We start from the raw sequence: 288,358 nt of genomic DNA, 5'->3' as shown, positions 1-288,358 counted from the left end.
TACCAGGTGATAGGAGGACTTTGGCAAAGGCTTCAGAGTTAGATAAACACAGGTTCACGTTCTCACCTTTCTACTAATTCACTTACTGTGTGTGGCACAGGACAGTTTACTTAAAACTGTGAGTCTCAGTTTTCTGGTCTACAGAAGGTTGTTAACACCACTAGTCCCTAGACTGGGATGAGAACAAAAACGCTCTGTATCCAGGAGGCTGCTGCATCCTGTTTGCTTGGCGACCATTTAGTTCCCCACGTCTTCCCCACCCCTTTGAAGGTCACTGGATCTAAACTCCTTACCGCTGATGATCCATCAGCTTAAAGTGGATCTAGGTCACAGGAGCCAGCTTTGAAGGGCAATTCCCATGTAAGCCTGTGACCTGCACTGGTGATTGTCTGCACAGCAGCTATTGTCAGCCTCTTTCTTCCCTCCCTACCTCCTCCTACAGAAGCTAGAAATCCAGATACTCCCTTTCCCAGAGTGCTTTGTGGCTGTCAGTAGCCATGTGACCCAGCCCAGACCAATGAGATGACAATAGAAGTATCTCTTTCATCTCATTGGATGCTGAGGAGTTTTAGTTCCCTGAAGAGAGGTGAGAAGCTGTGGGTAAAGCCCCTTTTCTTCCTATCTGTGGGTGCTGTCACGTGAAGATGCTATGTTCAGAGAGGAGGCAAAGGCTGGCTTCCAGGACACACAGCCGGTGCCATCACTCTGAAGGGCCCACGCTCCAGGGTTAATGCTCTGTAGTCGCTGTCTTAAAATTCCAAATAATTATATTTTTGAATTTATGTTGTGTTAAGTGAAATCTGATGGGACAATGGAGCATGTGTTGGAGGTATGGTGCCCGTGATCCTGCCTCCCCACTACCCCCAGTGGGGTCTCAGCCACCTGCTCCCCACCTCCTGAGGCTATAGGCACAGCCAAGTCATCACATGTCAGTCCCGTGTTTGGGGGGAGAGGACCCAAGTGGCCAGCATGACCAGTGGCTGAATGGGACCCCCACCACCTATATGCCACTAAATAGCAAAAAAAAAACCCCACCATCACAGGTCAAGAAAGAGGATATGGAAGAATGGAAAATGTTTTACATTTTAGAACTTTTATAGCACTTTTTTCTGCTTTTTAAGCAATGGGCCCTCCCTTTTCCTTGCACCAGGCCCTGCACAGTATGGGCCCTGGCTGAGAGGGCAGGTTGGAGAAGGCCGAGACAAAAGATAAGGGGAAAAAGTGGATTCTTGATTTGTGGAGCTGTGCAACCAACCCTGGAAGGCCCCCCTGCCCATCAGTCTGCCTCAGCTGTTAGCTCAAATAATATCATCATTGCTTCAACCACTGTCAATTAGGCATCTTCTTCTTTGCAGCCCAAAGCATCCTAACACAAAGCCATTTTATTTTTTACACTTCGGATGATGCATGAGGCTCAGCATGCACCTGCTGATTGATAGCTCAAGAGATAGCAGCGTATGTTTCCTTTCTGACACCGAGAAATGCGACCCCTTCAGATCACCCAGCAGCAGCTGGCCCTGGGCTTTTCTTTAACAGCAATAATAATTTCATGACTCATATTATGGTGCCATCGTATAGGATTCTGATGATAGTAGTATTTCACTCTCTTTTTAGATGTAGAGCACAAGGCCCAGAGGGGCTATATGACTTGTTTAAGGTCACACACCTCATAAGTGTTGGAGGCAGAGATCAGACCCATCTTACCATATCCCAATCTCTCCTGCAGGAATGACTTACTCCATTTCCACTTTCCTCTGCTCCCTGATATCTGCTGGAATTCTGACAGGTACCCTACCTGTCCTAGGCACAACTCTCTGGCTTCTGGCTTCCTCAGGACCCTCTCCTCAAAGTCACTGTGAGGACATAAGGCTGTGAGTGGACGTCAGACACCAGCAGGGCCCTATAGCTTGACTAGAGTCCTGCATCCTGCCAAGATGCTCTTTGCTTTGTTCTCATGCCCCAGATGAGGTCTTCCCCTGGCACATCATTTATAGCTGTGCCCTCTGGTCAGGCCCCAGCAGACAGAGGGCTGATGCCCACCTCTCTGCTGAGGCACAGCAGCAGTTGATGCAGGACAGACCCCTGAGCCCAGTTATTTTCCTTACTGGTCTCTAAGGTCTGTTTCTCTGCCCACATGTTTTTCCAGGACCCCTATTTCCTATTTGCATAGAGAACCTTCCCAGACACCCCTCGGCTTGTCTCTGGGCCAGTAATCTGTGTTGAAGCCTGAGTCGGGGCAGGTGGGGACCCTCGGGATTCTCTCTGCCCTCCCGCCAGCCTGCTGTTGCACTGCTGTCAGAAATGCACCTCTTCAGCAGTTCGGGGAAGCCAGGCAGCCCTTGATGGTAACAGCCATAACTGCAGCCAATTTTCAGTAATTGGTGGCATTTGCCAGTGAATTCCTGCCTGTCTCAGTGGCTCCTTCTTGCTGCCTTTGATCTCTGCTAGTCTCCATGAGAGACAAAACACACTGTCATCATCTTCAATTACTCCAAAGGGACAGTGTGGCCTTGACCTTGCTGCCACATGTCCCTGGCCTGCCTGAGGCAGAGCAGCCATGGAGACAGGCGGAGCAGCAGGGAGGGGTTGTCCCAGACCCGTTTCTGGAGGCCAGACCCACTGGAAACCCAACTGCTATTATGCACAAACATGGGACCCCAGAGCTGCGGGTTGGGGGAACATGGCAACAAAGAATGAAATGTGTACGTTGAGGAGCACCTCTTTGTGCCGAGCACATCTCTTCTCTTTAAATCTCTCAGCATCATCCTGCCTGGATATATAAATATCTCCATTTTATAGAGGAGGAAACTGAGGCTTGGAGATAGCCTTTTAGCAGGGAAAGTCTCCGCTGGTGGGTGGTGGAGGAAGAGTGTGTGCTGGGGGACAGGTTCCACCCAGGTGTGCCTGCTCGGGGTCAGAGCCCTGTCCATACTGTACAGCTCCGTGGATCTGTGGGTGAGATGCAAGCTCCATCTTCCCTACGCAGCTCTGAGCTCCATACAGACAGAGATAGAGTCTCGTTCAAGTCCGGACCTCCCACAGCTCCTAGTGCTGAGCTGGGCATGGTGCAAACCCTCAGCCTGATGCAGACAAGCCCCCGTCATCAGTTCCTGGGTCTTCTTCCGTCACACTCACTTCCCAGCGAGCTCATCCAGGCTCCTGGCTGTACCACAGCATCTATGCCCTGGCACCTCCCATGTTTATAGCTCATATCTCCATTATATAGCTTATATCTCTAGCTGCCCATTCGATATCTCCACTGGATGTTTAACAGACCTCGTAAATCCAGTGCAGCCCAAACTGACCTCCTTACTCGTCCTCCAAACCCGCCTCCTCCTGCAGTCCTCCAGATCTCAGCATTTGGTTACTCTGGGTCACCCTGTCAGCTTTATCTTTTAAAACATTCCACAATCCAACCATTCATTCCCTCCTTTACTGCCACCATCATCTGTGTCTGAGATTCCCGCAGTTGCTTCCTGATTCGTCTCCCTCCATCTGTCCTTGCTCCCGCACTGCAGCGTAGGCTCAGCCTAGCAGCTGGATCCTGTTAATACTTAATTCAGGTGTCATTGCTTTTCTGCTCCAAACATCCATGGAGAGATTCACTGGGGTCACTGACATAGTGCCAGGCATCCTTGAAAGGGGACTGCCACAGTCAGTGGAGTGTTAAAAGCCCATAGCATGGGCCATGGAAGCACAGGACAGGGAGATGATTCATTCTGACTGAGGGACGGGAAGGCTTCCTGGAGGAGGTGTCAGTGGTGCTAAGCTTTAAACCCTAACTGTATCTATGGTGCTGTTAGGGGCTTGAGACTGCAGATAGCAGTGCATTTAGAACACACGTTTGCTCTGCCAAATCGTCCTGTGCTCCTCTTGTGGGTTCCCACTGGGCAGGTTTTCAGGATGCAGACCCGGTGTGGGGACTGAACATCCTCTCTTCCCACCACTATGAAGCACATAGTCCAGCGGGATAGACAACTGACCACTATGCAAATGAGAGGGCTCTTCAGGAGCCTCACAAGGATTACCACTGTTCAGTCTGCAGTAATAAATACCTGCCCCAGCTTCTTCCTCTCCCTTAGGTGCAGGCTCAGAAGACGCAAATCTTTTTAATATTAGCTTGAATGGAAGGTCCACATCCAATTGCAAGAAATCCAAGTCAGCAGTGGTTCAGCTCCACCCATCCCCTGCTTTGGCGGCTCTGGGTCCCACGTGTGTTACGTGAATTATCTCGTTTCTTCCTCATGCAGTCCTGCAAAGTAGATACTATTGTCTGAGCCTTCCAGATCCAGGAAGGTGAAGCCACCTGCTCAGAGCAGCACAGCCAGCTAAGGGCAGAGCCAGGATTCATACCAGCTCTGGCCACGACCCAAATGCTTTTAGCCACTAGACTGAGCCACCAGCCCGGAGGCTGGCAGCGCCACAAATAGATCACATGCAGATTTCCTTCTTTGGAGGCCGATTCTGGTTCTCCAGGTGGGTGAGCGCCAACCTGACCAGAACTGCTTGTTCCCATGGGTTTGCCCCTCCCCTCCCACCGCACTGCCCACTGCTGCCCTCTGCGCAGAGGTGCGCTGGGCACACGTCCAGAGACCTTTGCACTGCAGTTGGGAAAGTTATTGGAAGAAACTTTTCACAGGTTTCTTTTCCTCTTGCCAGAGGCTTCTGCATACATAACCCTGCAAACCACTGTGCTGTTTCCTTGTAGAAGCCGAGATGGTTTTTATTCTCTCTTCCTTCTGTGTCAATTTGCTCTAAATATTTCTACAGACACTTCCTCCTGCCTTCTTTATAATTACATATCTTTATAGCTATGTCCACACCTATATTTAGAGGTGTATGTAGGTACTATTCCCCCACTTTCATTTAAACATTTCAAGAGAAGGCTGGGATCTAAAGCTACAGGCAAAAACTGTCTGTTCTCCCACCTAAGACCTCAACAATAATTCACAGCAAGCAGGTCAGGTTCAATGTGACGCTTTGACAAAATCAAATTCCAGCCCCAGAGACACACTGGTAAGACTCAAAGTGCTGACTCTGAGACTGTGGGGGGTCAGCTGTGTGCCCTGAGGCTCACCAGCTCTGTGTGTCTTCAGCCCCCTCCCCTCTGTGCAGAAGGACAAGGGACTCTATGATGTGTGGAAACCCATGGACTTTGGCATCAGCAGGATTTGGATTCATCAAATCCTGGCTTTGCCTGTGTCCTTGGGCAAGCTTCTTAACCTTCCTTAAACTTTCCTTGAACTGCAGTTTCCCTGGTAAATAGTAATGCTGATGGTGTTTACCTGGCAAGGGCTTGGGAGGATTGAAGTCATAAAGCCCACTAAGGGCCCAGCACAGAGCTGGACACACAGGTGGCACTCGACCCTGTTTGTGGACCATGGTGAGACTCTGGAAAGATCAGCTGTGTGGGTGGCATTTGGCAAATGTGCAACTCCATGCTGATGGGCTGCTGTTTCCTGCCTGGGGCACGTTCTCCCACACTGAGACCTCAGAACAGGCTCGGGGAGGGATACACTGAGAAAGTGGACTCTTACAGGCAGGCACTAGCTCACACTCAATCACCGTCATGATGGAACAGTTTTCCCAGGGGCTGGTGTGACAGCTTGCGAATTTTGCAGATTCTTTGCTTCAGGTTTTTTCCTTCCAGTAACCTAATGGCTGGTCACTTTGCATTTCCATGCCAGACCCACATTGGTAAGCAGGGGAAAGAACACAGCTTTTGAGTCAGTCATTTTCTCCATGTGCTAGAAACACAGTGGGTAGGGATGAGAGAGAGAACACAGATTCATTTGACCAATCAACAAATATTTATTGAATTCCTAGTTAGTTCCAGACACTGGGGATACAGTAATGAATAAGATGAAGACCCGGTTAGAAGGCAATGACCCTGAGGTGATGAATTAGTCAGCTATTGCTGCAGTGATGTTGCATAACAAGTATCTCCAAACTCAGCAGCTTAAGGCAATGATTTATTCTTCCAGATGCCAGTGCAGATCAGCAAGCAGTGAGCTGATCCAGGGTGGCATCGGCAGGGCTTGCCTCCGTGCTCCATTCCTGTGTCTCTCATGCTTTTTGGAACAACAGCCTAGGAAGGGTATGTTCTCAAGTTGGAGGTAGGAGAGCAATAGGACAAGGAGAGAGGGGTGAGCTCTCCTAAGGTGGCCTAGGCTTGCTGCCACCCATATTCCATTGACCAAAGCATATCACATGCTCAAGCTCAACACCAGTGGGGCTGAGAAGTATACTTTACCATTTGTGGAAGCAACTGCCAAAGTCATGTGGCCAAGGGCATAGATAGAGAGAGGGGCAAAGAACTGGGAGCAGTGATGCTATTTGCCGTAAGTGAGAACTAGCTTTTTGTGTTTGAATATTAGCTGCAAGCCAGTATGGCTACAGTGGAGTGAATGAACTATAGAGAGGAAGAATTTGAGGTCAGTGAGCTGGGGAGGGCATATCATTATATAGCCTTGATAAGAATGTGCACTTCTGAGTGTGATGGGAAGCCACTAGAGGGCTGTTTGTCTTTCTTTTAGTGTTAATCAAATTTGATCATATGCTATAAAGGGCACACATATTAGTTAAACACATAAGTGATAGTTCACAAAGTAAAAAGTGAGTTTTGCCTATTTATGAAACTTGTATAAATGGAATTAGTACATATTTCTTGTCTGTGAGATTCATTCATATCCTTACATGTAACAAATATGTTCTTTTTTTCCCCATCACTACCTAATACTTATTTCATTACGTGACTCTACCTTCACTTATATATCCATTGGTGGACATTTGGGTAGTTTCCAGTTTGGGGTTATTGATAATATTACTAATACTATTTTTGTTCCTGTTTTTGGACACATAGGTAAGCACTTCTGTTAGGTATATACCTAAGAGTAGAGATATATATATATATCTGTCCATAGGATATACATATGCTCAACTTTTGTAGACATGACCAAAAAAATGTGATTATTGGACACATATTACAAGCATCTTCTCCCACTTTATGGCTTGCCTTTTGACTCTCTTAGGGTTAGGGTGAACAGAAGTTCAGTGAACTGAAGTTCTTGATTTTAATGTAATTCAATTTATCAATCTTCTTCTTTATAGTTAGTGTTTTCGTACTTAATTAAAACTCTTTGCCTATACAAAGATCTTATTCTCCTATGTTTTCCTGCATAAGCTTAATTGTATTATTTTCAACATTTAAGGACTTGTGGTGAAAATATTAATGAACTCAAATCAATACAAAAAAGACAGACAAACCTATTTTTGGAATGAGCAAAATTATTGAGTAGGATCTTCACAAAGAGAACATTCAAATGGCCAATAAGCACATGAAAGAGTCTGCAACATCACTAGTCATCAGGGAAATGCAAACTCATACTCTCTGAGATTCTAATACACACCCAATAGAATGACTAAAATGAAACAAAATAGAAAATACTGAGTTTATGAACAAATGCAGTAACTGCTGGTGGGCATAGATGTCAAAAACACCATTTTGGGAAACGTCTTGGTGGTTTCTACTAAAGCTGAACATGCATTACCCTATCAGGATACACACTGGCTGGTCCCGGGTGCTGAGGGGCCCATTCCAGATTGGAGAAGACTAGACAGAAGTGACAATAAAGTATAACTTGATGTTTCTCATGACCAGATGCTGTCATGACAATTTCTTGTATAATTTTAATTTTGATATTTTTTCCTGTTTTATTGCATTGGCTAGTACATGTCCTGAGAGTGTTAGGCAAAGGAGTGACATGATGTGATGTGTTATTCTGAAAGACCCCTCTGGCTGCTGTCTGGAGAACAAACAGGGCACAGTGTGGCAGCAAGGGGCCAGTTAAGAGATGGTTGCTCATCTAGGGAACAGATGATAGTGACATGAGCCAGGGCCGGAGCAGGGAGGAGAGAAGTAGTCAAGAGTCCAGAAATTTCTGAAGGGACTGCCAGTAGAGTTTGCCTATGTGGGTATGAAGGGGAGAAAAAGGAGGCAAGATGTTGGTTTGAACATTTGAATGAATGATTCTGTTGTTTAGTGAGGTGGGCAAGGCCAGTGGGCCAGGATAGGCCTATGTATGGTGAGGTGAACAGTGGGAATCAAGAATCCAAAGTTTGAGACATCCAAGTTCAGGGGAGGGGTTCAGATAGGCAGCTGGCTTTGTGAATATGGAGCTCAGAGGAGAGGACAGGGCTGCAGAGAAATATTTGAGAATCATTCATGTAAAATGGTATTTAATGCCTGGAGAATGGGCAAGGTCAGTAAGGGAGTGATTTTAGGAGGAAGAGAGGAGAGGACAGGAGAGAGGAGACCGGAAGAGGACAGGATCTGGAACGTGCAGCCACATAGGAGAAAAACCAGACCAAGTGTGGTGTCCCAGAAATAAGTGAGGAAAGGGTTTCAAAATGGAAGAAATTGTGATCAACCATGTTAAATGCTGCCAACAAGATGAAGAGGAAAATTGACCAGTGGGTTTGGCACGTTGGAGGTCTAAAGACTACTGATGAAACATGAGGCTGGGTAAATGAAGTCCCTTCATAGCCTGGCAAAGGCAGGGCGTGGTCAGCGTCGGGTGCAGTGCTCATGACCACAGTTCCCGGTATCTATGAGGAATGGGTCCCTAGCGCCTCTTGAACCAGGGGGATGGTGACGCCAGTGAAAAACGAGGTAACAGCCATCATCACTCAAAGTGCCAGTTAGAATGGCCTCCGAACCTGCGATTTGCCAGCCAGGCACTTGGATGCTTTGCTGTGAAGACCTGAAGTGAACCACTCACTGGTCCATATTTCCAGGAGACCTGTGAAGAAAAATCTAGATAATTGTTTTATGTAGAGAAAAATTGCTGAGCTTCAGTTTAGTTGTCAGGGCCTCATTGACATGTTCAGCAGAGGTGATACTTAAGGCAAAATTCACTAGGATTTCACTTCTTTTTCTAGCACATTGATAGGTTGATTGAGTTTTTGATTCTTTGATACATCCATTCATTCACTCATCACTTACTCATTCAACAACCCTTGCCGAGTTCAGACACACTAGGGCTATATCCATGTACAAGACCTGATTCAAAGTTGTGTGTGTGTGTGTGTGTGTGTGTGTGTGTGTGTGTGTGTGCATGTGTGGGGTTGGTGCACGACAGCAGGTGAAGGCCATGCAGTGGGTGGGGTTAGTGCCAGGGTGGAGGTAAGGTAGTTGCTGCAAGGAGCATCAGAATAGGGAGGCGTTGGCTTTATCTGGGGAGGTTGGAACACCTGCCAAGCCCCAGGGTTGACTAGGGCTTGAGGGAATTGGTTAAGTCCTCCAGACTGGGAGTGGGATGGGAAGGCAGGCAGGGCAGATGAAACAGCCTGGGCCAAGGCAGGAAACCACAAGGCATTTTGGAGAGTGTTGACCACAAGTGGAGAGAAAATTCGCAAGAGCTGAGCTTGAGCAGGTGATGATAGCAATTATTAGCAGTAACAATAGCCCTGGCTAACATCTATTCAGTTAGTTGAACAGCAACATTCACTGTGTGTTTGCTGTGTGCTAGGCCCTTTTAAATGGAGAGAGCGTTATATCCTGCAGTGTTTAGGCAGAGCTATTTTATCCTTCACCTTTATCAAGGCCCTGGGTTGATGGCTCCAATGAACAGACTCCCACATTCTAGAGTGGATGCCAGACCACCCTGTGGAACTTGCCAAGGACGTGGCTGACAAATGGTTTCATGACCTCTGTCTGCTCGTTGCCCCAGGGCACAAAGGAGGGGCCAGGAGATGGAGGGATTCCTTCACTGAAATGGCCCCTGTGTGCTGAGCCTCCCGGACCCCTCTTCCAGCCAGTGAGGTGTGAGAACTGCTTCTCCAGGAGACCTCAGAGAGGGTGTTGTGTCCACCACAGCTTCAGAGGCACAGTGGGCTGGTGTGTGACTCACCCTTAAGACATCTCAAGGGCTTTGGATGCTGCGTAAAGTGGCTTAGGGAGCAGCACAAGTGCACTCAGGTTGATAATAGGACAGAGGATCAGAATCATACCCCAGGGGCCACGATGCCACCTGCATTTTCCTCCTGCATCAGGGCCTGGCCCATGGGGTGAGGGGAGAAGCTTTAACTCTGAATGCAGTTAAGAGTCTGATTTTAGATCAAATGAACATAGTATGTACTAAAGTGAGACTGGGGACCACTGTGATCATGGGATTATTAGTGGTAGTGGTATTTTCCACGAGTGAGCAGGTAAGCCGTGAGGACTGCCCAAGATTTCACCAAGGGTCAGGAACTAGTCCCCAAGAGCAGGTTACGAGGCTTCCGAGGCTGTAGAGAGGTGGTGGAATTGCTTAGGAATGACACCTTCCAGCCCTGCAACGTGATGGAACCAATACGGGCCTTCAGCATCCATAAGAACAGTCCTATTATTCTTATTGTTTTACAGATGAGGAAACTGAGGCACATGGGTGTTGAAAGGATAGATTGGAGGTGGTGGTAGGGACGTGTGAAAACTCCAGAATTTCAATCTAGGACAGTCTGATGGGCCTCCCTGAGAGCGGAGGAGGAGACAGGCTCATACTGAAGCTGTTCCCGTGGCAAACGGGCTGTTTCCCTCCTGGACTGGTATCGATGTGGAGTGGCTTGTGAGGGAGGAGGCTGGGGGAGTTTGAGGGTGGGGATGGTTAAGGCCCCCCACGCTGGCTTTGGGCTCCCACAGAGTGAGACCTGAGGCAGTGTGACAGTGCTGCAGAGGGTCTGGGCCCTCGGATCCTGCACTTGGGAGGCAGGTGCCAGGAGGCAGTCAGGAGGTGTGAAGGGCCAGACGTTTACCCTGGAGTGGGGTTGGAGACGACAGAGATTGCAGGAAAATGACCAGATTTCTGCTTTGGGAAATCTTGTTTCATGCAGGTGGGGAGAAAAAGCCAAACTCCCCATGACAGGGAACCTCAGAGAACAGAGGACGATTGAGGCTTCTGGAAACCTGGACCCCTGGGAAGTGGGTGCCTTTGTCCTCTGCACAGCCCAGGGGAGCAGAGGCAGGAGTTTGGGGGGAAGCCATGGCTCAGAACAGCCCCTCAGAAAGCCCTCTCACGGCATAGATTGCTTTCCAGCTCCATCCCTATATGGCTGTGTCTCCCTGGGAAACACTGCTCTAGCCTTTGGACACCCTTCAGCTGTTTAGACAGGTTTGGGGAGGAAACCGAAGGCCCATCCTAGAAGCTGGCCACCCCCAAGGTCTGCGTTGGGCTCCTTCACAGAACAAAGAGGCAACCCAGCTCCTCCCTTGCGCCTGCTTGGCCTTGACTCAAAGAAACAACGCATAGATTCTAAAAGACAGCCCTTGTTTGTTTAGCATTTTACTGGCCTCACCCAGCTCCAGGGATATTTGCAAGTGACTATGATGTAGCAAAAAAAGCCCCAGCTAAGCCTCCAGCATCTACAATAATTTTATCATTTAGCCTTCCCAGTTGGTGGGGACATCAAATCCTGTGAAACACAATGGTGCCAAGGACAGATCTGAGCAGGTCTGGAGTACCAGCTGTGCCAATTACTGTGAGCCCTTGGGCAAGTCACTACTTCCCCCTGACAAAGTCTTCCCTGCTGCGAAATGGGCATGTGGTTCTTACCCAGGCTCTTAGAAAGAGGTTGTGAAGATCAAATCAGGTAAGAGGTAGGGCTTTCCAAATGGTAAAGTGCATGCACGGGTACCTCTCAATATTTCACAGTGGTTCTTAGGTGAGTGGGAACGGATTCTGCCCTGTGTGTATGGGACCAGAGCACCGTCGGACAGCATTCCGAGGACGCTTCTGAATGGCATTCTGTTTCCAGGGGCCAAGCAAGAGGAGATGGCTGGGCGAGCATAAGCCACAGTCAGGGCAGAGCTGACTGAGGGCCCCTTGTGCTGGGTGCTGGCACCTGCCTGCTCTCCTGCAGTCCTCGAATGCCCTGAGGACTGACCGTTTCTCCTGAGAGGCCTTGTCCAGACTTACGCAGCTGGAAAGTACCTGAGCTGGGGTTTAACACCTGCTCACCTTGGTGCCAGGCTCCTTCCTCTCCACCCCACTTCTCCGGCATGAGCACCCCCATGCCCAGGGACTGCATGAGGGGTGGCCCCACCCTAGATACAGGACATGGTGCTGGAATCCGGAAGCATCTTGGAGAATCAGCCTCCACAGAAATCAAGTTCTCAGATAACTGACACTGCTTTTAAAATCTTGTCTAATTTTGAAGTCTTTTTGGTCAAAAAACTTTCTAAATCATATCATACTTGCCTCTGCCTCCTCAACAGAATACAGACAACTCTCAATTTGGTAATAAATATGATTTCCAATGTGAAGATACTGCATTGAAACAACATCAGCCAAATCTGGTTTCTCCATAGAAACAATGCCGAAATGATGGGCTATGTCCCTCACCAAGAATCCAAGGCCCAATTTTTAATAAGAATCAACAGAAATCATCACATTTAATTAACTGTTAATTGATGTAATTAGCTGTGTTATCCCTTATACCTTGCACAGTGCCTGATACGTAATGCCTAATACCTTTACCTAGCTCAGTAAACCTTTGCTGAATTAATAAAGAAATAAATATATATGAGGTGATGTAAAGCTCTGAAATAAAATACAGCAATCAAGAACAACATTTATTTACTATATCACCACAAGAGGGGTTGGGTGCCAGGCAGCCCTGAGATATAAGATGTGCAGAGTCTGGAAAAAGTATCTGAAGTTGGGAGCTGGCACAAGAGCAGGACTAAGTAAGCTCAGATTTTCCATTTCTTCTTGAGTCAGTTTTTACAGGTTGTGCTTTTCAAGGAGTTTGTCTGTTCCATAACACTGGTCGAATTTATTAGCATAAAGCTATTCAGTATTATTCCTTTTATATTCATAGCACTTGTAGCCATGCTCCCTCTTTGATTCCTGGCATTGGTCAACTGTTTATCTAAATTGTTTACCAATTAGTGTATTGATGACAGTTTCTTTTTCCCCCTCACTCTTTTCTTTGTCAGTCCAGCTGGGGATTTATATGTTTTATTACTCTTTTCAAAGAAACAACTTTTGATCTCATTGATTGTTGTTATTGCTTGTTTGCATTCCATTTCATTGGTTTCTACTCATCTTTATGTTCAGTTTATGTTAAAGTTTAATTTGCTCTTTTTCCCCTAGCCTTTTTAACATGAAACCTTAGATCACTGACTTTAAAACTTTATTCTTTTTATAATATAAGCATTCAAAGGTATATATTTTCCCATAAAAAGTGTTTTCACTGCATCCCACGTATCTTACAGTTATATTTTCACTATCATTCAGTTTGAAATATTTTCTAAATTCCCTTGGTGCTTCTTCTGTGACATAGATAGAAGTGCTGGAAAAAAACATAAAATGTTAAATCAAGAAAAAGCAGTACCAGTGCTGTTCTGATCAGGAATAATACCAATCCTTCATTATTTAAAATTTCAAGGTTTCATTCCTTGTGGATTTGGGGTCATCTTGATTTTTTTTAAAACACTTCCTTAAAAGATTCTTTATTTTGATTACAGGGTTTCTTGGTGCCCCCCAAGGCATGTGCCTCACTTGCCTTAATTAGTCCTGGCCCTGTTTCATTCAGTTATTAATAGTGTAATTGTTAAAATCTCCAACTACGTAGGTTTGCCTATTTCTCCCTTGGATTCTGGGAATTTTTGCTCCACCTGTTTTGGAGCTGTACTACTTATACACATATGTTTAGGGTGCTTATAACTTTTTTCAATGAATTGCCCCTTCTAACATGATGGAACGCTCCTCTTTTCTCTGGCAATATACCTTGCCTTCAATTCTGTTTTGTCTGATGTCAGTATAGTCACACTAGCTTTTTCATGCTTAGTGTTTTCATTTATATATTTATTCTGTCATATGAGTTTCACATCTGTTTACTTCATTATGGTGAATGTTGCTCTCTGGTCAAGAACACAGAGTTGGGTCTTGCTTTAACTTTTTATTGTTTCCTCTTTAGTCCACTCTGACAACGGCCATCTTTTAATTGGTGTGTTTATTTTACATGTGAAGTAATGATTGATATGGTGGCATGTAAGCCCCCATTTCCCACTTGTTTTCTTTTCGTCTCTGTTCTTCTTTGCTTCTTTATTTCTCTTTAGAGGCTTTCTTTTGGGATAGTAGAGTACTTTTTAGTGTTCCATTTTCTCTCCTTTACTGACATTTTAGCATTTGTATTATTTTTTTAGTGGTTACTTTAGGTATTATAATATGCATGCTGAATTTATCACCATTTACCTTGAATTAATATTATACCATTTCATATAAAATCCAAGGACTACAATGGCATAAATCTATTTATTCTTCTGTTCTTTGTGCTTTTTTTTTGCCATAGAATTTACTTTTATATAAGTAACAAACACTACAATACATTAAAAAAAATTTTTTTTGGCTTTAAGTGCTTGAATCATATTTTGAAGAAGAAAAAGTAGTCATTCTATTTACCCACACAGTTTTCATTCCCAGCTCTCTTCTTTCCTTCCTTTAGCTTCCTATTTCCATCTGTGCCAGTTCCCTGTAGCCTGAAGAATTTCTTTTAGTATTCCTCATAGTGTGGATCTGTGGGCAGTAAATTCTCTCAGCTTTTGTGTATCTGAAAATGTTTTAATTTCCCTGTATTTTTGAAGAAGATTTTTACCGGCTATAGAATTCTAGGTTGACAATGATTTCCTTCCAGCACTTGTAAAGCTGTACGTAGTTCCATTGCCTTCTGTTTCCGTATGTTTCTAGTGAGAAGGCAGCTGTCACTCCTACTATCACTTCCCTGTATGTAATGTATCTTTTTTTCATTTTGGCTGCTTTTTAAGATTTTCTCTGTCTTTGGTTTTAAACATTTTATTATAATGTGGATTTCTTCATATTTTTCTTGCTTGGGTTCCGTTGACCTTTTTTTTGGACCTGTGGTTTGTAGGAAATTCGAGAAGAAAAAATATGGCTTATATATATTTTTGTCCCCTTATCTCTTTCGTCTTCTTATGAGACTGGTTGAACATATGTTAGCCTTCTGGGTAGGGGGCCCACCAATCACTTAGGCTCTCTCCATATTTTTTTCAGTATTATATTCTCAGTTTGAATAATTTCTACTGTGGTGTTTCTTCAGGTTCATTTATCATATCTTCTGCTATGTCTGATCTACTTGAAATCTGTCCAATAAACTTTATAGCTTTATTGATGCACAGTTGAAACATAGTGAGCTACACATATTTCAAGTGTAAACTTTGAAGCATTTTGACATATATAACAACTAATATATATTATCTGGTAATGTCTATTATATGATAATATATATTACCACTATTAAGATAATGGATCTACTCATCACATATATATATAACATATATAACAACTAATACATATATTATCTGATAATATATATCATCACAATTAAGATAATAGATTTACTCATCACCCTCAAAAGTTTCTTTGTTCTTCTTTGAAATCCATTCCTCTTTCTCACCCTCCTTCCCCAGGTAGCTGCTAATCTGCTTTCCGTTACTATAGATTAGTTTGCATTTTCTGGAATTTCCTATAATTGGAATTGTTATAGAATATATTCTTTTTTTCCTTTGTCTCCTTTGTTGCAACATAATAATTTTGCATTTCATCCATGTTGTAGGTGTCAATAACGTATTCCTTTTTATCACCGAGAAGTACTCTGTTACATAGATGCACTATAGTTTGTTTACCCACTTACCTGTTGATGGACACTTGAGTTGTTTCTGGTTTTTAGTTTTCAAAAATAAAACTGCTGTGAGCATTTATGTATTGGTCTTTTGTGGAAATATGCATAAGTTCCCAGGAGAATGGCTGGATTATACGTAGGTATATGTTTAGCTTGAAATCACCGAACTATTTTCCCAAATGATTATACCATTTTATTCACCCATCAACAGAGCACAAGAGTTCCAGTTGCTCCATTTCCTTGGCAATATTTGATAAAGTCAGTTTTTTTAAGGGAATGATACATTTGTAGGCAGATATAAAGTAAATATTTTCTTTTAAAGGATCTCTTAAAAAATCATTAACTATTTAAAGTAAAAATACTAATACTATATTGTGGAGCTTATAACACATAGAGAATAAGAATATAGGACAAATTAGCAAAAAGGCCAGGAGAAAGGAAATGGAGGTATACAGTCGTAGGCTCTTATACAGAATATGAAGTGATAGTATATCATTTGAAGGTGTATTTTGATAAGTTAAAAATGTGCACTATAGCCTCAAGGCTACTGCTGTAGAAAATAGAGGCACAACTAAGAAACCAACAAAAGATATGAAATGGAATCGTAAAAAGTGCAATCCCCAAAAAGGCAGAACAAGAGGTAAAAATGGAACAAAAAACATACGGGGCCCTATCAACCAACATGACCTTTGTTGACATTTATAGGACAGTTCGCCCAGACAGCAGAATCCTTACTCCTTTCAAATGCACACGGCGCATAGGCCAAGGCAGACCATATACAAAACAATTCTCAATGAATGTCCAAGGATTCCAATTACACAAAGTATGTTCTGTGCCAGAGGAATTAAATGGAATTAAATTAGAAATCAATACCCAAAAGACAGCTGGAAAATTCCACAGAATTAGAAACTAACCCACTTCTAAGTAACACATAGGCAAAAGAAATCAAAGGGGAAACTAGCAATTAATTTGAACTGAATGAATATAAAAGCAAGACGTGTCAACATCTGGAAACACAGCTAAGGTGGTGCTTAGCAGAAAATTTATAGCACTAGTTACCATGGGAAAGAGGAAAGTTCTCAGAGCCATGACCTAAGCTCTCACCTGAACAAACAAGAAAAGGGAGAACAAATTAAGCCCAAAGTGAGAAGAAAGATAAGAAATAAATTAGAAATTAATGAAATTGAAAACTGAAGAGAGAAAATGAAACCAGAAAGCTTTTTCTTTGAGAAGATCAATAAAATTATGTTTCCCTTTGTCCTTTTGCACCCCCTCCAGTTTTGGATTGTTTTCCAGGGCCTTCAAATAGTTTTTATAAATATATTGTCCAGAGTTTTAAATGGCTGTAATCAGGAGAGTTGGTCTGATTCAAACTGCCAGGACTGGAACCCTCTTTCACTATTTGTCAACCTCTGTGCGTCTCCTTCTGCGCCCTCCCGCCTACTTCTTATTTGCTGTTTATAATTGTGAACCAGGAAATCAGATGATCACACCCATGAGAATTGTGTCAAAACAAGGTACATGGTTCTGGCAGACTCCCTCGAGAATAAGGTTCCTGAGTTTCTGTTTAAAAGCCTCTTTCTCACTCGGGAGGCAGCATGATAGAGTGAAATGGGGATGGGTCAGAGTCTGCCTTGACCTGGGTCCAAATCCTGGCTCTGTCACTTAGTAGTTTCATGACTTTGGGTGATGCACCTCACTTCCCTGGGCTCAGGTTCCTCACCTATAAAGTGAGGTTGCTTTGAATCTCCAGGCTGTGGAAGGAATGAGAGGACATAATACAAGGAACTTGTCTCGCACAGCCAATCAGCACAGATGGCCTTTCTCCCCACACCCTCTCCCTCCCATCTGGAGAGCCTCCAGATAATTAAGTTAGGTTGTTTCTAGGTATTAATGCATACTGAACCAATTCACTTTTTGATTTTTCTTCAATTGCCTATCTTCTAACAAATTATAAAGGCATCAAAGATTCTATTCAATATTGTGGACAGTTACCCTGTTGCTTCCTCTTTGTATTACACACTTGAGATGAGCGTCTGAAATTGTGGGATGCTGCTCAGGGGTTGGTCCAACCGTTTACTCTCAGGAGACGGTGTCAGGGGAGTGGCACCATGGTCTGACCTCCTTCAGGGGCAGCTCCTGGGCAGACGTGTGGATGGCTCCACTGCCGTGGGTGAGGTGTGGCCTCCAGCGACCTTCTGCTAAACAGCTGGTCGGCTCAGCAAAGGCAACACCAGACCTCCCAGCCTCTGGCCTCGGAGCCGACCCTCCCTCACATCTGTGTCTTACAGGGCCCTGCTCCTGAAACTTAATTAAAAATCAGGTTGGGCTAGGGAGTCGCTGCTCCTGGAGTGTTTTGGGGAATTATCACAGACTCTGTTCAAAGTGTATCATGTTCTTAAGCTGACAGGATGATGGGATTAAGACTCTATACATTGTAGAATCCAGGCTTGGAAACTCTCTTGAGAAGAGACAAGCTGGGCCAGTGAAGGAGACTCCAAATGCTGTAATATCTGGCGGGCGCCTGCAGAGGTTGGCACACGGCCCAGGCACTGTCTAATCATGCATGCACATCTGTTGCTTCTATTGTTTGTCTGTTCATTAAATGAGTATTTCTTGAGAATCTACCATGTGCCAAACATGGAGCCAGGTACTAACATTGCTAAGGTGGTAACCCAGCTCTGTCTGCTCAATACCCACTCCTGCCCTCCATGATCTCAGTCTGGTGGGAGAGATAAGTAAATAAATGATTGGAGTTCAGGATACTCTGGTCGTGATCATACTGGGGGCTCTGGGAGCCCAGGGGAGGGGCCCTGATTACTTTTTTATCCCTGGTTCTCTTTAACCAAAGAGCCTGAAAGCCACCTCCAGGTGTTCGAGTTATCCACTGCTGTAACAAACCATTCACAGCTTTGTAGCTTAATATATCGGTGCATCGTTATGTCTCATGGTTTGGTGACTGACTGGGCTTAGCTGGTTGGTTCTTGCTTCGGGTCTTTCATGCTGCTTGCATGTCATAATTTGTCTGGGGTTGGAATGATCTGAAGACTTTACCTGGCAGATGTCCAAGATGGCTCACACAGCGTGGTGACACGCTGGTGGTCATCTAGGAGAGCAGCGAGAGCTGTCAGCAGAAGCACCCAAACATGCACTCTCCCTGGGGACCTCTTGCAGCATGGTGGCTGGGTTCTGAGAGAGGTCATTTCCAGAGCAACCCAAGAGCCCTCAACCCATGCCGCATGGCTTCTTATGGCCCATTCCTAGAGGTCCTGGCATATCACGAATGCAGCATTCCGTGCACTAAGGCCAGCTCAGATCCAAAGAGAAGGGTGACTTCTTCAGACTTCACATCCTGATGGAAGAGTGGAAGTTACACTACCGAAGAGAATGTGGAATGGGAGACACATTGTGGCCATCTTTGGAATATAAGTTCTTTCCATGTGGCAGACCTTCTAGAACATTCCTTACGCCACTAACACGCCCCCAAAAGGTGGCAAATGCTTGGTATTTGATCCTGAGTCTCTCCCACATATCAGATGTGACTCATTACTTTGGAACTACCAGTCCTCAGAGTCTCCTGGCATCATCATGGAGCTTTGTAACAGTGTCAGAACAGACCTCGAAGTTTTAGATCCATGCCCTTTCTATACACTACTCTTCCAATATTGCTGTAAGGCAGGTAGCATTACAGATGAAACAAGCACGAAAGAATGAAAGTTCTTATTCCAGTCACTTGCTGTGAGGTTTGGACCCAGGTCTGCAGGCCTCAGTGCCTGAATGGGCTTCCCTAGGAGAGGCTTGTTTGTAGCTATAGAGACTGGAAGGGCTTGGGGTTAAGAATCAGCAGATTCTGGCTTAGGATAGGTGCTCCATAAATGTCGGTTGAATGAAAGAATGATGAAAGGAATAGTGGATTAATGAATGAACAACCTGGCATTCTGCTCAGGGTATCTTCCAGACCTTTGGAAACTCAACTATACGTCTTATTGCTCTCATATGACGGAATGTTCTACAGTTCAGGTAGGTGAAATTCAGGTTTGCTTCCAATTCAAATCGCCAGGAGAATGAGCAGATTTTACCTTTCTACTCCTCCAGGACCTGGTCACAGTCTGGGGTACCTCCCTCCCTCCCTCCCTTATTTCCCAGCCTCTCTCCACAGAACATTGAGTCCCTCCACATAGCAGGCACCTCACCTGCACTAAGAATGCAGACCCGGCCACCATTTCTCAGATATGCTAAGGGATCTGTTAACACAGGTGAGCGACTTGGGGCAGACCCCACGTGTGACTCCCAGACTATCTGCCGCGTCTGCACTGTGTCTGACCTGCAGGACAGTGGCCAGTAAGTGCTTATTAGATGAAAAAACAAACGCGCACATGTTCCGAGGGAAAGATCTGGGAAAGCACGCAAGTGTCGTTCCAGTTCATTGAGAAAGGAGTATTTGGCTTCGGCTGGGGGTTCGTTCTGCCTGGGGTTTCAGGGTCATTTCAGCTCAGCATTTTATGAAGAATGTGGGGTTTTGTCTGAGCTGGGCTGAGTTGCTCTCCGAGGGTGAGACCAGTTAGCCCAGGATGGGTGCCTGTATCAGGGCACAGAGGTCCCCTGGAAGGCTTTCTTTCTGGAAATCCCCATGGCCCAGGCCCTGGGCCAACGCATGCTGAGGCTGACGCTGCAGGGGAGGCAGCCAGCCAGCTCCACGCTCCACGCTCACCACTGGTCGCGGGCATGACCTTGATCCCGGGACCCTCACTCACAGCCGCCTGGCCTCACACAATGCACAATGCAGCTTGCTCTGCCACAAGGGCGCCACTGAGCCAGCGCAGAGGGCCCTGCAGGCGGGTCGGAGGCAAATGCTACTGGGATTCTTTGTTTCGGGGGCCCACGTGGGGCAGCTGCTTACCACCCACACAAATATGCAAAGCCTCCCTAACTCTGGCTGTGGAAAAACCCCACCCAGTCACCTCAGAACCAGGACCAGGACCAGAAACAATGCTGCAAAAGAGGAGAGCTGGGGAGAGGAGAGAGCCCCGGGCCAGTCCTCCACTCAGGAGGGACCGCGCGTGTGAGCTCTACATTCCTTCCCGAGGCCCTGTGCACATTGGCCTGGAAGTCTATTTTCCCGTGGGGAAACTGAGGCTCAGAGAGGCCAGAGTGCTTGGCCAAGGCCACATGTGGGCAGCGATCCTGAGGAGGACTGGAAAGCTCCCAAACAGCAGAGCAATGATTACAACCCCAAGAGAGGTGGTGGTGGAGATCAAGGGACCATTCTTCTGTTTGGTTTGGAAACAGGGTTGTGTGTGGTGTTTCTGAGGAGGGTTCTGCCAGGGCTGGACAGGTAATGGAAAGAATGTGGGCTTTGGATCCCAGCAGTCCCAGGCTCAAATCATGGCTCTGAGCGCTATAGCTGTGTGACCCTGGGCAGGCTGTCTAACCTCTCTGTGCTAGGTTTATCATAGTACCTACCTCATAAGATTGTTGTGAGGATTAAATGAGATTATATGCTCCAGCCTGTACCCAGAGCTAGGCCCATGAGCACCTGGTAATAGTTTTGTCATTACTGTCCCCAGGTCACATGGGGACTCACATAGGGCCCCTTGGCACTGTGACATATGTGACCCTCGACACAGCTGGTTTAGGCATCTCCCACTGTGGGCTTCACTTTCCCCATCTGTAAAATGTGAACAGGCAGAAGAATTAAACTAGAACTGGCTTCTTACCCACATCATGATTGACATTTGGGGCCAAATAGTTCTTTCTGGGGACCCTCCTGTGCATTGTACGGGTCCACCAGCATCCCCGGCCTCTCCCCACTAGATGCCAGTCACCCTGGCCAGCTGTGACAACCAGACGTCGCCAAATGCTCCTTGGAGCGGGAGCTGAGCTCACACTCTTTGCCCATCAGACAGGAGGGGAGAGAGCAGCCGCTAGTTGTACTCAGTGCGCCGCCAGGGACGGCAGGTGGTGTGCCCCTGCTCGGGAGGACATCACCCGCAGCTTGGAAACACCCAGTGAGCACCCCCACGAGGAACAAATTCCACAAGCACTCACAGGGTGCCTTTTCCATGCCAGACCCTACTGGGTCCTGAGGCATCACTGTCTCCAGGAAGCAGTCCAGATTCTCTCAGGCCCCATGAAGGCTCTTCTCTGTGCGTCTGGACATCATCTCCGCTGACCTCCCTCAAACCTTGGAGATGATTTTTACAGATGAGGGATTTCAGCCTCAGTCAGAGATAGAGAGTGACTAGACCAAGGTCATGCTGTGACTTAGCACCAGGTCTCTTCCCAGGGGCCCCAGAATCTGGATGACTCCATTTGGGGTGCTGTTGGTGGCATGTTAGCTGCACTCGCCCGTCAAGGAAACCCTGGGCCCTGGAGGCAGCTCTGCTGAAGTGACGGGCCGGGGGCTGCACGGAGCCGTGGAAGGACGTACAGAACCCCAGATCAGAAGCTTATTGACTGTAGCTTCTGAGCCTTGCCTTTCATATCTCGAAATGGGATAACTGCACCTAGCCCAGAGGGTTCCTGAGAAGTTCTGATGCAGTAACACAGTTAAAGGGCCTGGCACACAGGTGGGTGCTCAGTAAGCAGCAGCTATGCCAATGATGGCTGTTGTCTTCCCTAAGGATGCAGGGAGCAGGTGTCACACAGGCTGCCAACCAGGCCTGGCCTGGGTGGCCTGCAAACACTAGCTCCCTGAGCCTGCTGTAGGGCTCGAGACTGGCCTGCACTCCTGTGGGTGCCTGGGGCAGGGATCACCCTAAGAGAAGGAGGTGTTTGAGCTCTGCCAGCATGGAGGCGACAGTGCCCCCTGCTGGACAGCATGCAGAGTTAGGGAGTGGGCCCTGCCACCCTGGCAGTGCTGGAACTCCCCAGGAGTGACCCAGGCCTGGCTGGTACCTCCTCTGGCCCATTTGACAGGTCCTTCCGGCTAAGGAGCTGCTCACAAAGGGCATCCTGAGCTGGTGCCTCTCCCAGGGGGATCCTTTTGTGTTGGCTGGGGAGCCACGTCCTGCCAAAGACTGCCTTTCTTGGTTCAACAGGGTTCATCCTTCAGTTTCTCTAACTTACCTCTAGCACTCTTCTCTCAGAGAATAAAAGTAGAGAGAACTCTGCACGACTTATCTGTGTTATTATCAGAAACATACCTACTGCTTTTCAGATCCTGGAGAGTGAAGGTGGCCCCATGTAGCGGACAGCGAAGGCCACCTGCCCTGCTGCGGTGCCGGCCACTGAGAAGGGGTCTGTGCACGGGAACAAGTTTCTCTGCAGAGTTCTTCCGTCAGAAAGGGGTAGTGCTCATCTTTCTCCCAGTGCCTTGTAGCCAGTATTTAACATGCCTGTCGCGGAGCAGACATGAACCTTGGCATCCAGCAGGCAGACAAGCCCCAAGAAGGGCAAATGTCCAGCCAGGTGGAATTTCCACTGGAAATGATGAGTCCCTCCGGGGCCCTGGGCATCCCCGCAGACTGCAAGGGCTCTGATGGGGCTCCTTGTACACTTGCTGAGCTGTCAGGGTGGCCAGTTGGGAAGCAGTCTTGACTCCTCTCATGCTGTTTAATGAAACAAGCAAATATGGTCCTCGTTCTGGGAGCCGGGCTTTATCACCCAAGCACGGTTAAAATTCTTAGATGGGCTATCCTGATGCGAGGAGTGGCCTGTGTGCCATCTCTGGTTTTCCAGGGATGAGGGGTTGATTCACTGGACTTATTGACTGTGGACGTGTATCAGCAGTCAGGCAGCAAGTTGCTAGGTTGGAAGGAGATGGGGGAGAATAGGAGGGTCTCAATGCCCTCAATCCAGGTCAGGAGCATCTCCCACTGGGACCCCGTCACTGACATCTGATAATCTGCCAAGCTAGTGTCTCTGACTCATCAGCCATCCTGTCTGTGCAGAAATGAAGAGACGGGCCCTGTGGTGGGGCCTGAGAACGGAGCAGAGAGTGCAGGGACAGAGTGGCAGCTTGAAGCCTGCTTTGCCCCTCCTTGTGTTGTGACTAGTCTGTGTCTATAATGATTTCCTCTTCCCTTAAACTGGGCGAGAACTTTTTCTCCTGGGGTTGTTGCGAGGCCTCAGGGTGTAGCTTCCCAGCAGAAAGGGGTCCCAGCTCGGCCCCTCACAGCCTTTCCAGTCACCTCTCCTTATTCTTCCCTTGTGAGATTCTCACAGTTTGAGGTAAGAAATTGTGCCAAGCTTCCGGCACCCAGTGGCTGCTCAGTAAATGGCCACTCCTTCCCTCCCTCCTTCTCCCTTCTGCCCTCTGGTCCAGTTATCTGGTCCAATAAACGATGATCTTTGCTTCTCATTTGCCTAAAGTGACATACATAATAAAGGACGTTTCAACCAAGGGCTTATCAATCTTTAGGCAGATTATTTTTGGCTGGTAAGATATGACAAATTTCTCATCATTTCTCTAAAATAGTTTAAGAAAAAACATTACTAATATTAGAATTTTCCCCAGACCCTAAAAATCACATTCATTCAATCAAAAACACTATTCTCAGACAGGGTGGGGCATGATTGACCCCCAGGGGACATTTATGGTCACTACTGGAGGGTGCTGCTGGCATGCGGTAGGCAGAGGGATGCTACTGACTACAAGGCACAGGACGGCCTTCCAGCCGCAGGGAATGATCTGGCCCCGAATGCCCCAGTGCCGAGGTTGGGAACCCTGGCCTAAGGCAGAAGCCGTGGGAAGGAAGCATCTGCAGGGCAGGAGGTGGCTCTGCAAACCCACCAGGGCTTCTGGGACGATCTGTGGGAGAAAAGTTTGTATCTGCTGTGTCCAGAAACAGGATTCCCGGGGCAGCAAAACCCTCTGCATCCCTCCCTGAACATGTCCAGACCCCGTGGGCAGCAGGAATAGGTGGGCTTAGCAGCAGATGCTGCTCCTCTCACCCGGTGCCACTGGGCAGGCCACTCAACATCCCCGAGACCTAAGCAGGACGTGTCCATCAGTGGTTCCAAAAGTGGGGTGATTTGGGAAGCCCCAAGGTGATTCAATAGCACAGGGACTGTCGCTTTAAGTAACACCAGATCCCAACATGAAATAATTTGTCCCTTTTTGGTTTGCTTCCAAATCTCTTGTCAAGTCAGAGAGTTGCTGCTTGGTGCTGCTGTCGCCAATGCTTCTTTGACTTTTGCTTATCTCCCTGCCTAACCCAGAGCAGGCAGAGGCCCAGGGTGCAGAGTCAGCGACAGGTGACCGCATGTCTGGCTGGAATTTAATAACGTGGGCTTAGTTTCGTGGGATTTTCTGTTGTGGTGGTGACAGTCCTCACAGCAGACACTGCTCATTTCCCATTTTTGGTACTTAAGTAAAGTTTCCTTTGAAAATGAATTTTAGTAAAATAGCCAAATAGATTTACAGAAAAAGATATAGTATTGGTGGTACACGGAATTGGCAAGTTTGTGATGAGAGTCCAGGCATGGAGCTGCGAGGACAGGCCCCTTGCTCCGGCCTTCAGCTTCCTGCTGTGGAAGGAGTAACTATCTCATCCCTCCTGGGCACTTAGGTTGGGGTGACAATCAAGCAGCAGGCCAGGTGCAAGCTCTGGCCCCTCGTCCACAGCACACCTGTCAGGTCCCTCATCCATGTGACCGGCTCCTGTGCCATCAGTCCCCTGTCTGAGGGGCAGGGCTGCACCTGTGAGCTTATGCTGGATTCCAGGGCTTGGATGAGGAAGGAAACTAGCACCATTCACATGCCCCCACCATTGCCTCATTTAATCTCACAGTGGACCTGTGAGGAACGTCTTATTTACCCACAATTTATGATGAGGACTGTGGTTTAGGAAGAGGTTGTCCAAAGTCCAAGGCTGCATAACTGGCAAATAATAAAATCAGGATTCAAACCCAGCTCTGTTTGCCTTCAAAGCCTGCACTTCTCATACCACACCACCCATGGAAGCAGGCTGCCTTTGACCCTGACTATCTATGATCACACTGAGCAGAGGATCAATTCTAGGAGTGACCAGGGGCCACAGGTCAGGGAGGCTACTTGGAGCATTGCTAGGGGCTCACTCTGGACCTGTGCTTCTCCTTTACCTCTGTGTACACGTTGGGGTGGAGCACACGGTGCAAATTCTTCCCATAGGACCCTTTGTTATTTCCCAACTTTAGCATACATGTTGCTGTAGTACTCATGTTCTAGAAGAAACCCTCATTGCAGAGCTCAAAGCCCAGCTTGGCTACTTTCTGACTGAAGGACTTCCTTCAAACTAGTCATCTCATCTGTGAAATGGGCATAATAACAGTAACCATCTCATGTGAGATTTACCAATGACTACACATGGTTAATACAATAGTTGGTCCTCAATAAATAATAGTGTTTCATTATTAATAAAACACAAGTGATCATATCTAACACAATTCATACCAAAAACAGAGCCATGTCAGCTTACTTAGTCAACACTGTGGAAAGTCATTGGCTAGAATTTTCCTTCAGGGTAATTAAAAGTTTAAATAATGGATGTAATTTGGATTAGAATCTGTTTATTGCTACCATCCCCTATCCCCTAAAAAAGTAAATGTGTATGTGTTTGGTTATTTTGTTTGTTTTCTGACCCTACTAATTTCTAGAATTCTATTACAGGTGATGCATTTTGATTTCCAATAGCTATAGATCAGCAGTCAACTTTATTTCCTATTGCAGCCAATGTGGAAGAACCTTGCTAGTTTCTTCTGGATAATAACCATAATCTCCATTTTCCTCTTCCTCTTCTGCTGACAGGATCGCCAAGAATGAGGCTGCGTGTATTTTCCCTTCCAAGTCACTCTCCCCCGTGGTGCCTCAGTTTTTCTGTCTAGTAATTCTGGCTGCTTTCCGCAGGCGTCTGGGGGACTGAATGGTCATCATGTAACAATATATTTCCATCAGAGGTTGTGCACTATCAGTTCATTCATCCCATAGTTCATTCAAGCCATTCATGCCATAGACACTTGGGAGTTCCTTGTCTGTACCCAGCACTGTGCCACAAGATGAAGCTACAGTAAGTACAAGATTATCCCCATCGTTGTGTAGTTTAAGTCTGGAGGGCCAGACACAAAGGAACATAGAACCGTTGCAGGGCAAAAGGAATGCTGGGATGGTTGTGTGGGAAATGGGGGAACCCCAAAGAGAGAGAAGTAATCTTTCAGAGGTCAGGTTGACTGGTGATGGGGGAGAAGGCCGCTGAGATGAGTCTTAAAATTCAAGTAGGAGTGAGTGTGATGCAGCAGCAAGAAGATCAGGAGAGGTGGGTGGAAGGTGAGCCCAGGTAAGAGCTTTTCAAATTTCAGGCAGGGCTCTTGCTGAAATCAACAGTAGGTCATAATAAAATGGTAGATATTTTAAAAGAGGGATGAAATGGGCGAGAATAGCATAGCATAACATAGCAGAATGGAATGGAATGCAATAGGAGAATAGAATAGAACAGAACAGAATGTGTCCAAGTTAAAGGGAAAATAAATCTTATGATTGGTTCAGGGGGATGTGTGTGTGTGTGTGTGTGTGTGTGTGTGTGTGAGCCAGTTCCTGATATAAAATATTCCTACTTCCATACATTCAAAAAAATACCCCATGTTCTACATGGAATTCTGGGGGATCTTCATCAATGATGTACTGGTAAATTTTTAACAACTGGCTCTCTAGGAAAAAATGTATGCATACATATATGCATAAGTTTATTATACACTTTACTGATACAAGGGATGTGTAGCATACACTTTACAAATAAGATAATGTGTAATATTCTTTACTATAAATTCCATATAGCCAGTGGATTCCCACTTCATTGAAGTTTGCTGAGCTCTTTTACCTATAGCCAACCGGTGCTTGCATTTCAATCATGATCTGACAAAATCACATCACGAATAAATGTTTGATCACTATGAAACTCAGCAAAGAAGGGCCTCATGTTATTGATGAACTGATGTGAATGTTGGTGGATATTTTAATTTACCTTAATTACTAAGACAAAAATAAGACAATGAACTCATATGTCAGAAATTCATCCATCAGTAATGTGAGCCACTCCTGAAACGGATAGCAGTTTTCAAATTCCAGAAGAGTATTTTCTCAAAATTTTTGTGCTATTCACAATGTAACAGCTACAGATGAGATGCACTTTTAAATGTAATCTTGTCAGGAAAAATCTTGGAAGACTTTTAAATGGGAAAAAGGGATCACTGGGTATTCTTTTAATGGAACTCTGGACCCTTCAGGGACCTGGTAATGTGTGCTCTCGGGGTCAGTCCTGAGCAGGAGCAGGCAGGTAGCATACATATGAGAATCAGCTGATCCTAAGGTCATAGGGCACAGAGGCCCAGGCAAAAATGGGAGGCACATGCCCTGCCTAGGAGCACTCAGATTCACTAAAAAGTACTGTGAGCTGCTGACCAGCCAAACATGGCCAGCAGGGAGCCAGTTTGAGACCCGGCTGCCCCCACCCACCGCCCCAAGTAGAGTATCTGTAGGGCCACAGGTGAAGCCTCATCCTTCTTCTGAATGCCCGGCCTTCATACCCACACTCAGAACCAGGCTGAGCAGAGGCTCGGGAAACGTCTGCTACATTGAGCAGGGATGCGGTGATGTCACTGGACACATTATAGGGGATACCTACTCTTAGGGGTGGGGAGTCGGCAGGCTAAGACCATTTTCCAAAGGAAAAAAGTCTTTGTAGTAGATGGGCAGTTCCTCTGGAGTTCAGCAGGTACAAATCCATTCTTTCCATTAGAACGGATTTAGACTTCATTCTAAATGGAAGAGAAGATTCCACCTCCAAATAGATGTCTGTGCAGTAAGCCCGGAATGAAGGAGCTAGGTTATGTATTTCAGTGTTGCATGTACAAATAAATGGACGTATTTAAACCAGAGAGACCTGCAGGATGGCCAGTACCCCCCTGGGAGGAGTATGTGGGCTGAGATGGTGGAGGGAGCACACATCCATGTCTCCCAACCTGAACTCACCCACCTGGGGCCTCAGTTCACTAGGTGGAGTAGCAGGAAACACAAACGCACCATTTACATGTGTTACTTCTCTCTCTGCAAGCCCCTGCACATGAATTTGCAAGTTAAAGGCATTTAGATTACAGCCGTACAGCAGGCAAAGATCCTTGTTCTTCCAGAGCGACCAGCCACCTGTTAGGAGAACCTTTGAGGACTGTCACACTAACAATATGCAGGCACACCTTGGCGATATTGCAAGTTTGGTTCCAGACCATCGCAATAAAACAAATACTGCAGTGAAGTGAGTCAAAAGAATTTTTTGATTTCCTCATGCATGTTAAAGTTCGGTTTGCACTATACTATACACTCTGGTAAGTGTGCGACAGCATTATGTCTAAACAAATGTACATACCTTAATTTAAAAATACTTTATTGCTAAAAACTGCCAATCATCATCCGAGCTTCCAGTGAGTCATAATCCTTTTGCTGGCAGAGGGTCTTGCCTCTATATTGATGGCCCCTGACTGATCAGGGTGCGGGTCACTGAAGGCTGGGGTGGCTGTGGCAATTTCTTAAAATAAGACAGCAGTGAAGTTTGCTGCATAGTCTGACTCTTCCTTTCATGAACAATCTCTCTATAGCATGGGATGTTGCTTTAATAGCATTTTACCCACAGTAGAACTTACAGAATTGGAGTCAATCCTCTCAAACCCTGCCACTGCTTTGCCAACTAAGTGTGTGGAAGATTCTAAATCCTTTGTTGTCATGTCAACCACTTGCGCAGCATCCTCTCCAGGAGTAGATTCCATCTCAAGAAACCACTTTCATTGCTCATCCATGGGAAGCTACTCCTCTTCTGTGAAAGTTTCATCATGAAATTGCAGGAATTCAGTCACATCTTCAGGTTCTACTTCTCCTGCTATTTCTCCCACATCTGCAGTGACTTCCTTCACTGAAGACTTGAACGCTTTAGTTATCTGGGAGGGTTGGACTCAACTTCTTTCAAAACTCCTGTTTATGTTGATATTTTGACCTCTTCCCAAGAATCACGAATGCTCTTAATAGCATCAAGAATGGTGAGTCCTTTCCAGAAAGTTTCAATTGACTTTGCCCAGATCGCCAGAGGAGTCACTATCTACGGCAGCTCTGGCCTTATGAAATGTATTTCAGTGATAAGACTTGAAAGTCAAAACTACTCCTGATCCATGCTGCAGAATGGATGTGTGTCAGCAGGCATGAGAGCAGTGTGAATCTCACTGTCTATCTCCATCAGAGCTCTGGTGACCAGGTATGTTGTCAATGAGCAGTAGTATTTTGAAAGCAATCTTAATTTCTGAGCAGTAGGGCTCAAAAGTGGGCTTAAAATATTCAGGAAAGCTTGTTGTAAACAGACGTGCTGTCACTCAGGCTTTGCTGTTGTATTTATAGAGCACAGGCAGGGCCAACTTAGTGTAATTCTTAAGGACCCTAGGATTTGGGGGATGGTCAAATGAGAACTGGTTGCAACTTAAAGTCACCAGCTATGTTAGCCTCTAAAAAAAGAGTCAGGCTGTCCTTTAAACTTTGAAGCCTGGCATTGACTTCTCCTTTCCAGCTATGAAATCCTAGATGGCATCTTCTTCCCACAGAAGGCTGTTTCATCTACCTGGAAAGCTGTTATTTAGTGTAGCCTCCTGCATTAATGATCTTAGCTAGATCTGGATAACTTGCTGCGGCTTCTCCATCAGCACCCGCTGCCTCACCTTGCACTTTGATGTTATACAGACGGCTTCTTCCCCTAAACCTCACCAACCAACCTCTGCTAGCTTCCAACTTTTATTCTGCAGCCTCCTCACCTCTCTCGGCCTTCACAGAATTGAAGAGTTAGGCCCTTGCTCCAGATGAGGATTTGGCTCCAGGGAATGTTATGGCTGGTTTGACCTTCTGTCCAGACCACTAAAACTTTCTCCCTATCGGCAATAAGCCTGTTTTGCATTTTTCCTCTTCATGTATTCACTGGAGTGGCACTTTTAATTTCCTTCAAGAACTTTTCCTTTGCCTTCACAACCTAGCTACCGTTTGTCCTAAGAGGCCTCGCTTTCGGCCTGCCTCGGCTTTCAACACACCTTCCCCACTGAGCTGAATCATTTCTAGCTTTTGATTTCAAGTGAGAGGCATGCAACTTTTCCTTTCGCTCAAACACTTTAGAGGCCATTGTAAGGTTATTAACTGGACTAATTTCATTGTTGTTGTGTCTCAGGGAAGAGGAAGGCCTGGGGAGAGGGAGCGAGATGGGGGAATGGCCGCTTGGAGCAGTCAGAACACATGCAACATTTATCAATTAAGTTCTTCATCTTCTTGGGCATGCCAAACAGTTACATGGTAATATGTAATTATGTCCCCAAACAATTATATGGTAATTGGTGGCGCCCCAGAACAATTACATTGGTAACATCAAAGATCACTGATCACAGATCACCATCATCACAAATATAATAATAATGAAAAGGTTTGGAATATTGCAGGAATTACCAACAGGTGGCATGGAGACAGGAAGTAAGCCAATGCTGATGAAAAAATGGTGCTAATAGACTCAGAGTTGCTACAAACTTTCAATTTATAAAAACACAGTATTTTTTTTTATAAAAAACAAGGTATGCTTATAACAAGATATGATACCATATAACACAGTAACAGTTTTTACCTCATTACAAAAGGGCTCTTCTAGAGGTTGTCTGATAAAATATAGGACACCCACTTATATTTGAACTTCAGTTAAATAATGAATAATTTTGGTCTAAGTATGTCCCATGCAATATTTGGGAATATTTATATCAAAGAAGTCTAATTCTTTGTCTAAAATTCAAATGTAACTGGGCATCCTATATATTTATTTGCTAAATCTAGCAACCCTATGTACAAACACACATTTGTACATGTGCCTCCTCACACACAAACACACACATACATGCACACAAGCATGTGATCACTCACACATGGGACCAGTATGTCCAGTGCCTGTGGATTCAGATGGGCACATGTGCATAAACACACATATACACCATTTCATTTTCCTCTGTCACTGAGCCTAGCTAGGTCCCCAGGGTGTCCTCAGAGTTGAGTTTATAGCCACAGGGTCTGAAGTTGCTTCCTGAGCCTGGGTTCCTCCCAAGTTCCCTAAGGACCTGCAGTTTCTGGGCAGTCATTAGTCTTCCCTGAAGTTCCCATGGATTTTACAGCTCCGGCCTGGTTTTGGAGCAGAGGCCTGGGCCGGGCCGGCGGCCTCCCCTCCTGCTCAGTGGCCTTGGCCTCGCTCTCCCTAGTGGCGTCTCCACTGCCTCTGGCCTGCGGGCCGGCTGGCTGGCGGGCTGTCTCGGAGCAGACCTCTTCCCTCCTGGCTCCCCAGCTGCTCATATCCCAGTTTACAGCCCTGGGGCAGTGTCAAGGGGCCTGCAGGCTGGATGTTGGGAGAATTTTATTGGCACCTCCATTGAGATGAGGGCTGTGGGGGTCCTTCAGGCCTTCCGGAGCCGCTTTATTGGAGCCGGCCTTCCAGACACTCTGGGGAGCAGCGATTTCCAGGGGAATCTGGTTTCTCTGCTGGGCTTGCACCCCATTTCCTCCAGGTTTGGCTCGGCAGCACCTCGCCTGGCCTATTTTGATCCTCACCTCGTGTTAGGCTTATGTGGCCTGTCGGATGAGGAGGTGCGGGGCCACCATTTCCGCACAGCCGCAGGGACACAAACAGTGCCTTGTGTCTAGGGGTGGCAGGTGGAGTGGAAAGAGCTCCACCCACCCCCAGCGCTCAGGGGAAATGCTCTGGAGTTTGAAGACCTGAAAACACAAATAAAAATCACTCCAAATCGTCTCCACCTTGGGAACCTAATCTTGCTTGTGAGAATATTGAATGGCTGGGTCTCAATTACTGCCAGCTCCTTGGGGATCCAGAGTAGGAAAAAGAGGAGGGAGGGATTAATATTCTGCAAGGGGATTTAAGTTCAAAAACTCCAGCAGGAGGTCGGTTCACTCAGCTCAGAGCTCCAGATGGTAGGAGTGTCCTCGGGGTTCAAGGCAGGGAACGAAGCACAGAGGGAGAGAGGGCTGGTCCCGGAGGGTCCTGTGCAGCGTAGGGGGTCCTTTCTCCATGCAGTGACCTCAAGCCAAATAAACAACCAGCCTATTTTTAATAAAAGATTCGAGATTAATATTATGCACTGGATTATGTTTTGCCCACATGCATTTGTTGAGGTCCTAACTCCCAGTATCTCAGCACGTGGTTGTGTTTGTAGACAGCCTAGAGCGAGGTAATGAACGTTACATGAGGTCAAGGGGGTGGGCCTCAATTCAAAGTGACTGGTGTCCGTATAAGAGAGGAGATTGGGACACAGACACACAGAGGGAAGGTCGGGGGTACACAGGGGGAGGGGGAGGTCTCAGAAGGGACCAGCCCTGCCGACACCTTGATCTCGGACTTGCAGCCTCCAGAGCTGCGGGACCGTCCATGTCTGCGGTTTGAGCCACCCTGTCTGTGGTGTTTTGTCACAGCAGCGCCAGCAAACGAGTATAGTTAGTGACAAAGAAGGAAGCTAGCAGGTAGACCACTAATACTTCTACACTTGATGGCTTTGACGGGGCAGCCTCATAACCAAGTGTGACCACGGAGACGCTGGCCCGTCTGCTGCTTGAGGCTGTTAATTTTACTCAGAAACAACCCAACACGTTTGCAGTTCAGCTTAGCTGCCCTTTGCTTTTGTCATTCACTCACTCACAGTTTGGGGTCCCCGAGGGGTGGGCCCTGAGACTTGGGGGTAAGTGGCCTGTTGGGAGGTGGTTCCAGAAGCACGTGAGGAACAGGGAGGGAGGAAAGCCCAAATGGGGGAGCTAATGGGTGGGTTGTGGGCCACTGGGGCTCAGTGCCGCTGGGGATCCACCAAGACACCACGTGGAGCAGCCCCTCAGAGCTGTCCCGCCAAGGGGCAGGAAGCGAGGGGTTTTCCAGCCCGGGGGGATATTTCTCTCCCTGTGCATTTGCCCCAGAGTGACCCCAGCTGCTGGAGAAGGTGGTCAGGCCCAAGACGCAGGAGGCGGCCTGCAGAGGACAGAAGGTGCCTTCCCAGGGCGGACTGAGGGGTGGCAAGGCTGGGGGCTCTCACTGACCGGGCTCCCCTGCATGCTGGTCAGAGTGGGGTCCTGGATCCTCCAGTCACCCTGCTCCTCGCAGTGACCTCTTCTGCTCCGTCACACCCCAGCCTTCACTTCTGACCTTCTCGTTTCACCCCGAATCCTTGGTCTACCGACAGATCATTTCCCCAGCATTTGCCTGTGCTCCCCTCCTTGGTCAGTAGTCCTCTCTCATGCTCTGGCCCGTCCCACTCTGGGACCCCACCCACCTCCCTCACAGCCCTGGTGACACACCTAGAAGCTGTGAGGTTGTCCCAGGACCAGCCTGTCCTGGGGTAAAGCTTTCCCTGCTCCCCAGCCCCCCACACTCACTAGGCAGTCCACACCGAGCACCTGCATTGTGCCCAGCATCTTGCCAGGAAATACTCTGATGAGCAGCTTGGGGTCACTGCCCTCGAGCCGTTCACTGTTTGATGGCGAGGGCCGCTTTGCCCTGCTTCCTCTGTGAATACCGGCCATCCCACCCCAAACCACGCAGCTTTCTGAAAGTCTAGGGCTGCCCTGTCAACTCAGTAGCCAGTAGTCACACTGTGGGGGTTGGAGCCTGTGCGTCCATATTCTGGCTTCGCTTCTTCCAGGCAGAGTTCTGTGCAGCTTTGTGGCCCCAGAATTGGCCCCCACGCGTACAGAGGCAAATTCAGTAGTGCTGCCTCCTATGGACTCTGCCCCGCCCGGTCTCACCCTCCCCTCGCCACTCCCGCTCCTGGGGATCACCTCCCACTATCTACCTTTAGTCAGGTCGCCGCTGTTCTGCTTGCAGAGAATCCAGTTAAGAGCCCATCTCTGCAGGGCGCGGAGCTGTGATTGATGCCAGGGGTGATTCTGAGTGCATTTCTCTGCTTTGCCTGCTTCGCGGGGGAGGAGACGTGTTAGGGACCCCAGTTGTGTCACATGGCTGAACTGTCTTCTTCAATCTGGCCATTTCAGTCATGAAGTTGAGTTTTAAAAAAAAAAAATCTCCATCTCTTTGGCTTCTGGACCCGCTTCTCAATTGTTTCTGAACACAAAAAGAGAAAAGAGGTGTGCTTAATGAGCACTCCCCAAACCCCAATATTTATACAAAAGTTATGACTATCTTTTAACTTTATTATTTTTAGTCAACTTTATCGATTTATCCTTTACATACAATGAAGTGTACAGTTTGATGAATTGCAACAAATTATGTACCTGAGTGATCACCACCCCAATTAAGATAAAGAATATTTCCATCACCCTAGAAAGTTTCCTTATCCCCTATTTCAGTCAAACATCCACACCCCAGGCAGGCAAACTTGTAACAGATTTTATTCACTCTAGAATAGTTTTGCCTCTATTTCATGTGCATGAAAGCATATAGAATGTTCTCTTCTGAGACTGGCTTCTTTCACAGGTGTTCTTTCCTTTTTATTCTGAGTCATGTTCTATTGTGTAAGTTTTCATGCAGTCACATGTTTTCATTTCTCTTGGGTAAATACTGGGGAGAAGAATTGCTGAGACCTAGGGTAGATTTATATTTAACTTTGTAAGAATTGCCCAACTGTTTTCCAAAAGTGTCACTCTACTGCACTCTTCTAGGAATCTATGAGTTCTAGTTACTCCCTATCATTTCCAGCACTTTGTATTTGCAGAATTTTTACTTTTAGCTGTTCTCATGGGTGTATAGTGGTATCTCATCTCTACTGTACATTCGTATCTTCTTTTGTGACGTGTCTGTTCAAGCCCTTTGCCTATTTTAAATATTAGGTTGTTTGATTCCTTACTATTGAGCTGTAGGTGTTCCCTCCATATTCTGGATACAAGTCCTTTATCAGGTAAATATATTGCAGACATTTTCTTCCAGTCTATGCCTTGCCTTTGTTTTTCCTTAATGGTGTTTTTGGCTGTTGTTGCTTTTACAGTTAAGAAAAAAGCTCTATTTCCTTCTGGCATTTTGTTTGTTTTATTTTTTTAACCACTTTATCAAGGTATACTTTGAAAATCTTAAATTAACTTCTTTTTTGGCGCATGTAAGTGGTGCATGCATTTTTTTCCTTTCACTCTTCAAAAAGGTTGGGAGTTATTTTGAGGTCCAATCCAATGTTCTTGCCCATGCTTTTTTTCTGGAGGAGTGGATTGCTAGCTTCTTAGTGTATAATTTTAATAGAAATATCTGTTCAAAATCATAAAAGAAATGTGTGCTTCTTATAAAAAAAAAATCAAACAATTTAGACAAGAATAAGTTAAAGATGCACCAAAGGTCAACTTGGGCCTTTCGGTAGTTGGCCCAAATCTGATATTTATATTCAGCTCTTGCTCTGCCTTTGGAAGGCCAAATAGTTGATGCCAACTTCAGTATCACCTCTGACATCCTCACACTTGTTTGTGATCAACAGTCAAGTGATTGCTTCACATCTAATCATCATAACAACAGCAGTGATATGAGTAAGGTGTGGCATTCAGATTTATCAATGGCTAAACATTGATTTTGAAATACAAGCAAGCCTGTTAGAGGTAACTTGGAGTGAGAATCTCCTTTGTACTTTATATGTTGACATTCTGTCAATCAGTTAAAGTAAAAATGTGCATTTATTGTTGTATAAATGTGCTCCGATAACTATGAGTACAAAAGTGGTTTATTTTATGCACAAAAGTTACTAGGAACTTCCAAATAGTTAAACAAAGAGGGGAATAGCAAACACTGTGAATGGTAAGAGAGAGAGTGTGTTAGCTAGACAACTTCAAGGAACGCATTATATCCTTATATCTTTTGGGGGAATCAAAATATTATAAAAATCTACCTTGGTTGAAAGTGACCATCTCCTCACTGATAGGGGCCCTCCAGTAGAGGGGCCACAAAACATCCCATTAAATGATGGTCTGAAACAACTATTTCTGCATTCTATGTCAGCCCTTTGAAATTTAATATAGTTTTAACACAGAATTGTAATAATGAAGTTTTTATATAATTGTGCAAGGCTTTGGTCTCCTCTTTAACTGAAACTTAAAAAAAAAGACATTATGTTTTAGAACAGTTTAAAGTCCACAGCAAAATTGAGCAGGAGGTATAGAAATTTCCCATATACCTCTCACCCCAGTGATGTCTTTAAAAGCAGAAGGTTTTATTTATTTATTTTTATTAAGGTATCATTGATAAACACTCTTATGAAGGTTTTACATGAAAAACAATGTGGTTACTACATTCACCCATATTATCAAATCCCCCCCAATACCCCATTGAAGTCACTGTCCATCAGTGTAGTAAGATGCCACAGAGTCACTACTTGTCTTCTCTGTGCTGCACTGTCTTCCCCGTGACCCCCACTACATCATGTGTACCAATCATAATACCTCTCAATCCCCTTCTCCCTCCCTCCCCACCCACCCTCTCCCACCCCTCCTCTCCTTGGTAACCACTAGTCCCTTCTTGAAGTCTGTGAATCTGCTGAAAAGCAGGTTTTTAACTTAGAGGTCCAAAAGATCATTTTTTTCCTTTGATGTTTAGTGCTTTTTGTATCTTAAGAAATCTTCTCCTATCCCAAGGAAATTTTCTTCTATTTTTTTAGGTGTTTTATAGTTTAAGCTCTTACATTTAGGCCTGTGATTTGAGTTGAACTTTGCGTATGGTGATGGGGATTGCTTCCAGCCTTCTCAGACACAGCTGGGTTATCTATACAGTGAAAGGAAGTGCCTCATATGAATTCATATTCATACTAATGTTTCTAAGTCAAATCAGAACTATAGAGTTTGTTATGTTTGACTTAACTTTTCGATAACATCTCTGTCTTCCTTCTTCCACATTGAGCATCCTGCTTATTAGGACACAGGGGACATGAGAATAAAAATATTCCATAATTACTCATTTGCATTATCACATACACACAATAGTCGTGATAATAATTTCACACAACCGCCAACAATTATGATACTGACAACAGTTTAAAATGTTTTATATATACTTCCTTCTTCTTAACCCTTTGTTTTGTTGTTATACCATATCTCCATTGTCAGAACATACAGAACAAGTAAGTATGTAAGTAGTGCTCACCACAGTCCCTCTGTTGATACCTCTCTGTTATTTTGGTCATCTGAAGCTCATTCTATAAGAGATTTCTTAGGAAGGCATCAGGGGTACAATTTTTTTTTATTGCTACATGTTAATGACAGTTTGTGTGATTTTATATCCTCTGTATTTGAAAGTCAGTTTTCTTGAATTAAAATCTTTGGCTCACATTTTCTCCTCTTATGGATCTTATCTAAGTTAAGTACATTTTCTGGCATAAACTGCTGATACTCTAAAAATTGAAAATAATCCAATTTTCTTTATCCTATATGTCACACACTCTTTGTGCCTAAGCTCCCAAGGGATTTTTTGTTTTTCCTCAAAATCTTTGTTTTTTCAGACTATGTCTTAGTGTTAGCTTTTCTTGGTCAATATTCTAAGCTACACAGTATGTTCTTTCAATATGAGACTTCAAATCTGTTTCTTTCAGGAAAGTGGTCTTGAATTATGGTTTTTAGGGATTTTTTTCTATTTCCTTACTTTGGTTTTCTTTCTAGAGCCTCCCATTATCCATATATTGGATCATCTTTGCCTATTTTCAGTATTTATCACTGCCTATCAAATCTTTGTCTCTTTCTTCATTTTTTATTTTTAAATATATCTGCTTTTCATTTTCTATTTCTGTTGTGTTGTTTGCAATAATATTGTTTTCATTTCTAAAATGGTTTTTTCCTTCTATTTCCAACTCTTGAGTTCTCTCTTGTCATTTTTCTTAGTTTTTGAAATATAATTTATGTATTTTTGTGTGCCTGTATATTATTAACACCTTTTACCTTTTCTTAGAAAAATAGTAGGTGCCAGTTTTGATCTATTTTGTGAGCATGTCTTTCTGTCATGCTTCATTGTCTGTAGGCATGTGCTTCTGCTCCTTACACTCTTTTCTTTTATAATAACTGGATATAGGATTTTTCCTGATAATTTTTGAATGTTCCTTTAGCTCTCATGAACTTTTTCAAGGAGGTTTGGCTCAGGTAACTCTTCTACTTCACAGAGCTGCTTTTTCTGTTGTCTCCATGTAATATTAAAAATATGGTGTCCAGCTGTCCGAGTTTTCTGACTCTGCTCTTATCCCCAACTTTTGTCTGGCCTTCTCTTCCCATTGCTTTGATTGTCCCAATATTAACCTGCTTTCATTCCCCTTCTAGCAGTTTCTTCTCAGTGTGGAGCCCAATCCTGCGTTCTTCCTCATGCACATCTGGAAATGTATAACCCCCTGAATTTGAAATTCTTTCTAGGAATTTCTTAGAGTTATTTGTGCAGGCGAGATGCCTACATGTAACTGACAAAGAAAAGACTGAAGGCAACTGCTTCACTATGTGTGTGAGACATTCCTCAAATGAGAAACGAGAAGACAACTACCCCACAACAGGGAGGCACCTTCCATCCAGATGTGGGACTAGCCAGGATTTGACTTGGGCTCTCACAGGACATGGGTATGTCCAAGCACTGTCCTATATATAGGTCAGTGTCTTGTCCTGAATCTCATACATCCTGGACTTGAATTGTTTAGGGCTTCTATTGACATAAGAATGAAGGTGCATTGTAACTCCAATATGTTTGCCAAACTGACTATGATGGTTATAATTATGGTTTAATTCATCCATTAGGCAAATATTGGATGTGCACCTGCTACAGGCCAGGCCTTGCGCTAGAGGCTAAGGGCACAGTGACTGATGCCACAGATAGTGTATGCTCAGGAGAATCCCAGCTCTCCTCTCCTGTTCATAAAAGTGAAACTTTATACACATCAGTGAAGTATTTCCAAGCCTCTGAAGTCACAATATTCAGTGGTAGGAACAATGACTCCATGAGTTTAGCCTTGGTGAAAGTCAAATTGTAACAGGAAGACATTTGCCTTTGTCTCTTTGAGGTGCACATACAAAAAAAATCCCCAAACAACTAAAACAAAACATGGCATTCATGTCTCTGTTTCTGGTTTTAGTTTTCTCTTTTGGGGCCCAAATCAGATTTGAATTTCTAAGGAAGTGTTATCAGTGGTGGAAGTGGAGTTGGGGTTTTATTGCAAGGAACTCTCCCGTTTGAAGTCCTTTTTTGAGTGGGTGTTATCTTCTGCTTTTGAGCAGATGTTTCCTGTGATCTCCAAACTGGCCCTTCATTGAGGCCTGACTCTATCATGAAACATGATAAGTGAGGTCCACAGGTCATCTTTACTGTTCAAAAGAATGCTAAAATTTCACAAGAAAAACATTTACTATCTGAGAACTTGTTGGCAGGATTTACAGCCCTTGGGGATGATGAGAAGGGTCATCAAGGTTCAATATCTTGCTTTCCCTACAATTAGGGAAGCAGGAGCCTCTGAAATAGGATTAGTTGATTGAATTGCGTTCTCTGGGTGGTTCGTCTCCCTGAGCTGATTCAATTCACCAACCATTGTTAAGCTCCGTCTCTGTGCAGGCATGAGGCTGCATTATCATGGGTGAAGACAGGCCCCGCTTTCACAAGCAGGCTGAGGGAGAGGAGGAGACTCACTCTGATTGATGACTTGCTCTGGGCCCTGGGGGGGCTTCACCTAGCAACACACAGCAACTCCCGGGAGTATACAGTGCAGGAATGTAGGATCCCAGGGGTTGTCCAAGGTCAAACATGAAGACAGGACTTGGGCTGGATCCCTGTCTGTGGCTCCTACCCAGAAAAGATATAAATAAAAGGGAGGGAGCAGAAGCCTTGTCTTAGGCCCAGCCATCTGTGAACACACTGGGAGCAAGTGAACACATAGCAGATCACTTGTCTGTGGCTTTTGGGAGTCTGAACAAGCCAACAGATTTCATATGATTCAAATAAATGGAAGGTTGGGTAGTCATGGGAAAGGATCATTACCTGGCAGTATGCGTGGATTGCTTCATAGCAAAAGGCAAGGAGAGACTCTCTACCTTTAAAGTGCCTGGGAGTGGGACTCAGTTTCCTCCACCTGTCTGGGTCCCCAGATCTGGGCTCTGAATCCCCATCCTGCACCTCTCACAGTTTCTTTGGCTTCACCCCAGCCCCTCCTATTGTGAGCCTGGTTCTGCCCAGGGGATGTATGTGTTGGGAGGGAGGCTGGCCTGGCCCCTGCCTCTGCCCTGGAAAGGGTGTTTGCAGGGAGCATCAGTCTTCCCTCTAGCTGGTCTGCGAGCCTGAGAGTCACATTTTATCCAGAATCTGAGCTCACCCCCATTCCTCTCTTGCCTGGACTGTAGGAATAACCTCCTAACAGGCCCCATGTTGCCCCTCTTGCCCCTACAGCGCCACTTCTCCAACCAGAGCAGCCGGAGGGACCTTGTCAGAGCAGAAAGCTGATACCAAGTACCCTGCTCAAATCCCTCTGATGGCTCAGGCTGGAGTGTGGAATAAACCAGACGCCCTCCCTGTGGCCTATAATGCCCGCTCTGTCTCCCGCCAGCCTCCCCAAGAACACATCCTGGGGTCTGTTGAATGCCAGGTGCTGTGCAAGGCTCTGGAGACTCTTCAGTGAGCAAAACAAGGCCCCGTCCTCCCAGGGCTTACAATCTAGCAGGAAGGCGGAGGAAGAATGGACGGCCTGGAGGGCAAGGGACAACATGAGCAGTAAAGGCAGCCCTGTCCACCTGGGAGAGACTGGGGTCTGCTGTGTGATGGTAGGGCTGTTTGAAAGGGGTGGCTAGGAAGGCCTCTGGGACAAAGGCACAGTGGGGCAGGGACCTGCGTGAGGGGCCAGTGTGAGCATGGGGGGCGGTGGACCCGGGGCCTTTCTGCCCTTCCTCAGGTCCGCTGAGCTGCCGACCCCTGGGAGCAGGACGCAACTACTCACCCCTCCTGAACACCCTCCCTGGAGCTTTGCAGGCATGTGTCTTCCTATATTTAGGCCTCTGCTGAATCGACGCCTCATGGGGGGGCCTTCCCTGTCCACCTACTCAGAGCCATTTTGTAGATAAAAAAACTTAAGACTTCAAAGAGTGAAGAAATCAGGTCAAATATGGCTGCTGCAGGCAGGGGCCTGCATGGGCCCAGCCCTGGGTGAGTGCCGTGGTCTCTGGAGTCCAGTGTTCTTGTCCATCCCAGGCCTGCATTTCTCTGGAGAACTCAGGGGGCACGCCCTGACCCCAGTCTGTGGCTCCTGGAAGCCCACCTCTCCCTTGGCCACCCGCTCTCCTGAAACCCTGGGACCGTCACCACGGGGGCAATGGCTGATGCCCACCCCTACTGCAGCCTCCCATCAGGACCACAGTCTCTGGTCCCCTGTTCTTCTCCTGTTGGCCCCACAGATCTCCTGGGTCCCACTGTGCCAGCCCCTCTGGGCCTGTTGTCCCTTCCCTAGGCCCTCTTGCTGCACCCTGTGCAAACGCTTGCCCCCTTTGTCCACCCAACCCTCTGCCCTCACGCGCCTCCCCTGGCAGTTGAAGGCTGCTGTCATGTCAGCAATGCCCTTGGACACCACAGTCTCCTTCTCACCTGGACCCTCCATCCCCTCAGCGATCATCTGACTGGATCTGGGTTGTTCTTGTCCTTCCCCAGGCTTCCCTTCCATCTGCACGCCTCCCCTGCCTCCCTGTCTTAGGAAAAGATGACACCAACTTCACAGAAGTAAAGAGAGGCTCTCTTGTGTCCCTCACAGCCCACGTGTTAGCCAGGGTTCTCCACAGAGACAGGCCCAGTAGGATGCGGCCACACAGAGGTCCGGTGTAAACATGCTCACGTGCTTATGGAGGAGGCAGAGAAGCCCCACGACCTGCAGTTGGCAAGCTGGGCACCAGGAGGGGCGGTGGCGCATTCCAGTCGGATGGCAGGGAACCGACGTAGCAGCGCCCCAGCCCAGCAGGCCGGCAGGTGAGGTTCCCTCTCACTCAGCCGTTTGCCCTGTGCGGGTCTTCCGGGATCTGGAGGAGGCACACCCGTGTGGGAGAGGGTGATCTGTTTTACTCAGTCTACTGACTGGAATGCTATTATTCTGAAACACCCTCACAAACACACCCAGAATGTTTGGCCAAGTGTCTGGCCTGGTCAAGTGGACACAGAAAATTAGCTGTGACCTCTGGCCCCCGCACACCACCAGCCTGCATCCAGTAGGGGCCATTCCGAGTGTCTTAGCAGAGTGGAACTGAGCCCTCCAGTTCGGGGCCAATTCCTCCCTCCGGGCTCTGGATCTGTCTCCAGGGGCAAATCAGCACGCTGCTCCTCCACATTACAAGGCGGCAGGGTGGGCAAGGCCCAGTGGCACAGGGGAAGGTGATGGTGCCCGGAAGGATGTGTAGAGGGCAGTGTGAGGCCTCTGCTGGACGGCCAGACAAGCATTTCCGAAAAGTATCCCAGCCGGAGATCTACGCCCAATGCCCCCGCCTGACAAGGCCACCCCTGCAGCCCCCCTGGGGCACACAGTCATTCTTCCTTGAACCTCTCCGGGACCCTGGGACTGTCCTCTCCAGGGAGGCCTCAGTGTTGGAGCCCCTTCATGTCTGCCAGTACTCCTGGGTGGAGCAGGAATTTCTCACTCAGGATACAGAATCTCAACTCCAACTCAACAGGTTAAGTGAAAATGAGGATTTGCTGGCTTGGGTAACTGGCGAGTCCATGAACGCGGCTGGCCCAGGCATGAAAATCATGCCACCAGCCTCAGTTTCTCTCTCTGTCTCTCTCCCTCTCTCTCTCTCTCACACACACCTCTCTGCTTCCCTCTGGCTGTAGACCTAGATTTTCCTGCTATAAGCCAGTCCCCCCACGTGGTCATGGAGAAAGTGGCACAGCTGCAGAGTTCCAGGTGTTTGTCATCCCAGCTCAGCCACCGCGAAAGTAAAATTGGCCTCTCTCCCAGCCTCCGCACGGAGCATCCCAGCCTGGGACTGGTCAAACTGGGCCAAGGTACTGGGCAGGCAGCTGGGCTAGCGTCACACAGAGGCCGGGCAGAGCAGCTCGAAGAGGGAAGAGCCTGTTTTAGGAAGACATGGGAAGGGAAGCTGGGCAAAGAAAAACTGCACGTGACCTCCTCACTGCCTGGTTTGAGGGTGCAGGTTGGCAGGACTCCTGGGTTTCTCAGCGAGATTCATTCAGCTGCCTCGTCTTTCTGTTCCATTTGTACTTTCTCTGGCTGGTTTCGTTTCTATCTTACTGTCCGGTCAATGTTCTCACGCCTTACCCACCACCATGAAGGGAACCAGGGTATAAACAGATGGAACACAAGCAGACATTGCCACCTGTATGTCTCACGTGGGGTCCACATGGCCGCCCTCTAGACAGGGCTGGGAATATAAACAGTCCCCACCTCTCTCTTCCTTTCTCTGAAGCTGGTTGAGTTTCAGATTCTCTTCATAGTAATCTACCCCCTGCTGGGTGCCTGGTGCTCCCACATCAGCCATCTCCCCTAATCCCTGGGTTGCAACTGAGGAAGCAAACCTGAGAGAGGTGAATACACTTTGTCCGATTTCCCAGGGCTGCTGTCACAGATGACCGCCAACTGGGAGGCTTAAAAGAACAGAAATATATTTGTATAGAGTTCAGAAGGCCGGAAGTCCAAAATCAAAGTGTTGGCAGGGCTGGTTCCTTCTGAGGGCTGTCAGGGAGAAGCCGTTCTATGCCTCTGTCCGAGCTTGCCGCAGCTGCCAGGAATTCACTGTCATTTCTCAGCTTGTAGGTCCGTAAGTCCCGCCTCTGCCCCTTTGTCACACGACCATCTTCTGTGTGTCTTCATGTTGTCTTCTCATAAGGACACCAGGCACATTGGATCAAGGACCCAAACTACCCCAGTGTGACCTCATCTTCACTAATCACATCCGCAGAGACCCTCCTTCCAGAGAAGGTCACTTTCTAAGGTAGGTACTGGGGATTAGGGCTTCAACATGCCTTTAGGGGAGAGGGCATACTTTGACCCCTAAAACCTATCAGGCAGTGAAGACAGACTCCAAGTCACGTCTGACTGCCAAGCTCACGTGTTCTCTGTCTGAAGGTGCTGATAAGGACAACTGGCATCTTCAGGGTGCTGCTGTGTGCAGGCAGTCCTTACAGTTCCCACTCTAAAATCACAACAGCTCTATAAGGTGGGCATCAGCCCATTTTATAGGTGAGGAAATTAAGGCATGGAGAAATTGAATGCTCAAGGTCATGCAAATACTTAGGAGCAGAGTTGGGGTTTGAGCTCTGCCTTCGTGTCCAGCTTGCTCAGGCCTCTACGTTGCTGAGATAAGGGCACAATACGAATGTTGATAAAGTGCCGAGGGAAGCCTGGGAAGGCAGACACCCCTGCTGCCTGTGGATGTCTGGAGTAGAGCTGGCAGAAGGAAAAATCTGGAAATTCTTCCCGGAGGCAGTGATGTTTTATCTGGGTCCAGAAGGATGGGCCAGATTCAGCTGTGCAGAGATGGCAGGGAAGGATGTTTCTGACAAGAACCTGAGGGCAGGAAAGCATTTGAGAGAATGAGGTGTTAGTTCTGTCTGTCTAGTCCAGAGCCCACACTATCCCATGGGTACAAAAGGAAAGAGGGTCTCTTTAATTGGGGATGCAAATGGAGGGTCTGTATTTACCCTCTGGGAATACCGTATTTACCGTTCGGTGGAAATCTACTTCCAAAGCTGCTTTCCAGTGGAGGAGAGCTGGGGACACCCCAAGAGGGCAGTGGGAGTGTCACAGGTGGGGCCAGCCAAGGCGGAAGCCGCCGGCCTTCTCCTTCCCACAAGCCCGCAGCCGACGCCGTCCAGGCCCAGAAACTGGAGAGCTGAGGAGAACCCTGTCCAGGCCCAGAAACTGGAGAGCTGAGGAGAACCCTGTCCAGGCCCAGAAACTGGAGAGCTGAGGAGAACCCCGTCCGTTCTCCAGCGCAGGAGGCCCCGCCGAGATCCGCTTTAATCCACCCAAACGAAAAGGTTTCCAGTGTGTTTATCCGGTTGCCATGGGTTTACGTTCCGCATCAGGCGCTCTGCTCTGTTTGTCAGACACACAATTGAATAACATTTTATTTTTAGGCAGGGGTCACCAAGTCTTTTCGTTCTCCTGCCGGTTTGTCCCCGCGCTGGAACTCCGGATTGGGCCTCTGGACGCCTGGGACATGAATGGCTTCAGCAGGAAGCCGGGTGGGTGGTGTTCCGTCCAAGCTGGACACGGTGTCCTGGGTGAGAAGCCCTTGTCTCAGCGGGGACCCTTTTGTGTCCTGGCAGAACATGGTGACAGCAGTTGGTCTTGGCCCAGAACTGGGTGCAGTGGGGCCCCTGTGGCAAGGCTGGCCCTGTGGGAGGGCAGCTGGGTGGGGCGGACCCGCGGCAGGTGGGGGAGGAGGACACATGGTAATGGTGGCAGGGAGCAGGGGACACTTGGGCAGGTGGTTAGGATCAACTGTGCAGCACAGGCTGCCGGGTTGCGGGCACTGAGTGCGGGCAGGGGTGAGCTCTCAGGGGTCCCATCAAAGCGGAGGGGTGGGGGATTCCCAAGGAAGACCCTCATATCAGGGGCGAGCCACATGTCAGGCAGGAGCCAAGCTGGATCCCAGGTGTGGAGCGGAGGTCCTCGCCCTCAGCACTGCACTGCTGGCGGCTGTGGTCGGTGTCCTGGGCATTAGGAGGGTGTTCGGCAGTGTCCCTGGCCTCTTCCCACTGGGTGCCAGGAGTACCCCCTCTCCACTTGTGACAACGAAAAATGTCTCCAGACATTGCTCAACGTCCCCAGGGCTGGCTGAGGCTTAGTGGGATCTGGAGGCCGAAGGGTTTGGGGTCCCAGAGAGTGAACAAAGATTCCGTCACTGGAACAAGTGGCAGCTTCTCGGCTTGCCGCATCCTGGTAGGGCCTTTCGGGGCAAACGCCAGAAGTCAATTCCAGCTAACATTCCCAAGAGGCAAGGTATAGGCAGGGTATGATAGAGGTAGGGGGACATTCCTCAAAAATAGCCAGAGGCTGGAAGCTCTGGCTTAGAAATTAGCAGAACCAAGGTAGCCTCAGTTTCCTGATCTGTGTAGTGGGAATAACAACAGGATGTGTGGTGGGGATCAAGAGGCTGTTACGCATACCTGACGGAGGTAAGCACGATGTAGGGCCCAGCTATTCCATTACCATTACACTTACTTACATTCTACTACTTCCCTACTCGTGACCCGGCTGTCCTTTCCAGCCCCATTTCCTGCTACCCTCTCCCCTGCCTACACTCTCCAGCTACCTCAAGGCACATCTGGCTTCTCGAATGAACACTAACCCAGTTCACATTTCCACCCCGCTGAAGGAATGTCCACGCGATTTGGTTCCAGGGTCTGCTGATGTCTTTAAAGAAGGAGTCTGGCACTTGGAGGCAGCAGGTCCCCCAGAACAGTCCTCAGAGTTGGAGATGAAGTGTTAAGTGCTAGAGGGCTTTCCTGGGAAGTGATTTGCCACCACGGACCACTTTATGGGCAAGAGAACACCCCAGGGAGAACGGGACCTGCTGGCGCCCAGGTCAGGAAGCATCACAAGCGGGCGAGATGCAGCCTTCCGTCACCACGCAGAGATGGGTGTGATGCAGGTGGTGGCCTCTGCTCTGCTCTGAACTTAGAAGAGAGGGAAAATCTAGGCTCCGGCGTATAAGTGCTGGAGGGAACAAAGTACTCCCTGAAATTTGATGTTTGGGGAGGGGAGTGATGAGGAGTGGCCCACGGGGTCTTTCACAGCACAGAAGGGAGATTTTAAATGTCATCAGAGCTGACAGTGGTGTCAGCAGGCTGTGGACAGGCACCTGGCGCCCCTGTCGCTGGGAAGAACTGTGGCTGAGGACAGAATACAAGGCTTCCCTGTGGGCCGGCCACGGGACGGCGGCCTTGGGGCGAGTGCACAGCAAGCGAGTCCCATCAGGGGGGCATGGGACTTGGACCAGCGTGGTCTTTATCTTAAGCCTGCTTCATATTGAATCTGGACTCGAGATTATTATGCAAAGAGTAGTCATGGTGGGTAATTAAATATTTATGTTCTTATTTAACAGCAATTTGCATTTTAGTGCAGAAAGCTGACTGCATCAGCCCCCTCACAGCCCTCACCTCTGCCTGCAGCAGGCCCAGCTTCAGGCGGGCGCAGAACAACGCTTGCCACCAGTCACCAGGGTGGCCCCCAAGTCGTCAGGTAGCGGGTGGGGTTGCATGGAGCCAGCTCCAGACCACAGTGGGCAGCATTTGGTGACTGACTGAGAGCTTGTCTTTGACGTTCACAGTGCATGGGGTCAAGTGCCGGCTCCACCTCAAACTAGCAACTTAATTGCTCTGAACCTCACTTGACTCATCCTTAAAATGGACCTGAGGCTCCCTGCCTTGTGGGGAGGCTGTGGAGCTGAAGGACACAATGAGTGATGGTGCTTCCCAGACGTTACAGTGCACAAGAAACAAGGGAGAGGTGGTCAAAATGCAGTTCTCAGGTCCCTTTTTGTTCTTGTTTTTCTGATTGAGTTTAACTAAATTGGGGTGCTCAGACATTCTGACAAGCCTCTAAGGGATTCTCACCCAGGTATGTCAGTAAGAAACTGATGCCTAAAAAGGGTTTGGTACTGAGCCCAGCACACAATATGCCTTCAGTACAAGTCCCTGGTGGTTGTAATTATTCTCCTGTATCAGCTATACAGCAATAATGGTGCATGACAAACTACCTCCAAATCTAACTGCTTTAAACAATAAACGTTTATTTAGCCCATTAATAGGTGGGTCAGTGATTTAGGCTGGGCTCAGCCGGATGGTTCTCTTGGTCTTGGCTGGCTCATTCACAGGTGACAGCTGGCTTGCCTGGGCACGTTCTCATGGAGGTGGCAGTGGCACAGGTACTTCTGGGCCTCCACTCACTGTCAGGTTTGCTACCATCCCAGTGGCCAAAATAGGTCACCCAACCAAGCCCAGAACCAAGCATGGGGAGCAACCCAGCCGGATCAGGAGGGTCCTGATTAGTGACGTGCCCCAGGGAGCCCATAGAGGAGCGAAGATTTGGGGACATTAATATAATCAATCCACCTGTCACAAGTATTGTTTTAGACAATAAGAGAATCATACCTTCTTTGCCAAATCTGTTTCAGTTCAGTGAGTATGCATTACATTTTAATCAGAAAAAAGTTTAATTATTTCTACTTTGAAACAAAAGTAGGGCTTAGGAAATGAGAGGGGATTCTTTTGAAGATTAAAAGGGATTGAAATATGGCAATGCATGAGGACGTGCCCCACAAAATGCCGGGGGCCTGGAAGGACCGTGTGCAGAGAACCAAGCCCCCAGCAGGGTGTGGAGCGCTCTTCCCCGCAAAAGGCCTGCAGTCTGCTCTGGACTGGGCTGAGATGCTCAGAGATCACCTGTGACTTCAGGGTGCCATGGTAATACGCCCCTTCACCTGCCTGGAATGCCGGGGCTCCCACAGCCCATCTCAGGTGGCAGTGCTGCAGCCGTACTCACTTTGAAAGCTTCTGTTTATCTTCCCTTTATTCAGGTCCCATCGGGCTATGTGAATGCTTGCATCTCCCACTAGCCTGACGGCCCCCAGAGGACATGAGCCCTGTCCCCATAGCATATCATAAAAGCCAGAATAAAAACAAGAGCACTATTTCTTGAGCACGTACTGTGTGCCAGGTACTGTGCTGAGCACTTCTTGTATACCAGCTCTGATGAATGCTCACAGTGATGCTATGAGGTTGTGTGTTAGTTTCCTGTTGCTATTGTGACAAATGATCACACACTTGGTGGCTTAAAATAACACAGATTTATTATGTCAGTGACTTTCTTAATATGATTAATAAGAAGTCTGAAAATGGGCTGCAGTCAAGGTGTTGGCAAGGCTGTGTTCCTTCTGGAGGCTCTAGGGGAAGGAAAGTCTATTCCTCATCTTTCCCAGCTTCTAGGGGCTGTGAGCATCCCTTGGCTTGTGGCCCTTTCCAGCTATGGTGTGAAGGAATGGATGGCTGGATGGACAGATGGTGGATGGTTGGCTGGCTGTTGGGTGGATGGATGGTTAATAGATGGACAGATGGTGGATGGATGGATGGATGAATGGGTGGATGGGTGGATGCACGGACATACAGAGGTCTCTTGCCTCCCCTAAGTTCTAATCACCATGGCTGAGATAATTGCAAAGCATCTCTGTCACACCCCTGACCCTAGAGCTGTCATTTTATTCTATCTCCAGCAGCATCAGGACGCTTCCCACTTGGCATCATGGGTGAGAGCCTATTCTCTTTCCAAACCTCCTGCAGAACCAGTCCCCTCCAGTTGTGAGAAAATAAGTGTGTTGCTTAATCACCGGTTATGTTAGTCAAGGAAACTTAAAGAGATTAGTTCTGCTTTTATTTGTTGGTACAATGGAGGGCATGAAATATTTAACAGCATTGTAATGCGGAACAGATGGGAAAGATACCACCTTTCAGGGCCTCTCCATCTCTCTCAACAGCTAAACCTAGGCAGTCCTTTAGGACAGTTTATGGGCTGGAAGGCAGCCAAGGGCCTGCTTGTCCAGGGGCCTCAGGTCCGGCCCTGCCCTGATAACGCCTGCTGGGTTATTCATTGAAGAGGATCAAGTTACAATCCTTTGAACCCTGGAAATGCCACAGTAGATCTAGATGTGACTTTGGGTTCAGGTCCTCACCAGCTTTAGGCGGTTATTGGTGTTCAGAGAGTGTTTTTCCACTAAGTGGAAAACTGAGAGTGATGATGTCATGGAATTTTCACCTATAAAACCCAAAGCTTGAAAAATCACCAAGGAGTAAATTTTGATTTGGTTATGTGCTGTGCAACCTTGGCCAAGTCTGTAACCTCTCTGAGCCTGTGTCTTCAGCTGCCTAAACAGGGGAAGAGCCAGCTGGGAAGAGTCACCGAGAAGCTTGAGTGAGACAATGTATGTAAAAGCCTGGTGACAGGCACACAGTAGGTGCTTAAATTGAGCTGAGGGCAAGTGGGTAAGTGACCAGGTTTAGAGCAACTGGTCCAATTGAGAAATCATCACATGCGCATGGCCTCTGGGTCTGCATCTCACACAGAAAGTTAGAATTTTTTAATTGAAGGGAATCTTGGAGATTTAGACCAAAGGAAGCAAAGCAAAGGCCTGTGGGCCACAGCCAGTCTAAAGACACACACACACACCATACACACATGCACACACAGTTTGCACACACAGGTATTTTTTTAGGTATTCAGATTAGTTGCTCCTTAACCATTGATCTGATCTCAAAACTGTCAGACATAGTAACCCAAAGCTCACAGACCCACTTTGGCAGCAAATGCACAGGGCTCCCCAAACCTTCCTTCACAGTATTTTTTACACTTTCCCTAGTCTCTCATTTGTGTTTCCTGTCTCAGTTCTGTGAGCACCTGAGCTTATGGGACCAGACTGAGAGCAAGCCCCACACCTATTAGATACAGAAGCTAAGGCTAAAGGAAGGGATTCCAATATGGCCTCTCCACTGCCGCCACGGTGGCCACCACTACAAGATCTCGGGGCTCTTCGCTTAATTATAGCCTCAGAGTCCTTCTTAGCTTCATTCTTTGGGCAGGCATTCAGGTAACCTATCAGGCACATCTGGGCTAAGTGATTTTGTTGGATATTTTCTAACTCTGCTCTATCAACCTTGAGGCTGTGTTCTTTCTTCTGCACCCAAGCCTTTGAGGGGTTAGACACAATTATACCTTTGAAGTCTGTTGTAAGAACCAAATGAGATAATGCAGGTAGAAGTGCCCAGCAAACTGAATATTATGTTATCATTTTATGAAGCCTGATTCACATTACTCTTAAAATAAAGGGCTCTCTCCCTGGCTTCCCCCAACTCGTGGATAAATTCGGATTTTGATACAGGTTAGCACATAGCTTGTGGGAGGTGGTCTGGCAACCTGGACCACACATTTTGTGTTTGGCCCGTCTGGGACCTTTGATCAGGGTTGGACATGCCTTTCAGCAAGAAACATGGTTGTGAGATGTTTCTTTAAATAAATGTCATCTCTTTCTTTACAGCCCTGGCATTACTGACCCTGCTCCCCGACTCCCAGAGGCAAGACTTCCTATGCTCAGATGCTGGCTCTGATTGCTCCAGGCCCCATGTCCTCTGACCTCGACACCAAAATGCTCATTAGCCCACACAACAGTGTTTTTCTTTGTAAGCCCAGTTTAAAAAAAAAAAAAGTCCATTCTCTTTTCCTTGGCCAGAGTAATCCTCAAATTATGCACAATATCCGGAACAGAGAAGTGGCCCCAAATTTAATTTTCTGCCTTCTAAAGAGCTGTCTTAGTCAGGCCCAGAGTCTAGGAGGGAACCCCCAGGGATCTACCCCAGAACTCGGTGGGGAGTCCCAAGCTAATGACCCAGGAGAACTCTGTCACAGAGGCTGGACAAAGAGGGCTGTGTGGTGTGCATGTGTCTGTGATGTGTGTCTGTGTGTGGTGTGCGTGGTAAGGAGCTGGTCTGCCTGTGGGTATTTGATGTGTGTATGCTTGCAGGTATGTAGCAGACATGTGCAAGCATGTGCATGTGTCTGTGGAAGGCAGCGTGCATCTGTGTGACATGCACACCACCCGCGTGGCTCATCACCCATGGCCCCGGCATGAAGGATTAACCCCAGGCTCGGTCCTGCGGTTCCCAGGCTGGGGCATGTCCTCTCCACGTGCCCTTCCTGGCTGTGTGAGCCATGACCTAAAGAGGACTGATGCTGCTGTAGGACATCTCCAAGATGACTCCCGTCCAAACCCCCCATCTGGCAGTGAGGAAATCCAAGGAGCAGAGAGGGGACTTAAGTTACCAAGAGTCACAGAGCAAGCTGGTGGCCATCGCTGGGTCCGGAAGCAATTTCTCCCAAAGCCTAGTTCAATGTGCCTTCTCCCTGGCCTCCTTCAAGGGGTTAAAGGCCAGCCTGCCAGGGAGCTGGTCCTGCAGAAGGACCTGGTGGGATCTGGGGGTGAACAGCTTGGAAACAGGAGCGGTTAGGCAGGAAATTGTGTAATCAACCCTCTTGAGCAGGGCTGACAAATGCTTCTCTACAGGGCCAAATAGGAAATAGTTTAGGCCTGTATAGGCTAAGAGGCAAAACTGAAGCTATTAGGTAGGTCCTTAGATAACCATCTAGAATGTAACCATTTCAACATAGAGCCATTTAAAAATTTAAAAGCCATTCTAATCGTCTTGGGCTGTATGAAAATGGTGGCAGCTGGATTTGGCCGGGGATGTGAGCATCAAAACAGACAGACACATCTGAATTTATGGGACCAGAAACCAGAGCAAAGGCAAGAGGGTGGGAAGCAGTGGATGAGAGTAGAAGAGGGATTGACGGAAGAGCAATGGAGGGCGTTGCGTGCAAAGGTGCAAAACAATGCTCACCAACTGGCATTCCAAACCTGGAGGTCAGCGTCCCAGGTGGATGACGGTCAATCACAGAGAGGGTCTGTGTCCCAGGAACACCAAGACGAGTCAGTGGTGAGAAATTCCACAGTGAGGGTGGTGCTCTAGTGTTCAGGAGCTGTGCCAGCCAAGATCTCACCATGCTTGTCCAGTCTCTCCATGACTGGGACCTCATGTTACCTCACCCCAGTGCCGTGGCCCAGTTGCTGGATGAGTGTCCTGGCCTGAAGACTCCGCCCACTGTCCCATTTGGCCACCCTGGGAGCTGCACATACAGGTGATTCACACCCAGGGGCACCTATCCTGCTGCACAGCCCCCTCCCCCTCAGCCCGCCCCCAGGTCCTCCCGTGGAGACCCCCAGGACCAGTTGTCTAAGGAGTAAAGACTGAGCCTAGTGGGCGTGTGGATGATATGATGAACCCAGCTGGAAATATAACACTCTAGGATTGTAGCCCTGCTGAAGGCTGGCAGTCAAAGACAGTGGGATGCAAGACCCCCAGGGGCCCACTTTGAGAGGCATTTGGTTGTCTGTTGTGCCTGGAGGAACTGGCTGGGAGCGCAGGGTCCTACCTCCATGGACTGGTAGGCATTAGCCAACACTAGGAGGTGAGCTCTAGGGAGGCGGGAGCCTCAGGTTTGTGTTTTTTGACCATTTTATTTATACCTGATATATGGGAGGAGCTAAATAATATTCTTTACTTGGATATTCTTTACTTAACTCTTGACTTAAGGATGGTCAAAGGCTTGAAAAGAATAAGACTGGATTGATAACAAGGAGGTTTGAGGAAGAGATGTGCATGCAGCCCCTTTGGAATGGATTTCGGGTGTCAGAGCACGTGTGGGCTCCATGGACGCTCACCAAAAGTCCCTCGAGGCACAGGAACCTCCTGATAGTCGGGTGGGAAAGACAGTCTTGTGTGCGCCCTGTGGATGCCACCCAGCCTCCCTCACCAGCTACTCCAGTGCCCGCTCATGAGCCACACAGGCATGGTGGCAGAATGGGGTGGTTCACCTTAAAGTTTAGTTGGTAAACTTCAGGACATCAAGTTAAGATTGTGAATGAACCCTAGGGAAACTGACAGAGCACAGCCATGGACACATGGACTAGTAAGACATGGTAGCGAAGCGTGTACCTGTTTGTGCACATGGTCAGTACATTAGGGTGGGAGCTCTTCGTTTCTGCTGCTGTTTACATTTGGAAGTTTAGATATAGAAGTAGGCATGTGCAGGGATGTTAAGTACCCAAAGGTGCAGACTGTTGCAGGGGGCGAGGGGGTACTGTGGATTTGCTCACTTTTCACCTTCCAAGACCCTTCCTGTAATGCGGAAAGGGTAAAGCTGTGACGACATTTCCTGACTCCTTGGCTGCCCAGTGCTGGACATGCCCTAGGTTTTGCCAGCTCACATGCTCCTGCGCGGTACTTGGGATAGAAGGGAAGCACACGAGGACACAGCCTGACACGGCACCTGTCTTGCTGCTGTGGGTGGCAGTGAGGGCGGGACTCTCCGGTCAGCAGGGGCGGTTTCCTGGTTTGGAGCTTGGGGCACTGCCGGCAGCTGCTTCTGCCGTCATGGAAGAGGCGGAATGATCCTGGGGCCAGAGTTCTTGCTGGAATCTCAGACCAGAGTGTCTTCCTTCAGTCCTTCCAACGGTTTTGTGAGCTGCCTAATACCCTATAATAAATCCTCTTCTCCTTAAACTAGTTAGAGCGGACTTTGTCTGCAACCGAACCCTGACTGATTCCAGAATCTCCCCAACAAGTGTCCCCTTGGAAGCCCATAGGGGACACTCCAGCAGTAGTTGCAGGGCAGAACTTCAGGATGAAAAAACAAGTTGTCCTAGAAACTCCAAGCTCAGATGGCTGACGCAATATTTCTCCTGAACCTGCCGAGCGTGACTGAGGAGGCGTTGGGATGCTCGGTGGTATTTGCCGTTTGCCAAGTGCTGTGCAAACCCTTTACACACACTGTCTCCTGCGTCCTCACAGCCACATTCCTTTAAGTATCACTCAGGAAGACGGAAGAACTTTCCCCAGCTCCTGCCTCCCTTGGAGATGTGGTTGCCGGCCGCCCAGCACAGGTCAGGCGGACTCCCAGCCCACTCCTACAGTGGACTCATTCCCATTTTTGAGAGAGCAAGTTCAGGGGAAGAGAGAACCCTCACATTTTTTCCAAGGCCATAATAATCTGCATTTTTAAAAATAAAATTTTTATCTGGAATAATTTCAGAAAAGTTGGAAAATAGCGCCAAATTCCCATAAACACTTCACCCAGTCTGCTCTGATGCTAACATCTCACATAACCCTGGGACACTTGTCAAAATCAAGGAATTTAGGCTGGGTCAATATTATTAATGAAACTACAGACTCCATTTGTGTTCCATCTGGCTTTTTGCTCATGTCCTTTTACCGTTCCAGGCTGCAATCCAGGATACCATGTTGCATTTAGCCTTTAAAAAAAAAAATCCACTTTTCTTTTTGTCATTCTGTCACCTCATTCCAAAGCAAAAGGGCCTCAATTATTTGCACATGCTCAAGGCCAGGAAACAGTCGCCCTGCAGAAAGGCTGGGTCGCAGGGTAATTTGGAACAATTTCCCTTGCTGTCCCCTGGTGGAGGAGCCCTCCCAGTAGAAACTGGCAGCAGAAGGTCACAGTGAAGCCCAGGTGGGAGCTGGGAGCAGCGCCATGGTGCACGCCAGAACACAACTGCACTACAGAAGCCCAGCAATGGAAGCCCGAGCAAGCCGGGGTGCTCCTCTCGAAGTGTCATCGAGGGAAGCAGGGTGGAGAAAGGTCACCGCAGGAGCGGTGGGAGCCAGGGCCTGCGAGACGGTGACAGGAAAGGCCAAGCAGCTGAGTAACGTTCTCACCAAGGGATTTCCACCAAAGATGATGCATCTCTCCAATTAAACATGCCATAGCTGGACTTGGGAAACAGAGGTAAGATGAAAACAGCAGCAAGATAGTTACTTCCATAGCATACCTGGTTGTGAAAAAAAATCATAGTCATAAAAGTGAGTTAATCAGCCAGCCAGGCGTATGAGAGAAGCTCAGTAAAGATTTTCAAACTGTAACTTTCCCACTGAAATTATGTTTTGATACTGAAGTTCCTGACCCAAGGTTTAATGCCTCTGTTGTACAAATAAATGTGTACACCATGTTTAGTTCCTAGAAATGATGCACGGCACACTTTTATGTTATAGGGAGTAAGGTGTCTTAACATCAGCCGAACACGGTGACCGATTCCATGTAAGCCTAAAGGGCAGAGTGTCCCTATGGGCAAAATTCTGTCTTTCTTTACTGAATATGCTTTACTTTTTTGGACAACAGATTAGAAGGCGAGGCACCTCCTCAACCCAGGCCACAAGATTCGCCAGGTTTCTGCTAGGGCACCTGGCCCCACTAAGACTTCAGACAATGGGCCCCAGATGCCTGGCCGACTCACTTCTTTCTGTTGTAAATTTCTCGAACCAAATACATGCTTTTCTTGCTGTAGCCTGGTGGAGGAGAGGCTTCTGACCTTGATGCCAGCAGCTGTGTGAGTGCAGCCCAGTGACTTCCTCCTTGTACTTGACCTTCAACAAGGCTGACCTGTGGCAACCAAGGACTCCATCCCAACCGAACAGGCTTTTCCATCTTTCGCTCAATTGTAGAGCTGCTCTGCCAAATCAAAAACTCTGAGAGTGACTTGAAGGGGCTGGAGCTTCAGGGCATGTGCCGCAGAACTGGATCCCAGATCTAAGGAGGTTCAAAGACTTACAGTTCTGGGTGCTGCTTCAATGACCACGGAGTCTAAAACTTGTCTCTACCTTTCACCAGCCACTAAAGGGGTGAGTGTTTATAGATGCGCTGCTTGCCTGCAGGGTTGTGCTCTCTCTCCTACCAAAAGGTGGGCAGGGCTTCTTAAGATAACAAATAAAGAAAGGTATTACATGCATTCTTAAAACAATGGCACATTTTTGAAATTTGTTTGGGGATAAGTTACGCAAGAGACAAAGCCTTTCTGTTTTAAATCCTTCGAGAGAAAGTGCTCTCAACTCAGGTGCACAGTTCTGTGCCTTTGTAAGTAGCTTTCTACTTACAAAGGTCAGACATACACTGACCTTTCCTTGGCAGGCCAGGGCCATTGTCAGGAGACTTCATTACCGTATGGTGGGACTGGGGTTCCCCTGCTGGTTGCTTAGACCTCTCCTTGAACACGGGGACAGTAGCCCTCTTTCTCCGGAATCTCACAGTTTCCCCTTTGTCTGCAGCTTCCAATGTACAGTGGGCTGGGAAACCAGATCCCCAAACCCAAGAATTGTTTGTTAAACAAACCATCATAATGGGGCTTTGATCCAGGGGGTTGGGAGTAAAGTCCTGGCAGGGTGTCTGGTGCCTGCATTTGGGGCCATCTCTCTACTCAGAGGGCACTTGGAATTTTCAAAATCCACTCCACCTGCCACCCACCCTCGACCTGTGCCCCAGGAGGTCGGGAGAGATGCTGGCAATGGTTTCGGAGATGCTTCCCAGGTGATCCTCAGGTTCACTTGGATTGGGAGCTGTCATTGCCTTGAGTTGAACCTCTGCACAAACTGGGAGCTAATTCTGCTTGGAAGTCGGAATTTAAAACCCAGTTGGCCTCAGCCACATATCATGTCTTCAGAAAAAGAATGTCCAAACCATGCAATGCTTCATAGATCAAAATAGATACTTTTATTTCTTAAACAGAAAGCAGACGTGTTTTTAAAAACATAAAGTAACAACAGAAATGCCAAGCCATCTTTGAGAACACTGCTACTTTCAGCTTGAACAACAGGAAGGGGATGAAAACGTCAATGTGACTTTCAAATACAGCCCTGAGAAGAAACCAGAAGGGTCCTCCCGTCCCTCCGTCCTGAGCTGGGAAGGAGGGAAGGCTTATGGCAGTTCTGGACTTGATATGAACCAAGATAAGACTGACATGTTCCAAGACATTTGGCTCTGACACTGCTTGCCTTCCCAGAAAGCTTAATTTATTGGAAATGCATGTTTTACAATCACAAATAATATGACTGAGTGGATATGGTCCCTGTACACACTGGTTACATAATAGAACATTTTAAACAATGAAGTTTGCTTGCTTTTGGCACCAAAACCCACTTGTGTAGCATCTTCTCACACTCACTCGCCCCACCATGTCATCAGTGGGCCCTCACCACATCAACCACGCTAGTCCAGCCGTGTGAACGCCTGGTCAGTGTCACCAGGTCTTTGGGGGCAAAGATGGGGTGATTTTGCCCTTGTGGACTTGGCTGAGGGTAGAGAGAGTGCAGGAAGCTGCTGATGCCTCCACGTTCTGGGCTCCCGAGCCCTCCGTGGGGAGGAGGGGTGACAAGAGAAACTACCGGATCCATCAGGCTCGTGGGCTCTGTAATGAGAGGGCTGGTCTTTAGACTTGAAACGGAGGGGTACTCATTCCTCCAAAGCTGGTACTAGACACTTGCCATTTTTCCTGCTTCTGGCACCTGAGGTGCTCAACAAATTCTGTGAACATCCCTGGTTTCTAAAACACAGACACACACACACACACACACACACACACACAGCAGGAGACAAATGGGAGTAGGATGCACGGGGCTAAGTCCTTCGTCATAAGCAGGTTCTATGCTACCCAACAAAGAGAGGGCATCATTCCCAAACCAGATGGCACAGAGCCAAGGGGTCAACTGACCTTTTCCTTTGTGTGGAAAATGGCAGTGGGGACAACCAGTTGCTCCCGTTATGGAATCAGGGGACCTGTCCTGGGTCAGCGTGGTCATCCTGAGGTTCCCAGAGACCATGGTGTCTGTTGTCTGTAAGCACAGGGCTGCCCGGCTGTGCTTCTGGTGGGCATGAGTGTACAGTACACACACATATACATGTGCACACGCACACCACACTCACACATATGCACATACACACACAACTTCTTCTGCCCTCTTCTTCCTTGTCAATAAAACTTCCACAACATGCACGGCCACTGCCTCTGGAGAGAAAATGCCTCGTTTTTTCTCCAGGGGAAAGAATCAGAGCTGCTCTACAGGCAGCAGTGTCGCGAAGCCCACTCTGTCCTCACCTGCCTCTGTCCTTCCTAAGCACTGCCCCCGCCCTCTGGCACTCATGCTGGCGTTGCCAACTCCCAGTGCCAGTGGGAGCTGACAAACGCCCTGGAGAGAGTAGGCACAGGGCAAAAGCCCTCAAGCCTGGCTCTGGAATGTCACCCTCAGGTGACAGCTACCAGGCAGCAGAGCAGCAGCAGCCCATGGCCCACAAAGGGAGGATAAATAGCAGAAGCGCAAGTTCCACGGAGAGGCCTGGAGCCTATCATCCCTGGGTTCAGGTCCCAGACTGATCCTTCGTCGACCAGCTGGTGGCTTTCAGGCCAGCTGCTAGCCCTTTCTGTGCTCTGGTTTCAATATCTAAAGACAAAGTCACGAGTCTGCAGCATGGGCTTTTGGAAAGGGTCAGGGCCGTCGTGTAGGCCCTCCATTGATGTTTCTTCCCCTCTCTCTTGCATTAGAACAGGAAGAGAAGCTGCAGGCCTGTGTCCTGGTGGCTAATTAGAAATTAGCACTCCTGAAAGCAAGCCCAGGGCCTTTGGGGAAACTGAGGTCCCTCTGTATGATTCTTGTCCTCTGTCCGGACAAGGTGGTGGGGCACCAACCTGGGGGCGCTGTGACGTCTCCGTGACAGCCAAAGGCGGGTGCTGTGGGGTGCCAGGTCAGGTGACTTTTCCTTACAGCTCTGGGTGCTCCGAAGTAAGATTCAAATTTCCTTTTTAACACAAATTCCTCCTTCTTCTTACTTTGACAGGCAAAAGGCATTTCTCTGGTAATTAAAGCCAAGGGGGGAATGGTGGCTGCTTTAAGTCCTCTGCAGCTGGCCCTCTGTGGGAGGCACCCATGGGCTCTGCCCGTGGGGTGACGGGGGCCACCTGTGGGCACTTTCCCTCTTGAGGCCTCAGTGGACGGCTAGAAAATCAGAGGCTGGCCTGGAAAAGCTCAGAGCCTCTCTTTCCAGGATTTTCACCCAGGACTAACTCATGTTCCAGAACAAAAGAAAAACCAAGTATGAATTTCCTGAGCTGAATCCAAATGCAAAAGTGTTCAGAGACTTAGCCCTGGGCAGGCACAGCAAGAACGGCGGAGGAGCCGCCTCTGTGCACCAGCCATGGGCCCTTGACTTTTTTGCCCACTCCCAAGTCTTGCAAGGAATGTACATCTGCAATGCCTTGGGAGGGGGACAGACTGGAGGCACTCGAGGACCCCCACCAGCTGGTGAGACAGGGGTGGCAGTGGAAGGTCATTCTCACACTTAGGGACGAACGCCTCCAAGTTCTGCTGACAGAGCGTGAGACCAAGACAGGGAGGGTCAGGATGACCGAGGCAGAGCAATCTGAATGCCAGCGCCGCCCACTCTGCCCTTCTTTCTTGCTAAGAGACACCCATTTTGGGGCAGGGGGAATATTCCCAGAAGCCTTGCGATATGGAGGAACCATGTGACAGTTCTGGCCAACGAGGTGACGACGAGTCTCTGGGTGGAGCTTCTGGGAGAGCTCCTGGGAAGGAGGGCAGGCTCAGCTTGCCCACTGCTCTTCTTCCTGCCTGGAACCCAGATGAGAAACTGGAGGTAGAGCAAGCATCCTGGGCCATGAGGTAACCCCGAGGAAAAGGAAGAGCCACAGAAACTTGGCTCTGACATCCTTGAGCTGAGGAATGATGCTGACAACTGCCTAACTCTCCCAAAGGGAAAAGCACAGTCCCTAATCTGAGCCCAAATTGGCGGTGTGTGTGTGTGTGTGTGTGTGTGTGTGTGTGTGTGTGTATGTGGTATTCTGACACTTGTGGCTAAATCTAGAGATTTCCGCTCAGACAGGAGCCCAACCATCATCTTCTTAGAATAGCTAACATTTAAGGTAGCATGGGAGGATCTGGGGCTAATTTTACAAATGGTTGGGGGACAGTGGCAGGGAACTCGGCAGGGGCACACAGCTCTGTCCTGACCCTGTCCATCCCTGATTGCTGTCACTCTGTTCCCCAGTGGATGCAGACATCTACCTCCACTTCTGAATTCGCTGGGTGAAGAGTTGCTGTCAGGATCTCAGTTAGCACACCTGTAAAGTGGGCACAAAGTAGGAACAAGACAAACTCTAAGAGAACCTCCCACCTCTGACAGCCTGAAACCCTGGTAATTAGCATCTCGCAATCCATGTAGCTTCCCCTGAAAGTCCTATCTGGTAATACATCCATTACCTGCTTTGTGACATTAGCTTGTCTTACCTAGGTACCAGACTAAGGACAGGGACTTTTGATTGGGAAGTAATTTTAAAATTTAGAAAAAAATAGGAGGAGGCCTGAATTGAAAATTTTCTGACGGTCTGATCTCTGGTGCAAGGGCATCAAACAGGTTTTTCTCATGTGACAAATGTAACTGATAGGCAACAGCTACGTGGAATGGTTTGAGAAGGACTGTGAGGTCCATTTGGACTCGACACGGGGAGGGGAGGAGCTCAGTGGTTGATTACCAATGTCTGCCAAGGATGCAGTTGGGGGGTAAACGCCCCCATATTCAGTGCTGGGTTTGTGTTCACAGCTTGCAGCCTCACCACCTCTTCTCTGCTGCTGACCCAGATTGGGTGAGAGCTGCAAGGGGAGTCCCCCGACCCCAAGCAGCTGAACTCCCCTGAGAGAGGGGATTAAGGATAATCCCAACCGGGCCAAGAGGCAGGAAGCTCGCTCAAGGCCAGTGAGAGACATGCCAATAACAGACTTGGAAGGACTCACAGAGCAGGATCCCCAGCCCACCACACCAGGCACAGGCTCCCGGGGGTCCCTCAGCTCCCCTGTGCTGGAGGTAACAGCAGGCAGGAGGTGGGCCAGGGGGAAAAGGTTATCCTGATTCTTGGCCAAACTGATCACTGGAATGTACACTATCAGCCCAGAAAATCTCCAGTGGGGAAGAGTGGGTTTCTCAGTTTGGTATTTCCAACCACAGAGGTTTACTCTGAGCCATGATTATGATTAGTGACTGTGCTGGGAATAGAAAGAACAAGAACAAACACGCAGTGTGTGAAGACTTACACAGCCATGGCCTCGGCTTGGGCCTCCCCACCAAGACCCCAGAAGCCCTCCCCAAGACACAGCCCAGCCCATAAAACCTCCCCCAATTCCTGCAGCCCAGCCAGGCTGTTTCTCCCCATCTCCTTCTGCCACCACCCCGACCCCCCTCCCCTGCAGCTTGGTTCATGGTTGTACAGCCATCTCCAAGAGGCACCAGGACCTGCTACACCATGTCCTGGGCCATCCCAGTGTCTCCTGTTACCCTTCCAGCTCCCAGGACATGGGTGTGCTGTCTCTGTGGGCAAGTCCAAGGGCAGGAACTCAGTTTGGTTTGGCATCTTCCTTAGCACAAATCCTTCTCCTGGTCTGTGAGCTCCTTGGGGGCAGGGCCTGGACTTTATACGCCCTGAACCCTCCAGCACAAAGCCTGGCACACAAAGCTTGTTGCACTGGATTAAAGGTAAAGAGGCAGAGGGCATTGCTGCCTACGTACCCGAGCAGAGAAGGCCACTGATGCCAGGTGGCACATAAACAGCCAACATGCACACAGGGCTGACGGGCACCTGTTTCTTTCTCTAAAGGCCATGGCTGCCGGCTCCTGGCCTCTCTGAGCCCTGTTACTGCAAAGTGCACTCTTTCCGTTCTCCCCCTTCTCTCTTCCTGACAGTTGAGCACAAAGCACCCACTCCTCAAGCTGCAGGCTCTGCTCCCCGACCTTCTCTGGCAGGGGTTTCCCGACTCTGGCATTTCAGGTCCTTCCAGCAAGAACACTGCATTTGGGGAGAACCAACATAGAGTTGGCAGCTTTTAATTAGGCCCACTGAGGACTCTGAACACAACGCATAACACATAAAGGAGGACTCAGCTATCCTCTCCCTACCCTCATTTCCAGAGGCCACTGAACACCCAATAAAGAGGAAGGATGAGGTCTCATAATAAACAGCTGCCGCTTAGATGAAATAACATCCTGTGTAAAGGAAACCTCGGGGCATTTGTCCTTATTTTTTTTCATTTTGTCTTTGGTCAATGAAAGCTTTGCCACTGGCCCTTGTCCTGATTCTCTCTCTCAGTCTCTCCCTTTCTCTCTAATTGTGATTACAGAAGTCACCATCTTACACATTTTCTGGGTTCAGTTAGCGGTGGCATCCAGGCTGAGTCACCTCTTGCTGTGGGCCCTCATCTGTCCTCCACGCCCTCTTTCCCTCTCCACCTGCCCTCTCCAACCACATGAGCTCCAAGGCCTCTGCAGCGCCTCTCTGCTGCCTGGGCGTAGGTCTGGCTCCAGATCGGATCACTTCCTCACTGCTGGGCCGCCCACGCCGTTCTCCCGGTGAGGCAGGTGGGCCAGCGCCCTCAGCTCCCAGTTTGCAAGCAGCAGTACAGCAGGGGCCCTCGGTTGGCACAAACTGCCAGCTTTGGGCCTTTTCCACCCTCTGCCTCTCATCCTCCTTGGCCCCCAGGCTGAGAAGGGTCTTCAGGTTCCTTCCCCTGAAGGTGCCCAGGGGCCAGCATCCTCGGAGCCCCTGGTCCCTGCTGGGAACTCCAGCCAGCTGCCTGAGGCAAAGGGGTCACAAGGGACGGGTGGGGATCCCATCACCCAGGACCCATTTCCTCCACATCCAGTAGGGGAGTGGGTGTCATCAAACACACTCGACTCTGGGGTTTGTCAGCCATGCAACAAAGCACAGCTGATGTTCCTGGCCTGTGCTGGGCACCGGGGCTGCAGCTACGTCAGGCAGACCTCACAGGGAGACAGTCCTGCTGCCAAGTCATGTGCAGTGACCGATGTGAGGTGAGGGCCTCCATGACCCTGCTGCTGGGACCTGGGGTGACTTCCCAGAGCTGAGGGCCAGCCCTGCAGGGAAGCGGACGTGAAGATCCATCCAGGCCCCAGCCCGCGGAGCGGAGGGCAGGGCGCCTGCTCACGGAGCTCCATCCCGAGGCTACAGAGGCTGCGCCCGGGCAGAGCCAGCCCGACCCTCTCCTCCCGGCACGGGCTTGGGCTCAGACAGACCCTCTTCTGCGTGGGCAAGAGTCTCTGTGCCCTTAGGCCTTAGCTTCTTCATCTCAAACATGTAGGTAAATCTAATACCAAACCCTGAGAATTGTGGTGGGGAATAAAGACAATATGGCTTCTTTAGTGGCCCTGGAGGGGCCAGGCTCCCCCAGCACCGCATGGAAGGCCCGCGTGTGTCTGACGCCATCACGGCCTCTGCCCCCGGCTGCCCAGCTCCTCTGGGAGTCTCCCCACACCCACACATCCCGCCCACTCCCACCTTTTCTTTGCAAACACCTCTGGACCCCACATGGCCTCTCTGCAGGCAGACAGCAGACTAAGAGAAAATCGCGCGGGTGCGCAAGACAGCGAAGGAGGGTAACCAGCGGCTGGGATCCCACCGGCTCGTGTTTCTGTCCTCCACTCCCTGTCTGGGTCTCTCTCTCTCTCTGTCTCTGTCACACGCACATGCACACACACACACACACACATGCACACAGCTGGGCTCGGCAGTGATACTGACATTTCTTACCATCCTCTCAGTCTGGGGACAGAGGGACAATAAACACACCTGGGTCACGCCGCAGCACCTTTCTCAAATGGTACTTGAAAGATCTTTGCGATTGTTGTTTGGGAAGCTGGAAAGTCACACATATCCTAATGACTGTCTGCATTCACTTTAAGCAAAAGAGATTACACTTGGAAATCACCAGTAAATGGGTTGTTATATCACAACTGTATTTATATGAAAGTAATGAAAATATCACTTTTTTAAAAAAGGGTATGCAAAGCAGACTCTATGGCATCATTATCAAAGTTTAAGAAATACATGTAGACATTTCCACCCGCCAGCCACATAGTGCAGTTCTCCCTCCCTGACGCGCAGTAAGTGTGACTCAGTGCATTCATGCTGAACGGCTTTTTCTTTTCAAAGTTCCTGATGGGGGTGGCATGGGGGTAGGGGGGCCACCTGGGGCAGTGGTGACCGGGTCGGCTCTGGCCCTGCCACCTCCCACTGTGTGGCCTGTCGGGCCTCCGCCTTCTCACCTATGAAGTGGGAGAGCAGGAAGGGAGATGTTCGAAGGCCTCTGCCATGCCCTGGCCTTCTGGGTCGGGAGCCACACAACTCAGTGGGCATCTGGGCTCGGCTGCCTGGGATTGGGGTCTTGGGTAAACCCGCCCTTGATTTTTCCAGAAAAGTGGTCACCTGCGGAGAATGATCTTGTGACTTGGTTTCTAAATATCTTGAGAAAAATGTGCTTCCTGGGTTAGCGCCAAGAGCTCTTCTTGGCAACGCCATTTTCCCACCCCGTGAATGTCCAGCTCTTCCTTGTTCCAGGGGGGCCTGGGTCCCCATGGCGAGGGCTTGGCCCAGGCTGGACCTGAGGCTAGGAAGGGAGGGGCTGGTGTGTGACGGAGCAGTGGGAGGGGCCCGGTACTGTCAGTCAGGACCCCGGGGGTCCTCTGCCTCCCCTTATTTAAAGGACCTTTCTGGGTTTATAAACACTTCATGATTCCAAAGGCCTGACGAATCCCCTCTTGGTCTCCTATTTGTAGCAAAACAGAAAAAAATCAATTTGTAGAGTGGGCACTAAGCATTTTTTTGAAGAGGAAACTTAGTGTTGGTTTAGGGAAAACATGATGCAGTTATACAGCTCTCAGGAACCATTCCAGAATTCCCTGCGGAGGACTGGACGTGTTTCTGGCCTCTGGGCCCAGCACAGAGGCCACCTAGCCCCTCCCAGGTGCTGCCTGGAGTCCAGCTGCCTAGCCTGGGACAGAGAGGGCCTGGTTTTGGGCAGCCTGGGCCAGGGCTCTCGTGTGGGGACACATGTGGGACATTCTCGGTCCCAAGCACCTGCCTGTCTCCCAAGCCCCTTCTGCAAGGGGCGTAGGGAGAGCCCTTCCGATAGACCAAACTCCAAAGCCAAGCATCCACCTGCCTCAGGCCCTAGATCCCTGGTCCCTGGTGTGGCAGGTGCCACCCTCTGTCCCTCCAGCTTCAGTTGTACAGAATGAATAACTGAGCCCAGGAGCGACAGAAGTAAGGCCTCCTCCTGGCACTGGCAGCTGGTGCTGCCCACAATAGGCTCACCATTCTGCACACACAGCATAGCAATTAAGTCTCTCTTCTTCCCTGCCGCCTGAACAGAACACACGGAGCACAGTCTAACCGCTTCCCGAAGACTCGGTGTCACGACCACGGGTGCTCACGTCGGTGTGCACTCAGGAGCTGAGCTGCGGGGCACGGGGCTCCCACACACGGTGCCCCCGGTTCTGCTGTGCTTTTCGAGTCCTGGGTCTGCTCTTGGTTCTTGTCTCCCTCCCTTGACATCACTCTATCACTTGTTACTTTTCACTGCTGTCACTGGGCCTGCCTTGATCATCACCATTTCTGCTTCTAATCCGTTGCCTCTGATAGGCAGCCCCTGAAAACCCCACACGAGCACGTTTGTCCTCATTGTGCCTAAATCAAGAGTCACTGGGCTCTGAGTGAGGGTCTGTGTTGCCCTTCTAGGCGGGGCAGCTCGGAGGCCTTTGCACTAACATCTGCGTTTGGGCGTTGGCTTCTGGAGAAGAGGTCGCCATAAACGTGACATACTGTTCCTTCTTTCCAGGGCAGACCGCAGACCAAGGCAAATAAGCCCCCAAATCTCACTGGACAACCAAACCGCTATGAGTTTTTCCAACTACAAATAGACGTCATATATGAAACTATACATACTGAGCACTTACATACAGAGTATATAAAAATTCTATGCATGATTCCCTAGTCACACATAGTACACAGTTAGTATAAATAGACTAACACTGTATAAAAAGTAGTTTTCTTCCAGGAACATTAATACAGGATTTATACTGATGCAGTTCCACCCGTTTCCAGTTTCCCGGGAGTCCTCAGGAGCCCTGGGGCGGGCGGAGGGCTGGGGGAGAAGGTCACCTGCGCGCCCCCCGTGGGCTAGGTGGGCGGGGGGCCGTCGTAGCGGAGCATGAGCATGAAGGAGCGGGCGAAGTTGTTGGCCAGGGCGCAGCTGCGGTCCTTGTCGCCCACCGGGAGCAGGAAGAGCAGCAGCAGGAACAGGAGCAGCAGCAGCTGCAGCGGAAGAGCCACGCAGCACAGCCTCCAGCACAAGGAGCCGCGTCCGCATCGCGGCCGCATCTGCGGAGCCAGACGGGAGGTGTGAGCGGGCGCCAGGCCCGGAGCGCGGGCAGCGGTGGCTCTGGGCTCACTGGCCACACAGGCCGCGGTTTTCCCATCTGGGAAGTGGGGCTCATGTCGGTTTCGCCAGAACCAAAGATCTCTAGTTTTCTCAAACCATTCAAGGCATGAAAAGAAGAAAAAATACCAAGTCCCAGGATCTGAAATCATGACATAAATCTTTGGGGTACTGAGAGTCCTGGGAGTGAATCTTGAGATGGCCACTCAACTTTCTGAAACTTCAAATTTCTCACTGAAATATTGGGGTGGTAATGGTACCTACCTGGCAGAGTTGTGAGGATTAAATGAGAGAGCCCGGCACACAGTAGGTACTCGAAGGCGATGTTATTGTTGGGCATCATTAATACCATCACTAAGCCATGGTCATCGCCGCCACCACCATCTTCATCATCAACACCACGTCCACCACCGTCACTTTCCCCTTCTTCCCTCCTCCTCCTCCACCACCATATGCACCACCGACCCCATCAATATCCCCCGAAGGTCGTTCTCGCAAGTCCACGTGCCTAACTGGCTTCTTCGCTGCAATGTCCATGAAAGAGGCCAAAGGACATTTCCTAGACTGCAGAGGGACTGGCTGGGCTTGACTTCATGGGAGGGAGGGCCTCAGTGCCAAGGAGTGTGGGGCCGAGGGCTGGCTGCTCAGGGGAGGGGAGGCCCCCGCAGACCAGCAGGGCAGGGGCCCAGCTCTCCGGCGGACTAGGTTCTGATGCAGACTCTATGTACGGGACCCTGGGCAAGTCAATAACCTCTCTGGGCCTGTGTTTCCTTCTCTGCAAAATGGACTCCTACCCCTATTTGCCAGGTTATAGTGAGGACTCAAAGCAAAGTGTATTTATACACCAGTTAAAAAGTATACAAGCCTTTATTCATATTACTAGCATGGTAGAATGTATCTGCTGGCTCCCTGAAGAACCAAAGGTTCACCATCCAGGGCACCAAAAGTTACAGTCAAGTGATGGTGCTGATGGTGAGGATGGTGTGAGGATGGTGATGCTGATGGTGAGGATGGTGATGACAGTGAGGATAGTGATACTGACAGTGAGGATGGTGGTGAGGATGGTGATGCTGACGGTGAGGATGGTGATACTGACAGTGAGGATGGTGGTGAGGATGGTGATGCTGACGGTGAGGATGGTGATACTGACAGTGAGGATGGTGGTGAGGTTGGTGATGCTGACAGTGAGGATGGTGGTGAGGATGGTGATGCTGATGGTGAGGATGGTGGTGAGGATGGTGATACTGACAGTGAGGATGGTGGTGAGGATGGTGATGCTGATGGTGAGGATGGTGGTGAGGATGGTGATACTGACAGTGAGGATGGTGGTGAGGATGGTGATGCTGATGGTGAGGATGGTGGTGAGGATGGTGATGCTGACGGTGAGGATGGTGATACTGACAGTGAGGATGGTGGTGAGGATGGTGATGCTGATGGTGAGGATGGTGGTGAGGATGGTGATGCTGATGGTGAGGATGGTGATACTGACAGTGAGGATGGTGGTGAGGATGGTGATGCTGACGGTGAGGATGGTGATACTGACAGTGAGGATGGTGGTGAGGATGGTGATGCTGACAGTGAGGATGGTGTGCGGATGTGATGCTGACAGTGAGGATGGTGATGATGGCGGTGAGGATGGTGGTGATGGTGCTAAGGAGGCATTGCTAAATGCAGGTATTCCCGGGAGGTTCTGACCTGGTGCTTCTGTCTACCTCTCATACCTGGGTCATCTCACTCACTCTCCCGCCCCAACTACCTCCTCCAGCTTGATAACGCTTGACCCTCCACTTCCAGCCTCAAATTCTCACTCACCAAAGTCCTTAGACTCTGATTTGGTAAGAACAGACTCCTAACCCACACAATGAGGGAGCGCGCCGGCCACAGTTATTCCAGCACTGCCTTTGGGAGCAGGGCGTGGTAAGTCATTTAAGCAGGTGAATGAGCGTGAGTTCCCACAGGGGGTGACTCTTGCCAGGGTGGCAGGGCTGGGTCAGACCTGGCTGGCACCTGCTCTTGCCCACCCACTTGGCTCAGGTAGAGCTGCCTCAGTCTGTGGGGGCTCGACTTTGACTCCTTCACATTTCCGGTTGACGTTGCCTGATTCCAGATCTCTGCTCCATCCAGAAGAGGGAAGGAGAGTGGGATGACATGCCACAGGCTCACTCTCGCCTGGGTTTACCCCAGACTACAAGCCTGTAATGAATGGTGGATGCCCCAAGCACGACTCTTTTACCATGTCCTGCCTGTTTGCTCGTCCGCTCTCGGAGCTAACACTTCCCTTATGTAAGTGAGGAGCTGGGCCTTGGCCTCACTCCTCTGGGGAAAGCATCGCAGCAGGTCCAAAGTGGGTTTGCCTTTGTAAAGGTTGACAAGGGGTGGTCTTTTCCAAAGGACTCTTGCTGCCTCCCTGTTGGCTGTTCACTTAGAGCTCATATCTTAGCTTTGAAGGAATAGACTTTTAAAATGCTCTTTAAAATAAAAGACACATTTTAAGATGATTCTCAAATGCTCAGAAAATACACACACAGAGGGATGAACTGCCTTCTAAGAAGCCAAAAAAGGTGACAGTCTCTGCCCTTCTCAGATCTGGGAACTTCTCTGTGCCTCGGTTTCCCCACAGAAAGTACTACCAGCGTTCCACACACTTAGAACTATCGGAGAGAGATGAGGCTTCCTCAGACAGTCGCAAGCTCTCCATCCCTGAGGGTGTGGAAGCAGAGGTCTCAAAGTCCTTCAAATCGCATAGGAACTTGGTACTCTAGAGTTTTGAGTTCAGACAAGATGAATTAATCACAGTAAGTGTGACCTAACCTATCACTGCCGAAAGGAGATGCAGGGGAAAAGAAAAGCTTTGGGGTTCTGGATTCTGACCCTGCCTCAGTTACTTTGTAACTGAGGACAGGTCACTCAGGATCTCTGAGCCTCAGTTCCTTCATCTACTGGGGAAAAGGGGAAACGATGCCTGCCTACCAAAGTTATAAGGCTAAATGAGGTGATGCATGCTATGCTTAACATGCACAGTTGTTGCTCGATAAATGCTCATTCCCTTCCTCCTCTAACTGATGGATACTGGGGCAGATGGGCAGCAACTACTAGCCCTACTAGTTTCCCCCTCCACCCCGATGCAAAGGATCAGGCACCACCATCCTCCCCAGCCCCATCAGAGAGAAAAGCACTGCCCTCCTTATATGACATCTTTTGGCCCGTTAAAGGCCATCACATCCTCCTGCCGCAGGGCCTTTACACAGGCTATCCCTTCTCTCTGGAATATTCACTTCTCTCCTCATTCCAGTGCACCTGGTTAACACCCACTGATCACTCTAATCAGCTTGTGAGTCACTTCCTCAGGGGGACCTTCTCTGCCTCCAGACCAGAAAACCCCATTACACATTCTCACAGCAGCCAATACCTTTCCTTTGAATGAATTATTAAAGTCTGTGTTCCCCTTGGCCCCTTGGAGGAAGGGTCCCCATTAGTTTGGTTCATCGCTGTATCCCCAGCGGTGCTCAATAAATCATTGCTAAATGAATGAAATAATGAATAAGAGGGTCCTTCCCTCCCTGTGCATCTGGCTGTCTGCTCCTTTCTTGGTGTCTTTGATGAGGCCATGCAGACACTTGCTGACCACTGTCTGTAAACTGTTCTTACTGTCCTGACGGTCCCCCCAGGACACCTGGGCTCCCCGAGCATGCCCCTCAAGGCCCTGCGCTCAGGACTTCCTGAGCTCCTGCACAGCTGTGAGGTGGGCTTCCTTATGCCCATTGCACAGAGGAAGAAACTAAGCCTGTGGAAAAGGAACCAGCCCGAGGTCACAGACAGGCTCAAATCGCCAGCCCACTCTACAGCCAGGCTCTGTCCACCCTCCCACATGGCGTTTCTCACAAGAAACAGCTAAACAACAACAAAACTCACTGTGGGGCTCTGTCAGTCATCCTAGATGGGCTGCAGCTGGCCCCACCCTGACCCGGGGCCCTGAGTGAGGAAGCCATGCCACAGCCCCACTTGGCCTGCAGGGGCTTCCCCGGGAGCTGGTAGGGCCTCATTCTCCACCACAGAGATGCTTCCTGGCAGCCCCAGGAGCCCAACGTGACGGGCAGGCACCATTCAAGATGGGCCGGCCCCGATGCCCCTCATGAACCTCTTAGTCCCTGACAGTCCCTCTGAAGGGCTACAGACCCACATGCTGGCTGGCTTCCCCCAGAATCCTCAGAAGGGGGCTGTATCTGGTGTCACACCGCATTTCCCCAGCTGCGCCAGAAAGTCAGAACAACCAGGGTTCCCTGGGCCAGGCCCTGCGCACAGTGCCCTGGATATCCCTTCATTGAGTTCTTGGTGCTGAAACACTGAGTTATACCCCAAGCTTCACTTCCCGTGAGCACACGGAGGCTCCGGAGAGCTCCCAGCCGGGACCTGCCGCCAGTGGCTGTGGTGCGGCTGCGTTCATCTCGTCTCCTCACTGCGGCGGCCTGCACATGATGGTCAGGCCATAGAACCGTATTTTTCCAGAGGCCTGGGTTGGTTTGGGAGAAGGATGGGGGATGAGAACTAAGCAGGCCATCGGGAGGTGGCTGGGTAACTGGCGAGACGCTCCTCTGGCCGGAGGGCCGTGGTGAGGACTGATGGTGTCACCACTCAAGCAAGCATGGAGTCTCATTCAGGATCAGGTGGGTGGGCCTACGTTTGCCCCCCCTTCCCTGCCTTCACTCGTCCTGATCACCTGAGATTCCCTCCATGGCCAGGGAGCCTAAGTCTAGAACCAAGGTTGGCGAGCGTCTAGGATGAGCCAGAGACAGCCGGCTTGGGAGAGAGGGTGGTCATGGTTTTCACTGAGGTGCAGACAGGAGATTGGTTGCATGTGGGCAGACAATGAGGTCAGCTTCAGACATGCTGCGTCCTGGGGGTCTGTGGGACTCCCCGGTCGACGTTCAGCAGGTGGTGGGCCTTTGGGACTGATTTGGGACTGAAGTTAGGAGGAGGGAGAGGCCGGGACTGGAGATGGACCAGAGAGGATGAGAGGCCTAGAGTCAAGGAACAAAGCCACAGTAGCGGAGGAAACTGCCAGGGTGGGCGGGAGCTGTGAGGGGGAGGAAGGCCAAGAAGACCCTGAGCAAACAGCCATTTAAAGAAGGGATCTCTCACCAGTGCCACACAGATGCCTTAATACTTGCAGATGACGTGGTGGCATTCCCAGGGCAGAAAGAAGGCTGTCCCGCCATAATCACGTGATCAGCATCCCCCGTGTGGGGGCACAGCGGCTGTGTGGGTCTCCCAGCACAGCATCTCTCCTGTGCCATTCCTGCCAGCAATGCAAACCCAACTGCAAACACGAGGAAACATCAGCAAAACCCAACTTGAGGGGCCTTCTGTAAAATAGCTGGCCTGTACTCAAGAAGGTCAAGGTCGAGAAAAACTGAGGAATAGTTCCAGCTGAGAGGAAGGTAAAGAGATGTGACAACTGCGTGCATAATGTGATCCTGGAATGGACTCTGCACTGAGAAAAAAAAATTATAAAAAAGGCTGTAAGTGGTACATTCATACAATGGAATATTATTCAGTGATAAAAAGGAATGAGCTGTCAAACCACAGAAAGACATGAGGAAACCTACACGCATACTGCTAAGGGAAAGAAGTCAATCTGAAAAGGCTACGTACTGTATGATTCCAGCTATATGACATTCTGGAAAAGGCAAAATTATAAAGGAAAGAGATCAGCAGATGCCAGGAAATGGGGGTACGGAGGGGGAAGGGGTGAGTCAGGGGAGCACAGAGGATGTTTACGGCAGTGAAACGACTCTGTATGATACCATGTGTAAGGGTGGGTACATGTCGTTACACATTTGCCCAGACTCACAGAATGGACACCAAGAGTGAAGCCTGAGGTTAAACTGTGGACTTCAGTTCACAAGGATGTGTCAGTATCGGTTCATGGATGATAACCAGTATACCATGCTACTGCAAGATGTTAATAATAACGGAAACGTGGGAAAGGGTGGAAGAGAGGAGGTCTATGGCAACCCTCTGTATGATCTGCTCAATTTTTTCTGTAAACCTAACACTGCTTAAAAAAAAAAGAAAGTTTGTTTTTCTTTTTTAAAGATGATTGAGAAATTCTGCATATGGGCTCTGGATTAAGTAACGATATTTCATCAACCCTCAGTTTTCTTCACACTGATGTTGATAACTGGAACAAATAAAACAGAGAGGTCCCAAGGATCGCGTCTGAGAAGGGCAGCCAGAGCATTGGCGAGAGGGGAACGTGGCCCTCAGCCCCAGGTTTGCTTAGAGGCCAAGAAGATGGGAACAGAAATACATTTACTGGGCTTAGTGGACAGGGAGCTACTGTTTCCCCTATCAGGATGAATTTCAGAGGAGGTGAGGGGCGGAAGGCAGGTGGGCTGAGCAAGGAAGCTTGAAGAAATAGAATGAACACAAGTAGATAACACTTCTCTGGATATTTATGGTCAAAGACAAGTTCCAGAAACTTGATATTCAGTGTATTAGCATTGACTGTCATACATTGGCAATGGCCCACTGCTTCTGGGCTTCCTAGGTGGACGGACAGACCGGGCCCCAGGGGATATGGAGCACAGGGTGTGAGGGCTGTACCTGGCTTTCTCTTGTTTAGGTCAGAGGCAGCACAGCCCCAGCAAAGCCCAGGACTCTGACCAGGAACAGCCGCATGTGATTGGCCTCCGGAGTTGCAGAGTGAATCAGGGGAACGAAGTCATGCCGGGCTCCCTCTGCCACCACCCCAGTTGGGCCTGTCACCACATATGGAGAAAACGCCAAGTGGCCCTCTTCTCCCACAAAAATGAGATGGTGGTGTGAGCATCACAGACCAGGCACATGGGGATTCCAGCACAGTGCCTAGAGCACAATAGACACTTTTACAACATTACAGTTACTGTGACAGGAAGTTACTATGTAACATGGAAAACTCACTAAGGCTCTCTGAGATTTGGTGTTACAGTATTTCATCCCATGTAAGATGCTGATTATAAGATGCACCATTATTTTACATTTCACTAGGGAACAAAAATAACCAACCACCAAGGTGGAGAGTCTGAACAGAGACCCCACATACAGCTGGGGTGCCTGGGGGCTGCATCTCAATGTCAGGGGAAATGAGGAATAATCTCACTTCCCAGAAAGGGGAAGAAGGAAATTGGAGGTCTTAGCTTGGCACTGGGTGAAGGGAGGGAAACAAAACTCTTCCCTGAGAATTCTGAACAGTGGGCCAGAACTCCAAGAGGGTGGCCACCTAGGTTCGCACCATCAGTGTGGTCCTCGGGAAAGCCAAACAAAACACAGCCCGCTAGCAAAGACTTTAATTTAGAGAAATCTCAGGAGGGTAAGTGTCCTGGATGGTGGAAGGAAGCAAATGCAAATCCTCACTGAAAGAACTGGATTGTAGTAAGACATCCAAATCCCGGAGATGTGAAAACACAAAAAATTAGGAGTCTTAACACCTATGAAATATGGACAAGTAAATAAAAAGGCCACTCTCAAGTTGCTTAACATCTGGATCTGTCTCCCAAGAGGCCACAACATGCAATGCCTACAAGGTGCCTGCTCTCCACTCCTGCCAACTGGCACATTGGCCCTGCCCTGGTTTACCCAGGCAAACAAATACTCGCAAATCTGTTCCTCCACCAACTGTCCCAGGTAAGGAGTACACGGCTTCCCTGGGCCAAGGCAGGAATTTAGTTGACTCATGAGCCAATTGCAACTTGAAAAAGCAATTACATTTCATGTGCCTGAATGCTGCAGGCACACATATCCGGTGGCACTGAGCTGACAAGTGTGTAGGCAGCTGAAAATTTAATAAACCTTAATTATTCTGTTTATACAAACAAGTAGGCTGAAGCCACTGACACAGTTGGAAGTGGCTTGGTGCACGGAGACAGAAAAGCATGGAAAACCAACTGCTCATAAATAATTAGCTTTCGGGCAGGTTTTTTTTTTTCTTCCCGTCAGAACCAAAAATAATATATGGAATGTTTTTAAATTGGCAAGATTACAACTGCTACAGACAGCACCTATTTTCTACCTGTCAGGCCTATGTGTGTATGTGCACGTGTGTGCAGACCCTTCCACGTGCATGTGCATACACAACCAGCAAAAACAACATGAGAACAAGACCAAAGGAGGATGCACAAGTGTCATCGTTCCCTTTGTTCTCAGGAAGAGAAGCAGAGTCTGCAGAAGTCTCCAGAGTCCTCGCTTACATGGCAATTCAGAATCTACCTATTGCTCATTGTCACAAGAACTTGGCTACCATTAGCTCCTGTAAGGGGGAACGCTTATTTCATTCATTGGAAAACCCTGATTCAGTGACTTGCCAATGGGCATACACATTAATGGTGGATTCTGGATTCAAAACAAGATCATAAAGCAGTAGTTCTCAGAGTGTGGCTCCGAAGTCTGCAGCATCAGCATCGCTTGGGAATTTGCTAGAAATGCAGATTCTTGGGACACTCCAGACCTAATGGATCAACTTGTGGGATCCAGACATCTGGCTTAAACAAGCCGTCATGAAAACGAGCCCAAAGTGGCCTCTGTATATTGGTCCCTGGCTTGCTTGCTTCTTCGCAGTGGGCTAAGACCCATTAGCTCAAAAGCCAGTCAGCACCAAATTCAAATTGTCATGCATCCAATTGCTTTAAACATAGCCTGAATAAGCATATTGTTCAGCCATTTAAAGCCTGTCTGCTTTGCATATCTTATGAAACTGTACCTGACATCTGTCAACCATAAGTAGGATAAACACTGTAAATAAGAAGACCCGCAAGCTGCTGCTGCTGCCCTTCAGAGCTCCCTGACCCAGAGACTTGCCACTGTGCTGAGCAATAGCAGCTAGATGTGTGCACCCTCTCTGCCATACCCCCTCCTCCCAGCCAGCAGGCACAGTTGGCCAGGGCAGGTCTTTGTTCTCGTGGTCACGGATGCATTCCAAGTGCCTAAAACAGTGCTGGGCACAAAGTCAGCACTCAGTAGATACTTGTGGAATGAATGAGTGAATGGACGAGGAGGCGGCAAATAAACACAGAGCCGTGAACACTCCACATGAACCCGGTCACAGTCTGCCGGGAACCTGAGCCTGCACTGCAGGGCGGGTGTCAGCCAAAACCCTTTAGTGAGCACTTACTACATGCCAGGTACCAGGTACCAAGGCATGACCCCCCATGGACTCTGGCCTGGGAGCTGGGGGCTCCCAACCAGTGAGGGGCTTAAAGTAAGAGAGCTAGAGGCAGCCTGGACACCCGGCCCTGGGTCCCCCGTCCCACCAGGAGCCACCAGGTGCTCTTTGGGTTCCTCTTTCCCCTTTCATGACGAGGTTCTTTGTTTTCTCTTAAATTGGGGGTGGGGGTGGGAGGAACCAGGACTCTCAGAAGAACTACAAACAATAGTTCACACGATCTTCAAAATTAGTTTATACTGAAGTAAATAAAGTCAGTATCGATGGCCCCATTATACAGATGGGGAAAGTAAGCCCTGAGAGGCAGGGCCGCTTGCCCAAGGGCACATAAACGGTTGACATGGGGCTCAGAGCATAGTGTTGGTCTCACGACTGGCCCACCCAGTCCAGGGGATACCCACTCTCCCAGAGTGGAGACATGAACATCAGCTGGAGGCCAAGAATAAATCCTGGTGTGCAAAGCATGAAACAGAGATTCCGTGGCCCGAAAGCTCTTGGGGAACGCAGAGTGCTTTGCAGCACCGTATGCTGGAGGCTCATGTCACTACGGGCTTGGCAGGAAAACAAGTGTGTTCCCTTGGAAAAGACAGCACTGGGACATCAATTTACACTGGGTTTTCCCAGAAGCAGGGAGACCCATCAGGCCCCAGGGATGCTTTCTCCAAAACACAGGGTAGAAGGTTAAGATGTGGGCTTTGGAGTCCGAGTCCAGAGACCACTCAGGAGCCTCAGGCCTTCGCTGAGTAAGTCATTCCTATCTTGCCATTTCAGTTTCCCCATGCCAAAAATGGAGGTGATGATGCCTCTTGGGTGTTGATGGGATGGTTAAATGAAATGCCCTAATTATGATTTAGCAAACACATAGTGGACGGTCACAAATAATTGGTGGAGCAAAAATAATTACGGTTCACTATCACTGCCACCACGACTGCTGTTATTGTTATGGCTTTGGCCTGTGAGCACCACGGAAGCGGCTCTGAGCACTTCTCAGCGGGCATAGGTAGGCACAAGAAAGGCATAACAGCCTCTTCCTCTATTGTCCCCCACTGAACCCCATATGCCTGGCTACCATTTGGGTGGCCACATGGTCCGGTTTGCCCGAACGGTCCAGGTTTCCCAGGACAGTCCTGGTTGACACCTGTCCCATCCTTTTAAGTGTCCTCTCTCACTCTGCTTACTCCGGTTTGGATGCAATACTCCAGGGTTCCTCCTATCACATGCCTGTCATAACTGAGTACATTTGAGGCACCCCTAGGCCTCCCCAGCACCAGGACCCTGGAGACCCGCCTCGGACAGCCCAGAGCTGATTCCCCATTAAATGGTCCTTAGACCTCATAGAACCTTCCAGGAAGCCCAGGGGTCCTACCCCAGAGTCACAGGCCCACCAGCACTCCAGACGCCCTGCCCTCTAGCCATGTGGAGCAGATGGCAGACGCCATACCTTTTGGAATCCAGTCGGCTCCCCTGGAGAACTCTGGGTCTGTTATTTTAGCAAAGGAGAGGAAAAGGGAAAAAAAGAAGTTAAGTGAGTGAAACTCAAATCCCAACAGAGCCTGTAATGGAATATTCATTTTGTCAGGGGAGTGTTGCTTTAAAACCTGGTCATCTGGACAGGCTGAACCAGCAGGTGATTCGATTTAATGAGCCTTTTAACGCACTTCGGGCCCAGGTGGGATTCCGTCTGGGAAGGCCTGCGCCGGGGCGGCTGGGGGCTGCAGCCTGGCTGGTGCGAGGCTGACACCTAGTGGCCGGGACGCCTGCTTCGGGGCCGCGAGCTTGGGGTCTGGGGTCTGGGGGCTAAAGGGGCCTTCAGAGGCCTGCTCAACCACCCTCCTCCTTGGGCCAGCCTCTCTGCCTCAGTTTCCTCACTTGTTCTCAGGGAATAATGACAGTATCCCCTCTATAGGGTTGTTAGGAGGACCCGACATTTAATAAAGACTATAGTTAATAGCTTAGCTATTTTTATTATTCTGTAGGAGAAGAGGGCCCCAAGGGGGAAGTGCTTGCTCAGAGTCACAAAGCAAGTTAGTGGGGGAGTGGGGCTAGCAGAAGTAGGGCTCCAGGTCCCCAGTCCAGTGCCCCCCTCCGGCAAGCCCACCACAGCAAGGGGGGTTTTCGTGCCGGCTCTGTCCCTTGCTAGTTGTGACTTGGGGCAATTTAACTTCTCAGAGTCCCAGCTCCCCTCTGGAGACTGAGGTATGATCACTCTGGCAGAGGGCTGTGCAAGCACTGATGGGATAATGAACACAATGGTTTCAGCTTAGTGGGTAACAAAGTGCTCCTCGAATGTCAACTGTGATGGTGACTGCTGTCATTACTGGAGCTCCAGCCTTGCAAGGTGGCAGGGTGGCCAAATGACACCTTGCGAGTCAAGCACCCAGGGCCCAGGAGTCTCCCCCTCCTCTGTGCAGTCATTTCAGTTCGATCTGGGAGGCACAGGGCGAAGGGAATGAGGGCCTGTCTGTGTCTCTCCCCAGTGAGCTCAGGCTCAGCCACAGTCCTATCTCCGGGGCCTGGGGCTTGGGCATCCTTAGCGCCTACCAGGAGGTGGCTGGAGTCCTTGAGTTTGGACTTGTAGAGCATCCATCGGTAACGCAGATCCTCCAGCTCATCCGAGGTCCCCCTTGCTGGCCTGAGACGAAGGAGGCTCTCGAAGAGGTACTGACCTTCCAGTACGCGAGCCTCTAGCTCCTATGAGGGAAAAGGCTTTGTCATAGGCACCCTCCAAATGGCCCAGATGGCCCCACCTGGCTGGTGAGGAGGTACCAGTCAAATCTCACTTGAGGGGCTGCTAATAGAACCTGTAAAGTGAAAATCCCACCCATGCAAGTTGAAGCAAAGGCAGTTGCTTTCTAAAATGTTACAGAAAAGATTCCTGCATGAGAGGGGTTAGCTCACTGCTGACCTCCACAGGCACTTCCAACTCTGGCATTCTAGAATCAAGTCTTCCAGAGGGCTTGACCTAAGAGTGACCATCATAAAAGCTATCATTGTTGACCAGGCCTTTCTGTTGGCATGTGTAAGCCTGACTGAGTGATGTTGGGATTGCACAGATTTTTCTATCAAAATACAGTTCCGTTTTCCTCCAAGATGGCACCTCTTTATCCTCCAAGACCCCAGTGTGATGTGGGGAAGTGAGCAGAACTCTAAATGCAAGTCTGGGTTTAAATTCTGGCTTTGGATCTTGGCTTTGCCCCATCCTACCAGCTGTGTGTGATAAAAGGCAAGTTGCTTAACGTCTCCCATCCTTCTAGAATGTGAGCCCTACAAGAGAAAGTTGTCTCTGAAATGGCTGGCATTGGGTGGTGGTGGCAGGAAACGAGAGGAGTGGCAGCATATGAGACAGGAGGTAGGCAGGAAGGACTTCCTCCTCATAGTCAGCTAGGTAACTGGGCCAAACCTCTCACTGAGGACAAAATACTAAAAACACTTAAAAGGTACCAAGGAGTTAACAAGAAGACAAAGCACATTAGGCTAAAACCTAGGAAAGCACGGACCCAGAGAAGTGAGCCAGTGACCAGGCCTGCTTCTGCCTATAGGACACTTGCCAATCTGGAAGAAATAGTTGTGAAACAGAGCGTGCTTTTGGCAGTCTTGCAGGTCCATGGAGACAAAGGTCCAAGTCTGGGCTCTGCAGAGGCAGAGATCTGAAAAGCCATTCCCCCTTCAGCTGAGACTCCTAAAGGTGAATCAGAACCTATCTTAGGCCTTATGTGGATTTGCAGCCCAGTTCCAAGTCATCTCAGTAGTCCAGGGATCCTCAAGCTTTGAACTTGGATTCAGTGGTTTCAGAATGATCAAGACCTCACTTGCCTGGAAGTCACAAACAAAATCATCCCTGGAGAAGAGGTGATCCTACATCACAAATTACTCTTATACCTATTTTGCCAAACACAATGGCCATAATCAAAGCTGTCACATACATGCAAGACACCAAGAACGTACAGAAACAACATGCAGCAGAAACCTTCCTAAAATGACTTGAGATGTTGGAATTATTAAACACAAAACAGCTATGTTTACTGTATTCTAAGAAAAGACAAGCTTAAATATTTCAGTAAGGATCTGAAAGCTATGAAAAGAGAGCAGTATTTTAAAAGAACCAGGTAGAAATTCTAGAACTGATACAGTATCAAAAGTTAAGGATTTAGGAGACATGTGTAACAGCAAATGAGATACAGCTAAATAGAGAATTAGTGAACTAGAAGACAGGTTAGAAAAACTATCCAGAATGCAATTTGAAGAGACAAAAGAATGAAAAAATACATAGAGTCATAGAGGCAGTGGGAAGGGGTAACATGTTTAAATGACATCATAAGAAGGAGAACAGAAAGGGAACAAGGCAGAGACATTTTAGGACATGTCAGAGATTTTTCTGGAAAGACCCTAGACCACAGATTCAAGAATTCAGATGAATCCAAGTAGGAAAAATAAAAAGAAATATAAACTCTAACACACCATAGTGAAACTGCAGGAAAACAAGGAAAAAGAAGGTAGGCTAGGGCCTGGTTGAGAAAGGCTTTGTGTAATACACTTGGAGGTTGAACTCTATACTGACAGGTTTTTATTAGGGCAAGGACATGGTCATATTTGTGATTCTAAAGGGTCACTGTGGCTGCAGAATGAGCCATGACCTGGATGACCAACAGGAAGAAGGGAGGCCATTTGGCAACCTACTGCCATAATCAAGGTCAAAAATAGTTAAGGGCCGGGATTAAGACAGTGGTAGTGAGAGGGGACAGAAACAAAAATATCCAGGAGGTGGAAGCAAGGAGGACTGGTGACTGATTTGATGGGAAAGTGAAGGAGAAAGAAAATTCACAGTAGACAGATTGCAAAAATGGCCATGACCTCCCCATCCTACATAGCCATGCCCTTTGCAAGATGACTTTGCAGTTCCATTACTTTATTTGTCCAATGAATGCAGGGGAAGGAATATTGTGCCAGTTCCTACTCTAGGCCTCAAGAAGCCTTCATGCTCCCACTCGCTCTCTTAAATGATGTCTCTGGTATGTGAAGCCCAGGCTGTTCCACAGGACAAGAAAAGTGTGGTCCAGCTCATGTTCATCTCCAACAAGTCACCAACCCCCAGAAGTAGGGCCACTCTGCTGACTGCAACTGACAGCAAATAAGGGGATCCAGCCAAGACCAGAAGCACTGCCCAGCTGAGCGCAGCCTAAGTTACCAACCTTCAGAATCATTAGCTAAAATAGGTGCTTTGCAAAGCCACAAACTGTTGGGATGATTTATTACACGGCAATAGCTAACTGAGAGCAGTGACTACTGGTGATATTTTGCAAGGTGGGTTTTCCAAGTCAGCTGATGAATGGATGAATGAATGAATGAATGAATGAATAGTTCTTCTAAAGTTCTCCTAAAATATTTGAACCAAAAAAAATTTTTAAAGCTACTTATATACAAATGAAAATAGCTCACAAGCCATGTGCTCCTTTTCTTGAAGAATTCCCCTGGCAGTGAACACACCTATGGGTACAGACTGTATGGGACAGCGGCTGTTCCTTGGGGACAAACCTGCAGCTTGTTTCCTCTGGACCTCAAGTCCGAGGCTGTGGCAGTTCTCATTGAGATGATTCTAACCAGCTTGGAATTCTCCACCTGCAACCACAGCTCAAAGTTCCTCAGGAGCTGGGGGAAATCCTCATGGCTGCCGCCTTCGTCCTGGAGAAGATCTGCCTGCAGGAATGCACAGCATGATCAAAGCATCAGAGGTGGAAACATGTATCCTGGGGACTCCAACCAAGGCAGAGGGTACAGATGAGGATGCTCACAAGGTGGTGAGGGAGGCCTGGAGGGGATGAGGAATGTCTCTCTGCTCAATGCTAGGAGCTAACTTCTGGTTCAGTTCCGGGGGTCCTGCATGGCTGGGGTGGCTCCGGGTTTCATCCTGTGCTCAGGGGGCCCTGGGAACCCGGGGCTCTGCTGCAGGACGTCATGGATGGGTGCCGGCATAGCATGTGGGAACACTGCACCTTCTTGCCCTAGGCAGCTGGAGCTGCAGCAGTGGATGGTCATGGTCACCTCCCTGGTCTCCTAGTGGCAGCCACCATCCTCCCTACCAGGATGGCTGTAACAGTGGCCACCCTTCCATCACTCTTGCCCCCTCCAGGCTCGGTGGCCAGCGTGATCTATCAAAAATGCAAATCCATTCAGCTAAACCCTTGCTTTAATACCTCGGGAGCTTCTCATGCTCCTGGATGTGGCCTGAGAGCCCCAGGTTCCGGCTCTGCCTGACTCCTCAGCTCACGCCACCTTCCCTGTGCTGAGCCTGAGCCCGCGGACACATCTGGTCCCAGGCACTTGTGCTGCCTCCCTCTGGGTCTTATGCACACTGTCTCCTCTGAGTGGAACACACACCTCTCACCCCTTTCTCTGCCTCTCGCTCAGCAGTGAGGTTTTATTCCCAGACATTTCATTTCTCCTAGGAGGGCTCCTCTACCCCAGAACGGGGTCACAATTACTCTGCAGCAGGCTCCCTAGCATGCACCCCTTTGCCATTGAGTCCCATGCTTTCTGTAAACCGTTATCTAATTGCCTGTGGTTCCCACTTCCTTCTTCCTCAAAATGTGCTCCGAGGCTTAGCAGCCTGGGTACCACCTGGGAGCATAAAGAAATGGAGGCTCAGGGACCCCACCCTAGTCCTACTGAATCAGAGTCTGCATTTTAATATGATCAGGGTACGCATCACAATATTTTCAGCTCTGCTCTGGATTCTAAGTTCTTTGTGGGGTCAGAGAATCTGTTTTCCTCACAGCTGTAGCTCAGCTCCAAGTGCAGTGCTTGGACATAGCAACAGTCCATATGTGTCGTTTGCATCGGGAAATGAAAGAATGATGGGAGAACAAAGGAGCTGATGTGTTGTAATTGAAGGAAATGGAATGAATTTCTTTTTAATGTGGTTCCTTTTTTTAAAGTCAGGGAAGGGATGGATGACACAATGGAGTTAGGTTATTTTTACAAAATACAACTATGACACTAAAATATACCCATCTTGTGATTTCAGTTTTCCATCTGGGGCCAGCAGGAAGCTTTCAATGCTGACGTTCCTCCCTGCTGGCGGCTGCTGGTGTTTCTGAGGGGTGAGGACCATTTGCCCAGGGATGCCCATAACCCACCCTATCGGCTCGGGTCTGGGGTCTCTGAGTCCCTCTGTTCAGAGGCACAAGGCACAGCTCTGCCTAGGTCCCCAGCTAAGCAGGTGGCCCTGGACAGGGAGGGGCCTTTGCTGGGGACCTCCCATTATTTGCCTCAGGATCTGGCCTCTCCCCAGAAGTCCCACTGGGCAGACCCACCTGACGGCGATGCCTGGGAATGGGGTCCGTGGGGGTGATGAGAAATCCAGCCTTTGGGATGTTGTTGGTGAAAATCATTTTCTTCCCTGAATCCACTTCTGTCCTCTGCAGCTGCCGGTTTCCGAGAAGGCTGAGGAGGCAAACTCACCCAGTCAATGTGGGGCTGTGATGGGGACTCACCAGGCCAGGCAGAAGGAATAGAACTGGGGCAAAACGACTTCTGGCCTCCCGGGTCAATGCCTGTCCTTCAGGTTTGCCAGAATGTCCCCAAGGCATTTGTATGTCCACTTTCTACTGGAGGCTCACATTACTGTCATTCAGGCACACATACCCACTGAGGCAGGGGAGACCCAAGCCAGAAGGGGCCGGAGGCTGACTCCTGAGCTGAGGCACTTCCCTGCTCCTATTACCCTGCCAGAATCATGAAGTGGGCCAGACTGGAGGAGCCCAGAGCACCTGGCGTCATCATGCCTGGAGCACAGCAGAACCCCAGACGTTGGCGCCCCCAGCACGACTGAGCTGCCCTGGCTGGAAGGGGGCACGTCTGAGAGCAGGCCCCAGGCCGGGAGACCCCCTCACCTCAGCAGGCTCTCCTCCAGCAGCCTCAGGGCCCGCCAGGATTGCTCCAGTTCCCCCAGCTCCTGCTGGACCCTAGCAGCCCCTTCCAGAGAAGACGTCTCCATCACCAGCCGGCCGTGAGCTTCAATCACGGGTAGTTGGGCCTCCTTCTCAGGGAATTCAGCCAGCAGCCTCTGAAGGACACACACACAGACATGCACAGACGCACAGACACGGACATACAGAGTGGGATAGGGAGGTCCTGGGGAAGGGGTCTCTGCGCCCCAGTATAGTAGCTTTGGCCTCCCCAGCCTGCTTTTGGGGATGATGCAGGGGAGGGCACTGGAACCTCCATGAGGAAAGCCAACTTACCTCGACTTCCACCTCTCGGGACTGGGCATCCCACGAACCTGCATCCCCCAGGTGTGATTCCAGCTTCTGAGTGACCATGGCCATCCACTGTCGGAGCTCCAACAGCTCGTGGCTGAAGGTGCAATGTGCACACACGCTCTGCCGGCACCTGTCCACGAGGTCCTGCGGCACAGCCCGGGGCACAAGGAATCCTGAGCTCTGGGCAAGGCAGAGACCCTGGGCCACTCCACCCTGTCTGGGCCTGGGGCAGGACACCCCCAGAGCTTCCCAGGAGGGACACAGAGACTGTTCCTGCCTTCTGCAGGGTGCAAGGAATTTACCCCAGAAAGACCAGCTCTGGTTTAAAGTGCCTCCAAGCCTGTCTTACGTGTATGGAAAATACTGAGTCTGGATGAGGGTGTGGGCAATGGGAGCCCTTGTCCCCCACTGATGGGATGCAAATCGGGACAACCACTTGGGAAACCCATAGATCGGTATCTACTAAAACTGAGCACAGGCATTGCTTTGACCCAACCATTTCAGCCCTGGGTGTGCACCCAGCAGGTATGCATACCTGCACCAAAAGGCATGTGTGGTGCTGCTTATAATTGTCCCCAGATGGAAACTACCCAAGCGCCCTTCAACAGCAGAATGGATAAGTAAGTTGAGGTATATTCATACAAAGGAATATTTTATAGCAGAGAGAATGAGCAATCTGTGCAAAAATCTAATTCAACATTATGGGTGAATTCACAGCCATCACGTGGACAGCTGGACGCCAGATGCAAAAGAAACCATTCTGTCCGATTCAATTGAAATAACACAAAAATCAGGCAAACCCAACCTACGATGTTCCAAGTCAAAGGTCAGGGTTACCTGCAGGTATCAGGAGTGCTAGGCAGTGGCTGTCGGGGCAGGAGGGACTTTGGGGAACGGGAGCATTCTGCGTCATGATCTGGGTGCTGGTAACACAGATGGGTTCAGGTCTTAAGAACTCACCACGCTGCACACTTAGATGTTTGCTTTTCTGTGTGGGGTCATACTTGGACACACAGATTTTTTTACATGGTCTTTTCTTTCCTTCTCCCTGGGTCAGTCGTTGCTCTGAGGCTGGGGCCTCACTCTTCTCTGTCTCCAGGGAAGGAGAGTGGCCATTCTCCAAGCTCCTGGTCACCGGGCCTGGGACCCGTCAAGCCCCTCCCTCTCAGCCCACCACAGGCCTGTCAGCCCCCGGGCTTTGTCCTCCCTCTCTTGCTGAGATCCCCAGCTTAGGTCCGTGTGACTCTCGGCCTTCCTGCATTCCGCAGACACTGGCTGACCCCACTGGGTGCCACGCCCCCAGAGAGGATGCACTGCGCTTGCCCACAACACTAATGAGCCTGAAAAATTACCTAAACCCCACTATTCGGCACTGTTACGACCGCTTCTTCCAATTATTATGATCCAGCTGGATCACCATTTGATGTAGGCATTAAAGCTGACATTTGCTGCTTCTAGGGGCTCTGTGGCTCCTAAAGGGCAGGGTCAGTGTTTCCTGTTTCTCTACTCCCCCTGCCTCAGCCCTGAGACCCTAGCTACTAATGTATTAAGTGGACTTAAGTGAATGCACCTAGACCTTATGCCTCACTAGCCCGGTGGGTCCCTGTAGGTGTGTTTGCTGGAAACTCATCGGGGTTGGTGGCTGCAACAACGATGGCGCGGGGGTGAACCACAAATCCCGTGAGAGCTATGGGTGCCCCCACCCGCTCTGGGAGGACAGTCCCACAGGTGGAACTGCCCCTACCGCCAGGTTTCTCCTGCCCTACCAACATCCACAATGGAGAAAACCCTCTTTATCAAGATCTGAGCTTAGAGTCTTTCTCCAGTTAACATACAGACACAAAGAGGTTTTTACAAGTTTTAATAAACACATCGACTCTTCCAGGAATGCATCTATTTTATGAACTGGTGGAAACTGCACTCTGTATACACTGAAACTTTACCAAAGGTTGTCCACACTTCAGGACATCTCACTGGAGGCATTTGGGGCTGCCACACAGAGGGGTGTGCTCAGATCACCTCCTCACGTTTTTGGTGAGGACATTTTGAGGCACTTACATGTTGAAAGACACTATTTCATTATAATTACCTGCCTTTTATTTCCCTTTTCTATTACAAAATGGGCATTACATTAAAATTTTAATTTTAACTTATACTATCTATGAATTTCAGGATTGCAGAGGATGTTAGGAATATTTGTTATTAAAACAGGGTAGGCTCAATAGGGTGGAGAACCCCTTTTATAGACTGTTTTCTTGAAGTCTGCCTGCCTGTGAACCCCTCCGATACTTGTTACAAATACAGACCTAGGACTTCATCTGAATCAGCATCAGGGTGGGCCTGGAGCCTGCGTGTCAACTCTAGGCCCACTTTGAAGGAGCCCCTTTCTTTCCCTTCTGTGATCAAAACTGCAGACACCCAAGATCGAGGTGGCCACTAGAGGGCACTGCAGACGGGACTAGCCTTGGCCAGGACACTTCAACCTCACACTGAGGCAGCTAACCAGCCGGACATACTGCATTAGGATCAGATCAGCCTCCTCTGTTCTTCCGTCTCCAGGCACATGGGGAGTCGTATATTTACTTGTTTGCTTGCTGACTCCTTGTCCATATACCCACTAGAACGTAACCTAGCGGCAGGGGCTTTGTCTTGCTCAGGCTGCCTCCATCCTTAGGGCTCAAACACTGCCTGGCATATAGGAGGTGCTCAAGAATCATCTGCCGAGTGAATGAGGAAAGGAAGAAAGGAAGGGAAAAAGCAAAAAGAAAGGCTGGAAGGAGTGAAGGAGATAAGGAGGAGAAAGTCCCAGGAGTGTGGGGTTTCAGAGGCCTAGTGTCTGTCACAGCACACGTCCCCCATCGGCCCCTTACCTCCAGAGACCTCTGCAGGGCCTGGTAGTCAGCAGAAAGCCGGTCCACTTTGTGCTGGTGGTTGGGGTTCCCTTGGATGAGAGGCTGAGCAGCCTCCATCTGTGCCCCCAGGTCCAGCCCCTCTTCCTGCAGCCCCTGCAGAAGGAGGAGTGAGTGGGGCCGTCCTTCCTGCCTCTCGGCTTAGGGGCTCATCGGGTGTGGGGCCCTGAGTGGTAGAGCTCGAAATGGTTACAGCACGGTGGGATTGCCCCACCCCAGTAGCTGTACCGCGTGGCCATCCCATAGGCCCACTCTCAGGACTGGTGAGATTTTATTAAGAGGATAAGTATGTCCTAGGACACCATGAAAATAAACTCTGCTAAGGACCAGACGGCATTGCTGGGGGACAAACTCCCATGTGGGTTCTTACTTGATGACCATCTCTCATTATGGAGAATCACATCCCAACTTTAGTTTTCAAGCCTCAAATGCACCATTTTTAATGTCTTCCACAGAGCACTCTCAGTTTAGGTATGAGCTATGTTTGCATTTTAAAAAGAAAATTGTATTACATGCATTTGAAAAAACAGAAGCTCCTTATCCAGCCAACAGTTATTGATGATCAGCCTATGTTCAGTCTGCATGTACTGAAAACATTTATTCTCAATCCCCAAATCAGTTTATTTAACCAAAGGGCTCTGGAGTCATTAGGAAGATTAAGCAAAGACATTTTCAAAACAGACCAATGTTAGACGTCAGAACTACAGAGTAAATAATAGGATATAGCTTATCATTTTGTTAGGCTCAAGAATCAGCAGTCTGGAGGTACTACAAGCCCAGCCAAGGCCAGGAACCACCAGGTAAATCAGCAGAGATTCAGCTGATGTGAAAGGTCAGATCTCAAGTGAGGGGCTCCGGTTAGCTGCTCCTTGGCTGGTGACTGCTCAGGAGGAGAGCCGCTGCTAGGCACAGCTGAGCATCCGAACAGAGGTGACTCGGCCCCACAAACCCCTTACCTGCAACCTTGAAAGCTGGGCCTGTTTCCCAGGACAGTCCGGCTGAAGCCCATTCTCAGCTTGGACCCTGGCTTGCAGGTCCAAGAGTTTCCTCTGCAGGGGCTTGAAAGCAGCCCCAAAATCTTTGTGCTTAGCAAGCAGGCTCTGCAGAGACACAGAACAGGCAGCACAGAAATCAAGCAATTCCCTCACTGGCACCCTGTCGCGCAGCCTGACAGGACCACACTGATCTTTGCCTGGCCTTCCCCTGCCAGCTCATACTCACTTAGGCATTACCCCCTCCAGGAGGCCTCCTCCCTGGAGCCCTTGATGGGGCTGGACCTCCCTCCTTAGAATCACTGTAGTGTCTTCACATTACAGTTGCTCTGCCCTCAAGACAGGCAAATTACATCTCATACCACAAACATGACAAATCCTGGTGTGTCTCTGTAAATAAAGTTTTATCCAAATACAGCCACGCCCCTTCATTTCCAGCAGCTTTCACGCTACAATGGCAGAGTTGGGTGGCTGCAGCAGAGACCGTCTGCCCTGCAAACCCTAAAATGTTTGCCAAATGTTTGTTACTTGAATTAGCTGAGCCCATGGATGTGATGCTCTTGGCAAGTTCCTGGTCCCTCGTCAGCATCCCACAGTTCATAGCCACTGTTATCACAGTCATCATCATTAGGTACTCAGCAAGCATTTGTTACAAAAAAGAATAAGCTGTCCACAACATGCCACATTCTGTGTTTGATTTAGTGTAGCCATTTAGGAATGTCTCTCTAATAAGAGGAGCTTCCAGCCCTATGGTGGTTTATAAAGTGTTTGCTTCTGCCTGCTCTTATTTGACACTCTCCGGCTCTCTGTGCAAGACAGTTCAGTGTGCTTGAAGGGTAGAGAGGGGACCTGGGGGCAGGCAGGTGGCTTGGAAGTGGCCAGAAGGATCACACAGTAATCCTGCCCAGGTTATAGATGAGAAGCCTGCGATTGTGGAGGACAAAAGGACATGCCCAGGGCTGCACAGTGGCAGGTGGTGGGGCAGAGCTGAGGTTGCAGTGTGGCCCACTGGCCGGAAAGGCGGCCCCAACCCTGGGGCCGGGCTCTCATGCTGAGCGGGCCCCCGATGCTCACCTGCAGTTTGCTTTTCCTCTGCAGCAGGCTGTTGTGCAGCAGGTCCCGGTCCCGCACGGAAGTCGCCACTTCCTCCAGGAGGGCCGTGGCCCGCTCCTGGCCAAAGACGCTACTCAGCAGGTCCTTCTTCAGCTGCAACATCGTCAGCTGCTCTTTCAGGCGGGAGCTTTCTGCCAGGGCCGCCTAAGGGAGACAAGGCCTCCGCTGTCACAGAGCATGGCAGGGCAGCCGAGGCTCTGATGGTGCCAGCTCTGATGGGCAGCAGCTGCTCAGGGGGCTGCACCTTTGCGCCAGCTTGAGGATGCAGCAAATGCAAGGCTGGCAGGAACGTGCTGCGGAGGCCCTGAATTTCAGGGTCAACCTCACTCCTTTCTCACCTGCTACATCCATGTTAGTACCGAACCCGGTGCAAGAATTCTTTCTGCTACGTGGGTCAGACACCCGTCTCCTCTCCATGCTCCCTGCCACTGACCCTCAGCCTCACCCACCTGGACCACAGCAGCTCCTGACAGCCTGTTGCCTTGCTGCTGGCCCCCAGATCGACTGTCCACTCTGCATCTGACCTTGACCTGAGCCAGTTTGATCCTCCACTCAATGATTCCCCAACACTGACAGCTGTGGGACCACCTCCAGGTGGTGGTGGGATATTTTGAGAGGGCTAAGTACAATTAGTGGGAATTCTGGAAGGCTCCCCAGAGGAGATGACATATGAGTGTAGTAGTGATGTGTAGAGGCTCACCAGGTGAAGAAGGGACCTAAAGGGCACTTGTGCACTGGGCAGCCTCCCACATAGCCTGAACTGTGCACAGCTTGGGCCCCATCTCCTCCAGGAAGCCTTCCCTGACCACATCCCCGGCCTATTCTCACTCTTCTTGCCCTAAAGCCCTGGACCAAGCTCCAGGCTCCCGCTGATTAAGCAGCTGTTTTGAGTAAGCACTCTTGCTTGGAGGGTCCAGGGTCCTGGAGAGGCCTAGAGGTTAGGTCCGTAGCTGGCCAGTCTTCCCATTTTGTACCTGATGATGTTACTGAGACAGTGAGCTAGGATGGGGCTAGGAAGGGAAGAAAAAAGGCCCCAGCCCATGTAGGTAACTGCAACTCAAGATAGAAAGCGATTGTTTTCCTAAGTGAAATTTTGACCAAGTGCTGTGGATGTTCAAGGCAGAGGTGGACACTTCTGGCTGGGAGAATGCAAGGAGGCTCCTTGGAGGAGGCAGTATTGACAGCAGCCCTTGGAGGGCAGGGGGAGTCCCTGGAGGAAGGGCAGCATGAACATGGCTGATAGGGCTGGAACGGTATAACCTGCAGATGAGGGCATGTGGTTTGTGAGCAGCCACGCCGAGGTCAGGCCTCCTTACGTAAGAGGTCACCTTCACCCCCTTTTTACCGAACCTGGACACAGTATCAGTGGGGCTAAGAGTTCAGGCTGGGGAGTTGCAATCAAGAGTTTAAATTATACACTAGCTGGGAGGCCTTGGGCAGTTCTGAGCTTCATTTTCCTCATCTGTAAAGTGGAGTAGTCATACCCCAACTCACGGGGTTGTCATGACACTTACATAAGACGATGCTCATAAAGCTTTTATCATAGTGCACGACCACACTGAGCACACAAGAGACAGCTCTTCTCAGCTATCAGCATTTAACCAGCTGTCATGGGTTGAATGGAGTCCCTCAAAAAAGATATGAAGTCTTCAACCACCCCCACTACCTTGGGGTGTGATCATAATTGGAGATGGGGTCTTTACAGAGGTAACCAAGTTAAAATAGGTCATTAGAGTGGGCTCTGAGCCAGGATGACTCATGCCCTTATTAGGTCCATTAAATTTAGACCTAGGCACACACACAGGGAAGGTGATGCGAAGGCACATGGGGAGAGGACAGCGTTGTGATGATGGAAGCAGAGATTGGAGTGATGTGGCCACAGGCTAGTGAACACCAGAGACTGCCAGCAACTCACAGAAGCTAGAAATGGCAAGGAAGGATTCTTCCCTGAGCTTGGCCTTCCTGACACCCGACTGATTTGGAATTTCCCCTCTGGAACATGAAAGAATGAATTTCTGTTGCTTTAAGCCACCCAGATAAGGGTATTTTGCGACAGTTGCCCTAGGAAACAATACATCAGCCATGTCTAACTTTGGGGGATCAGAAGACTAGTTCTCGAGGAGCTTTATGGGTCCACAGGCACTCTGAGGCTAGATGCAGGAGCTGAATCAAGACAAGGCAGGGCTGGGAGCTTGCGCCCTGGCCTGTGAAATCCAGCCTGCCCAGGGAAGGCTGGTGAGAATGACGTAAGACGTGCTGGCAGCCAGCAAAGAGCTCCCTGAACAAACCACGGCCCTGCCAGCTTCTTCCAGCCCACTGACCCTCGAGATTCCTGCCCCAGGAGTCCTGAGTCGCACTCTAGAAAGTCAGTACCTCTCCCTCCTGCTTGGCAGAAGTCTGTGTTTGCTTTCTGCCCCAGTGAGAAGGACAGGACAGAAATGTAATCATGACACAGCGGGGAAAGCACTGGCCGTGGAGTCAGACAGGCCTGAGTCAAAGCCCGACATGCCACTTAATGGCTGGTGACCTTGAGCCAGTGGCTTCCCCGCTCGGGGACGTGGTTTCCTAGACAGTCCATGATAATAAAGTTGTCCTGCCTGCCTCACAGAGCTGCTCCCAGGGCCCAGTGTGAGAACAGGGACTAGTGTTTCCCACGGCACTGAGCCATTTTACATTGTTGCCACCAGTGCACAAGGGTTCCGGTTTCTCCACATCCTCACCGGCATTTGCTGTATTCAGTTCCTTGATAATAGCCATCCTGATGGGTGTGGGTGTCTCTCACCGTGGTTCTCGTTTGCATTTCCCTTATGATGAGTGATGTGGAGCATCTTTTCATATGCCTGTTGGCGTTCTGCTTGTCCACATCACGAAGTAGTAAACAAAGTTTGTATCACCTAAATTGTCTTCTTTCATTTTTTAACCCAGGATTATGTCTATAATTGGTCCAAGCCAGCCCTGGCAATCCCACCAACCTCAGCCCCTGATTCGTCCAGGGGTGATCACGTGACCTTGTCAGACCAATGAGAAATAAGAGGATTCTACAGGGGCTTCTGGGAAGGAGGGTTTGCCTTCCTGTTGGAAATGGTGGATGGAGAAAGCCCTTTTGCCCCCATACCATTCTTTCCTGAACAGGATGTTGTTTGTGTGACGATGCATGCCTGTCGGGGTGGCAGCCATCTTAGGGCCATGAAGGGAGACGTGGCTTAGAGCTGGGAAGAACCTGGGTCCGGGATGATGCTGTTGAGCTATCAAGTCAGCCTTGGGACCTCCTGAAAGTCTCTGCTTTAAGCTACCATTGGTCAGGTTTTCTGTCACTTGTCACAGGCATCCTAACTGATACACAGTAAAAGTGATGGCCTAACATGCTGTCCCTCCTGTTTCCACCAGAGGACCGCCTACAGGGGATCTGAAAGGAAGGGGTGTGGGAGGGTCAGTGCTGAGTCCTGGGGCCACACCAGGCACCAGGTTTTGCTTCTACCCAAGAACTGAGGATGACCTTTGTCGTTGATAACATTTCCTGGGGAGGCTTAGGATTTGCCAGGAGGGTGCAGTGAGCTCTTCCCAGATACTTGGAGGACCCAGACACAGGCCTTTCCCTGTAAGAGTGACTGAAATGCCACACTTAGCTGGCACCCTCTCCCAGCTGCATCGGCCATTCCCCTGGCAGGGGACTGGAAGGCCCACAGTTACCTCGATCTGGGGCAGGAAGGTGTGAATGGAAGGCAGGTCAGGCAGGCTGGCGGTGACATCCAGGAGCCTCTGGGCCAGGGCTCTCCACAGCTGCACATCCTGCAGAGGCCGCTGGGAATGCTGCCACAGCTGCACCCCCGTGGCATTGCGCAGCCTGGTGCTCTTCCCCTTCATGCTGCACAGGCCATGCAGGAGAAACCAAGACAGGCGTTGCAGGGGTGGGGCGGAAGGTCAGCCCAGGAGTGAACTTGCGCTGCTCCCCAGGTGGGCTCCCTCCTAGCCCTCAGGCTTCTGGGAGTGTCTTTGGGACCTCAGAGGTCTATGCCCTCTGGATAAAAGGGCAAAGGAAGGTAGCCAGTTCTCAAACAGACTCAGCCCAGCTTCCAGACCAGGGAACCTCAAGCACTGAAGAGGAATTATAGAGATCCTAGACTGGTACCGCCTGCTCCCAGGCACCTCCTAGAAGCCAGCAAGAGACCATCATCCTAGGCCCAAATAATTTCTACAAGTAGTTTCTCAATGACAATATCCAGCACCCAGTCATAGCCGGCCAGCATGTGAAACCTCAAGAGACACGGAGGCCCTCAGCCACCCTGGCCCATCGCCCACTTTGCACGCAGGGAAGTCAGGTCCCTGCCACCTCTTTAGCATCCCACAGGAGATCCTGGCCCCTGCTCTGATTGTACTAATGTGGGGCCTGCGCCCACTGTGGGGTGAGAGGCAAGCAGGAAGCCCCCTGAGTTCTCCTCGAAGGGCCCCCTGTGACAGGCAGAGGATGAGAGGGCCTCCGACACGTAGACAGTTGTGCTGTGCTCAGAACACCGCGGAGGCTCACGCAGCTCTAGCTACAGATTCCACATTTACACTGTGCTCATTTCCACTTAGGTTTGACCCGCTGGTCTCTGCTGAGCTAGGAAACGGGAGCCCCTTGCTGTGCCCGAGCCCAGGGGCCGAGGGGGAGGTGGAGGCTGGTCTGAAGACAGGCATCGTCCGCAGGTGGGGGGAATGGGTTTGTCTACTGAGAAGCCCTCCTCTTGGGCCCTTAGGGTAGGTAGGCCCCTGCCCCATGCTAAGCTGCAGGAGACCTGATGGAAACCGGTGAATGAGACACTCAGCATGGAAAAAAGGCAAATCCAGGCCTCCTTCTGGGAGCAAAATGCTGAACGCTGTCAAGAGCGGCCAAGGCCTGCGCCCTGGGAGGCCCTGCCACAGCCAGCTGTTGAGAGGTACACGAATTATTCAAGTTACCAGGATGCAAGAGAAATCAAGCCCACCTCCCCAAGGCATTAGCTGAGGAAAGAAGACCCCTTGAGTGTGGGGATCGAGGCACAGATCCGTCCCACTGCCCACCACCAGCCTGCCCAGATACCTCTGGTACTCCTGGATGGCCGCAACCACACTGTCGGAGAGCGGCTGCGGGTCGTGGGGGAAGATGATAAGCTCCTTCAGCTGAGCCTGCAGCCGGGCCACCCGGGGCTCCTCCGCGGCCAGTGCCGCCCGCGTGGCCTGCAGCACACAGAGGACACCGGACAGGGGCTGGTGAGGTTCCATGCAGGCATGTGGGGCAGGGGCATGAGCGCGCCTGGCGGGAGTGGCCTCCTGGGAGAAAACTGTCACCAAGGGCGGGACTAGGGCCCAGGAGCCCAGCCCCTGCTCTCCCGCCTCCCACCCCGTGAGCCCAAACCCAGCAGGTCCTCTCCCCCGGCTGGGTTTTCTTTATTGTCACCGACCTCACAGAGTTGTCCTGAGTACTAGCCCCTAAGAATGCAAATGACTAACGTGTAGGGAACGCTGACACCGTGCTGAGTGCCCTGGGAGTCCCATTGACCGAAGCTTCCAAGCATCCTAGAAGGTAATTCTCTGAGTCCTCATTACACACACAAGGAAACTCCGGCTAAGAGTTTTCTGGCATTGCAGAGCCGGGACACAGGGGACCTGACACTGGAGCTGGTCCCCTGGCTCTTTAGCTGACTCTTGAGCACCGAAGGAAACAGTGATTGGATGGTGCCTTGTGAGCCAGGTATTGTTAGCGGCAGGCCGGGGGGTTGAGTCCACTGAGCACTCCTGAACCCCTCACTGTGCTCCCACACTGCAGGTGGGGCCTTTTCCTGCTGTCCCAGGAAGCACAGAGTTTGACCTCACCCTTGACTCTTGCTGGCCCTTGCTCAGCAGGAGGCAGGATGGCATGGTGGTATGTGCATGGGTTTTGGCATGCCCCAGGCTGTCCTGGAGATCCCCCCACACCCCGACTCCTTCCTAGTGGTACAAACTTGGGCCATTCCTCCCTGCTAAATGGGGCCCCCACTTGGCAAGGCACTGAGCACAGAGCAGGAGGCCAGCTGTGCCCTTCCTCAGCCACCCTGCCCCCCACCCTCTGCCCCACTTCCAGGAGGCACCCTTGTGCTCCTGCCCAGAGCCTCCACGCACAGGGCCCTGGGGCAGCTCCGATCAGGCTCAGCCTTGGGTGAACCACAGGTGAATAGGACTGAGGTTTTAAGCTTGAGGGAGCAAGCTCAGATAGAGGATTGTAGGCGGCAGCCAGGGGCAGGAGGGAACGCTGTGTTGGCAGCAGGACGTAGAATCAGCCCTGCCAGCCCTCCTCAGAAATAGTCCTGTCCAGATTCAATTATTAAGCAAATGTAATGAAATCTGTACAAGCTTCCATAGCAAATGAAGACACAATCAGATGCATGGACTGTTAGTTTCCAAACCAATCACGAACAAGCCCCAGGAAGGCTGGCTGGCCTGCAGAGAAGCCAAGACCCAGCCTAGGCAACGCAGGGGAGGAGTGGGGTGATGGGCTGCCTTGGGAGAAAGGCCTGTCTGGACCACAGGAAGATCAAGAGCCCATTCAAGGCTGTGCGGGTCCCAGAAATGCCAAGGGCTCTGGGTCCTGAGATGCAGAGGGTCACCAGGGAGCCACAGCCGGCAGGACGTGGCCCCACAGTGCTGGCCTGGCTAAGCACCGCCCCCCTCCACGTGCAGCTTCCTTCCTTGTGAAATGAGAGGGGCCCTGCCAGCCCGGCCATGCCGTATCTGCACCTATGATGGGCTCACCTTTGGTTTTTGGATTGCCTGGGATGCCCAGGAGGGTGACCCTGCGAGGCAGCTGTGATCACTCTGGTTTAGCACAAAGCCACTCTGATTTCTACCCAAGGGGCTAAAAGTCTCCCTGAAATGGATAAATTGTCCCGCCTCGATCTGCACAGGGACGTCACAAATCACTCCCGCCCTCCTGCTCCCTGTGGCAGAGGATCTTGGAACTGCAGGCAGACAGATCAGGACGTGGTCACGGCCAAACTCCTTCCTGTCCATGCCTCTCATGCTGATTTCTAAAACCGGCAACCTGAGCTGGCGAGAGCCAGGAGCTGGGAGCTTGACCACGGTTAGAAGCATGTGCTCCGGAGTGGACTGCCTAGGCTCAAGTTCAAATTCCTGCCTCCACCCATGGGGTGTGCACCTGTAAGTTGTCAAGCCTCACTTTGCCTCAGTTTCCCCACCGTAAAAGGGGGATCATGGCGGTGCCCTCCACATGGAGCTGTACAGAATTGTGCGCCTGGGCAAATCATAACCTTGCTAGGACAACTTTGGAAATGATCTCGTCCTTCAGAGGCTTTCTTTACAAGTTGCTCTTTCAACTGAGGCCCTGACACAACCTGCTTCCACGACGTTTGCCTGTTTCTAAGAAGGGGAAAAGTCCAAATTTCTTTGCTGGTTCAAGATAGGCTAATTGCCCCCTACCTTTGCCCTGCCCTACTGGGCCAAGGGTGCTCCCTGCCCAAAGCAGGTCAGGCCACCTTGCAGCCACATACCTGGCCTTCTCCCCGGGCACCCGGCCACTCTGGAGGGCTGGGTTTGGAGCAAGTCAGGTGTGTGTGCTTCTCACTCTTGAACACATACTACCAAGTGCAAATAGTAACTACATGAATGTTAGTTTAAGAACAAAAGTCTTTAGTAATAAATTCTGAATTGCTGTTCTTTGATTTCCGGTTAGTCACGACTTGATAATAATTGAGGTGACACCTGACTCAGGTGGGGCAGAGAGCCTCTGTAGGGAGGTAGGTGGTCAGCCTCCTGCCTCAGGAACGGCTGGCCTCCTGGGACACAGTCAGACACAGGCAGGTGGCTGTTGTGACATAGGAAGAGGGGCCAGCTCTCTGGGCCTTGGCCTCCGCAGCTGTGCTCTTTGAACCTTACCCCTCCCCTGATCTGATGGTAAAAGCCTATACTTTTTTTTGGAGGGGGTATCGTTAATATACAATCACATGAGCAACATTGTGGTTACTAGATTCCCCCCATTATCAAGTCCCCACCACATACCCCATTACAGTCACTGTCCATCAGTGCAGTAAGATGCTATAGAGTCTTCTCTGTGCTATACTGCCTTCCCCATGCCCCCCCATACATTATGTCTGCTAATAGTAATGCCCCTTATTCCCCTTCTTCCTCCCTTCCCACCCCCAACCCCAGTCCCTTTCCCTTTGGTAACTGTTAGTTCCTTCTTGGGTTCTGTGAGTCTGCTGCTATTTTGTTCCTTCAGTTTTTCTTTGCTCTTATACTCCACAGATGAGTGAAATCATTTGATACTTGTCTTTCTCTGCCTGGCTTATTTCACTGAGCATAATACCCTCCAGCTCCATCCATGTTGTTGCAAATGGTAGGATCTGTTTTCTTCTTATAAAGCCAATACTTTTTGAGCACTAACTTTCTAGCAGATGCCTTTCTAAGCAGTTATGTTTTCACATGTTCATAAGGAATGTGGGATGGATATCCTGTTGCCATCAGCCCCATTGCACATTTACCTGAGATTGAGGTAATTCTCCCAAAGCTGGTCAGTGAGCAAGGAGAGGAACCATGTCCTGGAGCCGGGCAGTGTGGTCCGCAGGCTCCCTTGCCCCCAGCCACCCGCCACACTACCTGTACCCTGTGCTGAGGCAGACAACCCTAAAATGGAAACAATTCCCTTTGCAGAAAGTTGATCGCAGCAGTGGAATCTGGCCTGCATCAGGACAGAGTGAGCCCTAAAGAATATACGTGTTTCATTTCTACCTACACACAAATATAATTTTTTTGCAAAAAAATATGGGCAAACATTAAACTGATGTTGAACCAGCCTGTTGAGTTAATAAAGATAGGAATGGGGGAAGGGTGTCAATACTTATTTTAAAAAATATCTCCGTCCACAGGTCAAACCTCCTGAAGAGTGTGCACACGGGGAGTCTGGGGGTGCTGTGACTGGCCATCATGTCTGGGTCGGAACCCACCACACCCTCTCCAGGACGGGCACTGCTTGGCCTTCCCAGAGCCCCCACTGTGCCTGCTCCTCATCGCCTCTGCACCAGGAGCTCTCCCTCTGACCTAACACCCCCTGCGCTGTGTTCAGGAAATCCACCCCACATCCCATCTTCAGGGCAGGGGAAGGGCGAACTTGGAGCCAATCCACCTCTAGTCTTTTTTACCACCAACTTGCTGTGTGATCCTGGAAATGTTGGGAAACTAAATTCTGTCTGGCCCTTAGTTTCCTCATCCAGAAAATGGGCACAATCACTTGTCTGCTACATTCAGGGAACGCAGAGATCCAGGAAGGCCAACGTGAACGCACTTGCGCCATGCAGAGGAGCTCCAGGGGGCAGCGCCCAGAGGCGTACACAGCATCTGGCCTGCCCCACGGCTTAGCCAAACTGCTTACCGAGTAGAGTCTCCAGAGGGCCACCAGCTCCTCCTCAGTCCCCGCCTTCCCTGTGGGCTCCAGGCCCTCCTCAGCCAGCCTCTGAAGGTCCTTCTTGAACTCTCCCAGCTCAGCCTCCAGCTGCCTCCGCTGCCGTTCATAGGCTTCCTTGGACTTGAGCAGGCCCTGCAGCCGCCCCTCCTCCTCCTCCCACAGGACTCGCAGCTTTTCTAGAACTTTCCGCATCTCTTCCAGTTCTTCGGTGATCCTCTCTGCCCCCAAAGGAGAGGTGTTCTGGATGACCCCCACAGCCTGCGCCTCCAGCCTCTGCAAAGATTCCTCAGCCCTGGAAAAATCTTCGGCAATGTCCTACGGGGGTGGGGGGTGGGAGGGGAGAGGGGAAAAGAAAACATCTGCTGCATTTCTCCGGAGCCCCTGGAACATCATGCTGAACCTTATTCCTAGATTCCTGGGTCAGAGCCAGAGGCGCCTTTCCAGGGGGTTGACTGTCTGCCTTATTAATAACATTTATTGACTTCCAACATGAGAAAGTAATTCCCTTCCCAGGTCTTTTATGAGCCATTTGTTTAAGTCAATGAGAAAGTCTTTATTGGTGCTTCTCTGTCTTTAACTCTCTCTGACATTTGTTAGTCTTCCTTTTTGAACAAAGATAGAGGCAGCCACAGGCCCAGCGCCTCCAGCCGGCAAAAGTAAGGAGCCCGATAGCACCTAAGGACCCCATTTGGTTTCACTGTATTTATTTGTGTGGTTGCCTACTAATTGTGAATGAGTACTAGTTTTCCACTTACGACAATGACTTACATTTTCTTTTTAAATAAAATGTTCACTGGCTTTTAATTTTTAAAATGTATATAAACAGCTTTAAATCTGTTTTATTTTAAAAGGCCTCCAGAATATTCTACTTCTTTATTGAAGTAAATATACTTTACATGGGATAGAATACACAGATTCTAGGTGCTGCTTGGCAAAGAGTTTTGAGAAATATGTGTGTCCATGTAGTTACATGGTCATCAAAATATAGAGCATTTCTAACATCCCAGAACCTCATGTATTTGCAATCAGAGAATACGTTAGCTGGAGAAACTGGCTTTTTTCACTCAGCATTAGGTTTTCTAGATGCTTCCATGCTGTCGTGTATATCAGTACTTCATTCGTTTTTATTGTGAGTGGGATTCCTTTGTATAAATATTGTATTCTACAGTGCGTTTATCTAATACTCTGCTGATTAAAATCTGAGTTGTTTTCAATTTGGGGCTATTATGAAGAAGGTTGCATAAACATTCTTATACAAGCCACATAAGGTAATTTTTGGTCATTGTTCATTGGTTTTTTTAGAGTCGATTTTCAAAAAAATTAAATGGTACAGGTGCTGTATAGCTGTGGCAAAACTATAAAAGTGGTCCTTGAATTATTGAAAATAATCTACCCATTTACTTTACAGAGGGTCAAGAGCTCGTTCAAGGTCACAGCAAGTCAGGAAGGCCATAGTGGCCCTAGCTTCTTCCTACCGCAGGCCTGGGTCTGCTGACATTTGAGGTCGCATAGCTCTTTGTTGTGGGCTGTCCAGTACATTAGAGGGTGTATGGCAGCATCTTTGGCCTCCACCCAATAGATGCCAGGAGAACCTTCACCCTCAGCTGTGACAACCAAAAATGTCTTCAGACATTGCCAAACGTCCCACGGGTCTACAGCAGGCTGCTGTGGCCTTAGGTTTCCAAATGCCCTGCCGGCTCCCTGATTTCCATAGAGCAGCTGAGGCCCCAAATATTTTGCACTAGATCCCATGCCTCTCTTCCTGGGGGAGCTGCATTCCCTGGATGTTTGTATCTCCTGCGGCCCCCAGCACATCCTATTAAATAGACTGTAACACAGACCCCGCCATATGGGAGCGCCCTCAGCGGACCCCACTGGTGGAGACACAGCTGGACTTACCTGCAGCGCGGAGAGCCGGTCCTTGGTGCTCAGCTTGCAGTTCCGTCCCAGGCAGCTGCTAACCTGCTCCACCACCGCCTTCAGCCACAGCTGGAACTCATTCACGCTTGCCTGGAAATGCTCATGCTCCTGGGTCACCTGCTCCAGCAGCTCCACTCTGGCCTGCGGGAGGGGAGCAGAGTCACCAGCCATGAGGCCGCCCCTGAAGAAACCCCAGATGCTCTTCTCTACCTTGCTAGCAATAAACCAAGGGACTCCAGGCTTTGGAGACCAAAGCATGTCGGCGTGGGGCCTGTAAGCCATACGGCTGCTTCCTTTGACCTGGGACTGACCCTCAAGACGGGAGCACGGTAACAACTACTGCTGCCTCACACTATCAGCAGAGCGCTCACCAAGGTCCGGAACTGCTTGAAGGACTTTATGTGAACACTCATATCCTCTCAGTGAACACTCCTGACCACACATCAGGTGGCAGCATTATCATCCCAGCTTGGCAGACAAGGAACTACAGGCACTGGGAGGTGAAATGATGCGCCCAAGGTCACCTGGCTAGGAAAGCACTAGGAATCAAACCCACGGGCACAGCTGGGCTGCCGGCATTTCTGCCCCGTTAAGGTGGTGTCTGCAGGGTGCACAGATAGACAGCAGGCTGCTCCCCAGGAGTGCTGATGTTGGTTGCAAAAGCTGAAATCATTTATTTTCAGACAATCCCACTGATGCTCTAGCCACACAGGGACAAGGTGGTGTCCCGAAGGTGGCTGACATTTGGAAAATAACTGTGTCCCTTCTATAAGCCCTACTGCGTGCCCAGGGACTCCATTTTTCAAAACACCCCTGATCACAGCAGTGCTCTTTAAACCCCTCCCCAGCTCCCTGAGTCCCCAGGCTCAAGTCCAAACACCCCAGCCTGGCGGTCAAGGGCAGGACCCTACGATGCAGCTCTGTGGCCCAGCAGTCAAGACTGGGCCTGGGAGCCCTCTGCGCCCTGGTCTGTCTCAGGCACATAATTAACCCCGCTGTGCCTGGGTCCCCCTGGCTGTATGATGTGGTTAAACAGCACGCACCTCACGTGGGATTAGAGTCAGAGCTCACACACACAACTGCACCAGGCAAGTAGGAAGTGCTTAATAACCGTGAGCCATTGCGCATCGTCACCGACTCTCCTTTCTTGTCCCACCCAAGTGAGCAAGCAAGTGGGTGCCCACCAGGCAACGCTAACCTCCAGGCCCCACGCTCTCTCTCTGGCTTTGCCCACTGCCCTGGGCAGAATTAACAGCCTTCCCTGTGCATGGCGGCTATCCCCCAGCATTGTCTATGACGTTGTCTCCCACTGGGGGAACCAAGAGCTCCCCCAGACACGCTGCCCCTTACTGAGGGCTTCCCCCAGGTCTAGCTGGGGCAGGCTCTGTGAATAAATGCTTCCTGAATGCCTGAGTGTCCACCAGCAGATCAAGGAGAGTCAAGAAAAGGGAAAGAGGGGACTCCCATTTAATAAGCACTTACTATGTAAAAAGCACCTACTATATGGCTGGAACTTGATAAGCATTTTCATATTTAATCTTCACAACAATCCCAAACCCTCCCATTATGCAAATGTCCAAATGGATTTTGGGAGGACACATAACTCTTGTAGGGTCTTCTGGACGAGATTTAAACAGCAAGCGTCAGACTCCAGAATCACTGCTCTAGCCCAGAGGTTGGCAGACTGCAGATAGATGTTCTCAGCTCTACCTGCCACTGCGGTTCTGTTGCAAACTCAACCACTTAACGTGCCACTTATGTTGTAGCACACAGGCAGCCACAGGCAAACACCTAAAGAATGGTAGTATTCCAGTAAAACTTAAGTATGGACACTGAAATTTGTATTTCATACCATTTTCACATGTCAGGATATATTCTGCTTTCTATTTTGCCCTGTGATTTAAAAAATGTAAAAACTCTTCTTAGCTCCCAGGATGTATAAAATCAGGAGGTGGGCTGGATTTGGCTCACGGACCAGTTTGCTGACCTCAGCTTTCAGCCACAGAGCCAGGCCATGTCCAGGAAGGCCCTGACCCTCTCTGAAACTAAGTCAAAGTTCTCAAGTGGGAAATGTGGACAGACACATGGATTCAGAAAATGTCCCAGCTATTTGTATATACCTTCTGCTCCCTTTGAGAAGGTCCTCGCCAAATCTAGAAATACTGAACTCATTTAAACCTTTGCAACAACACTGTAATTAGGAGAAAATATGCTCAGTTAGGGATGAGGACACCAAGGACCAGGACCGAGTCCTTTGGTGAAGAGCTGAGACAGCTCTCATGAGAATAAGGCTCAGAGCTCACCCACAGTGCCCAGTAGATATTTGGATTCCAAAGGTGGGCCAAGAGACAGTGACCATCTCCTTCTTGTGTCCTTGCTGGACCCCTTCCGGCAGGATTATTCGCATCCATCAAAACCCTCCCAGAGCCTCCTCCACCCACAGGAAAGGCTCATTTTTGAAACAAAGTGGGTCAGGAGTAACAGGCAGAGAATAAACACTGGGCCCGGGTTGACACTGATGGTGATAAATGTGTCTGCTAAGAGGACTTTCCAGTGAAAGCTCCCGTGTGAGGGATGAGGTGGTGGCACTCGGGAAATCCGGAGTAAATAAAAGCCTCCAGGACAGTGAGCAGGCACTGGGACAGAACGCGGCCAGGCAGGGCCCGCGTCCAGATGAGCTCTGTGCCAGGCACGAGGATCACGGAGCACAGTTCAGCCACTGACGACCCAGCCGTGTCGGCGCGTGGCAGGCCTGACAAATGGGACCTCTCAGGCTTCTCTCATTAGACCAAACAATTAAACCATCAGCAGCGGGAAGAGTTGTCGGGACCGTCAAAACCTGAACAATTAAGGGCGGCATGGATTTAAGCCTCTGCAAAGCCTGCATGGAAGGCTTTGACTCATAGCCCAGATGCCAGATAAACCTGTCCTCTGAGGCCGCCACGGGAAGCAGGGAGAAAGACGACACTACTACGTGGCCTTCAGAAAACAGAATCCATCGGCCGATTAAAAACACTCAAAGGAAATAAACAGGCAGGTCCCCACAGCAACCAGTCCACCTGATTCCTGACTTCCAGGTGTCTGGGGGCTGACGGGGTGCTGTTGCTCACCCTGGGGCTTGGCCGGGTGCCCTAGTCAAGAATCTGTGTCCCTCCAAGTGGTGGTCAGAAGGGCCACAGCCCAAGAGGAGGCCTCTCACCAGGCACCAGAACCGCTGGCTCCCTTGGTCACAGGCTTCCCAGCCTCCAAAGCTGTGAGAAATAAATGTCTGTTGTTTGAGCCCCCCAGTCTATGGTATTGTTACGGCAGCTGAGCCACATCACAGAAAGCCTCCCCACTCTGAGAACAGGCCTGGACCTCTGGGGGTCCTCACACAGCCCTCGTTCTGCTGCTGGATCCCAGAGGCCTGCTTCAGGATGCTGTCTTAGCTGCCTTGAGAGAGACTTTAAGTGACATGAGGCCTTCATCAAATGTAGAAGAGCAGGGGACAGGAGGCATCTGGGCCACCAAGAATCTTTGGGGGCTACTGGACATGCAGCTTTCCCCACCCTGCTTAGGATGGACCCAGAGAGTCAATCTCACACTAAGGACAATGTAAGAGTTGGCCCCTCTCAGTAGCTTCAGTCTCTGAGGGAATGGAACCCTCTGGAATCTGATGGAAGCTATGGCTCCTCTCCTGGCAAACTGCACTCATACACAGTTTGAATATAACTTCAGAGGACCCGTGGGGGCCTGCCCTGGCACCTCCCCACCTGCCACCGCTCAATATTCTACCACCAGCTCTGGGGGAGACAAGAGACAGCTCCACGGTTCCCATCCAGGAGTTAACAGGGTTCTCTGAGAGAAAGAGCAGAGCCCCAACCTCTGACAGCAAGAGAGAGAAAGTCTAGTGCCTGTGAGCCTCTGCCAATGGCTGGAAAAGCCAGACTGAGTCTACGTCTCTGTGTAGGATTCGGCCACCAGTGCCCCATTTCCAAGCTGGGGTCAGGACTGAGCAGTTCCTAGAGCAAATCTGAGGGCCTCTGCCAGGGAGGCGGCTTCCTCCCCACACCCCTGCCCCACAACCCAGGGCCCCACTCCTGCCCCCAGGACCTGCTGGCTGGCCTGTCTCATGAAAACACTCGGAAGCAATAAGCTCCCGGCTCCAGCAGCTCCTAAGCCACCCACTTTCCCAGCCTGACCCACAGGAGCACCGGCACCCCCACCCAGCTCTCCCCTCTGGGCACAGGTGTGGTAACCCCCCAGGACCTGAGGCAAAACCAGAGGCAGAGCCCACATTGGGAGTCCCCAAGAACTCCAGGCTCATTCTAGCAGCTAGTGGTTTCTGCCACTTAAGATTTTTTTTTAAGTCTAAAAAATGGATCCAGTCACACCTTCTCTATCTACCACATAAGTTTGGGAGGGTCAAATGAGGTCAAAGACACAAAAAGAATAGCAGACAAGATAGTAGTCATGAATAAGAGATGTGATTCCAGTGATTTGGGGGATCCAGTGAGGGGAGCGGCCCCTGGACTGTGCATGAGAATCTCTGAGGTGACATCTGTGCTCGTGGGCCAGGACTGGTGGCCACCTGGCGCTGCTGGCACTCCCCTCCCCACACACACCTGACCACTTCCCATTTCCTCTCCTCCGCACCTGCGCCAGGGGCTCCCTTCTGATTGACACAAGCACCTGTCTCCTGTCAAGTCACCCAAGGGGGCCATGGGGGCAGGCACCTTCCCTGTCTGAGCCACAGGGGCAGACCTGGAGTGAGATTGCTTCTTGGAGGTGGTGTGCACCAACTGCCTGTAACCGTGAGAGCCGAACTCCACCCCACCCCACCTGTCCATTCTGGCCCCTCACAGCTGCCCCAGAACGGCCTGCCACTCCCCACTGGGCCTAGGGGGTTGTGAGCCATCAAGCTGCAGGGGTAGATTCTCATTTGTTCAGTAAACAGCTCTGAGCACCTGCTGTGTGTCAAACACCATTGTTGCTATTTATTCTCATTGCCACTGAGAAAAGATGTTGTTCTTAATTGTTAGGAAGATAAATGCTTGCTGGTTTTCCAAGGGCTTATATGTGGACTCATTCAGTCCTTACCACCTGGTTACAGGTAGAATGAGCTGCCCCGAAGCCACACAGCTGGGATGCAGCAAAGCCTGGTTTGGACCCAGATCCCTTCCCAAGCATTCAGGGGCCAGAGTCCTGTTCCTGCTCATGGATTCCCAGGTCTTTGCTTATTATAGAACAACTTCCCTTATGTAAACGTAAAGGACCCAGGAGACTTCCAGTTCCAGTAGTTGGGTGGACTAGTCAGCCTGCATGCCCTTCCACTATACACAGCCAAAGACAGGATACAATTTAACAAGTGCTGTTAAAATGCAGACCCACAGGTACACCCAGGTAAGAGAGCTGGGGAACCAGAAGCTAACATGCACTAGGTTGCTAACTCACATGCGTACTTAGGGTTTTCTTGGATTTGATGGTCAGGCTAGAGGAAGAAGTAAGATTTTGGGTCCAGAGGACACAGAAGCCACTGCAAAAGGCAGACCCTCAAGGGGTGGCCCCTCCATCAAAGGGTGAACTAGAAAACAATAAGTGTCCCCATAAGCCCAACACAAGAAAGAAGGTTGTGTTTCAGCTGGGGATCTGGGATAAAAACATATGAAAAAAAACAGTTACCTTTCAGTGTATGGAGCCAGGGACTTAATGCATAATTTTGACTTGGGGTTCAAGTTTAGAGCACCCACTTGATTCGGTTACCCCCAACCCAATACACTGACATAAAAACAGGAATAATGAAGTAAATTCCCAGGGCAGCCTGGTTGAAGCAAACATCAGCTGCTCTGAGGGCCAGGCCCCAGCCATGCGGTCTACAGATGAAGCCCCACTTAGACGGAGCTCCCAGCTCAAAACCACAAAGCCCCCAAGGAAATGACCCAGCTCAGGAGACCCAGCAGACGGCGACATCAGGCCGCAGAACCTCTGCTACTTGAACAGCCTCATGGAGATTGTCAAACATGTATGCTTAGAATTGAGTCACATACAATCCATATCTGGAAGGTGTGCAAAATTTAAGGGAAATAAAGAACAGTGGACATAGTAAAGAACCAAATAGAATGTCTTTAAAAAATAACAATAACTGAACTTCATAACTCAATGGACTGTTAAAAAAATCATTTAAAAAATGAGATGAGGGAATGGGGACAAAGAATGGGCAGAGGGATTGGGGGAGGGGTGAGAGAGGAGAGGAGGAAAGGCTAAAGGGCAGGAGGAGGGAGGGAACCGGGGAAGGAGGGAGACAGGGGTAGCTGGGTAATGTGAACATCACAGTCCATCAGTTAGTCAGTCAATGCACACATATTAAGCACCCACATGTGTATTAAGCACTGCGACACTGGGTGTGTAGATGGTAGATATTGGGTCAGTGGCTGGGTGGATGGACCGATGGAAGATTAGCGGGTCGGTACTTTGGTGGGTGGGTGAGTGGATGAACAGATGGGTGATAGGTAGATAGTGAGTGGGTAGGTGGGTGAAGGGGTAGACAGTGGGTGGGCAGATAATGGAGAGATGAATGAGTGAATGGTGAAAAGGTGGGTGGGTTGATGAGTAGCTAGAGGGATGGGTGGGTGATTAAGTGGTTGCACAGATGAATAGGAGACTGATCAGGTTGGTAGGGAGGTGGGTGGGTGACTAAGTCAACAGATGGGCAGGAGGGTGCGTGGATGGACAGATGCTTAGGTGGGTAAGTGGTTGGGGTGGTGAGTGGACGGATGGTAAATGGAGATTCAGCAGCTTAGTGGGGAGAGAGATGGAGGGTGCATAGATGGAGGAATAATGTGAGTGGGTGTTGGGTATATAGACAGAAGATGGTGAGAAGATGGATAGATATGTGGTTCATGAGCAAATGGGCGGCTGGATGGGTAGACAGGGCAGGTAAATGGGTGGGGGGGTGAAGATGGAGCCCACCACGCCCCACTCACCTGGGCTTTGGCCTTCACCACGTCGTACTCAGCCTTCATCCTCTGCTGGGCATCTGCATCCACACTGGGGTCCCCGATCCTGTTGAACAGGGACGCCGCCTCCTCCAGCAGCCGGTCGAGCAGCACGGCCTGGCGGCCCACATTGTGCAGCAGCACCTGGGCATGGCTCAGTTGCCACTGCTTCTCCTTCAGGCCCAGCTGCAGCTCCACGGGGGGCTCCAGCACCACCACCATCTTCTGGATCCAGCGGCAGAACTCATCTCGGGCCAGCAGGTATTCGCTCCAGTGCAGCCACACCCACTCGATGCGGCTGTGGGCACAGAGGCCACGGGGCCATGAGCAGTGCACCCACGTGGCTCCTGGGCAGGGAGGCCAGGCCACTGCCCCCTGCCCAGTGCTTGGCGGGCTGTGTGTGTGCGCACGTGGGCAAATATGGCAAGTCTACTAAGAATTAAGCATCAGCCAAACCCCCTGGGCCCCCACTGCCCATTATCATCATTATGTTGGATTATAATCAGAAAGAGGCAGGCAGGGCTGGCTGAAATCCCAAGAGAAAATCCTGTTCCCAGCAGTCCCAGGACTAGAGAAACGTCCCCTGGGCGGGGGCCCCAAGCTGGGATGCTGAAGTGGGGCAGGGGAGACAAGGAAGGTCAGCAGCAACTGCAAAGGCCTGGCAAGGTCCCTGGCCACCCTACCTGTGACAGTGAGTCATGTAAGTGACCGTCTCCTCCCACTGGGCTTTGAGGTCCCTCAGCCGGGCCAGGATCTTGGGCTTCTGGTCCTCATGGCAGCATGCCAAGAGGGCTTCAGCTGCTCGCAGAGCCAGATCCACCTTCACGCACCCCTCCGGCTCCAGCTGGCATATTTTCTGTCATGGACACAAAAGCCAGTTTCCAGAGATTAGACAAAGGTAAACAGGAAGAGCCTTGGGAAGACAGTGGCATGCTGGAAAGAGCCGGGACTTCAGGACCAGGGAGCTGGGGTTTGAACTGCCGCCCTGCCTTCTCCCCCGACCTTGGGCAGCGTGTTAATGGCTCCAAGGAGCGATGGAGATGAGCACAGAACCGCCCAGAGCTGTCTGATGATATGACTTCCCTCTCTCCTCCACTGGGCCTGTTTTCACCTGTGTGAACTCAGACAAGTTTAATTATGTCCCTGGACTTGGTTTTCTCATCTGTAAAATGGGAGAGTAATAGTACCTAGTTCCCCCATTTTTTTTTTCAGGATTAAATGAGAAAATGCACATGAAGTGTGTGAGGCCGTGAGTATCTGTCTCTCAGGTCTATGTGGGGAGCAGGCTTAACCCGGCACCCCAGCGGAGGCTCCGCAACCATCTCTGAGTCTTCTGTGTGCACCAGGGCCCTGCTCCCTCAGCCGCTCCCACCAGCTACGGAGAAGGAACACTAGGGTGAGCCCGCTCCCGGGGGACATTGGGCTCCCTGTGGGTGACTGGTCTAAGGTGCCCATGGCTTTGCCAGACTTCCTTAGACCCGCACAACGGTCCCGGACTGGGGGTCAGACCCGCCTTGGACAGATCTCTCCTTCCCACTTCTCCAGGCTGCCGCCCCAATTTCACTCACAGAAGTTTCCTGAGTAAACATCTTGCACATTTAATCTCACCTTGGTGTTGGCTTCTTGGAGAACCAAGACTCAGACACAGTGACTAGCAAATAGCATGTCTCTGATAAACATTAGCTACTGTCGTTATTATTATTCTAGTTCTTTGGCAACTAAAGCTTGGTCTCTGGAGTAAAAATAGGATTGGATTCCAATCTCAGGGCCATGCCCTACACCCTGTGTGACCTTTGTCATGGTGCTTAAATTCACGGGGCAGATAATAATGATGGCAACACCCAGGCTTACAGTAACATCACGTGATGCAGGGAGGGTCATAGCATATTGCCCAGCCCACGCCACAGTCTCAATCACTAACTGTTCCCTGCTATTACTGTCTTTTACTTACCTTCTGATCTGTATTAACTGACAGTACAACTTGTACCCAAAGCTCCCGCCATTCCCCAGCCTGAGAGGTCCAGCAGTTTTCTCAGACTGATGTCCCAGCGGGCTGGCTGGAGGGCTGACCCTCCTCTGTGGGTGGGTGGGGGAGGGGCCCCTACCTTGTCAAATGCAGCCCCATTGATAGCTGTGTGACCCCAGACAGGTCACCTGATCACCCTGGGCCTCCCTTTTTCACCCTGAGATAGTGGTAACAATCTCCACTTGGTCTAGTTCATAGGGTTATAACATTAATTTTTAAAAATAGTATTAATTAAAACATTGATAGGTTAGTATACTTTATAAGCAGTTGAGCAATTATGCAGACCTTTCCCCAGTGTGTGCAAATGGGCCACAGTCCTAATCCTTTTTGTTACTCCAGATGAGGATGGTCAGCAATAAGATAGCCGCCTAGAGGGACTTGCCCTCCTGCACAGGTTACTGAAGAGTGACAATCCTCAAGTTGTCCCACGTGCTATGTGGGGGTGGGAGCAGCAGGTAGAGTGTGGGGCGAGAAGACACCCCAAGAGAGGGAAAGGTTTCATCTGGCTTTAGCGACTGGCCAGGCAGCAGGGTGTAGAGGGCCCCAGAGGGTAACGCTGCAGCGAGCGCCCAAACACCAAGTCCAGCTCAGCCGCAAGTAGAACCCCAGTGCACAGCAAAGGTACCCCAGTGATTTAGGGTGGCCGGGAGATCCAAGGGCCGCTGTGGAATGTTCTAGGCCCGGTAAGATCACCCACCCTTTGCACAGAACATTTCATACCACACAGGGGCAAGGGTCCCACAATGTGGCTGAAGATGAACTTCTTGCCTCGAAGGGCAAATTAACTGGGTTAGAAATACTGATAGTGAAGAATCTGATATTTCTGATTACATGTCCACTACCAAAGTGGGCAAGATGGGCACCCCAGTGACTCCAGTTTTACAGACAGGGGCACTGGGGAACCACAGAGACCTTGAGCTTTGCAGAACAATTCTCTGCAGCAGCCCAGGAGGCCTCCTTTTGCCTGCGGTCCGGAATTCGGATCCACAAATCCGGGCAGCCAGCAGGTTTGGGGAAGAACCTGGGTTAACTCTCTGTCTGCCACACCCAGAGGGAGCCAGCCAGGCCTGGGAAGCCCCCATGAGAACAACGGCCCCTGAACCAAAGCTGAGTGTCCTGATTGCATGACTCCGCTAGGCCTCTGACCTTTGGCCTCCTGATTCCTGATCAGAGAGGTGCAGACTGGACTGGGGGGATGTGGGAGACCCTGAGACCCACTACCTTTGCAGGGGAATGATTGCTTCCCTGCCAGAGAGAGAGAAGAGCAGGCCAGTCCCAGAGGAAGCCAGAACACCAAGCCCACCTGGCCTGAAGCAGAGATATCCGCCCAGAAAACGAAATGCCGCCCAGTGGGGTGTTTGCTGTGGGCCTGGGGCCAGGGAACAGGATGCTGTGGCTGAGCTGGCAAGGTCAACTTTCCAGAAGCAGATTCTACCCTTCTTGGCTGCAGGTGATGTGCTCTCTGGCTGGTGTGAGGCTCTCGTATAGCCATCACCAGTGAGGACGTGGTCCATGGCATGGGACCCTGGCCAGCTGGGAAGGGTACTTGAACCACAGCCCAGAACAATTCTGATTCAAAGGAGCTAATGAGGGCAAGTCAGGGGGGTGCTGGTTGGAGGGAAAACCTCAGAAGGAGAAGAACCAGGGATCAGGAAAGCTGGAGGAACAGGGTTAGTCAGGGCCTTCCCTCAGCACAGCCGCAATCAGGTGGGCGCTGTGCTGGGTGCTGTGCTGAGCGCTGTGCCGAGCGCTGTGCTGGGTGCTGTGCCGGGCGCTGTGCTGGGTGCTGTGCTGGGCACTGTGCTGTGCAGACATTTGAGATGGCTTGAGTTTAAGTAGAGCAACACATGTTTAGCGACAATGTGTTAGATTTTGGAAGCCAGGTCCTAGGAAGTGTACCACGTCCCTGACCACAGAGGGGTCTGGAAGCCAGTCAGGAAGCAGCCTGGTGAGGCCAGACCCCAGTGCAGGGCTGAGGAGGCCAAGAACCAGAAGACAAAGCAACGGGCCAGCTCCCAAGGGCTCGGGGAGTGGGCAGGGAGAGCTGGCATGCATACATCCCTGCATTAAAACCACAGAAACGACTCCCTCCACGGGGCCGGCTCTGCCAGCATGCCCTGAACTCTGCCAAGCACACCAGCAAGTTCCTCACCCGCAGGCTCGCTCCCTCCTGAGGTGGCAAGGACCACTCTCCCCAGAGCACGCTGATGGTCAGCAAGTTCTGGAGACTCTGCTGAGGTGTCACGGCCATGGTGGGGATTTGAACCCTGGCCTGTGGGCCCCAGAACAAACTCTCAGCTCTGCAAGTCTTGCTTCCCCAGAGCAACCCTCTCTCCAGGCTGCATTCATGGAAGGCTTCCACCTCCATGAGGGTCCTTCCCACAGCCCCTCAGGACACAAGAGGCCAGGGTTCATGCTGCACTTCACAGCTGGGAAAATGAGGGCCTGGAAGAACACGGGACTTGCTCTGGCTTCACAGCTACTAAGCATCAGAGCTGGATCAGGACGCCTATCCCAGTCACTCTAGCAAACAGGCCTTTGGGATGTGTACACCACTGGGCCCTGCCTTATCCCAGGCGGGGACAAAGCCAGACCCCAGCCCTGGAGAAGCTGCAGGGATCACCTCTCACTGGGCAGAGCCCCCTCCCCATTCCCCTGAAGGCTGACCTGGGCACCGCCGGACCTGGCAGGGGCCTCAGGCACAGGGAAGCAGGGAAGCGGGTGGGAAGCTAGGCCTGGACCAGCAGTGCTGGGCCCTACCTGGCTGCACATGTCCCTGCCAGGGCAGGAGAGCCAGAGGGCAGGCGCTAGGCCCTTCCTGTGAGGCTGTGGTCCTAGGACCGGCAGCAAAGGCGTCACCCGGCTCATGTCAGAACTGCTGCATCTCAGGCCCACCCGGACCGCTTGGGTCAGAATCTGTGCTTAAACCAAAATCCCCAGGAGGTTCATGTAGATGGAAGTCTGAGAAACACTGGTCTTGCCCACACCTGACAGTTAACCGTTGGGAAACCTGAGGCCTAAGGGAGAGGAACACCCTGGGGGACCACGGCCCGTCTGCATACCTCGGTCTCCCGCAGCCTCGCCTCCAAGGCCGCGCGGGGCCCCTGGGTGTTGTCGTTGATCTGCAGCCGCTCCTGCACAGCCTTCATCCACTCCTGGGCGTCCACCACACTCCTGTGGAAGCCCTCCTGGGGCTGCTGAGTCATGGCACCTGAGGGGGCTGAAGGCAGGACCATTGAGAAGAGGCAGACACATGGGGATACCTGCGCTGGGAGAGGCCCCAGGCAGGCTGATGGGCGGCAAGGGGGGCGAGACCAACACTGGGCAGAGGCCCCCACCCCCCACCAACACCCCTCCTGGTGCTCCGACCTGGGCAGCAGAGCCAGAGGCGGCTGTGTCTGTGAAAGGGCCACAGGGCCGGAAGTAGGCAGGAAGGAGAACAGGTCCGGCCTCTCCCGGGGCTGAGCAGGGAGCAGCCCAGGGCGCTAGGCTGGCGGACTCTGGCCTCACCGCTTCCCTTTCTCTCTTCCCCCTCCTTGGACTCAGCGGCAAGTCTCTTTGTCTCCTGGGTTGAAGCCCCTTCCAAGGAGGACCCCAAAACACAGTGTGACCTGTCTGGGACAGATAATGAATCTTGATCTGAGTGGGTCAAAAAACCCCAATCTAAGAAACACAATTTTTGGCATGGGTCAAGCTGGTGCGAGCCCCTGAAGCTCACCTGAAATTAACATCTCGGGCTGGGGACGGCCACGTTCATCAGGTATCTTGTGGCCTGTGTCACGGCAGACATCACCAGTGTTAACACGGAGCCGTGTACCGCCTACCCCTGGCAACCACTGACAATCAACTGACTTAGCACTTAAGATGGGACCCGCTGCTACGCCTGCCTCAAGTGGCGCCTGCCTGCTGGCTTAGGTCTCCCAGCTAAACCAGCCCTGTGACACTGGCCCCGTCCCCTTTACCATTACCTTGTACCTGTGGACCCACGTCTCAGATTTTCTCGTGTAATTTTCTTAAAATCCCATTAAGCCCAGGCCAAACTCTTCTGTATTCCAGTTCTAGCTGTCTGCTTATGGCAACTGTAACCTACTTTGGATTAAAGTTATTTATATCTGCATCTTATGTGAAGGGATTGTGCCTAGCTCAGCCTCCAGTCTCCCATAATGCCTTGCGCAGAGTAACTCCTCCACCAATGTTGACACTCACCCAGAGCTGGCATAAAGTTCAATGCACCAAAATCCAACCACAGCATTAATTAACCTGGCAAAGTGAAACAAAGCTAGAAACAACCCAAATGCCCAGTAACAGGGGCTTAGTTAAGTAAAGCATGGTATACTTGCACTTCAGAGTATTATGCAGCCAACAGGAAGTATGCTTAAAATGAACTTGTGGTGGAGAATTCTTAGGATATAATGGTAACACCAAAAAAAGATACAAAATTGCATATTTAGTAGTCACAACCCTATAATTAATAAAAGATAAACAAAACAAGCACAAAAACTATGCTCATAGAAAAAGGTTGGAAGTCTCGCCATTACACACCCATGAGATTAAACTGGAACATGGGAGTGTGGAGAGACCTGGCCGAGGCCACACCCCACGGGCCCTCAGGCCTTCTTTTCCGGCATGGTGCCCTGGGAGGCCACTTGGTTAAGGATAATTGTCTGTGACTGGTACAAGCACAATTGGAAGTTTGTCAGTTTTCTTATTTTTCCTCTTAGGCACTGTGAATTTTCCAGAAAAGGCAATCATAACTTTTTTAAAAACATTAGTTTCTTAAAACAAAACAAAACAAAACATCCGTTTCTTAACATTGGCTGAATTGTTTGCCGGCCCTTTCTTCTCAGTCATCAGTTGGCTGTTCAATGAGCGTTGACTGAGAATGTGGGCATCTCCCCAAGCCCTGCACTGGACGGGCTCTGCCTTCAGACTGCAGGACACAGACCGTGAGATACGCACATGGGGAAGGATGCCATCTAGGCTGGGGAGGGAGCTTTGCTCTGGGACCTGGGCACACAGCTCAGGATCCCATCCTGTTGTTCTCCTTTCAGAGCTGTTTTTATTTCTGACAACTTAATATGTTCCCTGCAGCCACTCCCCATCTTTAAATACTTTGTTTGAAAGCACATTAGCATATGCAGGCGTGTAAACTGGTTCATTGTGGCTTTAATCTCCTCTCTAGCGTGTGACTTGATTGGCTTCCAAAAGCTTGGCTTTTATGCGTATTTTTACAAAACAAGGATTGGGAGGGGCAGCGAGGAATCTTCCAGAGTTTCAGATGACAGGACCTTGGGGAAGTACAGCTTTAATCACTAAAAGGCTGTGAGATTTTGGAGAACCCTTCCAGCTGGAAGTGCCCAGGGTCTAGGAGGCGTGCTGGTTTGCAGACCCTGAGGAACATCAAACAGAACACTAGGGGTCCAGCAGGTCGGGGCAGGCCCAGGCAGGCCTCAGATTCATGGATCAGCCTCAGCCAAGGGACCTAACTACCATGGGCTTGGCAAGGTTGCAGGCAGCATTCAAGAGACTGGGGCCAAACCATTTCAATCCAGTTCAATGATACAAACAGTAACTGAGCACATGCTCCTTGCTAGACCTGATGCTCCAATCAGCAGCAAACAGCAGGCACCACTGCAGATCCCCGGAGAAGCAGCACAGGGAACACACAGGGGGCCTTGCAGGAAATGAGCTGCAAGCCGGGGTGGCAGTTTTGAGAGGAGTGGAAAGAGCTCCTGACTTTTCCTGTGGACCCTTTCCCACAATAAAGGCCTTAAATGCCAAGAATAAAATGCAAAGAATTACAAAGGAACTGATCATATTAAAACACAGTTATCAAAATACTAAAAATTGAATTCATGACATATACACACTTCTTTATTGACACATTAAATCACAAGATCTGACAATGGGTCTAATAACTACTATAATTTTGAAATCGAACTAAACTGAAACCGAATCACTATCAGCTACAGGTTAAGCAGTAAGATACAGTTCATGTCCTGTCCATGTTCTTGGCCCCTAACATCTACCTGTAGCTCCCTGTTGGTCCATGGGCCACGGGAAGAATACTGCTCTAAGCCTCCTAACAGCCAAGGGAAAGGAGCTCCTGTTCCTTACCCAAGTTGAAAAGTCTGAAGTTAGAGATCAAATGAGCAGCTCAGGAAAAGCCCATCACAGTGGATTTAAGGACCAGGAAGACAACCTCCTAAGAATCGTTCACCGAAAGCTCATCCATCACCGAATCTCACGGACTCCCCTTTGTGGAAGCCAGGGTGGAGGTGGAGGTCTCGGGAGACAGAGGATCACATGGCCAGGTGAGCACCCACAGACCTGGGTGGGGAGAGCCGGGGGCAGCCACTTGCCCTTTGAAGAAAGGAGCTCGTCCTCCATGAACTCAAATAAGCTTCTGGGACTCTTCCCATCCCTCCCCCAGGCGGCAGCCAGAGGGGGCTTTCTACTGCACGAGTTCAGTTAGCCACTGCTCCACTGCCAAGATCCGCGGCAGCACAGTCTTCCCGTTTCCAGCCCCCCACATGGCCCTGTTTCTAGCCATGCTTCTCCTCCTCCTCACAACCATCACCCATGGCAGATGTGACCTTAGCACGCAGCATCTCTCTGACATAGCCAGCCACGACCTCTGGCCCTCTGCTGGAAGCAAGCCCCCTCCCCAGAGCAATGCCATGCCATGGGGTCCCCAGAGCACCTGTGACCACCAATCTCGCTTCTGCGCAGGCCCATCCCCCCTCTAGCTGGATGCACGGCAATGCCTTCCCACCGCTGCACCCCAGTGCTGGCATTGAAGTCATCAGCCCTTTGGTGATGTCAACATGTCACATTCCTGAGAAATCCTTAAAAGGGGGAACCCCCAATCTTTCAGCGTGCCTCTCCTGAGGTCACCCACACTTTCTCTCAACCTTTCAGGGTGCCCCTCCTCTCTGAGGCTGCCCGCACTTCCTCTCTCTTTAAGTGTATAACTTTAAATAAAACTTATACGCTGCTTCACTACTGCGTCTCTGCCCTTCAATTCTTTGTTGCAGCAGGGACAAGGACCGAGGAAAACAAACAACACTCCCCCAACACACGGAAGGAGCGAATGAGCAAAGGAAGCTGCTGGGCTGCAGTTGGGGTGAAGCAGGCTGGAGGGCCTTCCTAAGTGACCAGTGGTGGCAGGGAAGGTAGGACAGAGGACCCTGGACTCGGAGTCCTCACATGTACTCTGAGCAAGTGCCTTTACCTCTCCGCACCTCAGTTTCCCCATCTGTACACTGTGAGTGTTGAAGAGGAACCCCTGAGTTTGTGGGTAACAGCATTGCTGAAATCTGTAAGCCAGGCCAAGCCCAGCCCTAAGCTGGGCCTGGGGGGAGCTACCCTCCACCCTCAGACTCTCAGCCTGGTCTGGGCTCTGGCCCCCTTCTTTCCCCATGGAGCCCCTCCTCAGCCAGCTTAGAGCACCACTTCCAGCACCCTGCCCCCTTTAAGACAGGCCAAGGCACATGGCCTCCTGGGGCCATGTATAATTATTCCCCATGCACTTCCAAGGGAGATGATCCAGGGGACTTTTACATTAGCAGGGGGATGTACTTTGTTGTAAAGGATCATGTAGTAAATATTTTTAGACCTTGCAGGCTATATATAGTCTCTACTGCATATTTTTCTTTGCTTTTACAACCCTTTAAAAATATAAGAATCATTCTATGTTCATTTGTTGTACCAAAACAGACCACTAGCCAAATGTAGCCTATGGACTATTATTCGCAGACCTCTGTCTTAGATGGTCCAAGGCTACGACCAGCAGATTCAGGAAGTCACAGTGGCCAACAGACACATATCCTGGGGTAGGGCAGTTGTTGAGCCCAGAAGGACCTAGAACTGGTGCTGGGGGTCTTTGCCCCATTATTCACTAACTGTGTGACATCTGGCCAGTCACTGAACCTCTCTGAATCTTCATCTCCTCATCTGGAAAATGGGTTGTTTTATACCATTTGTTATAACAAAATACCACAGACTGGGTAGCTTATAAATAACAGAAATGTATTTCTCACAGTTCTGGAGGCTGCAAGTCCAAGATCAGGATGCCAGCATGGTCAGCTGAAGGCCCTCTTCTGGCTCCCAGACTTCCTCTGTCCTCACAAGCTGGAAGAGGCTAGGGCTCTCTGCGGGGTCCCTCCTATAAGGGCACTAATCTCATTAATGAGGCTTCCCCTTCATGACCCTAACCACTCAAAGGCCCCACCTCCTAACACCATTATTTTTGAGGGTTAGGTTTTCAACATGTGAATATTAGGGGCCCACAAACATTCAGAGCCCAGCATAGTGGTAGCACTTAGATCTGACTAATGGAAAAAACCCTCCGTCCAGCGCCTGGATCACACTCCATGCTTGGAAGAGGTTCCTTGTTACCCCAAATGCCTCAGGCCAGATGAAAGGTGTTCCTTCCTTAGGAACCTGAATCCACACAGCGGCTCTCCAACTGTCCCAAGCCCTGGGGCTGGGCTGGGGGTCACTGGCTGTAGACTGATGTCTGTGTGTACCTCAACAGCTGCTAAGGGGCCAAGTGCTGAGGACCTGGAGGAACCAGGTGGAGCTCTGGCTTCCTGGGCTTCCTGTCCCATGAGGGGTACCAATGTGGGCTTTAAGAGGGGGGAACGTAGCACCGGTGCAGCCACAAAGGAGGGACTGTCACCTGGCCTGGGCAGGTGGGCTGAGCAGGAAGTGCTGCATGCTGCGGGCGGGGGGCAGGCTCGAGGCACAGTGGGGTTTAGCGAGGCTGGAGCAGGTGGACAGGGGGGAGGGCAAGGGCCAGATCAGACAGAGCCTTCTTAGAAGCCTGGTCTAGCAGCTGGGCCAGTCCCTGGGGGCAACAGGGAGTCCAGCAAGGGTTCAGGTGGGGTGACATGACTACTTCTGAGCTTCAGGCTGGTCTCCCTGAAGGTAGAGTGGGGTAACACTCGCAGAGGGGCCGGCAGAGGCTGGGGGGTCAGTGCAGAGACAGGCAGCTCGTGAGGCAGAGGCCAAGGGAAGGTCATGGGAAAAACTGTGGCATGCATTCCTCTCTGGGAGGGCAGGTGTCTCATCTTTGACAAGTTTGTCCTTGGATTAGTGGAGTGAACATAATATAAAAAAATGAACCTATGTATTTTCCAAACATTTTGGCAAAAAAAAAAAATGTGCTCAGAATTAAAAAAAAAAAAAGGCTGTTTTCATTTCCAAGTCCAAAAAGCAGCCCTGGGGTGTGGCTGCAGGCGGCGGGAGGCAGGACCCACGGGTGAGTCTCTGGGTGTCCCTGAGAAGTCCGTGAGAGGGCTGGGCATGAGGGTGTAGCTCCTTGTGGTTCGGGGGGGTGCTGGTCCGCAGGCAGAAATAGAAAGGAAACTGCCTTGGTTTTCAGCGTCCTGTGTGGTTATCAGAAATGACATCCTAAAGATGACTTTTTTGTTTTGACGACAGGCCAGGTCACAGAAGACGATGGAGCCGTCAGGACAGAGCACGTGGTCAGATGGAGCCTGGTCAGAAGCCATCGGCCCGTGAGATGGGCAAATCCACAGGAGGCTGGCAAGACCCGTGGGCATGGCTGGGCACCTGGCTTCCCAGGAGTGGGCTGTGAGGGTGTACTCTGGGTAAGACTGAGAAGCTTCCAGAATCTGAGCTCCAGGCCTGAGCCATTGCTTCAAAAAAGGAGATCTTAATTAGAGTCACAGGGAAGGTGCAGGGTGAACTGGGGTGGAAATGTCACAAAGAAGTACGTGGTGGACAGAAGGTGCTGGAAAACATGACATAGACTTACAGAAAAGACCAGCCGGGGAAGAGACGGGAGCTGACATTGCTGCCACGGCGCAAGGCCTGCGGCTGACTCGCAGGGAACCTCGCTGAGCTTCCTCCTCTTCCTCTTAGGGTGCTGTGGGGACTCATGGGGCACCTGCCCAGGAACAGGTGCTGAGGGCGGGGCTGCCACCTCCTCCAGTCACAGACAGGACTGGCCCGTGGCAGAGCCATCGGGGCAGCACTAAGATTTGAACCTGGTTCTGTCAGCTTCCAAAGCCTGTGTTTGTCTTGCTGAACACACTGCCTTCAAAACCAAGTTCAGCCCCACTGCCCACCAGGGCACGACGGGGCTGCCCCAGCGACCTGTATTGTCCAGGGTCCAACCGGTAGAGGGAATCCACTCTGAGCCCAGCCAGACGGACCTGGCTACACAGTGGGGGAGCTGCTGAGAAGCTGCCAGGAGGCAAAAGAGGACCCAGAGCTCCCCACTTCTACCACGAGGCTGGAGGGACGAAGGGGGGGGTGATGTTACCCGACCCGGCTGGGGGCCGCTGAGCAGCAGGAGCGGGGTATTTGTACCCTCAAATCTCCTGACACAGATTACCTGGTGGGCGGACTGGGAATCCAGCTTGTCCGCCAGGGCTCAGAACCCTGTTCCCTGGGAGTCAGCGACTCAGACAGGTTTTCTCCCCTCCCCACTCCTCCCTGCCCCACTCCTTTTCCTGGGCCCTGCAAAGCCGTGGCTGCAGAGCAGAGATCCCTGCTTGGCTCTGTGGTGCCACCAGCAAGGGGTAGACAACACATAAGAACCAGACTGGGACAGCCTCTTTCCTCAATCCCTTCAACAACTTCTCTGGGAACATGCAAATACTATAACACTGTTTGCTATCCGGTGATTCACACACTCTAAGAATCCTGCCCATTAGGGAGCACACGATAGACACCAAACCCCTCCCGAGCACAGAGGGCCGAAGGCAGGTTCACAGAGTTCTGTGGCTGGCATCGTTGGTACTATTTTTAAAAGATGGAAACTGAGTCTCAGCAAAGTCAATAGCTTACCAAAAGTGGTGGATGCGGGAATGAAAGCTCATGACTGTAAGCCGACATCTACCTGGCATTCTGCATGGGCCTGCCTCTGTGATAAAGGGCGTATAGCCGTTAACTTATTTATCCTGCAAAGACCCAGTGAGACACTTATTATTACCCATAGTTTACAACTGAGAAAACCGAGAATCAACAATAGTAAGAACACTGCCCAAGTCAGAGCGCCTTTAAGTAGCAGGGGCAGGACTTGAACTCAGGATGGCCTGAGTTCACGGGAGACGCCGGGCTTCCGTGCCCCAGCCTGTACCCTCAGAGCCTCACTGAGGGCTGCCCACACCATGCCAGGGAGCTCAGGGCAGCGGCCTCTGTGGGTCATCCTCGATGGGCATCTAACTTCCAGGAAGAAAACTCTGGGCATAAATCTGGGCCTCAGCTTAACAATCTAGAGCCTGAGACAACAAACAGGCCCCAGTTTCCAGGCAGCCTCAGTCATATGGTGCCCAGCCATGCCGGCCCTGTGCCAACCCAGCTGCCCACTGGCACTTTGTTCTGGAGCCCAGAAGGATTCGGGATTCAGACCCGAGTAAAGCCCAGCTCCCGTGGCAGGCCCTACAGGCAGTTACAGCCTGTGCCGGCTCCCCCACCCGGCCAGCCCTGCTGAAAACTGACCCGGAGCCCTGGCACGGGGTGTGCTCCCCCTCCCGTGACTTGCTTGGCTTTCCCGTGACTCATTCTTGCCCTGCCACAGAGTTTCCATCCTTACTCATTCCACGGCTCTTAGACACGCAGAGGGAATTGCAGGAAATGAGCCGGCAGCTGGTTTTAATCCCAGAGTTAATTCCAAGTGGCTCCTGGGAACGCTGTCTTTTGTTTACTTATGTGTTCAGTGCGGTGGAGAGGCCTCTGTTCGGGGCTGTGTTCCGAGCCCCAGGATGGCCCTGGGTGACTTTCTCATGTGGCATTCGCAGAAGGTGATTCTGAGAGCAAAATGCATAAACAGAGGGATGGGAACTCTTACCCCATTTTACTTAATCTTACAACAACCCTGCAACCAGAGTTGGCAACCATTACTGGGCTCTACCCCACCATAGGGACGACCACAGGCATGGAGAGGCCAAGGGGCTGCCCCACAGCCTCACAGACTGCAGGGTGCCATAACCCCCATCTGCCCAGGGGCTTGTAAATGGCTAGGCAAGAAACCCTGCTCGGTGACAGGGATGTAAGGTCCACTTTACAATTGCAGCCACACGAGGGATGGGTCAGCGGCCACTCTCACAAGTGCAATAAGAGGGACTTTCAATCAGCTCTCCATCACTGATTAATGGTAGCTGGCAGTGGTCCCTGCACCTGACCTCACCTTCCTTCCCAAGTGACCCACGCAGTGTCCTTGACGGCATGGCAGTGACAGACACCCCCAACGCCTCCCCTCCGGGCCTCTCTCAGTGGCCCTGGCAGTCAGAGGCACATGCCAGGCCCCCAGCACCTTGCACCTCCTCTTTCCCACTGAGCGGTGATCCCAGGAGTCATCCCTGAACCCAGCAGACTGGACAGACGCCTGGCCCCACCTGCCCCAGCATCTCCGCAGACGCAGCGCCCCTCCCAGGCTGCCCGCAGCGCTGCTCAAGGGAGCAGGTGTGACCGGCATGACCACACAGACCTGGCCACCCACCTCCCGCAGCCCTCAGACCAGAAAAACACGGAATGCCCGGACCCTCAGGACTCTGACCAAAGAGGACTTCAGAAATGAGAGCTTCCTACTAGATGAAAATGTCTTTCCATTCAAAAGCCTTGCACCAAAATTGGGGTTTTTAAACCTTTGTTTTCATTTGACAAACATTTTTAAACATCTGTTAGAACTTGTGATCTCTGCAGACGTCCTCCTCAGTTCCCCATCTGAGAGACCCTGGCCTGGAGGAGGAAGCCAGTGCTCCTCGGGACCCTCAGGGGTGGCGCTCCCGCTGCGCCCTGTAGTCCTGGCTCGCCGGGCGGCTCCCGGGCCCTCCTTGCCACTGCGGGTGCTTCTGGGAGCTTAGCCTGGGTGCTGTCTCCCCTGCTTAGCTCTGTCTGGCGGATCCTTCCCCACCCCACCCGCCCACACTTCCTTCAGCGGACTCTTCCCTGTTCTCCTTCCCACGGGGCAGCTCAGAGCCGTTCGGAGGGGAACCTTTCCAGCTGCCTCTAACCCACAGGAACGGCCCCCTCTGGGGGTCCCCGGGCCGTGTGCATGCTGCCATCTACTGCACCTTTACTAAGCACTTCACTTGGATTTTCCCATATGGCCTCCCAACCACCCGAGGAGGTAGGTGCAATTATTGGTCCATCTCGTGGGGGGAATCCTGGGGCCTGAGGAGGCCCGGCGTGGTTCTTAAGCCGTGGGCCGGGCGGGACCCCGCAGTGCACCCGCTCTGCTCATATTTAACCATTCATATTTGTTGGCACAAACAACAGGAGTTCTCAGGAGGGCAGGGGCAGATTCATCTTAGTGACTAATTGGCTGCAGATGGGGTTTCCTTCATTTTTAACAGATTTATTAGGGTATAACCAATAAATAATAAATACATATTTAAACTGTACAGTTTGACACATACACCCATAGAGCCAACACCCCAATCAAGAAAGAGGGCCCATCATCACCCCAAAACTTTCCCGACCCCATTCTAATCCCTCTCTCCTCTCCACACCCCATCCCAGGCAGCCACGGGTACGCTTACCGGGCTGAGGTTAGTTTGCACTTTCTGAAGGTTTCTACGTAAACTGGACGATACAGTATGTAGCCTTGTGTTTGTTTTATTTTGAGAGGTTTGGTTACTTTTACTCAGCACACTGATGGTGAGACACATCTGTGCTGTTGCCTCTGTCACGGCTTCATTCCTTCCCGTTGCTAAGATTCCAGGCTGCGTAGGCCACAGGCTGTTTATTCATTTACCCATTGTATTTTGCTATTACAAACAAAGCTGCTCTGAGCAATCGTGTGTGGACATATGCTTTCAGTTCTCTGGGAGAAATAGTCAGCATGCAAGGGCTGGATCATATGGTCGATGTATGTTTATACTTTTAAGAAACTACCAAACTGTTTTCCAAAGTGGCTGCCCCACTTTACATTCCCGTGGGCAGTGTGCAAGAATTCTGGTTCCTGCACATCCTCCCATGGTCAGATTTTTTCATCTTGCCCCTTCTGATTGGTGGGCAATGATAGCTCATTGGTTTTAATTTGCAGTGATGAGTGGCAAACCATCTGAGTGATGTTTGCTTTTGTACTTTAGGAAACCCCACCAGGCTCCCAGATCTGTGCTAGGCAATGCCCAGGCCCCTCTCCCTGTAAGGCTGCTGGCGGGCTTGGCATCAGACCTGATGGCTGAAGGCTGAGGGAGTGAGGAGCTGAGAGACAGGGAGACACGCCATCAACAGGACCTGCTCCAACTTCAAGGGCGCTGTCTGCAACTCTGTGAACGGGCAGTTGTCTGAGTACAAACCAGGCACCTTGAACCAGCAGCCAAGCATAGGAGAACACAGAAAAGAAGAGAGGCCCTCACCTGCAGGTGGGGCTCTCTGAACTCCCACAGAGCAGTTCCCTGGGGTGCCTATTCCATGCCCCTGCAGTCCCAGACAGGCTGGAAAGGCGCTGGTTCAAAAGGGACCTAGATGCCTGCACCACACGGGGTCTTCTAGCATCAGGCATGAAAACCAACAACCTTCGAGTTGGCAGGCCAAGCCACTGAGCAATCAGCCTGTTGGAACGGGAGCTGCACCAGCCCAGCCCTCACTGATCTGGATCACTGCTGTCTTGATCAAGGTACCTGAGACAGACACTGACACATAGTAGGTGCTCACAAATATTTGTGAACAGATAGATAATCCTGGAAAATGTAAAAAATTATATTCGTCCCCACTGGCACTTAGTAGATACTTGATAACTGTCCATTTAATTCTGCTAAAAAGGAGATGTGTAGAACCAGGGAAGCATCTCTCTGGCCTCACTGGTCCGTGACGTACACACGCTGCAGGCTCAGGGGCACTCGAGGAGGCAGGGAGCGGGAGGGTGGGCATCAGCAGAGACTGTTAACTCGGGTTGGGGGCAGAGTGGGCCCCAGAATGGGATGTGGGAATGTGGGTCCAGAGCAGGCTGTGGACTAACAACTGGCTCCCAAAACCCAGTCACCTCGTTGGTAAAGTGGGAACAATCATTGCCCCCTGATTTCCACCACTTCCAGTGATATCACCCGAGATGGGTGATAATATATTGGGAGGCTGTCGCAAAGAGAAGGGGCAAATCTGATTGGCGGGGTGACTTTTCCCAACAGAGGCACTGTCAGTAAGGGCCGAATATGCTGCTCTATCCAAACGTACCTGACTGCAACGATCATCTTCTGTCCTGACAACCCACTGGCTAACTGTACCATGCTCCCAGGTTACAGTGTATGAGTCACAGGCTGCGGTAACCAATTGTGGGGCAGGCATGGCGGCTGGAGTAAAGGCCACGTTGTTTCAGCCTGTAGTTCCAACCTGCAATGTCTGGAGACCTGAACAGCAGCTCCCTCTTCGTGTCACACCATTTTCTAAGGCACTTTACAGTACTTCAGAAACAAACACTGTCAGGTAGGTTCTCTTATTAACTCCATATTGTAGATAAGAAAACAGAACACAGACATGTTAAATAACTTTCCCCAAAGCACACAAAGCTTGGCTTGGAACCGGGCAGTTCGGCCCCAGAGGCTTCCCGCTGACCACAGCACCTTATCTGTGGACAAGAGTTTGGGACCTAGCCAGCCAGCATGCTTGGGCTGGTTGGAGAGCCAAAGATATGAGTGAAGTGAGAGCCACTGCTGCGCAGAGGACAGGAGAGTTGTGAAGAGTCCTTTCTGGTGGCTGTCCTCCACAGCTCCACCTGCCATCCTTCAGATACTGCCCAGAGCAGTCCTCACATTCAGGCCAGGCCTATGGCCCTATCAGCAAAGCCATGCTTTACCAGCCACCCCTTTGAACTGTGGACCTTGCTACACAGACCAGCCAGCATGCCCTACGCAGCTCCATAATTGTTGTTGTGTCTATCTTCCCAATGGACTGTCACCCTCAAGGGCAGAGGCAAGGAGGAGGACAGCAGGGCTGCTTACTAAATGAGCACAACACAAACCTTCTTGGACAGGCAGGGGTAAGAGGTTGCTGAAACTGCCCCCAGATTTGAGACGGACTCCAGATCTCGGGCTGCAGGGCTAGGCCTCCGATGCAACAGCCCAGAGAGCAGCCAATGAAATGTTCTGCAGAAACTTCCCTGAGTCTCAACATGTAACAATCGGACTACTTCTTAGGAATCCTCTTATTTAGCTGTGTCATTTCCTAGATGGGAAGACTGAGGCTTTGATAAGGAAAGAGACTCACCCAAGACCTTGCAGCAGCTCAGTGGCAGAGCTATGGCCAGGACTCATCTTGATAGAAAAACATCCTGTGCCTCTGAGGGAAGCATTGCATTTCTTCAAAATGACCCACAAAGAAACAATCAGCTGTCATATTTATAGACAATTTTCAACAAGAGTGCCAAGACAATTCAATGGGAAAAGAATAGTCTTTTCAACAAATGGTACTGGGACAGCTGGATATCCACATACAGAAGAATGGGCCAGAACCCCTACCTCACACCACATGCAAAAATTACCTCAACATAGATCAAAGGCCAACTTACAAGAAAAACTATAAAACTCTTAGGAGAAACATAGGTGTAAATCTCCCGGAGCTTGGATTAGGCAGTACTTTAGACATGATACCAAAACCATAAGGAAAAGAAAAAAAGAGATAAATTGGACTTCACCAAAATTCAAAACTTGTGTTTCAAAAGACACCATCAAGAAAGTAAAAAGAAACCCACAAAATGGTAGAAAATATTGCAAATCTTTTATCTGTTAAGGGACTTTTACCTATAAAGACAAAACCCAATTATAAAAATAGATGGAATGAAGCCAGCATCACCCTAATACCAAAACCAGGCAAAGACCCCACCAAAAAAGAAAATACAGACCAGTATCCCTGATGAACATAGATGCAAAAATACTCAACAAAATATTAGCAAACCAAATTCAGAAATACATCAAGAGGATCGTAAACAACAACCAAGTGGGATTCATTTCAGGGATGCAAGGATGGTACAACATTCGAGTATCCATCAACATCATCCACCACATAAACAAAAAGAAGGACAAAAATCACATAATCATCTCCATAGATGCTGAAAAAGCATTTGACAAAATTCAACATCAATTCATGATAAAAACTCTCAACAAAATGGGTATAGACAGCAAGTACCTCAACATAATAAAGGCCATCTATGATAAACCCACAGCCAACATCATACTGAACAGCGAGAAGCTGAAAGCATTTCCTCTGAGATCGGGAACTAGACAGGGATGCCCACTCTCCCCACTGTTATTCAACATAGTACTGGAGGTCCTAGCCACGGCAATCAGACAAAATAAAGAAATACAAGGAATCCAGATTGGTAAAGAAGAAGTTAAACTGTCACTATTTGCAGATGACATGATACTGTACATAAAAAACCCTAAAGACTCCACCCCAAAATTACTAGAACTGATATCGGAATACAGCAAAGTTGCAGGATACAAAATCAACACACAGAAATCTGTGGCTTTCCTATATACTAACAATGAACCAACAGAAAGAGAAATCAGGAAAACAACTCCATTCACAATTGCATCCAAAAAAATAAAATACCTAGGAATAAACCTAACCAAGGAAGTGAAAGACCTATACCCTGAAAACTACAAGACACTCTTAAGAGAAATTAAAGAGGACACTAACAGATGGAAACTCATCCCATGCTCGTAGCTAGGAAGAATTAATATCGTTAAAATGGCCATCCTGCCCAAAGCAATCAACAGATTCAATGCAATCCCTATCAAATTACCATCAACATTCTTCAATGAACTGGAAAAAATAGTTCAAATATTCATATGGAACCATCAAAGACCCCAAATAGCCAAAGCAATCCTGAGAAGGAAGAATAAAGTGGGGGGGAATCTCGCTCCCCAACTTCAAGCTCTACTACAAAGCCACAGTAATCAAGACAATTTGGTACTGGCACAAGAACAGGGCCACAGACCAGTGGAACAGAATAGAGACTCCAGACATTAACCCAAACATATATGGTCAATTAATATTCGATAAAGGAGCCATGGACATACAATGGGGAAATGACAGTCTCTTCAACAGTTGGTGTTGGCAAAACCGGACAGCTACATGTTAGAGAATGAAACTGGATCACTGTCTAACCCCATACACAAAAGTAAATTTGAAATGGATCAAAGACCTGAATGTAAGTCATGAAACCATAAAACTCTTAGAAAAAAACATAGGCAAAAATCTCTTGGACATAAACATGAGTGACTTCTTCATGAACATATCTCCCCAGGCAAGGGACACAAAAGCAAAAATGAACAAGTGGGACTATATCAAGCTGAAAAGCTTCTGTACAGCAAAGGACGCCATCAATAGAACGAAAAGGCATCCTACAGTATGGGAGAATATATTCATAAATGACAGATCCAATAAAGGGTTGACATCCAAAATATATAAAGAGCTCACGCACCTCAACAAACAAAAAGCAAATAATCCAATTAAGAAATGGGCAGAGGAGCTGAATAGACAGTTCTCTAAAGAAGAAATTTAGATGGCCAACAGACACATGAAAGATGCTCCACATGGCTTGTCATCAGAGAAATGCAAATTAAAACCACAATGAGATATCACCTCACACCAGTAAGGATCGCCATCATCCAAAAGACAAAGAACAACAAATGTTGGTGAGGTTGTGGAGAAAGGGGAACCCTCCTACACTGCTGGTGGGAATGTAAATTAGTTCAACCATTGTGCAAAGCAGTATGGAGTTTCCTCAAAAAGCTCAAAACAGAAACACCATTTGACCCAGGAATTCCACTTCTAGGAATTTACCCTAAGAATGCAGCAGCCCAGTTTGAAAAAGACAGATGCACCCCTATGTTTATCACAGCACTATTTACAATAGCCAAGAAATGACAGCAACCTAAGTGTCCATTAGTAGATGAATGGGTAAAGAAGAGGTGGTACATATACACAATGGAATATTATTCAGCCATAAGAAGAGAACAAATCCTACCATTTGCAGCAACATGGATGGAGCTAGAGGGTATTATGCTCAGTGAAATAAGCCAGGCGGAGAAAGACAAGTACCAAACAATTTCACTCATCTGTGGAGTATAAGAACAAAGAAAAAACTGAAGGAACAAAACAGCAGGAAAATCACAGAACCCAAGAATGGACTAACAGTTACCAAAGGGAAAGGGACTGGGGAGGATGGGTGGGAAGGGAGGGATAAGTGGGGGAAAAAGAAAGGGGTATTACAATTAGCATGTATAATGTGTGGGGAGGCACAGGGAGGGCTGTGCAGCACAGAGAAGACAAGTAGTGATTCTACAGCATCTTACTGCACTGATGGACAGTGACTGTGATGGGGTATGTGGGGGGACTTGGTGATGGGGGGAGTCTAGTAAACATAATGTTCCTCATGTAATTGTAGATTAATGATACCAAAATAAAAAAAGAAATGGATGGACAAAGGATCTGAATAGACATTTCTTCAAGAAGATGTACATACAAATATCCATCAAGCACATGAAAAGATGCTCAACATCACTGACCATCAGGGAAATGTAAATTAAAACCCAAATGAGATACCACTTCGCAGCCATTAGGTTGGCTACTCAAAAAGACAGATGCTCACCAAGTATTGGTGAAGATGTGGAGCAGGTGGGACCCTCAGACACTGCTCATGAGAGTATAAAGTGAAGCAGCCACTTTGAAAATGGCCTCGAAGTTCCTCAAATGATTCAACACAGTCACCATATGATCCAGCAATTCCACTCCTAGGTATATACCCAAGAAAGGAAAACATATATGTTCACATAAAAATTTGCACACTAATGCTCATAATAGCCAAAAAAGTGGACACAACCCTTATGTCCATCAAATTATGAATGGATAAATAAAAGATGTTATATCCATACCATGAAATATTATTCAGCAATAAGAAGGAATGAGTAGGAACGATGCTGCAGTGCAGATGAACCTTGAAAGCATCACGCCAAATGAAAGAAGGCAGGCACAGAGGGCCACATAGAGCATGACTCCATTTACCTGAAACGTATGAACAGGCAAATCTATAGACAGAAAGGAGATTAGTGGTTGCCTAGGGCTGGGGGTGGGGGCATGGGAGTGGTGTGTGGTTTCTTTTGGGGGTAACAAAAGTGTTCTGAAAATGACTGGGGTGAAGTTTGTACAACTCTGAATACACTAAATAGCATCACATAGTACAATTTAATGTGTGAATTGTATGTTGTAGACTCATAGTTCAATAAAGTTGTTTTTTTTTTAACAAAGAAGCAATCAGAAGCCCAAAACTAAGAGAGCCATTCAAACGGAGCTACATTCAAAGTACCTATCTTTGCTTTAATTTCCTTAAAATAAGCCCATCAAAAGGCCTCCAAGACTCTTGCACACCTCCAGTATGGCTGTCTCACTACCGCTTCCAAACAGCCTAATTTTCATATAATTAGGGCAAGAAGGAAGTTCTTTCTTCCAGGTATCTGAAACCTGTCCCTTATCAATGTTGTACAGATGTTTGGAAAGCTTAGGGACCACTTGAAATCTGTTTCAAAAAGTAGAACCTGTATCTGCCGATCACCAAGCATGAATCAGGTGCCCGTCTACATGCCCCTCCCTCTATAGGCATCCACTACACCTGATACTTTAGGCCACTTTGAAGGTGGTTATCATCATCCCCACGGCAGAGATAAGGAACCCAAGGCTCAGAGAAGTGTAATAACTTGACTTTAAAATCTCAGAACTGGTCACTGCTGGTGCCCAAAACTGGAGCTAGGATTTGAAACTGGGTCTGCAGGCCTCCAGAGCTGCGGCCAACCCAGCCATTTCAACCAGACGGCCTCTAAGAGCCTGACACCAGTAAGGCTTCCAAACTGGTTTTACAGGCATTCTACGAATGGCGTGAAGGTTTTGAATGAAACAATGAGGAAAAGAGAAAACAAACTCTTCCTCTCAAAAGAGAGGCTGAATGCAGCCAATGGCATGGGCAAAGCGCTGGCCTGGGAGCGTGAGCTGCAGCCTCCAGTGACGGCATCTCGGTGGGAAGCCAGCTGACCGTGCCTGGGCAGTCTCAGCAGACACTAAAGCCAAGTGAGGCCCTCAGAAGCACTCAGCCTTGGGCACCAGGGTTTCCAACTCAAGGACACATCATCTGGTATTTGAAATTCCTATAAGGAACAAACCCTCGCCTGTGAGAAGCTACTCAATTCAATTCAACAGCATTTCTGAGTTAATAATAAAAATATTTTCTATACCTGAGAGACAGGTTTTAATATTCATTTCCATTTTATAGATGAGAACACTGAGATGGAGAAGTTCATGGACACCCAGAGGTCTCAGAGCAAGTAGTTGGGAGATAAGGAGTCAAATCCAAGACCATTTGACTTCAACATCCAGATGTGCCCAGGGTCATGCCCAGTGCTGAGCCAGGTGTGGGCCTGCAGGTTACAACTCATGGGCTGCACGATCACGAACTTTAAGTGAAGCTGTTATGGGCTCCGATGGAGAGGCACACAAGAAGCTCTTGGAACGCAGAGAATGGAGCCATGATGCTGATTAGGGGACCCAGGGAGGGTTCACAGAGGAGGGGACACCCTGGGAGAGATGGGAAGGATGAGCGGGGTCTGGATGAGATGAGAAGTGGGGAAGCATGACAGGTGGATGCTCCAGGGTGAGCAAAACCTGGGGGGCAGGAAAGTGCAAGGCCAAGTTCAGGCTGCAGGGTGGGCTTGGGAATTGTGAAAGGGACACAGAGGGAAGCGGTGTTGGGGAGGCAGGCTGGCCTGGACAGCTTGGGATTCAAAGCGGTGCACTGACTTTAGTCTGTGGGCAATAGGGAGCCAAGGAGGGTCCGTGAGGATGGGAGTGGCAGGCTCGGGTCAGTGACAGACCCACAGGCAGCCAAGGCAGCATCCGACCAACTGTGCGGAAGCTGGGTCCCCGCACATGACATCTTAGGTCACTGCTAGGGACTGCCTTGTCCAGTGCCATGGAATCCTCAAGCATCCTTCTGATCTTTAAGAAAAGGGCCAAGAGTTCAAGTCAAAGGACCTTTTCTCAACAACTGATTGAACATGCAAGCATCTGCTTAGCTATGGAAGCAGCCCGCATCCTCCCAACAGTGTGCACACTTGAAGTTTGTCTCTAGGGGTCCTCTCCGCGCAAAGCACCCAGCCACACACTGCAGCCATGCTGTTCGGTGGGTACCAAGAGTCCTGCCTGCTCCTACCCTGTCCCCATGCCAGGCTCATCTGTGACCCTATGATTGCCCCGAAGGGGTATCAAGGCCACTGTGGGTCTTGATCATCAGATTACCAAGGAGGCGCCTTTGGGTTGGGGAAAATGTCAACAGAAATTCCTGCATGTGGAGCCACATGCTGTGGGCTGGGCACTGGGCAGACGTTATGCGTCCATTACCCACCAGCCACCAAGGCAGAGGGGGCGGCCACATTGCAGATGGGGAAACTGAGGCTCAGGGGGGCCAACTCTCCTGCCTGTCAGACAGCTACTGAGACACAGAGTCAGGAGCCAGCCAGGCCTGTCTGGCTTTAGTGCCTGTGCCATGCTACCAAGTGGTCAGCAAAACGAGGAAGTAAGTCAGGAAGGCAAACGAAGGGGGTTCCTTCATGAGTCAGAACAGGATTTCCCATCACACACTCGGCTGGCTGCAGAGGCCAGGGTTCAGGGCCAGCCCCTCTGCAGGGAGCATGCCTGAGACAGGGACAAGCCCAAGAGGCATGCACGGTCACTGCTGATGGGCCTGGTAATGCCTCCCCTGTAGGTCTCCTGGGTGTTGGCTCAAAGTGAAACACTAGAAAAGGGATACCGATTCCCGGGGTTCCAGGAACTGATGGCTGAGAGCAACCCTGCTCCCTTGTACCTTCTCATTCCCCCCAGACAGGCCAGGTAAAGAGCAAGGGCATGCCTTCGAAGGACCCCGTGTACCCAGGCAGGGGGCTGGGCTCAGCCTGTCTTCCAATGGAGAACCACACCAGGCCTGATTTCCCTGCATTCCAGAGCTTGGGAGATGCTCAGTGTCCTTCATGACAGATCTTGGTTCAGCACCCACTTGCTTCAGACGCTGTGGTCGGTGCTAAAGATCTAGGGATGAGCTGGCCAGACCCTGCGCTCTTGGATGACCTGCTCAGACTCTCCCTTTTCCCTCCTGGAAGGTGGGCACAGCGCTCAGTGTTCTCAACACTTCCTCCCACCCCTGACCTGTCTCCACCGAAGACATTCTGGAATCCACCCGATCGCAGGTCCTAAGGGAAGCACTCACTAGATTCATGATTCAAACGGTCTCTGCAGAACAGGGAATTTAAACTGCCTCCTCCGACAACGTGTAGGGACCCCCTGATGGGCTGGGCCCCCTGCCAAGAGCCCCCTGACAGCTCCTGCAGCACTTTGTCTGTCTGTTCTCCTGGTGAGGTCTGCAGGACTCAGCAGCTTCCTGAAGACCCCCTGACTTGAGGAAGACCAAAAATAAGCTTGCCCCCCTCCCCACCCAAACACACCCCCACACACTACGCTGTTAATCATTAAGATTTCTCATCGTAAATGCTTCAGAATATTCCATGGGGTGGGTGTCTCAAACTTTCCTAGACCATTTCCATTTGCTGGACAGTAATACAGCATTTTCGTTGCTGCTGGTCTTTTTAGTTCAACTAGAACATTTGCAGATCTGTCATTTATTTAACAATTGACCAAGCCCTGGACCCGTCTGGCCACAAAGCAGAACCCCCAGTCTACTTTATTCCGCCCAAGTGGCATTTTTATGACCAGGAGACATCATTTTCTTAGGTTCTGCACTTTCCCTTCAGCATCAGCAGCCGGCCTTCTTTTCAGGGCCATTTGTCACAAAGAAACAAAGTTTGTGGTCACATGACTGTACTTGCAACAAGGAAGAGGAGAGAATAACCAAATCTGGGTGATGTGGAACGGCTGTACTGGGTGGGGCAGGGTGGGGCTCACTCTGGTGAGTCAATGTCCCAGACCCCACCCTCACAAAGAGTCACAAAGGCCAGTCTCTTCTGGACACTTCTAACAGCTGTTAAGACTCCAGAGCCATCCTACCTAGTAACCGATTCAGGCCTCACTTAGCTGCTGAAAAACTCTGCGGCCTTAGCCAAGTGAATTTAACCCCTCTGACTTCACTTTCTCATCTGTAAAATGGGAGTAATGATCACATGAACTTCTCAGTGATCTGAGGATTTAGTGAGTTATACCGATATAAAGTGCTTAGAACAGTGCTGGTAAGCAGTAGGCATTATATGTTTTATTAAACAAATAATACATTTGCAAAGGTGACAGTTCCACTGAGAGAAAACAAAACCCACCAAAGATACAAGTAACAGTCTTAGCAAACAGGAGATGGTTAAGAAAAGTATGTGACATCCACCCCATGGAATATTCTGGGCCATTTACAGTGAGAAGCGTTACAGAAACACCATGGAATAACACTGTGACTAAAGATTAAAAAAAGAGCAGGCTGCAAAACTGTACGTACTCTAGACCCGGGGTGGCAAACTTTTTCTGGAAAGGATCAGACTAAGGATTTCAGGTTCTGCCGGCCAGATGGTCTCTGTCACAACTACTCGAATCTGCAGTTGTAGTGTGAAAACAGTCCCAGGCAATATGTAAATGCCAGCATGGCTGTGTTCCAATGCCTTTGTTTACAAAAACATGCGGCATTGGGCCAGTGGACTGTAGTTTGCCAACCCTGCTGTGCAAGTTATGTAAAAACTGTGTCAGAAAGAAAAAAGATTGCAAGGAATACAGAGAAAAAGGAGTTCTCTTAGGGCAGTGAAATCATATGTATATTTAAAACTTCAATTTCCTTAAGGCGGTAGTAAGAGTTTTTTTAAAAATTAAAGGACTTTAATGACACAGACATTCTAAGAACAAATTAAGAGATTTCACAGTTCTGAGACTTTCAAAGTAAGTTACAATGAGTATCAGGCCCAGCGTTCACGCAATGCTACAGAGAAAAGGGAAAGGCTAGGGGTGTGGCCCATCTGGACTCAGTCCTGCTTCTTTACCTACTAGCTGTGTGTCCTTGGGCAAATTTATTAACCTCTCTGTTCCCTCAGTTTCCTTGTGTGTAAAGTGAGGGTAATAATGGCACCAATAAGCACACCAAGGCCTGGCACTGAGCCTGAGGCACAGCAGGCTCTCAATGCAAAGAAGCTGTCCCCCATACCCACACAGGCCCCATCCTGCTGACCTCGGGCCTATGTCACCACCAGGAACAAGGCAGACAAGAAATCTCAGCACATGTTACTTTGCAGCTAAGGAAAGTGCCCTTCCAGGGTTTTCAGGATTGGTTTATAAAACCATACAGAGCAACCTGAACCTTGCTTTTTAATTAATATAAGTCACTTCAGCTGTGGTAAGACAAGCCCAAGGAAGGCAGCGTTTCCAAATGGGAGTTCTCAGGGCTGTACTCACGGAACCCAGGGGAGGCCCGTGTCCCTGCAGACCCAAATCACGCCCAGCCCAGGAGGCTCTGGCACCCAGAGACTTGGACTCCTTCCCCAGGAAATCTGCCAGTCTTGCAGGAGGCTGAGGGAACAGAGTGCTCTTGGCAAAAAGGAGCACTGAAGGGCCAGGGTCAAGGGTCTTTCTGACTTAAACCCTCCAGTGTGCCTCAGCCCCCACCCGAGAAAGTTCACGATGCTCAGCGGGACAGCTGCAGCCCTTCCTCATTCATTTCTGCAGCCTCACCTTCCACCTCCTTCCACCTCCTCTCCCTGCAGTCGGAGTTCCATGGGGCTTTTCTGGTTACTCTCTTTGCTTGGCTACATTCACCCATCAGCGCTGCCATTACTGCCTCCAGGAAGCCTCCCAAGATTTGTCAGGGGTAGTGGACTAACTTTGGTAAGCACCTAGAGGGTGTCAGGCACTGTTTTAGGGGTTTATGTACATCAGCTCATTGAGGTCTCCATCCCCGGTCACCTAGGAATGATTGTCTGCTTTCTATAGATAAGGAAATCAAGGTTCAGAGTGGTATAACCTGCCCAAGATCACCCAGTAAGTGATCCCGATGCCTCTTTCTCTACAACAGTCTCGCAAGCAGAGCCCAAGATATTTAAAATCATCCCCATCCTGCTGAAGCTGCAGGATAATGTCCACTCCGCTATCTAGAAGAGTCCATCCTCTGTACAAGTCACAAACCCCTGCTTTGCATCCGGAAGTCTCGGAGTGCCCCTGAGACATTGCCCTGGGGAACCTTCACCTCCCCGGGGTCCAAGGTCGATCATTAACAGGCTGTGCAGATTATAATTAGCACATCCTGCTCCTGCCAGGGCTCAGACACACCAGATTTAGGGTGTGTCTGCGTAAGGCCAATGGCACCCAGCCTGGGGACTGACTCTTATTCCTCTGCCTCTGGGGTCGCAGAGCAGGGTTGTACCAGCAGCGGTGAGTGATGATGGTCTCGTTGACTCAGAGGTGCCGTTCCTCCCCCTACAACTCGGCACCAGGGGCGAGGGCACCAGGCAGCAAGGAGAGGGGCCCCTGGGCTCTGGGGAGCATGTTTCCTGGGCATGGGTGCCCTGGCCCTGTGGAGGAGGCTGCTTCCTCCCTCCCAGCAGGCCTGTGGCTGGGGCTGAGCCCCGTGCCAGTCTCAGAGGACAACGGTCCACTGTTGTGTACAGTGCTTGGAGACTGGCCAAGCACAGTCACCCTCATCATCGCCCTTGACTCCCTCCCTGACAGCCCCCTGCACCAGGGAGGGAGGAGGCTGAGTCCCTTTCCCATTCAAAGAACCTGTGCTCCATGCTCTCCCCAACAGTTCCTTAGCAGAGCCCATGTCCCTTCTCGCTGCTGCTCCAGCAAGATCACCCTGCAGCCGGGGGGCGGGGGGTGAGGCTCAGCGTTTACTCTCGCTGAGGGCGGAGGCAGGGGGCAGGTCAGGCACACACTCAGCCTCCCACACCAGGCACAGAACACCATCTGACTTTTTAAAATGTCTTTTCTCCCTCCTCTCATACAATGCTGGCTTTAATGGACTTCCTTGATGGGACTGATGGCTAACATGTTTTGCATGAAAGGCAAATGCCGCCATCCCCGAGTTGACCACACTCAACAGTAGGGCTGCCACCACCCCAGAGGGTGCGTTCTTTCTGCCTTCACAGCAATGGCACCGCATGTGCTGGGCCTGCGCACCATGTCCCCTCCATGAAGCTTCAGGCTCTATCCCTGGCCTGCAAGCAATTGGCAGGGGCTCAGTGACTCGCCTCCTCCTTTGTATTTTCTTTGGAGCACATGAGAAACCCTCTGGTGTGGTTTTGTTTACTTATTGTTCGCTTGTTGAATCGAGATGATTCTAGATCCTTCTAGAATGTTAAGTTCCATCAGAGCAAAGACTTAGCTAGTCATGTCCACTGCTCCTGTTCCACTGTTTGGGGCACACAGTAGGCCTTCAGCCAGGAATTGGTGAGTGAATGAATGAATGAATGAATGAATCTCTATGTGTCCAGCACCATTCACTCCTTTAATGAACCTTCACAGGGCCTCCAGGTGCCAAGTGCAGCAGAGGAATGCTAAGCTGGGGGGGGTCCCCCTGAGGAACTCAGTGTCTGGGGGAGAAAGATGCATAAACAAAGCCCAATGGGAGGCTGATAAGGTTCAGCTGAGAGGGACACCGCAGGAGTGGGATACACTCCACTTGTGGTGAGGGACGGTCACGGGAGGAGTCAGAGAGGCGGGGCCGTGGGAGGGGAGGGGACTCAGGGGAAGGAACAGCGTGGGCAGTGTGGCAAAGCATGAATTAGCCACTGAGTAATTCACCCCAGTGTGGGGGAAACGGAGGTGGAGACCCAAACCCCACAGCATTCAGCCTTCAGCATTTACTAAACGCTCTGTGCTCTGGGGCGGGCAGGGGTTGGCCTGCAGACAGGGGTGGCTTCTGCCTTCTGGGTGCTCACAGGTTGGGGTCAGCAGAGTCAGTCCTTCTTCATGCTCAGGGCCTCTGTGAGCAGAACAGGAGCAATCCAGTCTGAAGGAGGCCCGAGGCCCAGGGGAGCGGACCCCTCTTGCTGCTGCCCACCCGTGGCTGGGACCACCCAATGCCACGAGCAGGGTGCCGTGACTCCACTGACCTCAGGTGGCCAGCTCATCCTGGCTTGCCCAGGACTCTCCCGGTTTTAGCCCTGACAGCCATGTGCCCTAGGAAACCCCTCACCCTCTGGCAAACTGGGGACAGTGGTCACATCCGCTTCACCCTTCACCGTCCTCTCCTAAGAGCCCCCCTTCCAGTCCTGACAACCCCACCTGACTTCCCAGCCGCTCAGAGGTGGAGGCTGGGTTTCCAGCGGGCTGTGTCTGGTGCAGCCAAGAGGGAGCCACTCCAGGGGACAGACGGGAGAGCAGACTGTGGAGTCTGATGCCTGTGTGTGTGACCCTCTCTGAGGAGGGCTTCAGACAAGTGCAAGGTGTGCAGAAAACACTGGCTGGGTCCACCTGGCTCGGCTGGTAGTCACAGCTTCAGCACACTCTCTGATCCCTTCTTTGTCTACCTCATTATGAGCTCTCTCTCCCGAGCCCTCTGCAATCCAAGGCCAGGCTTCCTCCCCAGCCTTCCTTGTGCATTCAGAGCAAGGCCCAATGCAGGCGCCCAACTCCTATGTGCTCTGCTTGTTGGCAGCAACGGGTGACTGACTATGACACTTCCATCTTCATTTTACACAAGGGAAAACCAACATTTTGCACTGACATTCGCTCCCGACAGGGAGGCAGGAAAACTTGGCCTTCCCCTGACGCCTCAATCCAGGCGGCGGCTTCTGCTCCCCACATACAGAACAACAAAATCCCGCCTGAGATATTCACAGAACACCCTCAGCCTGGTGTCTCTCCAAACTACTGGTGGTTTGTGAGGTCCCCCAAATGAAGCTGGTCCCCCATGAATGTGAGGCACAGCACGCAGGAGTTCCAAGAGCAGGGCTGTAACAGGAAAGATGCTAATGATGAAATAAACCCCTCAGAAAGTATCTAGATAGAGCTAGATACACTAGATTTCTCTCCCTTCTGAGCCCCTGCAAGGGCACCGCGTGCAACCAGCTAGGTCTTCCGAGTCACACAGTCCCCTAGCTCTGCCATTTATTATTAGCTCGTGACCTTGGCCAAGCTCGTAACTTCTCTAGGCCTCCTTCTCCATGAAACTATGCAAGGCTGGCTAAAGGGATAAAGCATACTCACCCGTCTGTCCCCTTGAACCCTTTACAGAGGGGAGAGCAAAGAGCTACCCTGCGTGGAGTGTGCTGTGTGCCAGGTATGAGCTAAGGCTAGCACTGATTATTTTACTGATGTGGCAGGTCTCACAATTATTTCCTCTCCAGATGGAAGAGTGAAGCTCAGAGAGGCTAACACACCAGCCCAAGGTTCCACAGCCAGCGTTGGACAAGTTTCTGCTGCCAGTTTCCTCCCCTGTTCACCACTGGACTTACTATTTGCTGAACGAATGAACTGAGTCATTGACATGTGGTTCTATCTGAGGGAGCAGACAGAAGATTGAATGATTAGAACAGGGACTTGCTCAAATCAGCAAGCTGTGTCCGCTGCTGTGCAGAGGGCCCCTAGAACAGGGGGCCACAAACCACAGCCCACTGCCTGTTTCTGCACAGATCTCTAGCAAAGGATGATGTTCATAGTTCTAAGTGGTTAAAAAAAAAAATCAAAAGAAGGGTAACATTTTGTGACAGGTGAAAATTACATGAGATTCAAATTCCAATGTTCCTAAGTAAAGCTTTATTGGGACAAAGTCATGCCCATTCATTTGCATGCCCCTGTTCTAGGGGCCCTCTGCACAGCAGAGGACGCAGCTTGCTAATTTGAGCAAGTCCCTGTTCTAATCATTTTTGTTCTTGAAACAGGTCTCAATCTTCTGTCTGCTCCTTCAAATAGAACCACATGTCAATGACTTAGTTCATTCAGTCAGCAAATAGTAAGTCCAGTGGTGAACAGGGGAGGAAACTGATTTCTAGATACAGTGGAAAAAGTAAATAATTTCAAGAGACTGTATGGCCCATAAAGCCAAAAATATTCACTATCTACCCCCTCATAGAAAACGTCTGATCTGTTCTAAAGCTGCAGGGATGCACACTATCACGTCAAAGGAAATACCTCACCCCACCCCTGCCTATCAGCACAGCATTCCGTCAGGCCTGAGGATCTAGAAGAGTCCATACTCTGACATTCAGCAAATAGAATAAATCTCTGACATCCAGAATAGGCTAATCAACAAAGCTTTCCAGGTGCTGGACTTGTGTCTCCATTGGGGTTTTTCCTCTGGAGTTTCCCTTACTTTAGACATTGACATGATATTTGCCAGTAAGCTGAGGTCTTCCCTGCACCGCCAGGGACCTTCTGTTAGTGCCACCTGCCCACGGCCTCCAAGATCTGAATCGTGGCTGGATTCTGGTTTGGGGCATCCACCCTCTCCAGGGGGCCACAGTGTGACTCCCTAGTTAACAGACATCCCCAGTCAAAAGACAACAGGAACCTCACACAATCATGAAAGACAGGCACACAGGCCAACTCTCCAGTGATGACAAGCAGATGCCACCTGACAGGGAGAAAAAGTCGGCAGGGCAGGCAGGGTCTGTTCACTGAAGTTCTGTTTGTTTCCTTCCTGGAGAATTTGTGATCTGAGCACAGGGGCAAGGGGCCCTTGATCCCAGAAGTCAAGGTCTGGGGCCAGCCCCAGAGGGCCCCTCGATCCGCCAGGATGCCAGCCTGGAGGGCCCTTAGAGTCTGTGGTTCCGTGCTTACACACACATCAGCCAAAGCACATCCATGATTTTTGCCACATGTGGAGATGCTGTCATGACTGTTTTTTCTCATTAGCTTCTTAAAAAATCCCACCATTTAAACTTTAGCTTATTTTAGAAGGAGACTTCTTATCTTTACTTCAAATAGAAAACCAGGGTGAGGATCAATTGCCAAGTACAGACCATCATAACGAATAAATACAATGACTATAAGTGCCGTTTATTTAACTCTGTCTGGAGCTGCTGCGAGCTTGCACCAGGGGGCTGCTCATAGTTAGCGGTGGGCCGGGGTTACAGAGCTGCCAGACCACAGAGCACCACACGGAGACCAAGTCCTCCTGCCCAAACCCAGTGGTTTTCAGCATCCTGTGCAGCAGGATCACCTGGGGAGCTTTTAAAAACAAGATAAGTGGCCGCAGGCCCAGTGATTCACCCACTGGCATAATGTGGAGCCCAGATGATTACAAGAACATCGAATAATCAGAAGGATGAAAAGAAAAAGACAAAAGGAAGTTGGAGAGGAAGTTGGCGAAGGGAGTTACACCACTCTGTGCAGCAAGCTGGGGACACCGATTACATACTGTCGGTTTCTAGTAGCCTATGGTCCAAACTCGGAGATCTGACCTAGTTTCAGCCCCTGGGCTGTACTGAGGAGGACCCCGAGGCTCAGGGCTGGTGACACTGACTAGATGACATTGACTTCTTTCCCATGGCCAATTCTATAAAAGAAGAAAGTCACCCTGGCCATTAGGGATGATTGGGACCCTGGGAGGGAAACAAGTGATCAAGGTATGCGGTCTGCACCCTGTACCCTAGTAGAAGTGTCCTCCAAAAGGGGACAAGGCATGCTGGGTTGACTCCAGCCCATCCTGTGGCCATGCACCTGCCGGGGCCTGAGCCTTGGCCAAGAACACATGAGCCAAGGGCTGACCCACCAGCAGCTGCGCTGGATCAGCTACTGTGAGCGCTGGGGGCAGAGGCAGGCCAAGTGACCCACACTGTCAGCAAAGTCACCTCCCAGCTAGTGAGCACCTGGGAAAAATGGGGAGTGCTTGGAGACGCTGGAAAGGGAAGAGGCCAGAACCAGGGGCATCTGCTTTGGGCTGTAATTGCTCACACATCCAATCACATCTGTGGCACACAGCAACCAAGCTGGTAAGGTGTGGCCAGCCTCACTGAACAGGAGAGCTGTCCAGGCCTGTGGAGGGTATGTGATGTGCCAGATCACACTGCAGGTGACAGAGCCAGGGTCCCAGCCCAGGTCTGTTTGATTCCATCACTGAAAGCTGCCATCCCCACACCTCAGAGCCAGGAGCAGAGAGGTACTCAGCCAAGTAGAAAGCCTGACTGTCTTTGCACAGGAAGACAGCTGTCACTTGCCCCGTGGGCGAAACTAACAACACTAATGACCCCTCAGCTCCAGGCAGGGATTTGTAGTGTGCAAGACATGCTCACACACACCCAGCACGTATAACACATGTGTAGCACGTGTCCTCCCACTTAACTGAGAAGGAAGTTGAGGCCTAGAAAGACTGCCCTCTGACAAAATTAAAGGGTCCTTCCTGTGTCCCTCTCAGTCAGTGTCAGCTCCTTGAAGGGATGTGGCTGCCCTTAGGCATACGGCTTCTAGGGCAGAAGGGCCCAGATCCCAGCCCCAAACACGTGCCCCTCCGGCTCCCAAACCGAAGTCGGCTCCACCTAGGAGCTGGGTGAGCAGCCCCACTGCTTCCTAAGGGGACAAACGGAGAGACTTCAGGGCTAAGGAGCAAAGCAAGACTGGGTGGGAGCACCTGCCACATGACCCCTGGTCCCCAGCGTGGTCAGTTTTTTTACCCAGAAGGAAATGGGGACAGCAGGTACCACAAGATAGAAGTCTTTAAAAATCCATTTTCTAAAATTACTTCTGAGCATTTATTAATGTTTGTAATTGTCAAAGCACTGTGTTGTACACTGAAACCAGTATCATTCTGTATACCAATTATATTTCAATAAAAAATAAAATAATTTCTGAGCAAAGTTGAATTGGAAATCAGCAAACAGATCAATAGGCAAATTATGTAAGTCAGGCTCTCTTTCTGCCTAGTCCTGAGTAAGGGAATTTAACCTGGCAACCCCACTGGCTCACATCCAACCTACAACTGCCGGCTGTGGTCACCAAGTTCCCAACAGCTAGTGAGCAAGCCGCAGACGGGGTTCCTCGGAACCCAGAGAGAAAAGGGTGCGTTCAGGATGGAGGGCTCCAGGGCAGATCCCACTCTAGGAAACCTGTGACCACACAGAAAGAATTTCCTTGGAGGAATGGCCTGGGTGTGAGAGCAACCGGGGTTTGCAGAGAAAGAGCTGGCTGCCTAGCGAGGAGGCCCAAGTTCCAGTCTGACTCACCATGGCCTGTCCGTGCACCCCAGCAGGGAAAGGCCAGCACAGGCTGGCGGTTACCTGCAGGAGCTCTGGGGCCGGCTGATCTGAATTCACCTCCCAACTCCATTGCTAAGTAGCTGAGGGCAGGTTACTTAACCTCTCTGCAAAATGGGAATATCTGAGCATACCTCATATGCTCAGTCTTTGTAGGACAGAAAATGCAGAGACCATTTAGAGCAAGGCTGGTGGTCAGTAAGGGCTGAACTGATGCCCGCTGTGAGGATGAACTCTGCAGTGACTCTTCAAGGGCACCTGTTCCCTGTCAGTGTATTCATTCATTCTTTCCTTCATCCATAAATACATACTGAGCAGCTACTATGGCCAGGCTCTGGGGACAGAAAAATTCCTGCCCTCATGCAGTTCTAGGAGAGGAGAGAAAATATAAATCCAATTGCAAAAAATAACAAAAATAATTTTAGGTAGTGTTAAGTACTAGAAAACAATGAGACAGGGAGACAGGACTGGGATGGGTTGGGAGCTACTGTGCGGTTGGGAAGGTCCCCTAGAGGCTGTAACTGTGAGGCGAGATCCCAATGAACAGAAGCAGCAGCCGCAGAGACACCTGGGGCGGGCACCCTTCGGGCAGAGAGCAGAGCAGGAAGGAAGGCCCAAGCATGAAAGCTGGGTGTGCTCAAGAGAGAATGAATGATGGTCAGATACGAGTCCCAGAGGGGCCAAGAGATGTGTGCAAAGCTCCAGGGCTGCCTCCCAGAGAACCTAGGAAAACAGACAGTCCTCCCAGAAGGCAGTCCCTTAAAGAGGGCCACAAAGGGAGGTGACACGTGTCACACCTCTCCCCAGCCTCAGGCCATGACTCTGGAGCCCACCTTTCTCCTGTGTCCTGGGAATCATTATCATTAATGATTAATCACTTAATCATATTAATCACTTCATTCAAGGGTGTTGTGAGCATCAACTCCCCTGAAGTCTGTAAGCTCCTGCTTTAAAGTACAAAGCCATTGAATCAAAAAATAACCACCTCTCTCTAGCTTGGATGTGAGAATGAAAACTACTGTATCCCGGTCTTCAAGGAGGTCCCAGTCTAGAGGGAATCCAACATTAAATATCACATCGAAGTGCAATGGAACATGAAAACAGAAATCACCACCTGTAGGGGTGGCTGAGGCAGGCTTCTAGAAGGAGGTGTTGTCTAGCCAGGAGGTGTTGGTGAGGAGAAGCAGGGGTAACAGCGGGACAGTGGGCTTAAGTGAGAAAGATCAGGGTGACTTTGGGACCAGAGTTAGCCCCCGGTATAGAAGCATCAAATGCCAGCTGGGCAGGCCAGGGACTTGGGGGAGCAAGAGGGAGCCATAGGAGGCAGATAAGCAGAGAATCACCTGCTTAAGTGACCTGCCCCCTTTTGCAGTGGGGGGAGGGTGCAGACTGAAGTGGCCAGACTCGAGGCCCCAAACACCCACTGCAAGGCTGCGACTCTTGAATAAGAGAACATACAGACCACCAGGCACCTTGCAGACCCCCTAACTCCAACCTCCCATTTTAAAGGGCAGGAAATCAACAATTTCCCAGGTGGAGGTCAAACAGGTCTGAAACTGTGGACTCCTCCCATCACCAAAGAACGACCAGCTCTTTGAAACAACCAGGAAAGAGGCTACCCCAGTGGGTCAGCCTGCTGTGTCATTTCAGCAAATGTGAATTTGGGAGGGGCTCAGCTGTTTTGAGATCTCAAATAAAGCTCCTGGCTTAGAGTCCAACCAGTGATGACAGTAGCCCCCCTACTCCGCCCATGCCTTGGTGATGGCCAGCAGGGCCCAACCCTAGAGACTGGCCTCCCCTTTTCACTCGAGCAATCATCACCGCAAATTGTGTTACATCACCAACGCTGAAGAAAAGGACATTTAGGGTAGATGGTTCTAAGGGAAGGGTACTAGCCCAGAGGACACTGTCTAGATCCCAGATAAGCTCCAAGGCACCTGAGATACTTGGGCCAGCCATTTCTGCTCATGGAGACTCAGTTTCCCCACAGGTAAGAAGAGAAGCTCAGATGAGATAACCTCTAAGGTTCCAGCTGGTCCTGGCATTTTCTTAGACTCCACTGCAGCTGTCGCTTCTGAATGCTTCTTGAACACTGCACACACATGATCTCTCCAGGCACATACAGGAAGGGTTTGTTTCCCAGTCTCTGAAAGCTGCCTGACTTGTGCAAAGTTCTCTGTCATCAGAGCCTCACAGAAGCCCTGTCCTACAGGGAGGAACCACCAGCCCAGTCAGATAGGTGAGAAATGGGTTCACGGGCTCTGACTGGCCCCAGAGCACAAAGCAGGGCTGGGACCTGCCCCCAGACTCCACTGCCCAGGTGAACACATGGGCTGGGGTCCCAACGGCTGCCTCCATGCACACAGAGCATCAGGAAACCACCACCAAGAGTACCAGTCCTGGGATGCCTGACTGTTTGAGTCCCGTTGCCCTTGGTGGACAGCTCTGCAGAGGGAAGGCCCAAAGAACATCCTCAATTGGGCAGAAAGGTGGTGGCTAGGAATCAAAGTGAGTGCTGAAAGCACCAGGGCCCAATGGGACGGGTTCCCACTATTCTCACTTCATTGCTGCCCTTCCTGCAGAGCAAGCTGTGTCCTAGGAGGCAGGTTTGGCAGTTGGAGCCGGCAGCCTTCAGAGCTTTGTGTGATCTGACAGCTGGGGGGACACCGCCCAATCACCCTGGACAAGGGCATGTCCTGAGGCCTCGCCAGGCTGGGCCGGGCTGCTGGGGGTTGCAGCTGCTGCGTGCACACCGCTCCACCACTTACCTACCATGTGATCTGGAGCTGGAGCAAGGCATTTAACCTCTCGGAATGGGTTTGCCCAACTGAAAATGGGGATAAGCATGCTCATGGCACTAATACGTCACAGATTCCAAGCATGCAGAGTGGGAATGTAAGGAGCTGTCCTAAGAGGGCTCATCTAGGAAAGGAGACTCTAAATACTGCTCTTCTGTTTCTTTTGATGATGTTTTTGTTCAGGTAAATTCTGGAAGTGTGTGCTAACAGCCTGTTGTAGCTCTCTTTTGACTTTTTAAAATTAAAATGATCACACTAGTTTGACCCCCCGTTTTCCCACCTGTCCCCAGGAGGAAGCTGTGGCCCTTGTACAGAAGTAGCACAGGTGTGACGGTGGTGTCCTTTTGAGAGTCACACAGGCGTGGCAGCCCAGAGCAAACTCCTCTGCCTATGTGTCTAATGTTGACCTTGGTCGGGGCACTCCCTTCAGCCATGACACTAGCAGGTTGGTCCAGGTGACCTGAAGTTCCTGTCAGCTCAAACATTTCAGCATTTTCTGATTAAGAAGCAAAACTCCTCAGGGGAGGACTCTGATTTATCCTGTTGATAATCTGAGATCATAGAGTGTTAATGTCATTTTCTTGTGTGAACTTCAGAAGAGGGAAATTACTTCTCCTAAAGAAAGAGAAGTCACGTGTCTGTCATAAAACAGGATTTGTGGTTGTTTAATCTTTTAAATCCAGCCAGATTAACATTTGGATCTGTGGGAAGAAACATTTGAATCCATGGGAAGACTCTGATTTTCTAAGAGAGATTTGTGAAAATGTTCCATTTGATATATACAATGGAATATACAACTGACCGTTGACCAGTGTGGGGGTTGGAGTGCTGACCCCCACATAGTGGAAAATCCTCATATAATTTTTGATTCCCCCAAAAACTTAACTCCTAATAGCCTACTATTGACCAGAAGCCTTAGCCATAACATAGTCAATGAACACAGATTTTGTATGTTATATGTACTTTACACTGTATTCTTACAATAAAGTAAGCTAGAGAAAAGAAAATGTTTTTTCAAATTATTGCAAGTCTCCAAAAAATTTTCTAATATATTTATTGAAGAAATTCTGTAAAAGTGGACCTACACAATTCAAACCTATTTTGTTCACAGGCCAACTATGTATTGTACGTAGATATTTGTAAATGATGAGCCATAAAAATATTTTAAAGTAATACCCACAAGCCCACCACTGGTCCAAAGAAACAAGATAATGGATCCCACTGCAGGTGGAGCTGGCCCTCCCTGATCCTGCACCTTCTGCCCCACCAAAGATAACCAGCCTGATTTTGCATTACATTCTATTGCCTTTTTTAACTTGCTTAAACTGTTGAAACAGAATTTATGTATACAGGCTTGCATAAAACAAACATGTACTTACAAATAAGTACAAGGTGAATTCCTTTGTAACAGCCCTCCATGGACTTCCCAGTGCCAAGCCATCCCCTCAACATGATATCTGACTTTTAATTAAAGTAGCCAATCACCTTTTTGATTTTTGCCACCACTTCACCTGTCATGTAAGGATCACTCAACAACTTGTTTAGTATTTGTGTTTTGGGCTTCGTAACTTCCTTAGTAGCTCTCTGCTCAGCGTTTCAAAGCGTTTCAGAGATGCTGGATGCCCTGGGCCAATTCTGCAGCCTCGAAATCCGGGCAGAGGTGCGGGCTCGGTACATTGTTACAGTTACATTAGGAGGATTAGTAATGATGAAAACCGTTATAACCCCTCTTTACAGCATGTCCCCATCCTGCTGGCCATTCTGCTGAGTGTTGTCTCCAATTGTCTCATTTATCTTTACAGCAACCCCTCAAGGGGGTGTTGGGGCCTTTTCTCTCTTTTTCAGAAATGAAATAATTGAGGTTTTGACTGCAGGACTGTCCCATCTGCTTCCTAGCTGCTCATCCCCAGGCACATCAACCCTAAATCCTGAAGCCATGATTCCCTGGCAGGTGCTGAGTTAGCAGACACTTCTGTAACTTCCATCTGCTCCTCCCAGGTTCCTTTCTTGGTGGCCCTGGTGGGCTACTTTTACATGTGACAGCAGAAAGAAGCTCAGAATCTTTTTTTTCCCAGCAAATATCAATGCATTAATGATGCCTGGCATCCTTCCTCGTCTGTACTGTTCTGATGATTAATGTGCAACACTGTCCTCCTATTGTTTGAGACAGGTTGTGTGGTGTAATGGAGAGCATCAAGTTAAAAGCCCTGAGTTCAAACCCTATCTCTACCACACCCCACCTCTGAATCTGTCTCATCCATAAACAAGCTCGCAATGGCAGCCTGCCCTGCCGTCAGAATCATAAGTGGGGAGAGACAGGACGTGCTTCGTGAAGAGCCTACAGACTCACGGAGCCTCCCTGCAGGCCCCTCTCAAATCTCTGCCCGGATCATGGACTAGCTCGCTGGGCCAGATGGGCTCTGAGGGGGATGATCCAGAGCCACCCCACAATTTGACAAACACCAGGATATCAAGGAAGAGAGGTAAAGGGCAGAGCTGGGGGAATGGGGGGGGGGGATCGGGCCCCAACCGGGCCCTGTCACCCCGAACTGTGACAACTGCTCACATGGACTGTGTCTGGCACCACACACCATGGTGTTCATGGAACGTCTCCTTTGATGCTCACGGCGCACTATGACACAGGCATCAGGGTTATCTCCCCTCTGGTGGGAAGGAAATCAAAACTCTGCAAGGTGAAGTGACTGTTCCACGGCTAAGGCAGGACCCAGCCACCCCATTCCTAACCGCTGGGCAGCACCAGAGGCCCTGCTGCCCCCTGGATTCCCAGGGGCTCCACGATTCTGTGGAGGTTGTGCTGGACCAGCCCAGTCTTGCCCCCAGGGGCAGAGGTCATCCTGCAGCCCAGCTGGGATCCCCCAACAACCCCCTGCCTGTGGTTCCTGCATCACAAGCTGGAAGGGCCACCCAGGCATGGTCAGGTCCGCAGCTTCTGGGGAGTCACAAAGAAAGCACCTGGGCTGGATGGTTGTTCCACAGAGACGGGGGAGCTCAACCTCACCCTGATGGGTGTCTGCGGGGACCAGCCTGCACCCGAGGCAGAAACCTGAGTCTGGACTCTCCCCACCACCCGCCAGGTACCACCACCAACTCCTCGGGGCCTTCTCCAGAAAGAGATGAGTTCCAGAAATAAGCTTTCCCAGCCACCTCCCCCCTCCAGCTGCCCTCCGAGGGGACTCTCTGGCAGTAAATGATGCCCCGAGGCCAGCAGGCTTGGCACAGCTGTGGCTGTCGGTGGCCAAGCACAGTCCTGCTGAGGAATGTGCAGACCCACATGTGTCAGAGCCCCGCTGGGGCACGGTTACAGGAAAAGGAGCAAACAGCCTGTTGGCATGGGCTCACCCCTGCCACCTCCTGGCTCTGGACCCCTGGGGGCTGGGGGCTGCCCTGCAGTGCAGGGCACTCCAGGAGAGCCAGGTTCTGTTACTGGTTGTGCAGCTTTGGGAAAAACTCCCTCTCCCTCTCTGGGCCAGTGTCCTCTTTTCTTGGTGAACGAGAGGCTGTCTCAAGCTCAGAAGGGCAGTGATTTTGTGACATGCTCCCTTTTCTGGGAGGACACTTTTCTCCACTGTCTCCTCTATCCTCCTCCTATGGGCCGGGGCACACCCCCAGGGATGCCAGGCTCCCCCACTGGCAGCCCATGGCAGCAGAAAGCCCCTCACTAGTGCCAGGAGGAAGTAAACCCTTCATAAGGGAAAGAGACCTGAACCTGGGAGAGGGTTCCAAAGAAGCCTTGAGCCAGAGCTTCAGGGCCAAAGTGATAATATTGTAGCATTCATTATCACCCACCCCAGTTCAAGTCCCCTGCCCAAGAGTTTTGAAACAGAGGTCTACTGGCTACTTGGGGGCACCCACTGCCCCTGGGTTAACCACAGGGCCACATCCACCAGGTCAACTGGAGTCAAGATCTGCAGGCCTAAGGGGAATCAGTATCCATTTGGGGCTCCCTCGGTCCCTGCAGATCTGTGGCTATGTCTCCTTTTAGAGATGTGGGATGAGGCTCAGAGAGGCTGAGCAGCTGCCCAAGGCTGCACAGCCGGGAGGTATCTGAATGAAACCGAGCCTGCCGCGCGAGACTTCCCCTCGACCCCGCCACACCGCCGGCTCTGGGTTCCCTCCAGTACCACTGAGCGAACTCGTGGTCGCCGGGAGCGCGAACTCGCGTCCGCGTTTACTGCCCAGGCCGAGAACGCGCGGCGGCGCGAGCCCGCGGTGACAGGTCCGCCTGCCCCAGACGGAGGCAGAGCGAAGGCTGGAGGAGGCGCCCCGGCCGCCGGCGACGCGCTGCCAGGGGCTTAGGGGGTTTTTCCTGGGGACTGAACCTCCGGGGTTGGGGAGCGGAAAGGGTCGGGGATTTCGCAGGCTGCAAGGAACGGCTGGTTTGATTTAAACTAAAAATACCCGCCCGCCGCAGCTGTCACCCGGGCCCCCGCCCCAACGCCGGGCGCGCCCCCTCACTGCCCTGGACGGTCGGCGACCCCCGCCCCTGGGGGAGGCCTCAGGGCTGGGCCGGGGGCCCAGGCCCCGACCTGCCCGGCCCCGCGCCACTCACCCGGCCCGGAGGTGCAGGAGCGCGGCGCCGCGGGCAGCTCCGGCCGCGCCGCCCTCCTCCTCCCCGCGTCCCGGCGGCTCCGGAGAGGGGCGGGGGCGGGGCGGGGGCGGGGCGGGGCCCGGACACCCGCCCTCGCCCGGGCCCCCGGGGACCCGCCGCAGGAGGCGCTTCGGGGCCCCGCCACCCCGTCCCGGCCCAGGAGGAACGCTCCCGGCTCTGCGCTCTGCGGGGGCCCCCGGGTCGACATCAGCCCGGCGGTGCCCAACGCAGACCGCCCCCCCCCCCCCGGGGGAGGGAGCCCCATCCCTGCTCCCCGCCCGGCCCCCAGGGTGCCCTCTCCGCCCCGAGCCCCAGCCCCTCCTCCCGCCTGCCACAGCCCGGGTCTCATCCTTGCAGATGGCGCGGAGCCCATCTCCCCTGGGGAAAGTTAGATCTAGGGAGGGAGTTCCTCTGGGGTCCAGACTTGAGGAGAGGGCTGGGGAGCTGGCAGGTGTTGCCCTCTCAGAGCCGAGGTTGGGGCAGAGGCAGGCGCACCCCTCCCCGAGGCTCGAAATCCAAGAAGGAAGTGACACCCATCAGCCAGCCAGACAGTGAGGGCGCCCCATCCGGCCCCTCCCACCCACGGTTCGCGAGCCACCGCGCAGGGGACCTCTGGGTGCCAAGCTAGGTTGGGAGACCGCCAGGATGACGAGCCGCGGCAATGGGCGGTGAGCCACAAGAAAGGTGAATCCCACCCCTTATCTGAACCCCCTACGATCCCGAGGCCCAAGGATCTGCCTCCCTTTCTCTCCAGGAGCCCCTACCCACGAAGGACTCATCCTCCCAACTGTCTGCCAACCGCTAATCCAGCGACTCCACCACCTGTTTCACCTTGCAGGAGAAAGTCTAAATCTTACCTTTCCGTGCCTTTGTCTCCCAGTGCCTTCAAGCCCTTTGTCCTCAACCCCAGCCCAGATCTTCTACCCTAGTCCAAGCTCTTCCTGGGAGTAACTACAGGTGCACAGGGCGGTTTCACCTCCTTAGGATGGGGATGAAAGCCGCTAAGGGAAGACACAATTTGTTGAACTCTCTACCATGCAGGCTCCAGTCTTTACAATTTAGGTGTGGCTACACCCATTTTGCAGATGAAGAAAAGGAGGCAGGGCTTGAAGAGTTAAATAACTAGCCTAAATCTAATTCTTACCAGAGCAGGATGCCAAAACCCAAAATTAGCACTGGGGTAGACTTAGCTTGATTTAGAATGCCAGAGTGCCAGCCACACCCCCTTAGTGCCCGTTCATTAAGATATAGTTATTAAGAGTCATAGGAGATACACACAAAGCGCTTCTCCCATCCTTGCCCTTTACTGGCTCTAGGTGTCCTATTATGTTTCTCATTATCACCCTGACTCCATTCGAAGTTAGGCCTTGGGGTGACACCATCCAAGCTGAAGTTGCAGAGGGCGATTAGCCATTATAACAAGAGACTACTTGGCATTTGGATAATGCTCTTTGCTTTTCCAAGTGTTTTCATGTGGATCTCTTCATTAAATATCTGCAAAGATACTCCAGGTAGTTAGGAAAAGCCTAATTAGTTCTGTTCTATGGAGGCAAGTAAGGCATAAACAGGTCAGGTGATTGCACAGTGGTTTAAGATGGCCCTGGCATGGTTGCTAGAAGGATGGAAGTCAGTTTCCTACAGTAAGGGATGCCCTGTTGCAGGTAGGAGTAAAGAGCTCAAGCTCTGGTGTCAAATTGCCCAAGTTTGCAACTTTCAGCTTGTTACTCATCCTTGGCTTCCTTTCTGTTAAATGGGTCTAATAACAGGAATTTATGTTGAATGGTTTTATTCCTGGTATTGAGTACCCAGCTCATGTGAGCTGTTCTGGGTGTGGTATGCTCACTAGTTTTTGGCATACAGCTATCCAGCCCTTCATCAGACATTTCCTGAGCACCTACTGTGTGCTAGTCCCTGGGAATATGGAGAACAGGGCAGTGTTGTGCACAGAAATGAACTGTCCCTCTCACTGCTCATGTGTTGCGGAGCTTTGGAGCTGGACAGCCCAAATTCCAGGCCAGCTCTGCTACTTAACTGAGTGAACCTTAACAAGCCATGTAACATCTTTAGAACCTTGGTTTTCTCATCTGTTAAGTGGGGATAACAACAATATTTCACAGATGAGAATATATGGGATAAAAGTATCTCATAAACTGCAAAATACCATGCAGATATTAGTATCTTTGTTGTTCCTATTGTTCTTATCTTTAGTTTTACAGGGCTTGGTTCTTCTCAGAACACTTTCCCAATACTTTCTTAAGGCTGACAGAAAAGACAGGGCCTTATTTTTTGTTAATTCTAGGGCAGGCTTTTGTCATTCCACTGTAGTCCATCCAGAAGGGGAAACAGTTAAGTAAGCAAGGTATGAGAACAGGGGAGGGTGTGAAGTCTTCAACTCATCTTCAGCATTACCCACTGCTCCAGAAAGCAGAGGAAATGAAACTTATCTGGAAAGAAAACACTGGCACAGGATGGGGGGTGAGCCCTCCTGTCGTCTCTGGAATTGAGCACAGGAAACCCCACCCTGAGGCCTCCCTTTCAGAATGGCCCCGGAGAGGGAACCACAACTAGGCCCTAAAATTATGCCATCCGGAAATTCTGACTCATTTGGCAGTAGGGGCTGTTTGCGCAGCACCACAAAATGTCTCCCAAAAAGTGAAATTCTTACTGCTTTTCCCCCACGTGTGTTCCCTGCACCACTCACAAGGAAGCAGGGGCTGATTTAATAAGCCTGGGGAAATGTCTTGGGTCTGTTTCACATTTGCAATTGATTAGCCATTTTCAACAGGGATCCTGTACGAGTCTGATTTGGTAGGTGTGATCCTTAGCTGTTTGTGTGTTTGGTCCCCGCAGGAAGCATAGAACAAAAGCTAGAATGACTCTTATGGCTTATCTGACTCCTTGTTGTAGGAATGGGTAAATTGAGGCAAGAGGGCAGAAAGGAGGGGCCATGCCCAGGGTCGCTGGGTGGTAATTGGTGTTCTGGACATTTATGTTCCCATTTCTCTGCCCCTAGCCTGGCTTTCTTTCCCCTTAGTGATGACTTAAATAAGTACTACTGGCTAAGCAGAGATGAAAAACTCACACTGGGGTGACCGTTTCTAGGGTGCTTCATCAGACAAGTCCTGATCTGGGTGTGGAGACTGGCTCTCCACCTGGCTCTGCTTTCAGCTTCTTTCTTTGTTTTCTTTTTGAGCCAGTTCTCCAAGAGTGAGTCTGTTCCCCTCCAGCTTGCCATGTGCTTGCAGGGTGAGCACATCCACCAGCCCGGCTAGTGGTGAGGAGGCTGCCTTCCCCCTGGCCGCGGCCACCCAGTAACTGAGCAGGGCCACCGCTGCTGCAGGGCAATGAGCTGCCTCAGACACAAAGTATGGGAAGCAGAGTCATTCAACACACTCCTCTAGACACACGAATTGTGCTGCTTTTGTAAAATAAAAATATGAAGTGTGTTGGAAGCATAGGACCAGATCCTGGGAAGACTGGGTTCCTATCTTTGTTAATGACGCTAATTAGCTGTGTAACTGTGGGTCACTTCTAAGTTTCTGAATCTGAGAAATGAGAGAATTGGAAGAGATCATCTCTAAGTTCCTCCTCCCAATTTAAGAAAAGATGTAAAACTTGATTGTGTTAGACAATAACGTCATTTAGCATGACTAAATGTTGGTCTACTCCACAGAATAAGTACTAACAGAAGCAAAAAGTTAAGGTGCAATCGACAAACTTCACTCCTAAAAAATAAAGTCCTTCTAAAAGAGGCTTTCTCCTATCAGTGGTCAACCCAATTGACTCTTTTGTAAAAATTAAACATTTGATTTTGAGACAATTGTAGATTATGTAGTTGAAATAAATTACATGGCAAGATCCCCTGTACCTTCTACCCAGTTTTTTCCAATGGTACCTAAGTTTGCAAAACTCTATAATATCACAACTAGATACTGACACTCAGGCCTTCAAGATACAGAGCCATTTCCATCACCGCAAAGAGCCCTCTGCTGTTCCCACCCTTGCTCTGATCCCCTCCCAACCCTTGCCAGCCATTACTCTGTTCCCATTTCTACAATTTTGCTGTTTCAAGAATGTCATATAAATAGAATCATAAAGAATGTAACCTTTGAGGATTGGCCATTTTCACTCAGCATAATTCACTGGTGATTCAACCAGGTTGTTGCTGTGTCAAGTTCACACCTCTTTATTGCTGAGTAGTATTCCACAGTATGAACAGACCAGGTTTGTCTAGCCATTTACTTGCTGAAGGACAATTGGGTTTTTCCAGTTTGGGGCTATGATAAGTAACACATTTAGTGCTTTTATTTATATTTAGTTATATATAAACCTTTAGTACAAGTTTTTGTGTCAACATGTCTTCACACTTTTAAGTTTTAACTATTGATTATTGTGCCTATATTACCACACCCTCAGTTTTTTCCCTACTTATTTATAGTGATACCACACTCCAAGGATGTTTAAGTGTTTAGTAATTGCCCACGAATTGTGGAAATCCAACAAAAGCAAGCTGCATTCCTACCATCAGGAATTTACAATCTACGGGACAAGCAACATTAAGACGGAAATACTGAACTCACACTGAAATTACAAGACGACACTGAATGTCATCGAATGCTAGACTGCGCGGCACAGAACTCACTCTTAGAGGATTCCAGAAAGAGGACAGGTGTGAAGGCTCAAGTGTCTAAGAAAAGGCATTCTGGATAAGGTGGAATGTGAGCGCGCTGTCTGGAATGATGGAGAATAATAATGATCTTTGACATTTATTAAAATATACTAACTTATTTATTCTTATACTAACATATTTAATCCTCAACCCCACCCTTCAGGGTAGCTACTGTCATTATCTAATTTTACGAATGAGGGAACAGAAAGAGTAATAATTTGCCCAACATCACACAGCTATCATGTGACTGATTTAGGGCACAAAGCCAGGTACTCTGGCCTCAGCCCACACTCTCAATGGCTACATATTCTGTCTGGTAGCCATAGCTGAGGACCATTTTCTGGTCATGATTAGATTCCAATCCATTTCTTCAGTTATGTTTTTACACAGAGCTATGTGGAACCCAAAATGTTAAACTCTGGCTTCATTAATGTCAAGTGTTCCTTATTTAAGGTTATTGATGAGCAATTAAGGTACTTTGCAAAGAACAGTGCCAGCTCTAGTAACTGGTGAGAAGTCTGCACCTGAGGTATGTGCTGGGATAAAGGGAGCAGCAGCTGGGAAGTGTGTGTATGTGCGTGTGTGTGTGTGTGTGTGTGTGTGTGTGTGTGTGTGTGTGTGTAAACAGCAGGGTGTGTGTGTGTGTGTGTGTAAACAGCAGGGTGTGTGTGTGTGTGTGTGTGTGTGTAAACAGCAGGGCTGAACCCTGAACTCTCTGGTTATGTTGATTACGCAGCAAGAAAAACGTCAGAGTCCCAACTTCATATAAACCATTAACACACAGGGCAAGCTGAGCCCATTTCAGACAATGACTGTGGTTTTGTGTTCTCTGAATTGCTGGGTACTTGGGAGGTCACATCCATACTCCACTCTTTCTTCAGCTGCTAAACATGTAAGATGTGCAATTATTCTTGGCACAGGGGTGGCTGCCCTCGCCCTCCCAGCTTCATCAGTTTGATTGCAACACACCATACTAAGAACCTGGCTTATTTGCTTTTGATCTGAAACCGAAATGCAGCCTTGATGATGCGAGTGTTGCCCGTGCTGGGGTGGGTTGGCAGGGTGAAAAGCCCATTGGATGAAAATCTCCTGACGTGGTGTGTCTCCGGGCTCTGCTTTCCCCAGCTGCCGAGAGCCACGCACAAGTCCCCACACCCAGAAATGGGGCCACTTCCAGCCCGTCTTCCCTGCAGGAGCTGTCATGAGGATCACAGAGAACAAGGACGATCAGAATGTACTACGAACGTAAAGTTCTGTGCAAACATATGCTACCCGGGGAAATTAAATCCTCTGATTACTATGCTTGCGAACAAGACTTCACGACAGAGAGCCACTCATGAAGAGGCTGTCAGGAAGGCTTCTCCACTGAGGAGGAAGAGAAATCGTTTACTGTTTTGCTCCTTGGAGACATGTTTTTGAAATCTGCTGAAGTGTTCTCTCCTTGCCTCTGGCAGGCGGGGCTGCTGTGAGCATGTGATAATATTAGAAGCGCTGTGTGATAGGCAGTGTGCCCAGGAAGCCAGGGAGGCCTCTAGTCCCGCCTGGCAGACACGCAGAGGCGTGGCCTTGACAATGAGTTAAGGAAGTAGAACTCAGGCAGGGCATGTGGGCCACCCCTGCACTGACAGGTGAGCAGACAAGGTTGTGTTCTTTGGGGAAGCCCACACTTGGGGTGAGGCACACCCTGTTAGTGGATTTTCAGGGGCTTGTGTCAAACAGGTCCACAAGTCCATAAGACACCTGTTGATCCTAATGACAATTCTTGAACGGCCCAAGACATTTCCCAGCAGAGAAGGCCGTTTCACTGCAGGAGCCTCCCTCCACCAAACCTTAGAGTCTTGCTGCAAACAGCTGGCCCCAGACACCCACACGACCTTGCACCTGCCAACCTCGCATGACCCAGCCTGGGATTCTAGACCTTTCATCCCACATCTCTCCTTTGAGGGAGAGTTGGGATGCAGAGAAAACTGGCAATGGCCCCTGCATGCACCTCTTGGCTAATTAAAAAAGCCATATTCAGCAAACAAGCAACCCCCATAAACAGGTAGGAGAGAAGGCAGCCACACGTCCTGCCAGCTTCAGCAGTCAAGACTGTTTCATCACCCAAATGAACCCAAACTGCAATGTCTGTGTGCTTGTGTCACTGGTGAAGGTGGAAAAAAGGACTGGACCTAGTCTGTTCAGTTTATAAACTCTCAGTTGGCCTCAAACACACAAAATTAACAGCCAGAGGACACCAAGGTCATGGAGCAAGGCGACAGCTGGACCCCAACCCAGCACTGCCAAAGCCGGGCGACGCTCTGACGCTTCCTGGGCCTCTGTGGCTCCACACGTCCTGCTCCAGGCCCCGTCTCCTGGAAGCACTCGCTGCCGTCTCTCCTCTGACCTCCTTTTCCGTCTTCACAGTCTGTCCCTCCCTAACTGCCTACATTCTCCAGATTTCTTCTTTTTTCTTCTTTTTCTCCTTCTCCCTGCCCAACTTGCTTTGATTCAGGTGCAGACCTGAAGAAGCAATGATCTGAATAATCGCCCCCTACGTTACAGATATAACCTGATGATTTAGGATTCCTTGAAACTCAGAATGTGCACGAGTAACCCTTCATCCTCCTTCCCCCTTCCCGAATTCCCCGCCTCAGCAAGTAGGAGCTACGTGGCTAAGCCAGCAACCTGGGGAGAAGCTGGAGTCCGTCTCTTCTTCCCAGCCCTCTCCCCACATCCTGCCAGCCTTCAGACGCTGTCAGTCCTGCCTTCAAAGACCGCTTGCCCAGGAGCCCTTCGCTCCCCGATGGCACCCAGAGGCCCGGCATAGTTCCATGGGAGGGGACCCGACGGCAGCCTCCAGCCCCGCCTCCCTGTCAGCCTCAGCCGCCTCCAGTTCATCCTGAACCACCCTGCTGGCTCATCTCTCAAGCATCCTGCCACGTACACGCTCTCTGTGACCTTCCTTCATCCCAAGGATGAATCCTAAGGCCCTCAGCTGTGTCCACATGTGCACATTTCTAAAGAAACTCCCCGCATTCCCCCGCAGGGCGCCTGGGCCACAGGGCCTGTGCCCTGGTTGTATCCTCTTCCTGGAACGTCTTTCCTTAGTAAATAGCTGCTCTTTACCCTTCTTTCAACACTCTGTTCAAACGCCACGCCCTCTGCTAAGCTTCCTCTGACCGGAGGCCCTGGCTGGCTGGCCTCAGCCTCCCACCCCACCGCTCTCCTGTGTGTCCTAACGTTCTCACACTCCCCATCCTGAGGCTGAGGTCCTCCGAGGGGCAGTGCCTTCCCACTCTGTGTCCTGCTTAGCGCAGAGCTGGGGGGTGCTCCATGGTCCACGGTTTCTTCACCTCCTATAGACAGCATCTGGGGGTTGCTCCTATCTGCTAAATAGGAAATTTTAATTAGCCAGCAGATGCATTTACTGGCACTAAACACTATGAGTTTCACGTGGTAAGGGATTTGAGATACTGTCCTGTATTCACAATGTTCCTCATTCAGGGATGATGCATTGAGCACATACTAAGTGCTGGGTATTGTGCTAAGGACCAGGGGCAGAAAATGAATTCTGTAGGACTAGAAGCTGACAGTCTGCTGGCAGGGGAAGGGCACATAAAATAAAATGGAGAAACATACAAAACCCCCCGAAAAGGGTTTTGGTCCTCAACAGCAGTTGCAGTAGGGCTGGGCGGCAGGCAGTGCAGTGGTGATATTCTTCAGCGCCTCTGTACATCCTGGATAGAACACTACAACAGCAAGCACTGACTTGCCTTATGGATGGCTGTCTCCAGGCCTAATATTAGTGGAGCTTTCTCAAGCCCCGCATTTCTTTCACACTATTTAGAAAAACCCAATTTATGTCAATGTCATTCAATCCCTCACCACCTAATTTAATCTAGCATTTTTTAGTTGCTTACCATGGACTAATGAGGTTCATAAGAGAGGTAGAATAGAGTTGTTTATTTGGCATAATGAGGGAAGAAAGCATTCCTCCAAGATCTGTTTTTTAACATAACTCCTTTAAGCCATGTGTGTGTGTGTTTTTTGTTGGCAATCTAATATATACTACGTTTCCAAAGCATGTGGAATACAATTTCCTTTTCTTGATGACTTGGAATTATTATATAAGGTTCTAATGCTTAAGAAATATTGACATGTGAGGGCTGTTTGCTTCTGCCTATATCACATGCTCCCAGAATACTGCTTTAAAAACAAAAAAATCCCAGAGTATCTGCTTCTTAATTTTTTAAACCTGTTAACATGTTAGTCTTTGCATCTCCCTGCTTTAGTGTTGGCCTTTCAAACTTCCTGCTTCTAATCTTTTGTGGCTTATTAGAAAACTAAGCAAGTTAGCCGTTTCCTAAAATAAGAACAAGCCCTGGGTAAGAATTGAGAGACTCTTTCTAGAATCAGGCAAGCTGATTGATTCTCAGACACTCTATGTAACCCGGACAGCAGATATGTATTGGCTCTCACTGACCCTGCTTCCTAAGTAAGTGACTTAGTGCCCCCTAGCTGCCTTGCAGGGTAAAGGCAGAGACTCACCAAAGTGGCCCAAGTTTCTCAAAACAGTAATTTTGAAAAATGATTTTTAACACAAGCAAAAATTTCTTCACGTAAGAAGACATTATTGTCCCCAGCCAGCCAGCAGTAGATGTGAATTATCACAGGGCAGCAGCTGCATGGTATGAAGAGAGATGAACCAATGGGAATATCTCACCAACTGGACCGACACGCACACTTGGAGCCACACTGACACAGGCTACCATAGGAAAAGAAAACACCAGGTCACTGGGGGAGCAGGCCTGAAAATATGCCACCTTCTCCTCTTGGTCACTCAATTTTTCAAGTAAGGTCTCTACAAAGTCCTCTCCCACCCTTTTTTTTTTACAGAGTAAAATTAGTTTATAATAGAGTTTTTTATTAAAACTCTGAAACTCTGGCTTACATAAATTTGGTATCGGTTAATTATACCTCAGTAGGTTACACATTCAAGAAAGTGTAAAGTTTAGAGTTAATTGGGATTTTCTGGTCATAAAAGCAGAACAAATATTTAATTTTTTAATTCAATATTTAGTATCTCATGTCATTTCCAAACCACTGCCCCTCTTCATGAAGTTTGGGTGAATTTCTTATCTTTTGTTAGATCAATTCTTGAAGAAGGCTGGAGCAATAGATTTGCATGATGGCAAGATTTAACTTTGGAATCATGAAATTATTAAGGCTGAAAGGTTGAAGTACTAAGTGAAATTCTGAGTCATCATAAATAGCATATGGCCTTGGCAACACATCTTAGCAATCACTCAAAAGAGGACAATAACATGTTCTAAATATTCATTTGGCTGCAAACTCAGTGAATACCAGGGGCAGACATAAACTACCGCTAACAGATACATTTTCTTAACAGGTTTGACACATGATGGCTCCTTGTTGTTTATATTCTGTGGTCCAGACAGACACCTTTTCAGAAGTTGCTGGAATATAGTAACAGTTTTGAGTTATGGAAACTCTTCTGCTGGTAAAACGCATAATACAAAACAAAACCTTTCATTCCACAGAGAGTTGAGGGAAAGTCAATTCTTTTATCACCTTTAATCAAACCTTACCATGTTACATGATTAAAACTCAATTCTTATTATCACCTTAGGAGATAGGATCTGAATAAAGTAAGGTTCTCAACATAACAAAGTCCAGCAGGTGTCTGATTTTAAATGCCTGGGAGTTTCTGTCCTCTATGCAAAAAAGCAGCATGGGGACAAAAGAGTGTCCCCACTTCCAGAAGTGAAAAGCTATGGCTCCTATTTTTTTTTTTATTGGATTTCTGGATTGAAATTGCTATCATTTTAGTTTCACAATGTATAAAAAGCTCATCTATATTCCATATACACAAATGCAAAGCCAGCAAAGATAATTCAGGAATATTTAATTTTCTGTGGGACTTGCTGGTAATGCTATGATTCGGCAGTAGGACTTTAAGAAGTGCTTGTGCAAGTACCAAAACTTAAAAGAGAGGAACCCAAAGTGCTCAAGCCTGTCAAAAAGATGTTACAAATACCGGAAAGAGGATATAATTTGGGAACCAAAATGTCTGAGAACCATTCTCTTAGGATCAATGTAAATGAATTCATGTCCATGAAACCTGAAGAACAAAATAGTTGGCTATGCATGCAAGATGATACTGTTTGGGGGTGCAAATGTTTAGGAGCTGAGAAAGAGAGTACAGATTCCTTCAAACCCTGCAACCCTTACATAAAGATATCTTGAAATAGGCATAACCCTTTGCAGACCTAACAAGTACATTTTTCACAAACCCAGGAAGGGGAAGATAAGGGGGGTGGAAAATTCCATGGAGAGTCAAAAAGAACTCTTAAGCTTAGGCCTGGCACCCGAGCCTCCCACCTTTATATTCCAAACCCCAGAACAGATACAGGTTGTGCTGGGCATCTAGGCTTTTCATAAATGCTTCTTGGTAGATCCATTTCCACCTGCATCTTCCATGGTCTGTTCAAGACTGAACTAATCAATTTACACCATTTCTCTTCATTTTACCCAGATAAGGAAAGCAGGAGAGTGGAAGTGGGCCCTTCATGTCTCTAGGCTGAGCCCACATGATAAGGGAAACAGCGATTAGCAGAACTGAGCCACTCCCACGCACAGAGAAGTATTTATTACAACAGCTGTCTTGTCAGATAGACGTAGTAAAAATCCAAAAGGCATTTCTATCTTTGTATTAGGGATTAGCAAAAATTCTCGGAGGGTTGGGCATTGCCTTGGTTTCACACACATATTATTTTTAGGGTAGTTGGGGAATCAAGTTAATTCCAGGGTTGCAGTGATGCACTAAAGTTACTGGATAATAGGTAAGCGCACAAGAGAAAGTTTCAGGTTCCAGCTCAGGTCTCTGGTACTCTGTGTTTCAAATGCTATTTTAGCTCAGAATGTTTAGAGGCTCAACGCCTTGGACAACCCAAGCAGCCACTTTTCTCTTAAAATGACCAACTTGGACCTAAACAATTCTCTATCACATATCCTATGCACAGAAACACACCCTCTTTGCTAGAATGCATTACAGATTTTAAGACAGAAGTCAAGATTGGTAAACAGACATGTTGAGCATTCAAGTAAAACATTGTCTTAGGCTCAGTAATCCTACTCTTCATTTAGTTAATATATACAAAGAAACTATCTCAAATCTTCAAGGTTTTAACTATGGATTCAACGGTGAATTTGCTTCTGAAGGAGTAGGTGGAAAGGAAGAATTTTACCAAATGTAGTAAAGCATTATCTATAAATAAGCACAGGGAAGAAAAATATTTTTAGGATGTCTAAGCATGTTTACATGGCGTGATTATTTAGTTTGGGGCCTAATTTAATGTTCTGACCCAAATCCCAGGATTCTCTTAAGTTTCTGTGTAATTCCACCCTCACCTCCCCATTAATATTCACATGGGAGAGATCATGAACCAATAAAAGATTGACTTATCTGTTCAAAACAGCCAAATATGTTTGAGCATCGGTGCAGGTTTCTGACAACTACTAGTTTAAGAAGTGTATTTTTGTCATGCTTTCAATACAGAATTTCTACAGAGAAACCTCAAAATTACTATGCTGAATCATATATGAGTTTGATGCTTTGGGAGAAACATTTTGAATACTATTTTCTTCACTTCCTTAAATCACTGATGTTTGGTGCCAATACTCCAAGAGTGGTTTTAAAGCAAAGATAAAAAGGAGTATGTTCAACAAATAGGACATCTTGTATTTGTGGTTTGCTTTACTAAAAACTTAAATTTAGATGTATTGTTTCAATTTCTTTGGTTTGGATACATGATTTATTTCCTTGCCCTTGACCATGCTATCGAAGGCACCCCAGTGAGCTCCCTGAAAGAGCACCGACCTGCTTTCTCATCTCTTTACATCTCATGTGTGTTCACTCATACCCTACTACACCCAGAAACTATTAAGTTTGAAAAACACAGGCTTTGTATTCTTTCTGCTTAAGGATTACTCTTCATAGAATTATTCTCTTTAGTAAAATGTTTGACAACTAAAAAACACAACTACTCTTGTGAAGTCAGTATTACACACTGAGCAAGAGATATGCTAGTCCTCCTTACTGCTCCATGTCTGCATCCTCAGAAATTAAGTGTGCAAATTTTCCCTATTCCAGTCAACACAACAGCAGATTAGACAGTTTAAAGTAGGCAATCAGCATTTTGGGTTTTCAGGAACAAACAGCCAATATTTATTTCAAAAAGGTGTTAGTACAATGTAAGCACGACTAAAAAGTAGGTGATCTTGGAAATTATATATTCTCTACTGTTGGGCTTCTGAAACAACAGTTATGCGTCAGCATCACAGCATTGCATATATGTTTCTGTTCATGATGCTTGTTCCTCTGATATACCTGGAATCAATGAATCTGGGGGAAAAAAGAAGAATTCTTTAAGAAGCTGATCAATTTTGGGTCCCACATCAGAAAACTACCAAACATCAAGAACATCAATGGAGATGAAATAAATAGGTCACTGAGGAGCACTTCTGAGTAATGTCTTGGGTTTATTTTCAGTTTGTCAGGCTCAAGTTTTGTGCTGAATGACTGTAAGATCCGCTTGATGATAGCATGTATGTTAATTTTCTGATTTAAGATTTGAGCACCTCCAAAGCATAAACAGGTCCATAAACAGGTCACCTCCAGCAACAATCTTTTGAAAGTTTTTTAAGAAGTAATTTGTAGCAGTACTTAGTGTCCAACAGAAACCACTCCATCTGTTAAACAATATCTCGACTGCAAAGCTTCTCTTACTGTTGGTGAATAGATAATGACATGGCACAGTCATTACCACCGTGGCAACAGTACCCAGGAACTATCAGAGGAAAATTGCACATCGAACCGCTGGCTCTTGGGCAGTCATGCCTCAGCTTCCTCTGGAGTATGCTTTTTCTGCAAGTCTGGTGTGCTCTAGGGTACCACCAACCCAGCGCAGGTCCAAGACTACAGATCATGCAGCCATTTCACTAAGTCCAGCTCTTCCAGGCACTGTTCTAGGTCTGGAGGACACAGGAGTGAATTTAATCGAGTGCCTGGGATGTCAATAACCCAACCAATAAATGCATGTCAAGGTGTAGAAAGTACAGTGGAGAATGGAGAAAGCAATGCGCCTAGGAAGGCTTTTTCTCCTGTACCCTGCTTCAGTGCACCTGCTTTTTCTCACACTACTAGGTTTGGGCACCAGGTTTGTCTCGAGATCACGCGGAGGCACCGGCCCTAGCACGCAACAGCTGCTTAGAATACGGTTCTCGAAGGAACCAATTCCCTTCGTAGCTCCCCATTCAACAAAACTTTCCTGGACCTAAATCCATGGGCTTATGTGGGGTGGAAAGTCAGCGAAGCCCCAACCCCTGAGGGGATCATACAGATGAAAACGCTTTACAAACTTCTAAAATAAAAGTTGTTTTGGAAAAATAATCTCATAGCAGAGGCAGGAGCCATGGGGCGGCCTAGGGCTCTGTCCCACGTGCGCGCAAGGCCGAGGGAGGGCCCAGACACGTGGCCTCAGGCCTGGCCGCTAGTGCCCCGCCCGACCCCGCTCCAGCTACGAACCGCCGCAGCCGGCCGCCGCCTAAGGGAGGCGCGAGGGTCGCTCACCTCAGCTGGGAACGGCGGACTCAGGCCTGCTCCAGCCGGGCCACCGGCCTAAGGCCCGAACCTGACACCAGCCAACTGCGTTGCCATGGTAACTCAGCTATCTCCTAACACAGGAACCGGAACCTTCTTCTGGAAGTGACCCCTTCCCAGCGTTCCGCGGAACGGCCAAACACCGCCCAGAGCCTCTCCCAGTCATCTCGAGTATCCCAGCAGCCCCGACTACCCTCCGGAGGGAAGTCGTCTTCCCCCTAGTTTCGCCTCTCCTTGCCTCTGAGCCGGCCCTGATGGACAACCACTCTCTCCAATCAACTGACAAAGCGGTTGTTGATGGCCAACAGTAAGGCTGTAGGTTGAAGTGCAGGCGTAAGGACCACCTCTAACCTGTTGGGGAGGGATGAGTAATCTGATTGGTAGAACCGAGTAATTGCGGGCCAGTATCCTCCAATCACGAAGAGCAGTTCGGAGCCGGCCCAATGAGGGCCTCCGTGGGGCGGTCCGAGCCGGAGCGCCGCAGGCCAGGGGAAGGCTGCGAGTGGTGAGCCGAGGTCCCCGGTTATTGAGGGCTCCGGCGTGCTGCAGGGATGACTAGCTCCCTGCGCGGGGCGGCAGCGGCTCTGCTCCGCTGGGGCCGCGGCGCGGGTGGCGGCGGAGGCCTGCGGGGCCCGGGCGTGCGGGCGGCGGGTTCGGACTCGGGCGTGGGCAGTGGCGGAGGGTCGGCGGAGCAGCTGGACGCGCTAGTGAAGAAGGATAAGGTGGTGGTCTTCCTCAAGGGGACGCCGGAGCAGCCCCAGTGCGGCTTCAGCAACGCCGTGGTGCAGATCCTGCGGCTGCATGGCGTCCGCGACTACGCGGCCTACAACGTGCTGGACGACCCCCAGATGCGGCAAGGTCAGGGCCCTGCGGGGGTGGGGGCGACGGCCTTGCGGGGCCGGAGGTCTGTTGCGCAGGTCTGTCCGGGGACTCCGGCCGAGTTGGGGCACGGATTACTACTCTGACTAGGGGCCTGGGGTGGGGCGTGGTGGACTTGGACTGGGTCCTGAGGATCTGGGGCTCTGGAGCTGTGGCCAGCTCGGGCAGTAGGGGAAGCCCTGGCAGGTCACCGGTCCTCACGCACAGCTGAAGTAGGCGAGCTCTCCGAGGCTCAGTTAGCTGAGAGAGGTCAGCAGCCTGGCACCCAGCTCTGCAGGGTTTGGGAAGTGGGGCAAAGAGGGCGCAATAAGAACCACTAGGAGGTGGGCATTTTAGGGGACACTTTGAGCGGGTAGGCCTGGCTTCTGGAGAAGGAGCTGGTGCTGTCCATGGTCGGGGAGGGCCGAGGTTGCCCTTGATTGAGACTAGTGGGGTCAGAAGCTGGCCTCCTGTACTCCAAGTCTCGGTGTTAGGGACCGTCCTCGCTTGTTGCTACAAGTTGGGTGCTGACACAGCTTTTGGACTGATCTTAGTTGAGATCTTGTGGAATGGGAGAAACAAGCGTATTTGTTTTAGATACTCAGAGGGCGGGGGGCAGGGGACTGTTGTAGGAGCCTGGCTTGGAGAGGCTTGTGGGGAGAGAGACAAGGAAGGAATGACTCCTGGGTCCTGGCTTGGGACTCCAGGGGCCAGGGACGAGTCAAGCCTGGGGCCAGAAGCAGCGGGGCCCGCGTCGTGTCGTTTCACTGGCTCAGGCGAGAGGAGGGTGGGTCCTGACAGCATCTTTTCTGCTGAGCGCCTTGCAGGGATCCTGACGTGCATTCTCCCATTTTATCTGAGTGAGGGAAGAGGAGGAGGCTCCAAGAGTGCGTGGGTCTGCCCCCTGGCTAGGGTTGGTCGGGGTTGGTGGAGAAGAGGGGAGGCTGAGCCTGTACCTCCTGGAGGGTGGCTTAGGTACCCCACGTGCCTATTAGAGACCTTTGATCAGCCGAGTCCCTCTCAGAACCTCTTCCTATTGTTTAGTCACAGTGTTCTAAAAGAGCCTTAAAGCACCAGGTTTTGTTATTCTACATTTGGAATTCTACATTTTGTTCACTCTACACCCCTACGTTGATGAGATGGGCTGGGGTAGAGCAAAGGCTTTGGGTTGGAATCCTGTGTTCAATCAGCTGTGCAATATGAAACAAGTCACATAATTGCATTTTCCTTTTTGGTAATAGAAGGGTAATGAAACCAAACTTGGCCAAATTTTTGTGAGGAAAAACGAAATAAAACTTGTAGAAAGTGCCTATCACCTTATCTGGTACACAGAGGGCTCCCATTAAATGGTAGCTATTCTATTATTAGCACTTTATGGTTCTCAAAGTATTTTTTCCACATTATCTAATCCTTGCAAGACTCTTGGTTGTGGTAGGTGGAAATAAAGAAGAGGAGAAAGCAGGTTAACATCACCAGGTATATATATTACTGTGTCTTAAGCTCAAGATCCTTCTGCCTTCCTGGCCTACTAGAATGCCACCAGTTTGCTAGGCCCTGGTTTTTTTTGTTTTTTATGTACAGCCGTGTCTGCATTCTTCAGCCCTCAGCAGCTGCCTCTCTGTTTACAAGATAAGATAGGAGAAACTACTCTACAATCTCAGATACGACCTTGCCACAGATCCCCTGCAAATTGCTAGCTAGTATGGCCGTTAGAAAAGGTTGTGTCATTGTTATCTTTTGTAGTGTTAAGTTTTGAGGGTTTTTGGTTTGTGAATTCCTGCTCTTCTATTTAATATCGCAGGAGACGGGACATGCTGAAATATAGCTAATCAACTCAAAGTGGGAGCAAAAATAAGAAGGTTCACTCATAGCACTTAGGTTTCTGTCTTCCATCTTGTATGCCTGGCCTCAAAACTTATTTATGTTCTTCAGTGTCCAGATGACTGCAGCAGGATTTAACTCTCAAATCTCTTGACCATGGAGTTTCATCAGATTGTTGTTTTGGTTAATAAACACATTGTATTATATATTGAACATAACATACACCTCTTTTGTTGCTTAGGAAAGTAAACTTTTATGTCAGTATTAATATTCAGACTGGGGTAGGCTGGTGTAAGCATGTTCTCATAATGAGGATTAGTTTAGCCAGGGTAAGATTTAAAACAAAACTCATCATCTCCTTTGCTGTCTACACTTTTGAGTTTATTAAGAAAGACTGACAAGCTGTCTGATGCTTGCTTTTGCTGGCCAAAGTCAAGTCTGTACGCCTTTCCCAGACACAAGGTCACTTCTAGTTAACAGGAGAGGGGCTCCAGCAACATTGGCCTTTCCTTTTGTCTTGTGCCAAAGAAGGCTGAGCTTTACAAGGACCCACGCCACGGGAAGACCCTCACATGCCGCTTCCTCCTTCTGGGCACGGGGTCCAGGGAGTGTGATCCAGAGAAGTCTCCACGCGTGACCCAAGAAACAGGTGACTGGGGCAGTGTCGTGCTTTGGCCTCCTCGGGTCTTGTCCTTCTCCTTTTTATCTGTGTACACGCAGAAGACAGCCACACAGGGGTCTGGTCCCAGTAGACAGTTGTCACCATATCCTAATCCTGGTCTTAATAAAAAATATCCTTTATTTTCAGTTGTAAAAGTAATATGTGCTCATTGAAGGAAGTTGGAAACACTAAAAATATAAAAACCAAAGTCAGTCATATTCCGTATAAACCATTATTAATGTTTGGATCTAGTTTCTATTTTTATAAATTTTTAACACGTTGGAGATCGTGCATGTTTGTCCATATAGTGTGGACAAACTTCCTGAGAGCAGGCAACATGTCTTATGCCTCTGCCTGAGCACTCTGTGTATTGTTTATGCAGAGAAAGCTTTCAATGAATGTTTTCATGAAGAAGTAAATGCTTTTCTTATTTATCATATCATAAACCCTCTTCCATACTCTTAAAAACGTTATAAAAGCACTTGAACTTCTGCCCGTTCAGATCAGGCAGGTGTAGCTTCCAAACTTATTTATGTTCTTGTAAGTCCGGGGAAAGGATGTCCCGGGGCAAAATACCTCGAAAAACCGCAGTCAGTCAAGAGGGAGAAATAAAGTTTAAAACCGGTTTACTGCTTACAAACTGCAGTCCAGCGCTGTCTCTTTCCCCTGGTCTGGAAGGAAGCAAGCCAGCCTCTCCCCTTAAACTCTCAGGTTCAGGCATGCCCTCGGTTGCCCCGTAATTACCCATGGATATGGAGATGAACTTCTCTCCACCCCTGAGGATATGCAAATGACTAAAGCCAGGCGAGATACTCTGGAAATGTTACAGTTTAACCCACAGTTCTTAAGTGTTCAAACTGCAACAGAAATTTAACTCTTCAATTTCTTGACCATGTAGTTTCATCAGATTATATTTTGGTTGATAAACACATTGCATATATGTTGAACATAATACACCTCTTTTGTTGCTTCAGAGCAGATGTATCCTTGCATCAGGAGCAGTGTTTGTTGAATGAATAACCATTACCATGTTGTTGAATGTTTTTTAAGTATTTGAAAATATGCTTGGCCTTTTCAGTATCAAGGAACTTAAGGCAATAGTAAAAAACCTATGCTACTGGCCAGTGTTAAAAGTCAGATAACAAGTTGTGTGTATGTGTTTGTGTGGAGGGTTGCCATACGCTGCAGATAGGGTATAAAATGGTACTAACATTTTGGAGGAGTACCCAGTCAAGTTGAAGGTGAACACAGCTGAAGACCCAGCTGCCCCCCTCCTGGGCATATAGTCTAGAGCAGGGGTCGGCAAACTTCACTTAAAGGGCCAGAGAGTAAATGCTTAAGTCTTTGTGGACCATGCTGTTTCTGTCGTGCTCGCTGTTCAGCTCTGCTGTGGTAACATGAAATAGGCAGCAACCATATGTAAATGAATGAGCATGGCTGAGTTCCAGTAAAACTTTATTTACAAAAAACAAAATGGACCAGATTTGGCCTGAGTTTGCCAGCCCTGCCTTGGAGAGACAGATTTCTGCCCTTGAGTGAGGAGACATGCAGAAGGGTGTTCATTGCAGCACTGCTGGTAATAATGAAAAATCAGCTAGGAGGAGTCTGGGTCCATTGGCAGACTGGGTAAAACAAATGGTAGTGTAGTCATATAATGGAAAACTAAGTTGTGGTTAAAGTGGATTTGAACTAGAGCTGTTTAATATGACTAAATCTGAAAAAAAAATACAATGTTTAGTGAAAAAGTAAGCTGCTAAAAGGTAATTATGGCTTAATGCCATTTGTGTATGCAAATGTAAAAATGTGGCACACTGCCATGGAGTGCAGATACATGTGCAGCTCAAGTGTAGCTTATGGGCAGGTATGACAGATGCCAGCCCCAGGCCAGAGGCTGCCAAGGTGGTCAAGAACCTGGCCTTTGAATTCTGGCCCCCCCAGTGCTAGCACTGTGACTTTGGTTAAGTTATTTAACTTCTCTGAGTCTTAGTTTCTTCATCTGTAAAATAGGGACAATTATACATGCCTTGTAGGATTTTTGTAAATATTAAATGAAAATTATGTATGTCAATGCTTGAAGAATATGAAACTCAGTAACCCCTTGCTCAGTAACTGGGCAATTAAGTGTGCATCACTTAAGTGGTATTTTTTCTGCCTGGGTTCCCTCTGTTTTCTCTGTTGCGTGTGTTTCTCAGGAAAGCTTGTCTGTGAAGGGTGGGGTGGAGGACATTTGCATAGAGAGAAAATCCACCCTGTACCTGGCACTGCGGGAGCTTCATACATTTCACTGATTATATCCCATTTCACCTTCATAGTATATCTGCCAGATGTAGAGTTACTCCCATCTCACAGATAAGGAAACCGAAGCTAAGTGATTAGCAGCTTTAAGGCTACATTGACAAGCCAGCAAGCCATTCTTCTGACCTCTCAGCCAAAGCTTGTTCACTCTGCCACTGTGCTTTGCTTTTCCTCTGTTGGAGCCGCTCTTCTCCATGCTTTCAGCTCTAATTAGCTCATGTGGTCCTAACGTAATTTTCTAAGTTAGAGAAGGTGAAGAAATAAGGGTCTCCAGGAGGCAGTGGTGTGATTTGCCCAAGGTTGCAGAGCCTAAAAAGTGGCAGAGTTGAAATTAATTGCATTAGGCTCTGAAGCTCCTGTAGTAAAAATCTATCAGAAAAAAAGAAAGGCATAATTATGGTTATGGTGCTTTTATAATTTATTTTTCAATCAAATTTATTGTGAGTGAAGTCTAATGTTCTAAAGTATAATGAATTTTGAACGGTACCTTTTGAAAATGCTGGAAGTGAATTTTCCAGTGTATTTTCCCCTCTCTGGCTTGTTACTTTGGATTATCAATGTATTTTGTGGGACAGTAGGTGTATGTAGAACTGGTTTTATAAGACAGTCTCCTAACTCCCAGTTCCTAGTGTTAGCCTGTCATATAACGACCATCTACATTTTCTGTCCCAAATCAAACCATTATCTATCATCTATAAAATATCATTATAATTATAATTCATTTTTGGGTATGATTTTTTAATTTTCAGGAGTTTCTCTCTGATTCTGAGTTATTCAAGTGCTATTTGCAAGAAGTATCACTGTGTATTAATGGTTTTTGAAAATTAAAATTTGAGAGTAGTTATGTTTAAATAATTAGTTGTGAATCGGTGGGATTCATTTTAATTTTCAATTTATGAACAATGGTCTTGAAAGTTTCTTACTTCACTCTGTAGGAATCAATCAAATATTTCCTTAAATATTTAAACTTATGATCAGACTTTTAAAAAAATGAAAAATAGCGTATTTTTAAAGAAAGATGCCAAAGCTTTGCCTTGATATCAGCTGCAGGTAACACTTGCTAATCAAAAAATTAAAGAATCAGATAAATTTAATTTTGATTAAACTATCAGCTAGTAGGCACCTGATACTGTCACAATGCCATCATGCTCTGAGGTGGGGTTCTGCTAAGTTGTTAAAATATAAGTTATTAGTCAAGAGAGCCTCATGCCAAGGGGTGTGGAAGGAGATAGTTTCCCTCGCACATGACTGTGTGTCTTGGATGTTCAGTATGGTAGGAAGGCCCACTTGTTTTGGTAATTTTGGTGGTATGGATTGATTGCAGTGCATAGCCTTCTCTTCCCTGATGGTCAGGACCTATGGTCTGAGACAAGCCCAATGCTCTCTGACTGAATGTGGTATTATAAAAATGACTGATGAAAGAAAGCAAATCATTCTTCTACTCAGCAAAGATTTTATTTAAAAAAAAATTATGCTCCCTGGTATTAAATGTGTGGCTTTGAGTGGCAAATTTATTTTCATTTTTGGTATGTTTCAGAAATTGTAGGCACTTACCCAAAAGAATCAGATATTTACTGTCATGGAAAGCTTAATATATTACTAGTTGGAAAAACCCAGATATATCATGCATATAAGTGGCTCTTGTACATAAATGTGAGAGATACTTAAGTTTAGAAGCATTAGAAGAAATTCACGTTCACTTCAAACATCTCTCAGTTCCCATACCCACCACCCTCAGTCATCATAAAAGCAAAGTAAGATTTGTAACTGGCATTGTTATAAAATAAGTTCTGGAAAACTGTATTTGAGGATAGACTTAAAAAAAAAAAGCCCCAAACACATGATTTATATTCTAAATCATTATCTTTAGTACCAAACATCAGAATGAAAAACTTGAATTTGTCAGGGTATTCAAGTATATCTAGATATTGGTACTTTAAGGACATTCTGGTGCTAATGGAATTTGCTCTTAGTAACCCCCACACCTCTAGCTGATTTTATTTTTTTTAATTAAGACACCCAGAGTGGCTTAGAGGTACTGTTCTAGGGATGTAATGTATATAGCATGGTGACTATAGTTAATAATACTACTTTACGTATTTGAAAGTTGCTGAGAGAGTAGACATTAAAGGTTCTCATCACAAGAAAAAATATTTTCTGACTATGTATGGTGATGGATATTAACTAGACTTATTGTGGTGATTGTTGCAATGTATACAAATATCGACTCATTCTCTTGTATACCTGAAACTAATACAATGTCATGTCAGTTATACCTCAATTTAAAAAAATTTGGGAGTTGGGGTGGGGGAAGGAGTGTGCTTTTCAGGGTCTGTGACATTGTAACCATTTCTTTCTGGGTGAAATCTGGAGAACAAGATAAAGCCCTCTGCCGGGGGTGCCGCCTCTAGTGCTGCCATTTAGTGCAAAGTTGCCAGTTTTTAGAAGGTAGTGACTTTTAAAAGAGAAAATCTCATTGTATCTTGGAACTGTTAGTTACGATATAACTCAAATTGATAACCTTATTTGGTAAATAAATGATAAGTGATAGGGTATCAAGAACCAGTTTTTGTATTTTTAGTTTTTTACGTAAAAACTACCACTTGACTGATATTTTTATTTGCATATTGTTTTTGTTTGAATAATCTGTTGCCTTTTCTCTTTTATTTGAGTGCTCATTTTGGCCATTTAGAAATAATCTTTTGTAAGTATATAAGTATAAAAATATCATATAATTGATAGTGATTATTATAGGTCATGCTTTTGACTGTCCTGTTTTTAACATGACCAACACAGATGTTTTACTGACTGGATATGTTTTTAAGAGGATATTCCATCCCAACATACAAGCAGAAAAGGAAGTAGAATGGTGAGGAGTGGAATTAGAGAGAGTAGTCTCTCGGGCCTTAAGATCACAACTACATTTCTTTCCTGCTGTCTTGTAACCATCATCCGTGTGGCCTAGAACTGAGCAGAGTCATCACATGGCTGCACGGGTGCAGGCTGTGCCTCGTCCCTGTCTGTCCTCAGCTGTCTGTCCTCAGAGGCATTTGCACACAGGACTGATCACACGTGGGCTGGCTGGTTTCTTGTCTGCTGTGAGCTCCTGAGAGCAGGGAGTGGGTCGCACTCACCCCGGGGCCCTGACACAGGCCCAGGATGTGGGCCTTAATGAGCTTTGGGCCTTTCCTTCATCTAACTCAGTAACTGCCAGTTCTGAGGTGAGCCGGATCGCCTGCCCTGGGGAGAGCCCATCTGAGGAATGAATAGGGTGAGGGCTACAGTGTGTAGCCTTAGGAAAGGGGTTTTTATTTGGGGAAAAGAACTATTAAAGATAAAACCAATGACTCAACATCTCGTGCCTAAGTAGCTGGTGGCATTCACCAACCCAGACAGGCACGAAGAGCATTGGGTGGAGAGAGCTGGCGTGGCAGTGAGTTCCCATGACAGGCCCGTGTTACGTAGTCCTTCTGGCTCTGATGTTGTGGCGTTTCCTTTAAGTTCGTTTCACTGAAAACCTGACTGGCAGATGTGTGGAGAATGTGCTTCGTGCATCCTGGGTGACTTAGATTAACCAGTCAAGTTCTCTGCCGTCGATCTCGTGTCAGTTGTGTATCAGGTATTTTACAAGAGCCTTTACCTCCCCAATTCTCATGAAAACCTTGTGGGATGAGGGTGGCAACAGAGGATGAGGGGCCGAGTAACTTGTCTGAGGTCTTACGGTTTGTTACCAGAAGAGGTCGGCCTTGAGCAGTGGTGTGTTTCTCTAAAGCCGTTACTCTCCCTAGCACACATTGCTCCCCACGGACGGGACGCGCCTGCTGCTGAGCGTGGGTAAAAACGTACTGCTGTGCAAAGTTCAGCTCTGACCGTTTGAATGACTTTCCAACGTTCTTTCCCTGCAGGCATTAAAGACTATTCCAACTGGCCCACCATCCCACAGGTGTACCTCAACGGCGAGTTTGTGGGGGGCTGTGACATTCTGCTGCAGATGCACCAGAACGGGGACCTGGTGGAAGAACTGAAAAAGCTGGGGATCCACTCCGCCCTCTTAGATGAAAAGAAAGACCAGGACTCCAAGTGAGGGTGGCTGGTCCTCCCGCGCGAATGCCGTACTGTTGGGAGAGGACGCTGCTGGGGTCCGAGACTCACCGCAGAGGCCTTACCGATTCTGGTTCTCACTGTTCAGCCAACAGCTGCTCGCACAGATTCTTCCAGCTTGTAAGCAGTCTGGTGATTTTAGTGTGTCTGGTGTTTGGGCTAAAAATACTCTATTTTGAACTTAATTATAACCACTGCACTGTAATAATTCATTGTTGTATTATGATCTTGCTGTAAACAACATTTGTTCTTAGATTGTCATTTGTTCTTTGCCTTTGATTCAGGAGTAAAAGTAGGAGCTCTGGAATCATTATTATTCATGACTCCTCTGTAAACGTGTCAATCTGCAAAGATAATAAAGCCCCCCAAATTTTTTGTAACTTGTTCTGTTAAGAAAAATGATAGACATGGAAGAAAATGTGATTACCGGGGTGTTGTTTTTTAAAATAAACTGCTAACCCAGGGTTACTGTGTGTGAGCTGTTAATTCTGAATAGCAGTAAGTCTGTGTCTGAGTCTATTTCAGTTGCTGTAACAAAATACCACAGACCGGGTGACTTGCAAACAACAGACACATATTTCTCATAGGTCCATATTCAGGAGGATCTGCTCCTGGTTCATAGCTGTCCTCTCACTGTGTTCTCACCAGGAAGCTCTCTGGGGTCCCTTTTATAAGGGCACTAATCCCACTGATGAGGGTTCCACCCCTATGACCTAATGACCTCCCAGAGGCCCCCCTACAACCCCAGTGCCATCACTTTGGGTGTTAGGTGTCAACATAGGAATTTTGAGACAGAGACATTTAGTTTGGAGCAGTCTGTAAGAATTTTTCGTGCTGGTGACCTTTTATTTTTATTAGGAATTAAGAGTGATTCTCATACCTTTATGTTACACTTACCACAAAAATTGCCATCAAGCTGTGCTCTAGTTTCTCAGAGGAAGTAAGTATTGGGATCGCTGGGTGCTGTGGGTGGTCCAGGCGGAGGCTGGTGCAGACGGGAGCGGTGAGGTGTGTGAGGCCGGAGAGGCAGCCCCACTCCCCGCCTCTGAATGCCTGTGTCTGCCCGGCTGCACTGCAGTGAGATAGGGAGACATCATTAGCAGTCCTCCAGAGAATGAGATCTAATGAGTATTTTATTTCTCAAAAAATGGGGCCTTCAGCAGAAAGGAAATAATTGGGAAAACAGCAGAGATTCTTCTTGTACAGGGACACCTTGGAGACACTGCGGTTCAGTTCCAGAGCACTGAGATAAAGCAAATACCACCATAAAGAGGGCCGAGTGTGTTAGTCCCCAGTGCATATGAAAGTTGTGCTTACTCTATACTGTAGTGAGTGTGCAAAAGCAGTATATCCAGAAAACAATGTGCATGCCTGAATTCTTCATTGCTAACTAATGCTGTCATTGGAACTGTCAGTGAGTTGTATTCGCTCATCACTGAGCACCATAGCAAATACACTAATGAAAACGTTTGAAGTATTGGGAGGATCACCGCATGTGATCCAGAGACATAGAGTGAGCAAACGCTGTTGGGAAAATAGTGCTGATAAGATGAGCTTCACCTAGGGTTGCCACCAACCTTGAGTTTGTAAACCACGCAGTGTCTGTGAAGTGCAGTCAGGGAGAGCACAGTAAGTGAGGGGTGGCTGTGGATGGTGTCTTTTTATGAGACCTCAGTGTCTCTTCACCCTGAGATGCGAGGGTGGGTGGAGCTGGATGTGAGCTCATGGTGGTTCATGGTACGGAAGCCCATCTGCCTCTGTGGTTTGGGGGCCCAGAAGCCTTTATCCATCTCCAGGTGTGGAAACAGAGCATCTATTTAGAATTGCTTCTTTACAGGGGCAGAGGTAAGAAGGATGCATTTAAAGGCCAAAAATGGCAGCAAGTCAGGAAGGATGACTCATTTCCACAGAGCCATTCTAGAAGCTCACTATGTGTCGATTATTAATCTATTGAGAGCCTCTTGCAAAGACTGAAAATGGACTGACCTCTTGCAAAGGACTCTGAAAACAGGTGAGGTAAGGATTGACCTGCTGGGTCCAAGGGGTTTGGGGATTCCCAAAGAAAGGCCAGGAGGGTGGTAGCCCCGACCCCACTTCATTCGGGACTGTCCTGTGAGCTTGGAGGACAGCCCCTTGCTAATCACAGAACTCATGGCTTCACGTAAAAGAAAAGCAGATTATTCTCACAGAAAGGTTTTCTATTACACGGCCTACATTCCATCAGTACCTTTTGTGTCTGCTCTAAGCTAAGGGCTTACACAGACTCTTAGAGGAGTTGTAACCAACCCATGTGAGCCATTTTACTTTATGAAAGACAGTGACGACTGGAAGGAAGGTCATGTAATGACATCACCTGCGCTGCTGCCCCGCGGTGGCCGAGCCAAGGTTATGACCTTGCTCTTTGGAAAGGGTAACATTAGCAAATCACTTAGTACTGTCCCTGCGTGAATACTGGGCTGAAGGCACCCATGAGTTTGCAAAATTGTGTCACTTTTGGCTTTTCCTTAAATCTGCCCATATACCTCTAGGGTTCATCTGGAAAATGTAATGGTGAGAAACTTAGCAGCAGGGACAGTCTCTGTAAGAAACCTCACCAGAATATTAGGACCAGGGCAGAGCTGCCAATTGGATAATTTGACTCAGAAGCTTATGAATCATAGATCATATCAGTCACCAGAGGGCTTAAAAGTTTAAGTTATCACTGAGCTCTACAAGAAATGGCAACGTTCTTTACAGAAGTTAATTAATACTCTTTCTATATGTTTAACAAGTCTACACCAAGTAGAAAATTGAAGATGCTATCTAATTTCAGTCTGAATAATTTTAATGATTTGCATAATGAAAATCCACTGTGATAATTAAAACAGTGACACCACAGTTCCTTGTGCAAATAACGATATCACACATCATCTATTTTAAAATGCAGGTTTGGTCTCACACCTTTGCCTTACAGTACACTTGGCTTGTGTCATTGTGCTTTTTGGATTTTTGTCACAACATCAAAGGACTGTTATTAAACCCTTTAGAAATAGCTGATGTTATTTTAGAAGATGTGGGTAAAATTGTAATATTTCCAGAATATCTCCCCTGGCTTTAGTACATCTGCATATCAATAGGCGTTCAGAGGTGGAAAGAAGTATGGCTTTAGTTCATTTGCATCATTCCTCAGGGATGGAGAGAAGTTCATCTCCATATAAATGAGTAATTACCTGGGCAATGGAGGGCTTATCTGTACCTGAGAGGTGAGGGTCGGGTCGGTTTTTGGCTGCTGCTGGAGCAGGATAGAGAGAGATGGGCCAGACTGCAGTTTTGTAAGCAATAAGTAGGTTTTAAACTTTATTTCCCCCATTGACTGATTTGGGTTTTTAGAGGTATTTTGCCTCGGAATTTCCTTTTCCTGGATTTACACCTGGCGCAGTCGGCAGGGTTTCTCTGAACCTGAAATCTGTTATAATGGGTGCGACCTTTGGGAGGGCTGCCCCAAGAAATGATGGGGAGAAGTGGCACTCATGCCAAGGGACATGTGTCTACACTCGTGTGGTCATGGAGGCACCACCACCATGGCTGGCCATGCTGACCCCGGCCTGTGGCTGGAGCCTGGTCACAACTATGGAAAGGAGCAGAGGTCTGGTACATCTCAATAGAGAATCAACTGACTGCTGTGCACCACACCTTGCTGGCTACAAGAGCCCATCGCCAGAAAAGCTCCAACCAAGGTAATAACCACCTATCCCATCATGGGGTGGTTGAGAAACTGGACCCAAAGGCCATGTGGTGGTGTGGCACAAACCATATATCATGTGACTGGCCATTTGCCTTTGGCATCCCCAGGGAATAATGAAGCAGATGCATTGGCCCAGGTGCGCTGGATAAAAGGAAACCTGCCTCTGATGTGGCCCAATGGCTACGTCAGCATTTGGTGCACACGGGGCAAAAGATAATGTGGGCTGTAGCCTGTCGGTGGGGCTTGCCATTGACCTTAGAAGAAGTCAGCTGATCCCGGAAGGAGTGCCCTGCACATTGTGCAGATCAGCAAACCACCAAGAGGGGCCTAGAGCATCTCTTTGCAGCCTATGGCCAGTCGCCGGTGATTGAGAGCAATCAAGGCACCCACTTTATTGGACATGTGTTGCAAGGATGGGTGCAGCAATTAGGAATAAAATGGACATGGTCTTGGACATTTCGACACATGGACCAGCAATGGCTGGCTCTTCTGGCACCTGGGGGTAAAGGCCTGGAAGATGGCCTCCTGTGTATTCCTGGAGTAACAGCAAAGTGGCCCCCCACAATCACGGTTATTTGCTTCTACAGTCCTTGTGCCCTGGATGCACCCCCTGGCTGCAGCTGCCGTGTGATGGCTGGAATGGATGAGCTTTGGACTTAATCTGCATGGGACTTGGAACCTAGCTGAATCCTCTGGCTTGAGAATTATCAAGATTTTATTGCTGTTGCTACTGTATGTTATTAGATTGGTCGGAAAAGGGGGAAACGAGTAAATTGTAAGGCAACATTTCTGGAGGGGTGGCCTGTGGGTAAAATTGTAACATTTTCAGAATATCTCGCCTGGTTTTAATACATCTGCATATCATAGGTGTTCAGAGGTGGAAAGAAGTATTGCTTTAGTACATTTACATCATTCCTCAGGGGTGGAGAGAAGTTTACCTCCATATCAACGGTTAATTACCTGGGTGAGGAGGACTTAATCTGTACCTGAGAGGTGCGGGGAGGGCCAGTTTTGCTGCTGCTGGAGCAGGAGAGAGAGATGGGCTAGACTGCAGTTTTGTAAGCGATAAATGGGTTTTAAACTTTATTTCTCCCTCTGACTGATTTTGGTTTTTAGAGATATTTTGCTCTGGAATTTCCTCTCCCTGCACTTACAAAGGTCCACGCCAAGACTGAATAGTGCTAAGCCCTCTCTTTCACCCTTTCTTTTCCCATTAACCAGTGAGAGGACTTTTAAAAAAGATTTTGGTAATTTAAATATAAAAACTTTGATATTGATGGAACACTCACATATATTAAATATACAGTACAATTATTGTAACTATATATATATATATTTTTTTGTTATCATTAATCTACAATTACATGAAGAACATTATGTTTACTAAGGTCCCCCCTTCACTATGTGCTCCCCACAAACCCATTGCAGTCACTGTCCGTCAGCGTAGTAAGATGCTGTAGAGTCACTACTTGTCTTCTCTGTGTTGCACAGCCCTCCCCATGCCACCCCCCACTACACATGCTAATCATAATACCCCCTTTCTTTTTCCCCACCCTTATCCCTCTCTTCCCTCCCATTCTCCCCAGTCCCTTTCCCTTTGGTAACTGTTAATCCATTCTTGGGTTCTGTGATTCTGCTGCTGTTTTGTTCCTTCAGTTTTTCTTTGTTCTTATACTCCACATATGAGTGAAATCATCTGGTATTTGTCTTTCTCCGCCTGGCTTATTTCACTGAGCATAATACCCTCTAGCTCCATCCATGTTGTTGCAAATGGTAGGATTTGTTTTCTTCTTATGGCTGAATAATATTCCATTGTGTATATGTACCACATCTTCTTTATCCATTCATGTACTGATGGACACTTAGGTTGCTTCCATTTCTTGGCTATTGTAAATAGTGCTGTGATAAACATAGGGGTGCATCTGTCTATTGTAACTATATTTTAACATTAGTTTTAAGTTTACCAATGAGCACATTGGGGCACAGAGAAGTTGAGTGACTTGCCCAAAAATAACACAGCTAAGAAAAGAAAAAGAATTGGAGAAGCCCAGGCAAGTGGCTCAGGGTCCTGACCACTACCTTACTATGTTTGCACATAACGTATTATAGAACATATCTCTTTGGGAGTAGTGCTCTTCTTCCCAGTTTATGAAACGGCTATTAAAATGGTCCATCTGCATTTTCAACATCAATGTACTTGTCATCACTAGAGCACTTTTTGGGTTCTGTAACCAGGCCTACAGCAGAGCTTCTCAAATGTTTTTGTGCCTATGAATCACCAAGGGATTCTGTTAAAATGCACGTTGTAATTCTGCATTTCTAAGGAGCCAAGCCCTCAGGCCCAAGCTGCCTGCATGAAGTCTGAAGCAGGAGAGGCAGGTTGCAGGAACACCTTTCCTGGGCTGTTATTTGTCTGGGACCCAGCGGTTTTGAATCTGTGGATGACCACTTGATCACTTGATGGGAATTTCATCTTAAGCGCATCAGGACACTTGATTTTTTTCTTTTCCCCCTAGGTGTTTATAACCACTGTCTCCCTGGTGTAACCACCTACCATTCTGCTTTGTAAAGTAACCTTTAAAAGACTTGTTTATATGACATTCAACATTCCAGCTGAGACTTTTGATTGCACCTGGTTTAAGTAATATGCTCAAAGGAGCTTGCAGTGAGGTCATTTCAGGTTTCTCTAGATGCAACATAGTTATTAAAAGAGTGCCCTATAGTGTGAGATTTTGGAGTCAACTCTAAAGACTGTCTGCTTTTACAAGAGACAATTTTGGGAAAAAGTCAATTTCAGCAATTCAGATCCTTGGCTTATGGAACTCAGCTGGGCGATGCAGTCACTGTGTCCCAGACACACTGACTTCTTTCTGTCCCTCAGACTTTTAGGTTTGTGCCCAAGTCTCTCTGCCCTTGCTGTTCATTCTGCTTAAAAAATTTCTTCCTTCCTGTGTAGCTGCTTTCTTCCCAAGAGTCAGCTGTTCATTCAAAGAGGCTGTCTCTACCACCTACTTCCCAGCAGAACCTCAGTCAATGTCACATTTTATCCTTCATGTTAATTGTGACATTTATCAATACCTAAAATGAACTGGTATATATGCATGTACATACACATGTGTGTATATGTATGTATGTAAGTAGGTCTCTATGTATGTGTGTGTGTGTGTGATGGTATGGCTACCCTTTGCCAAAAGCACCTTCTGAAAGGGCAGAAACTGTGCTGTCTTATTTTATTAGGCACTTGATACACATTTATTGCATAATTAAAAGTAATTTTGGTTTTGTTTTAAATGCTAAGTGGATAAGTGATGGGAGCATCCCACATGAAATTGCTTATGTCAGGTTTCCAACATGGAGTTACTTATGTCAGGCTTGCCTGCTTCCACGCTGATGGTCTCTGTAAACATACCCCACCCTGGAAGGCGTGCTGGTGAACTCCCAAACCAGATAACTCCGTATGTCAGGTGTGCCCTTGAACGCCTGAACTGCATAATGCCACATGTGGACTGCCCCCTCTTATCTCCGACCCCCAGATGGATGGACTGGACTATATGAGGGACTGGACACAGAGCCCCTGTGGCAAGCTTGTCCTAGAGGTCCCTGGCACCGGACCACAGATGTGTGCCCCAAGGCTTGCTCCTGCTCACCTGCCCGTGCTCCTGCTCTGGCACGGAGGCGTCACTCCACGGGAACTGTCTCCACTGCCTCCTTGGGACAGATGAGAGGCTGATGGGTCAGCCTGGACCCAAACCATCCATCATGACCAGTATGAGATGTATTGATTCGTGATATGTGTGATTTTCAGACACACTTGGAGTGTTGTGTGAAAGGAAATTGCAAAATAAACCACGTGATTTGTGCAACTTTAAGGGTGTTAAGTTCATTACTCCGTCGCCCTGCAGATCCATGCTTTCTGGCCCACTCATGTCATGTGGCATAGTCGGCAGGATTAGGTTCCATTTTTCTTTTCCTTAACCCGTATGGAGTCCGGAGTGAGGGAATGGGTGAGCAGCTGGAGAACAGCAGAGCCCTTTCCTCGGCAGCTGACTCTAGTTTAGATAAACTGGTTCAAGGCAGATTTAGCTTAAGCCAGAGTGGATGGATTTGGCTGAAGTGGAAATTCCGACTTTGCTTTAGGTGCACCAAAATTAATAAAATACTGGCAATAATTAGGGCATGGAAGGACCACAGGGCTGCCAATAGAAGAAATGTAGCCTAACATAATAAAACTTGGGAAAAGACAGAGGATTTAGTTAAAAAGAAAGCACTTATATATCAGGTGCCGGATGACTTAAAAACCATTTTATATGGACTGTCCACCTTGGATCTGCTCCTGACAAGAGCACCCAAAGGTGAGGTGCCTGCTTTGCTACTTAGAACTGTTATAGACATTGAAGACAGGAAAGGAGAAAGGTCCTTGCCCAAAGGGTGCTGCAGAAGGCACGGTCTCAACCTGAGCTCAGAAGTACATATCAGAACGCTAATCCTGAAAACCCCAGCGACTGTTTTAACCTTTCGACCCTGATGACACGGACTGAGCAAGGCTTGTTGTCACAAAGAAAATGGTTATAGATTATAACCTTGGGCTTATGTTACCAGTTGTGCAGGGGGAAACTAGGAGTTGTACCAGATAAGAGTTGCAGAAAATAAGAACTGACTTTGCTCAAGATTTAGCCTCAGATGCAGACGGGATGTTAAAATTATGGGAGCAAGGTGGAAATACTATCAAGTTGCCTGGGGAAGAAATGTGCCAAGTAGTTTCCCCAGCAGAGGAGCCCGGGTTAAACGCTGCTCTGCAGGCCATAGCCAAAAACTGTCCTAAGGTTGTTCTGAGCCTGTGGGAATGGGTCAGCAAAGCATGGGTGCAAGTTCACCCCTATATTGACCCTACTGGTTTGGGGACTAAACTAAAATGGAAAACTACAGATGAGGCTACAAAGGTGTTAAAGAAACTAGCTGTCCTTAAGTATGCTTATGGACAAGAGGGATCTACTCCCTTGAGCAGCACTACGGATACTGCAGTAAAGAAAGCCTTCCTACAGGAAGCCCCTGACCGTCTACAAGTTGCGTATATGCAACCAGTTACAGGAGCCAAAACCTTCATGGATTTAATTTAAACTTTGCAGCTCCAGAGTGAGATCGGTACAGGTAGGAAGGCAGTTACTTTCACCAACTCCGTTCCCCAAAAGGAAGGAGACCTGGAGCCCCTAGGAAGCAATCCCCCGGGGGATGGGAACACACATTCCAAACAGCAAAGGGAATATTACAGGACTACAAGCAATCTGCAGTGAAAATAGAGAGTCAAACCCAGGTGGTACCAGCCACCAACCCGGAGGAATGGAGAACTGTGTTAGAAGGAGTTAGCAAGACCTTAAATGATTTCAATATGCAATGTGCCAGTGCAGCCTCACAGGTGTACACCCAGCGGCCTTCCCAGTGGTCTAATCCACCACAGTCTTTTCAGAGGCAGTGGAGCCCAAATAATTCATTTATACAGGCACCCAATAACAGGGATCCTGGCTGGAACCCAAGGCCTCCTCCACCACAAAATCAGGAAGGAGGATGGCCGATTCCCCAGCGGAAGCAGGCAAGCCTGACATAAACAACTCCGTGTTGGATGCGCACATCAATAAGACCTCTGCAGGGTCTCTAATTTAATTCCCAACCTTGAAACATTAAGTTAGCTTTTTATGTTTTTGAAATGCTATTTTCCATATGCTTTCGTTGTTGTCACCGAGAGTGTCATACTGAAGAAACCCAGCAGATGGCGATGCCTCTCTGAGCCTGAGCCCCTCCACCGGCGGGTGGCCTCTGCCTGGCTCCCGTCCTGTTAGTGACGTGCGCTTAGCCAGGCTGACATACTCTGATCTTCCCTGTAGAATCCTGTATCTGAAAAGAAAATTAGGAAGATTTACATATGTCCCCAGGTAGAGCCCTACTTAGGTTCTTATTTGCCTCCTTCTCTGAATGTCAGCCTCTTGCGGGGGGTGGGTGGGGGGTGGCGTGGGGCCGTCCATGTCTCCCTTCCTCCCTGTTGGCCCTCCAGCGCCTAGCATGGTACCCAGAACATAGGTGCTCAATAAATATTGATTTTCATGGGAGAATCCCCTGCACTGTGTTTCCTTAGATGAAAGCCACTCTTTCTTAAGTCCAAATCATGGAAATTTGTGAATTGAAGGACAACCTCACTAACTCAGCAAGATTTGGTGGGAAGCCAATTGGAATGGTGACCAGACTGGTTTGGAGATCTAGAAAGAGTCATATTCTTGATTAGAATCCCGAGTGGGGGGTGGAGAGCACAGGGCTGGGATCCAGAAGGACTGAATTTCATTTCTGGATCTGTCACTCTTACACTGTGAACTCTTCGGAGCCCACTTCCCTCTCTGGACCTCAGTTGCCCCTCAGCATGGATAAGCAGCTGGGCTGCCTGAGTTCCCCGGCCTTTGCCGTGTCTGATGTTTCAAAGGTTTAAGACTCTGAAGTACTCATCAGTGGCTAATGAGGAGTCACAGCAGCAGGCTAAAATCCTGAAAGCCACTTTCTCTCAGGGAAGTAGATTAAAATATGTCCTGGTCAATTTCAGTCCTGAGCTCACCTTTTCAGTGCATCCAAAGTAAAGCTCTCGAGTCTCAGGCAGCATGACCCAAATCATCAGTGACAGTGTCTGGGCTCTGTAGTTGTGCCCATTTCACTCAAATAATGTTTCTGAAAAACTGCCCTGAGGTTGAATTGCATTCAAAATGCACCATGAGTGTGGTCTTCTTGAAGGATGGCTGGGTTGAATGGAGAGGGAGGGGCACTGCTGAAATTTGCTTTTGTCAATCTGGATGTTCTCCAGACAGATTTGCTCAAAGTGGGACCTGCCTGCAACGGCTGATTAGTGCATCGGCTACTAGCTGGCTGATCGCTGCATTCTAGACCTGGGATTGGCAAACGTGTTTTGCAAAGAGCCAGATAGTAAATATTTTAGGTTTGGCAAGCCATACTGTGTCTGTCACAACTCCTCAACTCTGCCATTGCAGCTTGAAGAAGCCATTGATAATGGAAATAGGTGTGACTGTGTTCCAAGCAAGCCTTATTTATGGACAGTTAAATTTGAACCTTATACATTTTTCACATTGCCATGAAATACTATTTTTATCTATCTATCTATCTATCTATCTATCTATCTATCTATCTATCTATCTATTTATTTATGTTTTCAACATTTGAAATGTGAAAACCATTCTCAGCTCACCAGCCATGTAGAAACAGATGGCAGGGGTGTTCCCCTTTGACACTTGATACACTCACTGTAAGCAGGACTGATTCGGCACCAGGGATGCTAACAGCAGCCCAAGTCTGCCTTGACCCAGGGCTGAAAGGGAGACATTGTCCCTTGTCAGGCATGAACGGGGACTGCATTACCAGCAACAAAACTGAAGGGGGACTTCCAGCCAAACGCTACTCTGGCCCATGTTGTCCCAAGACTGTGGCAGCTCCAGAAACAAGGATTGCAAAGGAGACTTTGAGTTGAATCCTCAATGAGATTTGAGGATCAGTTTTGACGTGGATCCTCAGTGAGATTTCCCCAGTGTCTTGACATATGTTCATGTTTCAAAGGACACTGGATTCAAGGTTGGGAGTCCAGTTCTGGCTCTGATAGCCTACTGCTATCAGTCACTCTCTTATCCCCTTCCCCAGTTTTCTTCAAGGCATTCATTACCATTTGAAAAAGGTATATATGTGTGTGTATGTGTGTGTGTAGTTAACTGTTATCATCTCCTGCACTAGACTGTAAGCTGCATATGGGGAAGATTTTTTTTAAAAAACATTTGAAAGGTGTTATTTCATTGTCTTTTCATTTCCATAGTTTCTTTAAAAGTTGGACAACAGTTTAATAGTCACTGTTGAAAATAATGTTCTGTGGCTGCCTTTAATATTTTCTCTTTGTCTTTAGTTTTTAGTAGGTGGGCTATGATATGCCAGGATGGAGTTTTTTCATACTTACCTTACTTGGAGTTCATAGAACTTCTTGAACTTGTAAGTGATCTCTTTCATCAGGTTTGGAAAATTCTCAGCTGTTACTCTTCAAATATTTCTTCTGCTCCTATCTCTTTCCTCTTTTGTGGGATATCTTGTTGACAAACTCCAAGATTTATATCATCTATGGGTCTGCTTCTATTGTCTATCTTTTCTTCTGGTTTTGAGAGATGTTTTCTTCTTCTTTGGGTGCCACATGATTCTTTTCCCCCTTAATTGTATGCTGGCCATTTTGTATAACAGATCCATGGAGGTGATAGATGATGTTATTTTTGACCAGAGAGGCTTCCTCTTTGCTCAGCAGATTGAACAGGATCGTGGCTGGCATGCTGGTTAGTTAGACTGAGACCACTGCTGGGTCACACCTGGGCTTTGAGCACAGCTCTCGTGGACTTTTGACTGAGAATCTGGATATTCTCTATTCTCCCAACAATATGATGGCTCCTGCCTCTCTGGAACTTTAGCTCATCTTGTCCTTAGTTGATTTCATATTTTCCAATACCTTAAGATAAAATTTTTGTGATTTTTCTCATTTTTTTTCTGGTTCTTGGGAGAGGGACCCAGCTTTCTGTGACTTACTTGAATTCTATACAGAAGCAGAAGTTAGGAGAACCATTGTGTTACCGTTGTTCACTGCTGTTTCCTGAGCACTTAGGATAATATTTGGTGCATAGTAGATGCTCAAAAAATGCTTCTTGAAATGTAATGGATCTTGTTTTAGGGCCTATGAAGTTTCTTCGTTCACCCTCAAGCAGCACAGAAGACCATTTCTTTTTTTCCCCCTAGTTTATTGTGGTATAATTGACAAATAAAGCTGTATTTATTTAAAGTGCATAATGTGATGATTTTGTATATACACACACACACACATAAAGAGTGAAATAATTACCACAATTAAGTTAATTAACACATCCATAACTTCATATAGTTACCATTTTTAAATATATGGTAAGAATGCTTCAGATCTACTCTCTAAGTACATTTCAAGTATTCAACACAGTATTATTAACTATAGGCACCATGATGTTCAGTAGAGCCCCAGAATTTATTCCTCTAGTAACTGAAGTTATTTTTTTTAAACAAATTTTTTGCTAAGGTATTATTGATATACACTCTTATGAAGGTTTCACATGAAAAACAATGTGGTTACTACATTCACCCGTATTATTGAGTCCCCCCCATATCCCTTTGCAGTCACTGTCCATCAGTGTAGTAAGAAGCCACAGAGTCACTATTTGTCTTCTCTGTGCTACAGTGTCTTCCCCATGATTCCCCCCACACCATGTCCGCCAATCATGATACCCCTCAATCCCCTTCTCCCTCCCTCCCTTCCCCACCCTTCCCCTTTGGTAACCGCTAGTCCCAAATCTGTGGACTGTGAATCTGCTGCTGTTGTTCCTTCAGTTTTGCTTTGTCATTATACTCCACAAATGAGGGAAATCATTTGGTACTAGTCTTTCTCCTCCTGGCTTATTTCACTGAGCAAAATACCCTCCAGCTCCATCCATGTTGTTGCAAATGGTCGGATTTGTTTTCTTCCTATGGCTGAATAGTATTCCATTGTATGTATATATGTACCACATCTTCTTTATCCATTCATCTACTGATGGACACTTAGGTTGCTTCCATATCTTGGCTATTGGAAATAGTGCTGCAATAAACATAGGGGTGCATATGTCTTTTTGAATCTGAGAACTTGTATTCTTAGGACAAATTCCTAGGAGTGGAATTCCTGGGTCAAATGGTATTTCTATTTTTAGTTTTTTGAGGAACCTCCATATTGCTTTCCACAATGGTTGAACTAGTTTACATTCCCACCAGCAGTGTAGGAGGGTTCCACTTTCTCCACATCCTCGCCAGCATTTGTTGTTCTTAGTCTTTTCGATGCTGCCCATCCTAACTGGTGTGAGGTGGTTTTAATTGTGGTTTTAATTTTCCTTTCCCTGATAATTAGTGATGTGGATCATCTTTTCATTGCCTGTTGGCCATCTGAATTTCTTCTTTGGAGAATTGTGTGTTCACATCATCTGCCCATTTTTTAATTGGGTTATTTGTTTTTTGGATGTTGAGGCGTGTGAGTTCTTTATATATTTTAGATGTTAAGCCCTTGTCAGATATGTCATTTACAAATATATTCTCCCATACTGTAGGATGCCTTTTTGTTCTGCTGATGGTGTCCTTTGCTGTACAGAAGCTTTTTAGTTTGATATAGTCCCACTTGTTCATTTTTGCTTTTGTTTCCCTTGCCTGAGGAGATGCATTCAGGAAAAAGTTGCTCGTGTTTATATGCAGGAGATTTTTGCTTATGTTGTCTTCTAAGAGTTTTACGATTTCATGACTTACATTTAGGTCTTTGATCCATTCTGAGTTTGTAATTGAAGTTATTTAACATCTCTGAGGCTCAGTTTCCTCAGCCATCATATGGGGGTAATAATTTCTACCTAAAGTGGTGAGGCAAGAGATTAAAGACAGCTTGAATATAGTGTACTTATCATGGTGCTTTGTGCATAAGAGCTAACAATTCCCAAGAAGTTGCTTGTCCTGTTCTGCTGTGTATTCAAGTTATTTGAGAGATTTTCATCACTCAGTGAAGAAGAGAAATAAAGGGCTGAAGAGACATTTAGAAGGTGGAATTGGAGATGTCGGGATAAAGGAGAAACGGGAGCCGAATACAAAGCCCAAGTTTCTGCCCCATGGCCTGGGAACTGACGTTTCCTGGGCCAGTCATGGGTAGGCTCCATCTAGCCCTTCCTTCACCTGACAACAGAGGCCACAAACAGTGGACATATACAAGCAGTGGGGTGGTGTTCTGTCATGTGAGCAGACCGTGAGGGCCGAGGGCTGCCAGAGGGCTCTCAGCAACTCCCATCAACTCCAGTCATGAGAGGGGGCCTAGCAGCTCACACAGCCTGATTCCCAGGTGTCTAATGGCCACTGGTGTGTGGAGTAGGTTTTAATTAGCACAGGCATTGCTGAGGTCTCTGACCAGTAGTACCACTCGGGTTAAATAGCTGACCCGACATTTTGAGATTCGGTAAGCCCTCATAATAAACAGCAGGGAGAAGAGGAGGCTTAAAATTTAGCATTTATGGCTCAGCCTCAGTTTGGGATAATAAAGCTTCTTGCTGAATTTATGCCGATCTTAATAGCCCTTGATATTAAAACAGCTTCTGTGTGTGTGTGTGTGTGTGTGTGTGTGTGAATAATTTTCAGTTGGGGAGGTTATTTATTAAATAGCAGCATTACCCAAATAATAGATGTCTTCCAATCAACCATATTTGATAGATCACAGTTATGCCAGCAGTAAGACAGGTGCTCTTAGCAATCTGGGATAATCATTAACCATTCTCATAGAATTTCCCAGGAGACTGAGGTTTCTGTGACCGCTTTGGAAGCATCTGGGGAATGCAGAGAGTCTAGATGTGGTAGAAACACCTGCATTTAAATGCCTTCTCAAACCATTCATACAGGTACAGGCATAACAGGGCACGTGGCATTCTAGAATAGAGACATTTCCCACCTCCCTTTGCAGCTATATGTGGCCAGACACCTATGTCCTGGTCAATGGGATCTAAGCCAAAATGTTATGTATTCGTTTCTGTGGAATCTTCCTACAGAGACTCTCTCTGTTTTGTTTTTTAATCCTTTCAATTATACTGCCTGCATTGTGATGCTGCCAGTGTGGACCCCAATGGTGAGGGCCACCCCAGAGGTACCATGGTGAGCTACAGGGACTTCTGTAGAGCTATAGGTATAGGCAGGTGTATAGATACAGATGTATCTAAATATATAGTAGCCTTAGAGATCCTTTGTCGTCTCTGAACTCAGCTTTCTCATCTCTAAAATGAAGCTAATAATAGCCTCTACCTTATGGAGCTACTGTGAGGATGAACTGAGATCAAGGAATCTAAAATTCCTGGCAGAGTATCATCTTTCATCATTTTTTTTTCTTTTCCAAACTTTTCTTGGATATTGTTACCAGTTTCCTCTTCCTAATGAACTTGAAACTCTCTTTTTACCAGATTCTCTTCTTAACTTCTGCTCATCTGCACAGATTCAAAGCATTGAAAAATAACTGCAATTTCAGCCTGTCCCCAGCCCTGCAAAACACAGGCTCCAGTTGGCAGAAGTTTCCTCTTCTATCTTCTGAGACTCGGTGGCCCCTGACCTCACCTCTGCGGGCACTTTGTAACAGCTATGGGAGGCTTTGCTCATCTCTCCGCCAGCCTCTCCTTGGCACGGGATTTCTGCTTCTCCTTTGGAAGGCAGCCTGGTAAAACACTGATAGTGATATGATCTGATGCCGATCCCAGTCCTCATCCTGATATTATTCGTTATAACCACAATGGCAGCACAATGACTATTTTTGGAGTGTTTTTTCTTGGTTAGGAACTGTGCGAATCATTTCCCGTATTCTATCTCATTTAAGTTGGTCTATATCGTGCAAGAGTTGGAAACTTCTTCTGTAAAGGGTAAATATTTCTGGCTTTGCTGGCATTAATGATCTCCATTGTAACTCCTCAACCCTGCTGTTGTGGTGCAAAAACAGTCCGAGAAAAGATGTAAATCAGTGGGCATGGCTGTGTGCCAATTCAGCTTTGTTTGCAAGAACTCACGGCAGGCTGGCTTTGCCATTCGTGTATACCGGAATGGTCTAGACGGCATGCTCTCCAGTCAGACTCCTTGGACTCACGTCCAAGCTCCGCCACTTCTTATCTCCACGGCGTTAGGTCAGTTATTTATCCTCAGTGTGGGTCAGTCCCTGCGATGGTTCATTTTATGTGTCAGCTTGACCAGGCTAAGGGATGCTCAGATCGCTGGGAAAACATGAATTCTGCGTGTGTCTGTGCAGGTGTTTCCGGAAGAGGTTAGCATTTGAATTGTGGACTGAAGTAAAGAAGATCACCGTCACCAGTGCAGGCGGCCGTCCCAGTGCTTTGGAGGCCTGATAGAAGGTGGGGGAAGGGTAAATATACCCTCTCTGCTTGAACTCAGACACGTCTTCACTTGCCGTTGAACTTCAGACTTCCTTGTTTTTGGGCTTCTACGCTCAGAGTGGGACTTACAGCAACGGACCCCTGGTTCTCAGGCCTTCAGACTTGGAATGAATTGTGTGCCTGGCTTTCCTGTATCCTTAGCTCGCAGGTGGCAGATCAGACCATGGAACTTCTCAGTCTCCATAAGCACATGATCCAATTCTCATAACAAGTCTCCTCCTATCTATCTATTTATCTATCTATCCATCCTCTTGATTGTTTTCTGGAGAATCCTGACTAATACAGTTCCCCAGCCTCCATCCTCCCCCTTTTCAAGGCAGGTGAGTTTTTAGTTGGGCACATGGCATTTTAGAATAGAGATGGTATTTCTCAGTTCCTTTGCAGCTGTGTACGGCTGGATGCCTATGTCCTGGCTAATGGGATCTAAGCCAAAATGTCACATATTAGTTTCTGGGAAGTCTTCCTTCAAAGAAAGCCCGTCTCTCTATTTTATTATTTTATTTTCTAAATGCCTTCAGTCATGCTGTCTGCATTGTGGTGCTGCCAGCGTGGACCCTGAGGCCACCCCCAGAGACAACAACATGGTGAGCTACAGGGACTTCATAGGGCAGAGCCTCTGTGTGTGTCCAGCTTACTGCTGGACTGTTGGGTGAGAGAAACACTATTGCTATTTTTAACTTAGGGTTCGTGTCACGGCTGAAACTAAATTCACTAATGCACTCTTTGGGCCTCAGTATCCCGTTTGTAAATAATAATAACAATAGCACCTCCTTTGGGGGCTTATTTTGAGGAATTAATGTGTCAGGACATGTGAAATGCTTAGAAAGTGCTTGGTGAGTAATGGGTGCTCACTAAGTGTTTACTGCTATTTAATCTACGTAATGATTCCACGATGTAGTGCTTACTATCCACATACTCTGGATTAGGACACTAAGGTTCCCAGAGATTAAGTATAAAAGGATTATATTCAGCTGCTTTAAAAGAAATACACATTATTAATGGTTTAAGCAAGATGGAAGTTTATTTTTCCCTTGTGTATAAAAGTCCATGCCTTGTGTGGCAGGTCCTCAAATCTCACTGTGCTCTCTGATCCCCAGTCTCATGGATGTAACTCTGCTCCTCATGATTCAAAGTGGCTGCCAAAGCTCCTATCATCACAACCACTTTCCAACAGGACGATGGAGGAAGGCACATAGAAGAGTGTGCCTGCTTGCCTTAAGGATGGAGGTCATACTCAACACTCTGCCTACCTCTTTTTAGCCACCCTGGGCACACTTAAAGGTAAAGAGATAGGGAATATAGTCTTTTAGACAGGTAGCAGCCTCTAGTGCAATGAATTGCAGAGTGAGGGTTTGACTCCAGGACTCACTAATTCCAAAGGCTGTGTCCTAATCCACTGCCTCCCATCGCTTCTCACCTTCATTTGTCCTGTAAGTTTGTTGTGGAAAGAGCATGGACTGAGAGTCAAATCCAGGTTTTGCCACTTATTAACTGTGTGATCGTGGACAAATCATTTGAGTTCTTTGTGCCTCATCATAAGGCAGAGGCCATACATATTTCCCTCTGGGCTGTGGTAGGATTACATGAAGTGGTAAACATCAGGAGCCTACACCTGGGTGACTAATACTTTTTCTGCTCCTTTTTGAGTACCCACTCTATGCCTGGTAATCTGCTAGGTCCCAGGAATACAGACAAATAATGAATACAAATACTAAGGAGCTTACAAATAGGAGTGATTGTTTGGACATTATTGCATTTAATTTTTCTTTCCTCTCCCTCTCTGTAGATGGGCAACAAGCCTACTTGGCTGCCCCAAGGAGCTGGCCTTGTGCAGAATCTTCTCCGGACTAGTGCCAAGGCTTGGGGCCAGTCACTTAGACTAGCTGGGAGTGCATGCTGGAGGGCAGGGGTGGGGCTGAGCAAGGAGTCCCTGGGCAGCCCCAGCTGGTACCCCTGCACACTGTGGGGAGGAGGGAGGCAAGGGGGAGCTGGCCATGACAGGGTAGGGGCAGCCCCCGCAGCAACAGCCCAGACAGGCCCATCCCAGCGGCTCCCTGAGATGCCCTTAGTGAGCTAGCAGGGATTGCTGCTGGCCCACACAGGGGCATCACTCTGGCAGGTGCAAAGGCCAGGAGCTTTCCTGTTTGTTTAGGGCTTGGTATCTCCCTACTAAGTGTAGAATCCCAACTGTGGAGACAGAAAAGCACATGTCCCAGGTTCTCTGACATTTGGACTTGGATTCAGATTTCAAGAGGTCAAATTCTTCCATTTTTCTTTAACATTTCACAGTAAATGCAGACATGGTTTGTTCTCCAAGAGTTACTCCCACTGAACAATCAGATCAGCGGTTGGCAATCTTTCTCCTTAAAGGGCCAGAGAATAGACCACAGACAACACAGAAACGAGGGAGTAGGCATGGCTGTGTTCCTATCAAACTTTAGCTTTGGACACTGAAATTTGAACTTCTGAAAATTTTCAATTATCCTGAAACGTTTTTCTTTAAACACTTTTTTTCAACCTTAAATTAAAATTGTGGAAAGTTTTTTAGCGTGTGGACAGTACAAATGAAAGCTGTGAGCTGGGCTTGGTCCTTGGGCTGTAGTGTGTGGTGGTTGGTACCTACGAGGTGGTGACTCACAGTTGGTACACCGCCCCAAAGCACTAGGAGGCCTTCATGCCGCGGCCCCGTCTCCCTGGCAGCACTGTCTGCCACTGGCACACGGCGGCTCAGCCTCCTTCCTCTGTGTGCGCCATGTCCCAGGGCTCTCCTACCTCCCCCAGTGTCCTTCTCAGACCCCTTCAGAGACTTCCCTTCCTCGGCTAGCAACACTGCACTGCCTACCACCCCCCAGTGGCCACCTCCCCAACGATGGGGGATAGAGTGACACCTCCTGCCCTGCCCTCAAGGCCCTGTGGATGCAGCCCTGGCAGCCGCCTCTCTATAGTCACACTGGCCTCCTTCAGGTCCAGGACAGACCCTCTCCCACCCCTAGGTCTTCCCATGGGCTGGTCCCCCGACCTGGGGCCCCCCTTGCCTGGTGAGCTAACGCCTATGCCCCACCGGATTCAGGTCCCAGTCACTTTCTCAAAGACGTCTTCCCCACTGTGCGTTGGGTTTGGTCCTGCTCACATCCCCACATTTCCCTGTACCCCTTTCCTGTAGTCAATATCCTGGGGATTATTTGTTCATTACCTGACTGCAAAAGTGGAGACCTGTCGAGGATGGGGCACATCTGTCCTGCTCACTGCTGTCCTATGTGGCACACAGTAGGAGCTCTCTGTTGACGGCCAGAAAGGCTCTTTCCTCAGGGTCCCTGCATTAGCCCTTGTCTCCTACTCCCCGCTGCCCATTCCTAGGCCTCAGTGTCACCTACGGCAGGGATTTTCTCCCTTCCATGGGCACCTGGAACTGGTCCCAGCAGAACTTCCTGCAGCTCATTCCCATCAGCTCAGACTCATTAGGACCAGGGTGGACCCCAGGTATCTGCTTTGCCCATTAGCCACCTCACACCTCCCAGCCCCCAATCCCGGCCACAGACACATTCAACACCAAGAAGGGCTAGTGTCCAGCGCTGGTGGAGCACGCTTTGAGAAGTGCTTATCAATGACCAGCTGGCGGTTATTAAGCATCATGAACAAATGAATGAATGAGAGTTCTGCTACACTTGACTCAGGAACAGGGCCCTATAGATGCAGGGCCCTGACAATTAGTGAGGCGGTTGTGTCAACTTGGAAATATGGCCCTCAGTTCTCCTGAAAACTCCCAATGAGTGGCTGGGCAGCCACCTGCCCTGTTCATTCATTTATTCAACCTTCTGTTGGTACTGAACCCTCAGGAAGGACCAGACTGTGTGCTAAGTATGAACACACAATGGGCCTAAGAACGAATGTGATCCCTGCCCTTGTATAATCTGTATTCTAGTGAAGGAGACAGAGTAAACCAGAGCCAAACGAATCTTTAATTAGAAACTGTAATAAATACTATGATGACAGTGAGGGTGAGGTGTGAGTCACCTGCTGTCAGACCCATTGCCTGCCCCTCTTTGCCGGGGGAGCTGGTCCCCGTGACAGCCAAGGTCGGTTCCTTCCGTCCCTGTACACCATGACATGCCCCCATTGGGAGGTGGAGTATATTTCTCCATCTGATTGCATGTGGTCTAGCCTGTGACACCTTTGATCTGGATCAAAGAATACAGTAGAACTGACATTCAAGGCTAGTCTTGGACTATCTTTCTGGTTTTTTGGAAATTCTTCTTCTTGAGACACTCCTGGGAATGCAGCCATTATACTGTGAGAATCCCAAGGCATGTGGAGAGGCCACATGGCTGACAGCTTCAGCTGCATTCAGATATATGCACATGAAAGATCCCAAGCGGGCCCAGCCAACCCACAGACTGATGGAAGACAGTGAATTGTTATTTTAAGCCACTAAGTTCAGGGTTGGTTTCTTAAGCAGTAATAGATAAACAAAGTCACTAGTACTGGGAAATGAGGTGCTGCTCTGATTGGGACTGGGGGCGGGTGAGAGCAGGAAGGGTTTCAGAGATTGACAGCAAAGATTTGAAGGACAGTGAGTAAATAGTTATTGGAGACTGGAGGGAAGGAGATGTGATTTATATCCCAGCAGGACAATTAGTGAGGTGGTTGTGTCAACTTGGAACATAAAAACTGTACCTAATGAACTTTTGGATCTGGTTCAGGAGGTTCCAGGTGGAATGCTCAGAGTGTCAGCTGGCTTCTTTTATCTGCATAGGGTAAGATATGGATATAGAGAGATGAGCTAAGAGAAAAAGGAATGGTTCCGTTTTCAAACAGAATTTAGAGGAAGTATAGAGAGCTCAGTGTGATTTTTTTCCAAATGACAAGATGTTTTCAAACTAAGAAATGGCTTCATGGCAAAGGTTAAATCTGAGAGATCTAATAAAATGTGGCATATTAAGGGAAAATGAAGTCCAGGGTGCAACTCCAGGACTGTTTCTTAAGATATCAGAAAGATTGAGGACGTGCTTCATAGACTCTATCTTCTAAGAATCTTAGGGGATAACTTTTATGCTATTTTTGTTAGACAAGGGCCCTTAAGAATCTAAAAGGTGTTGTCCCATAGCAGGCTCATGGATTGCCCCAAACATAGAAGGTATACTGTAGAAAGAAAGGTGTAGTTTATAGTTAGATAGTAGGAAACCCAAACACATTTTAGGGGAAATGTATCAGCTTAGACTGAAGGGACAGAGACAGCTCAACATGACGAGGTGCCTTTTGGCCCTGCACACAGTATAGGCAGGAGGCAGGCCGAGAAAGCTATGTGACTGCACGCATGGGCCATTTCTTACAGAAAAGAAAGAGGACCCTGAGAGCAGAGCTAAGAACACAGAGTCACAGAGAAGCACTCCCGGGGAGCAGGAGCAGGCTAATCAAGGAACTGGTGATGTGTGCCCCGCTTCATTTCAGAATTTCCGTGAACCAGGGACTCCCTTTAAGTTTCAGGTATTTATATTGTGAGGAACTGTACTTGAAGAGTTGTACAGAGGAAACTTGTCTTAGTCTGCTTGGACTATTGTAACAAAATACCACAGACCGCGTGGCTTAATGAACAACAGAAAATTGTTGTTCGCGGCTCTGGAGGTTGGGGAATCCAAGATCAAGGTACCAGCACCACTGAATTCTGGGTAGGGCCCTTTTCCCGGTTCACAGCTGGCGCCTTCTCGCTGTGTCCTGACACGGTGGTGGGGGGAGGGATCTCTCTGAAGCTTCTTTTATAAGGGCACTGATCCCACGAGTGCTCCACATTTATGACACAGCCGCCTCTCAAAGGCTCTGCCTCCAAATACTATCATCTTTGGGGGTTAAGATTTCAACACATGAATTCTGGGGGGACACACACATTTGGACCGTAGCAAGCCTTATCCACACCTGGACCTGATTTACATGATGGGGTCCTAGACCTTGAGCCTGCACTTGATTCCAAAATGGGATGAATGTTTGCGAGTCTTGGCGAGGGGTGAGTACATTCTGCATGTGAAAGGGATGCGGACTGTTAAGGTCACAGACTGCATGACGGTAGCTGGCCTCCAAAGACGGCCCCCCGACTCCTTCTCTCCCTGTGTACCCAGGCTATTTTTCCTATTGAGAAGCAAAGTCTATTTTCCTAACTCCTTGAGTTCCCAATTTGTGCTTTTGATATAGGGCAGGGACCTGACACAGACATCATGATTAATTTTCCAAACAAGCCCAGATATAAACAGTATAGTAAGAACAGGAAAGATTCCATCTTAAGACTAAGATTCCATTTTAAAAGCCAGTAAGTTAGGAAGTAAGATTCCTAGCATATTCTTTAGCAAACAGACAGTAATTCAGCCCACCTTTGGGGCAGGGCTGATGGTCTTGATTCCTGTGTTCCCAGAGGGAAGCTGCCATCCTGGGGAGGAACTGGTTCAATAAATTTCTTGTGTTAAGTTTATTTTGCAGAATTGGCTGGAAGGCTGATAACAGAGGACAGGGGGCGTAGTGTCTCTCACCATAGATAAGTATCTTAAGATGACTTGACTTGTCCACACCCCTGGCCCTTTGTCACATTCCTGAAAACTCCTTCACAGCCTATAGAACCCCAGACCCTAAACCCTTAGGTGTCCCTCCTCTCTGAGGATGTCTGCACTTCCCTTTCTTTCAGTGTGTAACTTTAAATAAAGCTTTCTCACTGCTCAGCTTAATTGTATTTTGTCTCTCTGCCCTTTTCCAGTGGTGTCTTTACTTCCTTGCTATTTCATTTTATTTCCAAGTCTCCGCTTTGTCTCCACTTTATTTCTGATAAGTAGGGAGAGGCTGCTGAGAGCTCAGATTTGTGCCTGCGAGTTCCCGTCGCCTAAGTGACCCGGACGGAACTCAAGCTGCAGTAGCGTGCCCGAAAATCTCCCTTCTCTGGGGTGTTTTCAGAATATGATCTCACTCCATCCTGTGCTCCACGGCTTCCTGAATCCAGGGGTGGTAGTGGCTGGTCCCCACATCGGGCAGATCCAAGCAGACACCAGATGCCAGGTGACCCAGGCTTCAGGAGCTGGCCAGGGAGACTCCCCTTCACCGAGAAGGTCAGCAAGCCCCCACTGCCTCCCTCTGCATGTTCTTGTCCTCAGCCGCCTGCAAGGCTGCTGCCATTCATTACCACTCTGGCTCTAATGAACTCCTTCCTTACCTACACTCTCTGACCTGTTCCAGAATTCTTCCTCATGCAGAGTCAAGAACCCTTCCCCAACCAGGTTGAAGTTCCTCCTGGTGCCCAGGGAGAGACCTCCCAGATGCAGCTGCCCAGCAACACTTTGGTCCATAGATACAGCAGAGACGCTGTCTAAGGCTAGGTCATAAAAAGCCTTATGTCTGTTGCCTGAGCTTCCTGGCAAGTTTGCTCTTGGTGTAGTGCCTTTGGGAATCCAGCCCTCCTTCTGTGAGGCAGCCCTAAGCCCATGGAAAGGCCGTGTAGGAGCTCTGGGTGACACCTGCAGCTGAGCTCCCAGCCAACAGCCAGCACCAGCTGGCAGCCCTGTGACTGTGCCATCTCAGACACTTAGCCGAGCTGAACCTTCAGATAACTGCAGCCTAGCTACCGCCTGCGCGAAACTGCGTGAGATCCCCAGTGAGACCTTCCCAGCTGAGCCCTATCCAACCCCCACCAGGAGTGCTCATAATAGTTTGAATTCACCAAGTTTTGGAGTTGTTTGATGCACCGATAGCATCACACGCCTAGGGCAGTCTCTGTTTCCCCAACCAGACCTTGTGAGCTGTAGCACTGAAGAGGATAACACAGCCAGCCTTGCAGGTCAGGGAGAGAGGAAGGGAGAGATGGAGGCTGGCAACCTTTCTAGGTGGGTTTGATGACGGTGTTCTTGTTTGAGGAGTCGAACAATGAACTTAGCAAACACCCAAGGTATCTGGGGGATATCAACTGATCTCACTGAAGAGTGACTCTAGAGCTGAATGTTTAACACAGGGTTTTGGTAGGGGGTTTCCTTGCATGTAGTTACATTGCTCTGACTGCAAATATCCTGCCTTGCTTTTTCCAGAGGCCCTCACCCTACTCTGACTACACCCATGGTCTGTATCTCAGGTTTATACCCACTCTTTGCCCAAAATGGGAAGTGAGACAGAGTGGAGAAATCCCCAAGGCTGATGCCTGCACAAGACACCTAGACATGTGTGAGAATGACCTTGGCCCATCACATGATCATTAGAATCCCCTGCCTGTGGGTTTTTCTGTCTGCATTATTTGTAAGAGCATGTGCAGAGCTGGAGCAGTTATATAATCTGAACGTGTCAATCAACTAGCCCCAACTTATCCCATCCCTCACACTTCCCTATAAACTCAACAAGTGTTCAGATAAACACGGGTTGGTCCTGACCTCTCAGGCTGCCTGGTCTCTCTTCCAGGGTGTACTTCCAGCTTGCTAAATAAAACCATCCTCTAGCCTCCTCATTTGGCACTGTATTCCTTGTCTATATGGGCCAAAGGAGGGGTGAGAAAGACCCCTTCCAGTAACAGAGGAGGAAGAGGGACCCAGAGTGGATGCAGGAAGCCTTGTGGGAGGCTGTGTGACAGCTCCGGAGACTGATGTACTCTTGGTTTGCCAGTAGTGGGAATGGACAAAAGATGGCTCAGTACTCGCTGGGCGAGGTTTCTGGGATGGTGTCCCTCAGTTCTCCACATCTCATCTTGCTCTACATTTTCTTACACTTCACTGACTCCCTGCAGCTGGGCTCTGCGCTCAGGTCCACCTGCCCCAGATTGCTTCCTGCTTATGTGCCCCCCTGGGGTCCACCACTCCGCTTCCTGGGGCAATGGATGCAGCTGTTTCAAAGCCCTGCAGGGAGTCAACTTTGGTGGAATGTGGGAATCCCACTCCTTAAATACCTAGAAATTCCAAATAGCTTGAGTTTTTATTGTATTTTGGCAGCTTCAATCAGAAATGCGGAATACATGGAATTAGAACTTATGGCCAGAGAACCTCAGAGTTTAAAGTCCATGGAGCTGGCCTCTTCCAAACCCCGAATTTCATAATCAGAGTGGATGAGTGAGGTCCTGAGAGGTCCAGGCCCAGTCCCAGCTACAGACTTCTGCTTCCCTGGGCTTTCCTTTACATGGTGCACTCCTACTGGTTAAAGACCATGAATTTGAGAATGTTCTGTCTGAAGTTCATTTTCAAGCTCTGGAGACCTCACCCCCACTCCCAGGGCCATAATTATAAGAGTGTCCCAAGGATAATCTTTTCGTAAATTTAAGCCAATGCATTTCATTTCCCTCTTTCAATCCAGTCTCCTTGTAGATGCGCCCTGCAGGGGAGCCGGAGGGTATATTACTCCAAGGCCAGAGAGGCTTTGCAAGACCTGGTTTTGAAAGCTCAGAGGAGCTTAGAAGGTGCTGGGATTCCTTTAACTCCCTCTTTTGCATATCAAGGGCAAGCCCTAGAGATACTCAGAGGCTCCGCCCCCCATGGGTTCTGTACAGGAGGGGCCAGGCCATGCTGGGCTGGGGATGGAGTCAGAGGGTATTAGGAGCTGGGGAAGTAAAGGCAAAGAAGGCGGTTGACCTCCAAGGGCCTGGGAAATTGTAGGAGAGAGAAAGAAGATGTGAGAGACTGGGACGCAAAAGAGTCAGAAGCCTGTTTGCTGATTTTTAATTCCCTGACCCAAGGCCTGAAGATAGGGAAAGGTGTCTAGCTCAGTGAGGATGTCAGAGAGTGGAAGGGAGGCCTGTTGATTGTTTCCCTGGTGCCCCCCTTCATAAAGGTGCCAAGAGGGTCAGCTGAGGGGCACCATGAGTTTGAGCTTGTTCCTGAATGGCACAGAGACTGAATGACCATAGCACCTGATCTGGGCAAGACAAGGTGACACTCGGGGTGACATTCAAGCCAGGGGGCTGGCTGGAGGGAGGCAGCCATAGGCAATGAGATACCATCCTGGACCTTGAACAAGCCGAGGCCACAAAGATGCTTTGATGTTACAGACCCTTGAAGACCCACGGATGCCACCCACGGGCACAAGCAGGGGCTTAGGACAGGTCAGGGACTCTACCTCCCTGTGCCAGTCCACTTGGGCTGCCACGACAGAATACCATAGACTAGGTGGCTTATGGACAACAAGTTAATTTCTTCCAAGTCTAGAGGCTGGGAAGTCCAAGATCAAGGTGCTGGCAGATTTGCTGAAAGCCCACTTCCTGGCACAGACCTCTGTCCTTTTTACTGTGTCTTCACACAGGAAGGGGCCAGAGATCTCTCTGGGGTCCCTTTTATAAGGGCACTAACCCCATTCACGAGGACTCCAACTTCATGATCTAATCACCCCCAAAGACGCCGTCTCCGAAACCAACATACATGGCACAAGGTTTCAACTGTGAAAATTAACACTGACATGGTGTCGGGAGGCCAGCAGGGGGAGCTCTCATGCCCACCACTCATTGTAAATTGCAGAATCCACCAGGTAGACCTACACCTTGTAAGCTGATACTGTTTTAGCTATTTCCTACTGAGCAGGAGGAAGGAAGGTTTCCACCCTCTCTGGCAACAGCCCAGCCAATGAGATACTGTCACAACTCAGCTAATGAGAAGCCATGATATGCAGAACTGCAAGTTTACTCCAATGAACTTTTGCATAGAACAGCCCTCCCAACTTGGCCTTTTCCTCTTTAAAAGAGCATTCCTCTCCTTTGTTCTCCAGACTTGCCTATACTTTTATGGTGGATTCTTGTCCTGAATTAGAATTCTCTGCTATTCCCAAATAAACTCATTTTTGCTGGTGAAATAACCATTCCATTTTTAGAACGGTTTTTAAAGTTAACACAACATATGAATTTTGGGGGTCACACATTTTAATCCAAGTCAGGGGTAAAAATATTTATTAACCTTAGTTTTTTCCACTTCAAAGATACATCATTATTTTATGTACCACTAAGAAAGAAAAAAGTTAATAATTGAGCTATAATGTAGTATTTCCATAGCACTTAGAATTTTTTGGTAAACTTATTGTAAGCCTATTTTAAACTCACTTAGACATAGACTGACCATTTCTTATTCTTTGGCATACATAGAAACTACAAGTGCATAAATTGGTTAAGTATTTCCAAAATTTCTTCACATTGATATTCCAATTTTTAAAATAACTTTTCTACTCAGAGTTATAGACTCATCTTTGCAAAGTGTATTAGTGATGCAATATTTCCTTACAAAAAATTTTTATTTTTTAGAATAATTTCAAATTTAGAGTAAAGTAGCCAGAGTAGTTACAAAGAGTTCCTTTTACCCTTCAGGCAGATCTCCAAATGTTTACATTTTATCATTTTCTATGTTTCATTATCTTTATGTGTGCATATGTGCCTATATGTGTGTTTCTGTGTAGCATGTTGATGTTTTCTGAATGGTTGAGAATAAGTTGCAGATACGATGTCCCTTTACCTGTAAGTACTTCAGTGCATATTTCCTTATTAAAGAAGACATCTTCTAATTTAGCGATAGAGCAATGATTAAAATCAGGAAATTCACACTGATACCATAGTATTATCTAACTCTATAGACCTTATTCAAATTTCATTTTATCAGTAATGTCTTTTACAACAACAACAACAATTATGTGTATATATTTTCTGATCCAGAATTCGGTTTAGGATCATGCAATGCATTTAACCACCACGGCTCTTTAGACTGTAACTGGACCAGTTCCTCTAGACTTCCTTTGCCTTTCATGATCTTGATAGTTTTGAAGAGTACAGACTAGTCATTTTGGATAATAGCCCTCAATTCAGATCTGTCTGGTACTTCTTCATGATCAGATTCAGATCATGCATTTTTTGCATAGATACCACAAAAGTGATGATACTTCTTCTCAGCACATTATATCAAGAGACACAGGATGCCCATTTATCCCATTGATCACGTGACTAAGATGATATCTTCCAGGTTTCAGTACTGCCAAGTACCTACTTTTCCCTTAGTAATCAATACACATCTTGTGGACAGGTACTTGGAGACTGGACATACCCTGTTTCTCAAAAACTTTCACCCCTTGATAGTTTCAGTGGGAGTTTTAGCTCCCATTTATAAGTCTTACCTGACTCTGTTATAATTATGATGGTCATCAAATGCTGAGATGCACTGTTTTAGTTTCCTATCGATGCTATAACAAAGTAGCACAAACTTAGTGACCTAAGTAACACATTATTATTATCCTACATTTCTGGAGGTAAGAAGCCTGAAACCTGTGTCACTGGGCTAAAATCAAGGTGTTGGCAGGGCTGCTGTGTTCCTCCAGGGCTCTAGGGAAGGATTTATTTCCTTGCCTTTTCTGGTTCTAGAGATGGGTCACATTCCTTGAGTCATGGTCACATCACACTGACCTCCACTTCTGTCCTCACATCTCCTTTTCTCACTCTGACCCTCCTGCCGCCCTCTCATAAGGACCTTTGTGAGTCCGTTCAGGTCACCCGGGTAATCCAGGACACCTCCTCATCTAAAGATCTTTAGCTTAACCATATCTGCAAAGTCCCTTTTACCATGGAAGGAAACATATTCATGGGTTCCAGAGATTCATATGTGGATATCTTGGATATCTGCCTACCACATGCTGTAATTTCTTGAAAGAGTGCTCTGCTACTAAGGGATTTGCTTCTGAGCAGCTCATCCATGTTCTGCAAGCTTTGACCTGCACAAGCAGGAACGACAAATGCTACTAATGCTACCAGCCACATGATTATAAGATGCATCGTGAACTCAGAGATAGTGAGATGTAAAGAAAAGTGCCTGGCACATGTGCTTCAGATGTTGTGTGTCTGCCTTCCATTAATGTCTTGAATGCCATGGCTTGTTAAACATTCAGCAGTGTGTCTGAGCTGAGTGTCAGCTGTTGCTCTGTCTGTTGGGTGTACAGAGATGAGACCCTTGAGCTCGGGGGGGGAGGGCAGTCTGTGCACCCATGGGAGAGAGAGAGATGAAAGTCAAATTAGAAGTGATTCAGCAAAGAGGAGAGGCGTGGGAATAATGAACATCAAATTTCCTTATTGGGCTGGGATTGAGGGAGCTGTTCTGGGAGGCGCTCTACAAATTCAGGCCAGTAGGCAGAATCAGGGGAGCCCCAGAGAGGCCAGTCGTCAAACCTAGCAGCCTGGCTGCAGAGCCCCATGCTTAGCCACCAAACAACCATCCTGTTTGGTAGAGCTGACATGAAGGGGATTCCTGCAAATATAAAGTGACCTCTATGGTTCCTTCCAACCTTCAGAATCTGCACTCTTTTGCTAATTAAATAATTAATTGCTAATAAATTATAGCAGTTATACTCCTTGTATGAGCCCCACATCAACCAGTCTGCTGCCCATAGCCATCTCTGCTAACCCCGGGCATCTCCTGGACTGTATGTTTTGTGCATTTGTGTGCATGTGTTTATTTGTGAGGCTCCAGTTAGCACTCATTCACCAAGTCCTACTTTGTGCCCAGCAGGGTGACAGGTGCTGGGGGAGAGACACGGTCTCAGGGCTAGTCAACCCTTCTGTGGGAAGGGTGCGGAGTCCAGCTTCTCTAACCCCCACAGCTAACGTTGTCAGGATTAGAGGCCAGTCTGCTAGCATTCTGCCTGGAATCCACTGCAGGGATGCCGGCTGCAGGCAATTAAAATCTGTGGGTGCAGGAAGAGCTGGCCAGTCTCCCAAGGCAATCTGAATGTTGGTAAATTGAAACCCTCAACTACTCTAGTCTGCTAACAAGTGGAGTAAATCACCTCTGAGAAACCAATTACAGTTCCATAATAGCATCCTGAGTGCTGGACCCCAAGTCAAATAAGACCACACATAGCCTAACAGAGTGTGACAACTGATCCATTCCCCTGTGCTGCTGAGCAAACATCGGTGGGGCATCCCCGCACACAAACTGAGTGGGGTGCAGGCTCTATGACCGTTTACTGAGCAAGATGAAATGGGCCTGGCTTGTGGAACCCTTTGCAGCCAGGGTAGTACAGCCCTGAAGTGGCTCTGTTTTCCTCCAGCACTTCTCTCTGCCATATTTACTTGGGTCTCTGTGTCCCTTTCCCAGTGACTTCTTAGCACACCCCCTGGTGTTCCAGGCCTTCCTGTTATTATCAAGTCCAGTCTGGTCCAATTTAAAATGCCAGCGTGAGAGTACTGTTTGCTTAGACCCAAGATGCTTTCAGTGGGGCAGGGCCTGATACGATCTGTGAGCCAAGGGTGTCCTGGCACTCTGGAGTGAGCACTAACTAGTCCTGCAACTGGAAGCTCAGCCCTAGAACTTATCAGCTATGTTCCTTTTGGAACATAACTCAGCCTCTCTGATCCTCAAACCCTGCTTCTGAAAGACAAGTGAAGTGTCATGTGCCCTGTCCACGCCCTGGAGTTGTGGGGAGACCTAGGTTGGGATCGGGTTTTATAGGCCTATAAACTTCAGCCAGCTGTTACCATTGCTGCTCCTCATTTTTGGGCTCTGTTGCCTCCAAATTGGAGCCCTGTTGCATTGGCTGACATGCACCCCAACATTCCAGCTTGTGGATCAAATGAGAGTTCCTGTAGCCAAGATTTTCACCTGGCCCTGGTTGACTAGCTCGCTGCACACGTGTGGGCAATACATGGCCGTAAACTCTATATAAACAGCTCCGCCCAGTGCTCTGGGGACGACATGGTGGCAGGGCTGCAAGGCTGCAGGAGAGCAGAGCAGCGGCTGGAGTGGTGGCAGCGCCGAAGACAGAGGCCCACAGGACGGCTGTGTGGGATGACTGTGCAGAGAGGCCCGGAGGATGGCTGTGCAGACAGAGGGGCCCAGAGGCAGAGACCGGCTTGCTGCCTGCAGACTCACTCTGAGTGAACGGGATTCTAGTGACTGACCTGCCACCTGGAAATAAAGTTGGGTATAACCCTTTCACCCCAAAGAGCGTTTTGCTGTCAATTTTTTTGGTCACACTGAATCCATAGTGAACTTACCCGGGGCTGAAACCCATTGGCAAGACACTGCTTTTCCCCAGCAGCAGCAACGGTTGTGATCATGGATGCTGGCAGGTCCTGGGGCTGAGCAGAGAGGCTGGGTTGGGAAGGATGTGGAGGATGCAGTCACCTTGGGCTGGGACATGGTTGAGGTGCCCGTGGGACAGTCAGTGGAGTGGTCCTGCAGGCAGGGGGCATCTGGGAATCCAGGAGATGTGGGGTTGGCTCACATCAGCACACAGAGGGTAACTGGGACCCCTGGGTGAGTGGGGGGGGGCAGGGGAGAAGCATCACCGGCAGAGTCAAGAGGACCACGGATATTTGAGGATGTGGGCAAAGGTAGATGGTGAACCCTCTTCCTGAGCATCTGATTTAACAGCAGCAAAGCTTTGGGCAAAAGGAGTAAATCCTTCACAGGAGTAGAGGATCAGGTCAGCAGGGGAGGGGGGCCTTTGGTGGGGAGCGGGGCAGGAGCAGGGAAGCCGGCATTTCAAGCTCTTTTAACATCCCACCAAGGTGACTGTCTGTGCAGAAGACCCCTATCCGGGGCAGATGAGTCAACGGGAATGTGATTTAGATAAAGTCGGGTCCCAGTGGCCTGAACTGGGGAAGGACTCCCACAGCAGAAACCTTAGGAAACAGCCGAGGCATCCTCCTCCTTCTCGTTCACACTCTCCTTCAATTAGAGGCTCACCAGGAGCAGACGCTGTCCGTTCAGATTTGTCTCACAGCCAAGTCCACCTTCTGAATGTTTCAGGAAGTTGCAGCTGGCATCCCACGAGCAAAGGCTCATGGGCAGCCAGAGGTGTGCTGAGCCCGCTGGGCCAGCTTGCGGGAGCAGTGGTGGAATTTCAGGGATTTTGCAAACTGGTTGTTAAAACAGCCATTATTAAAAATTAAACTACATACATTTACAATTAAGGACATTATTTTAAAAGTGAAGTGACATCTATTCAAAACTCACCGCTTCCTAACTATTTCACTTCATTGTCCTACTACCTGTGCTCCGAGAGGATGGACTTTGATTGTGTCTATGTCACAGAACTACTGCACCACAGCGCAGTCACTGCACACATCCCCCCAACTCGGCATTCATGGTGTTGTGTTGGTGGCTTGAAATCAGTAGAAGGAGGTGTGCGTACGCTCCAGATATTGGCAAACACTACAAATCAGGGCTTTTCCCTCCTCCCCACTCCATTTACCAGCCTGGCTACTTATAAGGGCACATTGGTGGAAAAGAAAGTAGCATATTTTCCTGGGCATTGATGTGCTTCTATAAAAATGTTAAAAAGGAAATAGTTTATTTGGGATGACTCCTAATTACCACTTATAAATAAAACAATGAAAAATTTAAAGAAATATTAGCCGCCAGACAACATCCAGGGCCTTTTCATGTCTTTAAATATTATTGATGTCTCCTTAAACCTTCTCTGTGTCTCTCTCTGAGGTGAACTTAACCTAACCTGAACCTGGAGTTCCCAACCTTATTTGCACCATGGACCCCCAGGCCAGTCTGGTGAAGTTTATAATCTCTTCTCAGAATCAAGGTTTTACATGCATAATATAAAAAGCACTGAATTCTACAAGAAGCCAATTATATTGAGATAAAGTTATCAAAGTTTAAAAATATAGAGATAATTACTAAATATTTAAATAATGAGGTGTTCCTTCATTAGAATGTTAAATAACCAGATTTAGCAGTGTAGTCTAATAAGGACTGTAGTTTCAGACTAGAGCTCTGTGTACATGGTATTCTGAGATATTGGCAACAATTGTAATGTGATGTGAAGGCATCTGTGATTCCTACTGATGATAAATTCAATTATTGATAATACTACTGTAGTTTGTTGCCTACTGTGGATACAGTGAAAGTTCCTATGGCCAGGACTCTCACCTGGCCCTGCTTGGCTTGCTCACTACACACGTGTGGGCAATACGTTGTTATTGACTCTATATAAAGAGCTCTGCCGAGTGCTCTGGGTGACACGGTGGCATGGCCACATGGCTACGCGGCTGCATGGCTGCAGGAGAGCAGAGGCTGGAGTGGTGGCAGTGCCGAAGATAGAAACTGATAAGTCTGCCGGGGTAGAGAGGCCCAGAGGCAGAGACCAGCTTGCTGCATGCAGACTCGCTCTGAGTGGACGGGATTCTAGTGATTGACCTGCCACCGTGGGGATAAAGTTGTCTATAAACCCCTTCAACCCAAGAACATTCCACTGTCATTTTTCAGTCTCATTGAATCCATAGTGAACTTTCCTGGGGCTGAAACTCAGTGGCAAGGCACCTACATTCTTAATTGGAAAAAATGATGCTAAATTTCATGAGGGATTAGAGAAAATAAGCCTGCAATTTTTTTCTTATTCAAGTTTACAGGCAACTGTGAATTCTGTCCAGAGCGCTTCCAGGGTCTGAGAACTCCAGGTTAAAACCCTTGACTCTGGACCCTTGTAGAGCATCAGGTACTTTCCCAAGTGTACATGCAATTCTGAGCAGTTTGGCATCAAAGCTCTTAGAGTGCCCCATTGGTAAGCAGAAATCTTCACCAGTTTGTTTATGAAGGCCTTGCTCCCAGCTGATAGCACTCAGCAGGGCTGCGTAGCCCGTGGGACAGTCACTGGAGCCCTCTCAGGCCCCAGCAGTGTACCCGCAGCTGGGCTCACCCATTCTCCCCACCTGCTCTGAGTTAGGAGGGCTGGAACCAGTTCTGGCTAATGGGCTGGGGTGGGAGGTGATGCATGCCACTCCCAGGATGTGCGCTGAGCAACTCCAGACCCCTGATCTCACTTCCAGCCCTTTGACCCTGAAGTGACATGTTTAAAGGCAGAAAGGGTGGCGCCTCATTGTAGTCACTTGACCTGGGACCCTCGGTAACTAGATGTGGCCAGATCCCCACAGTCCATGACACATGGGGCAAAGTGTGAATGAGCAAGTGACCTTTGCTGTGGAGAGCGGCCGAGCGGCCGGGGCTGCCTGCTGAGGCGCAGACCCCCGGGGTTGCAGGTGGTCCTCATGGTCTTCCTGTGGAGCACAGTCCAGGGCCACGGTTCCCGGCCTCAGCACTAAGTGATCTGCACGCATGGGAAACTCTGCCCCGACTTGCTCTTTGGGTTCGTGGCAGGAGCCTTAATTCCTCACTCCCCATGCTTCCACAGAGGGGAGGCAAAGTTGGCCCCGCTCCCAGCAGGGAAACGTGGAGGAGGAACATTTCCAGCCTCTCTGGCCTCTTGGTCACCCCTGAAGGGAGCAGGGGAGGGGCATCTCCGGTGGGTGAGCAGGGAGAAGGGACTGAGTGCTTGTGGGCAGCCTGCCCCCTCCCTCTCCAGAGCAGCAGGACCACAGCTGGGATCTCCACTAGGCCCTCGGTGCCGAGGAGCACCCTTTGCCCTGGGGGAGGGGGCCTACAGACCCTGGGTGGTGGTCAGTTCCACACAGACAGTACATAGATCACATTTGGGCCTAGGTTGCCTTCTTCCATCAGCCGTGTCTTGATTCTCTTTTGTCTGTGTTGCTTCCTACTTCTCAGCTTGTACTGAAGGCAAGAGAAGAAAACAGAATTCTTACTTAGCACTCCCTGGCCCTCAAAATGAGCTTTCTCCATCCCCATCTGCACCCATATTAGCCAGGAAGCTCTTGGAAGGCAAGAGACGTTGCTTATTTTTCTCCACCTTCTGATCATCTTGACCCATGGTCGGGCATTTAAAGTTTGAGGCTATCACAGGATTTAGTAGTGTGATGATATCATAGAGGGGATGAAAGTAATTCTATACATGCTCCCTTAGAGCTGATAGTGTGGGCGAGGATACCCAGAGGTGGGGGAGCCCCCAGGTCCCCTCAGCACGAGGCTAGCAGGCGCTGCCTTTTCCTCTCCCAAACCAAAAGGATTCAGGGAGCTACTTTTTGCCAGCTCTTGCTGGAGGGCAGCGATGGGGGTGCTGCTTCATAAGCGGCCTGCTCCTGTTGTGGACAGCTTTGACTGTTAGAGTTCATCCTGGGTTTGAGCTGAAATCTGCCTTAGAGTAAGTTCTCTCCCCAGACTCCGGTCCCAACTCTGACTTCTGGAACCACATGGAACAGATCTAAATTCTATCCCCATGAGTGTCCCTAAAATCAGCTCCTGAGTCCTAACCAGGCCATTTCCTGTCTCACACTCTGGTAAAGAGTTGAGCTCATGTAAGTCCTTTAAAATGTCCTTTGGAACTCTATCTTCCAGAAACAATTGGTTGTTTAAAGTCCAAATAATACAGTGGTAGAAAGACGGAGCCCTTTCAGGACCCAGAATCTAATACTTGTGCACATCTGGAGGGCTACCCCGGGCCAGGCACTGGGAATGCAGGCAGGAATAGCGGGCTTGCAGGCTTGCAGGCTTGGCCCTGTCCCGAAGCACCTTGAGGTCTGACAAGAAAGGAGCACCTGCTTTGGTTGGCTGGTTTCTAGCGGGGTCCCGTTTAACTTGCCTTCCACATCAGACATGTACTGGAAACAGAGAACCCACAGTGCCGTGTGTACAGACCTGAGACTTAAGTCACCTTCCCTTTCTGCAGCACAAGCGTGTAACTCCAGGCTCTGTGGGAGAAGGAAGGATACTCAGGGCCGAGGCTGAGATCCAGCTCCATTCAGTGAACACGCGTTGAAGGCCTGCTAAGCATCAGGACACACGTCCATCCCTAGGGACCCAACACTCCCTCATTTACAAACATTAAGTTAGGATGCAGTCAAGAGGAAAACAGCAAGTCTAATTCCAGGTCAAACAGGAGCATTGCCAGAAGAGACATATAAACATACTCTGGTGCAGGTTGGGAGGACCTGGCCCCTGAAGCCAGAAGAATCAAAAGGCCTCCTGACAGAGGTGGGGTTGGCTGTGGGCCCAGAAGGCATTTTTCATTAGATGCAGAGATGGGGTGAAGAAGGCCCAACATCCTTTGAGCAGGTCCCACATGCCCCATGCTCAGACAGCCGCTGAAGATGCACTGAAACGTCCCTACCATGGGGTGAATTCAGTCTAGCAGGAGGGGCATGTGAGGCAGATGGCTCAGGCATGGTGATAAATGCAAGGGCATCAGCTGACTGTGGGTGCATCATGCCCACAGACAATGGTTCTCTGCTCTATCCACGACCAAACCTCAGCCCACACTCTGACTGCTGCTGCTCCGGCCTTTTCCAGAACCCCCTTCATACAACTTTCCCGAATCTCCCTGAAAACAACTTCCGCATCTCGGCTGATCAGTCCCATCAGGTTAGCAGCCTGCTCTGATGTCATAACAAAGACACCCTCCCTTGGCAGCAGAGACCTCTGTATTGTCAAGTCTGAGGGTGATTTCTCCGACTTCATGATTTTCTGTGCCTTGACCGCAGTTTACACTTCTCCCTCCTTGAATTTCCTCCTCCTCTCAGCTTCTGCTCTTTCCTGGTTTTCGCTGTTGGCTCCGATCCCTCCCTTTAAACAGCTCTTCCTCTGCTGACTTGGTCCAGACTCGGTCCCCAGTCCCACCTCGTCTCTTCCTGACACCCTCCCGGGTGAGCCCCGCCTCGTCACCTGGCTGTTTGCCCAAGAGCCCTCCAGGCTCCACCTCCTGCCCTGGCCTCTCTTTTAAACTTTACTCACGCACACCCAGCTGTGCAAAGGACAGGTACCCACCGAAGTCCAAGGACACCTCAATTTTCACAGGTCCCCAATGGAACTTTGTTTTCTCTTTCATTGAAGTATTTCGTGGTTTTATTTTATTTTCTAAATTGAGGTACATACAATAAAATACACAGATTTTAGTGTACAGCTCTAAGAATGTTGGCACGTACATACTCACGGAACTATCCCCCAGACCAAGAGAGCGGACATTCCCACACATCTTCCCCCTTCACCTGTTCCACCCATCCCCACCCCCTCCGCCCCTATGCCCTCTGAGCCGAGGAGTCCACTTCCCACACAGAGCTTTGGATTCCCGTGGCCTGACCAGCTCCTCCCCGCCTCGCCTGTGTGGCCACCCCCAGCCGCCCAGCACCCGAGGGCAACGCCTGGGAGTGAGCTCGAGTCCTCCCTGGTCCTCACCTACCTCGCCCATCCAAGTCCTCAGCAAGTCCTAGAGACTCTACGATCGATATGCATCCTTAACCAAGCGATTTCTCTCCATTCCCGTCTCCCGCTCCATTCCGCAAGCCAGGACGGCCTCCCACTGCTCATGTCGCCACCGCGGCCGCCAACCGTTCTGACTTTTCCCACCTCCAGAACCTCACGTCCACCCAGCATCCAGAGTGATATCCTAAAAACGTGCCTTAGATCACGTCACACACACCAGCCCCTCCCCCACGCAAGCCCTCCTAGTGGTTTCCTACCCCATGTAGAACATATTCCAGGCCCCCACCCCCGGTGTGCAAAGCCCTTTGTGTTCCGAGGCTGGCTGACCTTTGTGCCCCCGACTCGCACTGGCTCCTCCTCACTCGCCGCCCCGGAGCACATGGCTTTTCTTTCTCTTCCTCCGTCTGGTGGAGCTCTTCCCTGCCAGGATCTGTTCCTTTCGCCTGAAGTGCTTGCAGGGCCATCTCCTTCCATGTGGGTCACTGTCACATGACCACATTTTGATTCTCTGCATTCTCTGTACAATGATTATTACTTGATGTTTTTCTTTGGCTTGTGTATTTGTAGACCTTCCTCTCCCCATGAGAACACAGTTTCTGTGAGAACATTGGTCTTGCCAATTGGGTCACAGTTGAATGCCCAGCACCTTGAACAGTGCCTGGCCCGTAGTGGGCTTTCAGATATGTTGAATGAGTAAATGAATGTAGCGAAGGCCCCTGCAGACACATCTCTGAAAACCTCTGTTTGACTGTCTACACACTTAGTTACGATAGTTGTCCTGCCTATATCCATGCCAAGAATGTGCGATTCTTCCACACCAATTCTGGATGTGGTCAAGGGGACACTGGAAAATATGCCTTGAGAAGTTTCAGCCATGTTGATTATGGAGATCATCATGAAAATGTGCCCAAAGTTGGCTGTCAGAGGACCCTCGTGGCTCCCAGGGACGGTGGGCCTACCTCAGTGTCCATGCCATGGGGGCTCACTCGAGGGGAGTAGGCCACAGGCAGTGTGGTCTCAGTGCAAATGTGGTGATGGATTTCAGCTGCTGGGTCCTTGGTGAATCAAGCTCCCTGTAGCTGGGAGTCTCTGAGGCACTTTTCTTGGCTGCCTCAGCATCCAGGCCATCCAGTCACCAACCGACCCTCCAGCTGACTAGAGAAATATGAGGGAGATCAGATAAGCTGCTCAGACCAGAATTGCCCAGCCAACTCACATTCATGAGCTAAATGCAATGCTTAAGGTGTTAAGTTTAGGGATGGTGTAGTTTCACAGCACAAGCCAACTGATAACATCTCTGATTATTTCCTGAGGATGGATCCCTGGGGAGTTTGAAAGCATTTAATAGGTACTACTAAATTGCTTTCCAGAAAGGCTGTATCCATTTATATGCCCTCTGGCAGTATATGAGATTGCTCATTTCACTACATGCTCACCAACACTGGGTATTATCATTCTCAAAGGCATTTGCCAACTTGATATGTGAAAAAGAGTGTAGCATATGGCTCAATTTGGAATTGCCAGTTTGTCAAATAGTTGATTTGACTATTCCAGAGATTGACCCCTTTTCGTATTTATTGGCATTGCTGAGATATCTCTTCTTATTCTTTTCTGAACCAAAGTTATAGAAATAATTCCTGAGTCCCCTGGCCCTCTTTTGAGGGGTGGCAGCCCAGAAGGAGTGCTCCATGCTTCTGTCAGCTTTCAAGGCGGCCCCTCATTTCAGTGGCAATTATAAGCCGATTATCTCCCTAATGTTGTCTTTCAGCACTTGCATGGTTAACCCTATGGCTGCAGGGCTGCCTAAATACATTTTTACAGCCTGGTGCTCTCTGCCTCATTAAGTCCCAGCAAGGGCTGCAGCGAGGCTCCCCGCTGATCAGAGGCGTGGGCAGTGTAGCCAGGTGGCTGCGGCTGGAGAGTCGGGGTGGTCAGGTCAGAAAGAGATCATGTGCTTCCCCAGGCTGTGCGGCTGAAGAAACCAAAGCTCAGAAAAGGAAAGAGCTCTCCAGCATGGCAGCCCGGGGCCCACGTGGTTAGAGGGAACTTGAAATACGGTGTGTCCAAACTGAGTGCGAAATACACACCAGAGGGTTCGAAGATCTTAGCACCAAAGAAAGGAATGTATGATATGTTATTAAACTCTTTAAAATATTGGTTACCTGTTGAGATGATAGTTTAAATATATTAGGTTAAACAAAATACATTATTAAAATTATTTCACTCATTTCTTTCTCCTTTTCCTTTGGGTACTAGAAAAATTTAAATTATGTGTGTGGCTTGCATTATATTTTGACGGGATGGTGCAGGTCTAAGGTTCCATAGGGTATTAATGGCAGTGGGATGAGTGTGCGCACAAATGTGTGTGTGTATATGTGACTCTATATGTGTGTATGTGAGTATGTACCTGTGTATGTGTGAGTGTATATGAATATAAGTTTATGTGTGTATCTGTACGTGTGTGTGTGTGAGTACATGAGTGAGTATGTGTGTGTGTGTGTAAATGTGTGTATATGTGGGGGATGGAGGGGTGTGCTGGTCTATAACCCAGGTCAGAGCCCGGAACATTTTTATTTCACCAGCGGATGCTCTGGCACCTGTTATGTGTCAGGCCCACCTCATGCACAATCCCATTAAATATGCAGGAAGATGTACCGATCCGGGAGGTGCAACCATCCTGCCCTCAGCGGGGTCAGAGGGGCTGGTAACTCATCAAGTCACACGTTGTGAAGTGACGGGAGCAGAATGTGAAGTGATGGAGATCCAAGCCACTGTCTCTCTACTGCAGAGCTGGACCCTACAGGGGAGACCTCCAGTCATTGGGTCACACCAGCCCTCCAGCAGAGGCCCAGGAGCCGAGGGAGTAGCTAGAAGGGATGATTTCAGAATTTCCATGTTGCTGTGGCCCTGGCACAGGGCCAGTGCCCAACCTGCTCATGTTCCCTCCTCGCCGTCACACTGCTCCACCAGACAGACTTTGCACTTGGCCCCAAATTCACAGAGATCAAGGAAACTGCAAAGTTATTCTTGTCTTTACTTTTAAAGCATTGTAGAAACAAATACTTGCATGCCAAGGAAAAAAGAAGCCTGTGGGTTTATGAGGCAGACCTGGGCTTGGCTGCTGGTTCTGCCTCTTGGTAGCTGTGTGACTTGTGCCTCAGTCTCCCCATATGTGTGTGGGGGCGATGTAAGTGAGGTGATGCTCATAAAATGCAGGGCACAGAGAAGTGCTTAGTACATGTCCCTTCCTTTCCCCATCCTCTTTAGCGGCCTGTTTAAAGTCTTCTACTGTTCAAATTTAATAATTTTTAGATGGTTTCCTAGACAAGTCTAGATATGTGACAAGCAAGCAAATGTGGTCTCTTAGAATAATAATTTAGCTGCAGCAACTACTTTTCACCAGTCTTGCATAAAGCTCTTTGTGTGTGTTATCTTGTTTGACTTTCACAATAACCCATTGTATATGTGCATGTCTGTGAGGGGCCAGGGCGGGTGCAGGCCGGGAGACTAATTTGCATCTGGGCCCACGGCGTGACCCAGGAGAAAGCCCAGCATGTTTTAATTTCTCCACTTTATGCTCTGAGCCACTTGAATCAAGACCAGTAGAATTTTAGAAAGAACTGTCAAAGGACATCCGGGATTATTGGGAGAGTTCTTGGGGACGGAGACTGTAGAAAAACATGCAGCAGATTTTCAAGAACTTAGGTCTCTTGTCCTAAATGAATGTTACCCTGGGGCCTGAAGGAAAGTACAGATGCTGCTGCTTCTGCTGAAAAATGTTTGGTAAAATAATCTCCGAAGGTTGGGGATGGTGTGCTATTTTCAAAAAAGAAAAAAAAATTTCTCCAACTATAGACCCATCAGCTTGATTTTGATCCCAGAGCAGTTCTGGATATATTACAAAACACCTTGAAGGGGAAGTGGTGAAGTCCAGGACTCAGAATGAATAAATGAGAATGAAAATTCATGTTGGACTAACTTTGCTTTCTTCCTTGATGGTATTTTGGTACAGAATTGTGTCATATGCTCCTTTGTATATGCACTAACTTTCTAAGCTATTGCTGTGTAACAAATTATCCCAAAGTTTAGTGACTTAAATCTGCAATCAGAGTTATTATCACTCACAGTTTCAGGGGGTCAGAAATTTGGAACCGGGCTTAGCTGGCAATTTCCCAGGAGGTTGTAGTCAAGATGGCAACGAGGGCTGCAGTTATCCAAGGGTTTGTCTGGGGCTGGAGGATCCACTTCCTAGGGGCTCTTTCCTGTGGCTGGTGAATAGATAGATACTGAATATTGGCAGAAAGTCTCAGTTTCTCTTTACTTGGGCCTCAGGCTGCTTGGGGGTCTTGCAAAATGCTGGCTGCCTTTTTCCCAGAATAAATAAGAGAATGAGAGAGAACCTGGCAAAAACTACCTTTTTTATTACTTAAACTCAGAAGTCAGAAAACATCATTTCTGCCACATCTGTTTAGTCAATAACTCCAGTCTTCATTTCAAGGGGAGGGCAGGGCAGGGCAATATTTTCTACCTTCTGAGAAAGGAAGGAGCATCAAAGAATTTGAGGATATACTTTAAAACCACCACTCTGTCATCTTTGTGATTTAAGAATAATAATATATATTCTGCATAATAATATATATTCTGCATGTTTACCTACAAAAATTATTGACCATTCACTTGTTCAGCAAGTTGTTTTGAGCACCCACAATGTGCCAGAGGCTATTGTAGGAGCTGAGGTAGTTTCCTTATTCCCTGCACCTAACATATTAATGAAGAGGATGCTGTGATGGGAGAGACGCATATGTGCGTGGGGGTAGGGGGAGACTCTTAGATGGGGTGGGCAAGAATGATTGCCTGAGGAGGTGGCATTTAAGCTGAGATCAGAAGGATGAGAAGGAGCCAGTCAAGGGCAGAGCTGAGAATCCTGGGCAAGGAAACAGTTGGTGCAAAGGCACCGAGGTAGAAATAAGTGTGCTGTTGCCAGGGCATAGAAGGAAAGAGCAGTGCACTGGTGCAGAGTAAGGGAACAGGAAGGCAGGTGGGGTGGGGGAGCTGCAGTCAGAGAGAGGTGGGGCCAGATCACACTGCCTCAGGGGTCAGGTAAGGAGCCTGGCTCTCCTTTCAAGTGTGATGGGAAGGAGATGAGCAATGTGGAGGACTTTATGCTCAGCAGTGGTATGAACTGATTTATGCTCACAAACCACTGGGCATGGAGACTCAGACGAGAATAGAGGCTGTGGAGATGGAGGAGAAGAGGCAGTTAGGAATGTTCTGGAAGTGGGATCAGCAGGATCTGCTAAGGAGTCACCACTGCAGGTGCGGTGGACAGAAGAGAGGAATGAGGCACAGCTCCTCAATCTGACTCTAACTAGGTAGATGGTGGTTCATCTTAGTAGATGGAAGGGGAGCAGGCAGGGGTGTGTGTGTGTGTGTGTGTGTGTGAGGAGGGGTGAGGAATTGCATGTTCAGTTTGAGAAGCTTGGTAGCCATACCAGTGGAGATGTGGAGTTGGGCAAATGCTCTGGGGCTCAGTGGGGCATCAGGGCTGGAGGTGTAAATTTGGAGCCACTGAAATATATTGGCCCCATATTTTGCCTACTTAACATGCATTTTTTTTTTCATATTTTAACACCATGCCACACACAATCACTTTGAGCCAAGTGGCAGCTGGGACACACCTGTACATGGGTAACAGGCTGAAAAGAAGGTCCCATGGCCACAGTGGACACGCTTTTAACAAATTCTAACTGATATTATGCAGAAAAAATATGGACACAGACTATTCTTAGCTGAAGAGGTTTTTTTTCCCAAAAAAAAGTTGGGCTGATGATGCAGAGAGATTTTAGGAGCATCTTAACTAGTTTATTTCATTTATACATTCCTAGTAATGCATTCATGAGAGTGATATAAGATAAATATCAATGTCAAAATAATCTAAGGAGCTCTCTCAGGCATGCAAAATAAAAACTCCAAATGACAAAAATCTACAACAGAGTTGAATTCATTAGTAGCTGTGATTTCCACTCTTCCGACACCAAATGCAATGATGTATTTTTTTCCAACATAAATGTATAACAGTAACAATATTATACTCAGCAGTAATAGTGTATAACTCCATTTGGGTTCCCAGACCTGATTCCAAAGTGTGTAAATACGTGGGAGGGGGTCTTCCCACACATACTTACACCAAGCAATTCTTGATCAGCAGCAGGGTGTCCAAGAACTCAAATCTGATGCTATCTGCCCAGAGACAGCACCAGATTCCCAAGTTAAGGGCTCAGTCTTACAAGACTGCCCTTCCACCCCCCACTCCAGACGCCAGTCCCAGGCCCCAGGCAGTTCCCTGTGCTTCTGACCTACCGGCTACAGATTGGAGGTTCCCACAACCTCCCCTTTAGGTTCCATTAATTTGCTAGAGCAGCTCTGTCTTGCCAATGAGTTTCAGCCCCGGGCAAGTTCGCTATGGATTCAGTGTGACCAAAGAAATTGACAGCAAAACGTTCTTGGGGTGAAAGGGTTATACCCAACTTTATTTCCAGGTGGCAGGTCAGTCACTAGAATCCCATTCACTCAGAGCAAATCTGTATGCAGCAAGCCAGTCTCTGCTTCTGGGCCCCTCTGTCCGCACAGCCGTCCTCTGGGCCTCTCTGCACAGTCGTCCCGCACAGCCGTCCTCTGGGCTTCTGTCCTCGGCGCAGCCACCACTCCAGCCTGTGCTCTGCTCTGCTCTCCTGCAGCCTTGCAGCCCTGCCACCATGTCGCGCCCAGAGCACTGGGCAGAGCTCTTTTTATAGAGTCAAATTGCCCACAGATGTGCAGTGGGCTAGTCAACCAAGGCCAGATGAGAATCCTGGCCACAGGAACTCTCATTTTATCCACAGGCTCACAGAACTCAGGAAAACACTTAATGTTTACCAGTTTAATAAAGGATACAAGCTAACAGTCAGATGAAGAGAGACATAGGGCAAGTTCCCAAATAAAGGAGCTCCTGTCCTCAGGGAGCTTGGGGGCTGGCTCAGGGGCACGTGGAGGCATCTGGTTCCCCAAGCGGAGAAGCTCTTCCTGACCAAGAAGCAGGATCCTGCTGAGCATAACACGCAAAGCAGAGAAGAGAGCAGAGGGCAAAAAGCTCTCCCTCAGGGGGAGACTCATGCACAGTCATGAGTGACTGAATGACTGGTCGCTGACTGATTCAGCCTCCAGCCCCTGCCCTTGGCTGGGGGTCCAAAAGTCTCTCATTAACATGACAGAACACCTGTTCCACCTTGAAGACTCTGCAGTGTTTTCAGGAACTGTGGATGAAGACCAAATATACCTGGGAAATAGATGTTTGGTCACATGAATGACCAAATACATATTTCTTATAACTCATTATATCACAGCAGCATTTTAAAAAGGTTTCTTTAAAGGTACATAAAATAATAGTGTTAAATGATTCAATTAATCAATAGAATCAACAGATTCAACAAAATTTTGTATCATAGCCACGGGCCTGGATAATCATCATAGGGCTAATGGGAATTGAGTGCTTACTATGTGCCAGGCACTGTTCTGAGCACCTCGGCTACTAGCTTGTTTTTCCCTGTAGTGTGCTGCTGAAGCTCTGCCTGTGTAACCCTCAGTTGCAGGGTATTGAGGTTTGATTACAGGGTCCCTTTGGCTCTACCTGGGGAACTTCCCTGGCCCACACCTGGACCTGCTGGCGTGTGAAGGCCTGGGAACAGCCTGCAGCCTCTAGTGGACCGGAGTTGGAGGATAAATACCCCAGCTTCCTCGTCCTCAGGTGGGACAATGCCAAGGTGGGGTATTCACGGCCCCAGACGTGCCCAGCGGGACTGAGCCTCAGCTGCCACCATGCAACCCGCTTGCTAATCCTGTGTTGATTGGCTGCTTTCCCATCCTTCCCTGTGGGATCCCCCACTCCCCAACCGTGCCTCCTGGGACCACCTTCCACACACTCAAGCCCTTGTCTCAGGTCTGCTTCAGAGGAACCAGCCCAAGTCAACCCTCCAACAACGCCCCGAGGTGGGGCGTGGCGGCGCCAGGAGCTGCACAGCTCGCCAGGGAGAGCAGGGCTCAAGCCCGCTGAGGAGGCCGAGTTCCCAGGCTCGGCCTCTCTGACCGAGGCCCAAGGTGAGGGCTCAGACAGGACGGGGAGGAGCGCCCAGGCCTTCGGTGTGGGAACCTCCGTCGCTGACAGGTCCCGCTGAGGAAGCGGAACCAGCGGTGGAACCTGGGAAGGAGCCGGAAGTGACGTAAGGGACCCCAGCTGGTGGGTGTGAAACTGAGGGAATGTATTCTGTGAGGTGGGCGAGGTCGACCAGGCGGACCCCACTGAGACGGGGAGGAAGCTGAAGGCAGATGTGCCCTTCGACCGGGTGACCTCGTGAGAGCAGGCTCAGGACGGAGGCCGGGGGACCGGCTGCCGCTGCTGGAAAGACACTGCGAGGCGACGGAGCATCGGTGTAGCCGTGGAAAGGAAATTCCTAAAGGGAAGCACAGAAATGGGACGGGAGCTGGCGTGCTCAAGGGAGGTGCGCTGGCTCCTGATTCTGGGATAGGAAACAGCAGGGCCCCGTGAGTGCGTGCGGTGCTGCGTGTGATACAGGAGGGAGAGTCTAACAGCAGGAGGGGAGCCAGACACGGGCCTCAGAACACAAGGAGAGCAGTGCTCTGGGGGCATCTGGGGCACCCACCGCAGCCTGGAGGGCAGCGCACAGACTTCAGGGCCAGGCGGGCCCCGTGTGAGTTCTGTCCTGTACTTGGTGTGTCCCTTGGGCAAGTCACTGTAAGTTCATGTTGCTCATTTGTAAAATGGGGGCAATGGCATCTGTAGGTGGCATTCCCCAGCCTTTAGGGGGAATGGAGTCCCCACCCCACCCTCATTCCACCACTGAGGAAGTTCACCGCGGGTCAGGGAGGACACGCAGGAGGGCGGTGTGCTGGGAGCAGAGGGGCGGCCGGGGGACTGGCCGGAGCTCCTACGCGTTCCAGGCCTGCTCTGCTGGTGGACGTGCGCACTCCTGCCGTGTCTTTTGAGTTCTCTCTTGGCTTTTCCCCGTCTCTCTTCTCCCCTCGGCTGGTGTAGCAAATGAGAAATGAGTCCTGGGACACACACCACACAGAGATACCCCCTCCCAGAGAGCCCCACCCTGTGCAAGCGGTGTTGGGGGTGAGGCAGAAACACCCTGCAGCTGCCATCAGTGGTGATGGTGGACCTACTGTGACACGATCTCAGACAGACTGAGGTGGTGTCTTCCTACCCCTCATTTTTCATGATCTTGGGGGTACCATTGGGTGGTTTCAGAGGTGGGGTCCTCTACACTGGAAATGCCTCAGAGCTCCTGGAGAGTGAGAAGCTGTCCAAACACTCAGGGAAATTTCAGGGTAGGAGACAGAGCATTGGAGGCAAAAGAAGGCAATGAAACCGAGACCGTTCTTGGCTACTGTGAATAATACTGCTACGAACGTGGGTGTGCACATACTTCTTGAGATCCTGCTCTCAATTCTTTTGGATATATGCCCAAAAGGGGAATCGTTAAAACTCATCTTAATTGTATTTTTAATTTTTTTGAGGACCCACTGTACTATTACCATACGGCTGCACCATGTTGCATTCCTGCCAACAGAGCACCAGGGTTGTGATTTCTCCACATGCCCATCAACATTTGTTATTTTCTGTTTTTCTGATAGTAACTATTCTAATGGATATGCAGTGATAGTCCATTGTGGTTTTGATTGGCATTTCTCCAACAATCATGTGGTTATTGGCCATTTGTGTTATCATCTCTGAAGAAATATTTCTCAAATCTTTTGCTCATTTTTGCTATTGTTGAGATTTTTTCCATTTTAAATAATTAAAAAAACAAAAGAATATTTCATGACTTGTGAAAATTATGCACAATTCCCATTTTAATGTCCATAAATAAAAATTGTATTGGAACATAGCCACACTCTTTTATTTAAGTTGTGTCTCTGGCCGCCTTTGCTCTGTGTGGCAGAGTATTTGCAACAGAGATCGTATGTTCTGCAAATCCTAAATATTTTACTATCTCATCTTCTACAGAATAAATTTGCCACTCCTGAGCAAATTTAGTAAGGGATTGAGGGAAAAAAAAAGGCTGGAATGGGAGGTGTAGTTGCCTCCTGAAGACAGTGGGGGGCAGCAGAGAGCCGATGCGCTGGAGATTCCGTACAGGTCCTGCTGCCCAGAACTGAAGGATGGACTCCGCCTAGGGCACCAGGGCCCAAGGGCTTGAAAGGGTTAGTGGAAACCACGGGAATGTGTGTGAGGCTGATCTGGGGGAGAGTAGAATCTCCTGACTGCCTTCCCGTCTCTCCTTCGTGTTGATGCCAGCCTGCTCTTCCTAATAGACAAATCTGGCCCCGCCCCTTCCCGCTTGACCCCTTTTATCAGCTCTTTGCTCTCCTTGGAGATCAAGCCTAAACTCCTTCAGTCTGGCTCCCCAAGGCCTGTCTCTGTCTCTCTGCCTTTGTATCCTGCCTTTATGTCCTTCATGCATGGCTGCATGAGCCTGAGATGAATCGGAATCTCACGCTCTAGTAAGACAGATCCCATGCTCCTTGCCTCTCATGCGTTTTCTTTTTTTTTTTCAGCCTTTTGCTCACGTCCTCACTCTCACCCCTCTCCCTCCAGTTCTTCCTTCAGGCTTAGCTCAGGCTCCACCTCCTCCAGGAAGCCTTCCATGACCACCTACTTCCACCCCAGACACAGCTTGGTACCCCTCTTCTGCCTCCTTTAGTTCTCAGTGTTTACCCTGCTCCTAGTACCTCCAACATGGCCACGGGTAAGGGCAGAAGAGGGTCTAGTTATCTTTGGTTCCCTGACACCTACGGGAGGTCCTGGCACATAGCAGCACTCAATAAATGTTTGAAATGACTGAATGCACGAATGAATAAATGAACACAAAGTCCCGTGAAGATAGGAGTGAGATCCCTTCAGGTCCAAAAGCTGCTTTAGTAATGTCCTTCTTTTCCTGGTGAACTTGGACCTGGGAAAGGAAGGGACACTACAGTTCATCAGAGCCCATGTCTGGCCCCAGGAGGCTTGTGAACTGAGCCAGTTAAAGTGTTCCTTTGGCTGCTGGGAAATTTTACACGATGTGGTTGACAGCTTGAGGCCTTCTGGCCCTTCTTTGCTTGAATAGTCTCATGCAAGGGGCATCTGGTACCTGAGATAGACCGGTTCCCACAGGAACCCCAATCACATGGCCCTCTGAAGCCGAGCAAGGCGGTAATGTTCTGTGACAGTCTGTGAACACCCTTTCCCCAGCTCAGGAGGGAGGCAGGGCTCAGAGGCGAAATAAGCTAGCAGCTCCTCCTTTCATCTCTTCCCCCTCCTGGGACTGGGGTCCACCAGCCTGGGGTGTGCATCAGAACAGGAAAAGCACCAGAGTGGGCATCAGATGACCTGCTGGGCAGTGGCTGTGTGACTGCTGGGGTATCACTTGTGCTCTCTGAGCCTTGGCCGCAATTCCCTGTGGTTGCTGGAAGACCACACTGACCTGCAAGGTCTGTGCACAGCCAGTGGCCCTGCAGATCATCCAGAAAGCCTCTTTATCAGTCATCCAGAGCCAACTGACAGAAGAGAACCTTTAAAATTCCAGCCAGGTTCTCAGATGCACCTCTAGCTCTCCATACTTCTTAAGTGCTGCCGGCACAGCTCAGCTCAGAGGCCTCCAGTGCATTTTAGAATTAGCTGGAGGAATTACTCACCGTACAAACAGACTTCTCTTGTCAGATGCAATTTGTAAATATCATTTACAAAAGGAAGTCAATTAAAACTTTCCCTGCTGACTCAGGCCTTCAGTCTGGTATCACTGTCGCCAGGCAGGATGTCACTATAAAGAGGTGGGTGGCTTTTAGGACTGACACTTTGACGATTTCCTTTCCTCAATTAATTAGATATGATCTGGGTTTGGGAGAAATCTTTTTCATATTTCAAGCTCTTGCTGATGAGCTTATGAAATGTGGTAATTTTTTGCTTCATTCATTCAACAAATGGATGCAGCCTGCTCATCTCTTTCAAGTTTGTCCTTACACATCCCCTTCTCCAGGAGGTCTCCCCAACCGTCTGCTTACTGCTGTCACCTGGCGCCCCCAACACTTCTGAAGCCCCTTTCCCTACTTGCATTTTCTTCCCCACAGACCTCACTGCGTTCTAATATACAAAATAATGTACTTATTTATGACACTTGTTCAGTTTCTGTCTCTCAGACTGGACGTTAAGCCCCTCGATGACAGGGATTTTTGACGCCTTTAGCCACACATCTGCCCAGGTGCAGAGACAGTGCCTGGCCAAGAGCAGGTGATCAATGAGTAATTTCTGATGAATGAATGACAAGCTCTGGACTTGTGACAAATCTAAGACAGAGAAGACAGTGATCCAGAAAAAAGGAAGTAATGTTCAGTGAGTGCTCTCTGCAGGCTGAACCCTGACCAGATCAGGGTTCTTTGTCATTTTATCTTTACAATTCATGACCTTATGAATTAAGTGACTGTCTTATTTCACATTGGGAAATGGCTGGTTGGAGAGGTTGGGCTATTTGCTTTAAGGTCACACAGCTGAGAGAGAGATGGATCCAGGTTGCAGACCCAGGGCTCTCTTACTCTCAACTAGCTGCATGCATTGTAGCATGTGTGCAGCAGCAGCATAGGCACTGAGATTTCAGGGAAGACTTCCTGGAACAGGTGGCATCCACACCACCTTGAAGACAGGACATGGTATGGACACACAGGGATGAGGTACAGGGAGTTATCTGCCATGGAGAAAAGGGTGAGCTGCCAGCTCAGAGAGAAGGTGGTTCCGAGAAGGAGCAGTGGCCGGGGACCAGGTTGCATGGGGAAGACAGTCATGACAAAGAAGGCTGCGGAAGCAGAGTGGGGGGCAGGCACCGGATGAGACTCAGACTCAGAGCTACCGCTTTAATTTGCAATTTGCAGAGCTTTCATATAAGCTATTGGAAGATATGTCATGCTTTCAAAAGTCCTTAAAATAGGTGGAAATCAGCATTTCTCTGCTTCACATCCAAGATGTACAGAAATGAATGAGGTGGATCCAAGATGTACAGAAACAAAATAGAATTACCTTTTGAGTCTTTTGGGCAAAGAGGTTATAAAAAGCCCATTCAGCTAAAAGTCCAGCTGTTGCCAAAACATTAAGAAAAAAAAAAAGACCCTCAATTCTAATGAATGCATCCTAGAAGCTAGATGCTTTCCATCTACTATGTGTGATTTAAGTACTCTGAGGCAGGTGGCGTGATGGTCATTTTCAAAATGAGGAAATTGACACTCAAAGAGATAAAGTTCCTTTCCCAGTGTCACAGGGCTTCTGGGGGCAGGGGTAAAATTCACCCATCTGTGCCCACTTTTCCATACCTCCTCTGCCCCTGAAAAAGTGCATGCCACTTCCTTGGAAACTCTACCTTCCTGACTGCCGACAGGGCGTCTACTGTGAAGAATAATTCATTTTAGATTGTTGTGCCTCATCCTTTTCGGGAACCCTGGAAATGGTCCCCAGGAGCTCAACTTGATCCATTTAGCCGGGAACCTCCTGTAGAGCTGAACAGATGAAGGGAGCTGGGAATCTGCGCTTCTGTCGTCCTTCTCGCGTTGATGGCGACAGTCTGGGAAAGCTAACGCTGAGGGAAGCATCACTTACAAGACCAGAAACATGCTCCCAGCTTGCCCTGCCAAAGTCAGAGCGCCTTTCCATTATTCATTCATCCAACTTGGAGCAAGGCGCTGGGCTAGGATGTACGAATACGAAGGTGAATAAGACACAATCTGTACCATACCCTCAAAGGAGTTCACGGCACAGAGGGGAAAATAGACAAGTGAAAAGGTCATTTTGATACAGCTCCGAACAGCTAGGGGTGCAGCATTGGAAGACACTCCAAGGGGAGAAGTAAAAATCTTAGAAAATCGGAAGCTTTGCAAGTGGCCTGGTTCTGATCCATACAACAAATGGCCCAACAAAGTCGCAGGATGGTTTGAATTCCTTCCCCATCTACCATTTTGAGAACAGCATTATGTTCCTGGAGCAGTTTATTTCTCTCCAGTACACAAGCTCTCCATGCAAACCACAGCCCCCTAAACGTGTGTACAGATGGGTTGGGGGCGATCTGATCCAGAGAGACTCGTAAGCACAGACCTTTACACTGTCATACTACATAGCATTCTGGTCTGAGGCACTCGTTCCATAACACCTCTCTTCCTAGTGTGAACTCAGCAGGTGGAGAACGAAACATCATCTCTAAGCCTTAGGTTGGAGGATGTGTTGGTTTTGTTTTCTTCTGCATAACAATTCCCAAATCTCAGGGGCTTACAACAAAACACTTACTATTTTTTGCTCATAGGTCTGGTTCCACTAGGGCTGCACTGCTTCAGGCTGTGGGTAGGGTTCCTCTCTGCTCCATGGGTCTCTGATTCTGGGACCAGAGAATGTGCGGGCCTGCTCTTAAGGCTGGCGGCAGAAGTGCACTGGGGCGAGCACACACATGCGATGCCTCAAAGTCACAGCCTGGAACCGGCCCCTTTGCACATGTTCCATCTGCCAAAGCAAATCCCATGGCCCAGGTCAGCACCAGAGGGGTAGGTTCATCCAGAATGACCCAGTCCAAGGACAGGGAGGGAAGAAGAGGAAGGAGATCATACACTCCGTGTGTGGATATGGCTTGGGTGCATGGAAACATGGGAGGCATTGAAGCTTTATCAGAAAGTCTCACCCACTCTTCAGGGGCACTGCTAGACCCCTGCTAGCATGGGGGCCTCCTGTCCTTGTAAACCTAACACCCAGGGAAAGGCAGCCCCAGTATACCACCTGTGGGAACCTTGGTTTCTGAGGACAAGGAGGGAAGGAGGGGCTGAGTTGGCCTACCTCCCCTCCCTCTGATCAGAATCCACAGAGTGAATGAAGGGTTTGCAGGAGGCCAAGAGTGCTATCCTAGTTGACGTTCCTTGAAATGGGAACATGAAGAGAAGAAACAAGGTATATACACGTGCATATGATACATCTTGGCACTTGGCCTTCCACAGGCCCCTGATTGTAGGTATTACACATTCTTGTTGCAAGGATGGTACACCACAGCCTGCTTTTTGTTTTGAAGAAAATGACAGAGTTACATGTCAGTGCTACATAAAGTGTTCCTTATATGAAAACTGAACTTCTTTTATTATTTCAAGGGGTTAAGTAAGGGACTTAACCCCTTACCAAGACAGTGGTTCTTGAGCTTGGCTGCAATTGGAATTACCTGGATGCTAAGGGGCTTTCCATCCAGAGCCCTGATGCCCAGGATGCACCCCTGTGGAGAAGGTGAAGGTTCCTGTGGCCAGGACTCTCATCTGGCCCTGGTCGGCTTGCTCACTACACACGTGTGGGCAATACGCTGCTACTGACTCTATATAAAGAGCTCCGCCCAGTGCTCTGGGCAACACGGTGGCACAGCTGCAGGAGAGCAGAGACTGGAGTAGTGACAGCGCTGAGGACGGAGACTGAGACGGCTGCAGAGGCGGAGAGGCCAGAGGCAGAGACCGGCTTGCTGCATGCAGACTTGCTCTGAGTGGACAGGATTCTAGTGATTGACCTGCCACTGTGGGAATAAAGTTGGGTATAAACCCTTTCAGCCCAAGAATGCTCCATTGTCATTTGTTGGTCTCACTGAATCCATAGTGAACTTGGCCAGTGCTGAAACCCATTGGCAAGACAACCCCCTATCAGTTTAATCAGAATCTCTAGAGGTGGGATTCAGACATGGGTATTTTTTTTAACTCTCCAAGTGATTTCATGGTGCAATCAAGCCTGAGAACTAATGATCCGAGGCAGGGGTTGACAAACTTTTTCTAAAAAGGCCATATAATAAATGTTGCAGGTTTTGCAAACCAGCCAGTCTCTGTCCCAACCACTCGCCTCTAGTGCTACAACATGAAAGCTGCCATAGTATGTAAATGAATGGGTGTGGCTGTGTTCCAATAAAACTTTATTTACAAAAAAAGCTGAGGGCCATATTTGGCCCACATGTGTAGTTTGCTGACTTCTGGTCTAAAGCATGGTACCAAATAAAACATTTAACAATAAAAATGAACAGAGAGCCTCCTCAGAGGCAGCTGACATGATGGTTAAGAACTGGGTGCAGAGTACCTGACTTGGAGTTCTAGTTCAGGCACAAATGACCTGTGTGATTTGAGCATATTCCTTCACTTCTCTGGGCCTCTTCTTCCTTATCAATAAAATGGAGATAACAGAAAGTACCTACTCACAGGGTTGTTTGAGAATTACATGAGAGGTAATGGACATAACAGCTAGGCACAGGGTCGGCGGGACCCACAGTGAAATTCTTAGTATTAGGTTTTTTTGTTTCTTTGTTTTTGGCAATTACTGTTATTTTCATAAAGGAAGAGGATGCTGTGGCTGCTACCAGGCCCCATATATGTGGTTTTTGAGGCAGCACTGATTTGATTTTAAGTGCCGGCAGCCAGAGCACCAGGGGAAATACATTGCTTGAGATGACTTTTGTTTTCTGACAAGTGAAAGCCTATGGAGTCAATTAAAGTAAATTTAATTACCTAGGGGTAATTAGCATGTTAATCTAGGTCTTGGCTCTCTTCTCTTAGCTGGAAAATCTTCACACAGAGTGAACTTTGGTAAGAAAAACTCAAACAAAACAAAACAAAACCTGGAGCAAGTTGTGGAACTGCATGCCCCTCCCCTGAGCTCCTCCAGGGCCCCTCCCCCCCACTCCCCATCCCCCACCCCCGACACCGGGCCGGGCCTCCTCCCCGCCCCCACCCCAGTCCCTCAAGTATCAGAACGATTTCCTGGGGCCTCCTGCGTGATTGCTTTATTTTTTAAAACTGTCCTTGCAGTGTAAACAATGCCCATTTGTTTCCCTAAAGGACTCACTGTAGATGGTGAGCTCGAGGCTGCAAAGCCTACAGTTATTTAAAGATATAAAGATGGGGTTGAGGCATCGCCTAGTTCTGTGGCTTGGGAAAATGTGTTGGTGCCAAAGGTGATCATTTTCTTTCCTCTGCTGAAGTGGTGGGTTCATCCACTTGCCTCCCCACCTCCCCCTACAAGAGTATAGATCAATCTCTAACTTCACCAGTGGAGTGTCAGCCATACCTGGCTTTCCAGGTGGTCCCAGAAATGTCAACCTCATTACTGGTGCTATTTTTACCATTGCCCAATATTTCCATTTCCTCTGTGGTCTGTGGGGATGGGCATCACTTCTCAGTGACACGCAGACTCACAAAGTTCCGAAAGTCAGCATGTCTGCAGAGCTCCTCCCATCCTAACTGCTGTCCTAACCTTGAACTTTCTTCCCCAAATCCCAATCCCTATCTATTCTTGAAGACACAATTCAACCACCCCCAGTAGGAGGCTAATGCTCTGGGGCCTGTTCTGTGCTTCCCTCCTGCTTGGTCTGAGTCTCCGGGAGGGCAGGGAGCTGTCTCCCTTCTGTGGTGCTGAAAGTTCTCAAAGGTCAGAAGGATGGAGCTATCCTTACAGTAGAACACGGCAGAGTAAATGTGGGCGAAAGGCGATGTTCTTTGGAATCAGGGTTTGAACTCTGGCCAAGTGACATAATAAGTCAGGTTGGACAAATAATTGTACCTGTCTGAGTGGAGTTTCCTCCTCTGTATGATGCTCATCATGCATCCAAGGTTGTGGGGAGGAGGCAGTGAGACACTGTGCATCGGGTGTTTGGCACAGTAGGAAGAGAGGGTGCACCGAGAGTTATCGATTCACCGATTTTCCTCCTGTTGGACAGGCTGAAGGCACTCATGGATTGTCTGTGGATGGAACAGAGGAAAGAAAGGAGAGGAAGAAGGTAAGCAGCAAAGAAGGGTCGGAAGTGGTGAGGAAGAAAGGGAAAGAAGGGGAAGGACAGAAGCAGGAAGGCAGGCGATGGAATATAGGACGTTCAGGCAACCAGGCCGTCTCTACAGTTGGACCACAGAGAACCTAGGCCGGGCTTGGCCTTCACGACTCAGCCTGGCTGGCAGCTCCGGTGAGGCTCCAGGTGTGGTGGAAACACAGCCAGTACAGCCTGGGCAGAGCGGGGCTATTGCTCAGTAGATAGGAGGCTGGTTCTGAGCTGTCCTGGGCTGAGCTCGGACAGACAGGGAGTTCTGGAGAAAGGCCAGAGGTTGGCCTCCTAGTAGCTTTGAGGGGAGAGCCCTTGTGGTCAGGGGGCCACAGGGTGAGCTGACATCGCCCCAGAGCAAACCCACTCAGTCTTAAAGAGCCAGGTCTGTTATGCTGGGACCGGTTCCCCAGAGTTAGGGGCTGTGTTCTTTAGTGTCCAAAGTCCATTTGCCCCATTCATTTGTTCATTGAGCATTTATTGAGTGCCTACTGTTTGCTGTGCTAGGTGCTGAGGATGTAATGGTGACTGAGACATTGACACAGACTCAGAGGAGCTCCCAGGGTAGTGGCGGGTCACGGACACCAGTAAGTGAACAGTCTGTTCCAGCTCAGAGTGGTATGTGCTGGGTTGGAGCCGAGCACGTGCATGGATAGGCAGGGTGTATGTGGCAGGGCACACAGACAGGAACCCCAGCCTAGCTGTGGAGCCCAAGTAAGAGAGCACTTCTGAGTTGGGGTCTTTCTCTTGGCAAAAAGTGAAGGAAAGGTGTTTTGTTTAGAAGACTGGCATTCGGGGGCAAGAGAGCTCATGGGGCCTGCAGTGGGGCTGTTCTCCAATTAGGACAGGAGGCTGCCGGTGAGGATGCTGGGAGAGTAGGGCCCGGACGTGCTGCTGATGGTGGGGACAGACCGAAGGGCCATGTTTCCAAAATATCTGTGGGAACTGCCCCCGCCCCACCCCTGTGAGCTAGAAATCGCCTCCCAGGATGGAAGTTGATGCATATTACATGTACTTGATTTCCCAGGGCCCTCTGCATCCAGGCCATGGGCACAGGGCCCAGGCTTCTGCCCTTTAAGTCAGAATTTTGTGAAGAAGCAGGGACATCCTGGCATGGGAGGCGGCAGCTGCAGCCCATTGGCTGTCTGGGTGGGCAGTGGCTGGGGCCAGGGGCCAGAGCTGGTGGTGGTGTCTGGCCCAACCTGGTCTGCATTCTGTCCCGGCTGGGTGCCTCCAAGCCCCGTTCTTTTTAGCCCTCCCCAAGAGTACAACCTCCCCATTTTCTTGCCGACATTTTTTAAAAAATCCTGGTGAACTACATATAACATAACATTTACCATTTTAATCATTTTTCAGGGTACAGTTCAGAGACATTAAGTATATTCACATTGTTGTACGAGCATCACCACCATCCGTCTCCAGAACTTTCTCATCTTCCCAGACTGAAACTCTGTGCCCACTAAACCCTAACTCCGCGTTCCCCTCTCCTCCCAGCCCCTGGCAGCCATCCTGCCACTCTGTCTCTGTGAGGAGTATTTGTCCTTTTTTTGTCTGGCTTATTTCACTCAGGATAATACCCTCAGGATATATCATGTTGTATTCAGGCTGAATACTATTCCACTGTGTGTACAAATACACCACATATATATTCTCCTTAGCCATCCACTCACTCGTGCTTACATGTTTAAGTAAACCTATTATTTTGGAGTAATTTTAGATTTACAAGAAAGTTGTGAAGGTAGTTCAGGGTCCCTGGGTCCTCCTAACCGAGGTTCCCCTACTGTTACCAACTTACATTAACATGGTACATTTATCAGAAGCAAGAACTGACACCGGTATATTACTATTAACTAAACCTCAGACTTTATTTGGATTTTTCCAGTTTATTACACACTAATGTCCTAATTCTGTTTCAGGATCAAATCCAGGATCCCACATCGCATTTAGCTTGATGTTCTTTTAACAGGACAGAGCAGGTGTGCTGGCAGCAGATGCCCTGCCTGATCGAGATGAAATCAAGAGGATTCAGTAGGCTTTGTGCAATGAGAGAGAGGCAGGAGACAAAGAGGATACCCTGGCTTCAGGCTTGGGTGGCCGACGGGATGGTGGGCCCTGGGCTGAGGAGGGGAGGGCAGCTCTGGGTGGGGAAAGGGACAGAGGTCACAGTGTCTGCAGAGATGAGATTTTGCCCCGACCCCCAGCAGGTCTGAGCCTGGGGCAGGCCCTGGGAAATTTTGTAGAATCCAAAGCATCAGTTCATCTGAATCCTCTTTTGGGGACTGGCCAGGGTTAAGAAGAAACCTCAGCCCAGAGTCGGGTGTTGCCCATCGGACTGTTCTCCCAGGATCTTCCCAGCAGTTTGCACAGCAGACCCCACCCTCTTCCTTCCCAGCCTCCCACCTCCAAGACTAAGCACCTCCTTCCTCCTGCTGCTTCCCACGGAAATGCGTGAGTGGCCTCTCAGCAGCCTTCTACCTCCAAAACTGTCAAAGCAGCCCCAGGAACAGTTGGAGATTCATCAGTAACTTCCCTGCCTGTCCTTCTCTCTTTAAGGAAAATATTCTCCATGGCGGCTGCGAGCGCTGATGTGGGGATGAGGACATCCTGGCCCATTCTGGCTTTCTTAGCTCTCGGGGTGACCTGGGCAAGGCCCTTCCGCTCGCCGAGCCTCAGTGTCCATGGTGGTGAAATGAGGGGGCTGCCACAGAGCAGTGATTTTCAACCTCTTTCCCCCAAGAAGCTCTTTGTTTTCTGCCCTGAAAGGCCACGTCTTTGAAAGATGCTGTCTGTCAGATAGAGCTTATTTAATAACATTAGGTTTTCCTTGTATTATTAAAGACATCCATAACTTCCAACCAGAGCTTTCGGTCACAGTATAAGCAAATTGAGTTGAAGTCATTTTATGCAAATGCTGGTGTGACCTCCTCTCAGCTGGGGCGCAATGTTCCCTTTGGAATTTAAAAATACTGAAAATTATTCTCAGCCCTTTATGTCTACACCAGTCCCACTGCTAATGTGGCAGGACCAGGGTGCTGACTCTTAGGACTTACTCTGTAATTCTGTGACGTGTAGACTGAAGTCAGGGACCAGAGTTTTGTTTTGTTTTTAATTTTGATTCTACTGCTTAACCGCATGTGACCTTGGACAGTGTGGCAAAAGTCCACAAATTCCTTGACACCCCTCTGTTTAAAAGGTAGAGCTCAATCTCCCTCCCCTGAAGTGTGGGCTGCACTTAGTGACCTCACAAATCCAACGTGCTGTACATGCTGGTGTCTGACTTCTGACACTAGATCCTAACAGGCCCTGCAGTTTGCTCTCTCTCTGGAATCACTTGTTCTGCAGGTAGACAGTTGCCATGTTGTGGGGCCACTCAAGCAGCCAACGGAGGAAGGCTTCAGGGCGAGGAACTGAGGCCTCCTGCCAACAGCCACGCGAGTGGGCCACCTTGGAAGCTGCACTAGTTTTCCATGGCTGCTGTAAGAAATGACCACATGCCGAGCAGCTTGAAACATGGCACGTTTGTCTTACAGTTCTGTGGATTCAAAGTCCAACACGGGCCTCAAGAGGCTAAAGTCAAGGAGCCAGCAGGGCTGTGTTCCTTCCCAGAGTCTCCATGTGAGGATCTATTTCCGCGCCCTTTCCAGGTGCTGGAGGCACCCACGCTGCTCGGCTTGCGCTCCCCTTTCCTCCATCTTCAAAACCAACAATGTTGCATCTTTCTGATGCTGCTTCTGTTGTCACATCTCTTTTCTGACCTTCCTCTCTGTCTTCTTTCTAATTTTAAGGATTTATTGGTGATTATATTGGGCCCACCTGGAAAATCCTGGATACTCTCCAAATCCTGCTTAGCAACCTTGATTCTGTCTGCAATCTTGATTACCCTTGGCCATGTGACCCAACATATGGACCATATTTCAGGGATTAGGGTTTGGACATCTTTGCGGGACCATCGTTCTGCCTCCTGCAGAAGTGGATTCCCAGCCCCAGTCCAGCCTTCGGGTGGCTGCAGCCCCTGCCAACATCCCAACAGCAAACCTCCTGAGAAACTCGGAGCCAGCATTACCCGGTGCAGCTGCTCCCTGCATCCTGACCCACAAGAGACAGTGAGATGACACGTTTGTGGTTTTAAGTCCTTCGGTTTTGGAGTCATTCGTTATGCAGCAATGGCTGTCTACCACAGGCAGTTTACCTGACCTTTCTCAGCCTCTCTCATGTATAAAAGGGGGTAGTTTCTGCCTTACAGAACTGTTACAATGATGGACTAAGTTAACATTTGGAAAATATCTGGCATCCAGCAGACGTTCCCTAAGTGTCAGCTATTTTTTTTCTTAGTTCCCCTCTTCCTCTCCTTAGGGTGGGTCCCAGCAGTGACAGAAACTAAAGAGAGGAGTTATGGCCGACTCGCCAACCTCCGTCAGTGAAACTCAGTGCCAGTGCAAGTACCCAAACCCAGCTTCCAACCGGATTGCCTCTCCTGAACCTCTTCTACCCAGAAATTCTGGTTAGCATAGCCCTTGAGGCCCTGCTGGGAATCTTGTAGACTCTAGGACACAGAGATTGAGAACTACCAACCCTCTACTTAGAATATTGGTGTTCCAAACAAGGTGGGTGTCACACAGGCAACTTGTGTGTAACTCAGAAGCACGGAGGGGGATGAAGGTGTGTGTTAATAGGTAAAGAAGAAACATCGGTTCTGTAACTTGGTTATGGAGGAATTCTCATCAATAGCTCACCAGACACAGCCTCTCAAGAGGACAAAAATGATTTCTTGGTTTCCTTTGAGGCTTGACAATGTCAGATAGTAATATATTACCAGGAGGGGAAATGGTTAGGTTAGAATATTGGGTGTCATTATGAAAAGAATGATTCCTTCTTCCCAAACAGTTGGCTGTAAATTTTGGAGAGACATATCAGAATGGGAGCTCTGGGTGTGGATTTGTCTGTAGGAAAAAGGAAATGTGTATCATAAGTACGTTTTAAAGATGGAGCACTGCGAGGGAGTGGAATGCTTATTGGAAATGCACAACGTGCAGCCAGATACTGAGGCCATGCAGGACCCAGAGAGGAAGTGTCCAGATGAAAAGACAGAGTCAGGAAAACCAGGCTGGGACTGGAGGGGAGACCCAAGGGTGGGGAGCAGGAGAAGACGGCAGCGTGGTTCAGGGATTAGGATTTGGATATCTTTGCGGGACCATCGTTCTGCTTCCCACACAGTGGATTCCCCAGCCCCAGGAGAGAGGCTGGAGGGGAATGAAGGGCAGTGTTTCTGGGGACAGACTGTTTAGGGCTTTGCATCCAGCCCTTTCATTCTAATGTTTACCCAGCATTTACTGCATATCAGGCCCCAGTTCCCAGGTACCAGGCTAGGTAAAAAAGTGGGCTCGGCACCTCCTCCCCAAAGATGGCCATGGTCTAACCCCCAGAATCTGTGAATATGTTAGGTTCCATGGCAAAGGGGAGTTACAGTTGCAAATGGATTACGTGGCCGATCAGTGCACCTGAGGGCCGTCAGCGCACCTGTAGACAGGCAGCGTGCCTTGGATTACCCGGTGGGCCCAGTGCAGTTTAAAGGGTCCTTCAAAGGGAAAGAGGGAGGTGGAGTTAGAGGCAGAGTAAGAGAAGGAGATGGGAAAACAGAAGCAGGGTCAGAGTGACCGGCGACGAGAGCTCAGCCCGCGGCTGCTGACCCTGCAGATGGAGGAAGGGGCCACGAGCCAGGGACGTGGGCTGACCCTAGGAGCGGGAAAAGGCAAGGTGTGGATTCTCTCAGAGAGCCTCTCACACACCTTGATATTAGCCTCGGGAGGCCATGTTGGACTGCTAACCCACAGAACTGTAAGATGATAGGTTTGCCTCGTCTTCAGCCACCAAGTCCATGGTGAGTGTTACAGCGGTGTAAGCACCGACACCCAGGGAAAGGCGTATTGTATGTTCCATGCCTGCCTGTTCATTCCTGACCAGGACAGGTGGGCCACTGCTGGGGCAAGCCCCCTCCCTTTTCACCCTTGGGGGCAACAGTGATGAGGAAGCCACTGTGAGCTGGTGACGGTGCCTGTGCGGTCAGGCTGGAGTGGGACCAGGAGAAGACGGGCAGAGGTCTGTGATGGGGGTTAAGCATTCCCTGGGGTTGGGGGAGGCGCATCACAAGAAAGCCAAGGACATGGGAGCCGCGTGGTGCAGGGGAGTTTGAGGGGACAGAAGCAGGACCAAGGTCAGGGGTGATCCCTGCTCTTTCCACCCTGCCATGTGGACTCTAAGGACTTTATAATCCCACTGCTTCGACCTTACCGTGCAGTAAGACCTCAACTGAACTTGAAGGAAATAATGACTGCTAAAGAAAACCCACCAAGCAGAAGCCATGGTACGATAAACAGGTGACCATTGAATCCAAGCTTAGCTGTACAACCATGTGGACAAGCCACATTCGGCCCTGCAGCTGGGCCTGTGCACGCCCCAGGGCCACCCCAAGTCTCCTGTGGCCTTCCAAGGCATCTGCTCTGTGCACAGGTGATTCCTATGGAAATAATTCCTAACCCTACTGATGGAAATGTGGAAAGCTGGACACAGTTCATACTACGCGGAAAATGGATTTAGGACTTAAAGTATCTCAATGGAGTTCATGGTCAAAATAGTTCTTGACTCCAAAAGTCATTATTCCAATAATTAAGATTCCAAAGCTCTTACATACAAGCACGAGCTATACCACTCCTGAGGTCATGATTGGAAGGTCAATGTGGCCACTGGATCTAGGATGCAGGGTCAGGGTGTCGTGAGTTTCAAAGCAGAACCTGGGGTTTAATTTGGAGCAGAAAAGTATGCTATGGGAGGGAGGCATTTTGGGGAGATGGGAGGAAATGGCTGTCATGGCTTGTAGCCATGGTAATGTAGCCAGGTGTGATATCACTGGCACTTACTGTGTGTGGCTGTGCTGGGGGTTGACAGGTACCCTGCACTGGAGGCTCAGCATAGGCCCCAAGGGACAGAGGCGGGCTGACCCTTGTGTTAGTCCACTCAGTCTCCGAGCCAGGCATCCTGGACCCCAGAGGTTCCACTCTTCCCCCCCACTTGTCTGCCTTGGAGGAAGACACATATAAGCCATGAACGCAGCAGCGTGAGTCTGATCTCTTCTCAGTCCCATGACAGCTCCCACCTGGTGCCACCATGGCCTTGGGTGGATTATTGCAAGAGCCCCTGCTGGATTCTCTGCACCCACCCTGCCCCTGCCACCTATCCTTCATAGAGCAGCCAGTGATCTTTAAAAATTCAAGGTGGATCACATCCCAGCTCTGCTCTAAATCTTCCAGTCATGTCCTATGAAGATCGGAGAAAAAGTCCAAATGTTCCCTGTGACCCACAAGGATGGAGCCCCATCCTCACCCCAGATCCTCTCCCACTGCCTTCTTCTTGGTCTCCTGCTGTTCCTCAACACAGTCTAGCAGCTCCTGCCTTAGGGCCTTTGCACATATGGTTCCCTCTGCCTGGAGTACTTTCTCCTCTGCTATCTGCCTGGCTAGCTCCCTCTTTGCTCCAGTGACACCCTAGTGGGGCCTCCCTGACCACTGATCTAAAGGTGCAGCCACTCCCTTCCTGCCCTTCCCTTGTCTCCACAGCACCTGCCACCCTTTAACACCCTGGGGGCTCTTTGTGCATGGCTTGTCTGTCTACCTTCCAGAATTTAGCTCCGTGAAGCCAGGGGTTTGTCTGTTTTGTTCACTGTTGCACCTCTAGCACCTTCAGAGTTTAACCCATTCTAAGTGCTCAGTAAGAAAATGTGTTGAATGAACGCATGCAGAGCAGATGCAGACAGATGTTGAAGGAGGGGCCTTGTGAAGAGCCTGTTCCTTTTCTCGTGGTGGCCAACGGGCAGAGTTGTTCTGAAACAGACCAAGTCTGAGGAGCCCTCAGCTGGCAGGTGAGAGTCACGCTGGGCACAGGGATGTCCCTTCCTGCCACCCTTGGGGACCCCGTTCTCCAGGATGGGGGTCTCCGGGACTCGGCCACTCTGCTCTCCCTTAGGCCCTGAGTTGGGTGCTCTGTATCCTCCCTCATCCAAGGCAGGGGACACCCTGACTTCTGGCTGCTTTGACCTGTAGCCAAGGTTCCTCCTGGAACTGCAGGTGTTCAGTGGGGTGGTGCTGGGGGGACGCTGGAGACCCCTTCAGCACTGGAAGATCCAGGCCTTGGGGTGCGTGAGAAGCGTGCTAAGTGGGCCCAAGGCAGCTTTGCCAAGCAGGGGGAGAGGCGCGGGGCAGCTCCCGCCAGCAGCAGAAAGCTAGGGAGGAGAAGGCACAGAACTGGGGGTGTGGCTCCCAACATCCTAATTTATCATCAAACTAAGTTCTTGGTGTGTGTGTGTGTGTGTGTGTGTGTGTATAGGGGGGGAGTCACCTCTCTCCTCCTCATTTGCAAGTTAGTTTCAGAAACTTATGAACTTACCAATTTGTGTAGCAAAAAAAGCCCTTTGGAATTATTTAGATCCTGTCTCCGTGTGACTCTGGGAGATGGTCCACTCCCTCTGACCCTCAGTTACCTCATCTGCGAAATGGATAAAATGCCCATCTCATGGAATTAACATGCAGTTCAAATAAAATAACCAATAAAGGCTTTGGGCCTTGAAAGAGTTATGTTCTCAGTAGGTGGTAAATCTCATGACTGACAGTCACCCTGACAGCTGTCACTGGGGCCACCGCAGTAGGCTTACCATTCCCCTTACGTCACCGGTGCTGGCTTCCTTGCCCACTGTCACTGGTGATTCTGGGTCTCCCAGCAGGGCAAGGCCCGGCCTCCCCTTCCCGTGTTCAACCTCAGGCTGGGGCTTTCCAGAGCTGTCTGCAAAGAGCTCCCGTAGCCCGGCCTTCTGGGCTCCCTCTGCCAGCCCTTGGGGAGGGTTATTATCCTGGACATGAGAGAGGTGCCTGTCATTGCCTGCTGGGGGCAGAGAGGAGAGGGGCAGGGACAGGTCCCGTCGCTGCCCAGCCAGGCCCACCCATGCAGGATCCTGAGCACAGGTTCTGCCCACCTTCCTCCCTCCCACCATCAGGGTACGCTCTGCTGGCACCATATCCAACCCCCTGTGCCCATACATTCCTTTCTTTTTCCTATTCAAAGACATTTGGTAGCACCTAGTGTGTGCCCGGCCCTGAGCAGGACAGCAGCCTCGTGCTCATGGTCATCGAGGTCACTGACTGGGCACCATTAGAAGGTGGGCCTGATTCCGTCAGCACTGGGATGTCCAGACTACGGCGACCTGGGCAGGCAGGCCCCATCACTATTCCATTTTACAGATCACACCCAAGAAAACAATAGTAATTCCACGGCATCATCTAATGACCAGTGCACGTCCAAGCTTCCCCAAATGAGGAACCAAGAAGATTTGACTCAAAGTTTTCTCCATTTTATTCTAGGTAGTCCTATAGCATATCATTTTTGGTACTGTCCCTGGACTCTGCCATTCATTAACTCTACACACGAATATCTTTTTTCATGTGTACCAACTATAGTACAGTGGGGGAGAAAGAGACAAAGAGTGGGTGAATAAACAGCTGGTGGAGGGGTGCTCCAGTGATGGGGTTCACCCTAGAGAGCTTTAGAGGCATGGAGAAGAGGACCCCAATCCAGTCTAGGGTAGGCTGAGCTGGATCCTAAAGGATGCAGAGGAATGATACAGGAGGAGGGTGAGGAGGGCATCTGGGCAAGAGGGGACAGTAAGAACAAAGGCAAGGAGGTGGGACACATCATGGTGACATGTGGAGAAACTCAAGCAGTTTGGTGTTGGCTGGAGTACAGTCAAAGCAGGGAGTAGGGAGAAATGGGGCTGCATAAGTAGGCAAGGGTCAGATTATAAAGGGCCTTAAAGGTTGGGGTAAGGAGGTTGAGTTTTATTCTCGAGATGATGGGGAGCTATGGAAGGGTTGTCCATAGGCAAAGGTGATGATCTGTGTTTGGCATATCACTTTAATGGCTGCAATTAGGAGGCGCAATCATATAATCATTCATTCAAATTCATATTGAGTGCCTTCTATGTGCCAGACACTATTCTAAATGCTAGGAAAACAGCAGTAAACAAAACAGCCCAGAGTTACTGTCATTATGGAACTTGAAATTGAGTGGAAGGAGGTAGACAGCAAATAAATAGGTGTAAAGTAAGCCAGAGGGTGATATGAGTGAAAGAGAGAAAGAAACAGTGACAAGGGAATCCAGTGGTGGTGAGTAAAGTGTGTGTGTGTGTGTGTGTGTGTGTGTGTGTGTGTGTGTGTGTGTGCATGTTTTAAATAGTGTAGTCAGGGAAAGCATTGTAGAAGTAAGTGAGTGAAGGAGGTGAGGCCCTGAGCAACACAGTTGTCCATGGTAAGAGAGGCCAGGCCAAGGCAGCAGCGTGTGCAAAGGCCCTGAGGTGGTGACACACTTGTCACATTTGCAGATTTGCCTGGAGGTGACAGTGTAAAGAGCAGGGAGCAGAGGGAACACAAAGAGGGGTTGAGGTAGAAAGGAAAGGGGAGGATGGGTCATGCAGGCCCTGTGGGCCGTTGTATTGACTCTAGCTTAGTCCAAGTGAGACGGGAAGCCATCAGGAGTTTGAGCGGAGAACTGGGAGGGTATGATTTTGCTTTTACAAGAACCACTTTGGCTTCTGTGCAGAATGGAGGGGGGAAAAGCCAGGCCCTGGGAAACCACCTAGGAGATGAGAGCGCATCAGCTGGCAGGGGCTGGCAGGGTGGGTGCGGGCTGGTAGGCAGGAAAGGAGGAGAAGGAGATGGGGCCTGCGGCTGTCGTGAAGAGGAGCCCACAGCCTTGGTGGTAGATTTGGATGGGGGTATAATGAAGAGAGAGGAGTCAACTCAAATGCGGATTCCAGGCCTTCGATGTCAGGCAACTGGGATAGGGAGCTGTAGGGGAGTAGGTTTCTGGATGGCCAGCTGGTGAAGCGAGGAGAAACTCAGCTTGAACATGTTCCCTTTGAGACGCCCCCCAAGCATCCCAGCGGAGACCCGGGTCCTTGGCACACTGATGGCAGTGAAAGCCTCGTGCTGGGCAAGATGACCAAGAAGCCAACATGGCTGGAGGGAAGAGCTGAGCCTGAGCTCCAGGGTGCTCTGGTATGAGTGGGCAGGGAGATGGGAAGAAAGTGTGGCCAAGAAAGCTGAGAAGGAGCAGCCGGTGAGGTAAAGGGAGAACAAGGGAGTGTGGGTCCTTGGTACAGAAAGTCCTTCAAGTATGGGGTGACCAATGGGGTCAAATGCTGCTGACAGCTCAGGTCAGAGGACAACTGAACATTGACATTACATATGGTGGCCATGGAGTAGGGAAGAGGAGAGCCTGCCATGAGGGGGCTGAGGGGCACAGGTGGACAGCTGCTCCTGTGCTGGGCGCTGCCTGGGCATGCAAAGCTAGTGGCGCAGAGCCATGACAGTCATCCTTGTGTGTTGTTATGTTTCTGTGAGTCACAGGCCCAGCTGGCAGTTCTGGCTTGGGGTCTGCCATACAGTGGCAAGACCCATGGTGGCTGGAACTGGGACAGCTGGGGGCTGACCTGCAGTCTCTCCCTCCCCTTCCTCCCTGAAGTTTCAGGGCCTCCCATTGAGGTCTCTTGATGTGCGCTGAGTTGGGCTTCCTCACAGCATGGCAGCCCCAGGGCAGTCAGGCTGCTTGAGAAGGAGCGAGCCTGTGGGTAAGGGGGACGCTGGATGGCCTCGTGTGACTGGCCTTGGAGTCATATAACATCTGTCACTTCTTTATTGGTTGGTCAAAATACAGAAGCCCACCCAGTTTCCAGTGAGGGGCATAGACCCCACCTCTCCATGGGAGGGGTCTTAAAGAATTGACACATTTTATAACTGCTCCAAGAGCTCTCTCAAGGACTTTTGCAATTAAAAGAAACAAAGAAATGGGGCCACGGTTGGAAGAAAGTGTGGGGTTGAGAGTTTGTTTTTTCTCAAGAATGGAGGGAGTCTCTGCATGCATGTGGTGGGTGGGTGTGGCTTGTGTGTCGTGGGTGTGCATGCGATCACCACATGTATCACGGATGGACAGAGCCCTGGGCTGATAGTCAGGAACCCCGAGTCTCCTCCCTTGTAAATAGGAGACCACAGGGGATGTGGGGCTGGAAGGGCTCCTACAGAAGGTTGAGTCCCACATCTGTCCTAGCGATGGGTAAACTGAGGCCCAAGCTGGTCCTGACTCGCCCAGGGTCACGGAGGAGGGAGAGCTAGAAGCGGAGCCAGGACTAGCTCCCAGGTCCTGAAACCTGCGAGCCAGGGGCTCCTGCACAGAGCTTCCCACTCTCCCCTCCTGACTGGGTGTCGGCGAGGCTCCCTGCACGGCCAGACATGGGACCCAGGTGGCTACAAACAGAGGCCTTATTATTAGAAAGCCTATCCAGAGCGTCACTCCCCCACTTGGAAGGAGGATGTGGCCAATGTGCGCAAGATGGCATGGCCTTGTTCTTTTGTTGTGAAAAGTGGGACCCTGGGAGCAGCAGAGAGGCAGGCGCTGCAGAATTTTAATCTCCTGATGGCACTAGAGTGGTAGGAGCCCCAGGCAGGCATTGTGGGTTTTGAATTTAAATAGATAAGAGAGAGAAGCCAGAAGAAGAATTCTAGGGCACTTGGAAGGTGAGCCCAGTGCCAAGCAAGCTTCCGGAGTGCACCGACTATGAAAGAAAGAAAACGGGAGGAGCGGAAACGAGGCGGCCAGGCGTGAGCCTAGAACAGACCTGAATCGATGTGGCCCAGCAGTAACGGAGAAGGCAGCAGGGTGGGAGGAGGGCTGAGCGCGAACCGTGCCACGGGGGACTCGAGAGCTCATCCACGCCCTGCTCAGCCCCATGAGCTGGGGGTTATAAGGCCATTTTACAGATGAGGAAACAGAGGCTCAGAGGTATTAAAGCCTCACCTCTCTTGGTCCATGGCCCAGAGAAGGGTGGGCATCATTCAGCAGTGGCCTGTGGATTCCCCGGGCAAGTGGGTCTTGTTATGAACGCATCACCGGGGAGGAAATGCAAAATTTGTGAGAATGCAAAATCCCAGCCTTCACCCCGGACCTGCTTACTCAGATCTGCATTGGAAGATCCCCAGTTTGAAGGGCTTGCTCAAGGCCACCCAGATGGGAAGGGATAGCATCACGACAGGGACCAAGGTCTGTTGGACTCCAAAGCAAGAATTAAACTTATGTGGCTTTATCCTGAACAAAGCCCCCAGAAGGAGCTTTAAACAATGCAAACCTGATTATCACCTCCCTGCTTAAATCCCTCAGTGGCTCCCCATGACCTTCAGACTCACCGAGCACACCAGCATGACACCCAAGGTCACAGCAGGGCGGGTCTCACAGCCAGACTCTCCTCCCAAGAGGGTCCCCGGGAGCAGAGAAGACTGGAGGGGTTGCCAATCACTGAGCAGTTTTCTTGACTTCCTAACAACTGCCTTGCGGGGTGGGACTCAGAATCCCCGTCTGATAAACGAGGTGTGGGCAGCAACCTCTCAAGGCAGCAATGGCGAGGGCACTTTTTGAGACCTTTTTCTATAGCTTTATCTATTCCTCGGGATTCTGTAATGTTTCATAAACCACATTCTCTGGGAAAATCTCTAATTTTTCTATGCAACTGGGAGGCTTCTAAGAGGAAAAAATGTTGATTTAAGAGAGATTTTATAGATATTATTTATGAAAAGCATAATCAATCTTGTGAGTGTAAGAGATGCCTTTATGGGCAGCAGGGATTTCTGGAACTAACTGCCAGGCAAATAGACTCCACAACTTGCAGGACAATGTGCAGGACTGTCCCCAGGGCTGTGGTGGGACCCGCAGCTCCCAGGTACCCACCTGTAACACACCCTCTCCCTCCATCTCTCCACACCAGGGACATGAACTGCTTTTGAACTTAATTCTGTTTTGTTTCCAAACCTAGGAGTTCCGTGGAGCTCACCAGCTCCTGGTTAAGACCTACTCCGGCTCAGACATCATGCCCTGATGGAGAAGGATTCTGGTCCCCCGAGGATCTTCTGCTCTCCCTGAGACGTGCCCTCTTGGGACAGACTTGCCTTTTAAATTCGTGGAGACCAGTTGGCACAAAAGGTAGAACAGGATGATGTAACTTTATTAAAAGGCAGCATTTGGATTCAGGTACAATGTGATATTTGAAATGTAAGAGCATGATCCATCTTGGGGAGCATCATCCAAAAGGACTGGAAAGTCACTCTCAGGCTGCCCCTTCAGAAGAGCCAGCCCCACAGAAGGGCGGGCCCAGGGCTGGCTCCCTGGGGCAGCACAAAGCCCCTGAACATGTGTCACCTTCAGTGCTGACTCCTCCACCTCCGCCCCAAGGCCTGGGGGATTTCAGCCCTGAAGCAGCTGGACCTGAAGTCTATCCCTGGACTTCCAGTTACACAACCAATGGGGAGAATAGGGCCTTGCATGCAGTAGGCACCTAGTAAACATTTTTTGCTCACTGAATGCAATAAGCAGTGGCCAGACACATTATTCTCCCTCTAATGGAGACACCCGTTTCCCTGGCATCCAAAAGGGTGCCTCCCACCTCCTCTGTGTGTGCCTTCCTGCAGGGACGCCCAGTGACCCCATTCTCCCCAGTTCAGGTGTGAACATTTGCTTATGTTTTCCTGATGGCTTCGAAGTCTGTGTTTTTATGAAACGGTCCACTCTAAGTTAGATAAAGAAGACCTTGCTATTCATTTTTGCTTTGGGATCTAAAAAAAATAGTCGTTCAGTGAACACATGCAGGACAGTCTGAGCAATCATGCCAGGGAACTGTTTCCCGCCCTGATGGAGCTCCTGACCTGGGGCGTGATGGGGGCGTGAACCAGAGGGCGGGCAGCATGTAACAAGGACCCATAAAGGTACAGAAAGCTATACAAGCCACAAGGAAGACTGAAATGGGAATTCATTTTTTGTGCTGTTGGGGGGCTTCTTAGAAAGGAAAAAACATTCACTAAGAGAAATAGTTGTAGTTGTGAGAGTCAAATGCATATTGCAGCTGTAAGAGATGCCGCTGTGGGCCTTCAACATCTATTGGACGTGAGCCTTTATTTTTGGAGTCCCACAGTGTACCACGCACTGCCAGGTTACCTCAGCAACTCCACACGATGACCACGTAGAGTTAGGTGTTCAGCATATTGCAGATGAGGAACAGAAGCTTGGAGAGGCTGAGACTGGTCCTAGGTAGCCAGCTTATTAAGGAGGAGAGCAAGAATTTCAACCCAGGTTGAATGCCTGAGTCCATGTTCTTTTTCTGCTTCTCCATATGGCTTCTCAGAGGAGGACAGAGCCCCCAATCCAGTTTGGGTCAGAAAGCTCAACAAGGTTATGGGGAAGAGTGTTCACAAAGGACAATTAAGGACACCTTTCTCCCTTTGGCTGGGAGAGGGTGTGCCCTGGGGAGTGGGTGGGCTCTCTCTTGTGGGACTGGAGGGAACCCACTAGAATGAGACCACATGGAAGAGGCCAGGAAGCATGCAGCATCTTACATCACTGGTATAATGACAAATAATATTATTAATATTAAGGCTGGCTGCCATTTCTAAGAGCAAACTGTCCCAGGAACTTCACATGCATCATCTTCCATGCTCACAACCATCCCGAGAAGTAGATGTCCTTCCCAATGTACACATGTGTGATGGAGACCCACTGAGGTCATGCATCTTGTTCAGGTTCCACAGTTAATAAGTGGCAGAGCCCAGGTGCCAACATGGACTCCAGAGGCAGGGAAGCAAGAGGCATGAAAGGAAGGAGGTCTGAGGCTCCCAGGGGCGGGGGTGGCCCATGAGGACCTGCCACTCCCTCCACAGGCACCAAAGGGGCTTTCTGGGGCTCAAGACCATTCTTTGTCCACTGCTTCCTCCCACCACGTCCAACTCAAAGATGAAACTGTTTTTTTTAAGACAAACAGGGCAGCCACCCTCCCATTAGAGTCATTCAGGTTTCCTCAGTGATTTCTCCAGCTCATGGCCCTGCAGACAGAATGGAGGGCCCAAACAATGCCCAGCATGGAGCCACAGACTGGCCGAGCTCAGTTCCTCTCTACCCAGAACAGTGGGCAGAAATGCACACTGTGGGATGCCCTTGGGAGGGGCTGAAAGGAGGAAGTGGACTCAGCCAGATTATGGGGCTGGCTTTTGCAGAGTGGGTGCCTGTTTGTAGTGCCCATGCCCTACACACAAATGTTCACATGCATATACACATCCACATGCACAGGGACTCACATATCTATACGTACACACCCCCATCCCTAGAAACACATGCTTTCATATTTATTTATGACTGATATGCCAGGGAGAGGGGTATTTTTTAGCAACTGCTCTGGTTGTTCCTGACTTCCGGAAGAGCCAGGAAACAGGATTTCCCAGTGTACCCTGAACCTCATTCTTGGTGTGGACCAGGAACAAACACTCTTTCCTCTTTGGATATATTCACTGTTCACAGATTTTTGTTTTTTCTTTGAAAATCACGGAATCATAATGTCGACCATTTGTGACTGCTGTTGGTCCCTGTGTGCTAAGGGTCATCCTGACCTAGGGGGAAATTCAAAACTTAAGGTTCAGTCCTTAAGTCCTTAAAGCAGGAGTGGACAAACTATGGCACCTGGGGCCAAAGCTAGCCCACTGTGATTTTTTGCAAATAAAGTTTTATTGGAACACAGCCATACCCATGCATTTACATATTGTTTTGGGTTGCTTTTATACTTTAATGGCAGAGTTCGGTAGTTACTACAGAGAGTATATGGCCCACAAAGTTTAAACCATTATCTATCTTGCCCTTTATGAAAAACATTTACCTATTCCAGCCTCTGTTGGCGAGAAAATGCACATACTCCAGAAGACGATGACCTTGCCCAAGCAGTCTGTGTTGGGTACCCTGTGAGATTTGAGGACAGCAAATGCCTTCAGAGTGCAGAGGAGGGGCATATGTGGGCGTGGTAATCAGGGAAGGCTGCTCAGCGGAGGCAAGGTCTGGGTCTTAAATCATGACTAAGGGTGTAGGATAGTGATAGTGGCAGGATGGATGGGGGCACCCCAGGGGTTGGCACTGAGGTGAGAAGCAGTGCAGAGGTGAGTACAGAGCACTAATGATGAGCATTTGTGGTTTGGATATTCAGTATCCACTCACCCCATTGTCAGAGCCCCAGTCTCCTTCGAAGGACCCCCAAACTTGATTCTGATGAGGGTGACTTTGCCCTGCTCCCAGATGCATGGGACCTGGGTCTAGCCAATCAGGCATCAGTTATCCCCCTGATGACAGTGATGGTCAGAGGCATGAGCATCTGGCTCACTGCTGACTGCAGAGCCCAAGGGCCCCGAGCCCAGACCTGCCCCCCACCCCCACCCCTGCTGGTTATGAGCAGGAGAAGAGGTGACTGGGCAGCCACCGCACAATCACGACAGCAAAGCCTCCGAGAAGGAAGCTGGAGACGGAAGCCAACAAGGTGAAAGCAGAGCAAAGCAAGGGAAGAATCTGAGTCCCGGCACCATGATTTCAGCCCTGAAGCAGCTGCACCTGAAGTCTATCCCTGGATCCAGTTACACAACCAAGCATATTTTGCGTTTGCTTATGGATGTTTGGGTTGTGCTGTTGTGCTTTTTGTTGCTTGCAAACAGAAGAGCTGAAACAGATCCAGCATATTTGAGGACTCTAGTTTTTCTGTGGGCAGAGGGCAGCCAGCATGAACCAAGCCTCTGAAATGAGAACCAAGCCAGGAAGATGGAGATACCCTTCCTGCAGTGATTTTGGTGAAAACCCCAGTCTGGATGGAGTTTTGAAACCCATCCAAGACGAGGTGAAAGGCCTCCTTGGAAAAACAAGAACTAGGCACAGGGTAGCTGTGGGTGGACAGACCCCAAGCTCATTTCTGGTCAGACTTGCCTGAAGCAGAATGACACGATGGTTACCGGCATAGTAGCACCTGCCTGCTTGGGGTTCAAACCCTGGTTCTCCAGCTTGGCCTGTTATCAGCCTCTGGTTATCTGTCTCTGATTCCTTCCCAGTCTGCTTGCAGGGACATGGGATCACTTAAACTGGGCATGTTCTGGTTCCCATGATAGGTACACTTCTCAGTGTGTTAATGAAATAATAAACAAGACTTCTGGTTTCTTACTGCACTCCTGTGGGCATGGTTAATGGACATTTACTTGGAAATGGAAAAAGCCAATTACTAAGCATGCAAGGTTGAAGATTAGACTCTGGACTGTAAACACTTGAGCATCAAGGCCTTTTGGAAGCCAGCCGATGGGCCCCAGGCCAGCACACTTACTTTCTTGACCAATGTTTATTGAGCCTCTCTTGTTATGGAATGAGTGTGAATTTCAAATTTGCATATTAAAATCCCAACCCCCAAGGTGAAGGCTTGCAGAAGTTAGGCCTTTGGTAGGTGATTAGGTCATGAGGGTGGGGCCCCTGTGAAGGATTAGTGCCCTTTTATAAAGACAGGAGAGCTTGCTTTCTCTTTCTCTTTCCACCGTGTGAGGACACAGTGAGAAAATGACTGTCTGCACCCAAGAAGAGGCTCTCACCAGAACCTGACCATCTTGCAATTTATCTTGGCCTTCCAGCCTCCAGAACTGTGAGAAATAAATTCCTGTTGTTTGTCAGCCTCCCAGCTGGTGATATTCTGTGATAGCAGCCTGAGCTGGTTTAGACTCCTGCTACGGCGTTTTCCATGCTTGGCCTGCTTCAGTTGCCCTGCGCTCACTGTTGAGGGGTCCCCAGGTGGGAGGCCTGCCCCGTGGCTGATATGCAGTATGCTGCAGGGCAGCAATGTGTCAGCATGAGGGGCTGGCTTGCTGACGTTCCCACGATGGGTTTCTCCTGTGGCCTGGATCCCTGAGCTTTGGTTTTCAAGTGGCCTGTCATTTACTTTTAAGATCAACAGCTCTGAAATGTGTTCAAAGGGCAGTGGGAGGGTGAAATATGGCAGCAGCCTTCAAGCTGGATTTTCTGATTCCACTGGCAAAATTTAAGCCCTGGGACTGCAGCTCATGAATTGTTCTGTGTTTGGGTTGGAGTGGCATCTCTGTGTGGGTTACCTGTGTGGGAAGGAGGGTATATGGGGACAGATGGTGTGAGGCTGGTAATGAGCCCCAGTGGTCCATGGTTCAGGGTCTGCCCTGGGTCACTGAGGATGTCGGCTCCTGTTGGATAAGAAGTAGGCTCCTATCTCATGGTCCTTGTGTTCCTCTGAGTGAAAACGCTGGGCAGGTGGAGTCAGTAGATGTGCCGAGGGACTTAAAAAGCTATCGGTGTAAAAACGTAACTTGTAGACAATTGCATGACACCAAAGTGCCACTTAGTGGTATCCACCCCAGGCCCTCCAGAAGTTCCCACATGTCCATCTCAGTCACAGCCCCGGCTGTGACGAGGACATCGCTCTGCTGAATTTCCTGGAAAGCGCCTGATGAATGGATAGAGAGACAGAATGTGGCCCATCCATTAAGGAACGCCATTCAGCCATGAAAGGCAAGGAAGTACCGACACAGGCTACAACACGGATGAACGCTGAAACCACTAAGCTAAGTAAAAGAAGCCAGACAAAAAATGGCTCAATATTATATGCCTCTATTTATGTGAAATGTCCAGAACAGGCAAATCCAGAGAATTTTGAAAGTATTGGCAGCTGCTGGCAACTGGGAGAAGGGAGGAATGGGGAGGGACTGCTAATGGGTGTAGGGTTTCCTTTTGGGGTGATGAAATGTTCTGGCATTAGGTAGTGGTGGTGGATGCACAACCTTTTGAATGTACTTAAAATCTCTGAATTGTACACTTTAAAATGGTAAATTACATCCTGAGTATAAAAATAAGATGGTGGTAAGCTTAGCAAATGAATGAATAGGGAACTTTTGGTGACCCATGGTGCAGGTCTGAGCTTTGGGGCTGGATAACACAGGGGTCACCAAGGCGCCATCATCCTCTCCGCTAGCTCCCATCACTGCTGTCCTGGGCCAGTTCAATAGCCTCTACCTGGCCTCCTGCTTCTGCTCTTCACCTCCAATCCCTCATCCAATGCAGCAGCCAGAGTGACCCATTAAAAATGTGAATCTAGTCCTCTGTTTACAAGTGTTTAAAATCTGGATGCCTTAGAAAAACTGACATGCTGCCTGCCCCTGCCCACCTCCCATGACCACCACACTGTCACCCTCGAGCCTCATCTGCTGTACCATGTCTCTTGCTTTTGAACTGACTTTCCCTGTTTCTGCCTCAGGGACTTTGCAATTGTTGTTCCTGTCTGCTGCAAATGCTCTTCCCCAGATCAGCGCAAGATCACCCCTTTCATTTTACAGTCTCAGCTTGCCTGTCCCCTCTTGAGAGACTTTCCTTACCACTCTGCATCCTGCAGCCCCTCCACCACCTTAGCCACTCTCCATCTCATCATTTCAGAGTCTTCTTCTTAGTCTTACCACCATCCTGAATTCTCTTGTTAGTTCATTGTCTGAATCTCACTAGAATGAGGGTAAACTCCATGAGAGCTGGTTCTGGTCTGTGTGCTCACCGTGGTGTTTGTAGTCACTGCCATAGTGCCTGAAACACACAGGCATCAAAGTGTAGGGCTGAATCAATGAATGATGAATGACTCATAGGTGTGGGGACAGGCAGTAAAAGCTGCTGAGCATCTGCAGCATCACCAGCACACTCACGAGGCTGGGGCACCAGACTTCACATTAGCTTTACCCAGACCTGCTTAGAGTCAGTGGGACAGTGAGTTGTAGCAAGAACTCAATTCTCTGTTTCAGTGCTCATTTCCCCAGGCCTGTCCATCAGATATTCTGATTAGCTTGTGAAAACCAGCATTGCCTTGTGAAGGACAGCAGCCTCCTACCGCATTTGGAAGAGTGGCCACAATCTATGCCTTTACTTGGAACTTGTTTGTCCATTTCCTGGCTGGACCATGGTAATAGTAAGGTCAATTTTCTGAACCAAGCATGATCATTTGAGTTCACTGAATCTTCCATCAACCCTGTCAAGGCAGCTGTGGCGACTTCTTTTTTCAGGTGAGCAACCATCTCAGAGGGTTAAAGTCATGATTTTGAAGCCACACAGCTGAGGTCAAATCCAAGAATTTCTCCTACACACTGACCAGCTGCACAGATCAGCAGACAACACCACCAAGCTGACCACTGCAGCAGCATGTTTATTCTCCCCACTGTAGAATTTTCCATCCTAAGAAATAGAAGTATTCACATGTGATCCAATGTATTGGTCTTTGTGTTGATGAACCCAGCTCAGCACAGGAGACAAGCTCCTGCTCCTTTGTCCCAAATGAGGGAGCTGCTCAGAGCCTTATGCCAACTTGTAAGGCCCTTGACCTTGGGACAGAAGCAGGGGTTTTAAGCACCCACCCCTTCACATCATCACCTTAATGATGAAAGGAGGAGTGATTGCTTTCTGGTCACTCAAATTTAGGGCATCTTATGTTGTCCTTTATCTCTTTTGAGAACCTCTGGTGGGCTCTACTTGAGAATGTATCTAGATGTAATTTATAAGAGAAATATGTCAGAGAGTTAGAGTGAGAAAAAGAACAGGAAAAAAACCACACAGGAGAGAACCCATAAGAGAAAACCTTCAGAACCTAGGGCTAGTGGAATGCTCTTAGACTTGTACCAACAGCAGGATCCATAAAGAGAAAAAATGTAGAAAACTGGACCTCTCCAAAGTTAAATCTTTTTCTCTGCAAAAGTCCCTGGGAAGAGGATGAAAAGACGACAAAGTAAGAAAGGAGAAAATATTTTTGTATCACGTATCTGATAAAAAGGCTGGCATCTAGAATATACAAATAAATGTACAGTAAAAAATATCGAATAGTCTAGTTAGAAAATAGGCAAACACATGAACAGACCTTTCACTGAAGGGATATACAGTGGCAAATAAGTGCACAGGAAGATGCTCAACGTCACTAGCCATTAGAGGAATGCAAAGTAAGACTGCAGTGGCAGATCGCTGCATGCCCATCAGAGTGGCCCCCCAAAAAAGTTGGGATAGCACCAAATGCTGGCAACACATGGAGAAACTGATCACTCCTATATTACTGGTGGAGATGTAAAATTCCCTCCCTCAAAACAGCCACTCTGGAGAAGAGTTTGGCAATTTCTCAAAAAACAAAACATGTAATTACCATGCAACCTAGAAATGAAAGCTTATGTTCCTACAAAACCTGTGTGCTGATGTTCAGCGCAACTTAATTCATCATAGTCAGAAGCAGAAACAACTCAGATTCCTGTGGAAAACTATTTATCAGTCAAAAGAAATAAATTATTAATATATACAACTTGGATGAATCTTCAGAGAATTACACTGAGTGAAGAAAGTTAATCCCCAAGGATAACATACAGAATTGAACATATTTTATAGCATTCTTGAAATAACAAAATCACAGAGATGACAACTAGATTGGTGTTTGCCAGGGGTTAGGGAGCGGGAAGGAGGTGGCTCTGGCTATAAAGGGTAGCATGAGGGGTCCTTCTGATGACACTGTTCTGTACCTTGGTGGTGGTAGCAGTCACACAAATCTCCACATGTGAAAAAATTGTACAGTATTAAATGCACGCACACGCACACACTTGCACACACACAAATGAGTCGTGTACAACTGGGGAAATCTGAACACCATGCTTTGTACTAACATCAGGCAGAACTTTCTTGGTTGAGATATTAAACTTAGTTATGCAGGATTACCACTGGAGAGCCTGAGTGGAGGGTATATGAGATCTCTCTGTATCATTTCTTCCAATTGCATGCAAATCTACAATTATTTCAAAATAAAAAGTAAAAAGAAAAAGAAATAGGGACAGATTTTAGGCCTTGGGGTTGATATAAATTTATTTTGACCCGTTTCAGAACATTTTGGGCAAAATCCAAACTGGCACAAATGGTCCAAGGAGGACCCGTAAAGATGGATGGTCAGTCCAAGGGGAGGGCCCTCTTGAATAAATTGCTGCTGTCCCTTGTTGAGGGACTGACCTCACTCCCGGTGATCCACAGGCTTCACGAAGGGGACCAATGTGTTCAGAAAGCAGAAAGCTGAGTGTGAGCTGGGTGCTTCTCTGTGCTTCTGAGGTAGTGGGAGATCTCCAGGCATAGCCCTCCTGGCCTCTCTCCCTCTTATTTTCTTGCCCAGGGGAGGAGTCCCTGCCTCATCTGTGAGTTTAGGGAAGAGAAGCTGGGCATGGATAGCACAGCGCCTCCCCTTGCCGCAGACTGAGGGCTAATGTCCTCCCACAGGGCTGCATAAAGGAGGCTGCAGGTCACCTCCCGAACTGGCAGAGCCACATTTAGTGCTGTCACTCAGAGGAGCAGATTCTTAAAGAGACTGAAATAGATCCCTGAGATACCTATGGCAAGCACAAAGTCAGAAACCCAAGGCACCAGGACGGGTGGAGAGAAGTGAGCGTTCTCAGCGGGGACGAAGACGCAGGGTGGACGAGACGGCTGCTCTACTGTTGGGAAGCAAAGACGTTAGAATCACGTAGATGGGGTTTGGGTCTCAGCTTTGTCTGCTTTAAACCGGGAAACTTTAGGCCCTAACTCAATCTCCCTGCACTTCAGTTTCTGCTCTGTACAATGAGGATAATAAGGACATTATTCACTCAGAAAAGTCACTTAAGGTAGTTGGATTCCTTTCCTCTTTTGCACGGGTGAATGGTTAATGTCAAAGCATCTTCCCGGAACGTAAGATCACTCACTCTCTTACTGTAACTATTTAATGTTCTCCATTACCATTTGGAAACATTGCAAATTCCCTAGCCCAACATAACGTAAGTGCTCCTTAATCCGGATCAGTCCTTCCTCTTGCCCTCAGCCCTTGTCAATCCCACCCCAAAAATCGATGGTCCAGCTCCATTCATTCCACTGCTCACACACCATTCTAGCGCTGTCTGGATTAATTTCCTCTTCCTTGAAAACTTTTCCACCCCTTCTTTGCCAGATTAAGTCTTGCTCATACATCAAGATTTTACTTAAATATTCTCTCTTCTGAGAAACCTTCCGTGATCCCCACCCCAGGCTGGATTAGTTGCCCTAGCATTCAATAACACCTGCTTTGTAAGGAATGTTGGTGTGTGTCTTTCCCTGACTAGGTCAGGAGCTCCTAAAAAAGGGACATTTTTTACCTCTGTATCTCCAGCCTCCAGTAAACACCCAGCACATGGAAACACTCAACAAATGCATGAATGAGTGAGTGAAAAAATGCATGAATGACATTTATCAAGGACCCGAAGCTTGACTCCCTAACTTCATAACCCCCCAGGAAACACATGATCTAACTGTATTCCACTACTGGGAGTCCACGTTGAGTGAAGGAAAACCATAAATCCTCTTAGACCTTTTTGAGTTCTCAGTTTTGGTTCCTGTCTGGGTCACCTGGAGAAAGTCCTCAACTTATTTCTCATAAAGAGTTCTGTAAGAAGTGCAGCTTCTCAGCCCTTGTGGATCCAAAAAAAAAAAGGTGAAAACTTTCTTATACAACCTGTAGCTGGTCCAGTAGAGTTATTTTCCGGTATGTGAGTTCAGATCTTTACTGCCTCCCATCTAAATATTCCTTCTGTGGCCGCAGCTTTAATTTCCCTTGAACCTATCTTAAGTTGCCATTTGTCTTTTCAATTCAACCTGTATTTTCAGCCAGTTCTTTCCCTGTGCTTCTATTGAGAATTGCCAGTTTCCTAAATTTTTCCTCTGGCTTCTTCACGGGGGTATTATGAGAGGTCCTTCCATCTCTGAGCTTTCAGGATAATGTTCTCTCTCCCTCATCCACAGCACTTTTTGTTGTTGTTGTTGTTATCATTAATCTACAATTACATGAAGAACATTATGTTTACTAGGGTCCCCCCTTCACCAAGTCTCCCCCACAAACCCCATTACAGTCACCGTCCATCAGCGTAGTAAGATGTTGTAGAATCACTACTTGTCTTCTCTGTGTTGCACAGCCCTCCCCATGCCCCCTCCCCATATTATACATGCTAATCGTAATACCCCCTTTCTTTTTCCCCGCCCTTATCCCTCTCTTCCCTCGCATTCTCCCCAGTCCCTTTCCCTTTGGTAACTGTTAGTCCGTTATTGGGTTCTGTGATTCTGCTGCTGTTTTGTTCCTTCAGTTTTTCTTTGTTCTTATACTCCACATATGAGTGAAATCATTTGGTATTTGTCTTTCTCCGCCTGGCTTATTTCACTGAGCAGAATACCCTCTAGCTCCATCCATTTTGTTGCAAATGGTAGGATTTGTTTACTTCCTATGGCTAAATAATACTCCATTGTGTATATGTACCACCTCTTCTTTATCCATTCATCTACTGATGGACACTTAGGTTGCTTTCATTTCTTGGCTATTGTAAATAGTGCTGCGATAAACATAGGGGTGCATCTGTCTTTTTCAAACTGGGCTTCTGCATTCTTAGGGTAAATTCCTAAAAGTGGAATTCCTGGGTCAAATGGTATTTCTATTTTGAGCTTTTTGAGGAACCTCCATACTGCTTTCCACAATGGCAGAGCTAATTTACATTCCCACCAGCAGTGTAGGAGGGTTCCCCTTTCTCCACAGCCTCACCAACATTTGTTGTTGTTTGTCTTTTGGATGGTGGCCATCCTAACTGGTGTGAGGTGATATCTTATTGTGGTTTTAATTTGCATTTCTCTGATGACAAGCAATGTGGAGAATCCACAGCACTTTTTATTAGAATCATTCAAAACAACACATTTTCTTCATTCATGCTCAGGTGAGGCAAGCTCTGTCCAGACCATCATGGATTGCCTCTAGAATGGCCCATGTGGGCGTCTGCCCATTTTCAGAAGCCCTGTGTAAGTCTGATGTACCAAGGGAGCTTCGGCCTCTTCGTCCGTCCCCCGCTTCTCTGACACTCTGTGCAGAGGGGGTGCGTGTCTACCAGGGTGCTTTAGTTTCTGCCCAGCTTTCAGGACTTAACTTGAGGACTACCCATCCAGGACGCAGGCTGCTGTGCCTGCAACATCCCACCCCTGCCTCCCAAATGTTTTGTGCAGTTGCTGAGTTTGGATGGCTGTAGAAATGTGGTGGGGAGAGAGAAAAGAGGGGCTGGAGGAGAGCATTCCTTAACCCCCTGGAAGGTAGTCCTCGTGAAGGAGAGAAGCGGTGGCTGACTTCCCTGTCTGGGGACGCAGATCCAAGACTCTGAGGAGAGGTGGAGGTCATTTCCTGCCCTTTTCCCAGGTGATCCTGGGTCGTAAAGCAAAGCCTGGGCAGATCATTATCAATTCAGCCCCTTTTGTCTTAAAATTCGTGGAGATACCTAGCTTCTGGCATTAGATTGTCTGTCAGCTTTAGTTTGGGGTAGCATTTTGAATTTTCAGCATTTTCTGTGTCTCCGGAGGCATTTTGGGAGCATGTTAGGAGAGAATCTATTGGAACTGTCAACCAGTTGCCATTTTAAATCAGGACGTTCTGGTTCTTTAAAAAAAATTTTAAATATTAAAATATTAAATGCTGTTAAGTAAAAACGGAAAACTAATAAAAATCAGAAAGTAGAAAAATTAAGGTTTGCTACCTAATGAAAATTGCTGTTGGCATTTTGCCATGTTTCTTTCATATTCAGGTTTTATACACGTAGCATTAAATCTGGCTTTTTAAGCCTAATATATCATATGCTTTTTACATATTACTAAAATCTTTTTGTAAAGGGTACGTAATATTTCACTGAGTGGCTTTGACATAGTTTTCTTAAACATTCCATAAAGCTTTTCATTAAGGCTTTTTCTAATGTTTCACTATTATAAATAATGTTGTTATAATGTCTTTTACATAAATCTTTGCACTGAGATCATCTCCCTGGGATGGATTCCCAGAAGTGGAATTACTGCATCAAAAATATAAACATTTTAAGGCTCGTAATGTATGGTTCAAGTTGCTTTCCAAAGATGTATCCTCGTGTTCACTCCCACTTTACCAGCAGAAGCACGAGAGTCTCCTGGTCGATGTTGAGACACGTGGTGCCTGGGAGATCTCTGAAAATGGTGGCATTACGACAGACTGGCCAGAGGAGATCCAGAGAGGGTCCTGCCTTCTGCCAACCTCTAAAATCAATCCAGATGGAGACAAGTCTGGTGAGAATGGCTTTTTTGTTGTAATAGATAATGGCCTCTTTGGCCTTAGGTTTTTACCTCCAACGTGCAGGAGGGAAGTCTCCTCTATGTAACATGTCAATTGCAGTGGAGCCTGGAAAGCAACACACTGACCTTTTGGAAAACCCACAGCAAGGAAATTCCTGCGGTACCCAGCAGAAACATCTATTTCAATTGGGACCGTGAAATTTACCGTCCAGGGCAGAATCCTCCTTTCATATCAATCTGTAGGACACTGGGGTCTACAGAGTTCTGTGAAATACCAAGTGATGGCCTGTGGCATCGATGCCGTGCTGCCTGGCTCTGGACAATTCTTCTTTGGCGGGGGCCCCAGGGCTGAGAGCTCAGGAAGATAGGAGAGAGGATGCTAATGTGCCTCCGGCTGGGGCCTCCTGGGACCATGCAGCTGACAGTCAGGGAGGGCTGGTGCTTCCGGAGCAGCAGAGAACATGGGAAGGAGAAAGCTGTTCTGGTTGGTGTTTTTTTCTAAGTAACTTAGAGTTTCATCAAATCATCCATATCCGTCTGATGCATTTCCCCCATCGAGTTGGGCCAGGACTGGCTTCACCTCCCTCCTCACCCCCAGGAGGCTCTCACACCTTCTAATTTTCGGGGTCAGCAAAACTGTCAGGACAAAAGCAGCTTCTAGATTACTTTTCTTCTCCGAACCCCTGTGATGGTTAATTTTATGTGTCAACCTGACTGGGCCACAGCATGCCCAGATATTTGGTTAGACAAATATTTGCTTGTTTTCTGTTCTCCCTGGAACACATTCAAGTCAGACATTGGGCTGGCTCGACCCTCTAGGTACCTCTTTCCCTTTATTTTCCTCCTTTTGTCTTTTCATTCTGCTTTTTTCAGTTTCCGGTTATCTTACTATTAATGTTTTAGTCTAAGAGTTCTTCCTTCTTCCCTGTTTATAGCACATGAACCTTGTTGTATGGGAGGACTTTCCCATTTTCTTATCTTTCTGAGGATATTTTCTTATCTTTCTGCTGGAGCAGGTGGGGGAAGGAGTTTGGGGGTTCTGACCAGTAACTTTACACTGTAAATGGACTCAGCCAATCGCATGTTTTTAGCACCAGGCTTCTTGGTCCTGGTGTTTCCAAGCCTGGACTCCCCCGGAATCTGTTCTTGGCTTCTGCTTCCAGCCCCATTCCCTGCCCTCCGCCTCCGCCCTCCTTCTTCTCCCTGCTCAGCACACACCTTCTCTCTTAGGCTGCCTCCCGTGTGCTGGACCTCATCTGTCACTGCTGAGCGCCCGTTCTCCTGGTCCCTGTGTGTTGGCAGGTTTATTGGCCCCGTGCCTGCCATTTCTGTGGGGTTTAGGGGCAGTGAGGAGATAACCATGGTAGGGTAGGTCTCCTACTACTTTGGCCAAAGTCTGCCCCCCTTGGGGGGCATCGGGGGCAGAGCTGAAAGCCAGGCTGGCTGCATTCCTGTGGACATCCAAGATGGGAGGAGGGAAGGAGGATGCTTAGGGGAGCAGCTCCAGCAGGCGAGGAGCGGGGCTGGATGGTGGCAATTCTGCTTATTTTGATGTGGGTGGAAAGAGGTGGGGGAGAGGAGGATTGAGATGACTTGGTCCAGGTTTGGATGCAGAGCAGGAGGAAGCCAGCACGCAGGATGAGCCCTGGCCTGTGCAGGACAGAGCGGGGCACAGAGCCGGAGAGGCAGGCTGGTCAGGGGGAGGCTTCTCAGCTGGCTCCTCGGGAGCTTGCAGTGAATGTGCGGGGGCCTGGGAGAAACCGCCAGCAGGGGAATGCGTCCATGCAGGTGCTAGAAATCACTGTGGTAATATGTTTTGGCTTCTCTGAACCCCCCCTGTGGTTGCTCACACAAGTGCACGAACATACACGCATGCACACACACACGTACTTCCTGCAACTCGGATCTTTCCCTTCAGAGCCCTGGCTGAGACTTCCTCGCCACGTTACCTGAGCATCTCCTCTGGGGTAGTGCAGTAATACACAGCACTCCCAGATAAAAATAGGACAGTGTATCTTGTGCCCGGGCACCTGGTGGGCAGGCTCCCAGCCTCCTTCTTTTCCAGCTTCCCACATTATTAATTTTAGCGCCAAAAGACAGTTCCACTGCTCTGGACCACTAGCCTCAGCTCTGCTAGACTGGAAGGCCGTTCTTAGCCCAATTCCCATCACCCCAGAGAGGGGAGGAAGCCCATCCTTCCAGCCTCTGAGCCCTTCCTCACTCTGAGCCTCCAGGAGGCACATCGACTCTTCTCTAGTCTGAAGAGTCCCATACCTCCTGGTCCGACCGTCCTGGCACCAAAGTCACATGGTCCATCCAGGGGCTCCTCTGGGCATATGAGGGGCCATAGGGTGGACACAGCAGCGTCCAGTGCCTACAGCTGCTGCCCTTTCTTCCTCTGGCCCTGGACTTCTTCACTCCTAAACTATGTGAAGAAGGAGCTGCTCTTTTGGAAGATAGAGTCACCTTCTGGCCTGGGGCACTGGCGGTGAGAGTCCCAGCCAAGGTATGGAGACAGAGAGGATGTCAGCCACACCTCCAGGCCCCAGCAGGCCTCCGTGGGCAGTGCAGAGTTAGGGAGACGTGTAAGGAACAGGAAATAGCGCCTTGCTAAACGGAGCAGTTGCCTGCCTAGGTATGTGCCTCTAAATAATTCAGAGACCCAAGAGGATGGAAGGGGAGCCTTCCGGTGCCTCCTTCCCTCTGCAAGATGAGGACACCACAGCAGGTACGCACAGAGCAGGCTCCAAACTCAGCGCCAGAATGCTGTCTGCACCCCGCCTGCCTCCCCCAGGCCTTAGTCCAGCCGGAAGGTCCCCTGTGCAGCTAGGAGTCCGTAGATTCCCTCAGGAGCTCCTTATCTGCTGACGTGCCGGAATTGCCTGGTGACAGTTCGCTTGCACAGCTGACCACGGGTACACAGCTCCAAACTTCCCAAGTGAGACACAGAAACGTTTAAAGGAAACAGCGATCAGGGAGATCCCACCCAAAGACAGCCATTGCATACATTCACTATTTGTTTCCCTTCAGCTTCTGACTACTCCAGTTTTTTAAACACAGTAGAGGTCATACTACACATATTTCTGAAAATCCTTTCTTCTGTTGATTTGATGTTATGTCCTAAGCGTTCCTCCACGTCATTAGCTCTTTGTGACATCATCTTTAACACACACACACACACAGTCCTCTGCTACAAGCTTATGACAAGTCACTGAACTGTTCTGTATCTAAAAGCTCACCTTTTTGCTAAACTCTTCTCTTGAATTTCCTGAAAGCAAATGTACAACATTAAGGCAGCTCCTGGGTTGGGCCTGCTCCCTATCACGGATCTGGGGAAAGAGCCTGAACCCGAACTGGCTGTGTTAGTGTCCTACAGCTGTTGGAACAAGTCACACAAACTGGTGCCTTCAAACAACATGTTATTTGTTTTCCTATGGGGCTGGATTTCAGAAGTATAAAATGGGTTTCAATGGGCCTAAACCAAGTGTTAGCCTTAAAAATAAAACTGTTCATTATTTTTTTCCAGCAAAAATGGATTTATTTAGGAATAATAAAGAATTGCAATTCATGACAAGCAGGCCACTGCAAAACCAGAGGCACATGTTGGGAGAACAAAGGCTAGGAACAGTCTTCTACATAGGAGGGCTGGAGGGGAGCTGGGGGCTGGTCTAAACAAAAAGTCTATTGGAGGAAGCTGGGAGTTTGAAGTATATAGTAGCTTCTCATTGGCTGAGTTGTGACAGTCTCTCATCGGCTGGGCTGTTGCCGAGGGAGGGAGAAACCCTTCCTTCCTCCTGCTGGGTAGTAAACTAGTATCTAAGCAGGATTGTCTTGCAAGGTCCTCCTCATCCCCTTGGTTCTACAGTTGACAAGGAGTGGCAGGGTGTGAGAGCTGGCCTGTTGATTCTGTCAGTGACCTTTCCCTTTATTAATTTTCACACAAGGGAGGGCCATGGCCCCTCTTGTGGTGCTAGGGGAGAGTGGCTTTCCTTGCCTTTTCCAGCTTCTAGAGCTGCATCCTATGGCTTGTGGCACCCTCCTCCATCTTTAAGATCAGCAGCGGAGCATCTTCAAATCTCTCTCCACTTCTGTGGCCACATCTTCTTTCCTCTTCCATAGTCAGAGCTCCCTCTTATAAGGATACTTGTGAGTGCATTTAGGTCCACCTGGAAAATCCAGGATCATCTCCCCTTCTCTAGGTCCCTAACTTAATCACATCTGCAAAGTCTATTTTGCCAAATAAGGTAAGACTCATAGATCCTGAGTATCTTTGGGGGCATCCTTCAGCGACCCACACCAGCCTACAGTACTAATTTGAAATCATGGGGCTGGCGAGTGTGACCTCAGCTGGTTCTCAGCTCCTCTCTGCTCTGTCCCCTGTGTTTGCTTGCTGGAGTGGCTGTGCCCATGCTAAACACCCCACCAGGTGAAGACTGCTTGGAAGCAAAGCCAATGGACTGACCTGGTCTCCCTTCACCTCCAGATCCTGGGCCAAGGTTTGTACCTCATGAGTAGACACCACAATGCTTGTCAAATAGATAAATGAATGTTTTATTTATAAGAGTGATCAAAGCAGAAAATAAGTAAGATAGTGGTTATGGTTGGAATTTTAAGTCTGCAAGCCAGCTGGACACTAGCCAGTGGCTGAAGGACACATGCAAATGTCACTGGTACTTGTGAGGACTGACCGATTAGGTGAGGGCTGCACTAGTGGAGCTGCTCCATGCCCATGTGGGGAGCCAGCACAGCACCAAGTTGCCAGCTGCTACAGCACCTTCAGCCCCACACCAGTCTTCTGAGTGTGGGAATATGGCTGGGGCTCCACCTTGCAAACCTCATGCTCAGTGTCTCTTGAGGCCATGCTAATCTGGTACTACACAACAAAGGAAATTCTGGAAAATGTTTCCGGCTCAGCTAAGTGGATGCAACACACATCCACTCAAAGGTGTGGTCAGCTCTGGTTTCAGGCTAGAGAAAGGAGCAGCCTCAGGCTCACATGTTCTCCCATGTCCTGTTATGAAAAGTTCAAGTGGCCATCGAAGCTGGGCTTGAAAGCTATCTATATGCTGGGGCTTCACTGCAGTTATATCGTTATTCCACATTTGTTTAAAGTCACTTTATTCTTAAGTGCAAAACAAATATATGGGGAAAAATGGCCTTAGCCATGTTCCTAATTTTACCAGTATCCAGAGGCCCCCTTTTTTCAGACTGAATTGACTAGAGCTGAATGTGGGAGGTCCTGGGGAGTTAATTATCACCAAGAATGTTGGGTGAATTGACCACCTTTGACAAATACAGTTTCCACTTAAAGTGAACAAACATATTTTTCTACCACAAACTTACTAACAAGTGTGTTTTCTTCAGCAAGCATTCTATTCTTAGGTTATAACTCAATAGTCCTTCTCACTATTATTAACAAACCCTTCAATATTCTGGAAAGCTCTTTGCCCCTCTTGAGCAAATAGAATAGGAAACAACTCTGTGATGACAAGATACAGAGTAAGTGTATATTAATTTAAATCTGAGCCTCACAGCTCTGCTAGCTTACCTTTTCTGCCCAACAAGACGTCAGGGCCAGTGCTGGGAGGTCATCTCAGCCACCTGTGCCAATCTCCCAACCTTTCCAAGTATCTAATGATGCTTCCAACTGAGGTCTGTATAATTTCCAGCCAAAAATGAATTACAGCATATGAGGCATCTAATTTTCTGTTTCCATTCTAGTTACTTTATTCTCATGAGCTTGTGGGCTCTATCTCCCCTTCCTCTAGGCAAATGCCCATCTGACTTCCATTATAGCCATATAACACAAAAGACCACAAAACAAAACCAATCATATAGAAGAATGTTTGCCATCCATGGAACATCCGCTACACGCTTCTCTCTCATATTCACTGCCTCTGATTATTAAAATAATACCATTATTCCCCTTTTGCAAACGACAAATTGAAGATCAGATCAGTAAAGGATTTGCCCAAAATTAACTTAGCATAGGTACCAGAGTTGGAATTGAAATGCAGGTTGGCCTGTCGCAGCCCTGCCACACTCCCCAAAATGTTTGTAGCTGTGGATGGAGGCTGAACTTGAGGAGAAAGACCCTTACTAGACTCAGAAAAGAGTGGGGAGGGTGCATAGCGAGAAGCTGCTTTACAGAGGACAAACTAAAGCCCAGACTGGGGCTTGCATAATAAGGTGACACGACAGCAGCTCTGCCTCCTGCTTTGATGCTCTTTTTGCATTTCATTCTTCCCATTTTCATCTGTGTCTATTCAGTTTCTGGCTACACATCTGAAACCAGAAACAGGAAGTCCTGAGTGTATGTGTGGAGCCGAGGAAGGGGAGGGCGGCAGCAGCAGGTTTTATGGTTTATTTCCTTCACATTCTTTTTGGATTTTTTATGAATCTTAAGGGAAAGCATTTGGAATTGTGCCAGTCCCTTATTAGATTGTGCCACTGGGAGGTGATATGGTGTAATTTAAAAGACACAGCAGGTCAAGAACTTTTCATTAATAATCATTTGAGAAAAAATAAAATTGAATCAGAATGTCTGTCCCACATTTGGGCTGTACACAAAACACGCTTTTTACCAAATTTGGAAGTATGCCAACTAGGATCGGCCTCACAAATTGAATGTGAGCCTCTTGTTGTCTAGCCTGGCCTTGCAGAAACTGGGTAGTTGCAGGGACCAAACAGCCACCATGCATCAGACAGGAGTACTTTCAGCTGCAAGTAAAGAAAACCTGGCCAATGTGTTTGAAGTAAGAACTTAATTTATCACTGAATGGAAGCTTCTGGAATTGGTTTGCTGGGTCAGAGCCCTGAGATGACGTCTCTGTGGAATACTTTTCCTTTCCTTCATTTCTGTGAGATGGCAGTCACAGCTCAGGGCTTCAGATATCTGTGCCATGTGCAAGCACAGGAGAGAGCAGTGGGAAAATGGGGTCTCCCCCAATCATGTAGCTGTTGCTCCTTCTAGCATCAGCTGTGTCCTCAGAGTGGCTTCTCTTATGGTAGAAAAATGACCCCCATAGCATTAGGCTTTACACCCACCTTGCTCTTAAACTGTTGGCTCTCTTGAGGCTTCTCTCTGACATGTATTAAAAGGTCCTTCCAAACGGGACTGTTCTTTGTTTCCCAAACACATTGCTCTGCTATTTATTGTTTGTATCAGTTAGCTATTGCTGCATAACAAGCCACTCCAAAATGTAGTGGCCTAAAATAACAGTCACTGATTGCTGCTTACAAATTGTTAGGTCAGGTGTGTGGTTCTGCCAGTCAGGGCCAGGCCTGGCTGACCTTAGCTGGGCTTACTCACATGTCCAGAGCCAGCTGCCAGGTAGCCTAAAGGCTAGCTGGTCTAGAATAGTCTGAATGGATGAATTGGTTCTCTTTCTGTGTGCTTCTCACAGAGGAAAAACTGAGGCATGTGCTTGCTTTCAAGCCTCTGCTTGCATCACATCCCATTGGCCAAGGCATCTCACGTGGCCAAGGCCCAGAATGGGATTGGAAGGGGACTGCAGAGTTACAGGTAGAGTAGATACAGAAGACTATTTACTGAGGTCATTAGTGCAGTCTCCCATATTGGCTAAATTACCTTGGGCAGGTTAACTTAACCTGTCTGTGTTTCATTTTCCTCATCTGTAAAATGGGAGAAATGACAGTACCTACCTCATAAGATTGGAAGCATCCCTGAGTCTTACATATAAAGAGCCTGTCTCTCTTCTTTTCTCTCTAGGTTAGCATTGACTCAACCTCTGGTCTCAGGTGTGGGTTTGATTGATGGAGGATGGTGGGTGATGGAAACAATCACTGGACTAGCAGATTGGAATCTTGGTTCCAGATGCATTTCTGCCATTAACTATATGCCCTACTCAACACTAGGGGCCATAGTTCCCTAATATGTAAAATAAGATTGCTAATATCTCTTTATTTCATCCCTGATCATCCTTGTTCAGTTGCTCATTAGTTAGGGCACCCCCATTACCCATCTGGTGCCAATGTGAGCCATGACCAGAGGAGCGATGGGGATTCATGGGGCCTTGTCCACGGACTCCATCCCAGTATGTGGTATCCTAGCTTTGGATTCATACTAATTATATTCTTTTTCTGTGGCTGCTGTAACAAATTACCATGAATTTAGTGGTTTATAACAACAGATTTATTCTCTTAGAGCTCTGGAGATCAGACATCTGAAATGAGTCTTACCAGGTTAAAATCAAGATGTCACTGGGGCCACATTCCCTCTGGAGGCTTCAGGGAGCACCCATTTCCTTGCCTTCTCCAGCTTCTAGAGGTGCCCTCATTCCTTGGTTCATGGACCCTTCCCTGCGTCACTCCAAACTCTTCCTTCTCTGACTCTGACCCTCCTGCTTCCATCCTAGAAGGACCCTCGTGATGACACTGGGCCTAACCACATAATCCAGGATCATCGCCCACCTCCAGATCCTTCACTCAACAACATCTGCAATGTAACATACAAAGGATCTCTTTTTACATATAAAGGATCATAGCCACAGGTTCCAGGGATTAGGACATGCACATCTTTGGGGGCCATTATTCAGCCTACTATGCTAATTAGCCCATTCTTTAGGGGGGACATGGGAGAGCTCTCCCAGCTGATGTGGTCTATTAAAACTAGTTGTGGATTGAAAGTCTAAAAGGCAAAAAATGATCCCTTATGTTTACATGGCATGTTTAATTGCCCACCGAAGTTTTCACAGTGTCCAGCACCATCCTTCTGAAAACCATGCCAGGGAGATGGCACCTCCCACTGACAGAGAAGGAGACCAAGGTCCACAGAGGTGAGGGAATTAGCCCAAGCTCATGCGGTTTCTAAGTCCAGGTCCTGTCTGACTCCAAATCCACAGAAAGGATGTGGCTCAGAGTGACGCACTGGGGGAGGCTGGGTCAAGGGGCCCTGGATGGACACCAGGGAAGGGTGAGCCTGGAGAGATGAAGTGCAGGGTTTTCTGGTGGCTTTTTCCCTACTGTGACCTGCTTCCCTCCAGACACAGCAGGTGAGCCCCCACCCCACCAATTCGGAGCTCCCTACATGCAGTTCAACTCCAACCTGGAGAAGAAGAGAACAGATGTGCCCAAAGTGACAGCTTTCTTGGTGAGGCCCCATTGGGCCTCCTGTCTCCACGCAGGCCCTGTCCCCTGCCCAGGGGTGCCTGCTGGACCATCTCTCCCCGGGCCCCCTGTGTCATCTCAGGAACCAGGCCATAGCTGGCCTGACTTCCCCTGACTTTCAAATACCTTCTCCCCTGCAGGGCTCAGGTGCACTTCCCTGGAACCTTTCCTGTTGTTCTCTGCCTCCCGCCTCCCTCTGCCTCCTACTCTGTGGCCCTGCCAAAACTTGGGAACTCATTATTAAGCCAGGAGCTGCCTTATATTATCCCAGAGACTATAGATAGAAAATATTAGCATCTATCTCAGCTGAGGACTGACATAGGAAAGGCCCCTTGAGCTGTTAGCTGTCAAGGAGAGGAATAAAAGTTTTCATCTGCATGAGTAATTGTTTCCTGCATTATCCAGACAAACAACAGATTTGCATCGCAGACACATAGACGCTGGTCCAGGAGAAGCTGCCTTGCAGAAGCTAGTCCCAGACTTTTTCTCCCCCACCCTCTTCTGGGAATTGGTCAGAAGAGCAGCTGGGGAGGGGAGGGGACTCGGAATATCCAGACTGGGAGGAATGGGGCCGGTAAGGTGCGGGAGCAGAGATGGAGACTGGCCGGGTGGCACTGGAGAGGCTGGCAGAGTGGCTAAAAAATTACCATGAATTTAGTGGTTAGAATTTAGTGTAGCTTGGTCAGCTGTCTGTCGTCTTCCCTCACATCCCACCTGAATCTACCAGCCGGTCCTGACACCTTGACCTCCAAAATACCTCCCGGGTCCAGCCCTCCTCCATGCCAGCACAGAGCATGGCACCTCTCACCAGGACTGCCCAGCAGCCTCCCAAGTGGCCTGTGGCTTCTGCACTCAAGCCCTACAGTTCATCCTCTACACAGCAGCTGGGCTGAGCTTCCTGGTCTACAACCAGCTCATTTCCCCCTCAGTTTCTCACAGCCCTTGAACTGAAACCTTGACCCGCGGGGCCCTGCAGACCGCGCCAACACCCCCGCGCCAAGCCCGTCTGAGATCACTCTTCCTTTCATTATGCCAGCCTTTCTGGGCCTCAGACACCCCAGGCTGGTCTTGCTCTTGGACCTTCAGGCCACCTGTCTGTCTCCTGGGAACACGCTCCGCTCCCCGAGGCCACAGGGCTGGCTCCTTCTCTACACGCACGTCTCTGCTCAGATGCCCCTCTTCACAGAGGGCTGCCCTGACCACGTGGTCCGGCACAGTGCCCCCCTCCTCCGCACTCTCGTCCAGCACCTTGCGTTACCTCCCCACCATCTGCAAGTGTATCAGTTGTTTTTACGTAGCAGGAAGGCCACTGAGGAGAGCAGGGGAAGACATGTCTGTCTCATCACCACTGAGCCCCCGGCACCCGGGACAGTGTTCAGCACCAGGCAGGAGCCTGAAACATCTTTATGGAATGAACTGATGGAAGCTAATTGGTAGAATGCAGAGTACTTGCCCAGCAAATAGGTAAACGTGGTGCCTTAGCAGGTGTGTGACTACCACCGAGAACAGACAGTATACGTGGAGTCAATAACAATAACAACAATACCAACTGACACTATTGTGTTTTGGGTGGTATTTTAAGTTCTGAAATTATCCATGGAGGCTGGTTATGAACCACCGTGACCGAGACTATCAGCAGAGGACGCCGCCCCCTCAAACACCTGCTGGAGATGGAGGCACAGCGCCGGAGAACGCAGGATCCAGAGAAGAGGGGACAGAGGAAAGCGAACGAAAACGAAACAGCATAAACCACAGCCTGAACGTTCACATCGTAAGTGACTGAATGTGCAGACTCCCAGTAACCTTCTGTACTTGCCATATTTTATATGCCATGATATGAAACAGATTTCACAAAGCTTCAAGTCTACACAGAACATAGGACACTGATCTATATTTTTAAAGGAGATAAAAACAGACCCTTTATGCAGCTGAGAAATCTTTTGCATTCCTGGACCCAGTGCCAGGGGGACTGAACATCAGGAAGAAAGATCTGAGTGTAATAAAATGCAATCTGAATGGAGACCTTTGATTTTAGTCCCAAATAGTCCAGCTAACAAGCTTTATAACCTGGAAGGTCTCACAAATATTTCAGAGATAACTTTGTATGCCCTGGACAAACAAAGGTCCAAGTGGTTGCTTCTTAGCTTCTTTTAACCGTGGTTAATTCTTCTCCTAAAGGAAAATTTCTATTTCTGATTTATTTTCCTTCTCAAAGCAGTGTGGGCATGAGAGGTTACAATATTATGTTTCCACACCACTGCCAACCTAAAATTGTCAGGAGGCAATAATGAAGCAAAAGCATTTATTTGGGATCAAAGAATTGCAATTTGGGGTACACAGATTTGGGTAAACCAAATAGGGTCCTGCTAGGGAGCAAAGGTCAGGGGATTTTTTTTAAGACAAAAAGAAATGCTTGTATAAGTTGTTTATAAAGAATGTTTTGATTGGTGTTGCTGACAGAAAATTTATCTTGGCTACACATAATTGGTTGCTAAGGCTGTCACTAAGCAAAAGTCTGTTACTCCAGCAAACTGCAGGGGCTCCAGCCAAGCCCTTGGGTGTTTGCAGTTTGCCCCAGTTCAGAAATTCATGGTTCCACCTGGTGAGGCCATGCATAAGGCCGACTGACTTAATGGCTTCCTGGCTCCATTCAAAACCCCCTTGAGGGGACTTGTTAATGGGGGTGGGGAAATTTAGTAACCACAATGTTGCTCATGTGATTGTATATTAATGATACCATAAAAAGGAAAAATAAAAAATTCATTAATAAAAATAAATAAAACCTCCTTGACATGAGTGAGTCCATTTTATTTCACCTTTCACACCACCATCATCGAGAACAACCCTGGTCAGGCAGCATTACAGCACACATTTCCATATGCCGCCTCTAATTCTTACAACCTGGAGGAAACCAAGGCTCAGAGAGCCCGGGTAGCATATTGGCCATCTCAGAGCTCTTAAGTTTTCAGCACACAGATTCAAGCCTGAGTGTCTGACTCCAGAGGCAGTGCTTCTTAGGCTGTTCTTTACGACTTCTCTGGCAGTAGGCATGAGGCCATCAGATGCAAGAGTTTGGTTCTTGGGATATTTGTCAAGCACCTGATATGTGCTGGCCCTGCTGCAAACACCAGGAAGATGAGCCCACAGTCTGTTATCCATTCAGCGTCAGGAAGATTGTCACCGGGAAGTGGGGCTCCTGGCAAAGCTCTGGATTAGAGGCAGATCTCCAGTTTCTGCAAAGGGTATGTGTGTGTGTGTGTATTGGGGGGTTAGAATTAGGGGTGGAAGGTGCTCTCTGCACCTTCAATACGAAGACAGATCTACTGTGATGGGGGACTGGGATATGGGGCAGGGGCTCAGACCCTTCTTTATACCAGTGAGGCCAGCAGACAGCCTGGGGATGCTGAATTTTCAGAGGTACTGGACTAGGCTTCCTTAATATACTCCCCTTCCAGATGTCGAGATAGAATTGCACTTGGAGCTGGTCCAAGCCCAGGCTGAGCCTGCAGGGGGATGAAGGGCTCTAGATGCTGGGAAAAGAGTGATGACGGATCATGGACCCAGAGGGTCACGGCGCAGTGGGCTTGGCTATACGTCTCACATCTGTATACATTTGCATCTGTATACATACACATCTGTGTACCCTTGCGGGTAGTTCATCATGTCTGCTTTGCGCCTTGCCTCCCCGCCTCCTAGTCCAGGTCCCTGCAGCATAATGATAATGGAAATGCTGCCAGAATCACCTTTTTCCTGGCCACCAAGGAGTCCAGGTTGAGGGGTGAAGGAGAACAGCTGCTGAGTGATCGCATCTCTCACTCTACATGTTTGTGAAGCTCATTTAGCCGGGTGCCCCATCATGGAAACCCTCACATTTCTTTGATGAGAAATGAGAATGGTGGGTGGGGCGGGGCGAAATGCACGCTATTATCAGAAATTCAGGGAGAAACATTTTAGGAGATGAATGATGGTCAGTTTCCATTCCACCTCACATTTCAGCCTGTCCTATGTCAAAAGGTAAGAACCACCCGTGTCAGGATGTGGAAACCAGAGTGTCACCAAGTGGGAACAGTCAACAGAGGGGATTGACACAGAGATGCCAGGATGCTGTCCGCTGGAAGCACCCATGATCCCTGATCATTGGAGGTGGCCCCTAGGAAACCTCAAGAGAGCATTTTCAGTAGAGCTTGGCAGAAACAAGATGATAAGGTGCTTTGTTTACACTGTTAAGCCTGAGAGACACAATGCCTCTAGTCTTTTCTGAGAAGTGTGGCTTCAAAGGGAAAGCTGGAGAGCTAGCCCAGCACCTGAAGACAGCAACCAGGGCCGATGCTCGCTGCACCCCAAGTCCTCATCATGCTGAACTCATTTAATCTTCACACCTTTACCTAGTGGGTAGTATTCTCATTATACCTAGTCATGGGATGAGTTACTTGCTGAAGTTCACATGGCTAGTAAATAGCAGAGCTGGGATTTGAATCCAGGCAACCTGGCTCCAGAAGGTTTATATAACCTACCGACTCTGCTGACTTAAACATGGCAATGTGGTGGTGGGGAGGCTTAAAAGGTGGGAGGGTCCTCACACTTGTATGAACAGTGGGAGGGCTTGATCCTTTCCCAAATGCCAGGGGTCAGCTGGCATCCCTCGGACCTGAGATCTCCAAGCAACCACAGCCTTGCGTATCAAGTGCTCTACCCATCACCTTACAATGAGGTCTTCTCCATTTCATCCCTGTAACATCTCTTAGACAAGTTGGAGCCTATAAGCAATGAGTTTAAGTAAGATGATGCCCTTTTGTCACGACGGGGTGGCCCGGGCAGCTCCAGGTGCCCTGCAGGGGTTATAGGGGTGATCAGTGTTTGACAAGGTGACTTGGAGGTTGCCAAGTTCCTGGGCAGATGTGCCCAGCTCAGGAACACCAGTCCAGCATCCATTCCTTAATGAACTGAGTTTGCAGAGCATCTACTGTGGCCCTGTGCCATAGTGGAAGAGAGTTCGGACTTTGGAATCAGATTCCCTGGGGTTCAGATTCCAGCTCCTCCACTAACCAGCTCTGTGGTTGTGTCCTTGGCCAAGTGATGGTAGCTTTCTCAGCCTCGGTTCCTCGTCCCTGAAAGGAGCATGCACAGGCCACACAGTCCCCATAGGGAGCTCAGGACACGTCAGCCGCCCTTCCCTCAGCCCAGCCTGTGGTTAGATGCTTGCTCTTTGCAAAGACCCAGTTTCTTCATCATGAGAAGGCTGCCACCGGGCTTTAGGGAATGACCCAGTTACAGCTGACTGTTTCCTTCTGGGTTGTACAGAGAACCATTTAAAACCACAGCCCAAAGAGCTGGAGGGAGAGGCTACAGAGGAATGACGCCAGGAGAGCCCTGCTTGCGGGCGAGGAAGCTTCACACTGCGGTCAGGAGGTGCTCCAGGTCCACGAGGATGGCCCCCAGAGCCATTCAGTACACACGACCCGCCTCAGCGACCACACTGATCTAACTAAACCAGTCACAAGCAGGTCTTGAAATAAGACACAGTAGTTACAGAGACCCAGAGGCCACCTGTGAGCTGCTGCTTAGTCTATCCTGACCTCTCAGACCTCTTATTTCACCGCAAACTCTCAATACCCAGGCTTCTGCTATGCCATGAACACTGGTATTTTCTCTGAGGCGTTGGCAGGAAGGGAATCTCTGAGTGAGTACTATTTCCAGCACACCTCTGGCTTCCTATTGGATTTGGCTGGAGCTGTTCTGAGCCAGGAAACAATATGACTAAAGGACATTTTGGTCCAACAAGTATTTGCTGGGTCATTCCTGTGTTTCCAGTGCCGGGCTTGGTGCTGGAGCACAGAGATAAAGAAGAAATGGTATTGACACCCCCAGTTAATAAATTACCATTGGCTGACGCTTTACAAATGGTATTATTATTCCTTAGAACAACCTGATAAGGTAGATACCACCTTCATGTTCCAGATGAGGAGCAGGAAGCTCAACGGGGTTAAGTTATGAGCTCAAGTTCACACAACTAGCAAGGGCTAGAACTAAGCCTTGGATTCAGAGATGTTTGGCAGTAAACCCCATGTGTTTTCAAGCACTCTGAGTTACCTTTTTGTCAGGAAGCCAAGGTCGAGTGGAGAAAAAGATATAAGGCCTTAAATACTGTCCAGGCAATATGAACCCACATGCTCTAAGTCAAGGCCAAGGGAGACTGACACAGTAACAGAAGTCTGAACAAGAAAGTGGGAGACATTCATTCAGACGGAATGGGGGGCAGGATATGTGCTCCTGATTTCCCAACTCATTTGCAAGTGGAAAACACTATTATTGTGGGTGGAGGGATTGGCACCCTTGCCTCCTTCTCTGCCCACTTTACAGGGAGGGAGCCAGAATGGCTGGGCTAAACAAATTTCACCTGTGGTCCTCCTCCAACCAAGCTCTGCTATGAAGGATGAATGCAGCCCTCTCCCCATACTCCTTCCCTTGCAGGAGGGAGGAAATCAAAAGCCCGTTTGACAGCAATGGAGATCTAAGCTTGTGAGGGCAGGACAGGCCCTGTGCTAGTGGAGAGAGTGTTGTTTCCTCAATTTGGCTTTAGACTGTTCTGCTCTACAGGGAAGAAAAGGCCTGTCCTTGGGAGACACGCCAACTTTCTAGATCTATTAATAAGAGAGCAGGCAGCTCGCTGTTCCTGCTGGTGAGGGAACTTGGCTCAGCCTGGACCAGCCGACTGGAGCCCATCAGACTCACAGCCCCTGTCCCCTTCCCAGCTGGGTAACATTGGGTCACCTACCTGACTGAAGCCTTCACCCTGTTCTAGACCAAGGACCAGACCAGGGGAAGGGCAAGGGCCAGGGGAAGGGAGGGCTCACTTGTGGGCAGGGGTGGAATCCACTCTTAAGTAGGAGACTTAAGAACTGGATGCTTAAGAGGTGAGGGGCTACCTGCAGGTGGGCAGGCAGGATACAGGGCTGAAGGGATGGTCCATGGGCATTCTCTCCTCCTGAAGGCCTAAGTTCCTGGGCGTTTGCCTTACAAACCTCAAGGGAAGTCTGAGTTCTCTCAAGCTCTAACTTTCATCTCTTCTGCATCAAAATTTTCTTCCGACACTTTTTTTTCAGTAAAGAAACCTGAATTTGTCTGCTCAGCCTGGTGTGCAAATTTTGTGGCAACTGATGGCAGGTGAGCTGATTCTATCTCACCCCCTCCTAGAGAAGAAAGGGCCTGGCCAGTGAGGCAAACTACACAACTTGGCAGTGTTCGATATTACCAACTGCTTTTAATTTTTTTTGCCAATATTATATATTTTTTTAATGTATCTCATTTGAGGAGTTTGCATTTCCCCAATTACCCATGAGGTTGAGTGTCTTCTCACATGGAAACTGGCTGTATGCGTTTCCTTTTTCTGAATTTATTTGAGCCTGCCCCTATTTTTCAGCAGGTTGTTCCTTTTACTTATTGATCTGCAAGACTTCTTTACATATTCCAAAAACAAACCCTTTGCTATATACTGCTAGTATTTTCTCTTATTTTGGTCATTACTTTTTACTTGATGTGCTGCCATAAGGTACGCTTGGGCATCTCAAAATTAACCTTTTCATTTGCCTTTTGCTTTGTGCATCATCTCAAAGAAGGTCGTCCCTGCTCAAGATCATACACAGGCTTTCTGTGATTATGTCTTAATAACTTCATGTATTTATTTTCTATGGTCAGGTCTCTCTAAGCCATTTGTAATTTTATCTTGTGAAAGGCGGAGGTGGCGAATTTCCTTTTGCCCCACTAATCTGAAAGCCTACACACATCTTACCCCCTTTCTCCTTCCCTCCAGTTACAAGGGAAAGAGAGCCCCTCCCCCCCTCAAGGACCAGCCATCCACGTGGGCTCTCACCTCTGTGCCTGCCTTCCTCAAGCACTTCCTTCAGTGTATACCTTGCCTGCCACCATTCTTTCTTCTCTCCTGGCTCATTTCCATCAGCATAAAGTCATGGTTTAATTCCTTCCACTTTAAAAAAAACCTTTCATCCCTTAGGGTAAGATGGAGTCATTTGCAACAGGCCAATGCTATTGACAAGCTATAGAAAATCTGGGGAAAAATAGAAATTGTATTTTCCAAAGCATCCAGAAGTTATAGTAGCGACAGGATGAGAGGACCTAAAATTCTGGAGAAAGGAGGGCCACTGAGAGATCAGCATCTGCAGATGCTTTGCCCTTTGGGTCATTTGATGATTCTGGACACAGGCTAGAGGCTGGCATCTGCACTGGGTCCAGAGGGTGCTGCAGAGTGATGAAATTGGAGGCATGAGGGGCCTCAAACCCCCAGCCAGATTCCACCATGAGATGGGTTTGAATTATGAAGCTGTGTGTTGTGAGAGGCTAAAGGCTTCTGGAATGCAGAGTGGAGTGTGTGGAGTCTCTTGAGAAGACAAAGACTTGCCAGGAGTTGGATTTTCTGAGGACAACCTGGGGAGCTGAAAATGCTGATGGAGTAGTGAACGGACACCAGCCATTAGCCCTCAGCAGCTGTGTTTTCCTAAGAGCACCTGCTGATTCTCTGTGTGGCCAAACAAAAGTGGAGACTTGAGAGACCTCGAACAACAATGCTGCTGCCCTCTCCCCAAAAGCTTTGACAAACAGAAGCAGCTCAGGGCAGGATGCTAAAGAGCAAAGCCCAAAAGGCAGAACTGAGATTCCTGGAGTCTCCTTGTGCTGAGATATAAACCTACCCAGTTCTTGATGGAAAGCCACACTCTGGGACCAGGGCTGGAGGAAATAGACCAATCTTATCAGAACTGTAATCAGACCTTGACTCTGTTCTGTTCTTACTGGGATTAGCTGTTCAATACCTCACTCTATCTTCCCAGCAGAGGAAAGGGTTAACCTTTATCTGGAGGACAGACAATATTATCTAGGAACTGTCAGTGCTATTATATACGATATTTGGTGTTCTTTTAAAAATTACTCCAAAGAAAAGCCATGTAAGTAAATCAAGAGAAAAACAGAGAACAGAAGCAGACCCACTGGAAAACCAGAATTATCAGAAAAGAACTCTAAAATAATGATTAGTATATCCAAGGATATAGAAAGAGGTGGACAGAATAGTTTAAAAGGTAGAGATTATCAGAGAAATTTGGATTTTATCAAAAAGCACCAAATGGATATTCTGATCCTGATAAATATAATGTTTGCAGTTAAGAAATCAATTGATTGGTTTAAGAGCAGATCAGACACAGCAGATATAAGGATTAATAAACTGCAAGGCAAGCCAATATAAAATGTCAAAATTGAAGCTCAAGGAGGGAAACAACAACAACAACAATAATAATAAGCTCAACAGAGCATAGGAGTACACAGTTTAAAAGGCCTAACAATGTGTAATTGGAATCATGGAAGGAGAGGAAAGAGAGTGAGATAGGAATAACAAGATACAATGGCTGAGAATTTCCCAAAATAATGGAAAAACTACTAGGTTTAAGTGAATTTATCTAGATCTTTGGATATGGAGTCAATATACAAAAATCAGTTGTATGTTCCTCTACCAGGAACATATATAATACAGAGTTTAAAATAATACCACTTACAGTAGCAAAATACTTAAGAATTAATCTAATAAAAATATGGAGAAAAATTACAGATAACCTAAATTATGGAGGTTGAGGAGGCCAGTCTTTTTGTTCTATTCAGGCCTTCAACTGATTAGAAGAGGCTCACCTAGTTTATGGAAGGCAATCTACTTTACTCTGAATTCACTGGTTGAAATGTTAACCTTCCCTAAACACCCTTTGCTCTAACACATGATATTAACCATCACAATAGCTAAGGCAATCTAGAAGATTGAGCAATGCAAGGGGACTCACACTATATCACACTATTTTAAAGCTAGAGTAATTAACAATATGCCATTGACACAAAGATAGAAAAACAGAATAACAGAGGAGAAAAGAGTCCAGAAACAGACCCACACAAATATGGTCCCAGATTTATGACAGAAGTGATAATACAGGACAGGAGAGGAAGTGTTATTAATAAGTCTTTTTAATAAGTGATATTAAGTCTATTTAATAAGTGATATTAAGTTAATTGGATATCAGCATGGAAAATAATTAATCTAGATCCCTTCCTCACATAATACACAAAAAATCAATCATATCTAAATATGGAAAGTAAAGCAATGAAACCTTTAGAAGAAAACAAAATACATCTTCAATGCCTTGGAATAAGCAAAACTTTCCTAAGCCCCCGTTCTTCAGTTCCATGGTTGGGTCAGTTTTCTTTTATCATTCTGTCAATTTATTCTGTTCACTGTTTGACATAAGCAGAGCTGGAATTTGGATGTTCCTGTTTGCTTTATTATCTGAACCACCCCCCCTACAGTCCTCTTCTAGTAGTCAGTGATTACTGAGTCACTCTTGTCTTACCATTAGTTCAAACACTTATTAAGTCATATTTATGCCATTCCGTTTCTGAAGCACCATCACTGCTCCTGAACAACTTGGTCAAAACCAACTGATCGGACTGCCGTTTTAGATTCTTACAATGACGCATCAATGTCCTCCCACCCGCACTACCACATTCTTATTCTTCACTTTATGAGTCTGCATCCTCAGCTCTGGCCAATCCTCATTATTCCCAGATCTCCAAACATATCCTGAATTTTCCCTCCTCATCTTTATTCATGCTGTTTTCCCAGTGGAACAATCCCAGGCTATCTGCCTCGGGCATTCTGCCTGCCTTAGGCCAGTTTGAGCCCAGTATGTGGGAGGAGATGAGCAGAACGTGCAGAGGTCTCAGCGACTCTTACCCAGTCTCGCAAACCCTGTTCCATGCCCCTCCATTTGTGGTGGGGAATCATACCCCCAGGCTGGGTGCCCAGGTGCCCCGACACCAGGGGGCGGGCTTGTGAAGCACTCCCTCTGCTGGAGGAGGACAGCTGTGGGTCCAAGCAAGCCTCACTGGCATTACCGGGCTCTCGGGGAGCAATCCTGGAATGATCGATGTGCTTCTCAAAGATTTTGGTGACATCCACCCCAGGGAGCGAATCCTTAAGTTGCAAGTAGAGACAGACAACTTGGCCAGGAGACACTGCCGTATCTCAGATACGATATGGACAGAGGCCAGCTGAAGGACAAGGGCGCAAACTTCTGGTTTTTGCCTGCCAGTGCTGGTCTTTCTTCAGTGCAGGTCCAAGGAACCAGGGGCGGGGGACGTGGCAGGAGGAGGGTGATCAGTGCAGCAGTCTGCTCATGTTTGGCCTTTATCTGGTAATTTTGTTCCTTTTGGTTCATGGAAGTGTCTACTTACATCTTGACCTCCTACTCACAGGGAGGTGTTAGCCTCCACTTTGGACCCCATTTCAGCAGTAGCCACTGAAGAGCCTCTTCTCCTGATTTTGCCTCTTCCATACCGAGCCAGACCTGGCCAAGGCAGGGGGCAAAGAGTGGTAGAGCCAGGAGCAACTGGGTTCACGTCGTTCCTCTGCCACCCGCCTTGTTCAGGCCAAGCCGCTCAAGCCGGTTTCTTCATCTGCGACTGGGGATGACAATCTCTAGTTCACAGCGTTGTTCGGGGACTAACCAAGATAACAGGTGGTCCCATGTGCCATTTATGTTGAAGAAATCATTTTTCAATCTTCCCAGGGAAGAGCATTATCTCAATATTCATTCTCATGCGAACTAGAATAGTACTTGCAGTTTTCCAAAGATGGTCATATTCATGGTGCATTCAGATGAAGCCCAGGGTGCTTACCAAATGGCCTGCTTCTTGCTTCTGTGGCCTCTTGGCAAGGCTGAGCTAATAAGGTAACCAGATCAAGTGGGCACTGACGCCCGTGGCCTAGGATAGGATGGGCAAGATGGCCACAAACCCTCTTCCTTATGGCCTTGTTTCTGCCACACTTTGTATCATCCTGATCTCAAATGCCCGCTGGTTATTTTCTGAGACGGGGCCTGGCTTGTTCAGGACGTGCCTTGGTCAGATACGCCAGGAGGCGAAAGCCCACTGAGAATACAGCCCCGGAACCGCGCCTCAAAGCTCAGAGAAGGATCCCGACATGGAATCTTGAAGGAATGGCCACAGGGGTGGAAGAAGACCAGCAGTCCTCGCTAGCTCAGAATCTGGGGCAGGGAGGTTACCTTGAGGCATAGGCAGAAGCCCCACAACAAGGAGTGCCAGGGACATCTGTGGGAAAACTGGGAAGGGGGTGCCCAGGGATGGGGCTGCACTGGGATCATCTCCAGAGAGGTGGAGTATTGGTCTCAGGGAGCCTCCCGCTCTGCGGCAACTCCTGGCCTCGTCCAGTGGGTTCCAGGGCCCAGCTCCTCATGCCAACCTTTACTGCACTGCCCCTCCCTCAGCCCCACCCACAGCTTCCCGCCCCGCCCCACGCACGAGCTGCCCACTTAAGGCGGCTGTGCGGCTGGGCTGCTCCACCACGCCTGCGTCCGGCCAGCCAGGGGAGCAGCCTTGCAATGGACTCAGAAGCTCCTCCACGCTTTGGGGCGCACCCACAGCGCCTGTGGGTCCGGAGCCTGGCATCTCCGAGGACTGGAAGGGGCGGACCTGGGTGACTGTGGTCGTGCAGCTCAATCCCTCTCAGCGAGCTCTGGGTAGGAGCTCCTCAGCCGCTCAGTGAGTTGTGGGGCAGGAGGGGAGGTGGCAGGGGGCTGTACGCCAACCCCAGCCCCTGGGGGCCCGGCACATTCTGCAGTAGGGTCCAGGATAGAGATGAGAGGAGGAAGCTCTCACTCCTCCTGGAAAACTCAGCCTATACAGCGCCCAAGCACAGCAATGTCCATGCCCCACCTGGGCCTCAGGAGCCCATGTCTGGAGGGGCCCAGGATTGAGCTTCTCTATAGGCGGTGGTGCGTCCTGAGAGGGAAGGCCAAGGTGGAGATAGCTCAGGGCCTAGTCCTGCCCCCAGAGCATGCTGCGAGGTTTCACAGAAGGGGCGGCTATTTAGCTGGTCTCTGCAGGATGAGTAGGAGTTTTCCTGCACCAGAAAGGAGGCAGGACTAGCACAAGCAAGGGATTGCAACCTAGAAGCAGCAGGTGGACCAACAGTGCAAAAGTGATGTCAGCTTCAGGTTCTTAATTTGCAAAATGGGAGCAATATACGTCCATGTCAAGTGAGTCACAGATACAGTTCACCCCAGAGCTGTTGACAGACAACATGTTCTGTCATCCCACCCTGAAACTGAATCAGGAGGGGAGGGTGGAGGCTAAGATCCTGTAAGTGTCAAAAGTGCAGTCCTACCATCTGGGGAACCGTGTCCCAGGTGACAATGATAATCACTTGGGTTGGAAACAGTTGCCCAGGACTAGAGGTTTAGATCCTGGCCCATCTTTGGAGGATAAAATAAATACCTCAGTATAATATGGTAAAAGCTTATCTAGGTATTAGAAACATCACTTAGGCATCATAAACACTTCATTGACATTTTCAACAATATAAAACGCTTCCTAGGAATCTTCAAAGAGATAATCCAAAAAAATTTTGGTGTAGAACTCAGTCTTTCCCATACCTACACCAAATAAAGCATGCAAAAAATTCTAGAGAAATTATTTTAGTAAGTTTTTAAAAAACATAAAAAAGAGGTCAGTGGGAAAAGAATGAATTCTTCAATTAAGGTAGTCAGGGATGGGGGTACAGGAACCTGGAAAGTGAGCATTTTCTCCCCTATTTAACATGATTCGTCCTTAATAGTAGACCTGTATTTTCACATGTAATCTTACGATGGACAAAAGCCTTCTGAGCATGACCTCATACAGGGCTCAGCACACTTTCTGTAAATGGTCTGATAGTAAATATTTCAGCCTTCCAGTCCCTAGGGACCCTAGCAACTATTCAGCTCCACTCTTGTAGTGCGAAAGCAGCCCAAGACAACATGTAAAGGAACGAGCATTCCTTTACTTATAATAATGCTTTTTTTTGTTTTAAAAAGCAGGTGGTAGGCCAGATGTGGCCCACAGCCTTTGCTTTGCTCATGCCCCATCTAAAGCCAGAATCCAAAGAGAAAGAGATTTTGCCACATAATTTAAAACATCGACTCTTAAGAAAATGTGAGAAAAAAAAGAGAAAAATCATTTGCAACTGTATGCCCGATACAAAATAGGTATGCCTGCAAAATGTATGCCTGATAAAAGGTTACCACCTTTAATTCATAAAGACATTTATCACAGAGGAAAGAAGACAGATACTCAGAGTACTCTGTAAAAAACTTTCTATTTTGTTGTATAACACATGGAGCTTTGGTTTTAGCTGAGTGGCAACTTTCCCTTTCGCTTTTATGCCTTTCTGTATAGCATTTGGCCAATTTTTTTTCTTTCTTATGTTTACAGTAAGTATGTGAAGGCCATGATCAAAACTACAATGTGTATTTTTTGGACAATCTGTCACTCCTAGATCCTGAGGTATATGATACCTTATTTTTAAAAAGAGGATTCAGAAACATTAAAAAACCAGAAATGGCTGAGACAGAGGCCCAGGAGAGTAGTCAGTGCAGACCCAAGGTTGCTGACAGGTGGAAAGAGTGGTTAACTTTTTGCGGGTACAATGGGGTGAGGTGGGGTGCAGATCAGTGGGAGGACCATACTAGGGGGTGGGCAGGAATCAGTCATCCCAAGTCCAGAGGAAACCCCCAGGTGATGTTGCCGTGGCTCTAGGTCTGGGATTCTGAAAGCATGCACATCTGACCTCTCAGTCAGACGGCCCACCAGCTGGACTGTGGTTGTAGAGCAGTCCTGCCATCTGGGGAACCATGTCCCTGATGTGCCCTCTCCTCTCTGGTCCCTTCAGCTTGAACCTAGCATCACTGGCCACATGGGGCAGATGCCAGTGCACCCCCAAGAGCCCGTGTCCCCCAGCCAGCTGCCCCTGTCCCGGCTGCCTTTCATGTGGCAGCTCTACCCTGGGAGAAGGCAGCGAGCAACGGATTCCAGGCTCTGGGAAATGGTGGGCCATGGTCAAGCAAGTCACCCTCGGTGAGGTGACAGGTGGCAAGCAGTGACCGCACATGTGCAAGGTGGGGCGAGGGACAGGAGCAGCTCATGCTGCTGAAATCCACGTGCCCAGGTTCCCATCTGCTTCCGCTGGACAGACCCACGTTTTCCAGGGGCTCTGACTGCTGCTCCCTGTCCTGCCGATCATCTCCATTGAGCAGCTGATCCTAACACAGCAGCGGCCTGGGAATGACGGACAATAGAGGGGCTCACAGGGCTGGTATGTCCGGGCCCACATGTCTTAAGTGGAAGATCAGACAAAGGCAAGGAGGCTTCTCTTTACAGGAGGACAACGCTGGTCTCCTTCCCTCATGCTGCTTCCTGAGCTTTTCATGCAGAGCCTCCCATCCTCCCTCCTTCTCCCCCCTTGGATTTTACTGCAGATAGGCCCCCGCGGTTCATTCACAAAGCAAGTGATCTCACTGAATAATGGTCATTGTTTAAGCCTCACCAGAATCCTGTAGGGTATACATATTGATGTCCCACTTTACAGATGAGAAGAATGAGGCTCTGGGGGTTGGAATGATTTCCCCATGGCCACAGAACCTGGAAATAGTAGCGATCAAGCTCAAATCCAGTGAGCCTGGATCTCTAGGTTTGATCATGGCATTGGGCTGCACAAGTCAGATCAATGGCCCTGGACTCAGGGGCACTGCACTGGCCCACAGAGGCCTTCTCCCTGGGGCACGCAGCAGCCTGAGCTGGCCGGGGCAGGGCCTGGTGCCCGGAAGGGGCTGGAGCTGGGGCGTGCCTCCTCCCCTGGTGCTGCCTGGGTTGGGCATGGTTCCCCACACTTCTCTGACTCCTTCTGTCCTCTCCCAGACCTTGCTGGCCCTGTGGGTCTTCAGTGAGGATCCTGGTATGCCTGCCCTCCTGTTTGCACACCTAGCGTGGCCTCCTTCGGGAGCAGGGGCAGTTGGGTCCCTGCCCACTCTGCTTTTCCCCTTTCCCTTGGCTAGTGGTCTTGTCTGCCCCTCAGCTCTGTACTGAGGACAGCCTGCCCGGATGGGCCGCACCAGGCCCATCTGTGTGCTGGGCCAGCTCCCCTGCTGACTGTGAGCCAGGGTTCCTTGCCTTTTGTGTTCCTCATGCCAATCTTCCAGGTGCCCCTCCCCAATCCCATCCCTCCATGCCCACTAGGCCCATGATTAGAAACTTACCATCAGCACACTCTACCTCAAGCAGGCAGGGAAAGGCTTCTTTGAGAGGAAGTCAGGCCCAGGCTTGGCACTCAGATGCCTTGTGGGCATCAGGCCTGCTGACCCTTTGGCCTGGAGCAGGTCAGGTGCTGGGCGAGCTGTCAACACCTGAGCCTCAACCCACTGCACACGTGGAGCGCAGAGGGCTGCATACGGCCCACGGTTCTGCCGTCCAGTCATTCAGCTCGTGGAAGGGATGCTGGTCCATGAAAGTTACCTGCCAGTACTGGCTAATTAAACTTTATTACTTACTGTCAACTTTTGTGCTGAATTGGAGCTTATCTTAAATGGTTTCTAGTGTAGAAAAGCAGCAGCTGGCACTTACGGTAAAGTTTTAATTATCCATTCGTATTTCTCGGCACTGGGAAGGAAGTTGTGATGAATGCACTTCAGCGGCAGGACGCGGGGTGGAGGGCAGGTGAGGGAGTGGAGACTCGTGTGGGGGCTCTTTGTGAAGCTGCACAGCGAGGAGGCAGAAAGACGGTGGCAGGAGCTGGAGGAGAACCCGCAGCCAGGGGCAGCTTTCACAGGTGGGATCCAGGAGAAGTGAAGTGTCGACTCTGATTTTGGGTGTTGAGTTTCCAGTGCATGTGGGGTATCCAGGCTGAGATGTCCTGAAAGCAGGTGTCTCTAGGTGGGCCTAGAGAAAGATCTAGGCTGAGTTCATAGCTTGGGAAGTCATTAGCAGAGCTGTGGCGGTGGCAGCCAGAGGATTAGAGATTTTTCTGGGGCTTCTGTACATCCTTAATGAGGGAGACTGAAAAAGAGGGGAAAAAAATTCAAAACAGTTAATGAAGAAAAGTTGCCTGAAATAAATAAAGGGATGCCATATCTGCAGTTGCTTGGGTGCAGTTGTGTCCCAGGGAAAATTGCTGCAGAAGCCGCAGTGCTGAGACCTAACAAGATTTTAGGACCTTAAAGATAAAGGAGTGATATTGTCAGCATCCAGGCTTCCTCCACCCCCAACCCAAGTCCCGTGATTCATTCAGGGAAAGAGGATCCCCCTGACCTCTGACTTCTCCATGGAACTCAGGGCAGTGCAGGAAAGCAATAGGGTGGCATAAAAAAAGGCCACAGGAAAGAAATGGGACACAGCAATTTAATACCCACAAAAACCAAGCACAAATGCAAAAGCAAGAGCTATTTTCAAACGTGTCTCCCAAAGACCTATTACATGCATGAGCCTTTCTTGAAAAAGACTTGGTGAAAAGCCATGAATGGAGAAGTCGTGGTAGAGAACAGATGGAGTTTTGGTGGGATTGTGAGCGTGTGTGCACTTCCGGGGGCCGGACGCGTCCTGTTCTTGGTCTGGGGCCGGTGCTCTGGGTGTGTTTGCTTTATGAAATTCACCCAGCTATGAACTTAGGGTTTCTGCACTTTTCTGTGTCAATGTTTTATTAGAAAAGAAAAGTCTGGTGGAAAGCATTGCATCTACTTAGGAAATCAGTCAATATTTGGGGAATTCTGTTTATCACAGAATATAGCATTTTTCAAACTGTGACCCTATAAAAATAATCACACTGTTTTATGTTACAAAGTTTATGACATAACATTTATAAATACTAAAAAAGTTGGGAAGAGGAGGCTGGAAAAGGTAGGGCAGAGTAACTACATGGATTTCTCTCCAAAAATGTTGCGAAGTCCAGGTAACAGAGCTGGGAATATGTTATTTAAAGGAAAAAAAGTAACTGCTAGAAGAAACGAGACTCAAAACCAACCAGAACTGGTGGTGGACCATAAGAATGGGAGGTGGGAGGGAGTGGAAGGGAACTATGTCATTGTTGTTCATGGTGGAGAGTTGAGGAAAGCTGCTGAAAAATAAACAGAGCTGTTATATAACACTCTAAAGTTTAAGGCAGACTGTCTGAATTACCATAAAGAAAACATCACTCAAACTATATTTGAACCAATGAAAGACTTTCATAAGTTGAATAATGTATGTAAATTTAATGTAAATATAAATTTAATGTAAACAACCCAACCGTTTTCTTGTACATAGGCATGAGTCAGGAAAAAATAGTAGAAGATCACATTTAAAAAATACGAAGCAACTTTAAAATTCTATTGAGGGACAAGAGAACAAGGCTTAAATAAATGGAAAGACACTTTAAAGAATAGTGATGTGAACTGGGCAGTTTGCCTCTGTACCTCAGTTTCCTCATCTGTAAGATGGGGCAATAATAACAATGCCATCTCGTAAGGATATTATGAGGATTAACTGAGTTAGCTTTTGTAAAATGCTTGTGGCACATACAGCTATGTAAACGCTGGTCAGTTACATAAATAGGAGGCCTTAATGTTGTAAAGATGTAGTATCTCCCCAAACTAACTTGTAAAATTTAGTATATGATCAAGTTGGCATGTCATAGTCTTGGCAAAGCCAGTGAACAGTGTTGTGACAACTGGCTAGCTATGTAGAAAAATTTTTTTTGGTTAAATTGCTACCTCATTTCTCATATGAAAATAACTGCAGGTAGAATAATGCATTTAACAAATTGCAAAACATGAAGAAAACTGGTCATTGTAGAGAAGTCCTTTCTAAGAAAAACACAAAACCCTGAATCCATAAAGGAAAAGCAATAAAATGCGATGGCATAAAAAATGAAAAATTTCTGCATTATCAGGAAAAAATACTAAAAGAGAAAAACAAGAAAACAAAGCAACTTAATTAAAGTAAAAAGACAAGTATGTAGGGGGAATTTGGTAAAGGACTTATTTTCTGAATATATAAAGATCCCTTATAATTGTTTCCATTCCTCATGAAACCCTCATCAGCTTAGATTCTATGTCTCAAACACTCCTTTGCATAGACAAGACTTTTTCCCCCTTCTGACTTATTTGCCAGGTAAAATGCCAAAGTTGGTTGAACCCAATGTGCCATACTTTCTAAACCTGGCAGAAAAATATTGTTCGACAAAATAATAATAATCATCGACTGACAGTTTTTGCTTTACATTCCTGACTGCAAATCTCAAAAGGTCAGAGATTTACTCAGCAATTCTATTGTGTTTCTTTCGTGAGTCTGTTCTCACTGGAGCCGAGATGGCTATTTCATTCCCTCTTTTCTCAAACTTAAGACTTCTTCCTCCCCTCACTCTCAGCTGAGGTCCTTGCCTCAAACATTACTGAGAAAACAAAAGATCTCAAATGGGAATTCCACTTTCTCACCCCTAAAATGTTATGCTCATCTTCACCTTCTTTTTTTGAGTTAAGCTTGAGGAGCAGTTGACCCAGTAATATGTAGGGCACTGATGATGATAATATAGCAAACTTTTACGGCAACTACTCTGTGCTGGGCATTTTCCTAAGCCTCCTCATATAAAAGACAAGTATGTAGGGGGAATTTTCTTTTCTCACAGTTCTGGACTTTTGGAGGGCTACTGGACATGAGGTTTTAGCTGACACTGATACCAGGAGATGTGAAGCACCCTGTCCTGGTCATCTAGTTAGAGTGGGGACTTAGGGGAGTCAAGTGGTAAATGGAACCTGGCCAAGACTAGCTCTTAGGAGAAGATGGAGCCACCTTGTGGTTATCTCCCTGGCCCCTGAATGCAGACTTGGGATCTATTTAGCATCTGGAAGCACTCACACTGGTTCGCTGACTTGTGGAGTGACAGCCATCACAGTAACAGGAGGAGGGGCAGGGTGGGTCCTCCTGGACCTGTCCCACCTACTCCTCCTGTCATCCCTACCCCTGGCTTATAAAATATATCAGAAGCAAAGCTGTATCCTGGGAGGAATTATAGAGATCCGTGTCAGAAAACAAGATTTAAAGGAGTGGGGAGATTCCTGTCAATAGGTGGTTGCTACTCAATCCAACAGTTTGACTCCTGGGGGAAAAAAGAGTGGAGAGTGGTTGTCTTGATCGGTTTGTGCTGTTGTAACAGGATTCCATAGACCAGGCAGCTTGAACAGCAAACATTTTTTTCTGATGGTTCTGGAGGCTGGGATGCCCAAGATCGAGGCATCAGCAGATCTGGCTTTGGGTTTGAATCCTCTTCCTGGTTTGCAGATGGCCGTCCTGCTGTGTCCTCATGTGGCAGAGAGAAAGAGAGGAAGCAAGCGGGCTGGTGTCTCTTCTTGTAAGGCCACTAATGCCATGGAGAGAGCTCTACCCCTATGATCTAAATACCTCCCAGAAGCCCCACATCTAAATACCATCGCACTGGGGTTAGGGTTTCAACACAGGAATTTTGGGGTGACAATCAGTCCATAGCAGCACTAGGTGATGGTGAACTTCTAAATTTACTCAGATAGTAGCCCAATCACAACTGTCATGCCAAATACAGTATTTTTACTGAAACCATTCAACAGTTTGTCATTGTTGCTGTATGTACTGGTCTTCCCAGTGCATTAATCCCCATGAGTGGAAGGATGAAAACAGTTTGCCTTTATTCGGGAAGGCCAGCAGCACATAGTCATCTTGCCCCAGGTATATTAACTCTCTTGCTCTCTGTTACAGTAAAGTCTGCAGGGAACTCGGACCATGGCGTTCCATAGGGCATCATGTTGGTCCACTACCCCGAAGGCTTCATGCTATGCGGCCTGGTGGGTGGAAGTGGCACACACCCAGCTGCCCTCATAAGATGCATGTGTGTCAAGAATGGGAGCCAGACCCCCCACCTCGTCCATGCTGCCTTGAAGGTTCATGGCAGCCACTTCGGGGAAGTTTTTAGGGTCCTATGGTTTGTGGTATGCCAGGACCTCTCCTCTAAGCTACATCACTGCTTGGAGTGGGGCCCAAAGAGCAGGCTCTGCAACAGACCTGTTCTGCCATCAGGACCAAGTGACCCAAGAGAAATAAAGGCAGCCCTCAGCGTTACCAGTGAGGTGGATCAGAGCAGCAGGCCCAGGAGCAGTACATGCCTTCTCCAGAGGCTGTGGAGCCTACCAGGCTATAAAGATAGCAGGAGGATATGAGAGGAGGCAAGGGAGAGGTGCAGCACCTCCCTTAGCAGGATGCCCTTTACATCCTGCCGTTCCTCCCAAGTAAGACCTCCTAACATGCTGCCATGGTTCATCAGGTACATATATAAATAGAAATACAGAGCAGAACTGTCTATAATGATACACCCCAGAGTACAAACAGTGGCTCGTACTCCTGGGATCGGCTCCAGGCTTGGGGTGTGCTGAAATGAACTTTGTGACGTATTTTCTTACAAGGAGAATGTCCTGATGTTTCACTTGTGTGATTAAAGTTGATATAAAGGAATCAAAAAAAAAGCACAACCCATCCGAAAATAATTGCAGGTAGTTCCCCTCCCCCCACCACTTACCTAAATACCTTCACTGTCAGTTCTTTGTGCCTAAGTTCAACAGTTAGACCAGCGGTTGGCAAACGATAGCCCACAGGCCAAAATCTGGCTTCTTACCTATTTTTTTAAATAAAGTTTTGTTAGAACAGAGCCATACTCATCACTTATTGTCTATGGTTGCTTTCCACATAACAGTGGCAGAGTTGAGTAGGTATAACAGACCGTTATGGCCCATAAAGTGAAAATTATCTACTACCTGGCCCTCTCTCTATAGAAAGTCTCCTGACTATGACCTAGACCCTGAACTGGCTTTTCTGCATCCACTCCTGTCTCTCTATATGCAGTTCAGGCTCCACACACAC

The 288,358-nt window shown here is 48.8% G+C and overlaps 2 protein-coding genes, 1 long non-coding RNA gene and 1 other non-coding gene across 9 annotated transcripts; 1 reads left to right on the top strand and 3 right to left on the bottom strand.

Annotated features, from left to right (window-relative positions):
• Window positions 1–55,508: 55,508 nt before the first annotated feature.
• Window positions 55,509–150,752, bottom strand: SYNE3 (spectrin repeat containing nuclear envelope family member 3). Of its 6 annotated transcripts, XM_036882030.2 has the most exons (19): window positions 150,613–150,716; window positions 118,159–118,283; window positions 113,179–113,336; window positions 108,774–108,946; window positions 108,079–108,388; window positions 101,096–101,257; window positions 99,164–99,511; window positions 94,844–94,980; window positions 93,475–93,649; window positions 89,746–89,928; window positions 88,636–88,779; window positions 87,641–87,775; window positions 84,753–84,914; window positions 84,402–84,574; window positions 83,823–83,952; window positions 82,045–82,206; window positions 79,054–79,203; window positions 77,954–77,992; window positions 64,809–67,255 (listed from the first exon to the last, which is right to left on the bottom strand). In XM_036882030.2, exons 3-19 carry the CDS (start codon window positions 113,320–113,322, stop codon window positions 67,055–67,057), a joined length of 2,928 nt encoding a protein of 975 aa, XP_036737925.2. In that variant the 5' UTR covers window positions 113,323–113,336; window positions 118,159–118,283; window positions 150,613–150,716; the 3' UTR covers window positions 64,809–67,054. The 6 variants fall into 6 exon arrangements, with proteins under 6 accessions (XP_036737923.2, XP_036737925.2, XP_036737922.2 ...); XM_036882028.2 differs by lacking the exons at window positions 64,809–67,255; window positions 118,159–118,283 and adding an exon at window positions 55,509–56,023 and having other exon boundaries at window positions 150,613–150,752; XM_036882027.2 differs by lacking the exon at window positions 118,159–118,283 and having other exon boundaries at window positions 150,613–150,752.
• Window positions 150,753–163,519: 12,767 nt separating this feature from the next.
• LOC118910814 (uncharacterized) lies at window positions 163,520–165,321 on the bottom strand. The gene is made up of 2 exons (XR_005024171.2): window positions 164,955–165,321; window positions 163,520–163,727 (listed from the first exon to the last, which is right to left on the bottom strand). It is a non-coding gene; the product is annotated as an uncharacterized LOC118910814 (long non-coding RNA).
• LOC118910949 (small Cajal body-specific RNA 13) lies at window positions 164,035–164,309 on the bottom strand. The gene has a single exon (XR_005024264.2). It is a non-coding gene; the product is annotated as a small Cajal body-specific RNA 13 (non-coding RNA).
• Window positions 165,322–165,457: 136 nt separating the features above from the next.
• Window positions 165,458–175,183, top strand: GLRX5 (glutaredoxin 5). Its single transcript, XM_036882305.2, has 2 exons — window positions 165,458–165,842; window positions 174,525–175,183. The coding sequence occupies exons 1-2, from the start codon at window positions 165,536–165,538 to the stop codon at window positions 174,701–174,703; spliced, it is 486 nt and encodes a 161-aa protein (XP_036738200.2). The 5' UTR covers window positions 165,458–165,535; the 3' UTR covers window positions 174,704–175,183.
• Window positions 175,184–288,358: the final 113,175 nt, after the last annotated feature.

Source organism: Manis pentadactyla, chromosome 11, assembly GCF_030020395.1.
Source record: "Manis pentadactyla isolate mManPen7 chromosome 11, mManPen7.hap1, whole genome shotgun sequence".
In the NCBI taxonomy this organism is placed as follows: Eukaryota; Metazoa; Chordata; class Mammalia; order Pholidota; family Manidae; genus Manis; species Manis pentadactyla.
This window is presented reverse-complemented; position numbering and strand designations above follow the sequence as displayed.

What these genes read in the sequence shown, in the direction of transcription:
- SYNE3 (XM_036882027.2), bottom strand. Translation starts at nt 113,322, where the DNA reads ATGACTCAGCAGCCCCAGGAGGGCTTCCACAGGAGTGTGGTGGACGCC. An exon ending in TACATGACTCACTGTCACAG is followed by an intron (nt 108,389 to 108,773) that starts GTAGGGTGGCCA and finishes CTGTGCCCACAG; the next exon opens with CCGCATCGAGTGGGTGTGGC. An exon ending in AGGACTCCAGCCACCTCCTG is followed by an intron (nt 77,993 to 79,053) that starts GTAGGCGCTAAG and finishes CTAAAATAACAG; the next exon opens with ACCCAGAGTTCTCCAGGGGA.
- GLRX5 (XM_036882305.2), top strand. Translation starts at nt 165,536, where the DNA reads ATGACTAGCTCCCTGCGCGGGGCGGCAGCGGCTCTGCTCCGCTGGGGC. An exon ending in CGACCCCCAGATGCGGCAAG is followed by an intron (nt 165,843 to 174,524) that starts GTCAGGGCCCTG and finishes CTTTCCCTGCAG; the next exon opens with GCATTAAAGACTATTCCAAC.